Raw genomic sequence first — 271,652 nt, forward strand, 5'->3', positions numbered from 1 at the left:
TTAGGTCTTTATTCTGGAGTGTATTTTTTTCTGCTCCAAAGACTCTGAATGAATTCTTTGATAGTTGCTGTTTGTCACACACATCTTACTTTGTTCAGGGAACCTAACCTGGTGGAATATTTTTCTGTTGGAGAACTTGCTTTCATATCTAGTGACATTTATCACGATCCGAGGCCAGCTGCCTGACTTCTCTTCCGTGCTCTGTCTGTGGGGATTGAACATCTATAAATGGAAACACTAGCTAACCAGAAATTATCGCCAGGGCGTTCTGATAGTGTCCTGGGCTTTCACAACTTGGAATGTCCTGTAATATCTAACATGTAAGCACGTCAAATCATTTTCTAGACAGAATCTGCATCTCTCTTTTTCTGTGTGTCTCTCTCTCTTTCAACATGGAATTTGAAAAGCATGAAAAAGGAAGCTTATTAAATGAGAATTTAGAGGAGAAACTGACGGTAAGATTTGTGAGATTTAGCATATGTAGTTTTACAACATAATTGCCAGAGTGAAAAAGCAGTTGTCACAGATTAGAAAATTGTGTTAGCCAGTCTATAATTTCATGTTTCTCTGGTCAACAACCTTGAAGTTAAGAATTCCATGGGCTTTACTAAAAATAATGTCGTTAATAAAAAATTGTCATTACTGGAATATGGACAAATTCAATTTGGTTACCTTCACTTTAAAAGCCAGAATGAATTTATTTTGAGCCCTGATGTGATTGCCTCAATATTGAAAACTTATTTTATTCATTGCTGTAAATCTTAGCAAAGGTTCAAAGTCTAATTTCTCTTGGAGATACTAGGAATATATGTCAAGGAAAACATATTAAGTATTATAGAATATTCTAATGTTTTTTGGAATAAGTTAATGAACTTCTAATGTAAGGATAAAGTTTATAGAATGTTTTATTTTTTTTTTGCAATAGAAGTTGCAAAAGTAACTTTACCTTGATGTTGAAATATTAAACATCAATGAAATATAGTGGTCACCTGTATTTTCTTGAACAGAAATATACTGTTGCCTTGAGTAGAATCATGGTTCACCTGATGGGTATAGGAGGCTAATTATGTTTGTAAACTTATTGTGGCTACAGAGTTCACGTTAGAAAAGGGCATGGTCACCTTTAATAGTAGTGCAAGTAGCAAAAAGTGAAATCATATCGACTATAAAAACATGGTTTCTTAAACACATGAGAATGCATTGCTCTGAATGTCTGAAATTGAGATTTATGCACTATTAATGATCTTAATACTTGGATTATGAAAAAAAGAACCATATTGGGTTTAACCTCCTAAAGTGTATTAGAATTTCAAAGTCTTGAAGAAATAAATTGGATAAAATATAACCTTTCCTTAAAGGATTCAGGTCATACTTTTGAACATCAATTGTGGACCTCATTTCTATGTGGTTGTCTAAACGTGTAATGGCCACAGACTATTGCTTTTTAACTGTTTTTAAAAACCATGCGTTATTGCAGAACTCACCAATGTTTTAACTCGGAAAGGTCTGGGTGAGAATTCTCACTTCACACTTCTAAACGTAGGACTACAGGTTTTGCTTAAGCTTTCTCAGTCTTAGTTAATGTATTTATTTGTGAGACAGGGAACAGTAATTCCTGATTTGAAGGCTGTACTGGGGATTAAAAAATTATAATGTATGTGAAATCCTTAGGCTGAAGCTGTGACTTGCAAACTGTTTTTGGCCTGACTTACTTTAAAAGCACATATCCAAAATTTATTAATATAGAAAGAGAGAGCTGAAATGAATTGCAAAGTACAAGAAAAATTCAGATATGCTAACCATAAAGACTTGCTTAGTGGTAATAAAATCTTTATGGAACCAGAATGAGAGAATAAATAAATATAGTAATAAAGAGCTGCTGTGTATTAGTGTGCAATGACCCAGATCTTCCTGGCAATCTTTTACAGGAAGTCCTGCAAATAAACATAGTGGACATGGGGCAAGTGAACAAAACTGAAAATGATCATTTATTATTTGACATGATTTGGTGTATAAACATTTCACCTTCTGGAAGGTCAGGCTTTCTGCATGCCTGATTCTACCTTGAGCACCACCACCAGTCTAGAAGTGAGAACTGAGAAAGCAGCACAGAATTTATAAACACTATCTGGGGGAGAGGCCTAGGGCTAGTTTCTGATTAACTTTCAGAACTTCCAGAAGATTAGAGGTAAATATGGGGCAGATCAGAAGGCACAAGAACGTCCCATCTGCATTGAGAAGCAACAGTTCTCAGGGAGGGAGGGAACACCTTCAAAGTTCAATATGTGGGGCAATTGCCTGTGCAGGCGAACAGAACCAGGTTCGTAATGCAAACACTTTTCAGGCACAGGAATTCCGATGACGCTGTTAGCTTTTGTTCAGTATTTCTATTTAAGAGAGCTGGAAAATAGATATTTTAGAAAGTTTTCAATAGAATTTATTTTAGTTAAACGCTTTGGCTCTTTACATGAATAAACATTCTAAAAGTTCAGCTCATGGAGTGTTGTATTCCTTGCTAATACCAATGTAACAAAGTATGACTGGCTAGATTGCTGAATACAGTCTAAAATGTGTGTTTGTGGAGTTCGGTAAGTTCTTAAAAGTATTAAATTTATTCATTATAAATAGTAAAGTTTATAAAAATATACTTTTAAAGGGTAGAATATTATGCCATTAAAATATTTAAACATACATATATTATTATTGAGTTTTAATATGCATCTGGTTTAAAATTAAGTTAAAGGATACTTAAGATCTTTATCATGAACAGTATTATAGTATTACATATCACACAATTAAGCAATATGCATGGTTGGCTTTATTTGAAAACAAAATTTTAAGGTAAGATTTATAGCAAGTAAGAAAACCAATAGTCAGCAGATTTTAAAAAATCATTACTTCATTCTATCCAAATACACAGACAAAAATAAAGTATGTTTCTTTACTACATATCCAATATGAACTGTACTTTATATGGGTGAGTGAAATTGCTACCTTTAGCTACTGATATTTTTGCCCTGAATTTGTTGCTCTTTGGTGATTAAAAGTAGATTCATGGGTGCTTGACAATTGGAGGTGCCACTTTTATATCTATTCATCAATAATCAGAAAAAAAAACAACCGTGATTCTCAACTCCTTCAAAACGTGCCAAATTTATCTAAAGTCCTCATACATTGGTAGATGTCATCCCAATTTTTCAAACATGAAAAAGACAAATCAATTAGCATGGATTTATAAGGACATTTCCACCCCTTGAAAAACCAGCATATTGAGCTGTGTTGTATACTTTAGTCAAAGCCTGATTCTGAAAAGTCAGATTACACTAAAAGTAATTTTTGTGGAGGAAGGAAGGGGGCTATTTTGTAACAATACAGTTCAGTTTTGTCGATTCCACAATAATTGGTGTTGGTGCTGAAAGCATCTTTGTTTTTCCTGGTCAGACTTGAATAACCCTTGTATCCTGTTTCTCCCAAAATATGTTCCTTGGAACTCTGATTTTCTAAACTACTCCATAAAAAGATGTTCTGGTCTAGTCTCAAGAACATTCATAGAACTCTGTGTAGGAAATCCACTATACAGCATATTTCCCTTTGGAGACTCATATTGCATTTTAAATACTTAAGGCCATAATACACTCTGGAGGTTAATCTAGTCTTTGTTAAACTCCTTACCAATATAGTGCATTATAATATGTGTATGCAATGACAGTGAACATTTTAAGTAGTGTTCTTTGGAACACACTTTAAAACCTGTGTCAACATATTAATTGCCTGATTTTTTGTGAGTTGCAGTTTCAGAATAATGATACTTATGGCAATAAATTCAAACTGGGAATCATATCTATAATATGAAGTTATTTTTGGAGGAATTTAAAAAATAAATACCTTTCTATTTAGTATGTTCTAATAAATAAGTAAAATTAAGTCAAGGAATTCTGACTTCTCTCCAAACCATTTTTCTTTTAGATTAAATACACCAACAAAGAATTTCACTTACATTTACTTTTCATAATGAAAAGAAACAATTCATATTTTAATATAGTAAAAATGATCATGTACCTCAGAGCATTCTGATGTAATAGTGGTTTCTCTAAAAGATGATAAGAACAAGCAGATCTCATGTATAAATCTAGTAATTTCTATCATATTTGTAAAATATGTCTTAAGGAACAATTCTATCTTACCAAATAATAAATGTTCAATAAATATCACAAATATAATGATAGCAAAAGAATGTCATACAGCTGATTTTTTATTGAGATTTGATGTACACAAATCAACACAGAAGACAATTTCCAAATGCCATAAATATTACTTTATTGAGTAAAAGTAACTATCTGAGCTTGAGAAAGAAATTATGTCATCTGACAGTTTTTTTTTAAACAGGGTATATCTCATATTAGAAGGTGGCAACATTTTAAATAATAGAATTTTTACATTTTATATTTAAAATATTTTTAATTTACTTTGAATTTAATGGAGGAAGATATTCAATAATATGTAAATTTGCTTATGATCTCACAAACAATCTTCTCGAGATCATGCTGCTTCATTTTTAATGCTACAATGAAAGAGAAAGAAATTGAAGAAATGCTGTGGGCAGAATGTAAAAATACAGAAAATTACGCATCTTAAAATTCTGTGATAATTCAGAGAAGGGTAGCTCTTTAAATAAGGTTAAGTTAGTTATTAATTCATAGCTTAATTAATACAAATAAAATTGATTACTTACTAAGAAGAGATGGATTACAAACAAAAAACTTGGAACTGGCACTTTGGTTATAATTCCTGTGTTATTATTTGATGGCAAGTTTGAGTTTGCTGGAGAGCATCTTCAGAGATGCAATCTAGTATCTACTTGGTAGAAATGTCCTCAGAAAAAACAAAATGAGTCTTTCAATCAATACACACTTCCAAATGCCTATTTGAAACAAGACAGAGCACTAAGCTCTGTACCATGCAGTGGAAACACGCATGATAAAATCTTGGCCACCAAGGAGATTATTATGTTTTGATTATATTTAAGCAGATTATGAAATAGTAATGGTAACTTTTAGTAGCTTGGGAATATTCTAAGTGGACAAAATGAATACATACCAAATTTGTTTTTCTCACATGAATTTGCAACAGCAGGTCTATAGTCATCAGAATGTCTTAACAAAAGGAACAATTGTAAAGCATTGTATGCAGTAACATATTTGATTTCATAATAATGTTCACTGTTGGAGGAGGTCATCGAGAGGACCTGACCACTGGTTCACCCATGAGTGGGACCCTGGGCAGTCAGAGGCTCCCCACCAACTGCTGTCCTTAGAACGTACATGCTCCCCACCATTTCCACAGTGGAAGCTGTTTTCAAAGACACAACCACGAAATGTATTGTTGAGAACATCTGAATAGTTTAGGGTGCTGGACCCCATTAAAACCTCTATAGAAGCTTTGAAGATTCTGGTGGGCAGGTGCAGAGATCTTGTCCTGAAGACACCCAAGACGAGCTTCATATGTAAGTTCCTTTCTGTATTAAGCCTGCCAGCTACCAGTCTGTAGCGGTCTGCCTCTTATGTCTCAAGAACATTCTCCTTGCACTTCATGTAAAGGGGCCAGTTTCAAATTTCCCCCAGGAAGCTCCCAATTTTTGAACCAATGTCTATGTCTATATTTATTTTTCTAACTGTATCTAACTATAATAATTGGTTGCAGGCACTAGTAAGCACTGACATACCTGAAGAAAAAATTTATACTGCTGATATTTCTGATGTGTTATTGAGAGATTATTTTCAGCATGGCTTGAATGTTGTTTCTGACCTAGACATGATTCCTGAGAAGGTTATATAATAAAATAAGTGGTAAATTTAGGGTTGTAAATCTCTATAAGGAAGATGCTAGATCTCTGTATCCTTGGATCATAATTGATGGCCTTGGATCTGTACGAAACTAATTTTGGTAATGATCAAAATGAGGGAAAGATGAAAACAATGACATTTCCTTTTCTGTGGCATTTTATTATTTATTTTGGAAACTTCCTTTCATTCCTTTGTTATTTGTAAGAGTGGACCGATGGCCATCTCTATTCTGGATTTTACTGATAAAGGTGCACTGAATGTCCATTTTGTCTGAGTGGTCATTCTGATGGTAGGGAATGTGAGTTCATTTGTCGCCAAACATTAAGCCCCTTATGCTGCTGGCTCATGTTTGCTTTTATGGGTGACACCGTCGTGGAGAATGGCAGGCATCTGGGCACCTTTAGGAATGCTGCTGGCCTCTCTAACACGTTTGTGGTGCTTCCGGTGCATTCTATAGCTCTATCTGGCACTGTGCCCAGGATGGCCCATTCAGCAGCAGTATATTTTGAATTTATTATTCCCTTTTCTCCATAGAGGACGAGACCTCTGTAACAAGTTGACATTTAAAATACTCAGTGAAAATAATTACTTAAAAAAAACCCCCAACAAACCAGATGGGCAGTAATGAACAAAATTGTATGGTTAGTGCCTCAATGAGTATCCTTCAACTGGAAGACAAGTGGAGGAAATTCAGAAGTAGGATTCTCTGAAGTTCTGAACTTAGTGTTGCTTACGTGATTTTAGTAAGATTAATTTATTCCCATTTCTAAGGGAGATAAGAACTCTCTGAGAAGTAAATGAATTGGATACAGGATTGATCAGTCTGCACCTGGTGTTAGAAAGTTATAAGTATTCCAAAGAGTTGAGACATCCCTCAAGCATCATGAGTAATAAGATTCTGGTTTTACTGCAGCTGAAGATGTATGGCTGCAAAAAGGAGCCATGAATCCTGATCATTTGGCAGGTCAAAGTGAAAAACTAAATAATTGATTTCAAGTCTCTTTGCATAAGAAATAATCCTACCCTAACATTTTTCTGGCTTCCTCTCCATAGAGCCAGTAACACATAAATTTTAAAAAAATACCTGAAGAATTTGTAGCATGAAATTCAAAAAAGGGGGAAGGAGATGAGGCGCCAGGATAATGGTGGACTATGGAGATCAACAGGAAATTACTAAGCAGTGGGAACTGAAATCGTAGTGGGCATAATTGCAGAATGTTGAGTTCTGCATCATGTAGAATGATAAATTGCAGAATGATGGGACTGGAGAAGTGGTGAATTAGGGAAGGTGAGTTCATGCAGGCGTTCTGAATACCATCATACACGTCTATGAAAACTCTGTGTGTGTGTGTATGCTGATGAGGACTTCATCTCGCCAAAAAGAGGCCTTCTGTCTCTTCCTAAGTGCCGTCTAGTGTGGTGAAAAGCATGCTGTGTCTGACTTTAGGAGGCTGGTATTGGTGTTAAGTTTGTGTTTGTGTGGCCTTTGACAAATCACTGAACTTTGGTTTTGTTATCTATGAAGTGAGGGGTTGTATTGGATTGGGAAAGATGGCTATGCTCTTTAGCATTTTGTCAGTCAGTAGAAACTGTCCCTTGGCTGTGAACTTATTAAATCCTTTCCATGGTAAATAATGCCTGTTTATACAAACATTAGGAACCTTCAAGTAGTTAATATTTCTATGTCATCACCAAATGTAAAATAAACATCCTTGTTATTAGATTAAACCTTTTTTGTAGTATAGGAAGTTTACAGTTTAGTGCTTGTGAGTTGAATTGCATATATTTTCTATATTTTCCGAGAAACAACAATGATTTGAGAATTGAATCATGGGTGAAAATTATGGAATATGTGAAGAAAGTAGCCTCAATATTAATATTGAAATATTATCAAAGCAAAGCATTCTATTTTCTCATAATATTACATAAAATAAAGTGGATGCTGTGTTTTCATAAGGAATAAAAATGTAGAAAACATAATATCGGCATTTTAGATGTTATTTCTAAAATGGTTTCTTTAGCTCTTATTCATTCCCTTTTGTAGTCTGCACTGCTCCCTGCGCTGTGCCTGACACAGATATCTTGGTGCCTTTGCAACTCTAATTTTAGTCCCTTTGCATTGCCGCAGGCTGGGGAAAAGGTGGGCTGTGTGGAAATGGCAAAATCCTAGCCACCATTTCCACTTTCCTTAGTCCTTTAAGAAAAATGAAGGCTGTGTTTGTTAGATCCTGGGGAGGGGAAGTGGAAGTAAAGTGAAACTGATAAGGATCCAGATTTCTACTTCATGGTTCAAATGAAGTTCTTGAAGCCATCCAGTCCTTTGAAAACCACTGCTGATTAAAGCAGTGTCTGCTGATAATGTAAGTCTGAGAGGTACTGTTTCAATGCATCTTTTGCTACAGCTCTGTGTGATGGTGAATAACAGAAGGGAGATGGGTTGCAGGCTCTAACTGAGCTGAGTTTTCACAGTGATGTTTATAACACACTGTACATGTGGCGAGGTATTTTCTAGATTCTCATTGTGGGAATTACAATTACTTACATATCTAGTTGTTCTGTTCCAAGTATGGCTCCCCTCAGGGAATGACAAATAGACTGTTGTGTTAGTGATGTAATTGCTTAGAGAGTCATGGGCCTGATTTTGCTACATGAGCTTCATAAATGTTAAGGAAGTGATTTTTAAAAATGGCGAGAGGATGTCTGTGGTTTAATTGCTGGTCTTTCTCTTTTATTTATAACCTAAAAATTTCTCAAAGGGCTTTTCATCAATTTTCTTTTCAGTTAATGGGCATTTTCTTTGCATGTATAGCTTCTGTAGAAGATGTCACTCCCAGTTTGTTCTCCAAAAAAGGCCTCGTGTCATTGTCAGAATGTAGCAATTCAGAGACCACCTCATGCTTTTAAATACTAACTTGATGACATTCATCCCAGGAGCAGATGAGAAAGCCCACAGGATTGCTTTCCTGAACCTATTATAGTTTCTTTGGGATATCATGTCCTAGTGGGAGACTGAAGGAAGAAAATGTCAGCGTGAATTAATAAGCTTATCACAGAGAGTTCTTTTAGAATGTGTGAAGGAAATAAGGGAAATAGAATTTTTTCATTACTATTTTGCTTTTCTAGTTGAGTTCAGCTTTTATTCTGGAAATTCCTGCATGTTTTATTGTTCTATCTGCTTCTGCCCATCCATCCATCTGTCCGTCCATCCATCCATTCATTCATCCATTCATCCATCCATCCACTCATCCATCCTGGGAGTCCTTTGGTTGCAGCTTGTTGGCCTCCTGGCTGCTTCTATTCTTTTGCATGGGGTGTGGGAGGAGAAAGGGAATTGGTCTTAGAGATTTTCAATGAATTCTCTTCTTTGCAATCCTACCACAGTACCATCCCCTATGGAATTTGTCTTGACTCTGGATGGCCCTGTTGGGTTTGGTAAAGCATTTATTATGGTCTCTTTCTGACTGGAGCTCTGCTTTGTCTAGTGTTACACCTCCACCTCCTTTTCATCATCCAGAAATTTATAATATGCCTTTTCAAGCTGATACACCTACCCTTCAATATCTCTTATTGTTGTGGCTATGTTCTTTTTTAAAATTCCTTAACTCTCATTTTAATGGGGTCAAGAGAAAGATATGAGAGAAACTCATGCATTCCATCAGCCATCTTGAACCAGAAACCTTTCAATTTATTTTTAAAACTCTTCTTTGATGCTTTGTGTTTTCACTATGTGGTGAGTGTTATAGAACTTCCCTATTCTTTATTGAGAGATAAATACCATTATATGGAACTATTGCATAGGCTATGTTAAATGGCATGCCAAAAAATTCCTGGGCATACAACAGAAACAATTTTATGCCAATTTTAAAAGTTTGGAAATTGAAAATAAAAAAAGTTATAGTTTTTACTCATCTTCTTTGTGCCAGAGTGATTTTGATAGTTAAATGAAAGAACTGTGGGGTGAGGGCTCAAATCTAGGCTTGAGTGCTCAAACTGTATGAGCTACTGTTTCCTCATCTGTAAAATGGGATAATGGCTTGCCTCCTAAGGCTGGTATATGGACTGAGGGACAAAATCTTTGAAAACTGCCTATGCATAGTATGCACACAGTATTCATTAGAGTAATGAGAGTAACAGTGGTGTATAGTCACTTCTTTTGCTTGGAGAAACCCTAGACTTGTGATTGGTGTTTGTTCACTTTAGATGATGTATGCTTTCAAACTGACTATTAGACCTGAGGCAATGCTTGCTTTCCCACCACGAAGTGGGTCATCTTCAAAACTTTGTTAAGTTTTAATTTTATGTCTGTCTTGTGAAGACTGATAGAGACTTAAAAATAAGAGTGTTACAAATAACTATTCTAAGACTTCTGGTCAAGATGGAGGCATAGATAAACACAGCTCACCTCTTTGCACAACCACATCAAAATTACAACTAAACTACAGAACAGCCATTACTCAGAACCATCAGAAATTGAGTTCAATGGAAGTCCGACAACTATGGAACTAAATAAACTACGTCCATTCAGACTGGTAGGAGACACAAAGACATGGAGATGCATAATCTTGAACCAGGCTAGTCCCTACCCACATGTGGCAGATAAAAATCTGAGAGGTATATCTGGGAGTGAGGGGCCCCAGCCCCATACTTGGCCCACAGTCCAGGGTTCTAGTTCCAGAAAGATAAGTCCTTATAACTTCTGGCTGTAAAAAGCATCAGGGTTTGAGTCAGTTAAGGGATCTACCGGATTCCCAAGAAGTGCCTCTTAAAGGGCCTGCGCACAGACTTACTCAGACTCACTCCCTCTGACCTTTGGCATTGGGGGCACAGCTTGAAAGGCACCCATGGCATACAGGGAGGAGCTGAAGTGTCTGGTATCAAGGCAAGAGCTGTGGGACAACTTTTGTCCAGAGAGAAAGGCAGGCAGAAGCCATTGTTCCTTTTCTGAGCCCTCTCCACACAGAAGCACAGAGCTGGCAGACTGGAGCCATATCTGAGACCCCATCAACCTGGCTTACAAGGTTTGCTTTGCCCTGGGGAATCCCTGAGGCTCTGCCCCACCCAATTTACAGTACACGTAAGCTGCTAATTATGGCTTTTCCATATGAATAGCTGGATTAGGCTTAGGCTTGCCATCTTTCTAAATCCTCTCAAACAAACAACAGAACTCAGGGAGCCTCCAGCCCCCATAGCAATGGCTAGGCCACCCAAGGCCTGGAACTAGCAGCAGCCAGATTTGGATCCCATTTTGAATATGCCTAGGAACCTCAAAGCTCAGCACAAGTAGTAGCCATCTGCACATTGCTTTCTAGCTCATGCTGGGTGACTAGGAGTAGAACACAGGTGGTGACTGACCCTGGCCCATACCACCTGAAAAACCCCAGAGCCTGCATACCCAGTGGACAGTTATAGACCACACTGGAATATCACCATCCTTCCCCTGCACAGTTGATTTTCCATGATGGTCAGTGGTCACAGACAGTCCTTGCAGCCAACTGGCTGGGCTAAATCCCTCCCATTGACTTGCCAACAGCAATCAAGGCTCAACTATAAGAGGATGGTGTGCTCAGCCTACACAAAGGGCATACCTCAAGTACCCAGCTTGAATGATAGGGGAGCCTGTGCCATTGGGCCCTGTAGGATACCTACTATATTACACCATGCTACCAAGACAGGGAGTCATAGTAGCTCTACCTATACATAGAAACAAGCACAAGGAAGCTGACAAAATGAGGAAGCAAAGAAACATGGCCCAGAAAGAATAGATCAAAACTCCAGAAGAAACTGAACAAAATGGAAATGAGCAAATTATTAGATGCACAATTCAAAACACTGGTTATAAGGATGCTCAAGGAGCTTAGTGGGGATCTCAGCAGTATGAAAAAACCTAGGCATAAATGATGAATATACCAATGGAAATAAAGAACAATTTACAGGGAATCAACAGTAGGATGAATAAAGCCAAGAACTGAAGTAATGATATGGAACATAAGGAAGCAAAAAACACCCAATGAGAACAACAAGAAAAAAGAATCTACAAAACAGGATAGTATAAGCAGCCTTTGAGACAAGTTCAAGTGTTCCAACATTCACATTGTAGAGATGCCAGAAAGAGTAGAGAAAGAGCAAGAAATTGGAAATCTGTTTAAAAAAAATGAAAGAAAACTTCCCTAATTTGGTGAAAGAAATAGAATGCAAGTCAAGGAAGCACAGAGTTCCAAACAAGATGGATGCAAACAGGCTCATACCAAGACACATCATAAGTAAAATGCCAAAGGTTAAAGATAAAGAGAGGATCTTAAAAGCAGCAAGAGAAAAGCAGTTAGTTACCTATAGTTCCCATAATGCTGTCAGGTGATTTCTCAAAAGAAACTTTGCAGGCTAGAAGGGACTGGCAAGAAGTATTCAAAGTCATGAAAAGCAGCGACCTATAGCTAAGATTGCTTTACCCAGCAAAGCTATCATTTATAATCAAAGGGTAGATAAAGAACTTCTCAGACAAGAAAAAACTAGAGTTCATCATCACCAAACCACTATTTTATGAGATTTTAAAGGGCCTTATTTAAGAAAAAGAAGAACAAAACTATGAACAATAAAAAAGCAGTAAGTACATATCTATCAACTGAATCTAAAAAACAAGCTAAGCAAACAAGAGGAACAGAAGCATAATCATGGATATGGAGATCATTTTGATGGCTGCCAGATGGGAGAGGGTGTGTGGGAGAATGGGTGAGGAGGTGAGGGTATTAAAAAGTACAAATTGGTAGTCACAGAGTAGCCACAGAGGTGTAAAGTACAGTATAGGAAAGGGAGTAGCCTAAGAACTTAAATGCATGATACATGGGCAGGAATGAAGGGATGGGGATTGCCCAAGTGATTGGGGTTTTGGCATAGGGGGGAAAAGGGGAAAATATTGGGGCAAGTCTAACAGCATAACCAATAAAATATAGTTAAAGTGAAAAATGAAAGGACTTCTGCTTGTTCTGAAAGTTAGCTTTATCCTCCCATCTCGATAAAACTGTTTGAAACATGGAGAATAATTATATTACATGAGTGCAAATACTATATAGAGATAGGAATAAATGGCTAAATTATGAGTTGTAATTAATTAGGACCATACCTAATAAATGGCTCATACAATTAAAAAATATAACCTAAACTGCTAGACTTATCAAGGCAGGGTATCTGAAGGAGGGGGAGGATCTAGGTAAGTAGAAGGAGGGTTGTGGGAGGAAGGCATCCTGTGTGTGTGTGTGTGTGTGTGTGTGTGTGTGTGTGTGGTATCTTTGTGTAAAGTGTTCAAAAGAAGAACATAGCTATGGTTAGCAGCACTGATTTTAAAAAGTTTTAAATCCAGAAACTGTTGTATGCAGTATATCATAAGTTATGTCTCTTACCTTTATCTGGAATTTTTCTTCCTGTATGTAAGATAATTTCTTGTGAAAGGAACTCCAACAGTTAGTTTTTTTTTATTTAAGTGTATTTCTATAAAACATGTAGTTTCATATACTTCAAGTAGAATTGTAAATTATTACAACTTTTCTGGAGCACAATATGCATTGAGGCCAGGTAATTTTACTCTAGGGTTCTGTTTGAAGTGAAGAAATATACAAATATTCAGTTATAATGATGTTCATTACAATGCTTTTTATAAAATATTATTCATAGCCCTGGCTCGTGTGGCTCAGTGGATTGAGCACTGGCCTGAGAACCGAAAGGATGCTGGTTTGATTCCCCATCAGTGTACATGCCTGGGGTGCAGGCCAGGTTCCCAGTTGGGGGCATCTGGTAGGCAACTGATCAGTGTTTCTCTCACACATTGGTGTTTTACTCCCTCTCTTTCTCTCTTCCTTCCCCTCTCTATAAAAATAAATAAATGAAGTCTTTTAAAAAAATAAAACACTTGTCATAAGTAAAAATAATGGGCACAGTAGGGAAATTACTGATCTACAATAACATACAAGGAAATTTAAGGGCAGTGATATAGTGAATAATATATTCCATTTTTTCCCATGAAAATACAGATGTTATGCAAAGGGGAATGATTCTTATATGAACCCTCTATGTTGGCAGAACATTGACATGCAAATCAGTGAATATATTTGTGCAGCACATCTCTCAAGCTAAATCACTGAATCTTTTGTTAAAAAGGTTTTATTTATTCATTTTTATAGAGAGGGGCAGGGAGGGAGAAGGAGAGGTGGACAAACATCAATGTGTGAAAGAAACATCAGTCTTCTCGTATGCACCCTGACTGCCCACTGAACCCACAACTTAGGCATGTGCCCTGTCTAGGAAATGACCTGGTGACCTTTTACTTTGTGGAATGACGTCCAACCAAATAAGCCATAATGGTCAGGGCTAAACCATAGAATCTTTATAGTCCAAATAAAGGCAAAATTACCACGGTTGAATTGTGTTTTTAGGTTTACTCATATTTCAAACAACTCACAATGACTTTCTTCATAATAACTTCAACTTTTTGTGATCATGACAAATTGATGGGGTTTTATGAGAGAAGAATACAAAGTAAGCAGATATTTGGGGCTTCATTCTTCATCTGAGAGCAGATTTATAGATACTTTTACTGCTTTCATCCTTTTGCCTAAACAGATTTGACAACCAGCAGACATCAAATTCTTCAAGGTCAGGAACTTAATTTTCCTAGCACCTAGTGCTGTGTCTGATACATGGCAAGCGGTACTCAATAAACCTTGGTTAAGCAGCATAGGCGTGACTTTTACCTGTTCCTCTGTGTGTGCATGTGGACTCCTAACCAAGCCTAAACTGAATTCACCTTAAGTTTCAGCTACACCTGGAAGGCTGATAGTTTGATAATTTCAAAGGATTGTTTTTAAGTGACATTATGAGCCTCCCAGACAGAGACCCATCTCCAGGTCCTGAGGGAAAAGAACAGATGAGATACTTACATTGTTTGTTCAGAGAAAATGAGAGACCCTGAGTATGGCAGGCTGCCTCTCCTTCTGATTGACTTCTAACTCAATCTCATCAGTTTTGCTTGTGAGTGAAAATGGAAGGAGTTCCCTTCCATAAAATCTTTGAGCAATGTGAAAAGCACTGAATGCCCACATGCTTGGTGCTAGCAGCTTCAACAAAGGTGTCAGCATCCAACAAAGAGCCCTGGACACCTTGGCGTGGCCTTTGGCAGGCAGCCATGGCGTAGGTGGCAGAACTGCAGATTGATGTTGACAGTAGCAAGGCAAAATGTGACAGGAGGAAAGTGGCAGACTCCAAACCCATGAACCAAAGTACTAGTTCACAGAACAATGAAGTGATTTTAAGCTTATGAAACTTTCGTAGTGGGTAGAGGTACAGCTGTAGAGATTTTAAGTAGCACTTTTAGTGATTAATTTTACCTTGTTTTTGCTCCAAAAATAGATATATTTACAATTTACTTGTGGAAGTTAAGCACTATAAAAATGGCATTTAGTATTAGATATTTTCAGCTATCAGGAAACTGCCACTAGCAGTTGTAACTAATGAGGTATTAAGGAAATCAATAAAATCTGCATTACTTTTGAGGGTTTTTATGTTTATTTTTCAGTTTATATTTTGCTTAGATTCTTTTCCTTAACTTATCAAATTTCAATGCTGAGAGGTAGATTCTTCTCTGTCATACGCAGCAATAACAACTGTAGAGTAGAAATGAAGTAGAACAGAGAACTTGAGATATTTGGGATGTTTGTGCATTTGGTTTTGGTTTGTTTTTATACTACTTGAGATGTAAGAGTGATTTTTTGGTTCCTGTACGTACACTAGTCCCTGCTTGCTTATTTGCAGGTTTGCTTTCCATGGTTTCAGTTTCTCCCAGTCAACCATAGTTCGACATGCTAACCATACTGAATAGTATGATGAAATTTCATGCCGTCCCTTGCGAGAGATGGATTATCCCTTTGTCCTGCATCTCCATGCTGCAGACACTCTGCATCAGTAGTCCCTTAGCAGCACTTCTTGGGTGTCAGATGGACTGTAGTAATATTGCAGTGTTTGTGTTCAAGTCACCCCGATTTGACTTAAAAGTGGCCCCAAAGTGCAAGAGTAGTAATGCTGGTGACTTGGATATGCCAAAGAAACACTAGAACGTGTGTCCTTTAAGTAAAAAAGGTGAGTACAGTACAATAAGATATTTGAGAAAGACAATCTTCACATAATTTGTATTGCAATATATTGTTATAATTGTTCTATTTCATTATTAGTTATTGTTGTCAATCTCCTACTGTGTCTAATACAAATTAAACTTTATCACAGGTATGTACGTGTAAGAAAAAGCATAGTATATACAGGGCTTGTTACATCTGGAGTTTCTGGTACCCACTGTTGGAACTGGAACATGTGCCCCTCAGATAAGGGTGGACCTGCTGATAAAAAAATATTGAGCCAGAAATCTGAGTTTCCTCCAATTTTTAATTAATGTAATTCTATACACTTTTGGGGGAAGGGTAGAGCTTAAATTCTTGTAAGTTCTTACCGGCAAGACATCATGCCTAGATTTCCTGCTTCATCTGCAGAAAGAGGCAAGTTCAAAACATTTCTGGAGTCTTTACCATGGAAAAGAACCCTTGTTTGGGTATTTGTAATTATTGAAGTTGTACCTTTAAACATATAGATCTGTGGATAGTAAGAGAGCCATATTATGGAGACCCCAAAATTGAAGTTCACAGGAATGGAAAATATAGAATAAGTATTGCACAAAGATGAAAATAATTAAAAAAGAAATAGTTTGTTAATTTTAAAAACTCCAGTTTTATTCTCAGAATATTTGACTTGGTTTAGCCCCGAGGAGTCAGGGACAAAGGAATCACCTCATGGTGAAAACAGGCTCCACGGTTGTGCTGGGCATACTTCCGGCTCCCACCACTCGCCCACCAGCTTTGTGATCTTGGCAAGTTTATCAGCTCCTCTAATCATCAGAATCCTTGTCTGTGAAATGAAGATAAATGCTGCCCACATCAAAGAATTATTGTGAGAAACAACACAAGTCAACTTCTTGACAATTTACTTCCCTGTAATTTCAGCCAGTCACCAAAGTGTGAATGGGGAGATTGTTAGGTCAATTCACCTGTATTTGTAGAAAAGTCTAAAAGGCCATCACAAGCAGACCTAACTATATTGCCTTAACTTTGGGAAAATTAATTTTTCTCTTACACACCAGCCCTGAGAAATTCCAGGCCATCCATGGAAGAAGGAATGAAGAAAGTGGGGTCTCAAATACGTTCTACAAAGTAGAAACCAATGCTTTGTTATGGAGGCATTAGGGATGGGGGAGAAACACACACTCCTTCTTGGGAACTTGTGGACAATGCCAGGACTTAAAAAATTGTTCCTTCAAGAGAGTAGAAAAGTGATTCCCAGGGCTGGGGGTAGGGCAAACAGGGAGAGTTTGGTAGAAGGGTACAAACTTTGTTATAAGATGAATAAGGTGTGAGAATTTGATGAATAACATGACTAGAGTTGATAACATTATATTGTATATTTGAAATTTGCTCAGACAGTAGAACTTAAATGTTGCCTTGCACACACACAAAAACATAAATATGTAAGATAATGGATGTGTTAACTCAGTGGGGGAAATCCTTTCAAAATGTGTATATATATCAAACACATATTTGATATGTAGATTTTAAATATCTTACAATTTTATTTGTCAATTATACCTCAATAAAGTTGGAAAACTGTTCCTTTAATATTACCTTTGGAGAGTCATAGTAAGTGTTCCTGATATTTATTGATCTCATCCTTGGGTGACATAGGTTATAAGTAATCAAAAAGTTCACACACTCAGAAGGGGTTTTCTAATAGGTATCATTATTTTTTCCCATGTCATGTCCTGTTTTTATTTAAATTTGATTGATAATTTTAGTGTGTGCTCTGCAAAGAATTGGTGATAATCACAATGTTTCTATTATCTTAAGAGCTGGGGGCATGTCAGACAGCTGTAGCTCCACCAGCTGGGATTCCACATGCTTGGTGTCTGAAAACTTGCCACTCTCCCAAGGCTTCCCCAGATTGCCTCTGTGGCCAAGATGGTTAAGTGGGCCCCTATAGGAGATTCCTTCTCAAAGGACATTTGTAAGCAACTAAGCCCAAGGAAATGCTTTTGCGTGCGTGCGTATGTGTGTGAGTGTGTGAGAGCCAGTGAGAGAGAGAGATTTAAAAACCGAAAACATGGTGAAAGAGGTTTTAATAGGTGCCTCCACACAGTTTATATTGCTCTCCATCATAATTTTGGATAAAGGCAATGTTGCTGTGAAATGGAAATGTCTATTAAAGGGGGAGGTGGAGCCTGTTAGTCTTTGGGAGGCTTTGAAGACATTTATTAGACGTTTTGAGAAAGTAAAAGTCAGGAGCCAGGGTACATTTTGATAGGGGAAAGACCATTCTGAAAAAGAGATTGATGGAAATCACAAGGGAGGGCTGCGGGTGATGATCAAAACAGCTGACAGTGCTGAGTGCCTAAAATGTCGTGTGGGGTTCGGAAGTGCGGTCACGGCTCTGAGGCCTCGCAGCGGTGGAGATGTCTTTGGCAGCTTTTAGCGAACCTCAGTTTGCTTTTTTAAAGTATTGTTACTAAAATCTACTGATAATACAGTAAAAGTAGGGCAAAAGTAGGTTTACAGTTGACAGTACACAGAACTGAGTTAATTATTGAATTATTTATTATTATATTTCTATATGAATAACTGCAAGGTACTTTTGCCCACACCTGTACTTTCATGATTTAATGTGAAATTAAATAATAACAACACCTAGACCAATGCATAATGGTGTTCAGAGAGTGCTTGTTCATACCTCTCCTTACTTCCCTTCTCTTTAGTCTTCCCCCAAAAGTCAAGACTGGTGCAAACGTGGCAGGAGCATTCATAAAACGACCAGGGTGAAAGGACATAGCAGACCATCGAATACGCCTTCTGATAATGCACCAGTAGACATTTGCTCTTTGACATGACTTTAGCCTAAGTTAAGGTAATCAGTCTCATAGTGAGGTTTTCTCTTGTGTATGGACAGAAGAATGGAAGCTCCTTGAAAAGAGGTCATCGAAGGAGGAGAGTGCAGATCTCAGACACGCCTGTTCCCTCCCAGTGGCTGCCATGAGACTGGGTGACGCCACGAACGCCTTGTGGGTCACTGCTGGTCTGTGTCAGGCCACGCTGCCCATAGAGAAAATAAAAAAGAGAACAGTGTAGTCCCCACAAAGTAACTTATGTGTATTCCATTTTTGAAATTACTCTCTCACCTTTTTGGTTTAAATTATTTTTTTACTTATGAAATCGTAATGAATCCTTAAAAAGCAATTACTGATCCATGAATTCTAAAAGTATGAAAAACCACTCTTTCTGACATTTCAGTCTCTGTTTTCAGATATCCTTAGTAAGGTATTGAGGGTTTTTTTTGTCATTAGCAAACTGTAGCTTCTTAGCTACAGTTTTATATAAACAGTGCTATATCTCATTTTCTTTTGCTTCTTTCAGAATTCTAATTTTCTCCTCTGGCAAACATATCAGTTTTTCCTATATACAGATACTTAATTAATTTTTTCTATTTTATCATTTTTTTCATGTATAAGTAGGCACAGTTACTCTTCATACTAAGAAATTAGGTTTAAAACTTAACAAAGGTTTTGAGCACATGCCTTGGGTTTTTTACATGTATTGTCTCATTTTTTATATAACCACAACCTTGCTTTATTTTCCCCAAGAATCTGATAGTTCTTTTCTCTTATGTAATTAGATATGGTGTGGGTGATAACTGAGAAATTGTAATACATTAGATGTTCATAATGTTATTTTGGAAGGGTTTTTATTAAGGAAACCTGATTAAAGTTAAGATAGGTATTTTATTAGTGCTCACCTCAAAGAGAATCTAAAAAAGACCACAGTCCTATCATATAAGTTGATAGAAGTAGAATTATTACTGGAAAATTTATCTCTGGTTGAAGTGGAAGATACATAAAAATAAAAAAATCTATAAAATCAATTTAAATCATTTTCTAACATTGATGATTTTTGGATCTTTTAACAATAAAGTTCTCACTAATAAATGATGTTAACACATTTGTGTAAGATATTTGGAAAATGGTATTTCTAATAATTTTACATCATGTTTTGTACAAAGTTTAAATGGTTTAAGTTTCATTTTCATCTTAGTTTCCTAGGTAATTTGTTAGAGAAAGTGGTAAAGTGTGATGACATTTTATGAACTTTGAATCATTCTCCTCTGAAAATCATGCTGGGAGCTGCCATTTAAAAACAAACAAAAACAAACTAACCCATGAGAAATAAATAGATTTAATTTAAAATGGGTGAATGTTATTGAAGTGTGTTAATGGCCGAGACTGATCTTAAAGCCAGAGCTCACCTGTCTTTCAAAATGAAAAGTTCTTTGGCATGGTACAAATAAAGGTGATTGTGACTGTCAGGTTTAAAGGTCGAAAGAAATAGTATTGATGATGAAAGAAAATTAGGAATTTTTTTTCTGGTATGGTGCTGAACTGTGAATTTGGTTTCAAAAGAGTTGTGGGTGCTAGCCCCATTTGCATGCTGTTGGTTTATTTAGTAACTTAAGCAACCAAAATATAAAAATTAAAACCACTTTATTTTAACTTTGCCCTTAAATCACCCAATTCCTTTTGATTTCGTAGTTAGTGAAATGAAGCTGAAAAAAAATAGAGGTCATGTAGTATATATACAGCTAACAACAGCTGTGTTTGTCGCTTTGCGTGTGCTCTGTTGAGGTGCATTCAGCATTGACCAGTGCAGTCATGCTAAGATGCTGACCATCTTTAGACCAAGACCAAAGAGTGACTGCAGAGCTCTTCACTGGCAGGTAGGTAGGGTTTTTAAAAACAGGAAAGGGCCTGCTCAGCAGGCAGTGACTATAAAAATGTAAATACAATATAGTTGGCCTGATCTTGTGTGTATTACTATCTATTAACACATAAAACCAAAAACACACATTTGTATATATATTTGACATGAAGTGACTCTGTATGTGAGGCAATTCTTCATATTTCTGACAAGGACAACATGAAGTTTCTCTTTGGCTAACTTGAATATGTAAATCTTTAGGGATACAGATGAAATAATCAAGTCTTCTCATAGATTATTAATTTAGCTAACTATGCATACTTGATATCACATATATAATATAATATTAGCCTAGACAGATTTGTTTTTTATGCTCTTGATTTTTTTGCAATTTTAATCGAGATCTTCACAAGTTAGGTATTACTTGAGATCATTTCAGGTAATACATTTCCCTCAGAAAAATGCTTCTCTGAATAATCTTAGTGAGTTAGTTTTAGTGGCTGAGGGCACCACAAAGCTATGGCATTTTCCCAACTGGTTTTAGGGGTGATACAGAGAAATCTGAGAGAGCATGGTTACAGACATTGAAGAAAAATAAAATCATTTCATGTCTGTGCTCTACTGAGATCAGTCTGTTCAACTGAACTATATATTCAGCATTTGTTTATGCATAAAAATGTTTGGGAGGATATAAGCCAAGCTATGTTCAAGTTAAGAGTGTTTACCCTGGGGAGTGGATTAGTGGTAATTAGTGGGGGGTGTGTGTGTGTGTGTGTGTGGCCATTTAGTTTTATAGTTCTGTATTGTTGGACTGTATTACATGGGTAAATATTACTTCTCTAGTACTAATGTTATAAAATTTTTTTAAATGAAAACTTCTATCAATCCTACTAGATCCAAGTTACCACATTTTCTCTGTGTCCATATTCTTACCCAGAAATACTTCTCCTCATTCAAATATCCCAGTGGTTTTTGTTCTGTTTCTCATTTATATACTGTAACTTTCTAATGTGTGAGCTCTTCTTTGCTAAATAAATAACTTTTTTTTCTGAGAACCCTGCTGCAAAGTGAAAAGCTGTAGAATAAAAATATTTGGGAATTATTTTTCTTATTTTAATTATATTTTAAAGTTAGCATACAATATAATTGACTTTTTAATGTACAGTTCTATAAATTTTAATACGTGTGGGTACGAATACACTACCATCAGGATACAGAACAGTTCAGTCATGTTAAAGAAAACTACCCTGCAGAACACGATTTGAAATTTCAAAATTGCCCTTTGTAGCTACAGCTTCTCTCTCCTTCTAACCCCAGGAAACCACTGATCTGTTCTCCAAAACTGTAGTTATATCTCTTTGAGAATGTCATATCAGTGGGATCATATATTATTCAACCTTTTGAGACTGGCTCCTTTCATTCAGCATAATGCTTTTGAGATCCATCCAAGTTGTTGCATGCCTCAGTAGATCAATACTTTGCTCCTTTATTGTTGAGTAAGATTCCATTGTATAAGTGTTTCACAGTTTGTTGAACCATCCACTCACTGAAGGACATTTGGGCTGTTTCCAGTTTGAGGGCCTTATGAATAGAGCTATTATAAACCTTGGTGTACAGCTTGTGTGGGTGTGGATGTGAACGTAAGCATTCATATCTCTAGGGCAAATAACTAGGATGAACTTTTTGGGTCATATAAGGGTATGTTTACCTTTATAAGAAACTGCCAAACTGTTTTCTCACCATTTTGCATTCCTACCAGCAACTGGGGACATTTCCAGTTGCTCTGTGTCTTTACCTACACTTGCGTATTTTCAGCATGTTTTCATTATAGCCATTCTTTTTTTAAAGTATAACTGCAGTTGGTATATAATATATTAATTATATTGGTTTCAGGTATGCAATATAGCAGTTTGATATTTTTATACCTCACAGTGTGATCACCCCACTAATTCTGATAAGCATCTGTCACCATGCTAACTTATCACAATATTATTGACTGTTTATAGTCCCCTTCATTTTTTCCATTCCTTTCTGGTAACCATCTTCCTTTCTGGCAACCATCCCTGTAGTTTCTGTTGTTGTAGGTCTGTTTTTGTTGTTTTGTTTTTCCTTCTTTTCTTTTTGATTCCACATGTATGAGACACCATACTATATTTGTCTTTTTCCATCTGCACTACAGCCATTCTAGTAGCTCTGTGCTGGCCTCTCATCATGATTCTATTGGCATCCCTACTGGCTAATGATATCAAACATCTTTTCATGTGCAGTTTTGCCATTTTTGTACCATTGGTTAAATATCTATTCAAGTACTTTTGATATTGCCCAAGTATGTGAGTATTAATTAGTTTAAACCAGTGTTTTTCAACAGGCCCACTGTTGGTCATTTGGGTGGTGCAGTTCCTGGTTTTATAGGCCATCATATTCATGGTAGTTCATTTAGATTCCCTAATTGTGGGGCATGGAATGCTTGAAGCATTATGAAGACCAAAAAAAAAACCACTCTCATACATTTCTAAATCTCACTAGGAGGATGATACCACTTAGTGAAAGCTGCTAGCTTAGAAATTAGGATTTTTCCTGTTGCTAGAATAAGGTCAGTTTCCCACAGTTCACATGGGGTTTATGCGGGAAGGGTGGCTAACTTAACAATATCAGCATTCTTCTAGGGAATGTATAGTTTAGTCCAGGTCTGAAAACCCAAGACCAGGAGCTCCAATGTCCAAGGGCAGGAGAAGATGGACATCTTAACTCAAGAAGAGAGAGAGAGAATTTACCCTTCCTTTGCCTTTTTGTCCTATCGGAGCCTTCGAAGGATTAGAAGATGGACACCAACATTGGTCAAGGCCAGGTCTTCTTTCCTCAGTCATCAGATTCAAATGCTAGTCTCTTCCGGAAACACCTTCACAAGACAAAGCCAGAAATAATGTTATACCAGCAACCTGGGCATCTCTCCACCCAGTTAAATGGACACATAAAATTAACTATCACAGGCATCTTCATGCTCATCCTCATCATCCTTTAGTAGTGAATGTTTAGCTGACTTGAGATGCAGGGAAGGGACCATGAATAGGGAAGGAGACATGAAGAGATGCAAGGTGTTACCTGGAAAGACGCAGAGCTGGTTGCATGTATTCAGTACAAGCTGTAGGCAAAGTCTCAAGGCATCTGGAGGTTTTCTCACAGTGTGCTCTGCTTCCAGCCTGCATAGCACCTTACCACACCCTACCCGTAAACATTTAGACCCAGAGCTGCTGCCTTTGAGGGAGCCCTGAGTCAGGAGTGGGGAAGGAGTAACCCAAAGCACTTTGTCTCGCTAATGCTGTATCTTCCAAGTTAGACATTTTTAGAAAATGTCTTACTTTTTTCTTTAAAGAGGAATGTAAATTTTGTATTTTCCTGCATGGTGTTCTTGTGTTTGTTTTGAAGTGATGTTTTAAATTAATAATAACTTCTACCTATCTCCTTTGCAGTAAAAATGTAATGAACTGAAAAGATCAATGTTGAAAAATCGAGCCGAATTGAGAGAAGTTCAGCACAGCATGCCAGGTTCAGCAGCTACGTAATTTCTTTTCTTGATGTTTGGGTTTATTACAGATGTTTTTATTTTTGCCCAAACTCAGCCCTCTCTAAGGAAAGCTGTTCTGCCCACAGCCCCACGACTTTAATGTTTTGTGCTGAGCATCTTATCTGCCCACCTCCGTGTAAAAGTAACTGAGCAGGGACCCAGCCACCTCAGAGCCAGCCCAGAGGATGGTGTCAGTTAGAAAGACGGGCAGGGCTCTGTCTTCGAATTTGGGGCTGGGATGCCAGTTAGTGATATGTTACCATGTAAAAGAAGTAGGGGAGTTACATGGCAGAGCCAAACTGTGTGAGTTGCAGAGTCCACAGTTTTGCCTGTCAGTGTGGCAATAGTGTGCAGAATGAATGAGAATGAAGAGAAACTGGAATTGGGGAGCAGGACAGAGCCTCACTTAATTAAAAACTGTGAGGTAAAGGTAGACCGGAATGACATATTGGCCATGAAACCAAGGAGATTCAGATTTATGGGAAGTAATGTGTTTTGCTACTTTATCTCAAAGCTTCTGAAGAGATAATGACTTACTGCTTCTTTCTTCTTTTGCAAGTGGATAAAAGCCAAAAGTCTTAGAATAAAAAAGAACCCACATTATTGTTCTGTTGTTAATGCAGATTCAGCGATACACAGCAAAGAGTAAATAGTCTGGTCATTTAAAATATTTAGTCTTTAAATTCGACAGATATGCCAATTACCTTGATCTGTGGTTCCTGGTTCAAGAATTAAAAGCCACAATCAATTTTAAAAGCTGCCACAGTTCTTTAGAATGAATGAAAACAGAATGCCAAGCAGCTGTTCTGCTCTGCCTGGCCACCCGCCCCCATCTGTAAACAGGGTGTGTGCTGCTGGTGTGAGGGCAAACTGCATTCTTCTCCCTGTAAGCCTGATTGCTCTGGCCCAAATGAGACACAGTGTGTCCCTGGATCTCTCACTCTGTTTAAATGCTGTTTTAAAAACCTCAGTTTTTTTCCTCTCTGAAAAGTTGCAATGTTTGGGAAGTATTGGGTTGGCCAAAAAGTCCATTTATGTTTTTCCATAAAATAAAACACACATTTTTCATTTTTACCAGTAACTTTATTGATTTAAATATTTTGAGTGTGTTGGCTGTCTCCTGCTTGGTATAGTGTTGATGGTTCTCAGTTAATGCCTCTATTTGACTGCTGTTAACTTCAACTCATCTACTTGACCATGGAGCATCGTGCATTGAGAAATCTCCAGCACAAAACTTTGCAAACCACTTTCCACATGTTTATTCACTCACAGCACCTTCTCCATACACTGCACAAACCTTTTTTGTGTGTTTCAGTTGTGTTTTTACTTTTCTTAAAATAATAAAGCATAGTATGCCAAAAGCATTGCATATTTTCTTTCATGTTTACTATTAAAATGGCTACACAAAAATTCATCAATTTTGGTAAGTTATTTTTAAATGTGCGCTGATATGACAGCTAACAAACACAATACAATACAATCTAACAAGATTGTTTTGAATGGAGTTAAAGACAACTAAGCACCACTAGAGCGAACTTATGGAAAAAACTAAATTAACTTTTTGGCCAACCCAATATTTCAAGCAAATTGGCCCATGCTCATTATTATTCACATATTTAGGTCAAACCCATAGCCGTCTTGGCCTATTTTTAGGTGTTTGAAAGCAATCTTTTCTATTGGTGGCAGGCTTTTTTCAACATAACATTACTTCAAAAGAAAGCCTTAAGTTTCATTCTGAAACCGTTAATTAATTTGTCCTTCTGTTATGAAGCCTTTACGGGGTTCTGCTCAGTGAAATGAGTGCCATGCGCATTAGAAAAAAATAGCAAGAGCTGACCAATAGAAAGGACTCAGGGAACCAAGCATTTCTATTTAGAAAGTTCCTTTAAAAGTTTTTCTTAGCACTGCTCAGGTGCATCAGCTTTCCTCCAATCTAGACTAAGCAAGAATAGAACACAAGTTAATACTGAGCTTGTATAACAGGAAATAATGCATGGGATTAGACACAATATTCGATATTCAGAGACGTCTAGATTTTTATTTTAAAATGTTGTATTTATTTTAAACAGAGCTATTTTAGTCTTGGCTTCAAATTATTCATTATACTTCCCTTATTAGAAATTCATGCAACATGGTGGCCCAGTGTGCATGACCAAATTCTGAGAGCTGTATACTTCTCAAGGAATATGCTATTGGCACAAAAATAAATTTGATTTTCCTGTGAGTCATCATAACCTATTTTATTATGCAGGGAGATTTGCTGTGGATGTTGAGAGAACAACAGCATAGTTGGCAGAGACCTCTAAATTTGTATTTCTTCAAGGTCATATGTATTTAGTGACAAGTTCTTTTTGGGCAAGATTACTAAATGTGGAAGCTGATATTTTTATCCTTCCCCCTTTTTTGACTAATTATTGTTGGTGGCTATATATTTTTTCTTTCCAGTATCTCCAGAAACTCACATCTTCTCTCTCAAGACTCTATCAATCTATGCTTTCCACAAATGTTCAATAACAACTTGATTTATAATAACTTTACATGTTGACCAATAAAAAGCTATGCTTAAGGCATAGGCATTACTTTCACTTGGACTATTATTGATAATGACAAGAAAATTCCTTTTTTCTTTCCCATAATTTATTTCTTATTTTATTTATTTTTTATTTTAGAATCTAGAAAATACAGTCAAGCAAAAATTAAAAAAAGTCTCATGATTCCAGTCCTCCAAGACTACCTCTGCTAATTTTGAATGTATTCTTAATATAACAAAGCGGAATCATTCTGTGTGCAAGTTTTAAACTGTGCCTTTTCTCTTAATTTTTGGTGATTTTAAATATCTTTAAACATGCTGATAAGCCATATTTAATATTTCCATAGTTTTGTATTACATGACTGTACCTTAAGTTATTTAAATAATCCACTATTATTTGACATCAAGATTGCTTCCATTATTTTGGTATTGCAAGTTGTCAAAATTAACATTCTTTAGCTTATTTCTTCAAATATAATGATGATTGTAGGGGAAGAAGCTTAGATATGATGCCTCAGTAGTAATGAGCCAGGGACAGAGAAATTTCTTGTCCCTTGATATCATACCTCTGCAATCATTTCCTCTGCCTGCTGCTCAGGGGAGCCTTGTTTTCAGCCCTTGAAAGTTAACAAAAATTGAGCTAATTTGGTGTTCACTGAGGGAGGAAAGTACTAGAAAATAGTTGAAAGTTTGGAAGTGGTTCATGATAGATTAACAACAAAAAAGTAAATTATCTGACCTATATTCAACCCAAATAACTATAATGTTTGGAAGTACTGTAATAAACTGACTTTATAGCATTTAGAGTTAGATACAGAGCCTCCAAAAGTTACTCATTGCCGAAATACTCATGGTTCTGGAGTGGTTTTTCTGAAACTGTGAAGTCTTGCTCAGTGTCAAGCAGGTGTCAGGCAGGTAGAACAGAAACTTCACTTGACACATGTGAAGAAGAACTGGAAAAGAGAAATGGTCAGTGAATGGAAAGGAGATGGGTGTTAACAGAGGTAACACTTGTGGGATTTGCCAGGCCATTGGTTGGTAGGAGAGGGGGAATTGGAGGGTGAATGATATGAGCCTGGGAGCAGGAGGGTGGTTCTGCTGATTTGTCAAGGACAAACGAATTGCGTGGACATGGGGCAAATTCCTGGGCTGACACTTACTCTGAGTTTCTGCCAGTTTAACCATGTGATGATATCCCAGCAGGGAGCTGGAAAAACAAAGCTGGTGTTAGGACTATAAGTGAATACAATTACTAGTTTTAACCAGTAGAAGGAATAATGGTTCCTCTGGAGAAAAAATGCTGCATTTGAAGGTTGACATAAAAATATGACGGCGGAGTTAGCAGGGAAGATCGTAGCAGAGTGCAGCGTCAGGAGGAGCCCAAGAAGGGTGCAGCTTCGGTGACAGGTGATGAAACCTGCTGACCCATGACTCGGTGTCACTGTTGAACCTCAACTAATTCAATGAACCTCAACTAGTTTCCAATGAATGTGGGTGTAGAAGCTAGAGAATAACAACAACAACAACAACAACAGAAAAACAATATTCACAAGAAGAATAACAGGTAGCATGTGTTAAGAGTTTACAGCATGACAACTACTGTGCTAGGCAAGTCAATTGCATTAGATCATTTAATCCTTTTAGCAGTATTTGTGATATAGAAGTTTTTATTACCTCCCACTTTATGGAGGGAAACCAAAGTGTACAGGGATTAAATACTTTCCCTGGGATCATACAATGTGTCACATGTTAGACACAAACTCATGACTGTGCTCTTAACTTCTCTGTCTCAATGAGCTATCCAGCCTCAGGGGATTATACAGTAAATGCCTGGTGAGGAAGTGGGCAGTGGGCTGGACTCCTTTTGAAGAAGTGCAGCTCATTGTTAAAGAAAACCATGAGAGTCCTCAAGGAAGAAGAGGTGGAAAGGTGGAAGAGAGGTACTTGCACAGTTAGGCATTGAAAGAGGAGCCCTTCCCAGCAAGAGTCCAGGTATGGTGACATCTGTCAGCAGGGGGCAGAAGTACAGTGAATATAAAAGCCATTTTTGCTGGAAAGGTCAGGCTCTAACTCGAGATCAGACTTCCAGAAAGGTTATTAGTATCTATGTTCCCCTTAAGGGACACAGAAGAGACTGAGTTGAAGAGTAAGATGCTCAAATCATCAAAGAAGATGGGCAATTATCCTGCCACCAGAAGATGACAGATCTGTGTCATCTGTCATGGGCTGAGAATAGGTCGTCCGTGTGGTGAAAGTGCATTTTGAGAGAACAGAGGTTATTGTGAAATAGCAGAGAACAATAATTGGAAACCAGGAACTGAGGGGTGCCTTGACCTGCTTCCAGCTTCCCGTAGGTGCATGCTCACAAATGAAGATGATAGGAAGGCGTCAGAGCTGTTGTCTTCCACCACGCCATTGGAAAGATGTTTAACAGAAAGGGAGCCTTGATGAGGGGGAAGGGTTGCAGTTACTGGGGAGGAAGTAAAAAGAAAGATTAAAGCACGAGCTAAATATATTTTTCCTGTCAAGAGGAGAGTGTTTCCACTGGGGCACAGATGAAGGGGGCAGGCTGAGCCTTTGGTGGCGTTAGTATGTTTCAATTATTTGTGGTAGGAGGTTGTGAATAGAGTAGAAATACTTGTCAGTGATGGAGGCAGAGCTAGGTGGGGAGGAGCCCCATATTGGCTCAGTTTTAGACCATATCCCTTTTTCTGAATTTTCAGAGCTGAACTTTTTGGTCTTTGCACACTGCTCTTCAGCAGCCAGGACCAAGAGCTACTCCAAGAGAAAGTCAGAGACAGTGAGGAAAGGGGATGTGTGTCACGTTTGAAAAGAAAATGCTAATGTTGTCCTGGTAGTTGTAGATTTTCCTTGAAGGCCTATGGAATAAATGACGAAATTTATTTCAAAAGAATTAGACATAACGTGGTAAATGTGGCTGGCTAGACATAGCCTAACATGGAATCAAGGGTCCCAACCTTGGCTGAGTTAGAATCCTCTGGAGACTTTCAGAAAATGCCTGCATCCCACCAAAAACCAATGGAAAACTAATATTTGTGGCCAGGGCTCTGGTATCGGTGCTTCTGATGTACCTGTGAAGGCTGAAAACATCGGCTTTATATAAAGAGCAGAAAATCTGGAGCATAGCTTAATAAACTTTTTGCTGATATGAACCCACCTACATGCTCACACTTCTGCTGAGTCAAGGGTCTAGTGTCCTTAATAAGTCCTGACATCCTTTGTTGCTGGTTCATCATTAAGCTACAGGAATGTTGACACACATGCAGGATTAGTATTGATAATATTGAGTATTTGTTTGACAGTCAAATTACTCCATGCCTTATCTCTCACAGAGACGAATGTTAGGTGAAGGGAAGCAAGTTGGGAACCACCCTATTGACTTGTGTGATGAGGGGACAGGGCATGAGTCAGATGAAAGCTTAGCATGTACAGAAAGTTCCCTATCCTGTAAGACATTCTGTAGTGCTCAGCCGAACACCACCACCCACCCTCAGCCACAGCTCCAGGCCTGGTCGTTAATGCATTATTTTAAATTATGCAAATTGAGCTCTTATGTAATTTACACTTTGCATACAAATAATAACTTGATGTCAGTTAGTTGCAGTTTCAATGAAATAATCATTATATAGTTTTGAAAGGTCCTTGTGAGGTAACGTCCAAAGAAAATGAGCCTAATCTCTTTATTCTAGTTATTTAGAATGTATTATATGAAATTTTACTAAAGTCCAACATTGCAAGTATTGTGACTGAAATATTGATGATAGCTTAAGAATTGTCTCAGAATTAAACAAACAAATTTAAGTTTGACCATTGGTTTGTAAATTGTGTCATAGGTGGAAAGAGTTTCTCACACAGGAGCCCTAGTTTCAGAAAAACGGAGCGTCCATTCATTTTCTTCCTCATTTACTTTCTGAGCAAATATCTGTATCTCAGTGTGTACTTTAAATTAACTTTCTCCCAGGGAAAGAATTAAGCCTTGTACATGCATAAATTCATAATATACATTTATATTTTTACTTTACAAGAATAGCATGTATTTTCAGCTTAAAGCACAAATAAACAAAGGATGAAAAATTAAAACACTTGCAATATATATTTTTTATCTTACCATCTGGCATTTATTGCCTTGGAGTAGAGTTTTACTTTACAAACACATACAATACACAGGTTAGTTCTGTCTATAATGTTTAAGTAACCTGTTCTTTCCTCACTTCACAACATATATGAACATTATTGTTTTCATTAAATATTCTTCTATAATGTGAATTTGTCTGGATGGTATTGATAGCATAATTTATTTGACAAATAATCTTCTGCTTGACATGTAGATAGTTTATAATTTTTTGTTTTTTATTCTTGCTAATATAAACAGTGATGGGCTGAATATTTTTCTAGTTCAAAGTTTTTAATGCTGAAAATAAAATGGTGGAACTGTGTTCTGCCCCAGTTGGTTACCATAGGTAATGTGCATTTTTAACATTCTGACAAGCTGAGTGGAAATCATTGTATTAGTCCCCTAAACTCCTTGATATTTTGAGAAGTCTGAAAGCCTACTGAAGACAGTAAGTTCTTCTGGTATTCTTCACCTAACACTAACTATTTTTACATACTTATCTTTCCCGTGCACTCTTGGCTGTGTGCCTGCCGTATGAATAAACACATCCTGAATACTGGAGTTTCTGTGTTCACGCCGCTGACTAGCTCTGGAAGCTTTTGTTCACCGTGCTTCCAGCTCAGGCTTTTGAATCCCAATCTTCAGCAAAGCCAGTGCAAAGGTCAGTTTTTCAAGACAGCCCCCACTTGTCCTTCAGGAGGACTTTATCTCCATCTCCTTGGTGCTCCTCACTTGGACTTAGTACCATCTAGCATTAGTATTACTAATGCATAGTAATTAGGATTACTATGCAGTATTAACATTTGATGAGCTAGGTCCTACAGGAAGTATGTATTAGTCATCTTTGTTTTTTTTTGCAATACATCACATAGTGCTTTTTAGGTGCTTCTTGTCAATGCACATTCTCTGTAATACATTGCTTAATAGTTTACATTTAAATAAACCACTTTATATATTTTTTTTTCTTTTCATTTTCAATGCAGTGCAAAAGCAGGAAATGGGTAGTTATAACAGAAACAGAAAATTCTAATTTGCTGATTAGCTTAAACTTGTCTGAAAAAGTACAAAACCCACAACATACAAAACACCCCTAAACTCAACTTGAAAACAGGCCCTTCATTCCCCACGCCATTACTTATTCATGAGAACATCTAATGTCTCTCTTAGGCCTTAATTATCCTTGATAGTGTTACTGATATGGTAAATAATTTGGGGAGATTAGAATTCGTAGGAGAAATACAGTCCACATTCTGATCTCAGATATGCAAAGGAAGAACAATTTGTGAGAAATGCTTTAATCTCCCTGAGTCTCAGTTTCTTTAGAAAACAAGGGAACTAGAATAGGTCTTTCTTGTCTAATCTAACTATAAAAGCCTATAATTTTTAAAACATGGCTGTTGACATATATACATGTATATATACATATACACATACATATGATTTAATTAGCACTACTATGGACTAGGCATATGCCATATATTTTTACATCTGTTTTTGGTTTTGGTTGTTGGTAACAGAGATTCAACTCAACTTGCTGTAATATAAAGAAAAACGTTGGTTGGTATAACTGAGAAGACCCCAGGTTTATAGACTTCAGGCGCAGCTGAATTTAGAAGCTTAACTTATGTGCTCCTTGTCCTGACTCTCTCTGTCTTATTGCTGTTCTGCCTTTCTCTGTCTCTGGCTTCCCTGATGGCTTCACTCTTAGGTGGGCTCATAGGATGCCATGGAAAAGATGGGCAGTGATAGTCTCTAGCTAGAAAATGATGAGTGAGGATTCTGACTTGCCAAGTTGAGATGTAAGGACTAACCCTGTGTCCAGTCACTGGGTCCCAGAGAAGAATAATCTAATCATCCTTGTGTGCGATGAATGTCAGACTGGCTGCTTGCAGGACAATGTGATACATAGCCACACTGGGACCAACGAAGCGGAATCGGAGGTAAAGGAACAGTGGAGTCAAGAAAGTACATAAACTCCTATCGAAATCATGACACTCCTGGGAGTGTCATCTTAACATTCACCTGTCTATTGTTCAGCCATCCATTGAGAACATCTATATTGTTTCTGCAGTATTGGCAAAGAAATAAAAAAGATTTACTTTATGCTTAAACAACATGGGTTTTAGAGAAATAATTAGCATATTTACTTTAAGAGACAAAGATATCTATTTTTCTTTTACACGAAATAACCGAAACAGTAAATAATTGTCAAACATAAAAATGGATAAACAATGTGAGTAATGTTTATGTAACGTACTAAAAATTCCTTGAGTTGTAATCATTTGTCTTACCACACACTCAAGAATACTCTTCAGTTGCTGTTTCTTTACAGACAAATTAGAAGAAATAATTATTGTCCTTAAAGAAGGGGACAGTAATGTTCCAAGGCAGAAATATAAGGATATATTGTGACAAATTTTAAGAATAGAATGCTAGAATGGGAGACTGAATTAGAGTGCAGGGTTTAATATTGTTTGGGTTCTAAAGTGAATCTGACTCTTATTTCACAGAAAAAAGGGAAAGTGTTGCAAATGAGGGCTCACATTTTGCCCGTCCTCTTGGGCTCAAGAAGTAAGGTAAGAGGAAGGTATGTGGATCAGTGGCTTGTTAACTTGGTTTGAAAATAAATGAGTAACGCATACAATGGTCATTTAAGAGCATCATTGAGTGTAGGCCGTGGGGTGGGTGCTCTGGTGATGCTCTGTACACATTATCTTCTCACAAAGGTGGCACTTCATCAGCCCCATTTTACAATGAAAGGACCTGTGACTGAGAGCAATAACCACATGCCGAGGTCACAGGCCTCGAGAGCAGCAGTACCAGGGCTGACTCTGAGTCTTGAAGCTGTGTTCTATAGTGGGTTGACCTATGTGGAATTCCTATTTTTTTTTGTGGTAAAACAGTCATATATCAGCTATTTCATAAGATAAAAGAATGTGCTTGGCACTGGAACTTTTAAATATTAAAGAGATGAACTTTATATTTTTCTACCTTTAAAGCCTCATGTGAGAATGGTGAGTGTTCACAGTGTTTCTTTCTTCACAGTTTAGAGAAAATATTTTTCTTGTCTCCTAATTCTCATTCCAGATGAATACAATGTAAAGTTTGAGTTATTAGTCATATTTACCTTAGACAGAGACATGTGGAAAATCTTATTATAAAGCTCAAGTGATGTGATATTAATTTTTTTGATTTACTATATAGCAGGTGGTCATGAAATTAAAATGGAAGAAAGTAAATCCAACTGCAGAATACTATTATGATTACTAGTTTTGTGACCACGGGCAAGTAACTGGATGTAATTCAGTTATAATAAGCTAATATATCTTGTAGAGTGTTTGTGAAAATTAAATTAGAAAATGCAAGTGAAGGGCTCAGCACAGTGTCCAGCTGAATAACAATTTCCTGTTATTAATAGTTTTATTTTATTTTCAGATTTTAAGTGAGTATTTGAGAATTGTATCCATTGGGGATATTCTGAGGTGGTTTGCTGATATAAGTCCATTAGTGGCTAATGTAATAAATAATATAGGGATGAACTGAAATGAAGACTCCATAAAGCACTCTCAGGCTGTTTAAGCCTTGGCTCTGCTGTCTAAGCCCGTGGTGCTGTTCATGACCAAAGCCTATTTCAGAGTGTAAATTTTATTTAATGAAAAGCATCCAATTTGTTATCTGAGCTGCATGAGAGAAACTTAGCCATGTAACATTTACTCTGGATGCTTTGGAGTTTTGCCTACCTACAAATTTGCTCTTTTGCACAAAAAGACTAAGTAGTAGAAGTTCTCAGCAGTCATAGCAACTTGTTAAAAGTCTCTCTCTCCTTCCTTTGCTGAAAGACTCCTTCTTTATCAGAGCTCTCCCAAGAATTCACACGCTGTAGTGAGTCACGCAGTCAATTCAGTGCTTCCCAGCAAGCAGCTTAGAGTCAGGTTCTGCAGCTATTTTCAGCTACTCCCCACCCTGTAATGGAAGATACTGGATGAACTGGCAAATGACACATTGCACTGATGACAAACAGGGTGGCTTGTGTCAGATTGAGTTTCCAAGTCTCTGTTTTCTTGGGTATAAAATGGACAGTGGGGAAAAAAAAAAGACCGGAAAAAGTCTTCTTGAGATCAGTACCATAGCAGTTACAGTACCATGGAGCAGAATGTGTACTGAAAGCAGAAATGTTCTTCTTTGCAATTCTCTGAATTCCACACTGTTCCCAATCTATAAGGGGGAACCCCGGAATTTATTTATAAAAAGTCATGGATTTATTCTTACATGTTTAAACTTCAGTCACCTTCAAAGTACTCTCCATTTGATACAATATACCTATTGAGACATTTTTTCCATTGCTCAAAACAGTTTTAGAACTTGTTGATTTTGATGCCTTTTAGTTTTATTTTTCACCTCTTTCATATCAGCAAAATGTTTCCCTTTGAGGAATTATTTCATCTGGGAAAACAAAAAGTAGTTGTTCAGGGCAAGATATGGTAAATAGGGAGAGTGGGTCATGAGCGTCATGCTGTTTTTGCTCAAAAACTGCTGAACAGTCAGCATGGTGTGGGCAGGTGATACTTAAATCAGCCATTATCAAATGGGCAAACATGTTGAAAGAGCCTTCAAAAAAATTCACACGGCCTCTCACCACAGTGCCAGCTGGTACACTGATACAGATGGGCTCCTGGAACACTCACCTAGTGGGGGCAAGCTTCTTCTACAAGGGGTCCGCCCTCCAAAGACAATTCTGTTTTTTATTTTGTTCCCCCCTCATATAATCAGGGTGAACTTAAAGATATCAAAGCAGTTACAATCTATATTTCACTTGCAAGATCTCATTGTGACTGTGAATAATTCAGAAACAGTGGCTTTGCTTTTGAATGGTAACTAGAACATGGCACCATCACATACATCAACAAAATAACATTTCCCTGGCAGCTTGGACATTAAAGTCAGCATGCACGTAATAAAGTGCCTTTTCTGCTGAGATAACTGTTCCGACCTTTCTCCATTTATTTTCTCATGAAGCCAGACATTTCCTAAAGCAGAAGAAATGTGCATACCAGGTGGGGCAAAAGTAGGTTTACAGTTGTTTGTATGGAAAATAATGCAATAATATATAATAATACAAAAATAAACTGTGTGTTTCATGGACTCACAACTAAATAATATAGGAATGAGTTGAAATGAAGACTCCATAAAGCACTCCCTAGGCTGTTTAAGCCCATGGCTCTGCTGTCCCCACCCTGTATGTTCATTATAGTGCTTATCAAACTGCATGATTTTTATATGTCTGTTTCCTGAGTTTACTTTTTTCATCTTTGTCCCTAACATGTAGCATAATATCAGGTATTATGTACAAATATCAATATACAGCTATATATATACACATATATACATATATATACACACATACATATATATATGAGTATAGAAAATGGGATCGTATTATGTATGTTCTTTCACAATCTTACTTTGAATATCTAATGAACATCATGGAAATTGTGCATTCCACTATTGAGATACATATTTTTCATATATTTCATTTTACAGAAGAACGATAATTTATTTACCCAGTCCTCTCTTATTGGGCCAGTTTATACTTATTAAACCAACTAAAATTAAACCAATCAAACTAATTGAAATAGTTTATAATTATTAGGAGAAAAGTACATTGCAGTGTGTTTTTATTCAGTCTCTCTTCACTTACTGATTCTGTCAGCAAGTATTTACTGATTGCTCTGTGTCAGATACCATTTAAACTCTGGGGATATCATAACAACCCAGCATTTTAGTGGGAATAGAGAAATGGTAAACAAAATAAATTAGAAAACTAAATAATAGGGATCAAGTGAATCACTTATGATCTACTTTCCTTAATGAATGTGAAACATGAATAAATGTGATTATTAAATGTATATGTTCAAGTGTGGTTGGTACTATGGAGAAACTTTAAACAGGGAGCACTGGAGGGAAGATTGAAATAGAGTAGTTAGGGGTTTTCCAGAAATGTGACATCTGAGTAAAGGCCTGAAGGCGAGGGGTCCCTGTTAAGCTCCTCAAGGGCAAGTGCCATGTATCTTTGATCATCCTTATGTGGAGATCACTGCCCTTGTGGAACTCAGAATCTAAGGTCTAATGCTATCTGGGTTATTTCCAAATCGTGAGATTATGATAATTTTGTATTGTGTATGTGTGTATAAAACATGTATGTATATAACAATGTATTGGGTTGGCCAGAAGTTCCTTTGTTTTTTTTCCATACAATGGCTCTAGCAGTGCTTAGTTATCTTCAACTTCATTTGAAACACTTTTGTTAGATTGTATTTTGACAGCTGTCATATCAGTGTGCATTTAAAATAACTTATCAAAATTAGTAAATCTTTGTGCAGCCATTTTAATATTGAAGATGAAAGAAAATACATAACATTGTCAGTATATTATGCTTTATTATTTCAAGGAAGGTAAAAACAGAACTTCCAGTCAAGATGGAGGTGTAGGTAAACATGACTCTCCTCCTTGCACAACCACAGCAAAATTACAACTAAAATACAGAAAAACCATCACTCAGAACTATCAAACAATTGAGCTGAATGGGAGTCCAACTACAAAAGAATTAAAGAAACCACATTTAGCCCTGGCTGGTGTGGCTCAGTGGATTGAGTGCTGGCCTGTGAAACAAAGACTCCACTGAAGAGCCTGGCATCAGAATGAGAGCTGGGGGACAGCTTCCTCCCAGACAGAACTGCAGACAGTGGCCATTGTACCTTTTCTGAACCCTCCCAAACACAGAACCACAAGGTGGCAGCACCATATCTGAATCTCCATCAACCTGGCTCACACAGTAAGCCAGCCTTAATGATTACCTATGGGTCTGCCCCATCTCTCTTACGGGCCCACCCAAGCAACCCTCCCACGCTGTTAACAGTGGCTATTCCATATGAAGGGCTGGGCTAGGTGCAGGTTTCAGAAGTCCTTAAATTTGTTCAAGCAAGAAATAGCTGAGCCCAGCTGCTGAACCTCTTGCTGAGTGAATGAAGCCAAGAATCAAATCAATGATTTAGAACAAAAGGAAGCAAAAAACAACCAACTAGAACAAGAAGAAGAAAAAAGAATTTAAAAAATTGAGGATAGTATAAGCAGCCTTTGGGACAACTTCAAGAGGTCCAATGTTTGCATCATAGGGGTGCCAGAAAGAGTATAGAAAGAATGAGAAATTGGAAATCTATTTGCAAAAGTAATGAAAGAAAACTTCCCTAATTTGGTGAAGGAAATAGACATGCCATTCCAGGAAGCACAGAGAGTCCCAAACAAGATATAAGCAAAGAGGTGCACTCCAAGACACATTATAATTAAAATGTCAAAGATTAAATATAAAGAATATATTTTTAAAAGATTTTATTTATTTATTTTTAGAGAGGGAAGGGAGGGAGAAAGAGAGGGAGAAACATCAACGTGTGGTTGCTGGGGGTCATGGCCTGCAACCCAGGCATGTAACCTGACTGGGAATCGAACCTGCAACACTTTGGTTCACAGCCCATGCTCAATCCACTGAGCTACGCCAGCCAGGGCTCAAGAGAGAATCTTAAAAGCAGCAAGAGAAAAGCATTTAGTTATCTATGGGGAGTTCCCATAAGACTATCAGGTGATTTCTGAAAAGAAACTTTGCAGTCTAGAAGGGACTGGCAAGAAATATCCAAAGTGATGAAAACAGGGACCTACAACCAAGATTATGCTACCCAGCAAAGCTATCATTTAGAATCAAAGGGCAGATAAATAGCTTCCCAGAGAAGAAAAAACTAAAGGAATTCATCATCACCAAACCATTATTATATGAAATATTAAAGGGACTTATTTAAAAAAAGAAGAACAAAACTATGAACCATAAAATGGCAATGAACACATTATCTATCAACAATTGAATCTAAAAAACAAAGCAAACAAGAACAGAGACATACTCATGGATATGGAGATTGTCTTGATGATTGCCATATGGGAGGGTGGTGTGGGAGAATGGGTGAAGAGGTGAGGGGATTAAAAAGTACATATTGGTAGTTACAGAATAACCATGGGATGTAAGGTACACTATGGGAAATGGAGTAGCCAAAGAAGTCAGGAATGACTGGGAGATATAACAGTGGTGTGGGGATTGCCCAAGGGAGTAGGGGGTGCTGGATGGAGTTGGATGAAGAAGAAAAATGGGGACAACTGTAATAGCATAATCAATAAAATATAACTTAAAAAAGAAAGGTAGAAATGCAACTGAAAAGCAAAAAAGATTTATGCAGTATATGGAGAAGGTGGTATGACTGATCAAATGTGCTAAAAGTGGTTCATGAAGTTTCTAGGTACTATTGACATTTTGGCCAGATAATTCTAGGCTCTGAGGTTGTCTCATGCATTGGAAGATGTTTAGCAGTGCTCCTGGCCTTCACCCACTAGAAGCTAATAGCTAGAGATAGCCAATGTACTCAAAATATCCAAATCAATAAAATTAATGGTAAAAATAAAAAATGTATTTTTTATTTTATGAAAAAAACCATATGGACTTTTGGGTCAACCCAATATATACATATTAAAAGTATATATTTAAGTATTTTCTAACTTTTTACAACAGCCACATGCCACTTCATTAATAAGACAAAATGAGATATTAACTTAAAAATGCTTTCTTAAATTAATCTGTTAGCATATCACACTGTGAACACATGTTATAGCTGTAAACCACCTACCGCCTTCCTCAGCCTTAGTCATATGAGCTGCTATTGAACTCACCCATCATGCACATAGGCAATCTTTGCTTTGCTCTAAGTGCAACAGTTTGTACTTGCATCTCTAAGTTTTGGCTCTAAGTTGTCTTAGTTTGGGAAATTGTAAGATTTCTTTGAAAAACTGAAATGGGACGCACTGTTTGGCAGTTTGAATGTGAAAGGTCAAGAAGACCTCTGGAAGCAATTCTTAGAGGCTTTTGCCTATTTCTTCTATCTTCCTTCCTCCGTTTTGGGAAGATGTAGCTCTCTCTCTTTGCTGGAGGTCATCCTGCTCCCTGCACCTCTGATAGTCTGTTCTATGAATTGTGCACTAGGAAATACTTATAGAAGTAAATAGAGGGAGATCCAAGAATGAGAGACTGTTCGGCTTCTGAAAGGTTTTTATATTTTTGTGTAGCATGGTTTTAGCTCACTCTGTAATACTGCAAATGCTTCAATCTTTTATATATAGAAAATGCTAAAACCCATCTCTAGAAGCTTACCAGCAAGAATGTCTTTATTTCTACAACTATTGTCTACTTTGATATAACATTCCTAGCTCTTTACAGTGAAAGATTTCTCTGAAGGAAGCTTAAAAACTGTTTGCAACTGAAAAAAGAATTTGCTTAAAGTTCATAGTATTAGTTTTATCTTCTCCTAGCATTTGCATAGAAGCTGATATATTCCAAAGCATTTTTACAACTCTCCTGTGTTATTTTTGTACATACTTATTTTTCTCTTTATAAATGAGAAAAATAAGACACAGAAAAGATAAGAAAATTGCCCAAGGGCATAAGGTGAACATTTATTGAGTACTCAACTGTGTCATGCAGGATTCTAAGTACTTTATATATATTTGCTCATTTACTTCTCACGATAGTCTGGATGATTTTTGGTATTACTTCTAATTTTTCAGAGCAGGAAATGAAGCATTGAGAAATGAAATAACTTAACTCAAGGATGTGCACAGCTAGTTAGTGGCAGAGACAGCATTTTACCCTGGTTCTGAGCCTAAACACTGAACTCATGATTCAGTACAGCTGCTCCACTGGGTAGACAGGAAATGGTCATGGAATCTGAGCTCTAGAAGGTCTCTAAGTTTAGTAGTTGCAGCCCTGGTAAGAGTAGTGCCTTGGGATATATAAATAAGCCAAACTAATCTTGGGATTTTCATAGCTATTATAGGGAACTTAACAACAAAATGTATTCCTAACAATTCTATTACATTCTGTTCTCTATAAAGGATAATAAATTAATAAAACACCTGTAAATTTGCATTCAAGGGATAGTACTACCTTTTTGGCAGCAGGACCTGCATTCTTAGGAAATGTTGATAATAGAGCTCTCCACAAAATTGCCCCTCTCTGCAGAAATCTTTTTATGACATCTGTGACAAATGCCAACTCATTTCTGCTTGGTCATGCCCAGCCATGGCAAGTACCCGAATTTTTTGAGGCAATTTGTTCAATTTGGGGCTAATTGTTCTGGATTATATATATATATATATATACACACACACACATATACATATATATTTTTTTAACTGGGTGAAGAATTTATTAAAGTAATATCTCCCACATATCCACATATATTTTTTGGATAGAAATCTCCTGATTACAGTAAAATATTTTGCTTTAAGCATTCTAAAATACAGTAGTCAATCTCTGTATTTAATTAGAGCTCCAGTTTTATCAAGAGAAAGCATGAAAGCTTTATAACTGTTTGGGATAGGAAGATAAAAAGAGAATAAATGTTTAACAAATATATTAATAGTTATTAACAGGAGAGAAAAATTTGACCTATAATAATACACTGTGTTAACATCTGTAATTTCTTCCCCTTTAGCTCTGAAACTTTCATTATAAAGCTATGTTATAGTAGTAAGAATAATATAAGCAAATAATTTTGGATTACAGCCTTGGAACAAAAAAAGTTTACACTGTGTGAAGATTGTGTGTGTGAGTGTTTTAAACGGATGAAAAGAGAAAGATGTATGTAATTAATTGGGCAGACTAATTTAAAGGCTATTTTTATAATTTGGTCTCTCCTTTCACATGTCAAAATTTCAGGTAGTAAAATTCTGTTTGGTAAATAATTATTACTCATCTTCCAGGTTCCAGAAAGAGACTGTGAAGAGACCATATCAGTGAAAACACTGATATGGTCTCTGCCTGTAGGGCATCGTGTGAGTGGGGTGTGTTCCCGCCAAGGGTGTGGGTGGAACTGAAATGTGGGTGGCATTCCCTTATAAAACTGCGCCTTGGCCAGGGCTGCATCTGTCTGGGAAAAGGGGACCTTGACCCAGTGCAGATGTGCTGTGTGGGCTTTACAGCCATCTGCCTGCCCTTATAGGGCTTACCTTCTAAAAAGAAAGGCAGTCTTTAAACAAATAACTATGTGATTAGTATTACAAAGAGGAAGCATAAGACACAAAGCTTCTTAATTTAGATCAGAAGGCCAGGAACACCTCCTTGAGACAGTGACACTTAAGATGAGTGTTAAAGAACATGACTAGGAATTGGGGCCACATTAGTTTAGATGAAAAGAACCAGCTTCCTTATTTATGCCTCATTCAGGAAGCTGTTGGTGACATTGGCCCTTCAAACAAATGTCAAATATCGGCTGAAAGACAGTTGTAATTCACAGTTAGATGAAGTAGAACCAAATATCTACGGGAGGATGAAAAGAGAGGGAAGGAGAAAAAGGAGGGGGCACAGAGAAAGTTACATGGATGTTGACTTACCTCCTTCCTCCACTGGAGTAAATTGGAGCGAAAAGCTCTGTAGCTAAACCTGTATGGTTTCAACAACAACCAAGGAAATTGCTAGAAGTTCATGATAATAATAATATATTATCATTTAGAAACTGATGTATAAGTTGGAAATGCTTTTTTAAGGCAGAGAGGAAAGAGAGAGAGAGAGACAGAATGAGAGAGAGAGACAGCCAGCCAGTGTTGACTATTGTATCTTTAAAGATATGAATCAGTGTACTCAGACACCTTTTCCCAGGGACCTAGCTTGCTTTTATCTTTCTTTTCCATGGTTTCTTTCAACTGAATGTGCTGGTTCTACTTTTTTTTTTTTGGATAGAGTAACAGATTGCACTTAGATTGCACCAGATAGATTTGGTATCTATTCAGATACCAAATCTATCTGGTATCTGAATAGTTATTAGTAAAATGTTATTTTGATTTGCCTTTGCACATGTCGCTCTCTTGGAACTTTTTGGAGTTGAGATAATTTGGAAAAACTCAGACATTCCTATGTGACTTGCCATAATACTATTAAAATATCACTACCGATTCTTAGTGATACCTTTTCCTTATTCTCAAAATTAAAAAAAGAATATATGGGAAAAATACTTGTTTAAATAAAATATGAATTAAAATATGAATTAAAATTAATAAAACTTTGGAATGTGAGTGTCAGAAGGAAAATAATTATTTGCAAATTTCTCATTTTACTGAAATGATATGGATATGAAGGTGCAGAGTCACACAGTTAGTGAGTAAATGGCCCTGGATTCACCAGTGAATATTGTTTTAAATATCCTGCTGACCACAAGTAATAAGTTAGTATTTTGGCATGTCTAAAAGCTAGCATTTCTTTATAGTGATTGGTTATTTAGTTAATGTTTGTTTAGAAGGAAAAAGAATAATAGAATATCTCTAACTTTGTTATCTATTACTTTGGTTTATGAATGGAAAATCACTCCATGGTCAAATTTATCTTTTTCTCCGATGGCTGTTTCCTTGTCTAGTTCTCAAAATACTTTTTTAGGAAAAATTTTATTTTATTTTTTTATTTCTGAAAGTTAATTTCTTTTTCCATTACCACATGGACAGAAGTATGGTGATTGCAGGGTTGGGGAGGAGGGTATAAGGGGCCTAAATGGTAGTTCTCGAAATATTCTAAACCTTGATTGAAAATAAATCTAGTTCATTTGTAATGGGCACGTATTGATTTCCCCAGAATTCTAAAAGTAGACTTTTGTTGAAAAGATTTTGAAGATAATAAATTCAATGCTCTTGTATAGTAGTATTACTCTCACTCTATAAATGCAGGGAATTAGAATAGTGTAAAACTGGAAAAGACATATTAAATTACTGTGTCTGGAGAAATCTTGTGTAGTTTTAAGTAGTCTTACAGAGATGCCTAGATACCTCTATAGCCACTGAAAGCTATAGTTATCTACTCTACTTTTTAAAGATTACAATGCTATATCTTAAATAGGACATTCTTGCCAAAATTCTGAAGTGCTTCATGCTGAAATGACATTTCCTGAATCATAGTTACTTTAGCAACTCTTTCTCCTTAACAAGTTCAATTGGGATGTTAGAAATCTTAAGAGAGAAGTTATTATCTGTATTGTAATTTGACCTTTCACACTTGAAACCAATATTCTTAGATGTTTCTAAAGGGCCACGTAAGAAAAAACAGGAAGCAAAGCTCAGCTGGATGAGAATATTTGTTGGCTACATGTTTAGCAATTATGTGCGGAGGTCACAGTTGTGAGGTGTGATTCCCATTTTGCATTCTGACCTGAGCCATGCTATCTCATTTACTATGCCTCTAATCATTCAGCTAATACAAATTTTAATACTCTTTAGACATCTTTAGAGAAAAATTAAATCTATAGAATGGGGATGGGAAGCGTTTTTATTGTCAAGGGCAATACATTAGTCAGGGGTTATATAAGTAACAATCATTCTAATTTCTTAGTTTTGGAACTACCTACAAAAGAGAATTGAGAACAAAAAATTATTTATTAATGACAATGAATTAGTGGAAAGGGCATTAGGAGAGGGCAAAAGGAGAGGAAAAAGAAAGAAGGAGGCTCAATCACAGTATAAGGATGGAAAATAGACAAATAGAGAAAAATTACATACATATGTTTAATAGAAAAAGATGGCATGCAGAGGGCAGTGCATATTTAGCAATAGTGCCCTAGGAAGAAATCAGGTGGGGTTAAATAGGGATGTGAGACCTAGGGATGTTCACAAGGGACAGAGACAGAGGTTTAGACTTGCATCAATTCTGTGGCTAAAGAATTTGAAATCTGTGTTGTGTTTCACACTTCCAGCCATAATCAATGTGGACAGTGGTGGAAAGTTTTCAAAAGAGCCACAGAGGTTGAGGTATCTGGAACACTAGAAACAATCACCTATAATTTGTTATTTTCACTGATCTAAGCAAATTTCCCTACTTGCTTTGGTTTTGCAATTATCTTGCCATATTAGCAGAAAAACAACTGTACAGGAAGAAGATGGAGGCAGGAAGATGGAGCTAGCTCAGTTAACTAAGCTCTTTCTGCCGAGGACAAGGATCAGATAGGCAGGGAACAACACTGTATTAGGAGAGAATGAAGTTCTAGACTGTACCTTCCAACTGTGTAGTCCTGAGTTGATTACTTAATGTGAGCTTGTTTCCTTTTCCATAAATGTGAATAAAACCTTGTCTTACTGGATTTCTTTGAAGATCAAATGTGGTAGTATGTGTTCTTTCCCAACCGTAAAGTGGAAAAAATAAGAAAGTAACTACTGTTATTATTATTTGTGAGGCTCTTTTTTATTAAATTTATTGTGGTGAAGCTAGTTAATAAAATTATATAGGTTTCAAGTATACAATTCTATGATACATGATCTGTATATTGCATTGTGTGCCACACCCAAAGTCAAATCATCTTTGTCACCATGTATTTGATCCTCTTTACCCTTTACTACCCTCCCACCCCTCTTCCCTCTGGTAACCACTATAATGATGTCTGTGTCTATGAGTTTCAGTTTTACAACCCACATAAGAATGAAATCATATGGTTCTTAACTTTTTCTGACTGAGTTATTTCACTCAGCATAATATTCTCAAGGTCCATCCATGTTGTTGTCAATGGCAGTATTACATCTTTTCTTATGGCTGAGTAGTATTCCACCGTGTATATGCACCACATCTTCTTTAGCTAGTCATCTATTGAAGGACACTTTGGTTGTCTCCATCTCTTGGCCACTGTGAAAAATGCTGCATGAACATAGTGGTGTATATGTCTTTACGAATAAATGTTTTCAAGTTTTTTCAGGTGGCTACCCAGAAGAGAGATTGCTAGGGTCATATGGTAACTCTATTGTTAATTTTCTGAGTAACTGCCAGACTGGTTCTCATAGTGGCTGCGCCATTTTACATTCCCACCAGCAGTGAATGGGGGTTTCTTTTTCTCCACAACCTCGCCTACACTTGTCATCTGTCTTGTTGATAGTAGCCATTCTAACAGGTGTGGGGTGGCATCTAATTGTAGTTTTGTCTTGTATTTCCCTAATAGCTAGTGAAGTTGAACATCTTTTCATATATCTATTGACCATTTGTATGTCTTCTTGGGAGGAATGTCTGTTCAGATCCTTTGACCATTTTTTAACTGGATTGTTTGTTTGGTTTTGAGTTGTGTGAGTTCTTTATATATTTTGAATATTAACCTCTTGTTGGAGATGTTGTTTTCAAATATCGTTTCCCATTTGGTTGGTTGACTATTTGTTTTGTTGTCAGTTTCTTTTGATGTGCAGAATCTTTTTGGTTTGATATAGTCCCAGTCATTTATTTTTGTCTTTACTCTCCTTGCCTTTGTGGTCAAATTCATAAAATCTTCTCTAAGACCAAGGTCCATAAATTTTGGTACCTATGTTTTCTTCTATGTATTTTATTCTTTCAGATCTTATATTTAGGTCTTTCATCCATTTTGGGTTGACTTTTGTACATGGGGACAAATTATAAGCTAGTTTCAATTTTTTGCATGTGGCTTTCCAATTTTCCCAGCATCATTTATTGAAGAGGATTTCTTTCCTCCACTTTGTGTTTTGGCTTCTTTGTCAAAAATTATTTGCCCTTTTACATGTGATTTTATTTCTGGGCCTTCAATTCTGTTTCATTAATCTGTTTTTTTTTTCCTGCAATACCATGCTGTTTTGATTATTGTGTCTCAGTAGTAGAATTTGAAGTCAGGTAGTATGATACCTCTGGCTCTTTGGCAGGGAGGGTCAGTTTGCTTGGGCTGTTTGAGGTCTTTTGAGGTTCCATACAAATCTGATGTTTTCTTTGTTCTGTTTCTTTAAAAAATGTCATTGGAATTTTGATGGTTTGATGGGGATTGCATTAAATCTGTATATTGCTTTGGGTGATATGGACATTTTAACTAGGTTGATTCTTCCAATTCATGAACATGGAATGTTTTTTTATGTCATTATGTCTTTATCAGTTTCTTTGAATAATGTTTTGTAGTTTTCAGTACATAGGTCCTTCCTGTCTTTTGCTAAGTTTATTGCTAGCTATTTTATTCCTTTTGTTGCAATTGCAAAAGGAATTGCTTGTTTCATTTCTTTTTCTGAAGTTTCATTGTTAATATACAGGAAAGCAGTGGATTTTTTTTTAAATGTTGAAAGCTATTTTAAAGATTTCATTTATTTTTTTTTTTAGAGAGGGAAGGGAGGGAGAGAGAGAGAAAGAGAGAGAGATCAATGTGCGGTTGCTGGGGGTCATGGCCTGCAACCCAGACATGTACCCTGGCTGGGAATCGAACCTGCGACACTTTGGTTCCCAGCCCGCACTCAATCCACTGAGCTACGCCAGCCGGGGCAAGGAGTGGATTTTTATAGATTGATTACATACTCTGCAACTTTACTGTGTTTGCTTATTGTCGCTAATGTTTTTTTTTTTTTTTTTTTTTTTTTTGGTGGAGTCTTCAGGGTTTTCTACACACAGAATCATGTCATCACAAAAAGTACACTTTTTTACTTTTTCATTCCCAATTTGGATGCCTTTTATTTCTTACTCTTTCCCCATGCTCTGACTAGGACTTTCAAAACTATGTTGGACAAGAGTGGTGAGAATAAGCATGCTTGTCATGTTCCTGATTTTAGAGGAAAAGTTTTCAGTTTTTCACAATCAAGTGGGGCTCACTCTAGGGGCACAAGGAAGGTTCAACATATACAAATTGATAATGTAATATACCACATTAACAAAACAAAGCATAAAAATCATAGCTTATCAACAGATGCAGAAAAAGCACTTGATAAGATAAAATATTCATTTATGATTAAAATACTCAATAAAATGGATATAGAAGAAAGGTACCTCAACATAATAAAGGCCATATATGACAAACCATCAACCAATATCATGTTCAGTTATGTCATTATTATTACATTGTGTCCAAGTCTTTTTACTAGGCACCAGCTCTAGTTTTTGAAGAATTCATGTAATTCCAGACACAAAACATACAAACTGAATTTGAATGACATTGAATAAATGAGATCTTTTATGGATTAAACACTGTGCTAGTGTTAGAATATAAAAATGAATAAGATAATATCCCTACCCTCAGAAATTTTATGCTGGAGAATTAGTATAAAAATAAATGCAAATTGTATTTTAATAATGTTACTAATGCAGATATGAAAAACAAAAGGGAAGTGATCAGAATGTTACATACAGGGTTATACAGAAAAATCTTAGAATGGGTGGGAAGTAATGCAAAAGACAGTTTAGAAGTTCTAGTCCTAGTATAAGCATTGCCTAGATATTTGACAATCCCATTACTCTCTCAAGTTGGTTACATTTATTTTTAAAACTACAGGCTTTGCTTTGAAATGTACTTATTTTTGCTCTAAACATTTAAAACATTTCATTTTGGAAGAGTTTTGAAATCCTTTCCAGTTGACCTGATTTTACAGTAGACCCTGTGTGATCAAAAAGGAAATATTCAGGGACATAAATTTCAGTTCTTCCCTATCTGAATGACAGGGGCAAATGAACCAAAGCGGAGAACAAATTACTTTCAATATTATACTTAAATCTAGACTTCTTTGTACTGTTCCTTATCTCTAGTCCTAACACTAATCTAATGTATCAGTTCACCCCAACAAGCTGTTCTGTCTTTGTTAATGATTATTATCCCAATCACAATTTATACTTTTCCTTTTCCTACCCCTCACTACCCTCAGTTGGTAAATTCTGACAAAGTTTTCTTTAAAATGTTTGAATTCAAGCTGTCTATTGTCCACAGCTAATTTCTTAGGATTTTCTAAGGGCCTTTGCAAATGCCTCCATTATAATGTACATGTCATAGCCAGGTGAATAGCTCTAAAACCATCTTACAAAAACACCAGACTAATTTCTTATTTATAAACTACAATCCACGATTAAGTCAAAACTGCATTAAACCTTAAGATGAACTATGGTCTAGGCTAGTCTATGGTTGCTCACCTTTCTGAAGCCTTTCCTGTAATCTGACTTACACTCCTTTCCCTGAAGGCATAGGCTTTTTAATTTACTGCTCCCAGGAGTGTCATAGGATGAAGGGGAAAGAAGAGAGAGATGAGGAATGGAAGAATGAGGTGGCTTACTCATCCTTCAATAGAATTCTGCTCTAAGCCTCTGTTAATTCTGGGTTAACTTTAATATCTATTAGTCAGTTTTTCAAAGTAGAAAATATAATAATGGAAATTATCCATGGTCATTAGAAAACACATGAAAATAGGGGAAATTTCAAGTTTAAAATAGCCTCTTCATATATTTTTGTACAGAGATCAAATCTTGTGCCTGCCAAATAGTGGGTAGTTAATAAATGCTTGTTGAATGAATAGATGAATGCTCAGGGCCAGAATTAAAATGGGTCAAATTTTGAGGTCCCCCTTTCCCCCTGATTCCTCAGTTCCCTTGCCTTTCCCTATTCCCTTGTTTCTCTTTTAACTTGAGACCTCCTAATACTCTCTGTGTTAAAGTATATGCATATGTGTGTGGGTATGTGCACTTTTAAAAACAATTAAAGAAGGGGAGTTCCAGTCAGGATGGCAGCATAGGTAGAAACACTTTGCTTCCTCATACAACCAAAAGAAGGATGACAACAAATTTAAAAACAAAAACCAACCAGAACTTCCAGAAAATCAAACTGCATGGAAGTCTGACAACCAAGGAGTTAAAGAAGAAACATTCATCCAGATTGGTAGGAAGGGCAGAGACAGGAAGCCAGGGCATAGAGGATTAGGGAGTTGGGAGGGGTGAGACAGTGGCTTGCAGACTGTGGTGGGCAAGATTGGGGGCTGGTGGACTGGGCAATCCCACATTCATGTGTGGATAAGCTGGGAGGAACAAATGGGGAATGAGACAAACCATGTAACCTAGGGATCCAGTGTGGCAAAACAAAGCCTCAAAACCTCTGACTGTAAAAACCTGTGGGGTTTGTGGTGGCAGGAGAAGTTCCCAGTCTCACAGGAGAGTCCATTGGAGAGGTCCACAGTATCCTATAACATATCTAAGCCCATTGACCTGGGAATCAGTACCTGAAAGGGCCCAATCTGCTTGTGGGAAGTGAGGGAAGTGATGGAAAGTGGGGTGACAGCAGAGCAAGCTAGAAAATGGCTTTGTTTCATCTCAGCCCCTTCCCCACATACAGCACCAAAATGCAGTGATGTAGGTTGGCCCACCCTGACGAATACCTAAGATACTATTCCTTACAATGTAACAGGTGCACAAAAAACAAAATATGGCCTAAATGAAAGAACAGATCAAAACTCCAGAAAAAGAACTAAGTGATGAGGAGATAGCCAACCTATGGGATGAAAATTTCAAAAAACTGGTATCAGGATGCTCACAGAAATGATTAAGTTCAGTTGCAAAATGAAGGAAGAAATGAAGGTTATGAAAAGTGGAATAAAGGAAAATGTACAGCGAACCAACAGTGAAGGGAAGGAAACTGGGACTCAAATCAACAGTTTGGAGCAGAAGGAATAAATAAACATTCCACAAGAACAGAATGAAGAAACAAGAATTCAAAGAAATGAAGAAGGTTGAGGGACCTCTGGGACAAACTTTAAATGTTCCAACATCTGAATCATAGGGGTGCATGTGAGAAGGAGAAGAAGAGCAAGAAGTTATTTAAACTTATTTAAAAACATAATGAAGGAAAATGTCCCCAATCTGGTGAAGGAACTAGACATGCAAGTTCAGGATGCTCAGAGAGTCCCAAAGAAGTTGGATACAAGAAGAAACACATGAAGGCACATCATAATTAAGTTACTCAAGATTAAAGGAGAGAATCTTAAAAGCAGCAAGAGAAAAGGTGACAGTTGCCTACAAAGAAGTTCCCATGAGACTAACAGCTGATTTTTCAAAATAAACCTTGCAGGCAAGAAGGGGCTGGAAAGAAGTATTTGAAGTGATAAAAGCCAAGGATCTACATCTAAGATTACTCTATCCAGCAAAACTATCATGTAGAATGGAAGGGCAGATAAAGTGCTTCCCAGATAAGGTCAAGTTAAAAAAGTTCATCATGCCCTGGTTGGTGTAGCTCAGTGGATTGAGCTCAGGCTGTGAACCAAAGGGTTGCCAGTTCATTCCCAGTCAGGGCACATGCCTGGGTTGCAGGCCAGGTCCCCAATATGGGCCATGTGAGACGCAACCACACATTGATGTTTCTCTCCCTTTCTTTCTCCCTCCTTTCCTCTCTCTCTAAATAAATAAATAAAATCTTTAAAAAAGTTAATCACCAAGCCCTTATTTTATGAAATGTTGAAAGGACTTACCTAAGAAAAAGAAGATGGTCAAAAATCTGAATGCTAAAGTGACAGCAAACACAACTATCAACTACTGAACCTAAATAAAACAAAAATATACTAAGCAAACAACTAGAACAGGAACAGGATCACAGAAATGGAGATCACATGGAGGGTTATCAGTGGGGAGGAAGAAGGGGAGAATGGGGGAAAAGGTGCAGGGAATAAGAAGCATAAATGATAAGCACAAAATAGACAGGGGGAGGTTAAGAATAGTATAGGAAATGGAGAAGCCAAAGAACTTATGTGTATGATCCATGGACATGAGCTAAGGGGAGAGGGAATTCTGGAGGGTGAGAGGGTTCAGGCCAGAGGGGAATAAAGGGGAGAAGAAAATGGGATAACTGTAATAGCATAATCAATAAAATATACTTAAAAAAGAATAAAGTAAACCTTTAAAAATAATTAAAGAAAAATTACATTTAAAGTGTAATTTTGTAAATTTTGTAATATTTATAAGAAAAATTTTGCATATAGTGAAAATATGACTTTGGCATATTTAATACTTGTGTGGTAACTCTATATATGATTGATTTTTTTGTTGTGTAGGTATACATGTACTGTAAATAGGTAGTAAGCAATGTAAACCATTTGGATTTATCTAGTCAAATATTATTATGGTAATTAAATTTGCTCAAGGTAGATTCTCCCTAAAAAGTCAAAGCTTTTTAACAATAAACATGATTAGGTGAGTAGAAGGAGGCAGAATTAGGGCAGTGGTGTGTGTGTGTGTGTGTGTGTGTGTGCGCGCGCGACCTTTCATAGTCTAGAGAATGAAAATCTTATTTCAAATTTTATTGCCTGTGGCAGATATCTATGCTTGGAAAATCGATTGTATCCTTTTAGAATTCTATGCTGAACTAAACTGGTACAAAGAGTTAGAAAGGGCATTTATAGGTTTAAATTAAATAATTTGTTTTATCAAGAACTTCTAACAGTGTTTCCTTGGAAACAAGTTAAGCCGACTTTAGAAATTGTCCCTTGTTTGTACTCCCCTTGCTTGAGGTTATAGTACGGATGAGTTCTGATTTTTCAACAACTAAAAACCGCTGGCTTTAGTTTGGAAATAACACAAGTGTGTGAACATTGTTTTGACTTAAAGAATAGAAAATCATGAAAATAAGACATTGAGAAACGATGGTCTGATTTTTACTCACTTGTCTATGGGTGTGTGTGTTTAGCCTTAGTTAATCCCCAGGGTCAAAAGTTAACAACAAGGTACACATTTATTTATAGTCTGGGGCACATGCTGAAGTTTATTCAATTCTGGATAAAGGGGCATTAGAAAGCATTAGAAAGAAGCATTAGATTTTCATAGTATTGGGTCACAGGCTGCTGGTGGCTGAACTAAAGCAGCCTGCAGGTTTGTTCCCCAGTACCACCAATGCCTAATACGATATGGGTGTTAATTTATCGGCACGGTAGGGAAGAATATGGGACTATAACAATCGTGAGACTCCGAGTCTCTTTCAAAAGCCTCTCAAACTTTGGTAACAAAACAAACACTTCTCCCCTTGGATGAGTCAAGGTCAGCTGGTAGTTTTTTGGAACTATGAAGAAAACTCTAGGGGGCAGAGGGGATCCAGGAACACCAGAGACAAAGGAATTAATTCACAGTAAACCAAATAATGCATCTTCAGCAAATGATAAATTTTGAAGCATTAAGGAGTTTAACTGTATACATGCACTTATTGCAATTACTTCTGAGTTCAGATTTGGAAGAATCTGGAATTAGCAAGCTCTAATATAGTGTTTCCATGTTTCTAAGACAGGGTTTTTAATGGGAGGGAAGTAATGGCTAAAGAGAGGTAGTATTGAAAATGATTGAATGGCTCTTTTTAATTTTATTTTTCAATGGCAGCTTACATTCATTATTTTATATTAATTTCAGGTATACAGCATAGTGGTTAGACAATCATATGCTTCACAAAGTGTCCCCTTCTGCCCCTGATATTTCTAGTACTCACTTGGCACCATAAATAGTTATTAAAATATTACTGACTATGTATCTTGTGCTGAGCTTCACATCCTTGTGACTATTTGTAACTACCAATCCATACTTCCCACTCCCTTCGTCTTTTTCACCCAGTCCCCCAAAGCCCTCCTCTCCTGAGTAGCTCTTCCTTTCGATGGTAGGTATACACATGCTGGTTCTATTCAAACTAGTAAAATACAGGGCAATAAACTTCTTTGATTCTTGGTTTCTGTCTTTGAGGAGCACAAATGTACCCACAGAGTATGATTGTTGTGAGGCTAAAATAAATTGATCCATGGTAAGCACCCAGAATGGAGCCCAGTAAATGCTCACTGTGTATTTCCTATGGTTGTTAACTAAATTATAAAGAATCCTTTTTATCTCATCAAAACTACCTCTAGCTAAAAAGAATCAATGATATAATTCTCTTATTCTTTTAAAGAGGATTTCAATGTATTCAAAGATAACTGCTAAATATATAAAGGGAATTACACCAAGGGGGAATGCTAACTAAACCATTGTTTCTTCCCAGGAAAGAGCTATTACAAAATTCTTAAACTATTGCACAAAGGCATTAGAGAAACTATAAGGAAGACTATAACAGTGACATTTATGGTTAAGTCCAAGTGAAATTATGAAATCTGGAATGCTTCAGGCTGGTCATTTGAAACAATTGGGTTGAATTTTGGTGCTCTTCCTTCCCTTGGGTTTCTAGCTATTCCTTTCGGGGCTGCCCCAACCCTTCCTGCGACAGCCAGGAAGGCTACCTCTGATTTGCCTAGTCAATATAAATTTTAGTCACCTTTCATATAAAACATTTTGTAAATTTGATAGTTTTTACTTATTTAAATAATTTTTCAATGATAGAAAAGTAGATTTCTGACTATGATAACTGTATGTGTAATTTTTTCACAGTCTCTCCAGCTTTCATATGATTGGAATTAAAAGTAGTTGTAATCAAAAGGTTATATAAATTTTTAATTGTATTTTTTCCATGGAACACAATTTACTGTATTCTTTCTATGTTTATCTTAGCTGTAGAATCATTAATCAAACTTCTATATAAATCTTGAATAACTTTCCTATTATTGACTGTTTGGGTTGTTTTTATATTTTCCTCTTAAATGCTGTTATAAATATGTCTAGTCTTTTTTTATTTTCACATTATTTATTTAGAACAAATTCCAAATTTGTATGATTAAGTCAAAGGCACAAACATTCCTATGTACTGGGTCAAAGGCATAAACACTTTATGTATTAGCATGCATGTGCACACACACAGCCAGATGTCCCTCTAATAGTAATTAGCAAATTTCTATTTCTGTCAGCATTAAATGTGTGCAAATTATTTGAGTCATAAATCCCCACTACCATACTTCCTGATATCTCAGGAAATAAATAATTTGACTAACTAAAACTGAGGTATGAGTGACTGGTAATCTTTTTCCCCTCACTTAGAAAGAAATTCTATGCCGTATAAGTGTGCATGTATATGCACACATATGCATGACCTTCTGAATCTTTGAGGCAAGAGGACTTTCTCTGGTATTTTGACCACAGCATATAACAGTGTAAAATTTGCTTAGTTAGGACCCTGGCCAGTGTGGCTCAGTTGGTTGGAGCTTTATCCCTCACAACAAAAGGTTGGGAGTTTGATTTCTGGTCCGGGCACATACCTAATTTGCAGGTTTGATTCTTGGTCAGGGTGCATATGCCGGCAACATTGATGTTTCTCTCTCATATCAATGTCTCTCTCTCCCTCTCTTTCTCAAATCAGTAAACATATATTTTTAAAAACTTGTTTATTTAGGAAGGCCATTTTAAGTAGAATTTAAATAGATCTGACTGAAAAAAGACAATAGATGTTTCTGTAAGCATTTAACATTCTAATTTAATGAGAAATAGGTTGGTTTGGCAGGTAATTTGTTACTTCAGCAAACACTTGTGAAATCTCTTCTGTTTCCAAAGCATGGAGTCAGAGTGCTGTTACATCTACAAAATAGTTAAAAACCACACTATCAGCCTCGATGACGTGTTAGTCAAATAAGGGAGCTAACACATGACCACAAGTCAATATAATGCCAAGTAGAAAGTGATGTCTCATCCAGAAAAGTGTGGGAGTTAAGTAATACTTTTATTTCCATTATAAGGCTGGTGAGACTTGTTTTCAAATCCAATTATATAAGTTTTTTGGCCTTTATCAGTGACATTAGCACCTGAAAATGTTGGAAAGACAAGCAAGTCCAACATCTCTGTGGAAAGCAAATACACTGTAATTTACCAAAGACATTTATTTATCAATGCATAATCTCTTCTGGGGAAGAGGGAGGTTGAGATTAATGGGAGAACAACGTATAGATTATTTAAAAATTCATGAGTTGGCATTTGACCTTTAGCATGACACTAAGATTAATTCAGCATATAGTATGTAGTTGTAGTTGAATAAATTAATTATACTGAAATTGATAAAAGAAATTTACTTTGATGTATCATTTAATAGTTGTCATTACATTAAATGCTCAGCAAGTTCAATAAAATAGAGTTAGTTTAGAAATAAAACAAAGAGGAAAATGTAAAATTGGCACTTTAATCTTTCTTTTAGAATCATAACTTAATTAATCTTCAACAGCTTCTGCAGAATTCTTAAAGTAGCAGATTCCTTAGAAATAGGCATACAATTTCTATTCTTTAAAGTCATCAGCTTATTCCAACTCACTTTTTAGAATTATATCTGATCACTTTTTCCATTAAGCTAAATTTTACTCTCCTCTTCTAAACAGGAAACATTTTGAGATGTCCTTAGGTTCAAGGACTAATCACCTAAGATGAGTTCTGTGTTTTAATACTCAAGTCTCAAAGTTAAAAGCTGTTCTGCCCATGGTCTATACCTTGAACATTGTAGGCAGAGACTGAGGAAATCTGGGATGCCATAAAACATGGAATACCTTCATTGTAGTAATCAGACTGCTGTGATAGGAATCAAACTTTAGGCCAGAACAGTATTTTACTGATTCATATATCCAAGCCAAAGTTGACAATCCAGATCTCAGCTGAGCCAGGACTGCACAGGGCCTCACGGGTATTTGAAGCTGGGATTTCCAGTGGTCAGGTTATTCCCTGGGCACTCAGCCCTAGTTCTTCCTCCCTGTCTCCCTCCCTCCCTCCCTCCCTCCCTCCCTTCCTTCCTTCCTTCCTTCCTTCCCCTTCTCTTTCTTTCTTTGCCATCACAGACTTGGGGTTGTCATGTGGATGGAAACATGTCATCAAGGTCTCCTGTATTTTGTATCTCAAACCCTGCCATCCATGGAGGGTTGGGCTATAACAATTCATCCCCTGACTTAAAAGAAGAAAGATCTTGTTGGTCCAGTTAAGGTCAAATGTTAATGCTGAACATGGTCTAATGAAATAATTAAGGGAACGCTTTCTATTAGAAGCAATCTTAAGCCCTATAAGTAAGTTTTTAACTTTGTTCTCATAACAACTCTTTGAGATGGGAATATTATAATATTTGTTTGATGTATGATATAATTGAGACTTAAAGAGTTAGGTGACTTGCCTAAATTTACCAGCTAATAAGTTTTACAGCCAGGATTTGCTTCTGGGTTCATCTTTGTCTAGAGGCCCCACTGTCCATCCTCTACCAGCTGTCTCTGTGATTATATCCTCTGGGTTGGGTGTGCTTCACCTACTTCATTGCTATGTGGAGAGACAACGTGAAAAAACGCATCAATTCCCAGAGTAGTTAAAGTGGAAGAGGGGGTTGGAAGTGAGAAAACATTTTAGAAGAGGACAATATTATAGATGCCCTTTACATTTCTGCCATCACCTTTAGAGATTTTGGTGGTACTTGTTACCCCAGCTAATGTTGATTGCCCTGACTAATAAAGGGACACCTCTGAGTCACTTCATGTTCAACAGTACTCCAAGTATCTGAAAAATCTTCACAGTATCTCAAGGTCTGCAGCCTAGAGGTCACAATTTCACTTAAGGTTTATTTTATTCTTTTCTACCATTTTGTTTACATATTAGAACTAAGAGATATACAGGGTGGGAAAACAGTATGTTTACAGTTGTGGGTATGTGAAAGAGTTACTCTTGTATTATTATTTATTAGCTATTGCATTATTTTCCATACCAACTACCATAAACCTACTTTTGTCCCATCCTGTATTTGTTTTTTCTTGAGATAATTTCAAGATTATTCAGTGACTGTTATCTTTTCTTTCTCATTGGTTTGATTAAAGATAACAAATAGAACAAGTATATTTACATACACATAGTTCAGGTGGAGATCTTTACAATTGCTTGACAATGAAAATAATTTTTTTGGTTTCAAAATTAAATAACTACAAAAAAATTTAAGAATATGTGGCTTTTATAAAAAAGATCAAATCAGCATTATTTTTATTTCAAGCATAATAAACTGAACCACAGAGTAAGCTTAGACTATATCTTATGTCTTTTTGGTACCATAATGTTTCATCAATATAAGTCTTTGGAAACTTTCGAAAAAATACTGGCAGAATGCACAGTGGTTTAGTGCAAAGTTTTTGGCTTACTCAACTATCTTTTCTTTTTAGTTAAGCATTTTTATCTTTGTGACAATGTCTTCACTTTATACTTCCTCATTTTATTTCATCCCCCCCACCCCCACTGCCATTCCTTTTGGAGGTAAACCACACTAAAGGATTGCTTTGACTTTTTAGTATTATACATTAAAAGAGGGACCATTCCTGACATCTATGCGCTATTGCTTTACTATTTTACCAAGACACAGCTCTCCGACTTATCTCCTAAGTCAGTCTCCATGCCTCATTCACCATTTCTATTGTTTCCCCATGTTTTTTTTCAGGTATTTAGTGCCATGCTGAGACTAGCTCAGCTTGATAAAATGTCAGATTTTCCATTTCTTTCCCACCTTCTCCACAGTTGTTATCCTAGATGAGAGCAAATTGTTCAACTAGATTGCTTTAAGCAGAGATTCTCTGCTAACATTTTGGTCACAGATATATATTAGATATATCCAGCTAATGATTTTCAAGCTAACAGTTTATGTAATGTGCCTCTGGGACAATGTTATTGCTTTTGTTTCTGGAAAAGACATGGAATGTGATATTTATTACAGCAAAATTTACTTTCTAACCTTGAGGAGCCCTTTCAACAGCTATTATGGTGTTCTGCAATCTTTTGCTGCCCTGGACAGAGAAAAACAAATATAATAAATGAACTCATTATGTGAGGCAGGGATTCCTAATCTTTGTTGAGCTATGCATCCTTCTGTCAGTTTAGGGAAGCCAATGGTTCCCTTTCAGTGTATTTCTTTTACATGAATACTATAAAATAACATGCATTAAAGGAAACTACTTACATTGAAATTGAAGCATCAAGATATTTTTTAAAATTGTGACATAGTAATATGTGCTTTTCCATTAAATAGGAAAATTTGGAGATGGGTCAATAACTATTATAACTTCAAAGTAGTGACTACTGATTTTGCTATATTGCAACACTTATAATATTTAAAAAGTCTATGATTTTTATAGGTATCAGAGTCACAGATAGTGCTAATTTTACAAAGGTTGATTGATCACATTCATAATCAAAGGAAATGTTAAATTTCAGTTAGAAATTAATGAAAGCATAATGTAAATTTTTTTCCCATGATGGATCACTTGAGTTCTATGTGTAGACTTTTTGGAAAGAATTAAGATGAATAGCTTAGATAGTGTTAAGAATCACTGCTATAATGTGTAGCTGATTTTAAAAATCCTTTTTAAAAATTAAGGTATAATTGAGATATAACATGTTAGTTTCAGGTGTACAACATAATGATTTAATATTTGTATTGTATACATTGTGAAATGATCACCACAATAAGTCTCGTTAACATCCATCACCACACATAGTTACAACATCCCTTGCTTCTGTGATAAGGACTTTTAAGACCTATTCTCTTAGCAATTTTCAAATATGCAATGAATTATTGTTAACTATAGTCATTATGCTGTACATTAAACACCCATGACTTATTTCTTTTATTACTGGAAGTTGTAGTTTTTGACCCTCCTCACCCATTTTGCCTGCCCTCTCCCCTTTCCCCCAAAGCTGCTGGCAACCAACAATCTGTTTAAATGGTGGGAGACTTGATGTGTTACTTCTCTTCTAGGTATTTGTGTTTTAAAATAAGACCTATGAGGGAAGAGGAAATAAGTTCATCATAATGAAATGTCAAGCACCGCATGGCCGCCTTTTGTGGGGATGTATACATGTTGCCGTAGCAGTGATAAATGTTTTAACAAACATGACCAGCTTAAACATGCATGAATGCTGTCTCTGTCAAAGTCGTCACTTCCACAGACTATAATCATATTTGCATACTATTTCTAATTCTAGAAACTTTGTTGGGAACAATTTTCCTCATTTTTTGAGTATATGACAAATCATTTTCTTTCAATACAGATTTTATTTTTAGAAAGAGTCAAAAAGTCATGATAAGTTAACCTGCTTAGGATTTTCTTTTAAACATGTAACTTTAAGGCAATAAAACCAGTTTTTTAAAAATAAATTAGTTATTAAATTAATTCTAAGAGATATTTAACAAATATCTCCAGGAATGACAGAGACATTAAATAAACATATGAACTCCCCAAGGTAAATTTTTTGTAGATAAAGTTCATAAGGATATGTTTGTTTTAAAAAAATCTTAGCTCATGAGACACGTGTTGTAATTTAGGCATTTGTCTTTGTGGCTTCAGCTACCTGAACTCTTTCACGTTCCAAATGAAATGAAGCACTACTTATGGTAGAGTCCATTAGTAGTTGTTTTCTGAAGTTTCCTAGGATTCTGCTGCTTGAAGCATGCAGTGATTTACCTTGGAATGGCACTGTGATACTTTTGGAAAAGTCTTAAGCAGAGCAGAAACAATGTCTTGTCTCACTGACATCAAAAGTAATCTTGCTCTCCTTCTCTCCTGTGAATATTTCATGTAAATGTAGTGAGTGATTGACTTAATTCTTCTCTGTTTACCAATGCCTGAGGAATGAACAGCCCTTAACTGCAAACAGGTGCTTCTCAAGCATTTCTCTTTTACTTCCCCCTCAGGGGCTTCTGTTTACTTTGTCAGCTTTTTGTGGGTGCCAGTAGCCTATAAATCTCTGGGGATTTTGGCCGCCCCTCCCTCAGCCTTGCCATATGTTATCAGAGGTCCAAGGGTTGCAGTCCACGCTCCCATCCTTCTGCCAGGGGACTCAGCCTCTCTACCTGCTCCTCTATGACCTTGCCAAACTTCCAGACTGCATCGTCCTCTTCTTCCAGTGGGGTTGGCCCAGAAATGGGGATAGGTGGGCTGGGGAAGGGGGACTCGGAGGGCCTTTTTGCAGTGGCAAGTTGGCCTTTCCTCATACACCTTGACCATGAGCATTTATCAGTTTCCAGTTTTCCATAGTGGCTTCTGCAAGGACATTTCAATACCCATTCAATTGTATTTTTAGTATGATTGTTCCAATTTGAGAAGTTAAATTGGCTCTGTGAATTTTACTGAGAATTTCAGTACATTTTACTATATTCTTATAGAAAAGCAACATAAAAGAGTTTGCAAGTAAACTTTCAGTTTATGTGAATTGAGAATTATTGTAGTTCACCTTTCCTTTGGTTAGTCCTAATTGCACATATTTTAACTGAATTCTTGTAAACCAGAACACTGAGTTCATGGGCCCTAGAGTAGTGGTTTTCAAATTTTAGAATTTTCTAAAAGCTTGCTGAAACATAGATTGCTGAGTCCCACCTCCAGAGTTTCTGATTTAGCAAGTCTGGGGAGGGCTTGAGAATTCTAACAAATTCTCAGATGGTGCCATTGTTGGTCTTGGAGCAGACTCTACCAACCACTTAGAGGGAAGGCTAGAGATGTAAAACTGTTAATCTCTGTTATAACTAATATAATTTGAATTTCAAAATTTCCTGAGGTTGTGAATTTTAAATTCCTCCAGCGAAGACAACTAAATGGAGGTACATCCAGGCTCCTTGAAACTTAGATTTAATTACCTAAATTTTAGGCTTCCTGTCAGATATGAACTTCACAATTACGAAAATTTTTATAAGCTAGCAGCAAATGGGCTACTATTTACAGATTCACATTTTTAATCTATGCGAAACCAAACTAAGTTTACTTTTTTGTTAATTTTCCTTTCAGCTGTTTCTTTTGCTGTTGAGCACATTTTCTTAATTAATTTTTTAAAGAGTTTTAAAAGCTAAATTTCCAACAAGTTTGCTACCTTGTTAGTATGAAGTTAAGTGCTTTTTAAATTTGTTTGTTTTGTAACACTATTGATAAATGGCTCCCAGTATGTGCCTGCTGTGATAGGTGGAAAATGTAATTGATTTTATAGTAGTGCTGAGTGCTCACCTCTGGGACTGGCTACACTTTGCAGATGTGTGAATTGAATTGGAATGGGAGAATTCTGTCGCTAATCACCACAAGCCTTCAGACTTAGTTTAGAAGGTGAGTGGACATGGCATTGCTTTTCTTTCTTGAGAAAAAAAATGAAACCAAAGCCATAACGTGTTTTTCTGTGGTTGCTGACTCTCATCTTCTCAATTTAAAAAACAAATACCTTTTGATCACAGTGCAGACATCTTTGTTCAGTTGTCTTCCTGAAAGGGTCCTAATTTTGATATTTTAGTTTGAGGAGGTTTGATAAGTGAAAATAGTCTGGGTTTGGTTTTATTTATGCAAATTAATGGGTGCATCTCTTTGTTCCAGTGCTCCTGTACAAGGGGAACAGAGTGGCATCGAAGACCGAGTCTAACCTTGGGGATGTCAGTGTTGAGTTTAAAGCCCAGGTGTGGCATTTGTTAGTTATGGTGCCTTAGGCAAGCATTGCAGTTTCCTTGTCAACAAAATAATGTGGAGCCTGTGAAGGATTAGAAACAGTGGGTGTAAAATACCTGGTACACAGTAAATAGCTAATAAATGGAACTTATTTTATAGAAAGAAATTCTCAGATTTGCTCATAAACTTCAAATTTTCTGACTTCTTCATTTTCAAAAGCACAGCTGCTATATTTGAGAAAAAATAGTCCTGAGTCCCCACAAAATAATCAGAGAGATGCCTGTGTGCCTCTTACTGAATTTTTATCCAAGGTGATTTATGCTTGCAGGTCCTTCCTTTTGAAGAAGAATTTTTGTTTGGCTGGTTGAATTGTAATAGCCACATCAGAACTTGTACCAATTTGATCAAATTCTTTAAATGAGCTTTTAGGTATGCAATCCTTATAAATGGGGTTGCTACTGTGAGTTTGATAAATGTTGAAAATCCCTACCACCTTGCCTAGCACGTACCTACTCAACAAATATTACTGATTAGTGTTAGTAACCATAATATTTAGAGATTCCATCCTACATGTTTCCAGACTGTAAATCTTTTAGAAAGGGAAAGTGCTATTTTTTTTGACCACTACTTATGTGGGTCCATAATCAGGATGCAAGTTAAGATATCATTTTAGAGCTATCTCACAAAAAGCTGCTTACTCTTTTATTACTTTTGGCCTCCTGGTCTCCCAGGCCACCAAGGCAGGTCTTCTAACAAGCTCTGGGCACCCAGCACCAAAGCTGCTGCCTCACAGGTTCTTGTTTGGAATCTGCCAGGTAATGCCCCCCAGATCAGTCCACAAAGCCACCCAGAGGCTGGTTTTTGCCCCTCAAATGTCACTACACTTAAAAGAGGGGGTGTGAATATGTATTATCCCATCATTACAGAACCATTTTCTTTTCTGTTTTTTAAGTTGACAAATGGCACAAAGGGCAGAAAGAAGTAACTTGGATCTTAATTAAGAATACTTTTCAGTAATAAGGTGAATTATTTCACTGCTCTTTTAGCCTATGGAAACCTGCTGCTCTGGTGAGCATCAGCGTGATGCATGGCTGATGCTGTGACCCCACTCCAGTCCCCCTTCCTTCCCTCTACCCCACCTGGATCTTGTAATCAATGGATGGACCAATGGGTGGTTTAAGGTGGGAAACTCAAGGCTCCTCCCTGTAATCTCCCTTAGCTTTCCCAAAGCCACCCCAAATAAATATAAATCTAACTAAAAGTCATGGGCAATGTGTGCTCAGGTGTTCCTTTGCCCAGTCTAAACCAGGCTGATGTCTCTGGGTTGTGCCTAAGCAGTGTTTAGTGCCTTCTCTACCCTTTCTTTCTCAATCACAGCGGTGAGTTTGGACCTACAATATGGGAAGGCTACTTGACCATATTTCTGGGGGAAATCATCTCTAGGGCACTGCATGTAGGATTTAATTAATAGAAGTGCAATATAATGCCCGTGTTTTTTGAAATAAGGCATGTCTGTAGCCCATGTTTGCAAGGTTTCCTGCTGGAAATTGATTGCAGCCCAATAGATTTTCTCTGGGTGTTTTTTTCCAGGCTTCAAAGAATAAATTTTGCATAGTGTTCTGCAGGCACTGCCAAGATCAGAGCCTCAATATAATTTTAGCTTAAACAGCCCTGCATGGAAAATGTGCCTCGCCTATAATCCCATAGTGAAAGTGCACCCACTGATCATGGGGTCTGCTTGGTATTTTTTCTAGGCTCAGTTCAGGCTAGTGTTTTCTGGGGGTGAGGGTGGGATTTGCCAGAGGCTAGAACTTGATGCATTTTTAGTTTTAAAAAGATAAGAGGAAAAGGAAATCGAACTGGATGTTAACCTGATTCTTACAGCAGCTGGATAGCTGTTTCCTAGCTGTTGTATCTACCAGCAAAGGACTAAATTGAATGATCCAGTGAGAATGCCTCTTGCATTAGACTGAGTGAGGAGAGAGCCCTGTTCACCAGATTTACTCTTCCTGTTGCATTGCTGGGCATTTTTACATTGATGTTTACATTTTTATTGACAGCGCTTTAGACTTTAGTCTCTCTCCACTATGCAAAGCCTGAATTGTCAAAGAGGGCATACTATCCTAATTAAATCTAAATCAGCTCCAGAGGAAGGATCATCCCCTTGACTGGTAAATGTCTATTTAGACAAGAGGATGACAGTTCTTTGTGTAAAGGGCCAGATAGTCAATATTTTAGTTTTTGTGGGCAGTAACTGTTTGACCCTGAGGTTGTAACAGAGGGCAATGTAGAAATGAATGAGTGTGGCTGTATTCCAATAAAAGTTTATTTTCCAAAATAGGTGGCAGGCCAGAATTGGTCTGTGGACCTTAGTTGCAGACCCCTAATTTAGATAATTTCTGGTTAATCTATTAAAAGTAGACTATATCAAAAGCTTCAATATACCAAGTAATCAGCAGGTGTGATCTTGCTTGAAAAGCATACCAAACTTAACTTCTCCTTAAAAATTTAAAAAGGGCAAGGGGCTTTTAAAAGCACACCGTCGATTGCAGTGGGAGACTGTGTGTCTTCCTGTCGTCAGGAAAAGGCAATGCACCCTGACGGAAAAGGTGGGACCAAGCACTGCATAAGCTTAGAACACTGACTGATCACAACACAGTGTTTACAGAGTTTGCAAGGAAGCAAATGCTTTAAGAAGCAGATGGATAAAGTTCAGTCAAGAGCATTTATCTTCAGAATACATGGCTCATGACATATGTGTTCTTGCCAGACATATAGTTGAGTTATTTAAACTATCAGTGAAAAAAATATGGAGCGTTTTTCCATTAATGAGAAAATAGCTTTACATGCAGGTAAAAATGAACAGTTTTCTAGATCTGGAATCCACTTTGCTGTGGTCCGGTTTGGTCTCATTTTCACTCAGCAATTTAACAGAAAAGTGGAACAGTGACCTGAATTCTATATATGCCAACATGACCCACTATTATTTTGGCAGAAATGTTTCAACTGGCTCCATTTACCACTCCTGACAGGCAGGAGGTTCTTTGTTGTATGATAGTGCTGGCTTTGAGACGCCTACTGCTTTTAACTTTCACAAATTAGGTTAACGGTGTTTGAAAATGGATTTGTAATCAATTCATTTTCTCTATTCTCTCCTTAAAAATCTGTAATCATGAAATTCCACACAGGTAGTAAGTAGTCAAAGTAGTTCTCTAGCACTTTTTACAGTCTGGGACAAGACTTGAAAAATAGTGTTGCCAGATTTAGCAACGAGAAATGCAGGACTCCCGGGGCAATTTGAATTTCAGATGAACAACAAATAATTATCTTTGTGTAAGTATGTTGCATAAAATATTAGGGACATACTTATACTAAAAATTATTCATCCTAAATATTTGTTGGGACATAATTATACTAAAAACTTAGTTGGTGTTTATCTGATATTTAAATTCAGTTAGGTATTCTAGCATATTGAAGCATGTTTCAGTAAACAGAGTTTTTGCCAAATACTATGTTTTATATTGGCTATTACTAAAATTTAAAAATGTGGAAGTTTCCAGTAGACAATGCTTAATGTTTCATTGGTGAATTTGTCTTGTTTAGTGTCTACTCCTAAAGCACCTTTTTAATGCAAATGTGGGAAAATGCTTTTAACTGTCAAGGGTATATTTTTTATAATTCATGTTGGGCAGGAAAATTTTAAAATGATTGAGTTTACTCTGTATTTTAACGATATATTTGTTTTTGTTGTTTCATTTTAAGCTTTGTGGTATGTTATTCAGAAATTAGAGATGAGAGAGAGAGGGAGGAAGAAGAAGGGAGGTGTCGGGGAGAAAGAAAGAGAGAAACTTATACTCACCAATACTATCATTATACAGATAAAGCCACTGTAAACATTTTGGGGTTTATTGGTCTAGCTTGTTATATATACTTATATATGTATAGTAAATAGAGAAGCTGAGATGTCTTAGATATTTAAAGCACTTCAGCTCTGAAATGTCACCTTTATTGTTAATTTCCCAATGAACTGGCTTGATTCTCCTTCCCTGTATTGTGAGAAGTCTGAGGTGCCCAAACTATTTGAAAAGATTCACCCAAAGTGTGTCACCACTTTGACACACTTTGTCAACAAAGTTATGTGAAACTGAGACTCAGTTTCACATAACCTCTTCTCCCATTCCTCCTTTCATGGGTCCTTAACCATCCCTCCAGCTGTCACATTTCTTCTTTTCATTGGTTGACCTCATATTAGCAGTTGTCCCTCCTTCTGCATTGCTATAAACACCACTCACACAAAACTGGTGCATGGAGTTGACTTTTACTGAAAGGTAGAGCGTGAGTGGAGGTGGATTACACAGTGTAACACGGGTTGGGAAGTGACTTGAGGGTGGGTACTAGACATGCTGTTCACAGCCGTATCTCTGCCAGTCCCCACTGAGGGCTTTTCCACTTGGGCGCTGGCCACCTTCCTGGCTGGAATTGCTAACCCCATATGTGCTCCCCAAGACTACCTGATCCCTCTTCTCACCGTAGAGCCCTGACACACCCTTTCCCCAACTGCCTGTGCTTCCTTAGACTCTAAAGCTGAAAAAATGTTCTCACATTATTATGTAGTATACCTAGGAAACTGTTTAATTGCTTCTTCACCCTGGCCTTCCCAGGGCCCTTAGACTTTCTCAGAAAAAAACCTCTTATTTTTTATATATTTATTTCTGACTTTTATAACCAAGTCATGTTAAGCCCCTTTATTAACCTTTAAAAATTTATCTATATCTATATTTATATACACCGATATGTAAAGTTTTGCTAGAGAAAAATGTTTATGTGTTATATATATCATAAACATATACCATGAATATATATGTGTGTATATGTGTATGTATATATAACATGTATATATACCGGCTATGCAAAGAATAAGAAGCAACTTTGAAAGTACAGTTTTTCTTTAATTTGCATCAGACCAGTTACTTTTGGACAAGACTTCCTTCATCACTAGTCATTCCTGTGAGTGAAAGAACATTTATTCTTTTTTTATGCCCCTCTTTCCCTGATCTTCCTCATTCTGACCTCACAGAGTTTTAAAGGAGCTATATTCTATGATTCATGGTTTTGCTATATGACAAAAAGATAATGAACTTTCGATATCCATTGAAAGGTTTTGCCTCTCCCTTTCCACATTAGTTTTCTCATTCTTGCCCAGAGTTTACTATCCTGAATTTAGTGTTTATAATTTTCATGAACATTTTCTATTAATCCTATATTTAATCTATAAAATTATATGTAGTTCATTTTAGATTTTTTAAAAAGCTGTTATTTATTTATTTTTAGAGAGGGAAGGGAGGGAGATAGAGAGAGAGAGAAACATCAATGTGCGGTTGCTGGGGGTTATGGCCTGCAACCCAGGCATGTACCCTGGCTGGGAATCGATCCTGCGACACTTTGGTTCGAAGCCCATGCTCAATCCACTGACCTACACCAGCCAGGACTGGTTTTCGATTTTTAAAAAATAATATGTGCCCTGACTGGTGTGGCTCAGTGGACTGGGCATCATCCTGAAAACCAAAAGGTTACCAATTTGATTCCCGGTCAGGGCACATGCCTGGGTTGCAGGCCAGGTCCCCGGTTTAGGAGAGGCAACCGATCAATGTTTCTCTCACACATTGATCTTTCTCTCCCTCTCTTCCTCTTGCTCTAAAAATAAAAATAAAAATAAATAAAACCGTAAAAAATAAAAATACTAGGCAAATTATATCATTGTAGTTATTCTAGGTTATTTATTTTATTGCTTTATACTATTTCCCTGGATAAATATATGATATTGTATTCATCTATTCTTCAATTGACAGGGCTTTAGATTATTTCCCATTGTTGTGCCCTTTTCCTCTTATGTAAAGCATTAATAAAATATGGACATGGTTCCTTGGGTCAGGTACAGGAGTTTCTCTAGGGTATATACCTAGGGATGGGATTGCCGAGTCTAAGAGCATACACGTGCTCCTCTTCTCTGGGATATTACCAAATTGCTCTCTGAAGTGGATTTACCAGTTCACTACCCATTTAGCTCTATGAGACATTCATTACCTGTTGATCCCTATCCTTGCCAACATATAGAACTGCCGATTTGGTGGGTAAGAAAGAATATTTTATTATGGATTTAATTTGCATTTTTCTGATTACGAGTAAGACTGCATATTTTTCATGTTTTGTTTTTGTCACTTGTGTTTCTTATTCTTTGAATTTTCTTCTTTTATAATTTGGTAATTACTCCATTTATTTTAAAAATTGACTTGGAGGGCACTTAATATACATCTATATTTTAATTTTATTTTTCTGCATCTATGAGTTTTTAAATTTTTATTTTTTGCTTAATCCCTTCACCAGTTTCACCCAGCCCCTCAGCTCTACTCCCCTCTAACAGACACTGGTCTGCTCTCCAGATCCATGAGTCTGCCTCCGCCCTGTTCACTCATTTTGCTTATCTGATTCTACACCTAAGTAAAGTTCTGTGGTATTTTTCTTTCTTTCGCTGGCTTATTTCACTTAGCATAATAGTCTCCAGTTCCACCCAGGCTGGTGCAAAAGGTAAGAGTTCCTTTTTTTATGGTTGAGTAGCATTTTATTGTATATGTATACTGTAGCTTTTTTATCTGCTCATCTACTGATGGACATTTGGGCTGCTTCCAAATCTTGGTTATTGTAAATAATGCTTCAGTGAACATAGGGGTGCATATGCTTTTTGATTCGGTGTTTTGGGGCTTTTTTTTGGATGTATTACAAGAAGTGGAATCACTGGGCCATAAAGCAGTCACATTTAAAATTTTTGGAGGTAACTTCATACTGTTTTCCACAGTGGCTACACCAGTCTGCATTCCCACAATAGTGCACAAGGTTCCCCTTATTCCACATCCTCACCAACACTTGTTGCTGATGATTTATATATGACAGCCATTCTGACAGGTGTGAGGTGATATCTCATTGTGGTTTTAATTTACATTTTTCTCATAAGTAGTGACATTGAGGATGTTTTCATATATCTAGTTGTCATCTCTATATCATCTTTGGAGAAGTGTCTATCCAGGTCCTTAGTCTAGCTTTTAACTAGATTGTTTGTTTTTTTGGTGTTGAGTTTTAAAAGTTCTTTATAGATTTTGGATATTAACCCCTTATCAGATGTATCATTGGGGAGTATGTTCTTCCATTCATCAGGTTATCTTTTTATTTTGTTGATGGTTTCCTTTGCTGTGCAAAAACTATTTAGTTTGATGTAGTCCCATTTGTTTGTTTTTTTCTTTTGTTTTCTTTACCTGAGAAGACATATCAGAAAAAAAATATTGCTAAGAAAGATGTCAGAGATTTTACTGCCTATGTTTACTTTTAGGATTTTTGTGGTTTCAACTCTAATATTTAAGTATTTAATCAATTTTGAGGTTATTCTTGTGTATGGAATAAAAGAGTGGTCTAATTTTATTTTTTACATGTATCTGTCCAATTTTCCTAACACCGTTTATTGAATAGACTATCTTTACCCTATTGTATGTTCTTGTCTCCTTTGTCAAATATTAATTGACTATAAAGATGTGGGTTTATTTCTGGTCTCTCTATTCTGTTCTACTGATCTATATGTCTGTTTTTATGCCAGTACCATGCTATTTTGATTATTATTGTCCTTTAGTATAGTTTAATATCATATAGTGTGAATCCTCCAACATTGTTCTTATGATTGTTGAGGATATTTGGCATCTTTTGTGGTTTCATATAAAATATTTGTTATAGTTTTGTGAAATATGCTGTGGGTTTCTTGATAGGAATTGTGTTGAATCAGTAGATTGCTTGGGTAGTATGGACATTTTAATGATGTTGATTTTCCCTGTGTATGAATATACTATATGCTTCCATTTATTTGTATCTTCTTCAGTTTCTTCAGTGTCTTATAGTTTTCTGAGTATAGGCCTTTTAACTCCTCGGTTAAATTTATTCCTAGGTGCTTTATTTTTTATGCAATTCTAGATGGGAGTTTTTTTAGTTTCCCTTTTTGATAGTTCATTATTGGTGTATCAAAATCAATGGATTTATGGATATTTATTTTGTATCCTGTTACTTTACTGAATTCATTTGTCAGTTCTAGTACTTTTCTGGTGCAATCTTTAGGTTTCTCTGTATACGGAGAATACAGAGATACAGTATCATGTCAGCTGCAAATAATGACAGTTTTACTTGTTCCCTATACAACCTTTTTTGAAGCATTTACTGTGAATAACTTCTCTCCATCTATGAATTGGCATTGCATTTTTCTTTCTGTGGATTAACATAGCAGTTAACTCATTGGGTAATATTTTGTGTTTGTCTATTTCTTTCTCTCTCTTTTTTATAAGATTTTATTTATTTTTAGAGAGAGGGGGAGGGAGGGAAAACAAGAGGGAGAGAAACATCAATGTATGCTTGCCTTTCATGCACCCTCTACTGGGAACCTGGCCTGCAACCCAGGCATGTGCCCTGAGTGGGAATTGAACTGGCAATCCTTTGGTTTGCAGGCTGGCCCTCAATCCACTGAGCCACACCAGTCAGGACTATCTCTTTCTCTTATAAGGCCACGAATTCAAGTGAGAGCAGGTACAGAATTTTTCATTTTTATTTTCTTAATCCCTGGTACAAAGATGACACTGAGCAAAATTGCTTCAATTGATTTGGGAATGCTACTTAATTTAACAAATGCTATTGTAAATGCTTATTGATATTAGAAGGATGTGGGGGGAGGGAGAAAGAGAGAGAGAAAGAGAGAGAGAAAGAGAGAGAGAGAGAGAGAGAGAGCAACATAGATGTGAGAGAGAAAAATTATAGGTTGCCTGTCATACATGTCCCACAGGGGGTTGGGGAAAGGTAGGGAGTAAATCTGCAACCTAGGCGAGCACCCTGATGGGGAATTGAACCTGTGACTTTTCCACACTGGCCGTGGCTTTTTTTTTTAAATACGAACATTCAATGTGAAAGCATTTTTGTCAATCTTAGCTATGTGGTATATACATATATATTTGTATATATACATATCACTTGAAAGAGTGACATTTTGCAACCAAGTCATATTAGGTCCTTTGACTAAACTTCAAAATAGGGCTTCCCTCAATTTCCAGGCAGGGTTTCTCTTAGAACACTTCTAAGGTCAAGATAGGTTAATATATTCAGATGGGATTGAAATAACAGATGTATTGCTATTTCTAGTCCAGAGCTGTTGGGGAAGCAGGGAGGAAGGAGGCATAATTGTGCAATGCTTTGTCATCTTTGAAGCTTATCAATATCAGCAGCTGACATAGGCAAGTGTTTGCTAATGAGTTCTATTGGCTGGCACTGACTTTATAGTTACAAGCATTGCTTCAGTGACATCTCCTAGATAGACATGTGGCACCAGGCTCCGTGTGCAGCTGGTACCTTGGAGTTGAATGTACTGTGAGTTCTCTGGCATTGTTAGTGCAATTCTTTGTTATTGTCACTATGTCACATACTTTTGACATCAACAATAGCTGCATTTTGTCTTGGTTTCTTGCTTTATATCACAGTAGTTATGTTTTAGTTGATGAGACTTTCTATAGTGGCAGGAGGTTAGAGAAATTAAGTGAACTGTGGACTGATGATTGCTCAAGTTTTGAACAGCTCAAGAAAAAGTTAATTTGTAGTAAAACTTTATATAATGAGAAACAATTTAAGCAAATTGTGGGTTGCAGGGAGAATCATGAATTTGTAGAACTGCTTTTCATTTAAGATGAAACTGTTTTGAAGGCTAAACTTGAGGATATATATATATATATATATTTACATTTTTAAAAATTTTAAGTAGGAGGATTTTGGGAATGTAAAAATGTATTATGATATGGATGATTTGTTCTTGAAATACATTTCAAATGCAATTTTAACTTCTTAATATATTTTTAGTTATGCATTGGGATTACAAAATACAGAAGCCACAATGCTCGCATTCCCACCTTTCCCTTTCCTTGAACTTCTCTCTCCCCTTCTCCTCCTCTGTCTTTCTCACCTCCATCTCTCGCCCACTCTCCCTTTTCTCTTTCCTAACATGGCATCCAAATATTTCTATACTCTTCAGGTGAAACCTGGAACTCATGTTTTCAAGTTTTATTACCTGTTCCCACCCCCTCTATAGTGTCCTTTGAGACTAAGAATTATCCACAGTAGTGGCTGGAGATAAGATGGCTATTTATGGTGCTGTACATAATTACACTTATGGTTGGGTGTGTGAAGTCTATGATGATGGAATAATAAGTGGGTACTGAATGTTCCTGCAGCTTTTATTTGTGAGGCATTGCTCATGCAATCCGGGTCACATTACCCAGATGTAAGTGAAATAAAACAGGGAAAGGAGGATTTATCTAATCCACCATGAAGGCATTCCAGAGTGATTTGGTTGTTTTTCTCTACTTCCTAGCAGGTGGCGATGCACACATGTAAGATCTGGATTTTTTTTTCTTTTGGGTTAGTATGAGAGAAAAGTACTCTTTGCCTCGAAATGTAGCCATTTTTTTTTCTTCCAGAATTCTTCAAATTGGGAAGACTACTACATTTTTACTGCCTTTTCAGCTGTAACTGTTTACAGCATGTCCTGGTTGTTGTAAAGGTCTTTTTATCTCATAGTTGAAAAAACAGTTGAATAGAAAATTTTTATTCCAGAAATTCAGCAATTGTGAATTTCTGTAAATTTTTCCTGCTTCATTTATTTAATGTCTAAAAGTTATGTATGCTAAGACTTGAAGGTTTTTAAAGATGTTGTCAGAAGTTTTTCTAGAAGTGTGTTCAGATTCTACAGCAAACACCCACTTCTTGGAAGACCCAATAGCATGCATGGATCTGATTTCTAATCCACTGCCCTTATCTTTTGGTGGCTTTTCACTGGCAGTGGCATTCATGGGAGAATTTGCATCCTTAGTTAAGTCATAGCTCTAAATGGGTGTTCCTTACACGGATTACTGAGGGACATGGCCAGGTTGATTTGAGGGTAACATCAGTAGGGTGGAACCATACTCCTATATCTTGATTCCAGTCTCACGGTTTCTAACTGGCTGTTATTCCAAGTGGCATTTCAGAGAGGCAAATTTCTGAGAAGCATTGTAGGGGAGTGATTAAGATCGTGGTGCCATGGAGTCAGAAAGACCTATATTCCAGTTCTAGACCTATCATTTGCTTGATGTATGAGGAGTTACGTACCTATTTTTAAAAAATATACTAAGACTTCAGTTTTAGAGAAGTATAGCTTCTAATTTCATGTTTACCACAATCTCATGATTATTATCACCATCTCTGATTGTGTCAAAATTCTATGGGGGTATTTGAAGATGGCAGATTTCTCATTTGAAGGTAGCATACTGGTCAACAAAAGGAATCAATGACTAAAGAAGGCCCAGCAGGGTGAATCTGAGCAGTTTTACAAGGACAGCTGTGCAGTACCCTGTGAGAAGCCTTTACCTTGCCAAGTGCAGATCTATTCCTGTGAAGAGATCACTGTGTATAATCTCTTACAGTTGTCCTCACATAGCATGTATTCACGCTCATTTTCTTCTTCGTGTCTCCAGAATGCATGCCCATCTCAAGGCTTCTCTTCCCGCTCCAGGCAGTCTCACAGCTTGTTAAACTTCATTCTCCTTCATGTTGATGACTTCTAAGTCTACATTTACTACTATTGCTTTTCCTGAATTCTAGTACATTTCCAGTTGCCACCTCAGCATTATTATTTCTAAAATGAAGTAATTTATTTTGCTAGTGGCGTTAGTGTTTCTCAAATCTATTTCTTTTAAATTCATATATAGAATGTTTCTAAATGTAATCTCTATTTACATTTTTATTTGTATATACATATTTCATATCCTTAATGGACATTCTCAATGATTCAAGGAGTAGGAACATATATCACACATATTCCCTGAAAAACTTACTAACAAATCTACTCCAAGTAATCAAAGAGTTAAAATCAAGAACTTCTGTGGAATCTATGATAGCAATTGACTGGTATAAGCATTTTTAAAATGTAAATACATCTAAATTATTAAATGAACTGTGATTATGAAATCCAATATTAAATTATAATTTTAATGCAAAAACTATATGATTTTAAGAAATAACTATAACATATTGGAATGATACAGTACCAGAATATACAGATCTGTGTTTTCATAAGGTATGCATAGGTAAGTTGGAAAAAATAAAAGATGTAAGACTTTTGTCATTTTTTATGTTAGAATTAGTCTCTAGATATAATTTCACTTCCATCATGTGGGTTAAAATATATTTGTGTAAGCATGTGAATATAAAGTGTACAGTTACTCAGTAATAGAAGTAAAAACAGATAATAAAATAAGTTCCAGGTTATCAGAAATAATAAAATAAAGGGAAAAACATATGAACTGCAAAACACAGGAAACAAAGAACAAATGAGAAAGTATTAACAAACAAGATGATAAAAACAGGTGCTAAAATATTTGTTATAACAATAAATGAAAGGGGGCAAATATCTTCTTAAAGGCCCTCATGGAATCCTACCACTTGATAAATAAAGTATACATTTCCGAGGCAGCATTCCAAACTCTCTGTATTCTTCCTAGATGCATTGTATGCAGCTTGAACTTCTACTGCTCAGATTCCTGTGTCCTAAATCTTAGATAAACTACTCTTCTGGCTGTTTTTGTGTGCACACATGTTTTTTGGCCTTTTCCCACCTCAGATTTACCACTTTTATATGTTTATTTGTCTTCTACCTACACTTACTCCTTGGTAGGTGATATAATTCAATCTTAAAGTTTTATTTATTTATTTATTTATTTATTTATTTTTCAATTACAGGTGTCTCCATTTTCCTCCCACCACTCCCCACCTCCCACCCTCGATCCTAACCACTTTGGCTTTGTCCATGGGTCCTTTATACATGCTCCCTGATGACCCTTCCCCTTTCCCCCTGTTATCCCCACCCTCCTCCCCTCTTGTTACTGTCAATTTGTTCTTTATTTCAATGTCTCTGGTTATACTTTGCTCAACTGTTTGTTTTGTTGACTAGGTTCCACTCATAGGTGAGATCATATGGTATTTGTCTGTCACTGCCTGGCTTATTTCACTTAGCATAATGCTCTCCAGATCCATCCATACTGTTGAGAAGGGTAGGAGCTCCTTCTTTCTTTCTGCTGTGTAGTATTCCATTGTGTAAATGTACCATAGTTTTGTGATCCACTCGTTTACTGGTGGGCAGTTGGGTTGCTTCCAGCACTTGGCTATTGTAAATTGTGCTGCTATGCACATTGGGGTGCATAGGTTCTTTTGGATTGGTGTTTCAGGGTTCTTAGGATATAATCTCTGCAGTGGAATTGCTGGGTCAAAAGGCAGATCCATTTTTAGTTTTCTGAGGAAATCCCATACTGTTTTCCACAGTGACTACACCAGTCTGCATTCCCACCAATAGTGCACTAGGGTTCCCTTTTCTCCACAACTTTGTCAGCACTTGCTGTTTGTTGATTTGTTTATGATGGCCATTCTGACTTGTGTAAAGTAGTATCTCACTGTGGTTTTAAGTTGCATCTCTCTGATGGCTAGTGATGCTGAGCATCCCTACATATGTCTCTGGGCCCTCTGTATGTTCTCCTTGGAGAAGTATCTGTTCAGGTCCTTTGCCCATTTATTAATTGGGTTGTTTGTCTTCCTAGAGTGGAGTCATGTGACTTGTTTACATATTTTGGAGATCAAACCATTGTCTGAAGTATCATTTGCAAATATATTTTCTCACATGGTTGGTTCCCTTTTCATTTTGCTGATGTTGTCTTTAGCTGTGCAGGAGGTTTTTATTTTGATGAAGCCCCACTTGTTTATTCTTTCTTTTATGTCCCTTGCTCTAGGGGACATATTGGTGAAAATACTGTTGTGTGGAATATTTGAGATTTTCCTGCCTGTGTCCTCCTCTAGACTTTCATGGTGTCATGACTTATATTTAAGTCTTTTGTGTACTTGAACAATAATAGAAAAATAAAATAAAAAAGAAAAAAGAGATTATTTACAATTTCCCCCTTTCAGTTAAATGTACTTGATCTTTCTGTTTTCTCAGATCCAAAACTTTGGAACTGTGATCAGCTCCTGTCATCTCTCACAGCCACAGCCAGTCAGTCCTTTAACGTCACTCTCCCCTCAAGACACGTTCAGTCTCCCAAATTCCTACTCTTTCCACAGAAACTACCTTGGTCCTAAACTAATCTCTCCTTGCCTGGATTTAGGGCAAAGTTAATCCTTTCTCTTCACTTTTTTTTTTTTTTTTGCTTCCATCCATGTTATTCTGTGGTGTATTGCAGTGATTTTAAACTGGTGTGCCCTAAGAATTTTTAAAATATGCAATACTTGACTATTTAGTCAGGGGCACTGACCTCTTTTCTCTTGGTTTGTTAAATTAAAAGATAACAATAGCTAACAACAATAACCTCCTCATGCAAATGAATCAAAATTATACCTATTTTTGTCAGATCAGCAAAACATATATTTTTGGTGTGCCACAGAATTTAGTAATTAGTTTATTTATGCCACGATATGAAAAAGGTTGAAAATCGCTGATCTATTATTTTATATTTTTAAGTGTAAACTTTTATTCTCTTGCAATGTTTAGTGTTCCCCTTACCCCCAGCCTTTCCCAAGACACCTTGTCAAAACAAATCAGTTTAAATAAGCCAATATGATTAGTGTCTATTGCCCAGTAATTGTCTGTACATCTAAAATAGTGTGATAGTTTCACTGTGTTTTTGCTTCAGGCTAGCAAAGGATTCATTATAGCACTTTGATAATTGATATTTGTGATTTACTATAACTAACATAAGTATATTTTGTACTAAATGTTTTAATATACATCTTCTTTTCATATTTTTACATTTGATTTAATATTAAAAATATCAAAGCCACAGAAAAGCTTCAAGAATAGTACAATGAAAAGCAGAAATCCTTCATCTAGGTTCACCAATTTGTTAACATTTTGTCACATTTGCTTTATATCTCTGTATCTGTCACCTATCTATCTAGCCGTCATTTTTCTTGAACCAATTGAGAGTAAGCTGTGGACATCATGACATTTCATTTCTAATACTTCAGTATGAATTTTCTAAGTCTAAGAAAATTATTTTATATAACCACATTACAGTTATTAAATTTAGGAAATTTAGCACTGATGCAATACTGTTTTCTAACATAGGCTCTATATTAATTTTCTTCATAGCTACTACCTGATGTCAAACTCATCCTTTCTTTTCTGGACTAGTGCAAATTAGAACACTGCCCACTATAATACAGGGTGGGGCCAAAAAGTAGACTTATGGTTGTGAGTATGTGAAACATGGAGTTTATTCTTGTATTATTATTTATTAATTATTGTATTTTCCATAGGAACAACTGTAAACGTACTTCTGCCTTACCCTGTATTGTCCATGATAGTGTTATTTCTTTTCCATAAAGAGTACAGTCCATGTCATGTGTCATATTTACATATTATGTCTTTTTGGTTTTCTTTATATAGTTTCTCATCTTTTGTTTTTTTTATAGTTTCTCATCTTTTCTCTGTCCTTCCTGATATTAACATTTTGAAGAATACAGGATATTTTATTTTGTAGCCCTTTATTCTTGGTGATTTTTGCTTGTTTCCACATGATTGGATTTAGGTTATTATTTTTTGACCAGCATGAAATATTACTTAAGTGATATATTCTTCATATCATATCATATCATATCATATCAGAATGCACATAATTTCAGTATGTTCATTTAAGGTTGATGCTAATGCACACTTGGTTAAGGTGGTCCCCTTTGGAATTGATACATAATCTATAAAGAGGCATTAAATATCCTTGTGTCAATTTCTTTTCTTTTTCTTGTGTGGTGATATTTCAATTCTATATCTGACTAATTTCCTGTTTATATGCACTTTTAGGATCCCCTCCATTATTGTTGATTTAATTTTATCTTTGTAAACATGTAAAACATTAACAAGATTTCAAAAGTCAAATGTCCTTCCTGCTTTTTCCTTCCCTTCCCCACTGCAAGTAATCACTTTATTCATTTGTTTTATCATTTCCTGTTTTCTGTTCCTAATATAAAAGCCAGAATGATCCCTACAAAAGAAACATAGTAAAATCATGTTACTGCTTTGCTCCAAATATTCCAATAGTTTCCCATCTCACTCAGAATAAAGGGCAAAATCCTAGTGTCTGGCAGGGCCCTGGTAGTCTGGCCTCATTCTCAAGCACTGTTGTCTCATCCTCAGCCTCACAAGCCTGCTTCCTTCCCATCTTTGGATTTGGCTTTTGCGGTCCCCTCTTCCTGGAGTGTAGATACATGCACAGTTTATTCCCTCAGTTTCCTCAAGCCTCTTCTTAAAAGTCACCCTCAGGGAATTCTTCCCTGTCCAATCTATTTAAGTGTATTTTACTCCTATCCTTACCTTCTGGTACTCCCTATCCATCTTCCATGCTTATGTTTTTTCTCAGCACTATCAAATTCTAACATGTAACACTTATTTTATTATCTGTCTCTATTCCTCTGGGATAGAGACACCATGGGGTCATGGACTTTTGTGTGTTTAGTGCACTGTTTTATTTCAAGGACCTAGAATAAGGCCTGGAACATAGTCAGTGCTCAGATCAGTATTTACCAAACAATGAATGAATGCACATGGTTAAGAAGGCAGTAGGGATTGGCCTTTGGAAGGTCCATACCAATATGGCATCAAAATTACAATAATACACTGTGGCTTCAACATTTTTGCAACCATGAGGGTGAAGAGTGAGGAGGAGATATAAAATCTGCCTTAGGTATGTCAACTGCTGAGCAGGTGGAATTTTCAAAGTTATGGCAAATAGCTTTGGGGATTTAGATTGTTTATTAATAAGAATGAACTGAATGAATTAATTGAGGTGGGTGATTTCATAGAGGGAACACGGCTTAAGTAAAGGAACTGTTACTTGATGAAAAAAGCAAATTGGGGGAAAAAAAGGCAAATGGGAATGAATGCAATGAAAGAGGCAAAGGAATCAGACAGGTAAGGAGACCCTTGAGAGCTCTTGGGTTCCTCCTGGGTGACCCTGCTTCTTCACCATGTGGCAACTAGTTTCAGAAGAATGTGTGTGGCAGTGAGAAGGAAAAGAACCCAAGCTTTTAACCTACATGGGTGTGTTTGTTGGGACAACATTACTTTGCCTAAATATAAGAAAGCAGATTTGGTCTGGGTGATGCTGCTATTTACTGAACTGATTAAGAAGAGTTTAAAAAAGCACAAGATAATGTCAGGTGCTGATGGAGAAAATACCTTTTTTAGACTCTTCTACAGTGTGAGATGCTTGCCCTTTGCCAGAGGGCCCATCTGTCAGTCAGCAGGCAGACTTTCTGTAGGGCCTGAAACTCTGCCTGGGGAATGTGTCCAAATGGAGGATGTCTGGGTGGGCTGAACTTACTCTTATTGAACTCAACTTATTGAGCAGAGCCCGTCCCTTTGGGAGTCTTCAGAAAGGATCTTGGTGTTATTTTCATTTTAGCTCTTGTTCCAAAGATACACTATGCATGCATATCCTTATGCTGATGTGTTTTCCAAACTTCACACATTTAGTTTAAGCCAGGTGGTTTTGGAGTTGAGGTAAAATAGTTTGTCTTTTCTGAAGAAAATCCAAGGGAAAAACAGAAACTTCTGAGAGGTCTTTGAGGCATCAAACTCTCTGAACATGTCGAAGGTCAGATGCTGGAGGTTCATAGAGGAAGAGTTGAGAATATGACCGAAGTGGGAGACCTGAGAAGCAGGGCAAAGCACACAGGTTTGAACTGGCCACTATTTTAACCCTTTTTGCTTTCCTTGGGGTTTTGTGGCACATGAAACAATCTTTGACACCAGAGTTGAAAAAGGCCAATGAGCTTGAGTGTCTATAAAGACTGGGTCATTACTTAACCTTATACAGGAAGATAAATGCTACTCACCCCCACCATCTCTCTAGCCCATCCTTTGAATTACAGGAATATCAAAGATTGTCTCCCAATGCACAGCTGTATCTTGTATATTAGGGTAAACTGCCTTTTCAACTTTGGTGGGTATTGTTTACCAGCCCCTGTCAGGCACAGAAAATGTTGTGCCATTACAAACCAGCTACCATGTTTGAACAGCTGAATTATCCTATTGCAATGCTCTCTCTCAGAATGAGTGAGCACATCACAGTGGCTGTTTCAGGCACTCCTTTAGGGCATGGGGAGAAGTTATTAATCTGAACTAATTTTTATTTTCATCATTTTAATTTCCATTTACATGTTTTACATTATACATTGTACAGGATTACATATATAACATAATAAATATTCCTATAGTGGAAGCATGTGCTCAAATTATTTTATTGATGGGTACATGCTCCAGAAACATTGGAGACCACTGTTCCAGTATGCCCTTTGATACGCTTAGCTCGGCTTAAGTAATCTTTACATGCTAGTACCCTGAGACCAGGCTTCTCCCTCCAGTAAGTGTTTAATAAACACTTAAGTGCTTGCTCTGTACTCAGCATGATAGAAGATACTGACCCACACTGGAAGGAATTTTCTTAGTCTTTTTTTAATGGACATACTCATTATTATGGATGATAACTCAATAATTTTTCTTGAGATTTTTAAAAAAAAATTGACATTCTTTTTCTACAAATTAAGAAAAAAAAACTTGTGGTCAATGACAAAGAATTTGAACCGTTTCTAGTAGAACCTAAAAAAAAAAAAAACCAGAAAGAAAATACTATATTTAGTCAAAATTATGGTGGATTTTTAAGAAAAAATTTTGCTCCCATAACAAAAGAGCATTTAAAAGTACAACATAAACATCTTTCTTTTAAAGAAATCTGATTTTCTCCAACAGTTTTAGCTGCATTAGTAATTAATTGACTCAGGATTCAAAAGACATGTATGCATTTGCAGAATTGTATACACATTTAGCTATGTTGAGATATGTAACTTTAATTATTATAGAAAGAAGACCTTTCACAATAATAATATTTCAACAAGGCTAAAATACCCATTATCTGGATGTTAGTGCTATTGAGAATTACCTTAGCTGAGCTTGAATTTTGGACTACTTAGTCTTTTATGTCACCTGAAAATTTTTGTGTCCCGAAGCCACAAGATAATTTTACTCCCAGGAATTGAAGCCATGGTTTTGCTTTTAATGGAGCGCAGAATGTGGCGGAACACACGTTTCGGTTCTGAGTAGTGAGGGTTAGCTGAAGGACCTGGATTTAGGACAGCTGTGTTTCTAATGGATGGCCTGTGCCACATAACGCAAGCTCTGAGGCCATCCTTCACAGGATGTTCATGCCTGACCTTCTGAGTCTCTCAGGAATCAGAATTGTATGCCCTTGAAACAGCATCTCACAAAACAAAACACTGTCCCATAACAACAAATATACTTGAAGAATTTCCTGACCCCTGAATTAAACGCAAATATTGAGTTTGTTTTTAAACTAAAATCTGTATTGAACATTTTTAAGTATTTAGTTTGAACTGCTGCCAAACTTCAACAGTGTTGAAAACTATGGGACTATGGTAAAACTAGGCCATCAGTATATTCTCTGAATGAAATTGGATTTGATCCAGTGCACTTTTCTTATTTTCTTAAATTAAACCTCCTCACAGCAGTGGGGTCCTCATGGTGCCCATACTACCATAATCTATTTCTCATTAATCTTTACCGATAGTACCTCTCCATATTGAGGTTTTGAATAACCTTATCTCTAATTTGGAGTATCATTCTTAGAGAGATGAATATGAGTTGAATAATATATTGGTTTTTATTTTCTGATTCTTATTACTTTTAGTGTGCTGTTGCATATTAAACGTATAAAGAAAAATAAGCAGTTCTCAAAATTCACCTTCCTATCATCAGACAGAATATGATCCTTGAGGGATTTAAGTTTTCTCCTCAACTGTTCATTGTAGGGTGATAATCCCCCTGCCATATCTCCTCTGGCAGCAAATGCTCAGACTGCTACAGAAAGTCCACCAACTATTTTGTAAGGATGTGTCAAGATGCAAAGGTTATGCACAGTACTTACATTGAAGATACCTGCTCTTTGTTAGGGTCAACTGGATTTACAAATTAGTCCTTCTCATGGAGATACTCACACCTCCATAATCAGTTAGCATATTTGACATACTTTTTCTAAGTTTTTCCTTTAATTTGTTTTTATTTTCACTTTTTATTCATAACAATTTCCATTGACCATTAAAATATTAATCCTTCTAACTCCAAGACAATCATTTTGACCTTCTCAGTTGGAGCAAATGGTTGGAATGGGCACCAGCTGTGTGCAGGGTGTTCCATCTGGGTGAAGTATTGTACGTATGTGTGACAGGAGAGACAGAGTCCTACACACACACACACACACACACACACACACACGAGATAGTACAGCAGATGGTTTTGGCATGCGTGACTTTAAAATTCTCAAGCAATTCTGCACTTCCAAGTGATAGAGTCATGTAGTGTGCTCTGCAATTATACTAAACATGAATTTGAATTCCATGTAGTGGAGGTTAATATTGGGGAGCAAGTCACCTGGCTAGAGCAGGTATTGGCACTCCGCACTAGTGCCATTTTGGTAGGTCATTGTTGGGGGAGGCTGCCCTGTGCACTGTAGGGTATTTAGAAATGTCCCTAACCTTTGCCCATTAGCTGCCAGTGGTACACCCCTCCCCTATTTTGTAACAACCACAAATGTCTCTGGTCTGGGGGAGCAAAATAGTCCCAGGTGGAAGACCACTTGTGGGTTGATAAATGAAAGTTAGGCTATTGGAATTTTATTCCTGAAAATACATTCCTCTCATAAATTATAAAACTGACTTAAATTTTTGTTTTTAAAATACACTTACCAAATATGGAAAGCTAAATAGTATAAGATCTATATTCCTTTTTAGGGGACGTCTGATACCTGGTGCCTCTTAAAATCTTATTCAGTGAAGTTTGAACTAAAAACTCTCTTTTTCTATTGAATGTCAGTGTATCCACTGTAGGCATTCTTCACTGACATTGTTTGAGATAAATTACTTACCAACTGAATATAGGAGAAAATGTAGAGTGGAAAGGGCTTATTCAAGGAACTGGCCAGGAGACTGGATTAGCCTTGTCTATAAAATAGAAGTAAGGGTGTGCTTTCAAGATCTTGTGGAAGAAAAATGAATGAGTTCCAAATAAATGGTAATTTTATTACTGACAATGAAATCTAACCATTCCTTCACTGAGGGAGAACAAACACTTGACCTTCAGTGTCTGGAAACAGCCCCGTGAGCTCAGCCTGTGCTCCTAGGATCAGCTCTTACGATCCTTCTAAACCTGTGGTGTCTCGTCATGCATCTCTTTTAATTATACTCACACTTGTTGTTTGGGAACTTGTAAACATTCAGCACACTCAAGTATTCTTATTTACTCTCTCACTTGTTAGGATTTAACTAATCTCATGATTTCTACTTTTTAATTATTCAGTTTTCAGAGTCATTTCTCTATTCAGCAAAATTGGCAGTGAACTGAGCTTGTGTTTCTGAATACTAATCCATGAAGATGGTTTTCAGAAGGGAAATTGCAGCTAAGTGAAGCACTGATAATTTGTCAACCTGGATACTTTTCACAACATGACTCGACTAGGATCTGGAATTAAATACCCGAGAGAGAGGATTAAAAATAGAATGGGTTTCAGTTTCAGAAAGTGGATTCTTGAAGTGTCTTTCCTGTCCTTTTCATTCAATTTGTCACATACCCTGGCACCACCACTTCTGCAGATGAGGCAGTGTTTCCTGTGGGGCTTCCAGATGGAAGTGGAGCTGAAAGGGCTGCATTCTCTTGGCTGGATTTTTCTGTAGACTGGTGAGTTGCCATCTCAGTGCAAATTGGAACATATTGGCCTAGAACTAGCCTATTCTGTACCCTTCAAAAGGAAACAAAAACTGGGAAGTTTTGCCTTTTTTACATATCTTGGTATATGTTTGATTTACTCTGATATAGTCTCATACTTGACAGGCTATGAAGCATCTTATCTGGTCTTGTTTCATTTATACGTAGGCAGATAGTTCTATGAGAATCAGGCAGGTTTTTCAGAACTTATTTCTTTGTTGATCATATTTTTCCAATCAAAATATATTTAATATCTTTATGATTAATATAATATTAAGATATTAGTATATTAGTATAATATAACATACTTATATTATACCTATATATAAACATATTAATTATATTATACCTATGCAATTATATTATACATATATAAGTATATTAATATATTTATATAGGTATAATTACATTATACCTATAATGTAGCAAAAGTATTATTACTGTTAATATACTAATAGTATTATAATGGCATAAATAGAATTATACTATGATTCATAATATAACAGAATCCATAAAAGCTGGTTATAGTTTCTCAATAATTGCAAGATTTTGAGATTCTGACTGACAGGATTTATAAGAAATACAATTCTATTGACTTTCAATCACTTCACTGTATGGTTTGATTGGTTTTATTGAAGAAAGAGCAGGTTATAGAGTTATTAAATATTAAAGTTTCACAAAGCTCTCAGATCATCTGGTTCAGTGGCTTTCAAATTTGTTAACCACAAAACTAGTATGTGTGAACATACATGTATATACTTATGTAAGTCTTAAACAGTCTCTAAAATAGTGCCTATTTGAATATTTTCTATTAAATTTGATTCTGTTCCATTCTACTCTTCTCTTTTCCAATTCATCTTAAAAATACTGAACAGGACTCATTCATAGTCACAAATTGTGGTTTAAAAAACAAAGAAGGTGAAGGGTCTAGTCAGGGAACATGTATGAAGGTCTGTGGATATGGACACGGGGTGGGGATTGACTGTGGGTGGGTGGGGCAGCCGAGACCAATGGGGGGAAGCTGGGACAACTGTAACTGAATAATAACCCCTCCAAAAAAAATAAATAAACAGGCATTAATCTGATCCAGGTCAAATAGCTCATTAACAGCCAAAGTGAGTGTTCTTTTAAAAACACATGGAACTTCAGTATCATTTAGCATTTGGCCTTTGAAGTGTGATTTATAGTTAATTCAGAAAGACTTTAAACTGCTGTGATGGAAATCAGGAGGCAAGCTTTTCCCACTGCGCATACACACACACTTGCTGGTCTCTGTGGCACACCTGGCCCAGGGAGCCTGACTCATGTCGTTGGCTTTTAGTTACTTTTGTATGTTTGGCATGGTGGCGGGAGAACCAAAAATTCCTGAGTTTGGCCATGGACAGCTCCGAGCCTTGGAGAACCCATGTGGACAGCACTACAGGAGGAATGTCAGGAACAGGTGCCAGAACTTTCTGCTCCTCCTCAGGCCACTGGCACAGCGTGTGCCTTGAGAAAATCACTTAACATTTTTGGACCTTAGTTTTTCTCTTTTGCAACATGAGGGTAATAATAGTACACCATCTTTCCTTCCCAGGCTTTTTGTGAGGATCAAATGTGAGGCAAGAATAAAAGCTTTTAAAAGACTGAAATGATACATACACTAAAAGTATTTAAGAATATTTCCCCACTTGTCAAACATCAGCTATAATTTTTCCTTTATTTTTAAAAAGTAGAAAGACATGAACATGATTATATAAGGATTGCTCTTATATTTCATCTGAAGAAATAACATTAGTAAAATCAAAAGTTGGAATTGCTGTTCATATTTTTTCATATATATTAAAAGAAAGGAAACTATAAAAATGTTCACATGTGTATCTCCTAAAATCTGGAATGAGAGCCAGGGGTACATGTATTGCACTCTGGGATGCAACGGTGAAGAGCAGCCGGTTGTTTGGCGAAGGTTAGACCTTGGCTCTGACCCTGCCCTCCCCTCCGTCTGCTCCCTGTGTGACTGTGGACAAGTTAGTCAACCACTGACAGGCTTGGTCACCTCATTGGTGAAGTGAGGATGTCTCTGCCAACCTCACAGCGTCATAAAGATATTTATGAGGTGCAGAGGCTGATAAACTTATCAGGCTTCACCTCACCAACCTCTGATTTTGTAAATAAAGTTGAATGGGGATACCCGCAAGCCCATTTATTTGCATATTTTCTATGACTGCTTTTACCCTACAGTGGCAGTGTTGAGTAGTTGTGACAGAGACAGTATGACCCAAAGAGCCTAAAATATTTATTATCTGGACCTTTACAAAAAAGCTTGCCAATTCCTGAGAACTGATGACAATGTGAAGCACTTACTATTTCTAGTACATAGTAAATGCCCAAGGAAGAATAGCTACTCTTATTATATAGTGGTAGTGAAGATTAAGATGATATGAATTATGATAATTCTGGTTCTAATAATATAACTGACAATGATGATGATGTTAATAGTGATAATGATGATGATGAAAATAATCTTTTCTTTGGCTATCAGTTTCAAATTCTATTACCCTATTATAAAAACCAATCCTTATATTGCCCAAATATATAACACTTGACATTTTTATTTTCCTAGTATTTTTTTTTCCAGAAAGGATCTGAAATTTGCCAGAAGGTTAAAAAAATAAAAAAAGAAGCTCTAGACATTTTAGGCTTAATCAGAAGAAGTGCGGAGGTATTTTAAAGGGAAATCCAGTCCTGATTCTTGTCCATTTCTGCAAAAAGTGATCACCAATCTCTTCATACTTAATTTTTCATGATGGAGTTTTGTTTTCTTCCTAAAATTACATTCTTAGTGTGTATCAGAGGCCTTCACCTGTGTGGGGCTTTGAGATGAAATCCTGGTCACTTACCCGGATCCCATGGATTTCCTGGAGAAAATATGCTAATCTTGCCTGGACCAATCTTTTTTTTATTTTTTTTAAGATTTACAAAGTGAAGAGAAGGAGATGAGATATTTTTTATTTATAATTTTTCATGTGTAGTATAAAAGTTTCCTATTGAGTGAATAGTTTTGCTCCATTTATGTCCAAAAAATGTAACCTATTCTTACCATGTATGGACCCCAAATATGTCCCAAAGTCAATGATCCTTACTCAAAAACTTAGCATCTGTTTTCTCTTCATTATAAATTCACAAATAGGATTGGTTTCTCCCTTTAAAGCAGTTTCCCTGGCAACTAGACTACCCTTATAAGATCAGAGTAGTTGTCACTTCTAAAGTTTGACTTTCTGACAAGGCCTTCTGGCTCAGAGGAATGAAGAAAACAACATCCAAACACAAACATTTCAAAAACATTCAAGTATGGAATTAAAAATGGAAACTGCATTTACGCAACTTTTCTGTGGAGTGTGTGTCAGTCCCCAGCATCCCCACCCTCCCCTACCAACCAGCAAAGATTACGATCTATTGAAGTAGCTATCTTTGTAACAGAGAACAGATGGGAGTGATTCTTAAAGTGGCTAAATTACCCTAAAGATATATTCTGGGAAGCAGTGGGTAGGAGAAGATACAGGAAGATTTGCAGCAGGCAGCCACATAAAGTGAACTCACCTTGTGATTGTTCAATCTTGCTTATCTTTAGGCTGAAATAGAGGTATCAGTCATAATGCAGACATATCACGGGAACACAGACTTTTGCTCCCTCTACTCATAAAGGACCGAGAAGGTGGAAGGATGGATCTCAGTTAATCCTAAGACTGGCTATTATTGTTACTTAGCCCTTGTGCTCCTTCCCGCTGCTGCTGTTCTATTTATCAATGCCCAAAGTCAGAACCTCATTCAGTTCTGGGGTTCCTTCCCCTTCACAATCCTGTTCTAGCTCTTGCTGTATCTAGAGAACAATTGGAAGTAGATAGAACAATTACAGTAGGAAAGAAGGGTAAACAACAAAGTAGGCTGCTTTCTTTATATCATTTCCTACCACCCCTTCAAAAAGGAAGGAGACCAATTTATAAGAATCAGTAGAGACCCTCAAATGAGCTTAGAGTGAAAGACAATTGGAGCATATGAAAGAAGAGTGGAAATAACAACTGTGGATGCTTAGTCTAAGTGTTCTCAGTGAATTTGCGGGTGAGTTTTCTCCCTTGAATTTTTTCCCCAAGAGCATAGTGTTTCTCATAGAAATCAAGTCAAATAGGTGGCTCTCCCCCATCAGCTCATACTTCATATGGAATATGTCTGGAGGCCTGCCAGCATCTAGCATGGTGGTACACGTTACATGGAGTTAAGTAAAAAAGGCACGTTCTGCAAATCAAGGGGGGCTTAAATCTTTTGCAAAGTCAATGCCTGTTCCAGGATGTAGAAAGAAACCATTTTGAAAAAACTTTTTCTTGCTCAGGAACTTTTAGGGCATGAGTATATTTCCCAGGCCAGGCATAGACTATGTTTTAATGAAGTATTCTGTAGGTATTTATCAAACACCTATTGTAGGTTTAACATTAAAATTGGTGTTTTGGTAAGAGAAGAGTAAAATCTAGACACAGGGTGGTAGATACAGACATGTGGTGCCCGGAATCCTCTTTGAGGAAGGTTTGGCTGCTAAGCTGCAGGAATTATGGTTGCCAGGAAGCTTCCAACTGTCACCTCCTTCAGGGTCTGCCTCATCTACAGAGATATGGGATACTCTCATGGTGTCACTCACCCCTGAGCTCCCTATCCAATTATCCTCTCTGCTGGGTCTGCATCACAGTTTAACTTTTTGTCTTCCCAATCCTTTCCTGCCCCTTTTTTCTCACCAGTGTTAATCCCTTGTAAGCAACTGGCATCCTGACCTTATCTTGAGATCTGTTTTAGGAGAAACTACCCTGCAATTAATTGATTATTAATTATCTTATAAATAATTCATGAGACAAGACTATCCTATGGGGATAATTGTGATGTGGGACAAAGTACAAATGCTATAACATGCAGTTGAGAGGGAGGGAGTTCAGTACTTTAAAACTCAGATATAGGCTCCTGGTAGATAGAGCCTATATCAACCAGGAGCCTATATCTGAGCAAACCCCAACTTTTTGGCAGAGAAAACCCAAGATATTTAGACTTGAGGGTGGGAATAAAATAGAGTAATCTGAGCCAAAGCAAGTTGGGAGACTGAAGAAACTGGCAGGGTTAGAATGAAGGGTTCATGTTAGGGCAGAGCTAGAAATTAAAATGTTATTAATTCACTTAAGGTTGTATCTGACTGCAAAAAAGAAAGAAACCTCACTATAGATGCTTACTTCTTTCTCACATAAAAAATAATTCAGATATTGTCAGTCTCTGCTTTTATTGGGAGCTCTTCCTGCCAATCCATGCATCGTTTTATCATGTCCAGATTAAAACTTTTATCATCAGTGTCTAATATAGCTGCTAGAGATCCAGCCATCACATCCAGATTCCAGAGAGCAGGATGGAGTATGAGATAAAGAAGATCATTGCATACTATTTTAAGGAGATTTATTTTTAATTACATCTCACTGGTCACAGTTTAATCACATGGCCACACCTACCAGTAAGGGAGGCTGCAGAATATAACCTTTTCTTTTTTAAATTATACTGACAGTTTTTATTATTTAAAATCACTCTAAAGATGTATTTTAGACTTACAAATAAACATAAGAGCAAAGACATGCCACTTTAATTTCTTCAAATAAATTCTGAAATAAAGTATGTATTTATTCATAACTACATTTAGAAAAGTATTCATAGTGTGATTTACCTGAAGCTGCCCAGAATATAACCTTTAAACTAGGCGGCAACATACACAGCTAAGGAAAATTTAAATTATAATTGAAGAATACATTTTATATTTTATTTCAGATGATAGAAACAAGTGAGACAAAATAATAAAAAAGCTACAATCTGGTGTCTTGAAAATGATGGCAGCAGTAAAACATTTCTAGAAATTATGGCAAAGAAGAGTTATTTTATATATGTGTGTAAAATGTCAAAACATTTTTGGACATATTTAGTTGGGCATTAATGTTGATAATGATCTAATATATAATAAGTGTTTTCTATACACCAGGCAGTATGTCAAATACTGTACATCTGTTGCATTACTTAATGGAGCCTGTGAGGTAGGTTTTCTAAATGATCTATTATGGATGAGGAAATGGAGATTTCAAGTTTATAAATCGACAAGGTCGTGCAACTTGTAAACCGTAGAGCCAAGCCTCAGGCATATGGTTTCCGAATTCCCCAATCCAACAACTTTCACTGTGGTGCTTGTGGTAGAGCCATCAAGTGAAATATCAAAGAGGAGAAACTGGCACTCAGGAGAGTGGGGAAAAGTGCAGGTGAACTTGGAGAGCCAACATTCATTTCTCATGAATGTCGAAACTACAAGAGTAGAGGACAGCCATCAGGGAGGAGAGAACTCAGGCAAAGGGAGGAGGAGGTCCTAAGTGCTGAGTCTCTGGACTCTTTCTCTGAGGAGGGAGAGACACAGAGCAGTGACTGGGGAAGAGCCAGGGCAGGGAGGTTCAGAGAAGACAAGGAAAATGACTTTCTTGAAGATGAAAAGAGCCAACAATGTCATTAACACAGAATTCCAGAGAAAACAGCACTGAAATGAGCAGTTAAGAGGTCATTCATTGATTACCTTTAAGAGTGTGGGGCCCTAACCCATGTGGCTCAGTTGGTTGGGCATCATCTTGCAAAGTGAAAGGTCATTGGTTCTATTCCTGATCAGGACACATGCCTGGGTTGCGGGTTTGGGCCTTGGTTGTGGTGGGTATGGAAGGCAACCAATTGATGTTTCTCTCTTACTTCTGTGTTTCTCTCCCTCTCTTTCTCCCTCCTTTCCCCTGTCTCTAAATAAATAAATAAATAAATAAATAAATAAATACCTTAAAAAGTGTTGGAAGTGGGCTATGGGAATCTGCAGAAGAAAGAAGAAATAATAAACGAACTAGTAAAACCTATATGGCCATCCTATTATTAGTACTAGCTGGTAATAAGTTAATATTTGCAGAACACTTATTCTATGTCCAGTTCTGTTCCTAGGGCTTTCGTGTACTAATCCATCTCACCTCAACCCAGTGAGAGAGCTACTCTTACCTACATTTTACAGATGAGAAAATTGAGGCAGGGAGAGGTTTAGTAATCCATCTAAAGTCACGCAGCTTTAAGTGGCAGAGCTTGGATTCAAGCCCAGTTGTTTGGCTGCTGAGCTCATGGTTAGTAGTCTAGAAAAATCAAAGTTTTCTTTAAAAGTAATGAATTTGTAAAAGTGCACAGACTTTTTTTGAGGTAAAAATCTCATGTACATTTTCATAGGCAATGTTAAGGGTACTTGGTGATTATTTGTTCTTCTTTCCTAAAACACTATTTCAAAGAGGGATCCATTTTGTTTTATTTTTTCCTACTGTCAGTTTTTAAAGGAAAAATATTCTTTAAAAGTAATTTAAGTAAAATTTGAAGTCCTGAAGAAAAATATATTGCATTTTTACTAGTAAGCATATTGAAAGATTGAAATGATGCATTATGGGTCTTAGTAAATGTCTCCAGAAAGAAAGAGGGCATTCTATTTTTACAGCAAAACATTTTAATAACTATGTGCTGCAACAAAGATTCTTTGTGCGCCTCAGATTCCTTTATGCCTACATACTGCTCCACTGAATGTCATTAAAAACCTCTAGAACTCATTTTTGCAGAGTTTGAAGGCTCACCCATCTCCTACACAATCACATGCTGATTTGAAAAAAATATGTATATATACATACACACATTGCTGGATATAATACAGTATGGGCAGCAGCATCTAAGACTTACAGATTGCCGGCCTGCTCAGCATTCCTAACTCTTTCCAGGTAACCAGATTTATTAATGTCAATAACTGTTTTCAATAGACTGAGAAGTGATTTTTAAAATATTTCTACCAGGAACACTATAGTTAGATTTCTGAGCAAAATAGTGCTGTGGTATTTAAAATGAAAGACTTGAAAAGTATTTATGCTTTAGAATTTACTGGTAACTAGAATAGGTAGGTTTGATAAGAATAGGTTTGCCTTTCCATGCAGATTTATCAATTAAAAAAATTATCAGTGAGAATGGAATTTCATTATATACGGAGGTGTAAACTATAAAGGCCAAAAAAAAAAAAATCCAAATACTGATTGTAAAGAAAAAGTACTTTGGAATAAATATTCAATAATGATATTTTTATGAAACTTAAAACTGATGATTATGTATCTGGCATTAAAATTGGTTTTAAATATATACTTAATGTTAGATTGCTAGTTAATTTGGACAACTCAATATTTTTATTCTATGTAGCTACAACTACAACTAATCATGTCTGAAAGTGTACATGGTAGGCATAATATTGGGAATGTCCCCGTATAATTTTACTTAAATATCACAAAATCTGTATGAATTAGGTAATCTAGTTTTTTTTATGGAAATGAGGACACCATTTTTCACTGCAAACTTTTAATAGACTTTTAATTTGTAAGCAAATTCAGTAAATAGTGCTCTTTTCAAGGAAGATGGTTGCTATGTCAGTCTCCCTTTCATGATTTACAAAATACCTTTAAATAATCTATTTTATTAACTTGAAATATTTCACTCTTATGTCCTGCATATTACTTCATCACGCACTGTGGGAAGAAAATAAATAAAAATGTTTTCCTCATCATCTTCTATATTGCTCAGTATCTCACCTTTGAAGCCATGGTCATTTATGATTTAGGCAGCTGTCAAGCATCTAGTGACTCAGTCAGTCAGAGAAGGGACTGTGGAAGGGTAAGAGACAGTTGCAGCTACTGACTTACCTCTAAGGCGAGTCGCAGGGAGAAAAGCTTTGTGTTTTATCTCCTATTTCTTTACATTTAACCCATAGCATCTTTGTTTCTTACCTCTTATGTTCTCTAGGGTAGGCATATAGGATTAATTAATTCATTCAACAAATGTATATTTAGTAACTACTAAATGTTAAGCATGAGGGATGCAGTGGTGATCAGGAAAAGGGCATTGGTAATTTCTATTTTCATGGAAGACTGAATTACACATTGACTCCAGGACACCTCCCAGCCTATAGGAGTATGTTGGATGCTGGGTGAAAGTTACTAAATGCCAACTCTAAAATGAAAAGGAACAACTATCCCAGTGTAATTTGATTCACCTGCAACTCTTCTTCCACTCAATTATCCTTTACAAACGCATCATCTGCATTCAAGAGAACCCCTCAGTCTAACTGGTGATTGATCCTGGAGGATATGAAGCAAATGTCTGACCTGTTAATTTGCTCTCTATTTTGGGCAACTCCTGATGAGTCTAGTTTTTAGCAATGTGGGCAAGTCCCAGGATTCGTAAAGGATCTTTAGAATGATGATAGGCAAAGGTTAAGATCTGCCTTTCTTTTTTGTTTTGGAGTGAATACATTAAGGGTAAGAAAAGGAAGAAAATGCAGATAAACGTGGTAGGGTTCTGATACTTATATTAATTATAGATTTCTTTGAAAATATAAAATAAATATATATTTAATCTATTCTAAAAAAGAGAAATTAATATTTATTGCATATCTATGTGTCAAATGATACACTAGAAGTAGTATATGTCATTTCATTTAATTTTCACATTCATTCTATGAGATTTGGATATTTATATTATGCCCACTTTATAGATGAAAAACTAAAGCTCATAGAATTTATGTAACTTACATAGTAGATTTATGATTTTAATCTGACTCTGACTCCAAATTTGTTTCTGTTAGGAGAATTAATAAATAGATGGTATGAAACATAGAATAGAGCTCACAGATTACTTGAGATATTTTGAAGATAAATATTATTTATTTAATATGACGAAATACTTATACACATATTTAGCCACTCAACAATGTTTTTCTGTGTCTATGCAGTACTACCCTCACTGAAATTTATGTAGCTTTAGCACTGATACTAGTGACATTTTTTGGTGATATATCATTTCTGTTTGAAAGTTATGTTGCAAAATAACCATACATTGCTTTTATAGCTAGATCTGACATAGGCACAGTAAAAGAATAACAGGCATGAAAGGCAGAAAAGTCAGTGTGTAGCCACATTTTGAGAAAGAAATCCTGGAGGCTTGGAAAAACCTCCATCAGAACCTCCAATTGCCCTGGGTAGGAGCCATGTTAAGAACAAAAGCCTTGCTGGCTACAGCATTGCAGTATATCCTGTGCTACCATCTTTCTTATTGCTTTCCTACAGATGGGTATTTCTAAGGCAAAGCTGGCAGAAGTAGTCAGCAAATAAGTGTCACCATTAACCTGGCTATAGCCAGGCAGATATGAGTTCAAATCCAATTGCATCATGTGCTGGTGAAACAAGTAATTTAATCTTCCACTTGTCTAATGGAGATCATAATTCTTGTGCTGGCTTGTTGAGAAATGAAAGAGATGATATATATTAAATATCCAGAGATATGAAAAGATGCTCAACATCGCTAGCTATCAGAGTGATGCAAATAAAAACCACAATGAGATACCACTTCACACTAGCCAGAATGGCCATCATAAACAAAGCAACAAACAAGTGTTGGAGAGGTTGTGGAGAAAAGGGAACCCTAGTGTACTGTTGGTGGGACTGCGGACTGGTACAATCACTATGGAAGACAGTATCGAATTTTCTCAGAAAACTAAAAATGGATCTGCCTTTTGACCCTGCAATTCCACTGTTAAGATTATATCCTAAGAACCCTGAAACACCAATCTAAAAGACCCTATGCACCCCAATGTTCATAGCAGCACAATTTACAATAGCCAAGTGCTGGAAACAACCTAGGTGCCCACCAGTAAATGAATGGATCAAAACACTATGGTACCTTTACACAATGGAATTCTATGCAGCAGAAAAAAGGAAGGAACTCCTACCCTTTGCAACGGCATGGATGGAACTGGAAAACATTCTGCTAAGCAAAATAAGCCAGGCAGTGAAACACAAATACCATATGATCTCACCTTTAACAGGAACCTAAACAACAAAACAAACAAACAAGCAAAATATAATCGAAGACACTGAAATCGAGAACAGGCTGACAGTGACCAGAGGAGAGAGAGGAGGGAATTTCAGGGGAAAAGGGGAAGGGTTTGCAGGAACAAGTATAAAGGACACATGGACAAAAACTAGGGGGGGTTGGAAATGGGAGGGAGGTGGGAAAGGATGGGTGGGTGGGCTGGGATGGTAGTAAAGGACAGAAAACTGCACTTGAACAATGATTAAAATAAAAAAAATAGAGAAGCTCATGTACAACTTGTTAAATTGCATTTACACATATATGTTGGACAAAATCTGTTCTTGGGGTGAGCAGGTGCAGTGTTTGAGGTGGCCAGGGTGGCAGACCACAGCTGTAGAGAGTGAGAGGAGTGCTCTAGATAGAGATGCTTTTCCCCATTTTAATCCACGCATCCTGGTCCCTCACGCACCCTTTGGGTGCTGGTGCCTTCCATACACTCCTAAAACACTCACAGCTTTGGCATTCAGTGTGGGTTGCTATTTTTATGCAGTCTATCTTCAAAGTAACAAAATCACACAATGATTAAATCACTCTCATTGCTCTATGGATCCTGACACTGTGTTTCTTGAAGACAGAAATCTCTCTTGCCCTCTCTGAATGTTCCATACAACTATCGTGAATGCACACAACCATTCATTTATGTAATGGACATTTATCTCTCCCCCCACACACACATACACTATGTGATAGGCACTATACTTAGTGCCAGGGCTTTAGCAGAGAACAAAATAAAATTTCCCTGCTGTTCTGGTGCTTATGTTCCAATTTTGGAGCAAGATACTAAAGAATTCACAATATAACCATAGAATTCAATAGCAGCAAATACTGTGAAGAAGTACAAGTGCTAAGAGTGTACATACAACAGGAGGCTATATCCAACCTATGGGGGCATGGAGGAGTCTTCAGGTAGCAATTGTATGAAGTACATTGTCAAAAATTATGTCACTTTCATGATGCAAATTAAAATGATTCACCATGTAATCTCTGAGTTTCTTAGAACTCATCAGGGTGAAGAGGAGTTAACTAGGGAGAAGATTGCTAAAAAGCATCCCAAGCAGGGAAAGTAGCATGTTAGTCATTTGTCTTGCCTTGTATGTCATCCCCAGCCCTAACCAACACCCTATTTCTGAAAAGGAAGTCGTGACTGTTACTGAACACATGTGTTGTCAAGCTTCCGATACAGAATACTATATCATGCTATTTTAATCTCACTACAGTATTGAGATGTTATTACAGAACTGCAAATAATTAGGCTGATTATGTCTTGGTTTGCCCCAGATAGTTACATTTTATGCCTATTGTCCTAAAGTAAACTTTCTAATTGTGCCCCTGCCCACCTTTCATGCTGGAGAGCATCTGAGTTTCTGGGACAAACTCTGTGGTCATAAATAAAGGGAGCTCAGAGAGATCAAGAATCTGCCTTCAGTCACACAGCTAGTAAGTAGCAGAATGTTGGGAATACAGCACCAATCCTCTCTAACCTAATGCCCACGTTCTCTCTAATATATTGCACACACAATTTAGCTCTACTCTTCTATTGCTCTCTGGTTGATTCTTCCAATCTAAGGCAAAACCTACAAAAGCTGGCTCTCTGACATCTGCCTTCAGTTATTCTGCTAAGTCATGTGTTTCTACAGAGTAGAAATGAAAATAAATGAATTAAAATACAAAATGTGTATAATAAGCAGTAAACATTTATTTGATGTGCATGTCTTTACATGTATATTTGGCCTATTCTCTACGTTACCCAAGTATAAGGGCGTTAATTTAAAATGCAATTGCTTCTGAAAGTGAAGATGTGACTCTAATGACAAAACATTGGTTCTTGATCTTTTCTGTGACAATATACCCTGTGTGTGGAGGAGGTTCATGACTTCCCTAGGGGGCAGAGCCTGACTGTGAAGACTCAAAGTTTTTAAAAATAATCAGTTAAACCCTTTTATGTTTGAGCCATTCCAGTAACACATTTTGAGCACAGTTTTTGTCATTATTAAAACTGAGTAATACAGGTTAAATACTTATCTGTAGAACATGATAAAGATGTGTTGAGGGTATTCTTCGTATGTAAATATGTCTGAAACATAAAATAGGATGCTATTGTTTCTTCTTTTATTTTAAATAAAAGTACATATAAATCATATTATACCAACAGTTATATTGGAAATAAATATTTTCTTATGTTACTTTATGAAATTATGATATAAACTTAGAGATGCTAGCTAGCATCACTCTGTTTATTTACCAATAAGATTTTATGCACTGTATTCTGGATCAGAATTTCTTTCTCTCATGATCGATATAAAAAATATTCACTATGGAATCTCTGGGTGTTAAGACTAAATAATGGGCTTTATTTCCAGCTGTTTGCCCCGCTCTTTGTTACTCCCTCTTTGGACATGTTTTGAGATCTTCTAGTTAATTCTTCATCCACTTAATCAATTCATATTCCTGTGCTGTTGAATGTGTTGTTTGCAAACTGCTGGCACAAGTGGGTTTATAGTTGATAGACCTGGAGTATGTGACTGGAAGGTGTGACTCCTGGGCTATGTCAAAATTTCAGGGCCAGACAGCACGAAGCAGACAGAGGAGGGAGGTCGAGTGTAGGAAGAGGACAAAGGCAAATAAATGGAAGACAAAAACCAAGCTAAGACAGTGATTCAATAAAAGGAGAGTTACCACCAGACACTATTCCTGATGGATAAATGTTTCTTATCATTTTTTCTGTCCCCCTTTCAAATTCTACCATGCATAAGGCCTATTTATTTCTTCTGAGTATCTAATTATGTTGAACAGTCTCATTTAGGTGCTAGATTTTTTTTATCTATTGCTCCACTGGCAATGAGACAAGGTGCTAGGTTTTTTAAAAGTGGTAGCTTCTGGTTTACTTGAATTAAGGAGGGTTACTAGTATTATTTTAACTAGGATATGTACCCAAGGAGAAGAGAATCTACAAGCTGTGTTAATGGGAGGGTAAGCAATGTAGATGAGGCCAAACCTAGGCTGGGATGGAATCTCACGTCTTTTTGTTGAGAGGTCAGAATTCACTTTAAATACCACACACCCAGTTCTGAGTCTGTGAATTGGGATAGTCCTGATTGGGGTCTCTGGAGTCACGTGTTATCCTGGAGATGGGGATCCAAACTCCTGCTGATTCCCATCCTCAGAGGAAAAACACCACTCAGGGCTAAACCAGAGCAAGTCCCAATGTTGGTCACTGGAAACAGAAACTGAGTCCAGAGGCTAGAGTGAAATGACCCTGGGAATGGCCTGAGACCATTTCCCCATGCGGCCTGTATTCAGCATATCACCTTGCACTACTCTCTTCTACTACTAACCACCAGTGAAACTTACAAAGATGTCTCACTTATGAGATTATCTCCCTTGTTAAAGTTAGAGTCCAAGTTTTCTGTGTCCTAATGTCTCCCAGCAGTTAAAATAGTGCCTGGCACTCAACAGGTGTTTATTAAGATAAATAAACAGGATTTGTAGTACTTTTGTTTATCAAGCACAAGGCATAAAGAACAAATAAGTGGACACCCAAATAGCCTTGGCAGCTGGATTTACTTAATCACATGTTTCTTGGCAAACTTTTGTGGACTAATTTATTATTTCTCAAATTTGTTTCCCATGTCAGGAAGGAAGACTATTTATTCTATATTACTTATTTAAAAGGCAATATCTTAAAAGTCTTTTGGCTGGAAGTTATTGCAGTAATGTCTGTTTGGTAATAAGGGTGAAGGATGCCCTACTTCAACCATCTATCATGCCAGATTTTAAAGAAAATTTTGGGTTATATTTGTTGCAAATTTTGACAAATTCTTTTCTTTTGGAAAAAGATCATTCAGAAGAGCAGTTTGTTCTCCTTAGTTGAAGAGAGATCATCATTAAAAGACTGTGTTTATAAAATGCTTCAGGGTCTTGGGCAGACCCTCTGTGACTTTCTAATCCATTGGGAATATGTTGTACTTGGAGGACAGGCGCCCCTCTCCCCCACCCTGTAGAAGTAACTAACTTGCTTTTCATCATCCAAGCCTGGGGCCTGTTTTTCCCTTAATCAAGTACCATCATTTCCTGTTCAAATAAGGATGGTTTCTATAGATATTGTCCTCAATGTATCTGCTTTTTGAACTTATATGTAGTTATTAACCTTATGGCTGATGCATGCTGTTATAATGCATGACTAGTATGTGTTTTTTAAGGTAAAAATTATGACTTCTTTCAATATAATAGTCTATAACACCAATAAATATCAATTAATAAAACTAATAAGGGAAAGAAAATGACTAGTGAAAAGTTTCAGATACAACACAGCAAAATAGCAAAATACAGGGTGGGGCAAAATAGGTTTACAGTTGTGAGAATGCAAAATACAATTTATTCTTGTATTATTATTTTATTATTTCCCATATGAACAACTATATGTCTACTTTTACCCCACCCTGTAATTGATTAATTTATTTGGTTTTATGATTTAAATGATTCAATGAAGGATTTAAGTAGGGCAAAATATAGGGGCTGAAATATTTCCTCTTTCAAATTTGATTATGCAGCATGCAAAACTATTGCTTTCTTTTTTTGGGGGGTAATAAGAGAAAAAAATAGAATAAGCTGCATGAAAACTTCAGTTGTTTGCATCTACTCAGAATACACTGATTGAATCACTGATAAAAGAGTAGACTGTTACTTCCCACTGTGGAGCTGTACACTAGAACTCTGAGATGGTTTCAGAGTTTGTCAATGCTGCCCTTTGATGTTTGGTTTATATAAACATACAATAGTAATTAGATATACAATAGATAATAATATGTGTAGCTGAATATATATTCCTCATTCCTATTCCCCACTGAGTAACTTAAAACATCTTAATTTAAGATCTTTGATCATCAAGATTTGACTTGCTTTTCTAGTCTTATTTTCCTTTATTCTCATTTATGTTATTTACCAAACTAAATAACAATGGCACTAACAGGGTTAACATATATTAAATATTTGCTAGCATAGAGTTAAAGCTTTACATGCTGAATTTAATTGTCATCCTCACAAGAACCCCATGAAAGAAATATTGTTCTCATCCACACTTCACAGGCGAGAGGACGGAGACTTCGGGAGGTTCAGCAGCTTCTCCTAGGTCGCATAGCTAGTATACAGGTGACCCCAGGGTCCTGTCCTTTTCAACTACACCTGCTGTTTCCTGCAGTTCTGAGAGCTGCCTTCACTTAAGCTTCTCCTCTGCATGCAATAAGTGCTATTCTTTCCCATCTTTATAGCTCCCTATTCCCCATCTTTCTAAGTACAGCCCAAATCCCCCTTTCTCCCTGAGTTACTCCAGGTAACTGTGATCTCCCCATGCTGGAGAAATTCCTCTTAAGTTTTCATGACTTGCAGCACCACAGACCAGGAACAGGGCATCAGATGGAGATGTGGCATCTGAGACCGCACTCCAGACGTCCTCAAGCAAAAACTGCATTTTAACAAGCTCTTTGGGCAGTTTATGTGCAAAGTTTGAGAACTGCAGTACGGGACATTTTCTTTTTCTTTCTTCCTTTCTCTCTTCTTTTTTGCTTTATACCTTTGTTATTTGTATACCTATTTTATAGTCTCAATTGGAGTGTAAGCTCTTTGGAGGCAGGAGGGTATTATATCCTCTTTTGAGTATATAAAATATAAGTATATACAGCATAGAAAAGGCACATGATTTGGAGATATAACAGAAATTACATTAAAAAATTTAGATCATTCTCTAGGTCAAAAAGTACTGTGTTCTTTGGAATATGTTTTCCCTGTGTGCTAACAGAATCACTTTGGCAATGATTTGACTTGTAATGTCATTTGTTTCCACAAATTCAGGCTTTTGATTACATTGAAAATGTTAAGAGGCATAATCCAGGTCCTTAAAATAAAACCTTTATCCTTGATCCTGTATCCTTTGGTCTATAACTAGCTCTTGGGACACAGCATCTTTCACTGCCAATGTGCAAATATAGATACTACAGATTTGGAGAAAAATCAATATTTACAAAATAGAAATACTGAAAGCTGAAGACTCTAATACGTTTCATGCATGAAGTTTTGAGGTTTGTTTGTCTGCATTTAGGACACTCACTGTCTTCTAAAAACCTTGGAATGGAGTTTTGTTTTGATGAATGTTTGATTCCAAGCTTTATTTTATAGCTAATTTGTTTAATAGCAAAACCTCAGTCACTGCAGATGCTCCTATATCATTGAAATGATCACTGTATGCTTTCTCATTTTTTTATTTAGACACAGTGTTTGCATATATTTGTACCTCTAAATGTTCTCAGGGAGTGTGACCAGCTGATCACTGAGATTGGCAGATGCTCGGGCCCTTCAATCAGCTTCTTAATGCTGTACAATCTGGCTTCTCTCTTTTTGCAGAATATGTAATTGGAATACATGTGTGAAAAGAAGGCAAACATGTATCTGTGGGTGGCTTTTTTTTTTTCTTTCTGCTGGCTCCATTTCAGCAGTCAATACGACCTCTCATGAAGTTCCAAGTCTAAAAGTTGTCTACACATAAATCTCTTTGGAGCTGATAACCATTCTTCAATTCAAGGAGGATTCCACTTTACCTCTTTTTAGAATTCTTTTTTTCTCTGTGAGTGTGTGTTGTTTCAGTGCGAGGCTCCCTTCCCACCTCATCATTGGTTTGCTCACTCCCTTATGTGATGAATCAATGCTTCCAGAATAGGGGCTTCCGAGGGACTGCGGGAGCTATTACTTCCAAATGAGCTCGTGCATCTTAACAGGGAGCGTTCAGACCGCACCCCAGGTAAAAGGGAGTCTTTCCTTAATGCTTTCAAGAACTTTTAAAGGCTGTGCACTGTAGTGTTTGCTGCAAGAGGGCTTATGGGAGAGCTGCCTGGGTGTAGATAAATTCGCGTGTGTTTCAAAGTGAAATGTTACCTACGGCGTCTGTACAGGCAGAACTGCTCACTGGGGAGCTAAAGAAAATGCTCAGGACTGCCCTTGGCGCAGTGTCAATGCTAAGACACCCTGTAATGTCGTTTTACAAAAGGAGGCCAGTGGCCATCTGTGAGTGGGGGTGTCAACATCGGAAGAGAACTCTTAGGAAAATAGAAGAAAGGAAGGCATTGCAGCCCGAAACTAAGCAAAGGAGCAGTTTGCCTCATGGCATGGGGGAGAACAGTTTCTTAAATTATTTGGCTGCCTGGTGAGAAGGTGACAGTCTCAAAAGTTTGAAGTGCTTGAAACCATATTTAGGAAAAGATTTTAATCCTTTTCAGCTCTAATTTCTATTATTAAAATAGTTTCCTAAGGATAGGAAGGAAGATGTGATTTTAAACAGCACTGACAACAGAAAATGTTAATTAGCATTTAACCAATGCAACGGTATTAACATGCATCTGTTCCTGCTTTGTGTGGAAAATGATTTTTCATTACCATAGCGATTCATTTCTGGGCTCCAATGGAACGTGGCCACAGTGTGCGGTAAACAGCAATTATTATTTTTTTCCTTTCCTAAAAGAAGAGATTCAGCAGTCTACTGGCTAACACTGGAATACATGCAGGAAAAGAGGGCAAGTGTATAGCGGCCGCCTTTTCCTCCCCCTGCTAGCTCCATTTCACCAGTTAATACGACCTCTCAGGAAGTTCTAAATGTAAAAACTGTCTCCACATAAATTATCTCTTCATCTAAATGTTGCATAGTGTAGCTGGTGTAATTCAAATCATTTTTCAATGAAAATTCTGTGAAAAAAATTTTGTGCATCTTTGGTAAGATAAGAGGAGGCTAGGTAAAAGCAGAGAAAAGAGCTCCACCCTAACATTGTACTTTCAGCTTAAAAGAGAATGCCAAATCATTGCTCTTTTTTTGGATTGCTCTTCTGAGGAATGTGTGTGGACAGGAGCATATTCCTGATCTTGTTCTTCAGTAGTAACCTAGGAGGATGAATGAGTCTTTAGTCCTATTATATTTTTTATGTTATTTTTAAAGGACATCAACTAAAATTTAAAAATTTTGTTCACAGCTGGTGAAAGAATTTTATGTAGCATTTGGATACTGCCACAGGAAAATACAACACATAAAGTAGAAGGAAATAATTTTATTTCTTTTCAGGTGCTTTCAATGTCAACCTGTGGTTATGTTCAGACATTCTTTTGAGGGCATTGTTATAAAAGCACAGCTTATGCATTGAAACATCAGTTTCCATTCACACTAGTGTAGATCTACTTGTATTTTATAGAGATCTAAGTAATGTGGAATTACACAAATTGTGCAAGGCTTAGTGAATTTTCATTATTTTATATGCTTTAGAAGGTAAAGCCACTTACTTTTAATAATGATTATATGCATTTCATAACAATGGGGTGCTCATACTGAGGGCTTTGCTACATTGGTACTTAAATTGCATTTGGATGAAACCAAGATAGACCTATAGTCATCATAGGTGGGGATGAGGGAGGCCTATAGAATCTGGGGACAAAGTTGCATTGTCACCTCTTCTTTGACTTCTAAATGAAAGTCTGTGATGAACTATATGAACTACCCTCAGGGATTTCCGTGCTAAAACCACTCTCCGTCTATCATGATATTGATGAGGTTAGTTATGCAGAGTGCTTCATAGAAAATAATTCATATAGAAAGTGTGTTGTATTATGTATTGCTGATAAGACCAGTGGGCTTTCTAAATCTCACAAAGGGTCTAATGTTCTTTCCTACAAAGGAAAGCATTGATTTATCATTTTCTGATAATAAGCTGAAATCTGGGAACTGTAACATGACTGCAGTCATGGAATAATGACAAATAGCTTTCCAGGCTGAAAAGAATACTAAAAAATAAAAGTTGGCTCAGAGGGTTTGTCTATGTATTTTAACTCCCCTAAGGAATATACATTTTTTCATAAGGCATAGATATTTTAGTTGTTAAATTACCAGAAAGATACATCCTGTGGTAAGTGGTCCAGAGTTAGTTTATTAGGCCTGTGATTTCAGTAGAATTGCTTAGCCACCATGCTTAGCCACCACTATTCTCCCCAGCCCAGTCTTTCTGTCACCCAGTGTGTCTTGTGTTTTCATAAGGACTGCCCTATTAACATTCTTGTCTCACAGTTCCTTAACCTTCACAATCTCAGTGCCTCCCTGCTTTCTCATCTCAGACACTCAGCCTCAAGGCCAAAGCCTAGACCTCATAATCATCCAGAATTACTGTTCTTAAACTCTCACCATCATGCCATCTTTCCTAGTTCTTCCTCTGCTGCGGACCACTTAATGGTAGAATCTGGCACGTTCAGTCTTGGACCCCCTTTTCCTATATGTGCAGGTTACCCCCTTGGTGTTCCCATCTAGTCTTGTGGTTTTAAATACCATACATTGGTTAACAACCCTGAAAATTTTATCTCTGGCACAGACTTTCCTCTGAACTTGTTCCCTTACTCACATTTCCACTGGGGTGTGTATTTGGCATGTTAAATTTGATCTCTATTCTCAAACCAGCCTCACCTGTTGTTTTCCCCATTTCAGTGAATACTAAATCATTATTTTTCAAAATTATTCAGGTCAACAATTTTGTACTCATCTTGACTCTTGTTTACTTTTTATATCCCATATTTAATTTTTCAGCAAATTCTAAGTTTTTCTTCTAAAATATAGCCAGAAATTTAACACTTCTGACCACTATTAACTGCAGCAACCCAAGTTCAACCTAACATTTTCTCTCTCATGGGTTATTGCAACTGTCTTATAGCCAGGATTCATAGCTTATAACTATTGTCTTTTTTACTACTTCTTTCACTAGAATGTAAATTCTTTTTTACTACTTATTTCACTAGAATGTAAATTGTTTATTACTGTTTTTTCACTAGAATGTAAATTCCATTAGGGTAGAGATTTTTGTTCACTGCTATATGACCAACCCCTGCAGTATTCCCTCACATTTGGTAGGCATTTAATAAGACCTTGCTGAGTAAATAAAAAGAAGTATAAGGTAAAATGTTCAGTGAGAGTTGTGTTTAGTAGGAGCATAGTGGCTGGACTGAAGACCACATTAAAGGACACAGATTGGGGGTGGGTGAATAGATGTGGTGATGGGGACCTTAGAAGTTCTTCTCTGATTGCTTCAATTATCTCAGTGGAATGAGAAACAAAGTCTTCAGCTCATAGTAAAACTTGGGAAGATGTTAGGGGTTTAAAGAAAGAAAAAAAAGATATGAGTTTTCTAGGCAAGTGGAAGAGTGAATGGGCTATGGAACTACATTAATTATAGACCAACACTGAAGGGCCTGTTTATGGCTCAGAATCATAAATTTGAAGTGAAACCACTAAGCATGGTCATGAGGTTTTCCCTAGCCACATTTACATCTCTGACGCAGGGGTAGAGGAGGTATGGGGTTAGATTTAGTGGGGACTGTGATTTACCCAAATGGGGATGACGATGTGAGAGAGGGTATGAAACGTGAGGGATATGCATGGGAGTGATCATGGTAAATGTAGTCCTTTGGTAAAGGCAAGCTAGTTAAAACAAAGTACAGGAAAACCTAGTGTTGGAAGGATCAATAGATTTTTCATTGTGGTGAATTCTGAGAAGCATTGGAATTGGAAAACTAGTGGGAGTGGTATGGAAAGAAAAGAAGTGGTGGTCAGAGAATTAAAAAACTGAAATTACAGAGGGACTGTGGTTCTTGGTCTAGGCTGGAGATGTGAGAGACAAGGAGAGTAGAGATTGAGGCATCACAATATTGGAAAAATTATCCATGAGATATGATATTGAGCATTATAAAAAGTGTAGTGTTAGAGAGAGTAGAATTGAACTAGGAATTTAATCTTCAAAGAAAAGAGGGTTTCATTTGGCTGTGGACAGGTGACTATTACAAGGAGAGGTAGTGAGTAGTCTAGACTGATGAAATGAGATTCAAACTGGAAGTTTCTAGGTAAAAGAAAAGGAGAAGATTTTGGAATCAGTAAAAAGGAATAAGGAGCACACCTCTTCCATTCCCAGGTCTAGTGTGAGAGAGAACAGCTCCCATTGAGGGAGCTCCTTGGAAATGAGTCCTTCAGAGGGAGCTGTAGTTTAGTTAGAGCTAGAATATTTAGAGAAGAGGTTAAAGATGATGTGAAGGATTTTTTGATGACTGACTAGATCCCAGGCAGTGTGTTTCAGGGGTTGGAACATGGTACAAGATGGAAACAAAACTGGGGGTGCACACACAGCACATGGGTATTGGGGGGAGATTCAGGGGCCTGGGTTCCTCACAGGGACAGACATCGTCAGATTAAAGGGCATACTGAGATAAGGTCCAAGTTGTCCAAGGCACAGAAACATGATACAACTTGAAGGGAAAGGAGAGTAGGGATCTTGGCAGGGCACATCATATATTTTGTGACAGAGTCATGGAGGCAGCAAAGGGACAGTGTTGCTCTGACTAGGTGGGGCTGGTTTTATCATGGTCATTATTTTATCAAAAGTGATTTCCCTTTACCTTCTCACTCTCCCTACTTTATCATGTCCATGAGCCTTTCTTTATCTTAGTTCATTTTCTCTGGACTCCAGGGAGACCATGTTTCTTCTCTTGTTTCCTTACCTTGTTCTGCCTGCCCCCTCCAAGATCTTGCTCCACTTTCATTCTCTCCTGGTTCCTCCCTTCAGGCTACAGACATGTTTAAGTCTATCCCCTTACAGACAAGAAGGCATCTCTTTGACTCTACTTCCCTGTCTAACTGCTCTTAACCTTTCTCCCTACTTCTCATCCATACTTCTTGAAAGAGAAATCTACAGCACCATCTTCTCATTCTCCCTTTTCATTTAGTCCTCAAACTATTTGCTATTGACTTTTCTCCCTTCTCTCTAGCCTTGTGTTTTTCAAAGCCAGTATTATTTAAAATTCTAGTGTGGCTATGTCATTTCCCAATCTGTAGTGCTTTATAGAGCACAATGGTTCTCTGTTGGCAATAGGACAACGTGCAAGCTGGATCCACACCCCACACTGCTGCTTCTTTCCATGCTTCTCTCGGCCAGTTTTCTCAGCCTGGGACATCTTTATCTTCCTCTTCACTGGGACTTAAATTTCAGGTGTTTTATTTTTTTTTCCTAGAATTTCCCAGGTTGGGTAGGCAGGTTCCCCCATCACTTTTCCCTCAGTATTCTGTGTGTATCCTCTTTCTACTTGTGAGTGGTCTATTGACTCTTTTCTATTCACTGTTGTGTATCTAGCTCTTGACTGCCTGCCACACAGGAAACGCTTAACAAAATTACTTTTGAATGAATAAAGAATGAATAAAAGATAAAATATATCTTTTAGCAGACATTCACATTTTGGTAGTGAGAAAAGTTTACTTCTAATTTTAAATCCATATTTGGTATTCTTGTTAATGATAAATGGAAGTTTCTTGCATGTTTAGTGATTATGAATCAAATTGAACCTGCTAACCTGGGTTAAATGGATAAAAGTCCATTTTGAAACAGATTGACGACTGTGTTTGTGATAAATCCACTGAGGTAGAGATGCCCTGTAATATTCCAGCAGATTAACACCTCTTATGTTATTGCCATCCCCTATAACAGGATCCTGCTGGGGTTGTATTGCTTTTTCTGAAAGATAGTATTATGAAAAAAGAATCTGATATACTGTGACTATTTTTATAGCTGTTTTCTTTGGCAACCATATATATGATCACAGGAAAATGGGCAATTTATCAAAATAAATAAGTATTCTGGTGTATAGAGAAAAAGTCAAGATAAACATTTGACAAGACTACAGGCCTAATTTATTACATGTCTCATAGGTCTCTTCTGGTGATTCTGAAGCCAAACCTTTGATCTTCACATTTGTCCCCACTGTCAGAAGATTGCCAACCCACTCTCAGTTGGCTGACATCTCTAGATTCCTTGTTAAAATTCCTGAGGAACCAAGTGATAAGAATCCAGAAACTGTAAATAGGGTAGGACTATTTTTATTCTTTTTTTTTATATCCAGCAATTAACATTAAATTATCATAATAATAACTGACAAATTTGGATGAATGTTTATTTCCTCTGCGTAAAGTGAGACAACCATGAAATCCAAGATTGACTAAAAATACAATTATGTAATAGGAACGTAATTGTTATCTAATTCCTGGTTCTCCATAATACATTATTCTCAACCTTTTTGAGTTGATAGCCTATAGTTTGCCTCCTTGTACATTCCCTTCTCTCAAATGTATCTTAAAATAATAAAAACAAAATTAAAAAGAAGTTTGCATTTATTTTGAAAGAAAATATGATTAAATAATGAGGTGCTACTACCTTACATGTAATAAATTAGCAACATGATAAAGGTATAATACCCATCGTTAGGGCAGTTGTGGAGATATTTGCATGCTCATATTTTGCTGCTACTTTTGTGAATATGTACAATTTTGGTAGAAAACCTTTATCCACTTTCATAAAACTGTTCATAGCCTTTCAATAACCTAACTCTTGGAAATGCATCCCCCAAAATAGGACAAAAGAAGAAAAATGTTATAGAGAAAAATAATTAGAAAAAAAATAAAAACAGCCCAATACCAGAAAAGTTAAGAATATGATAATACATAACTTTGACAAAGTTATAATTATAGTAATTATGTAATTCCATGAAAAATGTTAACCTTATAATATTATGTAACAAAACAGATGATAAAATTATATTTATGCCCTGGTCATACCTTTCTAAAATGAAACCAAGACTGAAAATTAAATTAAAACAAACCCTGAAAATGACTTGTGCTAGAATAATGACATTGTGGTTTAGAAATATTCTCATTAAAATGTGTTGTAATACTCTCTTACTTAAAATAAAGTGTGTCTCTAAGGAACTTGTGGTATTCTTGAGCCAACTGGAAGGGCAGGAAATAATCTAATTTACCTTGTATATATGAAAACATCTTACAGGCAAGTAGTAATATATTTATGTTTCTGAGATTTTCAGTGCTATCTTATTTCAAGATCATTGGGGCCACATTATTTCAGAGAAATCCTGAATATTACATAAGGCTCTTCTGGGAAGTTTCTCCCTAACAGTACTCAACTATACATAATATATTCATAGTATCCTTTGTTATTAGGTGCTATGGTTACATGAGGCTGTAGCTATATGAACCAATTTTGGTTGCAAATTTCCAAAGCCTTCTGAAATGCTGATATTCATCTGATGATTACAATGATACACATACAGCTATGGCATTAAAATGAGATTAAAGTTTTTTCTTTCTGTCTTTTAAATGGTTCAGTATTATAATCAAACAGGGTAAATAATCCTTCATTCTTTCTATGTTTAACAACTATTGACTGGCAACATGTTACATGCTTGGTGCTGTGGATTCTGAGCGAATAAAGTCAACTCATTACTTATTTGTTATTGGGAATGCAGACTGTGAGAAAACTGAAAAGTGTATAACCAAATCTCAGGTATTGATGAATGCTGTAAAAATATATCCGAGTGAAGGAACATAGAATGATAGACTATGGAGGAAGGAAATTGTTTTAGAGCATTAATGATGTTTTCAAAAACCAGTTCAAGTTTTTGCTGGTTTTCTAGTTATTCCATTACTTTTCATAGGAAGCAATTTGTCACTGACTACTTCTATTTTTAATGGAAACTTCCTTCCAATTTGGGTTTTTGTTACTATATAGTATTGTAATTAATATGTGAAATCACCATTATCAGAGAAATCCTAATCAGAGACAATTAGTTTTATTCTGACTATCTCATCATCAGCTGAAAAGTGTGGAATTGATGTATAAAGTGATGTCCTTAGTTTAGTTATGACTAATCAATGGTTGATTTCTATTGTGTTTTCACACACACAAAACACAAACACACATATTATCGTACATTAAATGGATGATCATAGTTGAAATTATTTTAGTTTAATTAGTGTCTTCTTTAACTTTCTATTTTTAAATAAATTCAAACTTAAAGAAAGAATAATAAATATAATATGGTTATCAAAACCAAGAAAATTAACATTGAATCTTCTCAGCATACATAGCTACTGTCTTTTTAGAACAAAGCCTTTTGTTAGCATGGTAAAGCTGTCTTACTCCTGGCCTTATAAACTTTCTGTGTGTTCAAAAAAATTGTATGGGAAAAGATTTGGAATTATAAATCCAAAATAAAATAATAGTAAAAAATAGTTTGTGCTGAAAACATCTATCTTTTTGGTGTCCTAGTCACAGGTTCTTCCCAATTAGCTTAGGTTGTTTTGTCTAATATCTGTGCATTTTGTTCTGATATAATTTTTCTGCTCAGACTTTTACAGAGATTTATATTCTTTTAGAATCCTTCAGTGGGATTTCCTTTATCCCCTGGCTTTCACAGAGTATATCCTTGTCAAGTCTCCCTTTGTTCCATGAATGTCTTCATGGAAAACATTGCTTTCCTCCTCTTCTTTTAAAAACTCATCTCATTATTTATTAGAAAGCAGGTTTGTTTGTTGATGTTGATTCTGGGCCCTACATTGTTTGGATTTAGACCAGAACAAACAGGTGGGCTAGTAAAAGTAAACTGTTAACTTCAACCTCATTTCTCTTGATTTTTACATATGTTTTTATAAAGTCTTGTCCTTAAGCAGGTAAAGCTTTTAAGTGCATAGAAAAAAGAAGCAAGTATCAAACCAATGTCAATGCTTTTATGTCTATACATTTATTGCAGTCAAATTTCAATGAGTACTTGACCTTGAATGCTGGGAGCCAACAGAAGAGAGACCCAGGAACATTCACTTATCCTTCAGAAGTCAGCGGAAAGATTTCACAAGTAAGGGAATTTAAAGCAAACAAACCTCAAGAAATGCAGCAAAGTGGCCTCTTCAAAGCTGAATATGTTTTTATTGTGGACTCTGAGGGGGAAGATGAAGCTACAAGCAGAAAAGTTGAACAAACTCCCCCAGTGGGGATGGGCACCACAGCTACTCGGCCCAAGTCCCTAGCTATATCCTCCAGTCTGGTCTCTGATGTGGTACGTCCCAAAACACAGGCAACAAGCCTCCAGGCCCCATCACATCCTGAAATGCCCCACAGGATGGCCTCTCAGCAAAAGCATGGGCAGGTAGGTTTTTCTTCTTATAAGAAAAAAAATATTGTTTACATATCCTTTGTTCCAGGCTGTGTGTGGTCTTGGAAGCCTCCAGTGTGGGGCTGCCTCAGTGAAATAGGGAGAAGGCCCCATCCCAAAACTTAGCAGCAAGACTGAATGCCTTTTTTAAGGTGGAGAGTCTATGGTACAGTAGGAGAAGTCCTGTGTCTGTGATGGCAAGAAAGAAATGTCAAAGAAAGAAAGTTAGGGAAAGATTTTGAAGGGAAAAATAGAGAGAATTTGTTGTTGGCTATTTGTTGTAATGAAATTATAATATGACTTTGGCAAGGTATATAGGATGTTAGGAATGCAGAGGCTGGCTTTGGAGTAAATAGTGGATGGGAAGTTGCCCTAGACAGTAAGCGTGAATCAGTACCAAGGTGTTCTGTTTAGAATCTACCAGATTGGGCATTTGCAAGCTTTCCAAAGTAGATGGGAGAACATTTTTATTGGTGAGTTAGCCTTTTGCTGCTACTAGGATTGATGCAAAACTGTACAGTAGGCATCTTATTTTTGGTGCCACCCCATCTTTATTCCTGTAGCCTTCACTGACTTCCTGATGATATATTCATATCTCCTCCAAGCATCCAGTATCCTCATTCTGCCTTGTGGTGATGGAAGACTCACACTGGGCTGTCCATACCCAGGTCTCCTGGACTAAAACATTCATTTCTTTCTGAGGTTTATTCTCAGCTAATTATTTAAAATATTCTAACCACATTAATATATTCTCAGTAAGTGTGATAGGCTTAAACACTTTTTTTCTTATTTCAGGAAAATAGTGAAAAAACCAGTAGGAGATGTGGGGGCTTCCATAGTCAGTGGAGAGTACTGGTAATTCAATGGGGTGCCTTTGAAGAAGAACATGTAGGTGTGATGATACAAGATATATGAAAATGAAAATATTCTTAATGAAGCAATTTTGGTTTTTAAACTTACTCTTTTCTCCAATTGGTAATTTTTTTCCCAAGTTGGTCATTTATTTTGTTTTAATGTGATTATATATATATATATATGACATATGTATGTGTATATATATGTCAAACTGGAGACTAAACATGCACTTTGGGATTTTTTTTTTTGGCCAGTGTAGGTTACTTAGGAGGTTATAGTTCATGTTATTAATGCTCCAAATGAAAAGACAAAGCTCAACCTAATTCATTAGTAAGGCCTCAAAATGATCTTATCACAAATGGAGGAATACTGGATCCTGAATTGTTTGGGAATAGCCATGGTTCCTGTCTCCATTTATTTTAATAATTCCTTAATAATTCCTGAGTGATGAATAGAGGTCATCATGAAATAAAAATAAGGTGAATTAAAAATAAGATAACTGTTACCCACAAATTTAAACTAAAAAAAATGACCAGGGCACAAAAAAGGGCACTCTGAGAGGTTTAATGTAGTCAGGAGTAGAATTTTAATATAAAACGTCTAGAGACTACCCCATGATTGGATTACTTGATGCCAACAACAGTAATTTTTCAGTAAGAAATTTTAATTTTTCTATAAAGAAGTGATTTTTCTGGTCAACCTGGTAAAAATGAATAGAATTGTCTATAAATTGGTACTATTAGTTAGTAATAATAACTTAAACTTTTCCTAAAAAATGTCTTTAGTTCTTAGTTTGGGCTTTAACCTTTTCCTAACCTAACCTGTATGACATTTCCTCTCACATCTTGTTCCTCATTTCTTCAGCTCTCCTGTATTATCATCAAAGTCCACACTTTATACATTTCTGTCCCTGAGCCCTTGATTCCTCTGAGTGTAATGCTTCCTTCTTCCCCAGACCCAAGGCCATTTTGGCCTTGGCTACTCGATATTCTAAGTTCTGCTCAAGTTGCCCCTTTTCCTAGAGACATTCCCAGATGGATTAGTTTTTCTCCTTCATCTTTGTCATTTTTCTCATAGTTTTGTAGCCTTTTTGGTAAATCTTCAATGTAACTTTCAACTTAGTTCTAATAGTTGATTTTATCTTTCTTACTCACTAGACTAAAAGCAACTTGAAGCCAAAGTCTGTCTCCTGTTTATTTCTGTATCCATAGCACTTAGTGCAGCATCTCAAACATAGGTAAAGTTCAATAAGGTGTATGAAAAAAATATTCACAAGTTTACACATTTGAAGTCTTTTCTCAGATATCAACTCCTTCATGAAGTCTGCTTTGGTTCTTTCAGGGAAAGCAAACTCTCCCTCAATTTAATTCTGATAGCTTTTTTCCCCCTGAATATCTTTTATTATAATTATTCTATTACAGCATGTATTATAACTGTTTAGGTGAATGCCTTATCTTCCCTAGCAGACTGTAAAGTTTTTATAGGTAAAGACACCATTAAATCCATTTTTATTAATTATTTTGTTCTCCAGAGTGGTTACTGTATTCTCTCAAATATAGTCAGTATAAGTATTGGGTTGAGTGTATTTTTGTTCCAAAGGTTGTAGTGGCATGTTTACATAAAAGCACATTATGTTTTAAAAATCCCTAAAGAATTTAAAATTTAAAGTGTAAGTCAAAAGTAAAAATGCTATGAGAGCAGTTGAAATAAATCCTCACAAATAGAATTCAGAAAAAAATACTCCATAATGAAATACTCTATTCATGTTTTTGAGTGTCGGTGTAAAGATGTAAGAATAATCTTACCTAGGGATAGTATTAGAGTTCAAAGAGAGGTGACTATACACAAGCAAATGCAGACTGGTTTGTCTGAAAGAACTTTGATAAAATCTGGTATCAATCAGGTCAACTTGGGAATACAAAATAACAACTGATGACTTTTACTATACTAATGTGTTAATAACTAACATCTTTCTGGCAGTGTGTCATAGTTTGAGTACTGACCTAGAGTTATTGAAGCACAAGAGCTCTTCTATTTTTAATGCTGAGAAACCTCATGGAGAATGAAGCATTTCTTTACAATATTGTATTTTCATGTTTTATAGATGCCTTGCCACATTTCCTCACTGTACAGCAGCAAGTAATTTTGTCAAGTGGGACAGGCAGGTTAATATATCCTGCCACTTGGTTAGGGAGGAAGGGCAGGTTGGGAGATTCACGAGGCCCTGATCAAAACCGAGAGGAGGATCAAAGTCCTTTTGCTGACAAAGTTGGATATGAAACACTAGGAGACCCTGATGAAAGTGTGTCCCCTGTCAGGCAGGAAGGGGAACCCCTCTCCCCAGTGAGCATTATAAAAACCAGATGTTTAGGGATGAGGCCAGGTGTGTGGGGTTTGACCTGGCCAGAGTCTGAATTTGGGATATGGGGACACTTTCACTCCCATGGGCCAGCCCCTAGAATCTTATGCTGCATTACCTGCTGGGAGCCACACCTCCTCTGTGCTCTCTCCTGCTCTGGGAGGGCAGGGTGAGTGTTCCCAACATTTGACCAGTCCAGCTACAAAGGAGGTACCTGATGCCTGCTATTAAAATATACTATACTATTATTTATTAAAATAATGCTATTTAATATAATGAAAATATTATAAATGTAAAACAAATTCCAATGAACAGGGCCCTCAAAGCTTTTTAAATTGGAAATTAAGAGGTTATTTGGTGACTTTAATGAGAACAGTGTGAGTGGGGTGCTAGGGGCACAAATCAAGTTGAGAAGTGGATGGGTGATGAGGGCAAAGAGGTTGCGTGTTGGAGGAATGGACTGGGAAAACCAAAGTGAGACAAGCAACTGAGTGGCCATGCTCTTCTGGGTATTTACTTATAACCATAAACCCTAGTTTCCTCATTTGTAAAATGGGGTGATGATATCAACCTTTCTTATGAAGATCAAATGAGATTATATATTATATAATGAAACTATACATTTATTTGTGTATATTTATATATAAACTGTTCATCACAGTTCCTGGCCCATGGTAAGTTCTCAACAAATAATTTACCATATTTAAGAAGTCTAAGAGGACAGCATGTGTTGGGGTATAGTACAGGGTAAGGAATGTGCAAGAGGGGAGAGGTTTTATATATTGGTTCAAATGTAGCTTGGATGTAAGAACTTGGGGGAGGAACATGGAAAATAAGGTCAGAAGGACTGGCTGTCAAAATAAAGGAGGTTCTTACATAATATCCTGGAAAATTTGGACATTAGCTCTCATATTTACTAAGTACCTAGATTTCATGGATCCATAGAAAAAAGATTACAACAAATTTGGACAGGGCATTTGACATACAAATCTTCCTTATACCCCCTAGGACTCAATGTTATAATGAAATATTCTATTCATACCAACACACTGTATTAGAATAGTCTTTTTATGTTTCTATTATTCTAGTATATTTGTGAGCTTCTTCATGCCAAAAAATCTTCTTGTCTCTGGTCCCCATCACCTAACACAATGCCTGGAACACTTGTAGGTGCTTGGAAAGTGTCTGATGAGTGAATAAGTGAGTGAATGTTCCTCCTTTTCACATCACCCTGTAATATATATATATATATATATATATATATATATATATATAGATAGATAGATAGGAAATAAACATCATTATATGAACTATCTTAACCCATAGCTAAGAGAAAACTGTCATGGAGAATAAAAAGAGAACCTAGGACTCCTGCCTCATAGTTTAGCTCTTGCTCCATATTTTGCTTATTAAAACATCATCCAAACATAACTCTTGGCCTTAGAGATTTAGAGATGAAAGACTTTGGAAGAAGCTGGTAGGTGAAACTTCCAAGTTGGATTCTGCTAACTGCTGGGAGGACCAGCTTAGAATGACAGGAAATATTTCCTGAAAAATGACGTTTATGTTAAGATTCCAGAAAGCAATGTGCACCTGACCATCATCCACACAACATTCTAGCTGCATGCAGAGCAGAGCTACATGGGGCAGAGTGAGGAAAACAAAAAGAGGGCCTGACTTGCCCCAGTAGGGGAGAGGTGATCAGGTGGTAACTCAGATTCTAGGTGGGCCCTCTCGTCATGTACTTGCCTAGAGGCAGCTGTGATGATTAAAACTGTAGAGACCCTCATTTTTTAAATTGCTGCACACATTCCTGACCAGTTAAAAGTGGATTAATTTATTTTTGAATTTAAGTATAGTTGGCATACAATATAATATTAGTTTCAGTTGTATAATGTAGTGATTAAACCTTACAATGTGATCACCACATTATAGTCTAGTAACCATATGTCACTGTGCGAATTTTTCACCATAATATTGAGTATATTGCCTTTCACCTTTGAATAAAATCACCAGCGGGCGATTTTACTTTTTTAACCACTTTTCTCTAGTGGTCTTCCCATTGCCACCTCCCCATTTCCCTTTTTGCTTAGGGTGAGGATATGATTCTCTCCTCTCAACCTTTTTGTCACCTTCTATGGTGAGATTGGACACACTTGGGAGGCTTGTTCTGACTCAGTTGGGAGGACCCAGGCTCTGCTCTGATGCTGGAAGAATCCCTGTGATCCCTGGTGGCCTGTTGCTTCCCCTGGCTGAAACACCATTTATTTGTACCTTTAGTTCCAGGGACAGAGAAAGTACATTTATGGAAAATCAAGTTGCTTTGTCAATTCCAGCAGAGAGATGATGGAGGTCTTAAAAAGGATGGTCTCCTGACTTGATGTCAGAACTCAATTTTTTCTCTCTTGTGAGGTAAGACAGAATTGACTATCAGAGCTACAGTTCCCTCCACCCCATACCCTCCCTCATTCACTATCTGGAGTCTATAGCGGAGTTAGAAGGCATCACTGCTGAGGAAGGTGATGAGGCTTTCTTCAAGGAGGCACTATGTTCCTGCTCTCTGTCCTTTTGTTCCTGCATCCACAGGGCACTTTACTTCTCTATTCCTGCAGGAAGGCAATATGCCATGTACTAGACAGACACTCTGTGAGTACACATTAAAAGACATAGTGCCTACCTTCAAGGAACTTTAAAAAACAGATGCACCTGAAAATAATGACAGTGAAAAGTAACGAGTTTGAGTGAAAATGGGAAATGGAAATCACCCTTGGACCTCAGGAAAGGTTCATATTGTATGAGCTAAAATGTAAAGAATAAGTACAAGTTTTCTGGTCAAACAAGCTGTGCTTAGGCATTTCTGGGAGTCAGCAAGAATTACCAACATAGAAGAAGAGGAGAAAAGGACTTAGTGATGAAATAGAGGCACAGATAAGGTAGTTTTGAAAAGGAGGGAAAGTTTAGAAGTATCAGGTTTTAGAGAGAAATCAGAAAAGATAAGGAATTCAAATGCTTGTTGGCTTTAGGAAGTGGAAATCATTGCAGGCATCAGTGACAACAGTGTCTGTGGAAGAGGAGGGGCGGCGGACAGAGGGGGGAGGGGAGTATATTAGTTTTCCATTGCTACAGAACAAATCACCACAAATTTAGTGGCTTAAAAATACGTTTATTTTTATTTATTTTCTCTGCCACTTTGATCTCTAATTTTTCCATTCACCTTTAAATCATTTATTTAGGTCATACCCACTCTGGATATTCCAGGAGATGGATAATCTCCTGTTTGATTAACTTGAAGTCACCTGATTAGGGACTTCTAAATTCTTTCAGCTTCCACCCATACTCAAGAAGAGGGAATTATACAAGAGGGGATTCTGCGTAGTTACTTTTGGGTATGTTGGCCACAAAACGGAAAGCAATACAATGATTATTATATTTTTCAGGTGTAATTACCAAGAGAGAAATGTGAGCCTGTAATAATGGGAAAGACAGATTCCACAAAGATCTTAGTGTTCATGTATGCACACATTTTTAGTTACCTTTTTCCATTTAACAAACCATGACAAAATTTATTGTTTCTAAACACAACTTTCTATTTAGCTCAGAAATCTGCCAGTCTACAATTGGGCCAGATTCAGCTGGGTGGCTCTGCAGGTCTGGGTCAGGTTCAGCTGCTATTTGCTGTAGTTCACTTATGTGTCTGTGATTAGCTGCTGGTTGAATGGTAGGTGATTAGCTGTCTGGGGGCTGGTTAGCTGAGAAATGGTTTTGTATTTTCCAGTGGACTAACCTGGGCTCATTCATATTGTGGCAATGTTCTGCATTCAGCAAGCCAGTAAGTTCCAATGCACAGTGTTTTTTTAGCCACTGCTTCTTGAATCACATTTGCTAATGTTGCACTGGCCAAAACAAATTATATGGCCAGTTGAGATTAAGGGATGAGGTAAAGGGCTTTGCCTCTTTAATATAGAGGAGGTGGAGAATGGTAAAAATTTTTATAATCCACTACATGACATTTATTATTATGGTTTTAAAGATTGGAAGGATTCTGCTTTATATTTATGTTATAATGAGAGAGCTAGTAAAAAAGAAAAAAAAGAATGAGTACATAGCATAGGAATGATGGAATGTGATCCCTAAGAAGACAGGAGCTACTGCAATTTGGAGCACATAGAGAAAATTTACCTTAAAGAAGTGAAAGGCAGATCTAAAAAATTGGATGTTTCTGGTAATCTCAGTTTTCCTTGGAGGAAAAGAATTCTAGGTTGTTGACAACAATGAGGGAATGGTGGGAAAAGGATTTGTGGTCAGTGTTAACTTTTTAGAAGACTTGCTGTTCAGAGCAAAAGAGAAAAGCTGAGGTCCAAACAAAAGAAAACTTAAAAAAAAAAAAGCAGCCAACAAAAATGCTGAGGTGTCCAGGGCCCAGCTGAGACTATAGACCTCAAATTTATGAGGACACCAGCCCACAGTGCCTTATTCATCCTCTATGCAAATTAGAGACCAGTGCTCCTTCTGCGGGGGCACAAGGACGTTCTGCCCACTCTCAGCCAGTGCGCTCCTGCAGAACCAGTTCGTAAATGAAGTGCAGGAGTCCTGCCAACCAACAGGGTTGTGTTACTTTTTTTAGTAGCAGCTTTAAATAGACTAGGTCTAGGAACATAATGGCAGTTGGTAGGAATGATTTAAGAATGAAGATGTGCCAACTAGATTGGTAAAAAATACAAGATGGCTAAAATGTTGACAATACTCACAAGGAATTTGAGATTGAAGAAAGTATTACTAAAACGTAATGCAAACATGCTTTTAGTAATAACATATGCAAAATATGCAATATAGCAAGGAATGGGGGAAACGAGATTGGATAGCAAGAGAGGGCTCTGTTAAGAAGGACAGATCTTTAGATCATGGTAGACACAGAGAAATTATTGATGACATCTTGTACCTTGATCAGATTGTAAGAGATCAATCTGATGATAGGTTGAATGTTATTTAAATGTTCAGGTAAGAAAGGCTGAGAATCTGCCCAGTGATATTGTGAGTGTCTGTCAGTGAGAAGAGGACTGATAACAGGTAAGTTTAGGAGGCCAAGCTGCATAATATCTTGATTGTGGGAACAGAGAATCTTCTGGAGTTTCTGCCTTGCAAGGCTGTGCAGATTCAGGAAGAAAAGCACAACTATACGGGACTGACACCTGGTGCTGTCCAAGTCTTGGGAACTACTCAGAACATCAGACAGCAGCAGACCAATCACTTTAGTTTTATTCAGATGCTTTGGAATATCATAGAGACATTAGGGAAAAATGAATATATACAGGTACAGTTTACTTAGATTGACTAAAATTACAAGGCAGCTCTACTTCAGAGACTGGTTGTTAAAATAACTAATGACCCCTATTATATAGGATCTATGGGTGGATTTATGACTAAGATTGTCCACTTGATGACAGCAGAACATTGCAAGTATCCTCTGATCCTGAGATTATTGTGAATGTCAAGGTAGTCTTTCTAGGAAAAGAGAGTTTTGAGAATGACTTTGGAGGTGTGTAGTCAGGGGACTCAAGGAATCCGAGGAGGGCTTGGGATTGGAGAACACAGTCAGGGCAACTCTGAAAGGTGTTTGAAGCAAAGGAATCAACAAAGCTCAGGCTAGAAATAAATAGTGGAGAAGAAGGAGAATAGGTTTGAGGGCGAAGGAATTAGAGCACCAGAAACAAACCCAGTAACAAACAGCATGGGGGGTGGGTATTAATAGAGGAGAATGAAGGGACAGAAATAATTTATAGACATTACTAGAGAAGTAAAGGGTTTATAGGGAAGAGGCAAAATAAAGTCTTGGCTACTGACTGAGCAATTGACAGGTATCCATTTTTTCTCTCTGTGTAAAATTATTCATATCTTTAGCTCCTCTTTAAAAAAATTATTAATAAGTGGAACTCAGGACAATGAATATTTTTCATTAAAAATGTATTCTTCACTCCTGAGAATTTTATAAAAATGGGGAACCACATTTTTTATACCAGTGTAAATTAAAATAACACCAGGATGTGTTTGCAAATTAGAAATGAACATATTATGGATACTACTGATATATTGAATAGGAAATTATAAAAACATGTAGATTAATATAAACATAACATTCTTAGAATTTTTGGTTATTCTCTTAAGTTCTTCAATAATCAACTATTAAAAATACAATTAAATTCTGAGTTACTTATATTAGATAACATATGACTTAATGCAGCAGAAAATTTGGTAATTAAAATCTATACTCTTTTTTTTAATTTTTATTTTAATCATTGTTCAAATCTATACTCTTGAGGAAGTTTGAGGGAATAGTCTTTTCCTCTGAGTGAGACCCTCAAAATTAGAGCCCTACTACTTAAACATGATACTTTGATGGATAGTCAGGATGAATTAATGTTTGCTCTATAAACTGAAGTTGTTTGGAAGATGATTGAAAAGATAATGGGATTTTGGGGCTCTTATTAACTTATAATTTTTTTTTTTACCAATAGCTCTGGCATAAACTGAAAAGGCACCCTACTGGGTCTTCAAATTACTTTATTCTGTCTGTGAAAGGAGACAGATCATCAATGGAAACAATGAGAAGACTTTCATTCAGGGCTAAGCACGTGAAAGAGTTACATAACCGGTGGCCAAACAGACTTGTTTCTAAGTAAAATTTATGTGAGGGAATTTTTAAGCTTTCTTTCTTGATTTGATTGAATTCTGTTTGATTTTTGAAATTATCCCTCATTTTTAGATATTCTGGTTTATGCCCATATACTCAAATATTACTTATATGGCAAGAATTCTGTGTTGCAAAGGCACAAGAGTTTACATATTAAAAACAGGAATATTTTGGGTATGTTTGCTCAGAGACTTGGAAGTTTGGGGTGAGTTGTTTGAATTTATTAGTTTTAAATATTTTTTAGAACTCAAAACTATATGATATGAAAATCTTCACATTAGGGCTGATGGATGACTTAACATGGATATCTTAAGCAACAGTAAGAACTATTTTTTACTGAATTTGCAAATCAACCTTTTAAGTTTAAATATTATGCCCACATGCTTTTCTGCTATGTAATGTGAAAAAATATACCTATAAGATCATAAATCTTAATTAATTTCCTAAATTCTTTATTAGACACAGTAGTTTCCTTTCTCTTATGGATTGATAGGATCAAAACAATAATTTTGGCAAAAATAAATCCTCTGTTTAAAGATTTAAAGAAGGAATAAAGAGCTTCCCAGACTAGAATCACTTACAATTTCAGTATTTATGGGTGATTTTTAAAATAGCACAGGAATACACACAGTCCGTCATTTTACAGGCCCTGCCTATCCTCTCTTGACAATGATGCATTATTTCTTTATTTTATGCGGAATTGATGGGCTGCCTTGTTTCAGGCAGATTGCAGTTGTAAAGCACTCAGGATTCCTTTGCTGTGAGAGAATACATACTCCTTTCAATATAACTGAATCATTTGTTTCGTGTTCATTTTGGCAAGTAATAAGGGAAAATATTTTCCGTAAGCTAAAATTCCCTCTGTGGTTTGCACTTGCTTTCACTCTCTCATTGTTTACCCCTGTATACTGAGGTTGAGTGCTGCATTTGTTAAATTCTGGGCATTTTTAGTTTCACAATATATAGGAGTAGTCCAAGTTTTAGAATTTCAAGCTTCGAAGTATGTTAATTTTTTAAGGATTGCATTCATTATTATTATATTATGGTTTATATACTTCCAATAGAAAATTTATTTCATTTTCCAAGGTGAATTTTGAAATTTATATTGATGGTGGTTTAACTCTTTTCAAATGACATGACTCCAAATTAAGATAACTCTTTTAGATTTTGTCAATGAGTTGTTTTCTAAATAGAAATACGTGAATACAATTTAATATTGATGGTCATCCTAGGGAATCAATGTGCTACTGAATATAATGCCTCATAGTTTATTTATATTTTATTTCAAATTGAAAACAATGCCTTATTAGCAAAACAGAATTTTTTCCATTTTATGGAGATTTAAGGTACTTCTTCATACAAACTAATAGAACTGTTTGTATAAACACGCAAGCATCAAGAATATTTTGATAATGTCACAAATAATGTCCGATTACAATCTGTCTATTTCTCTTTCCTCTAGTTAACTTCTTCTTCCACTACCTCTGAGCAGCTTGCCTGTAAACCACCTGCTCTCTCCTTTGTTTCTCCAACTAATCAGAAAACACCACCTGACCCAGTTAACCTCGCCGGAGCCTCTGTCCTAGAGGAGTTCCACACTAGGAGGCTGAATGTCAGTGGGGCCTTGGTAGAAGAAACAGCTACGTATTTCCAAACTTCTGCTCACTCTTCACCCTTTTTTGCATCGAAGGTCACCTCCTCGGCGGTAGACTTGCCCTATTCCACTCAGTTATCAGGTTCTAATTTATCCAGTCCCAGTGAAGCAGATCAAAAATCTGGACTGACTTCGGAAACTCTGAGGAAGACGACGTCAGCCTCAAATGTCCTTAGCCCCAGAGAAAGTCTGAGAACCTCTCCTTCACAATCCTCTGGTGGTTCTCTGAAGTCGAATTCAGCCTCGTACATACCAGTCCGTATTGTCATGCACTCACTCTCTCCAAGTCCAAAGCCATTTACCTCCTCTTTCCATGGCTCTTCTTCCACCATCTGTAGCCCGATGTCATCCAGTGGAAATCTCTCAAAGTCAGGGGTGAAATCCCCAGTGCCCTCCCGGCTTTCTCTTCTCACTGCCATGCTCAAGTCAAACCCTTCTCATCAGAGACCCTTTTCCCCTGCATCCTGTCCCACTTTCTCTCTCAATTCCCTGGCCTCATCCACACTCACACTCAATCAAAAAGAAAAGCAAACCCTATCCACACCTAAAAAGTCTTTCTCAAGTTGCTCACTGAGAACAGGGTCTCCTGAGCAAAAAGAACACCAGGTTTCTGACATTAGCCAACAATCCTTTCACTTACCTTTTTTCACCCAATTTGCTTCCCTTTCTCAGGCACCCTCCCTCTCTCCCACAAAACATGCAAGCAACAGCCTTGCTTCTTTGAGTGTAGAGAAAACACCATCACCCACTTCTTTGAAGAACAATCCTACCCTCTCGCTGCTACAGACAAATACTTTGAGTCCTGTAGGTCTTCCTCCTGTTCCACCTAGCTTTTCTCCTTTTTCTTGGAAGGGCAAAAGGGATGCTGACCTCAGAGGTCTGGAAAAGCCCAGGAATATTTACACATATCCTTCTGAATCAGCCTCCTCTACATCATCTTCTACATTTCCCACTAACCAAAGAGCCACACTCTCCTCCCAAGAGAAATGTTTCCATCCTTCCCCAGCTCTTTCAAACCTGATCAACAGGTCCCAGAAAGCACCACCCCAGATATCGGGCCAGGGGCAGAATCCTTCAGCTCCTCCTTTACCCCCTGTTTCCAGTGCTGGCTCTGCCTCTCCCCCCAGATCCTTCCCTCTCCCTCATACTAATCTTCCCACTCAGGCACTCCAGCTCAGTCCTTCAGCACTGCACCCAAATTGTGGCAGTGGTACCTTGCCTTCAAGACTTGGGAAATCTGAAAGCTCAATATCCGACCACAGGTCATCTGTTTCAACCCCATCACCTCCCACCTCTCTAACAAGAACCAAGGACCTGATTTCACCTTGTGCATTGCCCACATCAGCAGACTTTGAGAATAAGAAACCCAAGGTATTTTTTGCACGTTGCATGGTGCATGCTTATTTTGAAGCATGGAAGAATCTTTTTCTCTGGCGGGGGGGGGGGGTATCAGCAATTATGACATTCATTCTGTTCTTATGAGGAGACAGAGAAGTGCAAGGGCATTTGGCAGTGGAGGGATGGAGGGAACTAGGATTTGGTATATTTGAATGTGGGGATGAATTATAATCTGCCTAAAACTGTGCATGTTTCTGTAAAACTCTTTGATTTTGCAAACTCTTCTCTTATTGAAACTTCTTATATTTATAGCTTTAGGCATAGTAATATGAGTTATATCATAGATTCCAAAGATGGAATTTAAAGCAGCTAGTTGAGATTTGGGAATATGATACATTTCCAATTATTTAATAAATGGACTCTATTATCCATCAAAATATTCTGTACTGATAGAATAGTAGACAGGATTAGTGTAAAATGGAACATTATCTTAGATCTAGGCCCATAATCTTGCCAAGCCAATTTGAAATCTATTTCTTTTGCTGTCATTCATTCATAATTATTAATTCTTTCTCCTTCTACCAGGTTGACTTCTTAGTTGCTCTTTATACCTCAAGCTAAAGCAATATGGATCTAGCTATATACATACAGGGCAAAAAGGAATGGAAAATTTCTTTATTGTGTGAGAATTATTTGATTTATAATAAACCTAAAAACTTAGTAATTAAAGAATAAACAAACTGGGTATAGGAAATAGAATTAATAAAGGGGAAAGATTGACTTTTAAATGCTCTGAAGCAAACCATTGAGCAGAGGTGTGAAACTGACATTTATTTTAATATGAGAAGGGAAATATTTGAAGGAGCGACCTGTAGAGTTCATTTCTTCTGGAGGAAGGCACCTCTGTTCTAGAGCATGACCACTTCCCAGCCATTCTCAAATACTTTAGATTGTGGATTTTATACACCCAGAATTTGGCCATTATTATAGAAATAAAATAAAATTATGAAAGTATTTGTATAAAGAGGGAGTTGAGATTTTCAGTTTGGTGCATTCAAAGTAACAGCTTTAGCGCTTCCAAGTTCCATGAAGATTGTGTTCAACTCTGTTTCAATGATGAACTTAAAATGGGAAAGATAAAACAACCCACATTCCCTTGTTAATCATATTGCAATGTGATTCAACTTATGCATGCATTAAACACCCACTGTATGCCTACCACTATACTAGTGTTTTTTGAGATGTGTGTGTATACATGCTTGTGTGTGTGTTTAAGGAAAGTAAGAGAAATTTTTTTGCCTTAAAAATTTTTATTCATCAAAAAATAAATGCATAATGTGGAGAAGGTGTAGAGTTATTAAATGTATAATAAAGCTAGAAACAAGTATATGGAAATATTAACATAGTATAATGTGGATTAAATGTAATTGTGCCCTGAGTTTGATATACTGTAAATGTTATTATGAGATATGGTTAGTGAGGGAATTTATTATAAATGTCAGTCCTGTTGGAAATATTTAGAATTAATCTTAATCAAGAGGGAAGAAGTTGGTATTTCAGAAATGGTAACTAGCCTGACCAAATACACAAAAGAAGATTCCAAGGGAACACATGCGGGGGCATAGGAAGACTGGCCTACCATTGAGCAGTGATGGTGATAGTGATGGTGATTGTAGCAACAGATATTGAATGCTCTCTGTGAGTCAAGAAATATCCGAGCAGTTATACAAAATAGTTAGAAAGTAGTTAAAAGGGACTATGTCAGTTAAATTTTATGACCACTTGAGGTTGGTAATATTATTTTCTCCATTACATACACCAAGAAACTGAAGTTCAGTGACTAATTTGCCCGGGTCACTTGTCTTGTCCTGGCAGAGCTGACATGTGTATTTAAGTCAACTGATTCCTGAAGCCATGTTCTTTATTACCATGCTTTATTGCTATAAAACAAAAACTCATATATTAATTATCATTTTAGCCCTTTTTAATAACTCATGAAAGAAATCATCATTATGAAATAATGATAAGAATTATTAACTTACATATACTTGAGTCGTCTTAAAAATGTATCATGAGAGATTAAGTCCTTGTATTTTAAACTTCCAAAGTAAATGGGGTAGAGAAAATCTAACTTTTTCTATAATTCTAAATTTAAAAATATTATTTATTTGAGGTAAAATTGATGTGGTGATTACCATTTCAATACATGTGTTTGATTATGGAATTCCTTTGTGGTGTATTAAACAAATTGGTAATCTAAACATTACTGTTTCCTGACTTCATTAGCAATTATTTCTGAAACCACAGTGCCATACACTTAGTCATCACCTTTGTGAACAGCGATCATACTGCAGAGGCTTCTTCAAATTGTTTCTATTTGTGGTTCACTTTGCTTCATTCATGTTTCATCCTGTTTCTTTGGAGGTAGTTGGAGGAGGATTGGCCCAGAGGGGCTTTTGATAAGTCGAGCCCTTTTTTTGTCCTAAAATCAATTTTGTTAAAGACCTGTTTTTCCACAGCTCACTTATTGCTCCCAATGTTAATAAATTTTCAGCAATTGTCCTATATTTTGTTTTACTTCATTTGTAAGTTAAAAATTAAATGTATAGAAACACATGATAATTTGATGTAAATACAATTATGAAAATATGAAGAAATTATAATTTGTCTACTTTCATCTGCTGCTTTGAAGAGAAAAATATTTCTTATAATGGGTAAAACCTAGAATAACTTCTGCAAAAATAGTCATTCTCTGAGACATGCTGTTCTTTGTCTAGTTATCTCTTCCTTGCTTCTTGTTATCATCTCTCCAGGTAAAAATCAGCCTCTATATTTTTTATTGCAAACTATTATTTGTAGAAATTATAACTTGAGTATAAAAATTCATTTAAATGGATTCTGGGATAGATAAACCTTATTTTTACTTTCTTTTGATGTTTGACTAGTTTTTATTAAATTGCTAAGATTACTTTGTAGATTGGTAGGAAGAAATAGACAAAAGCTTTGGGATATCAAAGAAGTTATACGCTTTTACAAATTGTTTCTTGTTTTGCTCCGCTGTGGTGCTAGTGTGAGCACAGGGCTATCTTTGAAATCAAAGAGCTTTGGATTTAGATCAGCCCCACTTAGTGCAAGATCCAGAAAGGAAAGTGGTCCTGTTATACAAATGGCCATCAAATTAAAACACAAATGCTTGGAGGATATTAGTTCAAAGACCCTGCTGGCCTTTGGTATTAAAATAAAATGAAACAGCTAGAGCATGCAGAGCTAAATTCAGATAAAAGTATGTTTAGTGTTCCTTTTTCACAGATTGAGTCTTAAGGTTCTGAATCTGTTTGCATTAGTTTGATAAAATTGATATATTTTTTATTTTAGTTGTTGTTTAAGTACAGTTTTCTAACTTTTACTCCCATTCCAGGCCACCCCCCAGCCCTCCCTACCTCCCTCTCATTTCCACGCCCCGCCTAGTTTTTGTTCATGTGCCCTTTATACTTGTTCCTGCAAACCCTTCCCCCTTTCCCCTGAAATTCCCTCCCCTCTCTCCTCTGGTCACTGTCAGCCTGTTCTCGATTTCAGTGTCTTTGGTTATAGTTTGCTTGTTTGTTTGTTTTGTTGTTTAGGTTCCCGTTAAAGGTGAAATCATATGGTATTTGTGTTTCACTGCCTGGCTTATTTTGCTTAGCAGAATGTTTTCCAGTTCCATCCATCCATGCTGTTCCAAAGGGTAGGAGCTCCTTCTTTCTTTCTGCTGCATAGTATTCCATTGTATAAATGTACCATAGTTTTGTGATTCATTCATTTACTGATGGGCACCTAGGTTGTTTCCAGCACTTGGCTATTGTAAATTGTGCTGCTATGAACATTGGGGTGCATAGGTTCTTTTGGATTGGTGTTTCAGGGTTCTTAGGATATAATCCTAGCAGTGGAATTGCTGGGTCAAAAGGCAGATCCATTTTTAGTTTTCTGAAAGAATTCCATACTGTTTTCCATAGTGGTCGTACCAGTCTGTAATCCCACCAACACTGCACTAGGGTCCCCTTTTAAAATGGATATTTTTTAATTGCAGGTACAGTTAAGGAAATTATTTCATATATAGTGATTATTTCAGATATAGTTGAGAATATTATTTCACATGTAGTGATTATTTCAGATATAGTTCAGGACATTATTTCACATATATTGATTATTTCAGATGTAGTTGAGGGTATCATTTCATAATAAGGATGTCATGGCTATGGACAGGATGGATTTCCCTGAATGTTGCTCAGCCTACTTTTTGATCAAGATCAATGTTGTCTGAGATACTGTTTCCCTTGGGAAAGCCTGGATATCACAAAATTAATCCATGGAGTTGTATTTGGGTCACAATATATTTTGCCTCTATTTATGAAATAGTTTAAATTTCTCTTAGTGAGTTATTATGATGTTCCACACATTTTGACACTTACCCAAGTTGGTAGTGTGCCTGTGCAGGCCTTAAAGTTATTTGCAAACATAGCATATTTAAGGAAAGAGTTGGGAGCTTTTTGATATTTCATGAACTTCTAGCTGGTACTTTATTTATAAACTCTCATTCCTTGAAGGCCTCAAAACACTTCCAAACCTATTACCCTGGCAACAGTTTCTATGTAACTCTCTCCATTACTGCTGATCACATGTAATCTGGAAAATGAGCAATATGAAATATACCTCTGTGGGTTTGCATAGTTCGTGTGGGCTCAAACAAATCACTCGTTCACTCAATAAATATGTACTGAGTGCTTATCATGTGCAAGGCACTTTTCAAATATGTAAGCATGTATTTCTATAAACATAATAGCAAAATATCTGCTCACAGAGTATATATTCTATGGTGGAACAGAAACAATCAACAATAACCCCTCCCCCTAAATAAGTAAATTTCCTTGTGTGTTAGAAGGCCATATGTGGTAATGAAAAAGTATAGCAGGATAAGGAATGGTGTCACAAATTCATGCTGGGCAGTCAAGACAGATTTCTTTCAGAAGGTGACATCCCACGAGGGGTTGCTCGTGAGAGAGTGTAGTCAGGAAAAATCCCTGAGGCCAGAGAGTGCCTGGCAGACATAAAGAACAGGGGAGCCAGTGTGGCACGAGTGGGGTGAGGGGACCCTGAGGTTGTCAAGAGGGGGATGTAACTCAGAGCGATTGCAGGCCTGGGAACTCTTGCAGACCGCTTCTGAGTCTTTGATTTTTAATTTGAGTAAGACAGGAAGCAATTGCTGGGTTTTGAAGAGATAACTAACACAGTGTTATCCATCTGGCCGCTTTGTTAAGAATAGACTCTAAGAGGTTGAGAGGGGAAGAAAAAACACCTTAAGAGGCTCTTGCAACAACCTCAGTAAGTGATGGTGGCTCTGGTGACATTATAGCAATGAAGACAAAGATATATTCTGTATCTGTGTATATTTTGTAGGTAGAGTAACATTCATCAGTCATTACAGCCAGACATATGTGAAATAGTAAAATAGCTGAAATTACATACATATGTATTTTTTTGTTTTCTTTTTCTCTTTCGTCCTACTGTTTTTCATTCTACCTCCTGCACAAAGTTCCTGGTGCCTTTCTGAGGATTCTGGATTTTCCGTGATTCTCCCATCCCCACTATTCTGTCACTTCCATCTCTATACTAGCCAATGCTGTGTCCCATTTTCTTCACTTCTCTCCAGCTAGGCTTTCTGGAATGATCTTACCAATGATTTACATGTTGACAAAAGCTTTGTTTTCATCCCATGGGGGATATTTTGCTACATTCCGGGTCAGGCTGGTCAGGTCTACCTTCTGTGATTAGCTGAAGGTGATTCCAGCCTGTAATACTATAGTCTATTATTCAAGTTATATTTACCTTAAGTAGAGTGATTTGCAATTTTAAACAAAGGAAGGGAAACCAGTGAATTTGGTTTTAACACCTGGGAGCCTTGGAGAGCTGTAGAAGAAATATATTTCAATTTAGAATAGTGTTAAAAGAACCCAGAGGAAATATAGTGAACCCGAAATGTATCTATTATGGCAACAGGAATGATTTTCAGACTGAAAAGGGAAAGCTATACATGTCGTGGAGATGCATAAAGCCTAAGATAGATGAGGAACTAGAAAGATCACTTAGTTCTAAGTAAGTTCATATTTCCTGGTCTAGATAAATTGTGTCTTAAAACAGATGAAATTTCTACTTCTATTGCAAAACTATTTTAAATGATGGAAAATAAGAGATTTACCAGGAATAAGAAGTGAGCCATATGTTTCATTTTTCAAAAATATAGAAGATAAATTCTGAAAGTTATAGCCTATATTCTTGGTTTGTGAATGTTTACAAAAACAGTTATAACTGGAAGTAAGACATTTTCTTCAAGCAACAGACATTTATTTATTGAATGCCTTCCAAGTTCTAGCTTCTGTGATATCTTTTATTATATCATGAACAAAAAGAGGTATGCAAAATGTAAGATGTGTTTCTGCGAACTCACATTGTTCCAAGGGCCCAACCCAATGCATCCTCAAGTTCACTCTCTAACCTATTACCTTATTTCAAATTTCTGGACAGTATTTGTTTCCCTATGACTTTTCCTTTGCTTTCTTATTTGTATATGGTTTGTCTTCATCCTTATGTTAGGACATAAGAAGCTCTAGAAAATAAAGGCTTTGTGTGCTTTGTTCACTACTGAATCTCTAGTACTTAGAGTGTATGTTACAAAGTATGTACTCAATAATATTTTGTTGAATGAATTCATGAGTTGAGCTGCCGTATCCAAATATATTTATAGAATTGATTGATGTCAACTAGGTTGACAGAACTCAGTAGACAAGAGTTCCTTATACCTGCTATATGACTTGAATGAAAATAAAAATGACATACCTAACAAAATGGTTCATGAAATGATATAAAAATATCCATCTTCATAGTTTACAATGACAAACCAAATATAGTCAGATGAAACTAGATAGAGGTAATCCCTAAAGTACTCTTTCTGTATCTATAGAAAAAGCATAATTACAGGATGGATTTCAATGTCAACAAATGTGTAAAAAAATGAAAGAGGATTAGAGATTTTAGGTGATAACATGCTCAGTATGATCTCACAATATGAAATAACTCCAACTTCACTCTCTGATATTTTCTAAACTCACCAAAAAAACCAAAGAGATAATTTCAGTTATTATAGTCTTCATTGTATTAAGTGACTTCATTGTCAAATTATGAAAACAATGATTATATTCTACTTTGTATTAAAAATAGATCTAATTAAACACATACCTATTCAAAACTTAAAGAAATATTGACAGAGGGAAATGATAAGAATAGTGAAATTCTTCAGTTAAGCACCACTAAGGACCGCTTGGTAGGAACAGCCGAAAGTTCCGGTATCATGCTTACCAGAGCTCTTACAGCGTGCATGATTCCAAGGGAGGAGAAATAGAAGCAATGGAGTAGTTAGCAGGGAGAGTATTTTGGCTCAATATAAGTAAGAATTTCGTACCAATTCTAACAATTTTGCCTAAATGTGTTGCCTTGGGAGGTAGTAAGCATTGATGTGGTGCCTGAACAGAGGACCAAAGAGATTTATGTCTTGGGTGAGGGCTGTTAAACCACACGGCAGTTAATAGTTAATATCACTTCTGATTCTAAAATTCTATGGCATGACATGTGCATTAAAATGGTATCTTTGTGTAAAGGTTCCTCCAGCTATAAGCTTTAGGGCAGTTGAAGACAGAGGACAAACATTGTAAATGATTATGCAACCTGAGCTGAGAGGCAAGGGTGGGTAGTAGATAAGCGCACTGTTAGCTGAGCTGGAGTGCGTGCATCCAGATCCCAACTATGACTTACTAGCTAGTTACCCGAGATAAGTTATTTAACATCCTGCACTTTAGTTCCCATATATCAAATGGATATATTACAGTATCTACCTAATAGACTTGTTGTGCTAATTAAATCAGATAATATACATAAAGCATCTAGAAGAATGGTGCCTGGCACATAGTGATTGCTAGCTATTATTATTATAGCAACTGTCATTACAATTAAATATCCATAAAACCATCATGCAGTATTAATGATATATTTTATTCTGCATTATTTGTCTTTAAATATTCATTGGGAGGATGTATTATCTTTTTTTTAAAAGATTTTATTTATTTATTTTTAGAGAGGGAAGGGAGGGAGAAAGAGAGAGAGAGAGAAGCATCAATGTGCGGCTGCTGGGGGTCATGGCCTGCAACCCAGGCATGTACCCTGACTGGGAATCGAACCTGCAACACTTTGGTTCACAGCCCGCACTCAATCCACTGAGCTATGCCAGCTAGGGCTAGGATGTATTATCTTATAGAAAAGTATGGATATTGGGTCCAAGCAAGTCTGGATGCCAAACCTGTTTCCACTCTTTATGGGCTGTGTAGTCTTAGGCAAAACTACAGCTCACCTCACCATGTCTCCTTTTCCTAATGACTCTTTTGTTACAGTGTTTCTGTAAAACTAAATGGGGAATGTATATAATTTGCCTAGTAATAAATGTCAGCTCCTATCCCCTGTGAAGAGATGACTTTTTCTTTTATCTGTATCCAAGTACATCGTTGTCTGGAGACCATAGCAGTGCTGGGTGAAGATAGAGACTTAAGGCTTGAAAGGGACCTGAGACTTCTTTTCAGTTGGATATTTTGATTTTTCTTATCTTCATTGCTCCAGTTTAATGAAGTTTACTTCAATTATATCCATAAAACTCAAGGTTTTATTTGATTTGATTATCCTGTCTTCTTGTGCAGTCTCTTTGTTCTGCTTTTTAGTGGACTGAAGCAGCTTGGAGCTGTGTACAGATTTCCCCCCTGACTCTGAGCCCCTGGCAAAGCTGCCTGAGACAGAGGCTTCTGAAGTGACAGGAGCCTTGAACTTAGTTAAGCAGCTTGGGGCCCACAGCAATATCAAAGCTGGGCTTTTTATTATGAATATAATCCCGATTTCTACAACTTCCTCATGTTCAGCCCTCTCCCCCAGATACTACACAAAACTAAACTATGTTTCTCTGAATTGTACTTAAAACTCAGGACATTTTATCATTTGATTCATTAACATTAATATATTAGAAAGTACAGGAGATGATAAGGTTTAAAAAATTAATTTAAGATCAACAGCTTTCTAGTACTTCCATTTTGCAGTTAAACTGATGAAATTACTTCTATTCAGAATATGCTGCTTATTAAAAGGCTACTAAATCTTATGTATTCTGATCTTTGTTTTTATGAATGATGTAAGAAAATGTATCAAAAGTTCAATATATTTTATTGGCATAGTATTTGTTAATTATGATGCTATAAATAAAGAACCACTTTCCTTTGAGATTCAAGAAAAAGAGAACCCTCAAATTTACAGAATAATACTCCTATGAGGGAATGCTATTAATGAGAAATTTATATATAACTTTCTATAAATTGATACTTTTAAGTTCTGAAACTATAGATCATATAATTGCCCATAATCCCTATGCTTACTACTGTGATATTTCTTTGCTTCTCATTCTATGAAATATTAACATGGTCAACTAATTTTTTTCCATTAAAAACAAGTTATTCAAGCCTAATGACTCTTTTCTTTGTTTAATAACTTGTCATTTAACCTGGTAGAACTAGTCTAAAATTATGTTATATTCTTTACTCTTTTCATCTCCACTCTTGCTTTCTGGTTACCCATTCCAGCAATACAAGACCAAGTCAAGCTACAAGGCTTTTGCAGCAATCCCTACAAACGTATTGCTTTTGGAACAGAAGGTCAGTGTTGGCTCAAAAGCAGAGTGACTTTTATGTTTCTAATGTCCTTTTTGTTATGTTTTCTGAATTTTCGCTTTTAAAGTTCTGTCTTTACTAAAGGAAAATTCTGCTTTTGGTTTAAGATGATATGATTAAAAACATCTTGGTGAATAAAATTGAAGACATCATTGACTTGTCACCAGAGGATCGATAAGAGCCTAGTGTTGTCCAGCTCCATGTCAAGTAGCCCTGGGAAACTTAATTTAGATTTAGATAGATCTCTGTCCTTTGGGATTTTATATGGTTGTTATATTCAAGAGCTTACACTTCTACTTGTATTGATCAGAATAGTGGAGGTAAAATGGGGTTACATGTGCCACTGGCCCCCTTGGTCAAAAGTTGGTCTCATAGTAACTTCCACAGTGCAGAAACATGTTAGCTGAGTATCCACCTTAGCTCCTTAGATCCCATGATGGGCTAACCCTCTTTACCATTCCTGCGGACTACTGATCCTACCTCCATAAATGACAGGGAGGATTGAGATTGCTTCCAATGACCCATCCTCTCACGTGATTCTAGTGCATTTTTGCTTTGCTATTAGAGTCATTAATTATAAAATTATAGGATTCTGCTTCAGTAGGCAAATTAGATTAAAGCCTCTCATTCAATAAACACATTACAGATGTTCAAATGAGGGCCAAAAAGAGGATCATATCAGAATCAAAGTGAAATCAATTACTAAGTCTATGAAATTATTTATTTTGCATGTTATTTTTCTGATATTTAGGCAATATATCTCTTTGTACATCAAACCCATTTTTCTGTATGATTAATATTTCAGATACTATTATTATTATTTGTCAAATGTTAATGTTTGCCAAACAGATGGTATTTTGACCACTGGTTTATGAATCTACATTTTTGTTATTTTAGCATGATCTGGGGAATAACACCTTTGTATGACCTCTCGTCTACAATGTAGGAATTATTAGTGAGCAATGCTAAGTAGCAAGTAGGTGAGCATTAGTGGGCAGCATTGCTTATATCATAAACTACCCACACGTAGTCCAGAATCTATACTCTATGTTATCTAAGTGCTTTGAATTGGGGGCAGAGATGTGTTGTCACTGGGCTGCAGGGAGATTAGCAGCTACTTCTCTAGCTTCTCTTCTAAATTTCTATCTTTTATAACTCTTTAAAAGATGGGCCTAAAACACTGATTCCAGGAGCCTTCAGGAGGATGCAATAAGTGCACCTGGTTGCCCCTCATCCTAATCGCCCATCTTTTGTTGAGTCATAGTAGCAGTGTTCCCTCACCACAGACCCTCTGTCTATTTCAAGTGGACATTTATGAAATTTGGTCAACAGTGTCTGCCCTCCCAGAAATGGGAGAAACTCTCCCCACTGTGAAGCAGCCAGGCAAGGAGAAGGATAGGGGCCTGTTCTGCCATGGTGTCCTTCCATCATGCTTGTCTCACCTAACCTGGTTCATTTTCTTCTGCCTGTGTGGTTCTGCTATATTAATTCTCTACTGAAGAAAATAAGTTAATTCTTTTTGACTTTTATAAAATAAAGCTGAATGTCACTATTGGTTCCAGAATCACTGTCTGCCAGCTCTCTTCTCTTCCAATTAAATGGATTTTAGAGATTATCATCTATTAGTGATTAAAAATAAAGAACTATTAACTTAATTTCCAATTTTATTATAAAGCCATTTCATCAATGTGCATGGCTGTATTACTGTATACTGAATCTAATACAACTTCATATGGAAGAGGTTTTGTGTTTTTAATTTTCAATAAAACAGATTTTTTAGGAAAATTATTATTTTTGTTTTTAGTACAACAGAGAATGTAAATATCATGATGCCTAATTTAAAATATTTTTTTTCTGCCCTGGCTGGCGTAGCTCAGTGGATTGAGTGTGGGCTGGGACCCAGGTTCGATTCCCAGCCAGGGTACATTCCTGGGTTGCAGGCCATAACCCCCAGCAACCGCACATTGATGTTTCTCTCTCTCTCTCTCTCTCCCCGCTTCCTTCCCTCCCTCCCTAAAAATAAATAAATAAAATCTTAAAAAAATTACTTTATAAAAAAATACATTTAAAATATTTTTTCCTAGGGAGGATTGATTATTATACAAGAAATAATGTGGGTAATATTCTCTTGGCTAAGATAAATTGTTCCATAAATATTTGAATTGCTCAAAGTTCACAAGATATGACTTGATGTTTGTTTTTGCTTTAGAGCCTTTGCATAATTTCACATATTTTTTGCTGGTTTCCCATGTTATGAGCTCCTCAATGAGAAACTTAACTTTGTAGGAGTTTTTCAATGATAAAAGTCTTATCCCAATATTTTATGAATTTATTTAATTTTCACTAATATTTCTCAAATGATATTTTGCTTCTTTTTTATGATTACAGTTTTTAAACAATAAATCTGATAATTGAGACAATTTTACCATCTGTTTATACCAGCTATTTTCAACCGGTGTGCTACAAGAATTTTGAAGACATGCGATGCCTGACTATTTATTCAGGGGAACTGACCTCTTTCCCCTTAGATTGTAAAAAAAAAAAAAATACCAACAATCAACACAACAATAGCCATTGAGTATAAATGAATCAAAATTATAGCTATTTTTTGTCAGATTGGCAAAAATTATAGTACATTTTTTGGTGTTCTGCAGAATTTTAGTAATTAGTTTATGTGCCCATGAGATGGAAAATGTTGGAAATTGCTGGTTTATACAATAAAACTCACCTTATGCTGTTTAAATAAAAGGAATTTGTTTCTGAATTGAGTGGGAAAATTAAGACTATAATCATCATAAACTCATCTATTTTCCTAAACATTAACATTTTGGAGTATTTTAAGTCACACAATCATTTCTGAGATCCCTTTAACATCACACAAAACACCACCTTTAAGGTGAGGGGTGATGCTGCAGCCTCATTATAATAACCTGTTAGCATCTGTGCAGTAAAATGACTTGAAGATAGAACTAACATTTAATTGAAGTCTTAGTTCAACAATTAATTCTCTCCTTTAGTTAGATTAAATCCATGGTTGACATTTTAGAAAACATTCTGCTTTATAACATATAGTATAATTAGTGAAGAACCAGGCTCAATTAAAAATAATATATTTTTTTTAAAGCTTTGGTGAGGGAATCAAGAGTTTTCATTTTTTAAAAGATTTTATTTATTTAGTTTTGAAGAGGGAAGGGAGGGAGAAAAAGAGAGAAAAAAACATCAATGTGCAGTTGCTGGGGGCTGTGGCCTGCAACCCAGGCATGTGCCCTGACTGGGAATAGAACCTGCGATGCTTTGGTTCGCAGCCCATGCTCAAATCACTGAGCTATGCCAGCCAGGACTAAAATAATATTTTTAAAAGCAAGGTTTTCTCCAAATTCAAATATAGGCATCTCTTTTAATGAGACATTAAGCTATCATTGAATCACTGGATTGGTTTCTGAATTAATCACTCCTAGATGAATCACATAATTTTCAAAAGGGTACATTTTGTTGGCAGGGTATATGAGATTTCTGGTACTTCTGTAATTTATTTTCTGAACCAAATTTATAGCTTATTCAGTATTCTTTCTTTTTTCCCTATGTACATTTATGAGGGAAGAATTTTTAGCTTAAGTCTTAACTAAGGCTTTATAGGAAGAAGTAAATGTAAGGCATCAGATTTTAACATGTTTGCTTTAGGGTCTTTGGCTTAATCTGCTACCAATAATCATCTCCAAGATGGAGATGAGGATGAAATAAATACAAGTCATTGTAAAGCAGAAACAAAGTAATCAGATTACCTTGGATTTGTGACTGTCCATGGACTTTATTACAATATGTTCGACAGTAGAGAAAGAATAAGCTCTGGAGAGAGCTTATTCTAAGCTCTCTAAGCTCTGTAGAGAAAGTAATTTTGATGTGGACATTATGTTTTTAGTCTATGTGTTTACTGTTGTTCTTTTCAGAGAAGGTTAAAAGTATCTCTCTTATTGACTAATTTTTCTTTTTATCACTTGCCTGATAACAACAGATAAAAAGTTAAAATTAAACAGAATACATATTAACATTCTAAGTAGATTATTATTTGTATTGTACACTTGTGCTAAGAAAAGGAAAGATATTTTTTTATAACAGTATAAATGTTCTTCTTGAAATTAATTTCAATTCTTTGTTCTTTTCCTCATAAGCATTGCTGAGGATAAAATCAAGACTATGACCAGTACTCTTTTCCAACCAATGGCATTTCAAAGATATATTTAATGCATAAGCTATGTGTGTTTGAAAGAAAAATTCTAGAGGTGCTCAACTTTTTAAGTAACATATATAAATTACAGGATTTATTATTTAAATAAAAGGTCTGGGATAAATTGTTTTTTGTTGGAAGGAAGATAAAAAACAAGCATTTTGAAGACTGTGCTTTAAAAACAGAAACTTAAAGATTTGAGATATCTCATCAGCTGTCAAATCAATATATTCTAAGTTGCCAGTTTAATTTTTTAAGACATGAGTTGGTAAACTCCAATCTGATTAACCATATGTCTTTGGGTGAGACTATTTTAAAATCTCTGCATGTCTGAAAAATTGAACAAAATCTGGTTGCTAACTTAGCATATGGCCTATCCTAGAGAGATATCTCTTCATTTAGATTAGTATAAATAGTGAGTGTTATCCCAATTTCTTTAGCAACAGAGAAGTGCCAGGGCCCAAATCTACACTAACTGGTTCTCCTTAGGCATTTGTCTACCACGTACACATCTCTTTTTAAACACTTACACACCATATTTAATTATGCATATTGGTTGTTTTATTTTTTACTATGAACTATTTGAGAGAATAGAATAGATTTTTGCCAAACATTTATTGAATGGATTATTTTAGTTTATAGCTGGGCATTTCTCTAAAATTTTCAATTTTACTCCACGGGATTTTAAAACACATTTTTTTTTGTTCATAGGATTATAAAAACAAAGGAGTCTTATGTATGACAATTAGCATCTTCTTTTAGGGTAGAATAAGCTTCATCAATTTTGCTTCCATGGAAAATATACACAGGACATTCCGCTATCAGGGAAGCACGTTGGTATCAGACTTGGCACCTTTTACAATGACAGAATACAGTCACAATGGCTGCCATGGTGACTGTTACTGTGTATTGGACACTGAGCTGAATACTAGGCTCATACTCCTGTGAAGAGTTTGATGATCAAAGATGTCAGGTAGATATCTCAAAGTAGCAGGGCTAGTAAGTGGCTGAACCAGACCTCAAATGGGATCTGATTATCCCCTAAGGTTTTCCTCCTCCTCATGTGAGAGTGACACCAAGTAGCTGAAGTGAAATATTGAGGCAGAGAGGATGATTTTGAATCCCTGTCCATAATCCTTTTTTTCATTACTTGCTAAAATATATTTAAATTCTCATTAAATTAGAGCAACAGAAGTGTGTTTTTAATTGAAGAACAATGAAAGGAAATAGGAAATGATTTAGCTCTGAGAAGAATTTGGTGAGCGAGGAATTACAAAACCAGCCCAATTTCTTGAGCTACTGAAAGATATGAGGTGAATTACAGTGGAGGAGGTGCTGGCTGAAAATAGGAAACACCCTTCTGATACCTTTGATTAAATGAAGGGAAAGTATGGATTCTCCTGCCACTGAACTTTGTTGGATGGGTTTGATACTGCCTGTAATGGTTTGTAAACAGTTCTTCTGTTGGAAAGAACAGACATTTTACCCTCCAAAGATCTTGGGATTAAAGTTGCCAAGTAGATTTCCCCAATTCTTGGAATTTTAAAACCAATCATATGACAATAATTTAATGATAAATATTCTTTAAAGAAGAGGTGCTTTTATATATCTGGATGCCCCTTTGGCTTACAGTGTACATTTCTCCCTATTCTTCAGATTTGAATGCTATTTAGTCCTGAATGTTCAACCAAATATAACTCAAGTGAGATTTATTTTGCCAAGACTATCTTCAGTCTTATAGGTAGTTTCATACTTATCACTAAAAAAATCAAGCAACACTTTTGTAGTCCTCAGAGGGTTTTTTCCACAAAATGGCTGGTCAGATTAACAAAGTATAAGAGCATTTAAGTATAGCATGAATCATATTGAGGAGAGGTTAATTTGATCCTTACTAAAATATATAGTAACTCTCCTATGAAGTTTTTGAAATCCAATTCAGTTGGATAGCGTTGGCAATGCAGAAAGTTTACAGGCCCCTTTACATCATTCTTCCTTTGAAAGCTGTGAGTTTCTAATTCTATTTAGAATGCATCTAATGTATTCTATCTTTGGATACTTTTTAGAACTTAATCCTATTTCCAAAGACAGTAGGTTAGACTGATTTAATATATCAGAATAAAAATTGTTTGCAATTCCATCAAAGATGTTCCCTTTGCTGGGGGCACACATGTCACAGTTGTTGGCATGTATTCCCATGAGGACTTGGATTTATGATGCTTGCTCATAATTCATAGCTATTACTAATAATTTAGTATTGAGCTAAAAATGATTTTGTTTTAAAAGTCAGACTTACTATGTCTTTTTTCAAAAATGGGGCCCCACAGTTGGCTGTCCAAAATATAACTACTTTTAATAAGAATATTTCTGATAACTTACATTAGTTAAGAATCTTTGAAAAGAGAATTCCAGCGTGTCCCAATTATGCCTCACTTGGCTGTCATCCAGTTGGGTAGAAAAACATGTTTTTAATAAAAATCTTTTATTGGAGAATGTTCTGAGAAAACTTCACTCAAAGCGAATAAATATAAAGAAATATCAATACAATCCTGCTGGCTAAGTTGTGACAAAACAATCTGTGGTCATATTTCCTGTTAATGGAGATTGAATATATTTTATTTTAATACATTTTTGTACTACCAGGAAATAAACTACTTTTTATGGCTGTTAAAGGAGTGGATCAAGATGATATGTTTGATAACTTCTGATCAATCAAAAAATCAATTCTGGTACATTTTGAGGCTATTTAAATTCAAAATCACCCCCTTCCAAATTTTAATGCAGTCTTAGTGTTGTCCCCATTTCAAAGTTTCAGCACATTAATGACCTAAACCCATTATCTACCCCAGTTTTCCAATTGTCCTGAGTAGATAGTTTTCTTTTCATTATTTGAGCAAATTTCAATGTTTTAAATAGCCGAGTAAAAGTTGTGTTTGCCTATAAGTTCCAACAGAATAACAAGGATTTTAGCCTTATCTGGTTTGAGAGAAATAATATTCTCTCATTACATTAGCACTGATCACATGCTCAGATCTTTGATGGTAAACAAATTTAATGAAATATAGGAAAAGAAATTATTTTTTAGTTAAAATATTTAAAGAATTTAAATCACTTCCCTATAGCATTTTACTGAGAAGTATTAAAATCACATTTTCTATTATTTATATATTCATTTAACTCCATTTATTTGTCAATTTACCTTTTCAATCTATCCCTAAAGATCTTTACTGAGCACATATCACGTGCTCTTTCCTGAGGCTACAAAAATAAATATTATATTTTTTCAATTGTAATAGGACAAGTGGTCCAGTATTGTGGAGATACAGTAAAAAAGTAATTATGATGCTATCTGCTTAAGTTATGTGCAAAGCGATAGGGTGTCCCAACTTGACAAACATCTCATATAATTTGAGTAAAAAAGAAAATGGCTAAGAATTAAGTAAGACATTTTCGAAGAATAAAATCTGCTGTTTGTCTCATTAGATAGCAAGGCTTTCTTTGAATTTATGTTCTAAAAGTATGCTGTTGATGCATAGAATAAAGCAGAATATAGAATAGCTTACATCTATGCAAATGACAAATGAAACAATGTCAATGAAGAAGAGGGGAATAAACATATAAAAGATGCCCAACATCACAAATTATCAAGGAAATAAAATCTAAAACCAGAGAGTTACTGCATGTACATCAGGATGTTAACAATTTGTTTAAGTGTGAAAACAAGAACTGTCACTTATCACTATGATGAGCATAAAATTATTCAACTCTTTTAAAGAACACTTTGAAAATATCTGATAAAAGTTACTCTCCATGATTAGGCTATTATATAAGTACTGTAATCTTAAAATTACAAATATTTGTCTAAAGAAATATGTACATAGATGATAGTTATTACAGTTTATAACAGTGAAAACTGGGGACACTGTAAATATCCAGCAAAAGAAGAAATTATCCATTTTTGTGTGGAATATGCATATAATGGAATCCTATATGTATGTTAAAGACTGAACGAATAACTACATGGAAGAAGTAATAAGGTAGGAAGAAATTTTCAGTGGCAATGGATATATTTATAGCCTAGATTGTGGAGATGGCTTTATGGATGTATACTTATTTCCAAATTCATCAGTTACATACATTAAATACAGGTTTTTGTATGTCAGTCAAAATTCATCAAAGTGGCTGAAAAAAAGCAACAAAAAACAAAGCAAGCTCTGCAAGTGTGTGTTATACTAACACAGTGCCAAAAAAACTATATAGTGTGTTGTCTAACAATGTATGCATATATTAATATGATAAAACAAAGACATATATATGATGATAACCACAAAATGAGTGGGAATGGCTACTTCTCTCATGAAGAGGGAGAAAAAGCAAGTAGTGTGGAGTGCATCCTGGCTTCTGTTATTTTGTAATATTTTACCTCATATCCCAAATGGAGTGAACACAGTGAACATGAGTGTTATCTTATTCTCTCCGTTTTCATATTTGTGATCTATCACAATAAATAAAAAGTATGTTTTATTTGGAAAATAGTTAGATGCCACTTGAGACCAAGTCTTATGAGTAAGGTAGCTACTGTATGTAAATAATTAAAAATGAGGCACGATTTTTTATTCCATATGCATATTTCCTATAAACTGGTCCTGAAGCATTTCCTCAAGAATGGATTTTGAAAATTTTGAGAAATGTCTACATCATTTTTATCTCTGTGTGTAGCTTCTCCAGATGACTTCTTGGAAGGGAACAAGGCTCATCCAGATGTATAAAATGTCCAAGTTCTAATTTGCATATTTAAAAACTCAGCCTCTTTTCTTTATTCCAGCATCTTATAATAGAGATATTGATTCCACAAGAGAAACTAGACCAATGTGGAAAATGTCTCCATGACAGAGAAGAGCTCATCAAATTATTCAAAGATTTCTTTTCTTGGAAATATTGAGATATAGAAGGATTTCTTTGAAGACACTTTTTAATGACATTTATATTTGACTAAAAGCCTCATGTAAGAACTATTTCATTTACCACTAGGCACTAGATGAACCAGCCAAGACTGAAAGTATCTCCAAGGACAACACATTAGACCTACCTCTGGAGGTAATGACTTTGTATTACCCCTGCGTTTGAAGTGCAATCCCGAAACTCTCTGCTAACTCAGTGCCTGGTTTCAATTCTTCCAGTTTTGTTCCCCTGCACAGCTCAGGCAGCAAACTGAAGAGCTCTGTGCTACCATTGATAAGGTCTTACAGGATTCCTTGTCTATGGTAATGCCTTAGACTAGAATGTGCAATTCAAACATTTGCTTTGCTTCTGTTTGTTTGCCTCCGTTTGAGTATGATGTATCACAGGCTTGTCCTTCTTATTTTCCAGCATTCTTCTGATTCTCCTTCAAGTTCCTTACAGACATTGTTGGGTTCTAACACTATCAAAGTATGTATTCATTTAATATAATTTACTGAATCATAAGAGTTTCTATATCAGTGATTTTTTAAGCTGCAGGTCAAAGTTCAGTAGGGAATTGGGAAATTAATTTAATAGCAACTAGCTTTCTTTGTTGTTGTTAGCAAACTGTATTTTAAAAATAGAACAGTAGGAATGTAAAATATCAGACTCTTTATCCAGGTTGTATAGGTAGTATTGAAATTTATTTCAATTTGTTTACATATACATATATAGGTACATTTGTACAGGGTTGTAAAGTAAAATCTGTTTCTAACCATTGGCCAAGTTCAAAACACTTTGAAAACCAACATAATGGGCTACATTATATGTTGACATTTTTAGAAGCTATGTGTACAATTTGTTACCTAATCTCCTCTCAAACCATGTCTCCAGAACTTAGGTAATTCACAGCCACTTAGAGTTATAGAAGCAGAAAATGAAGTAGACTAAAGTAGCATTAGCCTAAGAGCTTTAACACAAGTATTATTTCTAGAATATTATTTTCTTTGGTTGATGGAATCTATTTCACTGACTCAGAGGGACGGAAGTTTGGATATTTTAGATTGTTAGGGTACTACTGAACAATTAATTTTATATTTACATAATGAAATATTTCCTTCTTTTAATGTAGCTATTTTCATTTGTTGGAATAAAATACATTTTTCCAATTTTTTTGAGTGCTTAATACAGACCTACTCATCCAAATTTCAAAATGGGTTGTGTTTTTTTTCTTTATTGATAATGGCTAGTTTTTTGTCAGCCTTATATTCTCTCTTAGAATTGGTATACTTTGTGTATGTTCCTTTTAAAAATTGGATACTGTGTGTGTAAACTAAGTTTTAAATGTAAAGATTGCTTATAATTAGAAGAGTAATCCTAACTATTGATTGGGACATTATGGACAGATATTCATTAATAACAACATAGAAACCCAGTAACCATTAATTGTCAGTACTAAAATATTGTTTTATCAGAGAGGACCTACAAATGAATAATTGTAGTTTCTGTGTTTATTATCTGTTTAGTTGTATATACTTTGTCTTTTAATCTAAAAATACAAAACTTTGTTTAAATACTATATAAATTTTAAAATATTTTTATTTTATTTTTGAATATATTAATATATCCTACATTATATTAACTGTAATATGAATAGAACTTAAAAAGTATAATGTGAATAACCATCTTTATTATTGATTTATTTTAAATATTTAGTGCTTATAGTATTTAAAAATATTAAGTCACTGTCACTAAGGCAATTATTTCATTCAATGAATATTTATTAAGTGCCTACTATGGGCCTGGCCCTCTGAGGCATCAGGGAGATAATGGTAAACAGGACAGAGTTACTTGGGGTGGGGGGGGGTGTACTTTGGATGTGGTAATCAGAAAGTAGAATTCAAGCTGAGATCAAAGATAGAAAGAAGCCAACCCCAGAAAGATTAGGAAGAACAGCTTTTGGGTAGAGAAGTAGGAGTAGGCAGATTTCCTCAGCAAAGCGCTTAGTGTGTATGAAGATGAAGACAAGTGTGGTTGAAACATAGTGAGCCAGGGGTGAACCGTGTAAAAAGAGGTTGAGAAAGTGGACCAGAGAGACAGTGACGATACTTCTAGGCCATGACATTAAGTTTAGATTCCAAGAAAAATGAGAAGACATAAAAATATGGGGGAAATTATATGGTACCGATGGAAAAGATCACAACAGCTGCTGCAAGGAGGCTACTGAGGCCAGAGAAGCAGTTGATGAAGTTGGCCTGTGTGGGGTGGGTTCATAGCTAGAGAGCAGTGTGCGGGCATGAGAGATATTTTTCAGACTTGCTGCAGGTTTGGATGTGAGTGGGAAGGAGAGAAGAATCACAGGTGAGCTCCGGGTCTCTTCCTTGAGCATAGATGACTGTGAAGGGGGCAGAGTGTGGGAGAGGAAAGGGCTCATGTTTGGTTTGGATAGGATGACTCTACAGTGTGCCTCACAGAGGACTTAAACATAGGTGTGTGAAGGTAGTAGATCTTTGGGGATGGCCAACACATGAATGTTGCAAGTGCCCAGCACAGAGCTCCAGGGAACAAAATATCTCAAGTCCAATAAAGGAGGTGGAGCAGAAGCCTGCAAAGGAGAAGAAAAATCCATTACAAAAGACCAGAGCAGTATGGTGTTATGGAAGCTACAAGAAAAGAGTATTGAAGAGGATATAATTGTGGGGATTGCTGCCAAGAGGAAGAGAAAGATAGGGCTAGAGAAGTATTCATTAGATTTGACATATATTTTGAAACTATATTGCTGTTTCTTATGTGTTGGTGTTCATTCTCAACTTTTTATTTTTAATAAACTTTACTAGCATTTATAATACTTTTGAGCCTAAGATTGTATTTTTAGTGTAGTATGAAAATAGTGACCTTATATAGGTAATATATATGTAATTTTTAATTCATGTTTTGTTAATGTTTCATCAGTTTGTTGTTACCTTTAAAAATCAATTTCTATTTATTTTTTCTTTATGTACTGTCTTGTTTTTTTCTTTAGAACAACATTTCTGGATATCACTTTTATTTTCAATCTGAGATTTTCTTTATCTGAGACCTTAAGTCTTTTATAATTATTGTAATTCTTATTACATTAATACTAATTTCAGTGATCTTATTTTATATTTTCTAACTTAAAATGTTTTCTTTATCTTTTCTGCTTTCTTCTGGATATTTTGATACTAGTTTGAAACTTTTGAAAATTTTAATTTATATTTTTGTTAGTTTTTATAGTTCCATATAATTTATTAAAGACAATAATTATGTTTATTTTCCTATCATTTTTAAAGCTTACAAATATTTTCCCCCAAATTAGGTAAATACTATATAGCTCTTTCACTTTTACATATTTTAATCAAGTTACACATTTAGACAGGTATAGTTTGTTAGTATTTTTGACTTTTATATCTGAATTATTATGATTATATTTTTATGTAACTCTATTTAGATACTTATTCTTTACTTAGATCTTATTTCTCACAAATTCATGTCTTTCTCTTTTATCTTGTTGGAATCTTGCTGAAAATTTTATTCAACATCTCATTGTGTTGGTTCAATGGCCTCTCTCCCTAAAAATGTATTTTTTTGCCCTTTCATTTAAATTATAGTTTTGCTGGACATAAAAGTATAGATCTTCTCTCTTCTGTCTACCCCAGGTTCTTAGCCCTCAACTACTTTCTTGTGAGGTATTTTGTCAGCATGATATTTACTCTTCTACAGAGTAATCATTTACAGAGTAGTACTGTAATCTTCCAGTATTTTATCTTGATCTCTAATGTGACTATTTTTCCTATAATGTGTCTAGGAGTACATTTTTTTTTGGTCTTATGTAACTGGACTGATGATCTCTTTGACCTTTCACTTGGAGTGTTTAATTTTTTTCTTCCCCTTAAATTCAGGATAACTTTTGGTCATTTTGTTCACGTTTCTTTCCTGCCGGGACATTTATAATACTGATGTTGACACTTTTGCTTCTGTATTATATATCTGTTAAGCTTTATTAATATATTTTCTACCTATTGCTTTCTGATTCTTCCAAGAGGATTCCTTGATTTTATATTCCAGAATAAGAATTTGTTCAGTGTCTATTTTGTTCTCTAATGCCTATGTAAATTTCTCTTTTCTAGCTTATATAGTTCTTTTATTTCAAGCCAGGTTTACTGAGGAATAATTTACTTACTGTAAAATTTACCCTTTTAGTGTATAGATTCTGACAAAGCATGCAGTTATGTAACCACTCTCACATCCAAAATACAAAACACTTCCATTGAAGAGAAAAGTTCCCTCCTACTCCTGTGTGGTATATCTGTCTCTCCAACTCAAGTGCTAGGCAACTGCTGATGTTTTCTCTATCTCTATACTTTTGCCTTTTCAAATGCCATATTAACAGAATTATACAGTATGCAGGCTCTTGAGTCTGGCATTTTATATTTAGTAGAAGGCAATTGAGTTGATTAAGTCATATTTTTGTATGTATCAATAGTTTATTTCTTTTTATTGCTAAGTAGCATTCCATTGTACATTTGTACTGTACATTTACTATTCACCAGTTGATGGGCAATTGGGTTATTTCTAATTTGAGTATATTACTAATAGAGCTACTAAGCACATTTGTAAACCAGCCTTTGCATGTTCATATGCTTTTGTTTCTTTGGGGTAAAGCCTTATAAGGCAAATGGCTGGACCATTGTTTTTCTTTTACAGTACTTCCATTTTTAGATGTCCTATTAGGTTTCCATGGAAACTCAAATTTATTTGGGCATATCAGCCATTTTGGCTGTATGTATGCCTGATGCTTGTGGTGGAAGATACTAAAGCCTAGTTCCTAGGGTTCCCGAATTATGGAGTGTGTGTGTGTGTGTGTGTGTGTGTGAGTGTGAGTAGAAGGTGCATGTGTCTCAAAATATAGAAGCTGCATAATATCAATGATTTATCACTTGCAACTTCCTCCCAGCCTCAGTGACACTGTCCTTCACCTTTGCTTTCCTGCAACTCTGCTTATGGTATTCTATACTCCTTTTTTACTATAGCTGTCTCAGTTGTCATTCCCAAGAAAGAAATCAGGAAAGGGACTCATTAGAAGCTGGCTAGTTGTCCAAACCTATGGTTAACTCTTCACACCTCTTCTGTCAAGCTGCAGCTGTAGGATCACCTTGATGCCATAGATTCTTCTTTTTACCATTGCTAAATTTTACTTCCTTGCACTAGCCCTTTGTGTTCCTTATCTCTGGTGATGAAGGTGTTATGAATGGGAAAGCACAAATACTGGTCAAGATGGTGGCATAGGTAAACATGACTCACCTTCTTGCATAATCACAGCAAAATTATAACTAAAATACAGAACACCCATCACTCATAATCATCAGAAGTCAAGTTGAATGGAGGTCTGACAACTATAAAATTAAAGAAATCACATCCATCCAGACTGGTAGGGTAGAGATGTGTAATGGGCTGTTTCCACATCCACATGGGGTGGATAAAAATTAGGGAGGGATATCTTGGAATCGAGGAGTCCCAACTCCACACCAGGCCCCCCAGTCAAAAGTTCCAGTGCTAGCAAGATAAGTCCCTATAACCTCTGGCCACAAAAATCAGTGGGGGTTAAGTAGGAGGAAGAAATTTCTGGAGTCCTAAGCAGTTCCTGTTAAAGAATCCCCACATTGGCTTACTCAGACTCACTCCCTCTGAGCTCCAACACTGGAGTAGCAGCTTGAAAGGCACCAGTGGAATACAGAGAAGAAGTGAAGTGTCTGGCATCAAGGAGACAGTTGGGAGACAGATTTAACCCACACAGAAAGGTAGGCAGAGGCCAATATCCTTTTTCTGAGCCCTCCCTCCCACAGAGCCACAGAACCTGCTGGTTGCTGTCATATCTGACACTTCATCAACCTGGCTAACACTGTTTGCCCTGCCCAGGAAATCCCCTGAGACTCTGTCCCATCTAACTTATGGGCCCACCAAAGTGTTAACAGTGATTTTTCCATATGAATGGATGCTCTTGGCACATGCTTCACAACTTCCTAATTCCTCTCAAACAAGCAACCACCAACCTAAGTGAGCCCCCATCCCCCAAACCTTTTGCTAAGTGGCCCAGTTATGGTACTAGTAGCACCCAGCCTAGATTCACAGCTTGGTTTCACCTGGAAATTTCCAAGCCCAATACAAGTAGCAGCCATCTCAGATGCTTTATAGTTCATGCAGAATGGTCCTTGGCAGAACATAGCTGGGGGCTAACCTTGGCCTGCACCACCAAAGAAACATTAGAGCCTGTGCACCCAGTACAGCTACAGACCATGTTGAAGCACTACCACCCTGCCCCAGCATAGCTGATCCTTCATGGAGGGTAGACGTTGGTGGTTAGTTGTCACAGCCAGTCCTTGGAGCTGACTGGCCTGGGTAAATCCCTCCTATTGACCTGCTAACAGCAATCAGGACTCAACTACAAGAGAAGGGTATACTCAGTCTACACGAAGGGTGTACCTCGAGTACCCAGCTTGGGTGATAGGGGAGGCTGTGTCACTGGACCCTACAGGATACCAACTACATTAGGCCACACTACCAAGACAGAATGTAATTGCAGTTCTACCTAATACATAGAAACAAACACAGGGAAGCTGCCAAAATGAGGAGACAAAGAAACATGGCCCAAATGAAAGAATGTATCAAAACTCCAGGGAAAGAACTTAACAAAATGGAGGTAAGAAATCTATTAGATGCAGAGTTTAAAACACTAGTTATAAGGATGCTCAAGGAACTCAGTGAGGACCTCAGCAGCATAAAAAAGATTTAGTCAGAAATGAATGATATACTTACTGAAATAAAAACCCAATTTATGGTAGATTGGGTGAAACTGAGAAATCAATAATTTGCAACTTAAGGAAGCAAAAAACAACCAATCAGAACAGCAAGAACAAAAATCTAAAAAATGAGGACATTGTCAGCATCCTCTGCACCAACTTTAAGCATTGTGACATTTGCTTCATAGGGGTGCCAGAAAGAGAAGAGAAAGAAGAAGTTGGAAATCTATTTGAACAAATAATGAAAGAAAACATCGCTAATTTGGTGGAGGAAATAGTCATGCAAGTTCAGGAAGCATAGTGAGTCCCAAACAAGATTGATGCAAAGAAGCCCACTCCAAGACACATCATAATTAAAATGTCAAAGTTTAAAGATGAAGAGAGAATCTTAAAAGCAGCAAGAGAAAAACAGTTACCAACAGTGGGGTTCCCACAAGACTGTCAGCTGATTTCTCAAAATCAATTTTGCAGGCTAGAAAGGATTGCCAAAAAATATTCAAAGTCATGAAAAGCAGGGCCCTATAGCCAAGATTGCTCTACCCAGCAAAGATATCATTTAGAATCAAAGGACAGATAAAGAGCTTCCCAGACAAGAAGAAACTAAAGGAGTTCATCATCACCAATCCATTATTATGTGAAATGTTAAAGGGACTTATTTAAAAAAAAGAAGATTAAAACTACGAACAAGAAAAATGACAATAAATATATATTTATCAACAATTGAATCTGTAAAACAAACTCAGCAAACAAAACAAACAGAGACAGAATCATGGATACAGAGAGCATTTTGTTGGTTGTCAGATGGGAGGGGATTATGAGGGAATGGATGAAGAGGTGAGGGGATTAAGACATACAAATAGTTACAGAATAGCCATGGGGATGTGAAGTACAGTATAGGAAGTGGAGTAGCTATAGAACTTGTACGTATGACCCACAGACATGAACAAGGGTGGGTGGATTGCCTGAGGGAGTGGTGGGTGCTGGGTGAAGAGTGACAAAGGGGGAAAAGTGGGGACAAATGTAATAGCATAATCAATAAAATTTAATTAAAAATAAAATATAAAGTAAAATAAAATTTTAATAAAAGAATAAGCACAGAGAAACTGCATAAAACAACAAAAGTAGTGACTTTGGAATGTGGAGTTGTGAAAGGGAGAAAAAAGTTGGGTCAGTAGTGGTCAAGGAAGAATTTTTTGTCTGCTTTTTAAAGCTGAAAATGACAAGAGCAAGGAGGTATTGTTTGTATGAAAGAAAGGAAGATCCTAAAAAAGTGAAAGGATCTTCACTTTGAAAGGGCACAGAAACTAGAGCCTAATTCAAATTAGTATCCTGTGATAAGAAACTGGAAATGTCATTAAACATTGTAATAGGACAGAAAATAGAGGAACTGTTAGGTACAGATGCTAGGATGTTAGTGGGCTGATGGTGGGAAATTGAAGAATTTTATAACTAGTATTTTTAGTTATATTATAGTACCTTCTAGTGAAAAAAACTAAATTCTTAACTGAAATTAAAGAGGGACAGTATAGTGGGGAAGAATTTGAAAAAATGCTGAGTAAGTTTTATGTATTCTACTTTCATTTCTTCTTGCATTTTCCCTCCCAAGTCCCTTCCATTCAGGCCTTAACCCTGCTCTGCTGCCCAGATCATTTTCCAAAGTTTGTGGAAGTCCTTCCCATTGCTGCAAACCTGTTTTGTAACTGATCTGAGCTGATCGGTCCATCCTCTTTGCTATATATTCCTCCAGTACTTTCCAGAACACCATGCTATCTCAGTGTTTCTCCTACCTCACTTGCCATTTTCATTTCTTAGTCTCCTTTGCTGTTTCATCCTCTCCTTCCCAAAATATTGAATTTGGAGTGCTCTAGGCTCAGTGCATGGACTTCTCGTTTCTCTCTCTATTCATTCCTTTGGTATTCTCACATTGTTTCCAATTTATATTTCTGGTCAAGTATTCTCTCCCAAGTTCCAGTCCCCTATTCTTCATTTTAACTTAGATTTCTAATAAATATTTTAGAAATGAAATCTAGATTTTCTCCTACAAAACCTGTTCCACATACTGCCTTCCCTTCTCCAGTGACAGGGCCACAAGTTTTCATTTATGCAAGGCCAGAAACATTGGTGCCAAGTTTTATTCTCCTTTTTCTCTTCTGCATTTTTTATATTAGAAATTTCATTGCTGTGTATTCAACATACATGTAGAATATGATTATTTAGTATACTATGTACTACTGAGCCATCTTCAGGTTTTGCTGGATAGTACAATAGCTCCTATACCCTTGCCTTACAATAATTTATTCTGAACATATCATGCAGAGGGATTCTTTTAAAGAATAAGTCAGAATCTGATCCTTCTCTGCTTCAATCCAGCAGTGCCTACATATTTCCCTCAGAATGTAAGTGAGGGTCCTTAAAAGACCTGGGAGGGCCTTGGAGACCTGGCCACCTGACGCCGCACCATCTGCCCCGCAGCAACCCCCTTCACCAAACAGTCTGCTGTGGTTCTGCTTACCTCCTTGCTGAGGCTTGAATGTGCCATTATTCTGCCTCAACATCTTTGTTCTTTCTCAATCAACTCTACCACTTTTTATCTTCTCTAGTTCCCTGTAAGAAATTGCAAGTTTAATTTTTACCTCAAACAATATGGTTATGTATGGTGGTTTTCAGTCTGGTTCTAAGATAACAAATTTCTGGATTCTTTGTGCATCTTTTTTTTTTTTTAGTATATTATTGCTGCTAATTCTCACTCACATTTTCTTACCCCTGTTTTTCTGGATCTGATTGTGTATTGGATATTCTATTTGAAAATTTATTTATAGAAATCATGTGAGGCTTCAGATGATATTATCATACTATAGAGAGTCTTGCTTTTGCTTCTGTCAAATACCAGGAGCCCTAGCAAAAGAGGATTACTTTAATTTAATCTAAGGTTTTGAGATTTTTTTTTTCTAAACAATAATATTTAGATGATTTGAGGCCAGGCTGAATTCCATATGAGATCTTCTGAATCGCCCTCACTCTTGGAGCTCAATCTGTTCTTATCTCTGGAGACTCCAACTTTTATCTCTTTACACCTCTGGGAATGTCCAACATTTGGATCAGCTTCTCAGCTACTCAACATTTGCAAATACCCACAAGGCAAAAGCAGATCTCAAATGCCGGACTCCTCTCTTCAGATTCCCATTCTCTCCTGATCTTGTTTCCCAATTCTTCACTCTTATTAGCTTATCAATGTTTTTAATATAATATTTTCCAATATTTTGCTCAATTTTGTTATTATCTACTATGGCAGGACTGCTTTGAGTTCCTTAGCCACTGTTCTCAAGGGTGGAAATTCATACCAGAACTTTGCACATGCTCCATCTTGTTGGAATGCTTTTTATGTAGAGACCCACCCAGCCAACTTTCTCACCTCCTTCAAGTCTTTGCTCTAGTGCCACCTTCTGTAGATTGACAATTCTATTTAAAATTGTAAGCACTCAGCACTCTTGACTTTTACCCTCAGAGCAATTGGCTTTCTTAACATCTGGGCAGCTATATATGTATACAGTGTCTGGCACAAATAACACCACTTTTTATTATGAAATCTTTTATCAAAAATTATAGACATGTAATTCTGTAACATAACAATCCCACACTCAAGTACACCATATGACATTTTAGGTAAAATGTTCAAATTAAACCTATAAATTATTACACCCACATTATTCCCTTGCCAACCACACTCAAGCAGGCCTTACTTCTGCCAGACTCTGTATTTTTGTGTGTGTGTGTGGGGGGGAGGGGGGCAGAAACAAAGGTTTACTTTGGAAGAATGTGATACCCTAGCCTTCAAATTATTTTTTTCTCTTTTTTTGTAATTGATTTTGCCACCTTCTAACATATGATTGAATTCACTGATTTATTATCATATTGTTTATTTTAGCTCCTGCTAAAATGTAAGCTCCCAGGGGCAGGGCATCTTTGTCTCCCTTGTTTGCTGATAAGTCTGAAGTGTGCAGAACAGTTCCTGGCGTACAGTATATACACAATAATATTTGTTGTATAGATGAATGAATTAAATAGCCACTTCATTTCAGAAAGTGGGAAGGTGAGGCTCTAAGAGAAAAATTGGGGACTTACCAGGGATTATTGGATGCCCAATTGAAGTTTGTTATCATTAATTTATAGTGAAATCAATTAGCTTGATTGAGAGAGTTTGCCCAGTAATATTTTGCTTCTTAGGTATAAGTTCAGAGAAAATGGATAAGGTCCATCCAGGTTGTGTGTGTGATTTGGTGGGGTGCACTCACAAGGAGAAAATTAGGCAAGAGAAATTAAGGTATAAAATGACTGAGAATATGCAATATACATAAACTAAGAGGTAATAAAGCTCAAGTGGAGCTAATAAGGGTCAATGATTTTGAAGTCTCAATGAGGCTGATCCTGAAGAAATGTTGCATTAGGGATATCTGAGAAAATAAGATGGTGTCTAGGAGGGGTAGTTCTGAGAGTAGAATGTTATAAATTGAAATTTCAGAGGTTTCCCATTAAAGTATAGGAATGGTTCTGGAAATGAATAATTGAAATGGAGTGGATGAGAATACCTTTGGAGCTGAACAGCTTAAAGATTTGAGAGTACAGAGACTTCTATATAAATTTTGAAGTAGCCAAAAATTATGTAAGGAACTATTACGATTCATGAATAAACATCATTCATAAATAAGGGAAATTTACCAGAAAGCTGATACCTAACAGTAATGAAAAGTAATAAAATGATATAGTTTAATAAAATGTAGTGTAATAAAATGATTTTTAAAGGAACCAGGGGACTTTTTGTAGAAAAAAGGGAGTAATGGTTAGAATGCTCAGTAAGAAAAAAATAGGTAAACATCCCCAAATTTAAATCTTTTAGTATTTTATTGATTACTTCAGTATTATAATTATTTTTATTTCCATGCAGAAGCCTACAACTCTTCCAAGAGCAGCTGGCCGAGAAACCAAATATGTAAGTCCCTTCATAATTATTGATATTGCTGTTTTTAATGGGTGCATGTGCGTGCTTTGAAGGCAACTCAATTATAGTCACTTAAATTGAATTCGTTGAGTTTTTTCATCAGTAGAAAGGGTTAAGATGGTATGATCGACCTAGATTTGGAAAATCAGATTATGTCTGATAAGTCTATTGAGATAAATTTCTTCTTAAGTGAGGTCTGATTTGATTAATATAGCTAAGTAAAGCAGAACTTCAACACCTGTTTTCTGTCTTTCTAATTATCAAAGCTTAGATGACATTCTCATTTCTTAATGGTTTATTGTGGTTATTATACAATAGTCAACTTATATACTTGAAACAATGATCTGTCCATTTCTAATAGGATTTTTAGTTTAGTTGATTTTTGACTAAGTTGTTACTTTCTTGCATTTAAATTATTAACAAATAAGCCAATTTTCACTTATGAGCAAAAATAGATTAATAATGAATGTGTAAATACAGAGCCATACACGTGATTCAATTAATTATTTAGAGCTAGTTCTGAATATCCTTGACACACGCACACAGGCTTCACCCTAATAATGCATTGTGGCCACTGTCTGCTTCTGTTCAAGCATACCAGGAGGGACACAAAAATCCTGGAATTTATTTATTAAAAATTGTGTATTTATTCTTATATGTTTAAACTTCAGTCACCTTCAAAGTACTCTCCATTTGATGCAATACACCTATTGAAACATTTTTTCCACTGCTCAAAGCGGTTTCTCAAGTCATCAGTTTTGATGCCTTCTGGTGCTTCTACTGTGTTTTGTTTCACCTCTTCCATATCTGCAAAAACATTTCCCTTTGAGAACTTTTTCCATTGGGGAAACAAAAAAAAAAGTCACTTGGAGTGAGATCAGGTGAATTGAGAAGGTGGGGCATGGGGGTCATGCCGTTTTTGGTCAAAGACTGCCAAGCATTCAGCGTGAAGTGGGCAGGTGTGCTCATCAATCTCCCATCATGAAGTGGGCAAACATGTTGAGTCTTCAAAAAACATTCACTGAAGTCAAACGCAGCCTCTCAAAACACCACCAGCTGGTACACTGGTATAGGTGGGTTCCTAGAACACTCATCTGGTGGGGGAAGCCTGTATTACAAGAGACCCACCCTCCAGAAGATAATTCTATTTTGGGGGGATCTCCCCTCATATTATAGTAGAAACAGGATTGTTTTCTAACAAGTTCTTAGTTTAATACAAAACATTAAACTATTTATTTTATTATAATTATATTTTCTAATATGTATTTTCATCATTATCATCACCATAAGTAAATAGTTATTCAGTTTATATACTGTAACCTATATTTTTTCAATGATAAATTTCTATCTTCATTTGAATCTCTGTAAGGTGAATAATAAGTTGGGTGAAATTACTGAGTTTTATCACATTCAGGAAGAGATGTTTAGATGACATGGATAGGAACACCACTTAGAGCATTTCTAGAAGTTTGCACTGTTGATGTTTTGTCATTATTAGAAACCATTTGGAATAATATTTAAAAGACTGTAGGCATCTAGTAGGCTATACTCAAGTTTACATCATAGTATCGCTGCTTGGTAACTGTCTAACCCCAGAAAATCACTTAATGTTATGCCTTAGTTTTTTCATATATAATATAGGGATAGTAATAACCTTGGTTGCTGTAAGGCTTAGGTTGGTTAATACATGAAAAGCCCTGAATGTAATTCTGAAACACAGGAATCACTTAATAAATAACAGTTCTTCTTTTTCTTCTTTTTTCCTTCTTGCTTTCCCTTCATCCCTGCCCCCTCCCTTCTTTTCCTGCCCCCTCCCTTGGAAAGACATACTGAGTTCCTTCTTTCTTCAGTTGGGTACAAGAAAAAAATATCCTAAAGATGTTTCTACACTTTGTGTGACTAATACGTTCTATAAGATCAAGACCCAGGAAAAAGTAGCTAGAATTTTTTGCTCTCTCAACTTTCTTGTTTACTCCTACTTTTTATCAGAGTACCTCTTATTTAGACTGACTTACAATAAGATACAGAGGGCTGATGTCTCCTTCCAGCCCTTCCTGGTGGTGGTTAATTTGATAGGGATTGGAATAAGTCTGGAGGGGCTGTGTCAATCTCTGTGGTTGGTGGTTATTTGAAATTGTCCTTCAATCACTTACCAGACTTAAAGTCAGATAACATTTGCTCAAACTTCGTGAGGGCATTTGAATCGCTTGAAGTTTACACTGAATCATCAAACAAATTTACTATAAACTAGAAAAAATACAAACTCTGATTCAGATAAGGTTCTTGACTTTGATTAAGTTTGTTTTTTTCAGTGAGAACCTTTGCTTTGCATTTCCTCTTGCAATCTGACATTTGCATTGTTTTTTGTGATACCTCAAATACTTTCTTATAGAAATTGGAGAAGAGCTGGCCAGAAATCTGGTCAATGTTAAAACAAATTTATAAAGTTGCTAGTTTTCAGTGTATTGGAGTGTCCTTTGGATTTTCAAATTTCCTGGGATAACTATAAATGGTTTAATTAAATAATGAGAAGTTGTATGACCAACTCCTAATTATGGGGCCTTTGGCGAAAGGCTGACTTTTCTCCATTAAAAAAAGACAAGAAAGCCACTGCAAGACATAGTTTCCTTTTCTTATTCTTTATTGTACATACATATTTTACATGTCCCGTAGTGTTTTATAGGATGACCCAGAAGCAGTAAAAGTACCACCAAGTCAGAATAATTAAAGTTAAGGTTATTTTCAATTCATGGTGTACTTGAGTTGCAGGTTATTTTGAAGTACAGTTGACCCTAAACAATGCAGTTTGAACTGCGCAGGTCTACTTGTATTTCAATAAATGATATTTTTCTTTTCCTTATGATTTTCTTATAACATTTTCTTTTCTCTAGTTTATTTTATTGTAAAAATACAGTATGTAGTACATACAATATACCAAATGATGTTAATTGGCTCTTTTAAAATTTTCTTTTATTTTAAAATTATTTTTAATTGCCTCTTTAACTTACCTGTAAGGCTTCACGTCAACAGTTGATTGTTAGTAATTAAGTTTGAGAAGAATCAAAAGTTATATGTGGATTTTTTACTGTGTAGGGGGTCAGCACCCCTAATTCTTGCATTGTTCAAAGGCCAACTGTGATTTAATTTAGGTTCTCTTAAGAGTAATAAAATTTAAACTAGGTTAATGACATGTTCAGTGATTTCCACCAGTGGTTACTTGTAGAACCAATTATATGGATTTGTCAGCAATATTTCACTGATTGTTTTTAACAGATGCCAAATTCAACAACAATGATAATAACTATCGTTTTAAGTTCTAACATTTCAATTGAGGTTTAGCCCTCTCATTTAACCTCACACTAATCCCATGAAAGGGATATTGTGATTACAATGTCTCCATTTTACAGAGGAAATAACCAAGTGTCAGAAGTCACAGTAGGTAAAACCAGCCAAGGTCTTCCACATGTTGAAGCCATTGACATTAATATTTGTGTAAATCTACAGAAGCTTGGAATAGTTTGTCTTCCTCAAATAGTTTACCCATAAGTATTTATTCTTTGTGTCTAACTTATTTATGTACAATTACCTTCAGTCCAACTTTGAATAAGTAAGTTTATATTTGGTAATATAGGATGATAATGTTTTACTATATTGCTAGAGTTTTTAATCACTTGCTTATATGTAAATTAACTCATAATTTATCAGATAATTTATGGGTAATTATTTCTGATGATACTTATTTTTTAAAGAGTTTCTTTCCCTCTGTGTAAAGGAATAAGCTTTGTATTTAAATTTCTATTTCATTCTGTTTTAACTGTATTTTCTTTAGAGGGGAATATAATTTTTTTCTTTGCATTACACTTATCTTTGTAACTATGTATTATTTTTTATTAATACATACTACCCTTAACTACTACCCTTTTAAATTCACTTCATTTATAAAATTCAAAATGATAGTAGACTCTTAAATAAAAAGAAATCTCAAAAAATAGGGCAAGTATTTGGAGTTATTATTAATTTGTCAAAAAACCCTTGGTTGGAATCACATTCTGTTGATAAAAACTTATATTATAAACTGTGTACATTTCACAGGTTACTTTTAAATTCCAGAGAGATAACAGAGACAGACTTATTAAATATTATATAGAGTACAGGCAACATCTCATTTTAATGAGCTTGAGGGACAGAAAATATCATTACAATTGCGTACATGCTGCTTTCAAAATGTCACAATATATTAAAAATTGTGAAACTTTATTAAAAAAATTCTCCACTATATATAAATATAAAGGTCAGTGTCTCCAATTTAGCCAGCTCACAAACCCCTTGTTGCTATGCTTGCAAATGGTGCTAGGCTGGAGTGTTTCAGGGTTGATGAGCAATAATGTAGTCAGACATCTCAAGCTAAGAGGTGACTTAAATCCAGACTTGGGTTCAAATATGCTTCTGTAGGATGTAACCAGGGCTTTGATGAGTTACAGGAATAGTAGCGAAAAATTTAAGCAAGAAATTTTGCTTACTTATCACTCTATTTATCAGGCAGTTTTATTTCTTTTTTTCACTGTTTAGAAATATTTCTAAGGTATCCTCACAGGCAAGGGGTTGAAGAGGGAATGAAAGATCATTATCTAGGTACTGCTAGCTGAGGAGGAAGAGAAAGGATTTAATGAGAAACCGTTTGCGCCCAGTATCCATCTCATCATTTCAGACTTCATCAAGTGTAGATAATGGTGCCATAAACCAGGTTATAGAATATAGATTATGGGATTTTGTGTCATAGAAGGGCATTCTTACACTCATCTCCAATGTTCTTCACAATCAGTATTAACATGAATAGACACAAATGACCAGCAGCTTAGGGCTGTGTTCTTGAAATCTAATTTCAATTTCATTTTTATGTATTTCATGTTGCTTCTCTACCTTAGTTTAATTGACTGATAGGCAGTTGTTCATATAAATAGTAGCCTCCTCCCTGAACTCACTGCTCCAGTCTCAACTCACCAAACAATATTTCCCCACTTTTTGAAAATCAGTTGCTCAATTTTGATAATGTAACTATAGTTACAACATTTAATAAGCATCATTAACCTGTATTTGGCAAGGAGAGGGGGGCTTCTCAAAAGATTTTATGTGGTCGAGTTCATTGAAAGAATATGGTATATATTCGTGATAATACACATAAGCCAATATTTTTCTTCTTTGTCAAAGGATCTGCAGTATAGCTTTATAGGTTTTACTCCATCCTGAATTTCATATTTATTAATTCTGTCCTTTCTCTGGGAATAATTTCTTATAATAGTGATATGAAGTCCATTATATTAGCTAAAAGAAAATGTACTGGGGATATCTAAAGCATCTTATTGTTATGTCATGATCCCCAGTGAAGAAATTTTAGGGACTTTTTAGGGAAATTTTAGAGACTGGGTACATTTTAGGGACTTTTTAGGGAAATTTTAGAGACTGGGTACATTGGGTTTTTCCTAATTTAACTAACATGTTTGCTTGAGAGTTTTATTTTTTCCTTATAATAGTTAGATATCACTTAGCTCAGTGTACTGATAAATGTTAGCAATATAGTTAAATTGTGCAAATATTTTATTGTTAGCATATAACCTCTACTTTCCTATAATTATTGAGATAAAAATTTATATTTTGTTTTAGCCAAGATGCATTTAATTCAGCATATTTTATAGTAGGCATTTGTTTAACTAAGGAAATTCATAGAGATTCTCTTATTATTATGATAATGTAAAATGAACTAAAGGGAAAAATGATTTTAAAAGAAATCACTATTTCTCATATTACATTATGAAGTTACAAACAAAACTTTAAGTGAACAGAAAAAAATACTATTGTCAGAAAAAATAGGGTTCTTCCATCATATTGTAGGAAATGCACTTCAGGGGTATGTGCCAAGGAGGATTTGAGGCAAAGTGGCAAGATGTACTGGAGTGTAAACAAAGGACACCATTGTGTACCCCAGGTATACCATGCACAGTTTCTCATCCATGACTAGGTGGTTCAGCTCCATGTCACTGAGGAAGAAGCCCTGCCTCTGGGACTACAGGCTGGCACTTGTCCCCACCAAGTGCAGGGGGAGGTCCAGGACCCAGGGCTGCTGTGCCGTTAGCTCAGCATCCAAGGCTCCAGTCATCCAGCACAGTCTCTGTTCCCAGCGGGCTGGCCATTCGAGCTGTGCTTTGGCCTGGGGCTCCTGCAGAGAGAAAGCATGCAGGTGGTTGGTACCCAGAGCAGAGCAGGCTTTCTTTAAACTATCCAACCTCTTTCCCGAATCTTCCCAGGGCTATGCTGATACCTCCCCCTATTCAATCTCTTTCCTGGATCTTCCTGGGGGTTGTGCCCTTAACTTATTGAATCTTTTCCCTAGGTTTTTCTCCTCCCCTTTATGGTCACCATTTTTGTTCTTACTGTGCACACCTCATAGTAAAAGGACCCCCCCCCACCCCCCAAGTCATCTTGGCTTCTACTACACATGCCTCAGCACAACAGTTCCTGCTCACTGTTTATCCCTCCCTGGTTAATCTGGGGAATGCGCTGGCTTTTCCCTGGGGCGATTAGAAAGCCATCTTTCCTGCCTACTTGGCAATTAGTATCTGTTTGGTGGAGGATGTGGCTGTTCCCAGGAGTGTCTGTGAAGCTGCCCCTTCCTAGTTAAACTGGCTTAATTACATGTCTGGCTCCCCTCTTTCATCTAACTTTTAGTATCTAACTAGCTGCCTACTGTAATGACAATGTGATGTACATTCTGAAGGGCAGTTTCCCACCGCACAGAATAGCTGTAAACCTCGGTGCACACTACCCTGGTCAGCAGTTAGAGATGGGAGCACTTGGCCAAGACGTTGGCTGCCACGGAGCATCCAGAAATGGCAGCAAGTAGTGCCTCTCCTACAAAATGGCCTGACTGCAAAAGCAGAAAACAAACAACATGGGACACACTGTGAGAAGGATTGCACGTGCCTCTTCATTGTGTTTGATGACTGACAAGCCTCTATGCTTGGCAATACCATTCGAACTACTAAGTTTTCAGTGTTCGATGCATTTCATCTGTCAGAGAGTAAGAGCCATATTGACACATCTATAATAAACTCTGAAAATGTTTGCTGTTTCAACAAGAATAGAAATATTTAGGAACACAACTGTGTTACATTTTAGCTAAGTATATTTATAATTGTGCATCTTTATGTCGACTATTCTTCACAAAAGTTGAAGGTTTAGCTGATATGTGAACTCAGCCCCCTATTTAAATACAACAATGCTTGATAAAATATATGGTAACTATTAAAATAAGCCTTTGTAACCCAACTAAAAAAAAGAGAAACCTCTGAGTGCCAGAAATGGTGTAGGAGCTTCAAGTGAGAATGTTAAAAAGAAGCTAAAGCTCCAGTGGAACATAGGTACTTCAGAACCTATGTACTAGGAGCCAGGTGCTTAGATTTGAACTTTCACTACTTAGTAGGTCTAAGACCTGTAAAGAAATTCTTTGTGTACATCCAAGAGCCTAGAAGGTTACAGTGGACATAAAACATGAGACAAACAAACAAAAAAGTTTAAATCCATCCATTATCTTTACCCTACACTCTTGGATGGTAAAATAGACATACAACCTGGAGAACTTAAAGATGTGGTGATACATCATGCTGGAGGTTTAGAAGTATCAGGGTGATAAAGTGGAAGCAGGTCCAGAGCTAGTCAAACTCCAAGGTCCCAACAAGGGTGAATTGGAAATGTATCGTAGAGATTGGTTTCCAACCCAGGGCTTGCTTCTCAGATACCTACAGAAATTGTCACCAGTTACCCTGACTGAAGATGAGCTAAAAAAGAAAGCCGTAAAATGACTAAAGATTATTATGGGGGAGAGACATGAGAGAGAGTCTGCAGATAAAAGATATAGGAGATTTAGCAAAGAGGGACTATAGAAAAATCTGGAAAAAATTTATAAATATGTTAAAAATATTAAAATAGTTAATAGGAGTTATAGTTACCATAAAAAGAGATTTGTAAAAAGAACCAAATAGGACTTCTATAAATCAGAAATAAATTCATTGTTTATAAAATTTGTCATATAAAACATACTAATATACAGTTGAAGAAAAATTAATTAACTGTTGGGCTTATATGTGGAGACCATCTAGAATGCAGCATAATGAAATAAAAAATGTGAATGGGATTTTATAGAAATGGAGGATGGATTGAGAAGATCCAAAATATATTTAATAGAAGCTCCATAAAATGAGATTAGATATAATGGGGAAAAGGCAACATTTGAAGAGATATATTCATGGAGGATTTTCTGGAATTGAAGACAGATATGAATACTGAGAATGAAGGAATACACCAAGTCCCACAGAAGGATGCATAAAAAGAAACCCACTCTCAGAGACATCATAGTGAAATTACAGAATGTCAGGGATACAAAGTCTTAAACTCTAACCAAATGTGTAGACAGCAGAGCTGCCCAGTCATGATGTTTAGCCACCTGGCCAGTGGGAATGGAAGCCCAAGCTGGCGCAATGGGACCATCGAGATGCTGCAGGACAGCAACTGTTGCCCCAGAATTCTATGTCCGGTTAAACTCCCATTCAAGAATGAAAAGAAAAATATTTTCAGATAAAGTCCAAGACAGTAAGGTCTGAAAAAAATTACTGTAGCATTTACTTCAGTAAGAACAACAAAATCCAAACTAAAGGGCTGGAGTGGGAGTAGGGGGGAGAAAACTGTACTTGAACAATGATTGAAATTAAAAAAAAAAAATCCAAACTAAAGGAGTAAAACACAGAAACAAAGGATGAAGAAATAACATTGGCCTCGCCTTTAATTTAAAACAACTTGTAAAAAACCAAATCATTTTATTGCACAAATCATGAAAACTTTGGGTTTTTATGTATAAAGATACTTAAAGAAAAATCTGTTTTTGTTTTAATTTGCAATAAATGTAAATATCCAGCAATGCTCATATGCATAAGTAAAATGTGATACAGAGAATTAACTATTATGTGACCTTGAAGAATTTTTGATGTTTTGTGATAGTGCTTATGCTAAGATGTTCAGGGAAATCAACATATAAAACATCCTATTTACTATTATGTGAGCTGAATAAAAACACATAGAAAAAATACTGTAAGGCAATGTACCAAAAATACTAAAGGTCATTTTTGGTGACATAATAATTTTTCCTTTAATTTTATACTTTTTCAAAACCTTACAATGAACAGATTACTTTAATGATAAAAGAACTTCAATATACTGAGTAACATAGATATATTATTTTACTAAATAAACACCATGTTTGTATTTTGCAGGCAAACCTCGCCTCACCATCCTCCACAGTATCTGAGAGTCAGCTGGTATGTATCCTCTGACTAAGTCATAGACCTACTTTAGAAATTTCTGATCCCTCAAGATAACTTTACTTGAGCAAAAGTGAACTGGGAATAAATTTATTATGTATAAGTTAATTTGCTTACTTTTCTAATAAATGTTTACTGATGCTTTACTAAAGTTCAATGGCAGTTGTTTTGCAGGCTACAAACATACATAAACCTACCCTTATTTGCCAGTAACTTGCATTCCTAGTAGTGATGTTAGAATAGACTTGGTGGGGTCAGCAGCCAGAAATTGGATTTTAGAGAAGGCGAGAGCTCACTTCCTGATGGAAGAGATCAGAAGAGCGTTCAAGGAAAAGGTTATATTAGATAATGCAGGGTAGGATCTGGACTTGAGGAAATGGGAAACAAGGTATTTCAGACAGAAAGATTATTAACATGAATATGGTCTAGACTAGTGATGAGCAATAGAAATATAGTGAGAACCATAAATGCAAGCCACATATGTCATTTAAAATTTGTTAGTAGCCACATTAAAAAAATAAAAACAGATCAGATTCAATACTAAACTATTTGTTCAATTATATTATATATTATGTATTATATATAATATTCTATAACAATGTTATATATTCAATAATATGTATCGATAATGATAATATATATATTATTTCAACATATAATCATTATAAAACTGAGATATTTCACATTACTCTTTGGACACTGTGAAACTCATTACATATTTTACATCTGTAGCTCATCTCAAATGCAGACTAGCCACATTTCAAGTGCCCCTCACAAGGACTAGTGACCAGTGTGCTGGACAGCACAGATCGAGACTCTAGAATCTGTTATTTATAGATAAAATTTTGATTAAATAGGAGGATTACTTTTTCCTAACAAATTGAATCCATGAAGTAAGTTACCTCACTATTACTAGTTGAAGAATCCCTTTGTAGCTTTAATTTGTATTGTTTATAAACTGAAAATTCCTGAGAAATAGACATGTTCAGTGAAATTAATGGAAGTTTTTAGTAAAGCAGTTTGAGACATTAAGAAAACAAAATCACTGCTTAATATTGACTTTTTTCCCCCATTCAAAATAGTTATTTCAGTGTCCCACCTCCATGACCAACAAGTCATCTTGTCATTATCATGCCACCAGGACAAAAACATTTTTATTTTGTGTGCAAAACCATAAAAGGGTAGTTTGACTCTTAAAATAACCTGATTCAATCAAACTGCTTGGGTATGTTGGTGTTCACACACATAGGGCACATGTATGGAGCATGTTTGCGTGTGTGTGTAATTTTAATGGCAGTTGGTTTTGAATGTGGCAGTCAGTATAAGATTGTTGAGAGAGTGCTGGCATGGGGGCCACAAGATCCACCTGTACTTCCTGCTCTGACACTGACTACTGCACTGACAGTAGATAAGTCATGAATCTGAGACTGGGCCTCCAGCTCCTCGCTGAACAATGAGAGCATTCTCTTACACAGGAGCTTCCTGAGCCTTTCAAGTGCTGTGAGTCTATCATTACTAACACAGTGAAGTGAAGGAGTTGCCATGGAAACCAGCACTGCAATAACATAATAAAGCTGAACAGTTTCCCACTTTAGATATGAAAATATTACTATAACTATTTTAATATTTCAAATAATGATATACTTTTCTTGAGAATAATGTTGAAAATCAAGAATATTTTTAGTATTCCTCAAAGGAGGCAGGATTGAGGGTGGGAGGTGGGGATGGGTGGGGTGGGGGAAAGTGGTGGTGGGAAAATGGAGACAACTGCACTTGAACAACAATAAAAAATGCAAAACAAAATTCCTCATGTATAAGTATACTCAATAGTATAATAAATAGATTTTAGATATTAAATGATGACATATGTATTTGGTTATATACAAGTATTTATTTTTTGCATATAAATTATCAGACTGACATATATATATGAGAGTTCTTGGCTTAATATTTTAGGAAATTATTTCAAAGAAGCAAATATACATAATGACTTCATGAAATGGGACATAGTAAAAGTAACTCATTACAAATATAATATATAAGCCTTTTCCTGCATTAAAAAATAATTCTATAAATTCTATGTTTGTGTTCTCTAGGGAGGAAAGTACAAAGCATTGCTTTGACTGACTTTGATGATAATTTCTTTGCATTTACTTTAGACCTTTTCTCTAAAAAGTTCAAGAAAATTTTTAACCAAGTTTTAAATTAAATTTTAATATCCAAATGCCCTTGAGATATAGGTGGGTTTGTGAAGGGATTATAAAGTAAGCTTATCATATAAAAAAGGAACATTTCCTGTGTTGATATTATTATTTAATTCAATCCCATTGACTTCATTTTGTGACATTAACCCTGTACTTACATTACCTGGGAATAAAATAGATTATAAATTGTTGCCTGCAGCAATGTTATATGGCATTTACTTTTTAAGGATTTATAATATTTTTACTTTTAAGTAATACCATTTATAAATTAAATTATACTTTTTTTACTTTTATGAATGAATTTTCAATATTTGCCTGACTCGGACTCTGGCCCACAGTGTCCGTGGCATTATGGATGAAATATGAGACAAATTCACATGGACTATTGAGTCCTGTGGAGGAAAAAGGATGGTGCAGATTCTCTCTCAAGAGAAGAAAAAGCCTTGGAGTGCCTTGGTCACTCCCTCAAGAGGAGAGTGCCCTGACCCTTGCCTTGACAAGCTTTTATTGGATTCAATTTGCATAGTAATACAGAGTGTATACATAAAGCTCATCAATCATTGTCAGGCAGAAATGATCAAACAATAGATAACATATAAAGAACTCTGAAGGCCTATTTTAAGTCAGAGTCAGATAGCTAAAGGGCCATAAAACTTTCAGGAAAAAACTCACTTCCTGCTTGATCCCTTATTATTTAAATTAGCAAAGTAGGTTTTATAGGATTTTAAGCATTTTTTCTTAGGCCTGATCACCCTAGGGAACCTGCCCTTTCCAGCACAGGGCGGCACCCACCTCCAGCATTGTTTCAGGCTTAAGCCAGGCAGGGGAAGTAAGGCAGCCAAGAGATTAGGAGACTTCTTGCAGACAGAATGAGGACTCAGGCTATGTCAAAGCCCAGGGGTGAGGGTCCATCACCCCCTTTTTCTATAGCCCCCCAAGTTCTTCCCTGGGACCCCCTATGATCATGTCTGTCTTAGATCGTCCCTCCCTTGAGGAATCTTACCCATCATGGGATAACCAATCAAGAATTGGGGTCCAGGCAGGGTGATGTAAAAGAAGCAGAGCGGCACCTCTGCCAGGGAGATAAGCTTTGTCTCCTTAGTAGCTTATGATCCCAAGGTGCTCACTCAGCCTTAGCCTTGCAGGGGATTATAGCTCCTGAAACCAGGCAGGGAAGTTCCCAACATTTGCCATAATGAATTCTCTTCAGGATTAAGTTCTGAATAAATTAATAAATGAGAATGCTTTTGAAAAATAAAACTATATACATATATACACACATATGCTTATAACACATACATGTATAGATGCCATATGACTGGTAATTCTGATGATACATATTGGTTTTTGTTCATATGTGTGTATTATATATATGTATTTGTGGAGCACAGAAAAACAAAATTACTGGGAATATGTGATAGATTATAATTAAATTACATAAGTAAATGTTGTATGTTTTATATAGAATAAGTAGTTAAAATTATTTGGCTCTTATTTTAGGCAGGAAATGTAATAAACTGGTTGAAGTGAAAATGTATGATAAAATGCTGTGGCAGCAAAGCCTCATAAAGAAGCCATTTTGTTTTTGAGAATTGGCTTTTTAAGAATATATCACTTTTTCATAATTATTTTTTCCAGTGAAATGGAAAACTTATTCCTCTAAATTTTAAAAAACTTTTTTTCTTGAATTTTTCAAAATTGTTGTTCAAGTACAGTTGTCTCCATTTTCCCCCCACCCCGGTCATCCCCACCTCCCACCCTTGATCCTACTTGCTTTTGTCTATGTGTCCTTTATACATGTTTCTGAAAACCCTTCCCCTTCCCCCTCAACTATCCCCTCCCCCTCCCCTGTGGCTACTGTTAGTTTGTTCTTTATTTCTATGTCTCTAGTTATATTTTGCTTGTTTGTTTGTTTTGTTTAGATTCCACTTATAGGTGATAATATGGTATGTGTCTTTCACTGCCTGGCTTACTTTATTTAGCATAATGCTCTTCAGTTCCATGCACGCTTCTTTACATTGCCATTGTGCCAATTAAACATTGGAAGAAAAAAATATATGACCTGGCCCTTACTCTTAAAATATGTTTATTCTTTGCTCTGGAAGCCAAATTATTTAGTAGTGAGCTCAGGGAGAATAATTTGGGGGCTCTTATGAAACTAATTCACCAATCTCTGCGTCAGTTTCTCTTTTTCTGTTAAATAATATCACAGGACATCAAGACTGAAAAGAAACTGAGAGTCAAGGGTCTTGGAAATACCTGTCTAGAAAATGGGGGTTGGTATAACTCCTCTGTCAGCCTCAAGGGGTTACTGTAAGGCTCCCCTAGGATAGTATGTGAAGCTGCCACTGCCCCCTGTCCAGATGGGAGGCATTATTATTGACACAAAATCTCTAAAATATTAACTCTGAGATAATATGAGAGACCATTTTTATAGGCCAAAACATAGACCCACAGCTTTTAAATATATTATCTAAGATCAGTGTTAGTGGTCATCCTTGCTCTGTGTAACTTTCAAAAGGAATTGTTATGGATTTTAGGTAATTTGAGGGGAATATGAAGAAGTTGGGGAACTGGGTCTCTATGGAAGTGTGACATTCATTTGGACATCTGTGTCGGGCCTGCAGAGGTGTGACCCTTTACTGATGAGAACACTGAGCAGGGTCAGTCTGTACGGTGTAGAGGCTTTTCACCTGTGGGTAGTATGCCCCTAGTATAACAAAGCGAGCAAAGGAAAGGAGAATCTAGGTTGAAACTTCACAAGGTTTCCTAATTCCTGAGCTGAGTTATCACAATATTAACAGAGGCTGGTGGGATGTCTCTTCTCTGGATAAGAGAACAGGTGGGGCCTTGGTTAGTGTGGCACAGTCATTTGAGCACTGGCCTGCAAACCAAAAGGTGGCATGTTTGATTCCCTGTCAGGGCACATACCTAGGTTGCGGGCCAGGTCCTCAATTGGGGGTGTGTGTGATGGAACCAGTCTCTCTCACACACTGTTTCTCTCCCTCTCTTTCTCTCTTCCTTCTTCTCTCTCTAAAAATAAATAAATAAAATCTTAAAAAATAAAAGAAAACAGTGGGGTGCTACAAGATGGGAAAGTGCCAGCCTTTTTCCTTGGAGGTAGGTAGGGGAGTGTGGTTTAGGTGGCATTTGACTTTTGCTTTTGAAATTTCATGCCATTGTAAAATGTTCATTGTTTTCCACAATGGAATACTGAATCTAGAGAGTACAAAACAATAGATTTAAAAAATAAGACACATGGCTCTATACAGGTAAAAGCAAATACAGTTTCCTGGAACACTATAAAGAAGAGTGCTTAAACTTGCAGGTATTTCGTTCTGGGTTCTGAATGCCAGCTGATGTGTCCTGTTTTAGCGCTGCATGACTCATCCTTCTGAGGGCTCTTGAAGTCTCCGTTGTTCAGAAAATGTGGCCCTGAAAGCTTTTGTGTAGAACTGATGTCTTCTTCAAGCTTAAAAGCAGTTTGTCCTTGACCAGTTTTTCTTGACATGACATATTTAAGTGCTACAGCATTTATCAGATACGCCTCCTTGGGTCTGAGTCATGCTATTGTCTTTTCTCTAACCATTGAAATATTTCAATTTGGCCGATCTGTGTTGTGTACATTCCACAAAATGTTTCTTAAGTCCTGGTATGTGTTTTTTAATTATTGAAATCTTTTGGATGTTTACTTTCATACAACTACCACAGTAATTATAATTTTTTATTTTGGAAAAAAACAGGTCAAGTAGAAATTGTTATGTATCCATTTAGTATCACTTAGTATTAACACTGTATCCTAAATGTGAACATAGAAAAACATTTTCTTTTCAGATTCTTTTTATGCTGCTTTTTTTTTCTTAACAAAGTTCTGTTCAGCATGTTATCCTATTAGATTCTCATGACAGAAATTGTCGTTTTTATTGTTCTGATGGAAAAAAATAAACTGAGTGCAGATACCTGTAATGCCATTTCAACTGTCCTGCAGCTGACGGGCACTGTAACATCCTGTTTCTCGGCTGCTCCTGTTGCTGTTGTCTTTTTTTCTAATCTTAAAAACTGTAGTGTTTTGACATTTGAGATAGTTCTCTGAGGGGAAAAATAAAGGTTAAGAATTTGCTTCAAGTATGTAGTATTGTTTTTTTGGAAAAAGAATCAGAACCAAAAAACGTTTATTATTTAAATGAGTAAATCAGCTGTATAGTTTAGAGAGATGCTTTTGTCAGCAGTCTTGACTGGTAAAATGTTTTTGAGTTTCTATGAGCTTGTTGCCACAGACACTCTTTAAAAAATAAATAAATAACACTAGAAAATAAAGACAAGACTGAAGAAACAGGTGAAAACAACTATGGCACTTTAACAGACTCTTTGGATCTGATTGGTAGGTCCTAGGCAGGCTCATAGAATTTTCTATTTTTTTGTTTTATTACATTTTTTGCTGTTTTATGATATATCTTATTTCATCAAAAGGGTAAAAATAAGCCCTTGAAAACTGGGACCACCACCTCCTCACGAATGTCTTAGAGCGTACTCCTGTAGTCAAAGGCAATTAAAAACATCAGAGCTAGTTGAAGTTACTAATTTAAGAAAGATCTTGCTCTAAGAAGCCATTATTTTAAAATACTAGTAATGGATTTTCTAGGTCAGTACTGGCAGTTAATTTTCAACTTTGGTCTTTAGCCAGAGGCAGTACCAACTTGTCATAGAATATGATTCTGAGTTCCGAGTTCTGGACAGAAACAGTGTCTATTTTTACAGTGCCCTGAGTAGCAATGTTGAAGTTTAAGTGTATACGTGATGAGTTATAAACATGATGAATAGCAGGCCATTAAAACCTGCCCACAGGCCCTGGGGACTTTACGTACTCTAGCTCTCCAACTTCATCTCCCTCAAGACTAACAATAGAGTTAGATATGATCTCCTGAGTTCCACCTCACTTTTGAATTCTCAAAAAAGATGGCAGTACTATTTTTTAGTTTTCAGTTTTATTGTTTATTACCAGAAGCAAACGGGGGACACAAGAAAACTTTTTTTTTAATGGAGAGGCTTAAATTTTATAAAGTCCCTACAGAAATGCTATCTGGCCTTGACTTCCTATATCCATCAGAGATGATAACTCCAGCCTTTTATCTCTGAGAGTTGAGTCACTAATCCACTTCCCTTCTTCTGGTTCTCTGTTGGTGAAAGGCATTGTGGATTTTCTGTCTTGCAGTTTACTTTTCCTAGGTCATACAGTAATCAAAAATTCAATTCAGGAAAAATCATGGGACGCCTCCATGTTTGAGGCCTCTATTGGATTATTGCCAGTATACAGGGCTTCTGCCTGTCAGTTAATTTACCCATTCTTTAAATATTCATTTAGTGTCTCCTCAGTGTCATGTGTGTGGTTCTAGGTGTTGGAGATACAAAAATGAACACAACAATGATCTCTAGCCTCACAGAACTCACACTCTAGTGGAGAAAGCAAGACAATAAATGTGAACTGGTGTCAGATTTTGGTAAGTACTTTGGTAAAAAATAAGGCAGGAAAGGGAAAGAGGTAGGGATTGCAATCCTGGGAAGGGAGAAAAGAGTTCCAGACAAAGCAAAGAACATGTGCAAACTCCCAGAGGAGAGACTGGCACAGTGTATGGTGGAGTGGAGAGAGTGAAGGAGTGGGAGGGGCAGTAGCAGGAGACTAGATTGGAAAGGCGGAGCTGGTTGGGGAGAGAAAAGATTAGGTCATATAGCACTTTGTAGGCTTTTACTCTAAGTGAAAAGGTGAAGCATTGAGAGGAGTGACGTGACTTGGCTTACACTGTTATTGTTCCGTGGTTTACTCAATTGGATTATCAGCCCTGTGAGAACAAGGGCTATGAGGGGGGAACAAAAAGAAACCCAGAATTATATTCTGGAGGGCAATCCCCTTGTAGTACAGGCTTCTCCCACTAGGTGAGTGTTCTAGGAACCCATCTGTATCAGTGTACCAGCTGGTGTTGTTGTGAGAGGCTGCATTTGGCTTCAGTGAATTTTTTTTGAAGACTCAATACATTTGCTCATTTCATGATGGGTGACTACCAGTGCACCTACCTATGTCATACTGCATGCTGTGTCCAGCAGTTTTTGGCATGACCAAAAATGGCATGACTCCCATGTCCCACCTTCCCAATAAACCCAGTCTCACCCCAAGTAACTTGTTTTTGTTTCCCTGGATGAAAAAAGTCTTCAAAGGAAATGTCTTGCTGATGTGGAAGATGTGAAACAAAAAACAACAGAAACACTAACAGGCATCAAAACTGACATGTTCAAAAACTTTTGAACAGTGGAAAAAATGTCTCAATAGGTGCATTGCATCAAATGGAGAGTACTTTGAAGTTTAAACATTCAAGAATAAATACACAACTTTTTAATAAATAAATTCTGGTATTTTGGGGGTCTCCCTTTGTATATCTACATGTCTGTAGACACTACAGTTTCTGACACAGGCTAACTTCCAAGTGAGAAAATGGCTCTAGACAACATCTAATAGAGGTATGCTTAAAAGCTCCAGGATGATAGTGGTTTTGTTTTCAAAGCACTTCTAAAATCATACATCCAAGGTAAATCAGTTTTCAGTGGGTTCATCAAAATGAATTGAAATTTGCCGTTTGGAGAGCTTTCTCATTTTTCCTTCCATGCGTTTTGTGCTGACTGTGGAATTATTACCTGTTTTTATTTCTTCACTTAGGCTGGAAAGAAAAACATGGAGATGCTATAAGAATGATATTTGTATTTGTAAGTTTTGAGCCTCACTCTTCCATGGATTCTATAGCAGGTAGAAATGAAAGAAGGGCCTCTTTGGGCTAGTTTTGTTGTAATATTGCTTGAAAACAACAACCTTGTAGTAGTTCACCTTTATAGACTCTTCTAACTTAATTCACATTATTTTCTTTGTTTTTATTTGGACACAGACTTAGTAAATTAGATTTGCCCGGATTAGAGAACCAAAGTCTATTTGAACTGGGAAGATATTAAGGGCCTATGAGCAAAGCTGCACTGTAGATAGGAGATTACTAAAGGATAGTCTGTTTTTAAGCCTCTGCTTCGGTCTGGAGGCAGAAGTTCAAGGTTAAACAGATGTCTCTGGAATGGCAGACAAAGGAAGGCCTGTCTTTAGGTGGGCAGCATGATATTTTAATGGGATGGGTTCTAGTTGGGTGCCTATAATTTTAATGTGCACATGAATCACCCAGGGATTTTGTTCAAAGGCAGATTCTGATTCAGTAGATCTGAGGTAGGGCCCCAGCTTTGGCACCTCTAACAGGTTCTGAGGGGATGCAGATACTGCTGGTCTCTAGCCCCCTTTCTTAGTGGCAAAGTAGTAGCAGACATCTCACTTGGAGAGAACCATTAGTTTACTTGTGTTAGTCTTCAGCAAATGTGGGTTACATGACATTGAGGAGCAAAATATAGGAAGAGCAGAAAGGAAGTTAATTAATATTCTAACAGAACCTTATGTGTACTGGCAACACCACCAGCTGCATCTTATGTACTCTTTTATAGACTTTCTAAGAGGCACTTTGGTAACTTTGGTTGAAAGATGGATTGAATAGCAGAAACAAGCCTTATGCAATAACTGTGTGGTGTGATTCCTGAGGAGGCAGGAGTGTAAATAATAAAATGTGTCATTACTCACTACTAAAAGACCTAATCATGAGTTAGAATTATAAACCTTTTGCAGAAAGTCCAGACAGGTTGAATGGCTTTTTCAAGGTCATACAGTTGATTAACACTATTGCAAAACATAAAATCTATGTCCTCAATGCTATCTTCCCCCCAGTATCATGCTGCTTCTTGGGAGTGGATTTTTAACCAAGTCAAGGGAGATATCAGTATAAATTTTGATGTCTTGGCCACATAAACTCTAGAGTTCTGTAGGAGGTGGAGTGTGCAGGGTGTGAACGTGTGCACAGAAGAAGGAAGGATGTATGAATTTGTATATCGAGCAGGAAACATCAGGTCCTACAGTATCCAAGAATATTCATTTGGCAGGAATGTCAGCTTTCTTTCCATTACAGAGAAGAAAAACTGGATTTAGGAAGACTATAAAAAGAAAAGTAAAATGATATAGAATGAGGAAACAATGGCCAGAATCAAGGATGTGACAATCATTAATGAATGGACATAGAAAGTTATAGAGAGATAGGTGTTTAAAAATTACTTTTTTAAATTATATTTTATTGATATACTATTACAGTTGTCCAATTTTCCCCACTCCACCCAGTACCACCCTCTCACTTAGGCATTCCCCACACCACTGTTCATATCCATGACTCATGTATATAATATCTTTAGCTACTCCATTTCCCATAGTGTACTTTACATCCACATGGATAATCTGTAACTACTTATTTGTATTTCTTAATCCTCTCAGTCTTCATCCATTCCCTCACACTCCCCTTCTATCTGGCAATCAGCAAACACTTTCTATATCCATGATTCTGTCTCTGTTCTTGTTTGCTTAGTTTGTTTTTTTAGATTCAATTGTTGATAGATATATATTTGTGCCATTTTCTTACTCATAGTTTTGCTCTTTTTCCTTAAATAAGTCCCTTTAACATCTCATGTAATAATGGATTGGTGATGATGAACTCCTTTAGTTTTTCTTGTCTGGGAAACTCTTTATCAGCTCTTTGATTCTAAATGATATCGTTGCTGGGTAGAGCAATCTTGGCTGTAGGGCCCTGCTTTTCATGACTGAATATTTCTTGCCAGTCCCTTCTAGTCTGTAAAGTTCCTTTTGAGAAATCAGCTGACAGTCTTATGGGAACTCCCCTGTAGTTAACTAACTGTTTTTCTCTTGCAGCTTTTAATATTCTCTCTTCATCTTTAAACTTTGACATTTTAATTATGATGTGGTTTGGAGTGGGCTTCTTTACATCCATCTTGTCTGGGACTCTGTGCTTCCTGGACTTGCATGTCTATTTCCTTTACCATATTAGGAAAGTTTTCTTTCATTATTTTTTAAAAATAGATTTCTAATTTCTTGCTCTTTCTGTACTCCTTCTAGCACCCCTGTGATGTGAATGTTGGAATGCTTGAACTTGTCCCAGAGGCTGCTTACACTATTCTCATTTTTTAAAATTCTTTTTTCTTGTTCTCATTGGTTGTTTTTTGCTTCCTTATGTTCCAAATCATTGAATGGATTCTCAGTTTCATCCACTCTACTAATTGTTCTTCATGTTCTACTTGAAATAAAGAACAATATAAATTATTCTTTATTTCAATTAGTATATCCTTCATTTCTGCCTAGATTTTTTATATATTGTTGAAGTACTTTCTGAGTTCCTTGAGCATCCTTATAACCAGTATATTGAACTCTGCATCTGATAGATTTCTTATCTCCATTTCATTTAGCTCTTTTTCTGGAGTTTTGATCTGTTCTTTCATTTGGACCATGTTTCTTTGTCTCCTTATTTTGGCAACTCCTCTGTTATTTCTGTGTATTAGGTAGAGTTGCTTTGACTCCCTGTGTTGATAGCATGGTCTAATGTAGTAGGTATCCTGTAGGGTCCATTAACACCCTATCACCCTAGCTGAGTAATTGAGGTGCACCCTTTGGGTGGTCTGAGTATACCTTCCTCTTGTAGTTGAGCTTTGATTGCTGTTGGCAGGTCAATGGGAGGGATTTACCCAAGCCAGCTGGGTATAAGGACTGGATGTGACTGCTGACCACCAACCTCCACCCTCTGTGGAGGATCAGCTGTGTGTGGGCAGAGTGGTGGTGCTTCTACCTGGTTTGTAACTGTCCACTGTGTGCCCAGGCCATGCAGTTTTACAGGTAGTGCAGGCCAAGGTCTGCCCCCAGCTGTGTTTTGCCTGGGGCCACTGTGACTTGGCTCTAAAATGATCTGAGATGGTTGCTACTTTTGCTGGGCTTGTAGTTCTCAGGTGAAGCCAATGGAAGAATCTAGGCTGGCTGCTGCTAGTGTCAGGCCTGCAACAACTTAGCAAGAGGTATGGGGTCTGGGGGCTCACTGAGATAAGCTGTTGCTTGTTTGAAAGAATTTAGGAAGTTGTGAAGCATGAGCCAAGACCTATCATTTATATGAAAAAGTCTCTGTTAACACTTTGGTGGGCCCATAATTTGGGTGGGATGGAATCTCAGGGAATCTCCCAGGCAAGGCAAATTGTGTTAGTTAGGTTGATGAAGTCTCAGGTATAGTACCCACCAGCTGACCCTGTGGCTCTGTGGGGTTGGGTTCAGAAAAGGGACAATGGCATCCATCCACCCTTCTATCTGGGAGAAAGCTGTCTCCCAGCTCCAGCCTTGGTGCCAGATACTTCAGTACCTCTCTATATGTCACTGGTGTCTTTCAAGCTGCTACTCCAGTGCTGGAGCTTAGAGGGAGTGAGTATGAGTAAGTTCTGTGTGTGAGTTGTTTAAGAGAAACTATTGAGACTCCAGCAGTTGCTTCTACCAACTCAATCCCTACTGTTTTTTTTCAGCCAGAAATCATGGGATCTTAACTTCCTGGCACTGAAACCCTGGGCTGGGGTCTGGTATGGGGCTGGGAATCCTTGCTTCCAATATAGCCCTCTTGAATTTTTATCTACCATATGTGGATGTGGGACCAGCCTGTTCCATGTCTCTTCATCTCCTACCAATTTGGATGGATGTGTTTTTTTTTAATTTCGTAGTTGTCAGACTTCCATTCAACTTTATTTCTGATTGTTCTGAGTGATGATTGTTCTATAATTTAGCTGTAATTTAGATGTGGTTGTGTGAGGAGATGAGCCATGTTTACCTATGCCACCATCTTTAATAATTTAAATTTCTGTCTATGCTCTCTCAACCTCTTTCTGAGGGCATAGGTGTAATCAAAATCATGGACTTGATAATCAGATCACACCTGGATTTAATCTCGATGACTTTATGTACGAGTATTAACGGCATGATTTGGCATGGAACTTACCTTCTCTAAGCCTTTCACAGGCCTATTGTATATCAGGAATCAATGAGATAATCTATCTAAAACATTGCATCTGGATCTGTGGGTGAAAGACAATGTAATTGGCTGTACTTGAGTCCTCAAAAATTTTGAGCTGGTTTCAAAAAATGTGGAATGATGTGAGCAAGGTGCAGAGGCTACCAAGTACATGGTTATGGAAGTGAATGAGGTTCAGAATTGGGCCACCAGGATTCTATTTCCAATTGGACTAAAGAGTGAGAGGAAGTTGGTTATGGAGGATTTGGTTCAAGGTTATAGGGTGGGAAGTATGAACAATGTCGAAGACAAGCTATATCCAGTCTTCTTTTGCCTAGAATTGGCCTTCATGTCTATGAAATACTGACTGCTGAGTGACAACTAGTTAAGGTGCAGAAGAAAATTAGGACTAGAGAAAAGAGGTGGCCCTGCCTTGGTAGCTCAGCTGGTTAGTGTGTCTGCCTGATATGCTAAGATTGCAGGTTCAATCTCTGATCAGGGCATATACAAGAAGTAACCAATAAATGTATAAATAAGTGAAACTTCAGGCAGACCAAGATTGTGGACAGAGTCCAAGAAGAGAACATGTGGAAAATCTGGTAAAGTAGGAGAAATAGGTAGAGAATCATTATCAAGTTGTCAGACAACCATGAAGTCCAGGAAATTCATGGGAACTAATGAGTACAAAGGCTGGTAGAGAAACAAAAATGAAGCATCAGGTACATGATATTCAACCAACCAGAAGGTCCTTTTCTGGTCTCACCTGGAACATGATGATCCCAAGACAAATGATCTGAGTGAAAGGCTCCAGGCCAGGATAACCCCCAAATTCTGCCTGCTAGGAGCACAGCGACCGGTGGTCATGATTTTTAGCAGAGGGATTCTCTTAACATATTGAGTGCTCCGGAGACATTCCTTCTCTCTGCTTTCATCTTCATGCATACCGCCAACAAGTTCAGCTTCTAAAGCTCAATGATGATTTTAGAATCTGTTAGGCTGTGAGTACTGGTGTTATTGTATTGTCTTCCTGCCTCACAAAGAAGTGGGAAAGAAGGAGAAGGCACAGGAATAGGAACAGAAAGAAGGAGAAATGAAATAGGAAGTACAGTTGACAGGAAATCTGGGCAACGTAGGATCATGACTCAGATATTGGGGGAGATATCAGGTGCCTGGGCTGTGTTGTTCTGTTGAGTTTATTTGAGGGATATTGTTCGCTCATGTATACTCAACTGTGTGACTTCATTCACAGTTGGATGTTACTTGCTCATTTTCCCCCCTTGAAAGAAATTAGGGTTTCTTAAGTGGGAGATATTTCTCAGCCTGAGGAAGAGAGAGACTTTTCCCCATCTGTATTTCCCCAGTTGGGGTACACACACACACACACACACACACATACACACACACCCCAACTGGGAGAATATTGATTGAAAAAAGTATTGCAGATCAACATTTACTCAAGACTCAAAATATTTCGGGTGGTTTATATAGCAGAGAGATAGATGTACTCCCTTAAGGCTTAAGTTGTGCACATCAACTTTGATTGAGGAGAGCTAATTTACTCTTTTCCAAAAGAAAATGGGGTTGAGAAGTATGATTACAGCAAAGTGCCTAAACAGAAAAAGTGTCACAATTTTTTATTGACTTTTTGTTTGGGATATTTTTGCTAACTTATCAATTATTTTTGACATTTTACAGTGTAACAAGATTTTGGTTTTTGTAAAACATCATTTTGAAATTGCCCCAAACTAGATTTCTCTCTCTTCCATCAAACTGACATTGGGTACAACTTTATGAATCTTGAATGATTGGTCTGTTAGCTAAAAGTCTTTTAATGGCAAATTACAGAAATAAACTTGACTTTGAAAAAAAAGGGAGTCTAGTGTATAAGAATAGGAAAGTCTTAGGGAGGCTCAGTGCAAGAAATGTAGGTGGGCCCTTGGAACGTTTTGAAATTCATTCTGGAAAGCCCTCAAATGCCTATCTGCTCTCTGGGCTGTCTCTTCATGAACTTTTGTTTATCATTCTTGACCTCATCTGATCTATTTTATGGTAGATTAAGGTTTCCCCATAGCTTCCAAATTGATATATAATAATTTCAATCTCCCAGTGTCCACAGAGCAGTTTAAATACTTACTCCACATTCTTGGGAGAGAAAATCTATTTGCTACTCACTGCTCACCCACATAGATTAGAAGGCCACCCCTGGTTTCATCATATATGGTATGAACATGGTTTCTTGGATGCCTAGCTCTGTGGACTTGGAGACATGAAGGTGGGAGGCACTTTCAAGAAAAGAGAAGTTGTTATGGGCTTGATGAATGTGCCAAATTTCATCTGTTCTCCCATGCCCTGAATGAGAATACTACCTGGCGCTGAGTGTGCTCTCAGTAAATATTTGTCTAGTGAAATGATTATTGACTGAATGCACTGGTAAGGATATACAAAAACATGTTTGGTTAGATACATGAAGAAGTTTGTGCATTTTGAACATCATGATAGTAAATCTTTGTGCGTTGGTTGCTGTAACAGTTAACTGAAAACTAAAGTTACATTAGTTCAAATCATTTGATTTCTAGGCTGTTTTTTCTGAATTTGAAAAGACATTTAAAAAATTTTTAAATTATAAATTTTTGTGAAAACATTTGGATGACTTAATAATACACATATTTATTTATTTTAATAATGTTTGTCTCTCTATTTAAAAAAAATTTTTGGATGTTCATGAAGACTAAACCTGGAGTAATTCGCCCGGTACCTGTAAAATCCAAAATATTACTGAGAAAAGAGGAGGAGGAAGCCTATGAACCCAACCCTTTCAGTAAATACCTGGAAGATAACAGTGACCTTTTTTCTGAGCAGGTGAGTAAATATGTGTGAACAAATCTTTGATATTTTGACAAATGGCTATATATAATATAAGATGGTTCTGTGAATATACTCTGTACAAGAAAAAGTTCATTTAATTGGAGTATCCTTAGTAATAAAAAAGGTCAAATTTTGCATGATAAAAATAAATTCTTATGTGTTTTCAGGATGATATTTTGAAGTATTAAATGTATTCTTTTCTCCTAAAAGTGTTCTACCTACTGCACATATCATTCTGGTAAGCAAGACATTACTCTCTACGAAGACATCATAAAGTCACTGGTTGGATGTATCATATAGGTGTTCAATTCTTATTTCTAAAATCCTGTTTCTGTTTGAAGAGATGTAATATTTTAGACTTGGTTTATTAGTACAGTTGACAAAAGATTTACTGTTTCAATTCATATTAATATGTGAGGGACGATGTGATCCCCTACATTGAGCAGTACTAGTTAGAAGATAGGGCCTCGTGTTATTTAAGGCTTCGTTGTTCATTTGGTTTATGTGTGAAATGGGTATACTATCTTCCAACAGTATATCCTATATGTTGGAGGAGGTGTAATGCAAGGTTGTCAATGGTGCTTTGTTAGATATTTGGGAAAAATATAAAGTATACATTATATAATATAATACTTCAAAGATTATTTCAAACACAAACTTTATGTATTTGTTCATCTTATTAAAATGCAACAAGTAGGCATGGGTTATATATTTTACATCTTAAACATTACATGAGTAAACAACGTAAGCCATCCAAAAGTCTTTCTACATACAGCTAGAGCACGTAAGATCACCACACTTGATAATCTGTAATAAAATAGTGTCATAAAGGAATATAAGCTCTTTTTAAGTTTAAGTTTGAAAATATAGCTAACAATATTTTTGAAACTATAAATGACATCTATCTATACATATGAAATGTAAGGAGTATCTTATCTTCCACATATTAGCTTATAACACTCAACAAGTTGTTTCTTCTCTCTAGTTTCAGTTTCTTACTATATAAAATGAGGCATTTAGATCAGGTACTTTTAAAGGTCCTTCAAATTCCAAAATTTGGATTATTTAAAATCTAAGGGTAACTCTGACTGTGTCTGAAGGTCATAGGTACCCCTGAAAAAGTTCAGTAGAAATACTTTCTCATGATTAGTTATAGTTTTTAACTTATAAAGTGGAAAAAATTTTATTAATAAAATGAAAATACTTTCTGTTTATTTATATATACTTTGTGAAGGCTGACATTATTTTAATAAATTAACATTTTTAGAAAGCACTGATAACATTGAAAATGATAGAAGAAATTAGTTGCATTTAGTGGCATACAATAGAGTTCTCAATTTAAATTAAATACAGAAATCTTATTGATACATAGGGTTGTTCTTATCTAATTCCACACATAACAGAAATGGGAATTCCTATTAGAAAGGCATATTTCTATTATCAACAAAACACATTATAAATCTATTGCTTGCATGACACTAACATTTTAGAGGTCCAGTGTGACATTTTAGATAGTATAGGGTCATTATAAAAACTTTATAAGAGTAATTTATTCTTATATGACAAATGTGTCAATAGTTAAAATAAACTTTACTTATGACCCATGTAGCCTACATTCTTCAAGATATGATCTAATGCTGTAATATAATAATTTTACTTTTGTATTATAATTTAAATTTTGTACATTTTACTTTAAACAAAATTCTGTGTAGAATATCAAGTTAATCTACTTGATCAAAATTTGATGTCCTCTAAATGATAAATTTCATTTTCAAGTGTAGGAAATCCTTGTTATTAAAAGGACTTACCATTTTTCCTTTGCTTTTCCTGACTATACAGCAAGTTTAAAGCTCTGTTTATATGCAACATAAAGCTATGTGTTTCCAGGAACTTTGTTGAACATTTCAGCTCTTTTGCAAATATTAAGGTGCTGCAGATATAATCTTATTTATGTTTTCTTTCAACCAATTTATTCTGTGTGTATCCCAATTTCTGTGTGGAGCATAGGAAGTAATAGGAGTCTGCAGACTGTTGGAATTGAAAACACTTCAGCATACTACTTAAACGTGAATGCCAAACATTCCCTGCCCTTTTTTGTTGACCATTCATGCAAGGAGAAATTACGATGGACCCTTGGGGTCACTGCATACCAGGAAACTGCATGTACTCTCAGTTTGCCTCTTTATATCGAACTTCAATTACCATCTCATTGCATATGGAGGCAGAATCTGCAATGGAGGCATATAACAAAGATAGCTCACAAGTGTAGATATTTAGATCTACTTAAAAAATAAATTGAGTTATAACAATTTATAATCTCAGTATTGCTACTTCATGAACACTTTAATAGAAGAGAGCGTACTCAAATTCAGTTCTAGTCGCTGTTGTGTCCTTGTCTGCTACCCCAGCGTAAATTGAATGGTTCCAAACTCAGTTGCTATCACCCACCCATGTAATGGAAAATTCTTTAGCCAGAATGTTGGGCCAAATTGAAGCAGCTCACATTCACTAATCTGCCTTGTACTGGGACAGTTCCACATGACAGGAGTTGTTGGATGAGACTATTAAATCAATAAATTTCCCCCAGTAGCTTCACTGCCATAAAACATGATTTCAAAACTCTCTGTTGCAAAACATCAGACACTAAAGATGATGAGACAAGACAGAAATGTATTTACTGTTGCTTAAGAAGGTACACTGGGGCAGCCTTTTGAACTGATAATGAACTGAAAATTTGTCCGGAGTTAGCCTGTGAGTACTAAAAGGAAAGTTTGAAACCACATGCACAATCAAATAATTGAGACTCACTAATTAACAACTTTCACATCAAAATGGCATAGGCCAGAAGCCTCATTTTGAGTTAGACTGATTTTTTTAAACAAAACCTCTTCATAATGAAATTTCCGCTTTTCTGAAATTACCTTTAAATCCATTACTGTATCATTTTGTGGTTCTGTTGAGTTTTTATGAAATATCCTCACTCCCCCCATATGGATTTAAAAGTATGAAGTGCTTTGAAGCATAGCTCTATTGATAATGCAATCAATTCATTGATATAAATGAAGATGCTAAAGGCCCCAGTGGTTTTTAGTTTGTCTGACTACTTGTGAGTTTGCAAATGTATTGGTTAACTTCTGGTCATTTAATGTATCTGGTTACATAAAGGTTGATTTCTTCAGTGAATACACTCAGTTTAATATAAAAAGAAGTTGCTACCATCAGTTATATAAAATATTCTCTAATTCTTTATAAATTATTAATTTAACTCATGACATTAGATATGTCATTTTCTTCTTAAAGCCCTAGAATAATGTATAAAAAACAGTTTAGGACAAAATTAAAGGAGGAATATTGTCATTTTATGTCATTTTCCTAGAACTGTTTTTTTAATGGGAAATAATGATTCCTAGTACATATGCCTCTTAAATTTCATTATTCTTTGAACTTGCTTCTCAATAGGGAAAATAATATGTTGATGTGTGAAAATGACTATTTAGCAAATTTTCTCCACAGCACTTCACAGAGAACATAAAAGATAAATATAGGGAATTTTCTTTGTTGTATTTCTTTTATTATTTCTTTCTTTCCTGATTTTTCTTGGCCATACAACTTGCTTCTCTTATTTACCAAACTCTCTCTGGTTGACATTGAACTTTGATGATTATGTGGGAGACTTTCAGATATCTATCTAATGATTGGTCAAGTTATATTTCTACCATGATCTTCACTTTCACTTCTTCATGTCACCCACATGTTAATGTTAGGGCAGATACCTCTTTCATAAGGTGAAACTGACAATATTGCCTTAATCCTGAATGACTTCTGGCTTTGCCACAAATTGCTAGTTTTTCAACATTTGTTTGTCAATCAAGAAGGCTCATTATCTTTTGTAATGAAATATTTCTTTTATTAAGAAATATTTTTCAGATTAAAATGTTTAATTTGTTTAGGTCTAGAGATGATTAAGTGGTCTGCTCAATTGCTTTAAGGGGGAGAGAACTGAAATTGCTTGTTGTGTATCATTTCTTTTAAAAGAGTTAAGATCAGAGATCTGGCTTCTCCAGCTTTTACCAAGTTGGTTTTGTTTACTCAAGTAATAAAATCCATGTGGGTTGTTCTTTTGTCCTTCTCCCTCCCTCGCTCCCTCCTATTGTTCCTTCCTCCCTTCCTTCCTCCAGATGTAATGGGTAATAGACAACCTACCATAAACAACTTAAGTACTATATGTACTAGATATTCTATCATCAATACAATAAAATATTTTTCTAGTTATATATATATGTATATATATATTTTAAATTGTCTTATGGAGACAATATTTGCTTTTTCCTCTAGGATATAATTAGATAGGATCACTTCTTGAAACTTGTGCTTTCATATTTCCCTTTTTTAAGGCTTTACCTTTGCTTTGACCTTGTGTATGTACCAAGATTGGATAATTGTAACTGAAGGACTGTAATTTTCTGTTGTTTCTACATTGCTAAAGGATACTACTTTTTTGTCCCTCTTCCCTTGCTTTATGTAGGTTAAAGAATCTTAAAGACCTATTTACTATTTCTATCATAATATATACAATTACATAATAATTCTAATAATTAAGCAACTGAATCTAATAATTGGTTAAGCTCTGAAACATTGGTTGCTTAACAAATATTTGGTGACTTTGTAGTGTCTGACTATGTATACCCTATGTATTTCCCAATCTACTGGGAAACACTGACAATCTGAAAGGTTTTTGTGTCTGCATTCTTTTACATTTTCTTAACCCATGATGTCACCCTATGTCTTTAAGAGAGATGGCCATTGCCATATTAAGAACCTATTATGGGAAGTATACTCCAGTTTTAAAATAAGGCCTTAACAGCATAGAATTAAAACCTTAATGTTGGTTTCATCAGAAAAATAATAAACAACCATTAAAATGTCAATAGAGAGAAGGTAGCTGTGCAAAAAGAATTTTGAGTGATACCTAAAGTAAATGTTATTTAGATATTAGAAGGTTAATTTTATTTGTTTGCAAGAAAAAATATGCATTCTTATGTTTGGCTTCACAGGAGTCTCTATTCCAAAACTTCACCCTTGAACCTTGAGTCAGGGTCAGTTTGGGAATAGAACTGTAGATGGTAACAATCACATGTGTTTGGCATGCTTTTGTGTTATGGTGTGTAAGACCATTTGGGTAAAACTAGTGCCCTTCTCCCAGGACACTGTCTACAGATTTTTCCCCTCCTGCACTACACAGTTTCAGTTCCACAAGTGCCTTACAATGATTTGAAGGACAGTTATTAATAAGTGTCCATAGGCAATACAGTCAGAATGAAGGGCTTGTCATTTAATTTGCTCTACTGAACACTTTCTTTGACTCACGAGTAGAATCAAGGTAGAGTGCCGAGGAGGACATAGTAAAAACTGGATGCATTACTTGAATATATGTGCTAAGGTTGATGTGTTTGGAACACATATTGTAATCTCTGATTATGGGAGAGGTTGTTACATATTTTACAGTGTGAGCAAAATAGACTTTGAATGATGACAGATGGAAAGGTCACATCTAGGTACATACGTTTGAAGATGAGTTCTATGAAGAGAATTAGGAACCTTCTTTATCTCTCTGTGATCCAAGATAAAATAGCCTGAAGTTGGATATTCAGGCAGAGAAAATGAATCCAAATAAGAAGAATAACCAAAAGACTGACAGGACACAATGAGGCAGAGAACTAAAAGTGGTAAATAAGCTGTTTTCGAATTTCCTTAAAAAACAACGACAACAAAAAACCCAAAGAAACCTTTAGAAGTTTAGCCTGTAGAAAACTGAAACCAGGCTGGTGAAGGAGGTCATTTAAAATAAATATCATATGAAAAAAAGAAAACAAATTAAAGAATGTATTTTTCTTTATTTCAAAGGCTACACACAATGGAAGCTCTGTAGTTGATTTGTAAATTCAAAATCAGTGATTCCTTATGGACAGGAGAGTTGTAGGGTTTTAGAACTTTTCAAAGCAATGTTCTAATCTCCAAGTGCAACCTCCTAAGTGAAATTTAATCTATTGTAGGGCAGCCATCCAAATGTCAATTTGTCTTATGGATCTTTAGATCCTTAACATTTTTAAAATCTTACTTTCCCTTGAAAATAGAAAACTACATTTGGTAAGAAAATAAACAACTAACCAGGAACTGGATTGTCAGTTATCTCTGTGTAGCAGAGTTCAGAGGCTTAGCAAATAAATACACCTGCTCACATGAAAACAAGTATATATGATATTTGCTCCATTGGGTAAGTTCAGAAAAAATAGATGTGTTTTTCTCAATCTCTGCCCAAGTGGTTCCAAGAAGTGTTAGACTGTCATGAATTGCTTTGGTCAAAGGACTGACCCTTTACAGGGTATTATTGTAGGGTCAGGTTAGTTTCACCTTCCCATTTTAGAGCCTGTATTCGGGCAGGATCTAATGACCTTATTTCCTTTTGTTGTGTAATTGAACCAAAGGGAAACTAGGGCGGCTTGGTTTTACATAAAGAGCTCTGCAATGTGGGTTCTACTCAGTGTATTCACACAACCTGAACTTTACTGATGGAGTCAGGGGATTGGACTAGACCAGTGGTTCTCACCCAGGCTGACTTTGCCCAAGACATTGTGGTCGTCATGACTAAGAAGGTTGGTGCTACAGGTATCTAGTAGGTAAGAGGCCAGGAAGGCTGCTCATATCCTACAATGCACAGGATAGTTTTCTCCCCACAGCACCCCCCCAAAAATTATGCTGCCCAGAATGTCAACAGAGAAACTCCTGGAATGGACCATCTCCTGGCTGCCTTTCAGCTCCAGGAATACTATGACTAATGAAGCTAAATACTGTCCCTGCCAGCAGCATTTTATTCAATTAGCATTGATTAAATGCCTTCTTTTTGTGTTTAAACTAAAAACTTTTCCCTATTTGATTTACACAGAGGAGATAAGTAAGCCTCCATTTAAAGAACTTCCCACATTCCATGTAGCCTCTACTCAAAATGATAGCCCTGTTTGATAAGGGATATATACTGGGTCTGGCAGCAGTAACAACAGTTTAGTGTGGTTGGTAGGCTACTAAATGTCTCACATGAGATGGACAGCAATTTGAACATTTCGTCTACAATGTCATATAGTGTGCTTGAGTGTGATATGCTATGTTGCAGAATTCCATGCCTACTATTTTGAAATAAAAAGATTTTAATGTAATAAAAAGGGGTGTTATTTGTGCTGGACCCTGTATTTTCATTGCCTCTGAATATTTCAGCAAAACTGTGGCTTCTCCATCTTTCTAGATTTTCTCCCTTCTTCTTGTATTTTCCGCAGTTGTTGGGTGTCAGGGCAGTCAACTAGAATAGAAATTTTTAAAAGCTAGGCAGTCTATATAAGAGCTCTTAACATGTGTAGCGTTTGATTAAGTCATTCCTGATACAGGACCTTATTATACATCTGCAAAATGAGGATGTTGTATCTTTTCACATCAAAGTACTTTTGATGGTGACTTCTTACACTGAAATTCTGTGTTTATATATTTAAATATTATTGAAACCTTCATGATATTTTACATCCTTAGGTGATCCCCCAAAAAATAGAAGAAGAAAAAAATTGCAACAATTACTTAAGATATAAATTTGGAGAGATGGAAAGTCTTAATCTACTATTTAAGTCAACATCACGATAAATAGTACCCATCCCTGTAAAGTTTGCTATGATATTTTTTTCTTTATGGATTGCACAGTTTTAGGTAGTGAATCTTCTTTTATTTTGACTTTTTTCTTTCTTTAAAAATCACTTCCTATTTATTTCCTCTTTGTAGAATATTGAGGAATCATTGATATATTACCACTATTTCCCTTTGAATAATTTTTCTTGAACTAAAACTGGGGGAGGAGAAAGAATTTCTTTTCAAAATTAAATATGTGTTTGCCCTGGCTGGTGTGGCTCAGTGGTTGAGTGTTGGCCTGTGAATCAAAAGGTCGCCAGTTCAATTCCCAGCCAGGGCACCTGCCTGGATCTTGGGCCAGGTCCCCAGTAGGGAGTGTATGAGAGACAACCCAAAAATTGATATTTCTCTCCCTCTCTTTCTCCATCCCTTCCCCTCTCTAGAAATAAATAAATAAAATCTTTAAAAAAACACAAAATTAAATGTGTGTCTGTTTATATAAGATACACATATTTAACAGGCTTTTTTAAGGGCTGTGATATTTGCTACTTAAATTACTCTTTGTCTTTTTTTTTTGCATTGGCAAATATGGCAACTATTTTTGCTGCAAATACCCTAAATAGGGAGACTATTCCCTCTATTCTTAGCATTTAACGTTTAATGTGTGTGCCAGGCTCTGAGATAGCTATGGATGACTCCACAGGAAATAGGGCAGATAGTCTCTGCCCCACCCACTCCATGGAGCTTAGATTCTAGTAGGTTCTAAATATTCTGAACCTTGGTTTCTGTTTCTTTTCTGCTGCTCTTAATCTTTTCCTGCAGACCTCAGTAATTCTTCACTGGAAACTGTCCCCCTCACACTCAATCTGTGTACTTCATGTCCTGGTCCCCTGGTTCTCTAATCTATGAAGGTACCCTCTCCCAGCTGCTGGTTACTTGAGCTTTTGGCTTTCCTGCAAAGAAGAGAAACACGATGATAGAATGCATCATGATCTGGGGAAGATCAACACCACACTTAATTTTATCCTAGAAAAATGGGGCTACTAATCTCATTTTAATGGTACCCATATTAATACCGATTTGTGGGTAAATGAAACAGTCAGTACTTCTAAATAGTCACTAAATGAATAGTGAAAAGACCCCAGACACTTTAAATAGAATGCTTATTTTAAATATTAATTGTTACAATTTCCTTTGGAGTCACTGTAATTTTGGAAGCAAGAGGTTGACTTCTTCCTAAAGGTCACCAAATACGTTCTCTTTCCTCCTCACCATTATGAAGAATCACAGATGCCTATTTTGTGTGTTACTTTCTGACTTCTTCAATATAAATTACTCCTCTCCACCAAACACATCTAGGGCAGCAATGCAGGACAAGAAGGAATTAAACTATATATACAGAAAAACATAAAACGGCATTTTAACCCTCTAGGGCCCATTGTGATTGATGATAAAATATTTTGTTTATTTTCCCTTGAGTGTGTCTCTTTTAAATATCTTTGCATTTATTTATGTCATCTGCTCTGTGAAACTTGCTGTAAGACAACCACAAATTTTAAGCACTAAATAATCCAAGCTTAGCTCCAAAATTATATTTTAATCATTTAAAAACTTTTTTGTATAGGGGATTTGAAATGGCTAAGCATATGCTATCTTTTTTCATGCCTCACAGATTCACATTTTTTGGTTAAAATTAGGATTCAAAATAGATTGTGTTGCTTGAAGTATGTCTGTTTTTAAAATGCATATGGATTCTTCAAAATTAGGGCTGATGAGCAAGAAGTTATGCCATATGTTCAAAATTGGGACACCTAATTTATCTTGGCTTGATCTTAACGAAATGTAGATTATTAGAATCTCTTGGTAATTTGGGGTTTCTGTGATGGCATCTGTAAAATGTTGGTATGTCTTTGACAGAAGGAGTCACTCACTCTGTAAGAAGTGCATTGAAACTGTTCTTGACTTTATGAACAGGATGTTCTTTTAAGTTACAACTATAGCAGAAATTCTGTACTTCAGATTTTCAATAGTTAGATACTGTAGGCTGGGAAGAAAAGCTGAAAAGAAGTGCTTTATTTAAAAATAAGTGTTTTACCAAAGAGGTGAGAAGAGAGAGAGGATGGAGTTAAACACTCCAGTCATCTCATGCAGTGGTGCTCTGAGTTCCGGAGGAGGCACAGGGACAGTGAGAGCACAAAGAAAGTGCATTTTTACCCTTCATTTCCAAACCACAGGGAAGGAGGTAACTTTAAAATACCAGGATGCAACAAAAGAGCCTCAGGTGTACAGACTTTAGTAAAAAGAGCCCATAGTACTTTAAAATGTCCTTTGTTGGTGTGGCAATGAAAACAGTGTTTGAAGATAAACAGTGTGACTTGAGGACTGAGGAGTAAATGGACTTTTGCTAGAGTGATGAATGCATTGAATATGGCTGTGACATTAATTTTCTGATGTCTCTGTCAATATTTAATGCTGCAGTGCCCATAATTCCTTAATCAACAGAGCTAAATTCATTTATCCACTGCATATTTGTCTGCTAATTTTTCTAATGAGCAAAGATATTTGCTTCATGTGTTCTTATGTTCTTGAAATTGTGCCAGAATGACACTATAAATCAATCAAAATAAAAATCAAGCTCCTAAGTAAAGCTCATTTTATTTTGAGAAATTTATTCTCTAAGTATTTTTATATTTAGGAGATAATTCTTAAGTGAAAGAATTTAAAGCACTTTGTCAGAAATATGTCAGAAATAACTGTTACGTCTCTCACTGGTAGAAACATGTACAAAACAATTTTATGATCCTTGTCCTTCCCTCAAAACTAGAACATTAAAAGATTCATTTATTGAATACTAAAGCAGTGTAGAAAGTTGTTCATTTTTCAGGAATAATTTAGAAGAGTGATCTCCAAAGTAAAACATACCAGCCTTGAGATAATTCATTGGGGTGGAGGTGGGGTGCAGGTCTGATAAAGATTTTGTTAGTTTTATTTTTAAACCTACAACAGGGTCACAAACTTTGGCCTGATGCACCTCCTGTTCCTATAAATATATATTGTTTTTTGGCACATAGCCACACCTATTCTTTATGTATTGTCTAAGGTTGCTTTCATGCTACTATAGTAGGAGCAACTGTGACAGAACATATGGTGTGAAAAGCCTACAATATATGCTAACTGTTCCTTTATGGAAAATGTTGGCCAGCTCCTGACCTAAAAGCGTAAGAAAGAATTTAAACTTTGTTGTATTATATGGGTTTACATTGGTCTTCTTGGTGGTTCTGAATGCTAAACAGTCGAACTTACATGTATTCTAAGTGAGAATTTCAGGGAAAGTCTCAGGGCTCTGTAACTTGGTGTAATAGACAAGAGTCCTCAATTGTCTATTCCTTAAGGGTGCTGCAACCTATTGCAGTTCATATGCCAGTTGGACATATGATTTATCATTTTAACTATTTTTAACTAAAATAATCTTCATAAAACAGACCCAATGAATTGATTTTTAAAAACCTCCTGCAAAGTCTTCTTGAATAGAAGATACATTGACTGCAGAGGGCAGAGTCAGAGAACACTCTTCCTGAATGTGTAGGATACACGTTAATACGCACACCCCCAAATCCTTTGTCTTTGCATGGGTGTGTATGTTGGCAACAGGGATTCCCTGACCTGATTTTGCTCCAAGAAGCAGAGGAGATGAGGATGTACATCCAATCACACAGCAGTCTTATTTACAGGAGGCTTTCTTTCTCTTTCTCTGAGGCAGCCTGGACAGACAGGTTTCTAGGTAAAGTATAGCTGAGTTTTGATTATTTGAGGAAAAATAAAGGCTAAATTAACTAACAAACCAAACCCTGTATCTTTGGAGCACAAAAACAATCCCAGTAGTGGTACCTTCTGCATGTGAACCTCTTACAAAAACATCTGATACAGGAAAGATTTAGTTACTATGGAGATAAAGGAAAAAATAAGGAAACAAAACATCTCCCAGACTGCATAACAAAGTTGATCTTTAGGTTGAGACTGTTAAACAAAGAAATTGGGAACAGTTGAAGATGACAAAGTATTCTAGGTACTACAAACAGAAGGGAAGGAGAGGTTATAATCTTCACAATGGGCAGGTTGAAGTCAGGCCAAAAATTTCTTAGGTAAGACAAGTAAGACCCACTTATATGCTGAAGGGTAAACTTTACAGGGAAAATGTAATAGAGTATTTTAACATCGACACTCATAAGGCAATAACAAGAGATAAGATGAGAATAAAGTAAAATATATTAGTGATAAAATACTTTGTCATTTTTCAATTTATGATAGAATATATGGAAAAATAAAAAAATTTGTGGAGTCCTCCACAAGTTTTATACAAAATATTTGTATAGCCACAAAATATGGCTATATTTTAGGTCAAAAATAAACATTTATTAATTGCCAAGACAAAAATAATGCACACAAATGTCTTTAGTAAAAAAATCATAAATTAAAACAAATGTAGAAAACACAAAAAATTAATACAAATTTAGAAACCACAAAAATTCCCTGACAGCAGTATATTGAAAAATTTGCTTTTTATAAAATCTTTGATTAAAGAAGAAATTAAAAATAAATTTCTACCTTGAAAATACAAGGTAATTATTATCTATTAGAACTTTTTGGTTACGGTTAAAATCATTCTTGGAAGAATATTTATAGCTGGAAGTATGTTTAATAAGTAAATAGAAAAATAAAAATAAATCAATTAAACATTCAATGCAGAAATTTTAAGAATCATAACATTTTCCCAACCTAAGAAAAGCAACACAAAGGAACTAAAAAGAATTGACAAGAGATAACTAAAAAACAGAAAAGATGTAGAAATCATAAATATCAACATTTTTTAAAAAACAAGTAAATCAGTAACAGTATAGTAACACTATTCTAGTGTAACAATACTTTCAAAATTCCGAAGGACATCATTTTGCTTAAAATTCTACATCCAAAAACTTAAAAGTAAGAGCAGAAGAAAAATTTTAACCTGTAAAATGTGAAAAAGTTTGCTTCTAATCCATTTTTTTCCCCAGGAAGCTCCTTTAGGGCACAGTACATATGAGAGAAACCAAGAAAAAGAAAGATATGGTACCCTTAAAAGAGGAGATCGAACACAAGAGATAGGCAAAGAAAATTTCTAGTATATTGGTAAAGAGAATCACAGGATGAGAATTTATACAAAGCTTAGAAGACAACTAGCACAGATTGGAACAGGTACCTCGAGTGATGTCTATGTTGAGGCTGCCACTATAGAGAATCCTTCCACCTTTGTTCTGTATTGTCAACCAGATGACGCTCCAACGAGCCTGGTCAAGACTCTTAACTCTCTTTGGCTTTTCCAAGTGTGGATAAAATTCTGTTCTCCTTCCTGCCTGGAGTATCTGATACTTCCTGACCCTACCTATAGCCATGTTCAGGTTTAACTGACTTTTGAGAGATGGAGGTTGGCCACAACAAGCTTAGCAGCATGAAACAACCGTACAAGTCACCACATGTTTTACTCCTAATTGGTTCACCTTGATGCCATCAGATTTCCCCCATACAGGAAACTCTCTGCTTTCCATGTATCATGCAGACATCCTCAGAATGAACTCTCAAACTCTCCAAGAACAGCTGAAGCCAGAATATAAATAAACCAGAGACTTTGTTTAGTTCATCTTTCCCTAGGCACCATCAAATCTCAACAATGCTGCCTTTTCATTACACAGAGAGGCTTGTACTTGCTATTCAATTTTCATATTAACCACTTTTGCACTGATTAAGAAGTGTAACTAATTTTTGATAAAATAATGAAATAGTTGATTGAGAAATAAAATTAGAACATACTTCCATCTAAAAGCCATCTTCCACTGACAAAACTACAAGTATTCCTTTAATACTGCACACTAACATGACTATTATTTAATGTTAGAGGTGTTAACCAATGGAATTAGACAAAAGAAAGGAATAAAAAGTATATGAAATGGCAAAGAGGAGTTAAATTTATCATTATGTTAGGTGATTCAATATTTTAGGTGTGATACAAGAGAATCTTGTATAGGAACTTCCAAGAGAATCAACTGAATGATAATTATAATCAATGAGATGACTTAGTAATGTATCTCAGTGGGAAATCCAAAGCTTTCATGTTCTGACACAGAAATAGCCCAAAGCTGTTATTAAGTATAAAATAAAATCCAAACAAATAAAATGAAGATAATGGATATAAGTGCTATCATTTTTATAATAGTATATACTTGTCATATATATGTGTGAAATTATTTGTATTATCTTCATATGTAAAATAAACACTTGGAGCGCAACAAGAAACTAATACAAATAAAACACATGTCTCTGTTTCAAGGTACAGAGGGTTTAAACCTCTCAATTCTACAAACTTAAATACCTTAAAATTATAATTTTCTAACCTGTTGAAATTTTTTGAGAGTTTTTTTAAGTTTGCAAAGTAAGTTTTGAACCTGTTGCTTTTAAAAAAAGGGGGAACATCTACTGATAAAGTAACCACATTCAACATAAATTTTAGAAAATCAATCAATGGCTTAAAATATATGGTTTTGGCAAAGTGAATTCAGCTTGAAATGCAAAAGGTATTTATGTATCTGCCAAAAAAGTAGCCCTTCTCTTTCATAGAGATTTATGTTGATAGACCCTTTTTGCAACTTTAATTTGTAGGCTCAAGACTTTTGCACTCTGGTGGTTTCCTTGTTCCTTTCACATAATCCCTAACCTTGTCCTGTAACTTCCTCAAAGTCATTGGCATTAATCCCCTTTCCAGGGTAAAGACTCACTCAAATTAAGACCTCACCACCTCTCCTCTCTACAGTTGAACTCATCTGTTTGCTCTATCTGCACTTTCCATAGCAACACATTGCCTGGAATTAAAGACCTCATTCATTCATTCTAGACTCACCTCTCCCTGATCCCTTGTTCATACTCAGCCCAACTCAGCAATTTACCGTACTATGAACTAAACCAGTGTTTTTGCTCCTGATTAGATGCTGATATCCTGTGCAGTGCCTTCCTCTTTCTTGTCTGATTTCTTCTGGTTCCAATCAGAAGCACCCTTAAGTTAATTTTCCGCTGTTACCTACCTCTCAATGGAGAATGTCTAATCTCATCTCTCCCTTTTGGGATGAGCTCTCTTCTTCCTTAAATATTTCTCCTTTCAATACTGTCAAAAAGAACAACCCTGGTACCCTTTAGGACACACTGAAGGCATTTGTTTAGTTCTGTAGAAGAGGCTGGAGGTAGGAAACTGACAGGAATTATTGAATAAAACAACAGCAAAAAACCAACATCATAAAAGCAAGTGTCTTGTGGGAGACCTGAGTATGAGAACAGACTTTCTCACTTGTAAGAAATTCTAGCATTACGTCTATAATATTTAGACTTAACTCTAAGTAAGTTTGACTTTTGTCCACTAACATACTCTTTGTGCATTTCTTCTTCCCAGGAGGTGACAGTCCCTCACAAGCCTGCTTCTCTCCATCCTTTATATCAGACTAAACTATATCCTCCTGCTAAGTCCCTGCTGCATCCACAGACCCTCTCGCATGCCGACTGTCTTACCCCAGGACCCTTCAGTCATTTGTCCTCCTTCTCTCTGACCGATGAACAGGAAAATTCCCACACCCTGTTTAGTCACAACGCATATAATAAGGTGAGAATTCCCTGCTGAAAGGGGAATTATTCTATGCTGTGAACTTTCTTTATGCTTAACTTTTAAAACCTTAGTGTGCAGGAAACATATATTAAGGTTATTTAAATATATTAATATTAAATATTTGCATTAAGGCACATGACCTTACAAAAAGGTAATAATTAACCTTGGGAAGTTATTAAATATTTATTTTTTCTTTTCAAGTCATTTCCTGATTTGCATTCCTCATCGTTTCATGTTCTAGCCTAGGGTGGAAATCCCAAGAAATTTTCCAAAACCTTATAAGATGCCATTATTAACTTACCTTCTAGTCTTACTTAAATGTTCTTAAAAAACTTCTTTAAATTAAATGTCCCCAGGAGGAAGTACTTATAATTGTGGTCAATGAGCAAAAAGTACTTAGAATTCAGCAGGTACCTATAAAATATGTCTATTTGCTTCATAATTATAGTAATGGGATACATAAACAATAATGAATGTTAGTACCATAAATGTCAATATATATTAAAAAAACAAGTGAAAATATTTATAGTTAGCTTTGGAACACAATCATGAAGTTTCTATTCGAAGCAAGCAGCTGGCATCACACTAGGCGTACATGTTGGGGCCCTTGGCCCCACTGAGCATATACCACTGATAAAAATCAGTCAAGGCCATATATTCCAGAATGAAGTAGAACAATATTACTTGGGCCCTAAATCTTTTTTTTTTTGAAAAAATGTTCATAAACCCAGTCTAAACACAAATAATTATCTAAAAAGTTGATACAATTGTATGGGGGAAATATGCTGTTTATATTTAATAACATATATCACAACTGAATCATGAACCATGAATTGAACTTTCAAAACACCTATTTTCTGCAAACAAAATGTTTTGGGGCAAGGTTCAGGATGACATTTTTATGACCTTTGTTTTCTACTCAGTCTACAAAAAAGAAGTATTTCAGAGGAAGCATATTATTTTTAATGATTTTATATTATGTGAAATTCTTCCTGACTGAATGCTTGCCAACATCCATGAAATGTATTTAGCTATTCAATAGAGTTAACAGTGCTGCTAATAACATCATTTTCTTATAAGCTGTCATCTATGATGGGGTTACAGTTGTATTTTATAGGTCTTGATAGCATTAAACAGCTCAGTTTTTTGTTATTTTGGTGGTACTTTCTAGAACTATTCAGCAAAAATAAAGTCAACATTTCAGCCATATTTTGGTCTGTGCTTGGTCAGACTGTGAAAAACAATACACAAATGTCATTTCAGGTTGCACAACTATTTTCAGTCTACACAATCTTCATAATAAATTTTATTTCTCAGAGTCTCAGATTTATTGATATTGGAAAAACATATCTGAAATGATAATAATACAGTAGAACAATATTTCTGATTGAAGATTCAATTGCTTAGTTTTATACTTCAGTTGTTCCTATTAAAATATATAGATTACCAAATTTGATGTTTACCAACCTTAAATATGGGGCCAAGACCCCTCAAAGTTTTCAAGATCTGTCTTTTTTACTTGAAATAGCTTCTTGCCTAGCATTATAAAATGTAATCTGCCATCTAAATTAACTTCTCTTCAATACTCTGATATCATTCCAGCTAGGCCTGATTTTACAGCTTTACCTGCTAGGCTCATCTCCAAACTCTAATTTTCCCACCATTCCCCTAGGAGAGCCACACTGAGCTTGATTTAACTATCTCTGATAGTCTGTCATCAGCTGGGGATATAGAAGGTATTAAACTGGTTTTATTCTCCTGCTGAAGCTGTATTATGAGCTCCTCTTTTCTAAACCTTCATCAGACTCAGTATCTTCTAAATCCTTACCCTAAACTCTGCCTTCTCTTACTTTCAAGATAGAACTCTATTATATGATGTCACATCATACATGATGATGCTCAGGTACTTTCTTTTTTACCTTAAAATAAGCCAGTATATCCTTTCTTTCCCCCAGTCTTACAAAGGGAGTCATTACTCTGTAATTTTTAAAAGTGATATAGCCCAATGGATAAAAGCATGATGTCTGTATATATTCATCTCTTGACACTGCTCCTTCTAGATAGTGATATTAAGTAAGTCATTTAGCCTCCATAAAACTGTATTTATTGATCTATAAAATGAAGATGATAATAGTATCCACCTTATTAGATGATGAGGATATTAAGGTGTACTAATATGTGCAAATCACTTAGAACAGTGCCTAGAACAGAACAAATACCATATAAGAGCTCTGGCCTGGTGGCTCAGTTGGTTGAAGTGTTTCATATACCAAAGTGTTGCAGGTTCAATTCCTGGTCAGGGCACATACCTAGGTTGTGCGTTTGATCCCCAGGCAGGGCACATAGGGGAAGCAACTGATCAGTGTTTCTCTCTCACTTTGATCTCTCTCTCTAACCCCATTTCTCTCTCTTTAAAACCAATAAATCATATCCTTGGGTGAGGATTAAAAATAGAACTACATAAAAGTTAGGTCTTGTTACTAATTGGCCTGCCCAGTGTCATTCCCATCTCTCTCTTGAATTTTCATTTGGTCTTTTTTTCATTGGATCCCTCTTCTTCGTGTTCAGAAACTTCAAAAAAGAAAACAAAATGAAAAACGTCCCCATCCTTTTCCTTGGTGATGCTGCAAACCTAGTAATTTCAAGACCTGCTTTCTCTCAAAGTGGTGAATAGCCATGATCTGCATTCCCCCTCCATATCCTCTTTAACCTGTTCTGGACCGCATTCTTTCTTTCACCTCAACCACTCTAACAAAACTGCTCTCTGAGTTATAAAACTGCTTGTCAGCTGAATTTCCTCAGTCCTTTTATCCCATGGAGCAATTGACACAGTTGATCATAAACTCTTGAATCTTTCTCCTTGCTCTGCTCTTGGGAGATAGTATCTATGTTCCCACTTTCTGATGGCTCCTTCTTTGTTTCCTTTGTGGACACTTTTCCTCCTCTACCTCCTCCATAGTCAGCTATGACAGGCTATCTTGGTTAAGTGCTTGATTAAGAATTGTCAGCTTAGTTCTGATAATTCTCAGATACACATTTCCAATTCTATTTCTCCTCTGAGATCCAGTTTTATAACTTCAGCTGCTTGCTTGTCATTTCCCCTAGAATGTCACATTGTCACTTCAAACTCATCATTTATTTTGCCTCAAACTAGTTCTGCTCTGGTTTCCCTATTCTGTCATTGGTACCACAATTCTCAGTCCCCAACCTCCAAACTCAATTCATCTATTATGTTTTTTCTTCTTTTTCCTCATTAATTCACCAGGTTCAATGGATTCTTCTTTTGTTAAATCTGTCATGTTGTATTCTCTCCCTGTTCTTTATTATCATTCTACTTTACTTAAACCAATTAACTTATTTCCCTCCAGGTACACCTTGGAAATTTCTTACTGTTCAGCCTACTCATGCATTCGTCCTGCTCATATAAAACACATTCCAGCCTTTCTTATGCAAACCATTCATTCTTGTACTTTATGATCTAGTCAGATTATCTCTCCTCTTCTGTGCTTTCCCCATGTATCAGAACTCAAAGTGGTATTTTTCTCCTTTCAATTTCCAAAATCCTTGCCTGTGCCAAGGTATCTCATGCGTGTTATAGGTTATCTCATATTTATCTGTTGTGATTGTCTTAGTGTCTGCCTAGGATGTGACATGTGGTATGGTGTTCACACAGGTTCAGCAATAAATATGTGTTAAATCCTAAAATGACCCAAGCTGTTTACTAAGAGCACAAGATGCTTGAATATTTAGAATTATTTTTACTTTAAGCCAAAACTAAATCTGAGTGAATTTATGAGTTTATCAGTATAGTGAGTACAATTTCAGTCAATTGAGAATCTCTCTCTTTTGAAGCCTGCATCCAATTTCCAGCAAGCCAATAGAGTCCCTGGCATGGGAGCATAGGTGGGATGGGAATGTGAAAGCAGGAGGATCTGATCTTTTTCTGCTATATGTAGACTCTGGTATCCACTGGGGGGTCCTCATTTTTGTCTGGTATATGACCACTAATCATACAATAAATAGCTGCATTCTTTTTTCTTCACCTGCACTGCCTTCATTGACTCGACGTTAGCTACTTCTGAGCCTCTGTGTGTGTGAAAGCATTGTTAACTTGCATACTGATAGAGTTAAACTTAAAGGGAAACTTAACCTGCTTTAAAGTTAAAGCAGGTAAACTTTGTGAGTCTCTTCTCTGAACTATCAGCTTGGATGCCCCTGGTATCCTTCTCTTGCCTTCTATTCCTACTCCCTTTGCTATAGGGAATGCCACAGAAGTTCATTTGAGAATTTGTCTACTTGCTAAAATTTGTGTCCCCCAAATCAATACTTGCTGCACTTTTATGGTCACCTGTGCACACGTGAAGAGCAGTGAAAACTATGATTGGCCTGTGCACATATTCCCAGCTGAGGCTGAACAAGGTGATGCTCTGCTTTCTTGTTTCAGTTTTCATGCTGTAAACAGTTGTCCTTTTCACAGTCTGTTTAGTGCTATGTGTTTTGAATTTTTGGGCTTCTGGTTGGTGCTTTGCTGTTTAAAATGGTGATAAAGCATAGTGCTAAAATGCTATCTTGTGTTTTCTAAGTGCAAGAAGGCTGTGATGTGACTTACCAAGAATATATGCATCTCTGGTAAGCTTCTTTCAGGCATGAATTAGAGTGCTGTTGGCTCTGACTTCAGTATTAATGAATCAATTATATATATCTATAAAAAGAAACACACATAAAACAAGGTTATGTTTGACTGATGATGGAAACATGATCAGACTTGTAGGAACACAGTCCTATATTTCCCCTTGGAGCAATGGTTCAGTATTTTCTAATTTTGTGTTTGCAGTGACTTTATAGAACATAACTACTGCAGATAATGAGAATCCATTGTTGCTTTGTTTGGGCTTCCTGAGAAGAGTAGTCACATATTAGCACTTAATTTCAGAGGTGGTTCCAGGAAATACCAATTAGGGGAGTGAGAAACTGAGGAGAAGACATCTAATAAAGGGTGTGTCATCAAGCAAGTAACTAGTATGAATATCTGAACTTGAGTTTTCGGGGGCATTCTGGGAGACAGTGTAGAACACACAGCTCAGTGTTAGTTGATCTGAGGTGGGGGCAGGGGAATCCTAGCCCTGAAAGCTGTTCCTAGGGGAGGGGTGTATTGATCACCAGAAAGAACCCTCAGACAAAGAGGACAAGGGACAAGCATTTGAGGTTCGGAGGCTGGTAGTACAGTGTCAGTGCCTGAGCTGATATGGGCAGGTAGGGATTTCTATCATATATATTAATAAATCTTATATTCATAATCTAAATTTGAAGTCAAGTATCTTATAAATCAAAACTTTGGCTAACAAAACTCAAGAGAATTTTCTGTATTTTTAATATATTATACATTGGGAGGCATACAACTACTGGAACAACAAAAAATGCAAAGGAAATATGTCTGGGTATGTGGGATTACTGCTTTAAAACTCTCTCATCCACACTCATTTTGCCAATTTCCCCTCCATTTTGCAATACATTTAAAATTTTTTAACTTTAAAGCTCATAAAAGCATTATGCACAACACATTTGTTGATGTTTAGGTCAAGGTCTACTGGAGTCTATCTTCTATTTTTAAGAATTCAGTTCATTTAGAAAGAATCCCCTTCATGGCACCACTAATACATTGCCATGGGCATCTCAACTACTTTCTTGATCCTCAGATGAGAAACCTAACCTGAATATCATGTATATAAGTAGAAAATTTATTGCTTTCCCTAACTTTCATTCTTTTATTCATCCTCTGCCTCATTTCTTTTATCTTCTACTCTCACAACCTTTGAGGTACCCTTGTCTTTTTAAATCAACCCCAAATTCCAATTCTTTAAGCCTGTTTTCCCATTTTAACATAAGTACTCAGTTCTGTACACATTTCCTCTTTTTAAAAATTCCAACTATATTTTCTTTCTTTGATTGAGCACCACTACAACCCATGTAGACAGGCAGTTGTCTTTTTCCTTGTCTCCCCTGAATCTCCGCCAATTTGCACCAGCAACAAACAAGAAAACACGTGGCCAGCTCATGAATAAAACTGGAAGGAGTGAGAACTAAGCCTTTACAACTGAGATGACTTTTCTGATCTTTTGGCAGGAGAAAGGCTGGGATTTCATACTCAGAAAGGCTCTATTTACAGGGAAGGCTAGAGGGGTTTTACAGGAATGAATAGAATCTATATAGACAGAGAGACAGCTTTGAAGCCCTGGGAGAAAACACGCAGCCATTCTAAGAACATCTTCTCTTTCAGTTTTCAAAAACTATAGTATAAGGAGGCCTAGGTGGTGACTGTCATTTTACTTCACTTCTTTTGCTATAGCTTTCACTTCAGAGCATGAAAGTGTCATTCATTTTCTGTAGACAGATCTCTATTCTCCCTGACCAGCATCCCTCCTAGCCCTGACCATTCCTCCCACGTCCACCTAAAGGCCCCCCCCCCCCCCACCAGGATACTATCACTATTGCTAGAGGTCAGGGCAAGACTCAGAAAGAGGAAAATGTACTTTCCTACACAGGACCATCATATGTCCTGGATGACATATACTTTTTGAAAGAATACCAATATGTGTTTTCTTATATTTTAAATTTTATTTTTAAAAATAGTTTTTTGAAAAAAATTCCTATAGGTCTACTAATGTAACAAATGATTTCAGTCAATAAATAAATATTTTTATAATTACATGACTTCAATTATTTTTAGAGCCCCCTTCTCATTTAGAAATATCCTGATCTGATCAGTAAGTATACCTACACTTACTCTATTGAGAGTAAAATGCAATTAAAAATTCATCTGCACGGTCTATTTTTAACAAGACAACAGTTGCTAAATTAATTTTCTTGAAATAATGAATTATTTTGTGCCTATAATTGGAAAAGTAATTTAAACTTTTACCTTCTTTGCCTGTAAAATAGCAGTAAAAATAGGATCTCTGTCATGGGAGTGTAACCAGGACCAAGTGACACGTGCAGGCAAAACTTCCACGTTCCCACTTCAGCACCCAGTTTTCTATCTTCTTCAGCTAGCTCTTACTCATAGAATTTTGGTGATGGAGTGAAGAAACAATCCATCAACCTGACTAGTAGGATATTATTTTCATCTAAAATGTCTTTCATTCCTTTGAAGCTTTCATTTCATTCACATATGTATTCTCTTTAATTCTGATTACTCACTCTGCTCTGTTCCCCACAGTTAACTGCACTAACGCGCTTTTCGTTTACATATTTTCTTTAAAAAGTTCTGTTATGTTGTGTGCATATAATTTAATTTACATAAATGCTATGTGTCACATACTTCACTCTTTTTCTGTGTTTTTTTCCCTCCTCATCTGTAATAGTAGGTTATTATGGTTTGGTTCCAAAACTCTTAATCTAGGATCTAAACTGGGATGATTGCATCAAAATTATGTAAGGAGCTTTAGAAAAATGTCAGTTGCTGAGATTCACTTAAAACTTTAAACTCAGAATTTCCACTGAACTGGGTGATCTTAAAGTTTATACCTCATCGAAAATTCTATGCTTCCTCTATGAGAGCAAACTTTTCACTTTAGCTTCTTAAATTCTCTAATGATTCAGCACAAGAAATGAACTTTAATATGAGAAATAACTTCATAAAGAAAAACTGTTTATATTGACATGTTTCTAAGTACTTGATTGCCATTGCTTTTCCCCTCACGAAACCCTTAATAAGTAAAAGGAAATACAACGGTTAAATAGTATACATATTCATTTGTGCTACAGGACTTTTTTAAATAGAATAAGATATAGAATGTTAGGTTGAGTTCTTAATTGATATCAGCCCCATATGCTTGCAACATTTACAATTGGGCTGTGTTTGTACATTCAGTATGTATGGACACATTGAATCAGAAGGTACATATTTTTCCAGTGCACTACTGCAATTATTAAAAGCCATTTTTTTTTGGAAAAAAAGAAAAAAACACAGCTGCCAACATGTTCTTTCTTATGATTTAAACTTTCAACAACTAAAGTGAATTTTTTCATAAGAAAGATATTAAAATATAACAACCCTTTATGTTAGAATTATATTTTTGCTAAGAAAGAGAGAGCATTTTACCTGAAATGTATTTTTATCTTTATGATATGTTCACAGAATTTTACTGATAAGTTTTCATTAATCTCTTTTTCAAGCAGCTACTTTTGAGATTGTAGATTAAGAAAAAAGAGAAAATATAACTTGTCTGTGATTTAAAAAAAGTGAGAGGAGAGTGAGCAAAATGAAGATGTATTCACTCTAATTCCATCTGTTACTTATCTTTTCTCTGCAAAGGATCAGACCCCTTACAATAAGGCAGAAGTGAGACATTTGTTAGAATAGTGAGGAAACCTACCTAGCAAAATAGGTAATGAGTGAGAAACACACAGTTTAGTAATAGGAGAGAAAACAATGGTAACAGACAGTCACCTCTTTGGGGAGTTGGGCCCTATTGTCTTTTGTTTTCACAGACTTTGGAACCTCTGAGCAGGTTTCACGGTAGTTTGGTGCTGTGTAAATGAGATAGGAGACAGAAGAAAGGAAAGAAACTTTGATGTCCAGGATAGGTAAGAGGGACTCTCCTCTTCATAAACTTGCTTTAGCTGGCTTTCTACATTATGAGCATCCTTTCTTTAAGTCTTTTGGATATTGTACCCTATAAATGTTGACTTTCCTCACTCACATTCATTTTCTCCATTTCTTTCTCCTACTCATTTATTTTTAAATTTAATCCATTTATAAAGTTTATATTTTTACATCATTGAGAATGTTGACTTGGCCAGAAAACTTTGGTAGTTTTTGTAAAATGGCTCTAGTACTGCTTAGTTGTCTTTAACTTCTTTTGAAACAATTTTGTTAGATTGTATTGTGACAGCTGTCATATCAGAGTGCATTAAAAATACTTATCAAAATTGGTGAATTTATGTGTAGCCATTTTAATATTGACGACAGAAGAAAGTACACAACATTATTGGCAAACTATGCTTTATTATTTCAAGAAAGGTAAAAATGCAACTGACATGAAAAAAGAAAAGGATTTGTGGAGTGTATGGAGAAAGTGCTGTGACCGACTGAATGTGTCAAAAGTGGTTTGTGACGTTTTGTGCTGGAGATTTCTTGCTGGAAGTTGCTCCAGTCAGATAGAAGGGTTGAAGTTGATAGTGATCAAATTGAGGCATTAGTTGAGAACAATCAATATTATACCACATGGGAGATAGCTAACATACTCAAAATACCCAAATCAATAAAGCTGTTGGTGAAAATGGAAAATGTATCTTTTATTTTATGGAAGAAAACATACAGACTTTGAACAACCCAATATTTTAAGGGGTATTATCATTGCATAGTTATTAAGAGAATCGATTCTGCAAAGCTACAGAAATCCAATAAATAAATTAAAATATTCATATTATAAGCATGATTCCAATATGGGTTAAATTTTTTAGTCGCTCCTCTGAAAAGAATTGTTTTCTGCAGTTTCTTCTGATATTTTAACAGAGATCAATCAAAAAAATTTAAAGTAGATTATGACTTAGTTGGAAAGTCTGAAGTACTACTACCTACTAGTAGTTCAAAGAGTGAGGGGACTTGAAATAAAAGTGTATTATTCTAATGTAATTTATAAATATTTAGATCTACATAGGTGAACAATATTTAACAAATATATTTGAAGAATGAAGCAACATCCCTTTGAGATAAGCAGTTTATAATTGTTCCTAGTTTTAATAATGAGAAGTTCAAGGTTACAAAAACTTTTTCTACCATATTTTGCTATGTATAATGTGCACTTTTTTGCCCAAATTTTTGAGGGAAAAATAAGGATGGGTGTTATACATGGGCAGTACCTAAAACACCTTGTATCTGTCTTGTGTTTTATAATTATTTGTTACATAAAATTTCTTGTACCATAATATGTTCAAAAATAAATGCTCAGATTCCTTTACAATACAAAAAGTATCTAAATGTAAATAAGTAAACATTGGATTAAAAAATTAAAATGAAAAATTTATTTTCCTGAAAGTTTGGGCCCAAAACATGGGAGTGCATTATACATGGGAATGCATTATACACAGCAAAATATGGTAATAGCTTAATTCCTACCAATAACAAAGAGCATGGACTTTGCAACTTTTTTATTCCATCATTAAGTTTAGAAACCCTGGAGTCAGGATGTTGACATAGATGATAATTTATTCATTTCACAAAGATTTATTGAGTATCCCTTACTTACAAAGCTCTGTGTCTGTGCTGAACATGCACTGGAAAAGAATGATGTCATAACATGAAGGGTCTTTGCTAAGTACTTGTTCTGTATTTGGGAGAAAACAAATTAAATACATAAGCAAAAATTCATTACTTAATGCTAATTGTGACAACTGCCTTGTGGAAGATGATGAAGTAGTTATGAATGCATATAACAGAGGTTGTGATCTAGTCTGATGAATCAGGAAAGATTTAAAGAACTGACAAGAAACAAAGGTTGAGGATAAGCTTAGTATTTCAGCTATAAGGAACAGCATTGGGGAAAGTTTTCAGGAGCAAAGAAAAGGAACAGAGCAAGCCTGTGACAACAGAAGGAGGCCATTGTATGGGGGAAGCAAGAGGAATCAGGAAGTTTTTTGCCAGATGACATCTGCATCCCTGGGTATGAGTTATTGTCATTTGTGGGAACAAAGCAGAGAGTGACTTGAGGATGAGGGGTGTCACTGAAATTTTGTAAGGAAGAAATTAATATTTAAAAAAGTAGAAAACATGCCACTTACTTTACAGACAGTGTTTTATTTAAATTAAAAAATCATAAAGTAGGTTTTATCCTCTTTCTTTTACATATGAAGAAACTATGGCTCAGAAAGTATAAATAATTTGTACAAAATTGCACAAAACTGATGTAAAAGCTGATACTACACTAATTTTCCTTAAGATACTTCATCTCCTCACCCCAACACCCCCCACTCCAAATCTAGCCATGAAATAGTATTACCACCTTTGTCAACATCACCACACTGGAACTACAGGCCTTTACCTGCTCAGACAGCAGTGCCAAATACCTCAGCACAAACTCACCGCTGAGGCCTGTAGGTGACATTTATGGACCAAGAATGGGAAGACTAAAGATACAAAGTGACACACCCGAGGGCATGTGAGGCTTGGCAGAGCCCTAGTTTCTCATAAACCACACAGTACTTTTCACATTCATCCCAGGCTCCTACCTTCTTTTGGCAGCAACGGTTCCAAAGGCTAGAGAACCACTATTCATCTAATCATCTGACAAAACTACTGAAGCAGCCACATTTACAGAAAAATTTCATCATGAATTTTGGAGGCAAAACCTCCTTTTATCCTCATTAATAATCTCTACTGGTATTCTGTCTACATAATTAGAAATCTTTCTGTGTGAATAAACCAAGGTAATTTATTTTCTATCATCACAGAGATAAACTACCTTGCTCTTGACTTTAAAACTTTCTGACAACTTTTGGAGTTAATGGGAATTGGATAATTGTTACAATGTTGTGGAATAGAAAGCATTTGAGGTAGATGGAATAGGAGAAAAAGCTTTATATACTCAGAATTGCTTTTTAACATTTAGAGAGATTTTTCAGAAAACCAGAACATGGGTACTATTTGCCTATGCCAAATAGTTTTCAAATTGGATGAATTTGTATAATATGTTCATAAAGAATATTCTGTTCAAAATGGCTAAATGCAAATTAATTGGACTTTTAATATGAAAAAATGAATGCCAGTGAGCAGGTATTTTAAATCAAGCACTTCTGAGAAATGCAGTTATTAATCATATTTATTTAAGTTCTCCACAAGAGGGGGAAAAAGAACATTTCAACCCTGTAGGTGCTTTGGTGGGCTGGCATTTGAAACCAGTCATGTTTCAGGTGATGTAATTGCCAAACATCATTCTTAAAATGCGCTTAATTTGATCACAAACAGTTGACTTAAATTTCTTCCAGGAAACAGAGACTAATCCATTTCTTTTATATCTGCCCTTAAATTCATTTATTGTCCTATAGCAGAAATTTTTCATTGTAACACTTTTTAGTGAGGAGACATATACTTGGAGAAAGATGATTTTTAAAGCTCTTGTAAAATAACACGTTGGTCCCTTAGAATTTATTGAGCACTCTTGTGTTTTATAGCCATAGAGAAAATAAGTTGCCATCCATTTGCCTCTTGTGCTGATGGAGGCACTAAGGAAAAATGAGTTCCTTGTATTTCAAAGCACGCAGCAGTCCCCAGCTCCTGCCCCTTCCCCATTACATGGTGTCCTAGATCAGTTTCCTCAGAAGCAGAGCCTGGGACAGGAGTTTAGACTTTTCTGATATATTGAGGGTGTGCTCTTCAGAGAGACATCCTACAGAGGAGGGAGTAATCCTAACTGGAAGGGGCAAAGCCTCCTAATTCACAGGCAGCGGAGTCTGGGCATAAATTGCAAAGTTATCCTCCATTGATAGCCCTTATGAGCAAGTCACTGGCTATGGGCCATGATGTGGAGAGAGGGTCAAGTCACTCAGCTTTAGGACTTCAACTCTACTGAGCATGTGGTCTGTGGAAGGCGGCAATCATGGGCCCCGACATGTCAAAGAAACCCTGAAAGCAGCATTTATCTTTGCAAATTGAGTCTATGTACATGTACACACATACGTATGTGAAGATATACACACAGACATAGATAGTTTACCTTTAACTGTGGCTGCTTGTCTAATCTTTTAATGCTATTACTTTTTTAAAAGTCTTTTATATGAAGTTGAGTCACATGACTCATGAAATTGCCATTATTCAACAGTTCTTAAAACAGTTCTTAAAAACGTCAATTTTATCAGTTTCAAATTCTTCAACCTAATTGTTTCTTTCACTGCTTTAATTTATTTTGTTATCCTGTTATACATTCTGTGCAGCAAAAGCCGTACATGCCTTCTGTCATTTACATAGTCAAGGCATCACTTATTTTGAAACTTCAGGGCATAATTTGCCTGTGTTGCCTCTTCTTGCTTAACGTGGCTGTTGTTTTATCCCTTTTACTAAAATATGAACATAAAATTCTTTCAGATTGCTAAATTTTTTGAAGCCTATCCTTGTGTGACTGACTGATCAAAATACAACCCAGACATTTCATTTAAGCCATAGGATAATGATACCCATTTGCCCACATGTAAGCCGTAGGTTCTATTTGTTCTTTGAGTCAAACAGAAGTCTCTTTTGCAAATGAAAGATATGACTGTGGGGTTGGACTCTTTCTCAGACCGTATAAAATATTTGTTTATCTTCTATGGAACACTGAAACACATTTTTAGCCCTTAAGGCATTTAAATAAAGTGTAAACCACCCCTTGCTTTGAAAGTATTAGAGGTAAACCATTGAAATTTTTGTAAACTTTGAGATTGTATTATTAGGAATATATGTTTATTATGATCCTGTCTTCTTGTTCATTGTTCTTTTTTTTTTTTACAAATATATAATATGTTTTTCTTTTGGTACTTTACAATATTTTTCTTAAATTCCATTTTAAAGATAAGATTGTTATTTCTGCTTTATTTTGGTTTATATTAGACAGATAAATCTTTTCCTCCTTTTATTTTCAACTTCGTATGCCTTCTTGTTTGTGTGTGTCTCTTGTTGACCATATATTTTCTGATCTTATTTTTTTTAATCTTGAGAGACTGCTTTTAATGTATGAGATTATCTCATTACATGACCTTAACCTGCCCTATTATTTTACATTGTCCATTATTACCATTTCTCATCTCTGTTTTCAGTTTTGTGTCCAATAGGTATGTTTTTAATTTACTAGCTTAAAATTTATTCATTGTATTTTGTTGTTATGATTTCTTTTCACTTAGGGTTCACATTCATATTGATATACCCTTATCAACATCTTTGTCTTCTCCTAGTGATGTCACCGGGGAGAGAGACCTGAGTCAGGGCCTACCTGGAGCTTGTTCTCAGTTCTTGTCTCATTGCAAAAGACAAATTCAAGTGAGACAACACTTAAATAGAAATGAGATGGCAAGTTTATTTATGAAACACATACGAGCACAAAGCTGTAAGCAGGCACCTGGCTAGTCTAAATGCCCCATCTATAGAGGAAATAAATTTGTTAATAAGTTTGTTAGTAAGTGTTAGCAAGTTTGTTCAATGCACTTGACCAAGACTCCAAGCGGCACTCAGCTAACCTGAGTGGGCTGCCTATTGGGGTTCAGGGGTTATATACCTTAGTCAGCTTTTAGGTTCCCTCTTCATCTCCCTCTTCTAAATCTTGGGAGTAACACACAGCTACAAAGGTTTTTTTTTCTCAGCTAGTAAAGACTCTTTGTCTACAGAGGCTCCCCTCCCCTGTGTTATCCCCTGCTTGTGATGTCTGCAAACCTGGCCATCTCATCCTACCAGGCTCAGGACTACTGAGTTCATTGGTGACACCTGACTTCCTTTGGTTTCCAGCCCCCTGTTTTAAGTTCTTTGTTGGATTCTAATGGCAGTGGCCCTACTTTACTTTCCTGCTGGCCACTCATTTCCAGCTGCTACCTGCAGTAACAGTGAGACAAGTCCATTGATCCCTTCTCTTATCCACTATCATGTTGATTATGCTGATATGTTATGGCTATAATTTTTTCTCTCCCATGGTCTTTCATGGATTTTTAAAAAAATGGCAATGATACTCTTACTCAGAGTATTTTATTGCCATGCTTTCCTATATGTTTTGCTTTATCCTACAGTATTTATTTTTCTTACTGGAGTCTTTGATCCAAGAAAGCTTTTAAGTTGGGCCTTTATTTGGCAAGTATTCTGAGGCCTTTTATACCTGAGAATATATTTTATGGCTTTCACATTTGAATGACATTTTAACCGTTTATCAAATTTTAGGTGATAAAAAGTTTAGATAAATTTTGTAGTATTAAAGAATGTTTATCCTAATTTTCAAAAGAATAGAATGGCAGAAAGCTACTAACATTACAAAACTAAACATAGAGTTTTTCTACTGGCTTCTTAGCAATCAGTAAATGACCTGTCTATTTTATGATTTAAGTTTGAATAAAGAAGTATCATGGCTATTAGTATGTTTTTCTAGCAGGAACACAGCAGGAAGTAAAAACATACAGATTTTCCAGAGAGTAGGACTTAGACTGTAGCGAGGCTCGGGGAAGTGGGACTGTCGGGCTCTCTCAGGGATGGCTGCAGTCTAAGGCCAAGCTGCCATGGCTGGCAGGTCAGTTAGGGCAAGGACAGAGAGTGGGGACAGGACACTGAGAGTGTACTGATAATTTAAAGATGTGTAACCCACATAGTTCAGAAGAGTCTACCTTGTTCCTGAAATGTAGTTTAAAATAATGTGCAGGGAGATGGGTGATGGAGGAATAGCGTCCAATTCCAGGGGGGCAGGGTTGGCAGACACCCTACTGGAGGCCGCCCGCCAGTCACCTGTGGATGACAGTCCTTAGCTCATATGCCTGCCAATCATTTATACATCCTCTCTGTCTTCCTCACCCCTCCCCCAACCATTCTCAAAGATGCTGGAAATATAGTGTTAGGAGAAAACAGGGTGGTGTCTGGTAGGGGGCCTCTGGAGATGGACAGCATCGATTAACCCCATCACTATCATGCCTGTTCTTCCTCTTAAGACACTCTTCCAAGATTTTATGATACATCGGTTCACATCTGTTGACATAGTCCTGGGTTCTGGGATAGGTTTCTTGCAACTTGGGGTAACTGCTTGAAAATTAGGAATAGTTTGGATGGAACTAAGCAGGCTATGACTTGAAAAATATTTATGTAGTTGAGGGTCTTAATACAGAGGTGTTTATTTATCATTATATATCACATTGGCATAAAATAGCTAGTACCCCCATAGTCTATAGAAAAGAAATAAAGGGGAGAAAAAATTGCCATCAACATTGTCTTTTGTGAAGAAATAGACATTTGGTTTGTGATTATGCTAGGGTTAGTATGATATTGAAACAAATTGGAAATGATATTTTGTCTGTAGTACTAAGTACTAACTGTGTCCTTAAAGGAAAGGAGGAAGAACAACAAATATACTTTGTCAATTCCAATTTTAGTTTCTGAAATTTATTCTGAGGTCTAAAGTGGTGTTGGAATATAGATTCTGCTACATTTTCATTACAGCCAGAAAACTGTGCAGTGAAAAAAGTGAATAGTGTAGTTAATCCCCTTGGGGTGGTTTTCTAGTTGAGAAAGAAGCAACTGCAGAGGAAAAAATGTGAGTAAATATATAGGGATGTGGTTTGTTTTTAAGACAGGCTGAACACATATTAGATGGGAAAATAATTCCATTATACTGTCCTTTATTTATTTTTTTTAAGATTTTACTTATTTATTCCTAGAGGAAGGGAAGGGAGGGAGAAAGGGAGAGAAACATCAGTCTGTTAGAGAAATATCAATCGGTTGTCTCCAGCCCATGCCCTGCCCAGAGACCAGGCCCGCAACCCAGCCATGTGCTCTGATAGGGGAATCAAGCTCTGCTTTTGCAGAATGACACCCAACCAACTGAGCCACACCAGTCAGGGCTCTGTCGTGCTGTCCTTTAGATGGTGGTCTTTGGGGAGAGAATTCTAACATGCCCCAAGTTCTGTGTCTCTGGAAGGCAGAGGAAAGGCCAAGAATAAAATAGTGTAATTTGAGAATTTTTAGCCATATCTCAAAAGACCTTTCCCAAAGATCAGAGCAGAAAATTCTTGTTTTCTTACTGGTATTAGACTAGTATAAGGCTTACTGGGACTTAGACTGCAATGTAATAATAGTAACAACCAACAGTTAACAGCAAGTTTTCTGCAGGTTTACAAAATGATTAACAAGTACCAAATTCCAATTGAGTATATGATAGTACTCAGGGAATACACAAAGGAATGTCATGAAATTTAATAGTGTTTATAAAATTTCCTGTAAGGAGCAGGTGTTATGGCTAAGAGCTGATAATAGGGATCCCAGGTAAGATTCTATGCAGAGCTCATTTTTGCTGTTGCTATAGACATTGCTTCTACCTTGGCCATGGCTCATTGCAGGAGACTCCTAAAAGAAAGAACCTTTTTTTTTTTTTCCTAAACAGCATCATTTATCAATCAACTGATTTTTGCTGAAGCATCACAGATTCATTGAGTTATCTAAGTGGACTAGGAACTGAAACTCATCCAGTTAGGGCCCAGATTTTGAAAGAGAGGACACTGAGGCCCAGAGACAAAGTGATTTTCCCCATGTCACTTAGGGAGTTAGTGGCATCAACAAAATCATAAAATCACCAAAAATAGATGCTGTACCTTTAACTTCTAAAAGTAAATATTTAATCTATTGATGGCCTGTAATGTTTAAAAATATTTCAGGCTCATGCAGAGGAAATCTTTATAACATATGGGTGGGAGTAGCATATTTGTGACTGTCACTAAAAGTAGCTTTTCCCTCATAGCACATCTCATGAGCTGTTTTCATTAAGGAAAAACTCAGAGCACTGCCCACATTTTGTTCCAAGGCATAGAATCTTCACGATGAAATCAATCAACTAGTTTCTGGGGCAAGGATGCTAAGATGTCATGGGCCTTAGCCTCCGGCAGCTTACAAACTTTCTGGTTAATGAGACAAACTCATATTTAATAGCCTTCCTTGATTTAACAAGCATTTCCAAGGCTTACTCCTTTGCTTCCTAAGTGGAGTTGATGCATGCTAAATACCTACACGATAGTCCTCCAGCCTTAGTTCCTGACATTCTGAGACTCATTTTGCCCATTTACCCTGAATTTTCTCCCTGTCTTCCACTCAGTCTGTCATTTCTTTTCAGCTACTAACCCCATATGCATTTTCTAGTCCCCTATAATGCTAACAGGAGATTTATCCTTTATAGTCCAGCCTCTTGGGAAAAGATTCCTTCATCCTTCTAGATTAGGTCAGATTTATCTGCTATGAACACAGTACTTTGAACTTTTGCTTCAGAATACATTATTTTGTGTTTGTTTCTAGTTATTTCTGATTTTTATAATTGCTTGTATTTTGCCAAGTATACTGTGCACTCAATGTTTTTGGCCCAAACTTACAGGAAAAAAAATCTTTTAATTTTTTAATTCAATTGTTTATTTATATTTAGAAACAAAATCAATTATTGTTTTCCAGGCTATTATTTTGCATACAGATATTGTTACTGCTTTCTAGAGTCATGCTTTTAATGCATAAGCATAAATAAAAGAATTAAGAACATTTATATAGAAATGGAATTAGTACTACCCATGTATAATGTGAATCCTTATTTTTCCCTTAGAAATTTGGGCAAAAAAGTGTATATCATATATGACTCAATATAGTACACCTATCCTTCCAAGGGCAAGGATAATGGGTATTTGTTCACTGACATCTAGCAAAGTGCCTGGGACATTTGTAGGCACTTAATAAAAGAAATTGTGCTAAATTATTTAATTAGGCAATTGCAATACCACATAACTAATTAGGAAATTTTTGATATAGTTAATTCTAGTTGTGAACAAATATTTTTAAAGCATCAACTGCATCCATTCATACAAAAGTGTTGTTTATGGCCTCACTGTTAGAAATGCTTAAGAAATAGAGGCAGGAAGAACCAGGTGACCTGATCCAAGTGCCTTTATTTGATGCTGCACTCATAGGTGGGCTGAATCTGGATCCAATGCAGCCCTGGGGAGGCAAGAATGGGGTTTTTAAAAGAAAAAGTGCTGGGTTTGTAGGGGGATACAGGAGGGGGTTAGTCTCTTGTTCTTCTAGGCAGTTGCCTCAGGGTTTCGGGATGTGAGTTGGGACAAAGGTAGGTAAAGGGCCAGCCTGGTCCCAGGTACAGGAAGATCAGTCTGACCACCGGCCACCATGGCTAGTGTCAGATGTCTGTTGTGGGAAGTGGGAGAGAGTTTCAATTAAGCTGCACACTACCAATTGAGTTGGGATAACTGAATCATGAGTAGTCCAGGGGGCTGGAGAACTGGCCTGACTCTTTCACTCACTACTCAACCTATGGTAGCATTAGCATCAGTTGAGAGTCCTTTAGAAATTCAGACTCTCAGACCACTCTCCAGACTTGGTGTGTCAGAATCAAATTTGTAAGACTCCCTGGGTGCTTCCTCCTGTGCACTGGTGTATGTTGTAAATCAGGGATTCAAAACTCCAATGTTCTGGTAGTTAGTTCCCTAATTGACTGAAGTAAGCCAGATAGTCATGTGTAAGCACTATAACAGGTTAACTCTGACCCTTGGCCTTCTCTTAGCGGGCATGGTGGGACTGTGCTGACATGGAAGTTATTAGCTTCATCTAAAGGGGCGGGCTGGCACACAGAGCAAGATGGCAGTGAGAACTTCGGGCAGTTCAAGAGAAACACAGACTTGCAAATATTGTCTGTGAACTAGAACACTGACAACAAAGGACTGTGTAAAGCAGAAGGACTGTGAGGGTCAAAGAGAACACATGTGTGTGACAGTTCTGGTTCAAAGGTCTGTCACTTACAGAGTTTCATATAAATGAGGAGGCTTTTAGGAATGCAGCAAACACTTCCTGACTCTTCACTAATACAGACAGACTTTAATTCTGCAAATCAGAAAATGCTGTGTTTCCTCTAATCACTTCATTCACTCTTTCTTTCATTAATTTATTCATTTGGTACTCTGTGTCTACTCAGTACTGAGGGGACCCTGTGCCAGGTGCAGGAGACTAAAGATGAATAACATGTAATCTACATGATTTCCCATTGCTGACATCTCATAATCATTACTTTATACATCACGAAATGCTATATTTTATGTAGGAATTGCTACAGTAATTTGTCATGTCTCTTTTGAGAGATGTCCTTAAGGTTTCACTCTAGCTTGAGTAGTTCACAAATCTAGATGGGGAGACAGATGTAGAAGGTACAGCTTATGTAGACAAATAGAGTAAGGGAGTTTAACAAAAGGATGTGGTAAAGCAAACAAAACAATCCCAAATAGCGTGTGTAGCGCCCTTGACAGTTTTAAAATGTTAACATTTCTTGCATCACTTCCCCAGCTTCATAATTTCTGGCAGACAAGAAAACCTACTTCATCTTCATGCAGCAGGGAGAGCTATTGCACAAAGGCGAGAGCTTTGAAATCTAATTCTCAGGTAGATCAGAGACTTGATTAAGTGATTTAGCCACATCTTGCATGTTTCCTTCTAGTTGTAGGGTTTTCATTCTCTAGTTGGTTTGAGAGAATTTTATCTTTGTCATACAAGTTCCTGTTACATCTGGAGAAGCAGTGACATTTACAGGAGAGCCCCACACTGGTGACAAACATTTCAAAAAGCTTTATATTCGTTTAGTGGCAGCTGTGATCAAGTGTAATAAAAATCAACTGGACATTTTATTCAAATGCCACTTGTTGATGATCCCACAATGGTGAATGAGCACAGGTCTAATTAGTCCATTACACAATTATCTGGGACTGAAGTCTGCATCCAGGATAACAGTATGTTTTGTCTTATTTAATCTCAGCTTTCTCTTCCATCCATTCAATAGAAATATTGAATAATGACTTCATGAAAAAATTTGTAACTTTTTTCCTTCTTTTTTTAAAATTTTAATCATTGTTCAAGTACAGTTTTCTGCCTTTTACTTCCATTCCAGCCCACCCACGCATCCCTCCCCACTTCCCTTCCATTACCACCCTCCCCTTAGTTTTTGTTCATGTGTCCTTTAAATTTGTTCCTGTAAACCCTTCCCATTCTCCCCCGAAATTCCCTCTTCTCACCCCTCTGAACACTGTCATCCTGTCCTCTATTTCAGTGTCTATGACTATATTTTGCTTGTTTGTTTGTTTTGTTGTTTAGGTTCCTGTTAAAGGTGAGATCATATGGTATTTGTCTTTTACCGCCTGGCTTATTTTGCGTAGCATAATGCTTTCCAGTTCCATCCATGCTGTTGCAAAGGGTAGGAGCTCCTTCTTTCTTTCTGGTGCATAGAATTCCATTGTATAAATGTACCATAGTTTTTTGATCCATTCATTTACTGATGGGTATCTAGTTTGCTTCCAGTGCTTAGCTATTGTAAATTGTGCTGCTATGCATATTGGGGTGCATAGGTTCTTTTGGATTGGTGTTTCAGGGTTCTTAATATATAGTCCTAGCAGTGGAATTGCTGGGTCAAAAGGCAGATTCATTTTTAGTTTTCTGAGGAAGTTCCATAGTGTTTTCCATAGTGGTTGTACCAGTTTGCAGTCCCACCAAGTGCACTAGGGTCCCCTTTTCTCCACAACCTCTCCAACACTTGTTTGTTGCTTTGTTTATGATGGCCATTCTGACTGGTGTGAAGTGATATCTCATTGTGGTTTTAATTTGCATCTTTCTGATAGCTAGCAATATTGAACATCATTTCATGTCTCTTTGGATCCTCTGTATGTCCTCCTTAGAGAAGTGTCTGTTCAAGTTCTATGCCCATTTTTTTAATTGGGTTGCTTGTCTTCTTAGAGTAGAGTTGTGTAAGTTCTTTATATATTTTGAGATTAAACCCTTGTCTGAGGTATCATTGGCAAATATGTTTTCCCATACAGTTGGTTCTCTTTTTATTTTGATACTATTTTCTTTAGCTGTGAAGAAGCTTTTAATTTTGATGAGATCCCCTTTGTTTATTCTTTCCTTTATATCCCTTGCTCTAGGGGACATGCCAGTAAAAAAGTTTCTGCATGAAATATCTGAGATTTTCCTACCTATGTTCTCCTCTAGGACTTTAGTGGTGTCACAGTTTATATTTAAGTCTTTTATCTACCTTGAATTTATTTTTCTGTAAGGTGTTAAGTTGGTGCTCTAGTTTCATTTTTTTGCATGTCACTGTCCAGTTCTCTCAACACCATTTGTTGAAGAGGCTATTTTTACTCCACTTTATATTACTGCCCCCTTTGTCAAATATTAATTGACCATAGAGACTTGGGTTTATTTCTGGGCTCTCTGTTCTGTTCCATTGGTCCATGTGCCTGTTTTTATGTCAGTACCAGGCTGTTTTGATTACAGTGGCCTTGTAGTATAGTTTTGTGTCAGGTATTTTGATCCCCCTACTTTACTCTTCTTTCTCAAAATTGCAGCCATTATTTGGGGGCATTTATGGTTCCATATAAATTTTTGAAGTGTTTGTTCTATGTCTGTGAAATAAGCCATTGGTACTTTAATAGGTATTGCATTGAATGTGTAAATTGCTTTGGGTAGAATGGACATTTTGATGATATGAATTCTTCCAATCCATGAACACGGTATATGTTTCCATTTGTTTGTATCTTTCTTGATTTCTTTCCTCAGTGTTATGTAGTTTTCTGAATACAGGTCATTTACCTGTCTGGTTAGGTTTATTCCTAGGTATTTTCTTTTTCTTTTTGCTATTTCAAATGGGATTTTTTTTCTTGATTTCTGTTTCTGCTGTTTCATTGTTGGTGTACAGAAATGCCTTTGATTCCTGGATATTGATTTTATACCCTGCTGTTTTGCCAAATTCATTTATTAGGTCAATCAGCTTTTTGCCTGAGTCTATAGGATTTTCTATGTACACTATCATGTCCTCTGCAAACAGTGACAGTTTTGTTTCCTCCTTTCTGATTTGGATGCCTTTTATTTCTTTTTCTTATCTGATCGCTGTGGCTAAAACTTCCAGTACTATATTGAATAGAAGTGATGAAAGTGGACATCCTTGTCTGGTTCCTGATCTTAGTGGAAAAGATTTTAATTTTTTCCCCTTGAGTATGATGTTGGTTGTAGGTCTCTCATATATGGCCTTTATTATGTTGAGGAATGCTCCCTCTATTCCCACTTTGCCGAGTGTTTTTTATCATGAATGGGTGCTGTACCTTATCAAATGCTTTTTCTGCATCTATTGATATGATCATGTGGTTTTTGTCTTTGCTTTTGTTTATGTGATGTATTGCATTTACTAATTTGCGAATATTGTACCATCCTTGCATCCCTGGAATGAATCCCACTTGGTCATGGTGTAGGATCTTTTTAATGTATTGTTGGATGTGGTTTGCCAGTATTTTGTTGAGGATTTTAGCGTCAATGTTCATCAGCGATATTGGCCTGAAGCTTTCTTTCTTTGTTGTGTCTTTATCTGGTTTTGGAATTAGGATGATGTTGGCCTCATAAAAAGAGTTTGGGAGTCTCCTATCATTTTGGAATTTTTGGAATAGTCTGTGAAGGATAGGGGTTAGCTCTTCCTCCAATGCTTTGTAGAATTCTCCTGTGAAACCATCTGGTCCAGGGCATTTGTGTGTTGGGAGTTTTTTGATTACTGCTTCAATTTCTTTTGCTGTTATTGGTTTGTTCAGGCTTTCTGCTTCTCTTTCATTGAGATTTGGAAGATTATATTTTTCAAGAAATTTGTTTCACCTAGGTTTTCAAATTTCTTGGCATAGAGCTCTTTGTAGTAATTTCTTACAATCCTTTGTATTTCTGTGGTATCAGTTGTAATCTCTCCTCTTTCATTTCTGATTGTGTTTATTTGGGTCTTCTCTCTTTTTTTCTTGATGAGTCTGCTTAAAGCCTTGTCCATTTTGTTTATCTTTTCAAAGAACCAGCTCCTGGATTAATTGATCCTTAGAATTGTGCTTTTAGTCTCTATGTCATTTAATTCTGCTCTGATCTTGGTTATTTCCTTCCTTCTACTTGCTCTGGGCTGTCTTTGTTGTTGTTTCTCGAGTTCTTGTAGATGTAGGGTTAGGTTGTTTGTTTGGAATGTTTCTAACTTTGTTAGGTGGGCCTGTATTGCTATGAACTTCCCTCTCAGGACTGCCTTGGCTGGGTCCCATAAGTTTTGGGTTGTTGTGAGTTCATTTTCATTTGTTTCCAGAAACCTTTTGATTTCTTCCCCAATTTCATTCTTGACCCATTCACTGTTAATAGCATGCTATTTAATCTCCATGATTTTGAGTGTTTTAGGTTTTTTCCCTTGGGGTTGGTTTCTAGTTTCAGTCCCTTGTGATCTGAGAAAATGCTTGGTGTGATTTCAATTTTCTTGAAATTGTTGAGGCTTGTTTTGTGTCCTATCATGTGGTCTATCTTTGAGAATGTTCCATGAACATTTGAAAAGAATGTGTATTTAGCTTCTTTGGGTTGGAGCCCCAAAGAAGCTCTGTATATATCAGTTACGTCCATTTCATCTAGGGTATTGTTCAATGCCACAATATCTTTGTTGATATTTTGTTTGGAAGATCTATTTTTGATAGTGGGGTGTTAAAATCCCCCACAATAATTGTGCTGCTGTCAATATCTTTCTTGAAGTCCTCTAAGATTTTCTTTATGTATTTGGGTGCTCCTATATATTATGTATTGGGTGCATATATATTTACAATATTTATGTCTTCTTGGTGGATTCTTCCCTTAGTACTATGAAATGACCTTCTGGGTCTCTCATTATGGCCCTTTTTTGAAGTCTATTTTGTCCGATATCAGTATTGCTACCCAGCTTTTTTTTCCTGTCCATTTGCTTGGAAAATTTGTTTCCAGCCCTTCACTTTCAGCCTGTGCAGGTCTTTTATCCTGAGGTGGGTCTCTTATAGGCAGCATATGTGTGAGTCATGCTTTCTTATCCATTCAGCTATTCCATGTCTTTTGATTGGAGCATTTAATCCATTTATGTTTAAGGTTATTATTGATAGGAACTTATTCATTGCCATTTATGTAAATGTGTTCCTCTCTCTCTCTCTCTCTCTTTTCCTTCCTTTTCTTAAAGCAGTCCCTTTAACATCTCTTGAAGAACTGGTTTGGTGGAGGTGTATTCTTTTAGACTTCTTTTGTCTGGGAAGCTTCTTATTTGGCCTTCTATCTAGATTGAGAGCTGTGCTGGGTAAAGTAGTCTTGGTTGCAGACCTCTGGTTCTCATACTTGGAATATTTCTTGCCATTCTCTTCTAGCTTGGAGTGTTTCCATTGAAAAGTCAGCTGTTAGCCTTATTGGGGTTCCCTTTTATGTTACTTCCTGTTTCTCCCTTGCTGTCTTTAATATTCTCTCTTTGTCTTGAAATTTTGCCATTTTAATTATGATGTGTCTTGTGGTGGGCCTCTTTGGGTTCCTCTTGACTGGGACTCTCTGTGTTTCCTGGATTTGTTTGACTTTTTTTCTCATCAAATTAGGAAAGTTTTCCATCATTACTTTTTCAAATAGGTTTTCTATCCCTTGGTCTTCTTCTTCTCCTTCTGGTATCCGTATTATATTGATATTATTATGTTTCATATTGTCTTGCATTTCTCTTAATCCCTCTTCATTCTTTCTGAGCCTCTTTTCCTTTTCTTGCTCTTTCTGGGTGTTTTTTCCTACTTTGTCCTCCAATTTGCTGATCCGATCTTCTTCTTCATCGATCCTGCTTTTCATTCCTTCTACTGTGTTCTTCAGTTCAGAAATTGTATTATTCATTTCCTCTTGGCCCTTGTTGGTAGTTTCTATTTCCTTTTTCATATTGATATAGTTTACAGTGAGTTCGTTGTAGCTTCACTGTAGTTTCTGGTAGCTTATTGTGAGCTCATTGAGCTTCCTGATAATAATTGTTTTGAACTCAATATCTGATAGTTGAGTTGCCTCTATTTCATTTAGCATTCTTTCTGAGGCTCCCTCCTTTCCCTTCATTTGGGGATTATTTCTTTGTCTTCTCATTGTTCATGAGACTCTTCTTGTTAGCCTCTGTTTCTTAAATTGATCTCTTCTGGTTCCCTGTGTTTATGGTGTGAACTTCTGTGGTAGAGTACCTGTGAGATTCAGAGGTGCAGTCTCCTTCAGGAATCCTGGTGTTCACAGCTTCCCCCTACTCTTTTTTTGTGATCAGTTGGAAGAGTAAGGCAAAATGGTTTAAGACAGCAATACAGTATTCTATGATATTTACAGTAGTAGCCAGTAGAGAGGAGATGGGAGATCCTTTGGCTATGTGTAGTGTTAACCATGATGTTCCACCCCACTAGCCATATTTTAGAAAGGATGGAAAGAAGATAAGACTCTTACTGGGGACAAAAGTATTGTTAGTTGGATCTAAAAAGCTATGAGGCTGTGGGAGGTCAGATTCTGAGGTAGTGTGGGAATAAAGAATAGTAAATAGAAGTGATGTGTAAAAGAATAGAGATAACCCCTGCAATAATAGAGTTCAGGAAATTGCGAAGTGGGCTGAGACCAGGGAGGGGTGTTGTGTAGTCTTTACAATTGTATGAAATAGGTCTTATTTACAGTAATATTAAAGCAACAATCATGTGGCAGAATCTATGAGATCTAGATAACAAGAATAAGGAGTATAGAACCTTGAGTGGTACACTAATGGAACACAAATGAAGAACAGTAAATTAGCAACACACCGTGAATGAGATAACAGGGGGAACCTATCCAAAGGACAGTATAGCCAGCCAAGCAAAGAAGATTATACAGAAAGAAAAAGAATACCAAAATACTATTAAAATAAAAAATGTCAGAAAAATGAAAAAAGATAATACAAATTTGCAGGACTTGGAGGCTCAAAAGAAAAAGAGAAAAAAAGCAGAAGATGGAATGCAGGAGAGATAAATTTGGAGTAGAAGGAATAACAGTAGGATGAAAGGAAGAGAAACATAAGGAATTGAGAGATATAAAAATAATAAGAATTAAAAAATAAAAAGTTACTTAAAAAACAAGATAAAATCAAACAATCAAACAACAACAGTCAACCCCCCCCCCCACAAAACAAACAAACAAAAAAACCCTCTTGTTGGTTTCTAACTGGCCAAACCAGTTTTTCTGGTCTTGCTGGCTTCAGCAGGCTGAGGGGAGATTGGAATGCTTTTTACTCTTCCCAGTCAGTACTCAGTCAGCCTCTCGTGTACTGTTCCCAGGGCTAACCAAGCACTCTCCCCAGAGCTGATCTGATGCCTTCATGCAGGGCCCTGGGTGTGGGTATGGGTGCTCCCAAGCATGCTCTCCAGAGCTCACTGCTGCTGTCTCCTGGGCTCTGGGGTCCCGCAGAGCACCTGAGTCTTTTCCAGGTTCATGATGTAAGCTCCAGGGATATCGAGGGGTTGCACCCTTCCCCCATTTTCCCCTTTGTGGGCTCCAGGAATCTGCGAAGCACCCGCATCTTTTCCAGGTTCACAGTGTGAGAGTCAGGAATCCCAAAGGGGCGCGTGCTTCCCCAAGTTCACCACTGCGGGCTCCAGAATCCCGAGAATGCCCGTGCCCTTTCCTTGTTCAGGGTTGTGGGGTCTGGGTCTTCCACAGAACCACACTCTCACTGGGTTGGAGGCATGGGCACACAGCGAGGCCACTCTTGGATGAGCAGGCTGGGGCACTCACTCTTCCCAGGGCTAGGTGTGGGTGCTTGCATCCCCTGTGTGACTGTCTCTCAGTCTCACTCCCCTCTCTGTGCCTTCAAGCAACAAGGCCTCCCCCAGTGCTGCTCAATCCTTGTCTGGAGAGGGAGCAGTGACTCTTCTCTCCCGGGTGCCCTTAGGCAGACCCTGGGGCAGCAGGCCTGGGGGCTACAACCTCCGGGGTCCCTGTGCTGATCCCTGGGCCCTTATTATCCTGAAGCAGTCTCCTTACTGTCTGGTTTTTCAATGTCCACTATAATTTTTGATGACATGTTTTCATAAATGTTGCGATATTGTTGGCCCCTTGCTCTGTTCCTCCACAGATCCGCCAGTTTCTCTCCCGTGTGTAGGGGAAGGGGAATACGCTCCCTCCTACAACACCACCATCTTCCTGCTCCAAATTTAGTAACTTTTTATTTTATTTTTTGAGATCAAACACTCATTTGTTCTCCAGAACAACAAATAAACAGGGTTAGAAGATTCTCTTTGTCCTTCATTATTCGTCAACTCTCTCTAGGTATATGTTCTCCCTATATAGATAGCCAGCCATTCACCTATGTATATTTTATTTTAATGTTTTTGGTTTATCATTTCCATTCTGACTGTGAGAGCATTTTCACATCATTTTAGTTTTTCTCCCAACTTAACATATTTAGTCCTCTTGCATTAAAAAAATCTCTGTGTTCAGCAGAGATATCGATATTCAACATTATTTCTTTTATGTTGTTGTTCAGTTACAGTTGTGCCACTTTTTTTCCATTGCTTTTCCCTGCCCTGCCCACCACTCTGCTCCCACAGTCTTACATATTTCCAGCATTTCCCAATTTTTCTTTCCTAATCAACAAAATACCAAAGTTTCTAACCTCACTAATCCTAAACAGTAGGGAGGCCTACAGTCACCCAGCAAAACTTGAGTCTATTCTCTTTTCTAAGGCAATGCTTTAATTTAAACTTTTTTCTTTATTCTCTGTCTCTGATTAATTAAATATCTTCCAATTCCCTTCCCATCCATATTTTGTACTTCAGCTGCACTGACTTTTTCTGAAGTGAAGACCTAATCACACATGCCCCTTTGTCACTTAGAATAGTAAGTTCAAGGGCTTCTCACTGCCTAGAGAGTGAAGCCCAGCCTCCTTCTCTGACACACAAGCTCCATTGCAGTGTGCCTCCTCCATGACCTTTCGCAGCTACACCAGCCACTCCTCAAGTGCTTCTTATCTCGGAAAGGGACACTCTTGCCTTTAGTGTGTGGCTTTTCCTTTTGCACAATGGTATACATCACTCCCAGTCCCTGTCTCCCCCTGCCCCATCTCCTGAGTCTCCTTCCCAGGGACCTACTGTCACTTCCCACTCACTGTGAAAGCACAGTCTCTGGAGACTATCGCCCTAGATTCTAATCATGGATGTGCCACTTCCTACTTCTGGACTTTCGATGTTATTCTCCCTTTCAGTTTTAGTTTCCTCATCTGTGAAACAGGGTGAAACTAGTGTTCATCTCACTAGATTGTTATGAATTTATCATGTGAGAACTTAATAAATGGTTATGACTAAATCCATTAATAATATCACATTTTATTTAGTGTTTTTGGTCAGCTTAAAGATAATAAAAAGATCATAAATAGAAAAAAAGCATTACAAAGCCAAATATAAATGATTTGGGGATTATCAACTAATTAGAATCAGTCATTTTTGTTCTCTTTTGTTGATTAGGATGATTAATGCGTAGTTTTTGAAAATCAAGATTAATAGAAATAAATTTAAATGAATAAATACCTATATTGAAAAAAAATGGAATGTAAAAGTAGCTATGACATAATTACTCAATTGCTTTTCTAATCTCAGTAAGTATTTTATTGGGAGAGTTCCAATGTTTTCATATTTCAGAATATTTATCCTATCCTATCTTAGGAGACTAGGAAAATGAAAATTTGACATTGTGCTCCGATGATTCATATAATTACCATAGCACTTAGCTTAGGCATGCTGAAAATTTGGCTATCTGCAGGACCAATTACCTGGGTCTGAGGTTTGCAGCAGTACATAGGGTCTGATCTTAAACCAGGCAGCAGGGGATCCTGATGAATAGGAGAAAATAGGTACTTTCAGATGATTTCTGGAATACTATTTAGATCTCTAGTTGGCTCAGGGTCAGATTATACTTCTATTTGAAGCAGTGTGGTCTGAAGTAGTTAGAAGGAGCCCTGATGTTATACCCAGAGGATTTCATAGTTGGGGACATAGTGCAATGGCTGACATTTAGTGGTGTTAGAGATTTACGTAAGAGAAGGTTCCATTCCTAAAAATCTGCCAGAACAGAGGGAAGTCTGAGGAAAGGTGAGGGGTGTTTCCTTGGTCTCCTTGATAGCCAGTGTTGGCACTCTCCTGGACGATCGTTTCCTGATTTTTCTAGGATAATAGAAGAAACAGGGAATGTTTTTGGCAAAATGGGTATGCTGGTTACCCTAAAGTTGGAGTGAGGAGATGTGGTCAAAACAAAAAAAATTAATAGATTTATTACAAATGATTGCTCTTCTTGCCTCTTGGCATGTGTGTGTGTGTCCCTCATTCAGTCTCTTCCTTGTGTGTGTCTAGTACTTTCTTCTATGTTAATAGGGTTAAGTGTATGTGTAGTACACAGAAGACCAATGGGATAATAGAAACTCTTATATATGCAGAAGGACCTCCCTTCCATTAAAGTGTCACTATGTTACACACTACATTATAATAACATAGTCTGGGAAGATTGCAGTGATTATTAAGTCCCTTGTGTATTGAGACTATTAACGTTAACAATAATGCACAATGCTTTCCATTCCAAGTAAGCATTTATATCTATAGATACACCTGCATTTACCATGGGTCTGAGCATGATTTATTTCTTTTGCTTTGGAATTTTTCAATTTGAGGCCTTTTGTGAGAGTTGACACATGAATACAGCTTTGTTTCTCTTTGTAATGTCTGTCAGTTAGTTTTAATAATTCATTAATTCAATAAACATTTAATAACTATCTATGCTACATGCCAAGCACTGTTAGAGTTTACGTGGAACGGAAAAACAAGTAAGGTGTGGGCCTGTGCTCCAAGCATTCACCATCTGCTAAATTTTTTTCTATGGTAAGACTATCTTTCTTTATTTTTAATAACAATCAAATTTTAATGTTTATATGTGATAGAATCTACTATGATCAACAATAGTACACTTTATGCCATTATTTAGCTATCTATCTAAATGAAATTTAATCATTATTTCTCCTTATTTCTACCCTTCATCACATCCTGGGCATCTTCTCTATGAAGCTGAGTCATCCAATGGTGGCTATTCCTGAACATGAAACTCTTGATTCCAAAGAGGTAAATGTAAGATACAATTGGAGATTTCGTTTTCCATCCATATCCATGTAATATTAGATTGTAGGAGTAAACTAATGTTATTTAAAAATATATTAATGTAATTGTGGGTTTTTTAAAAGAAAGACTTAACTGACCCACCTTGTGTTTGTTAAGGAGAACCTGATTGCTAAGTGAATTTTTGCTGCTTCTCAATGTGGAAGGTTGCTTTAGAAGTTCTTATGCAGGTAGCACCTCGATCACAAACTAACTCCTTCTATCCTGACTGTCTTTGTGATTTTCTCTTTGGATTCATTGTGAAGCCACTGGTGCCTTTTTTTTCTGGAGGGTCAGTAGATGTCCTCTAATACTTACAGTGTATCTTCTGAGTCAGAGGTCTCTGTATTCCATGGTGTCTCAGTTTCTAGCCCCCCAAGTGAATTTTGCATGTGGCAAGCAGCATACAGACAAAAGCATGCCAGCTCAGACACAGCCTATAAATTTCATGTAAATGTTTAGCCACTTTCAAACTTTGAAAGACCAAAAAAATACATTTTTAAAAACTAATTTTTATTTTTGTTAATGACACAGAAGAAATTCTGTAAGTTTTTTTTTTTTTAAATTTTGTGTTTAGCAAAATATCAACAGCAAAAATAATTGAACAGTGTTTTCTCCTTCTACATCCTCTCAGGCAAAGTGATAAATGTAAAAACAAAAGTGACTTTTTAAACGAACTTCTTAAGAAAGGAACCAGTGAGCTCACCCATCCATTTCAGACACCCTCACTAATGAGCCATACTCAGTTTTGCAGCCTCCAATTTTATGGGGAGAAAAGCCCCATTATTTCTACTTCTACAAAAGAAGTAGAAGTAATAAAATTCCAAATAGAATCTGAATATTTTCCCCAAAGTATCTTTTCCACATTTTGGGGCATATTATTCAGTTTTCATAAACTGACATCTTATTTCTGCACATTTTTAAAGCCTTACCATACAACATAAATGTGCCTTTTTATTATAACATTAGACATTAAAACATAAAAGATGTGTTAAGAATAGGTGTGGATTTATATACTTGGTCACATCTCTGATTTTTAAAAAATAGGATTACTGGTTCAATGAGTATAAACTTATGGAAAATTTTGATACATATAGCCAAATTGCATTCCTGAAAAACTGTAGCAGTTCATCCTAACAGAAATCTGTTGTCATACCTGTGTCTCATATATACTTGTTGCATTGAGAATTATTATAATTGCCAGTTTATTGAGAGCTTACTATATGTTAAAATGTGTTATGCACTTTATATGCATTATCTTACTTAATCTTCACCAAACATTGTAAGTTAAGTACTATTATTATTCCCATCTTACAGATGAGGAAACTGAGGCTGAGGGAAATCAGCTAAAGCCACATAGCTGGACAGTGCACGATCAGGAGCCCAGATCTGACTGCCTGAAGCTTGTGCTGTTGAGCACTCTGCCATGCCCTATCTAGCTCTCTATCTTCATCTAAACTTCTCTCTGTATTATCTAAATCTGTCTCCCTTTTAAAATCATATTTTAAAATATTTGCTATATAAAAGGAGAAATTATATTTTGTTCTAATTTGCATTTTAAAGTTTTGTATTTTCTGTTACTTTTGTCTATTTTCTTCTGCATTAAGTTATGAATTTATCTACTGGTATGGTGGCATTGTTCTTATTGCATTGTAAACTACCTTTATATATTAAGGATATTAACTCTTTGTCAAATATGCTAGCTCTTTTGGTGTGATGGTGAAAAATTGTGTAACAGTGAAAATTCAGACAAGCATATATGTCCAAAAAGAAGAATGGTGGAATAAATTTTGCACATTCCAGGTGAATGTATAAATCAAATATTCTCTTTCTTTCAAACTATAATTTTTGCTGAGGTTTATATAGGTGATATCTATATAATGAGAATGTTTCTATACAATAATAGGAAATCAGTTGGTTGATTAAATAACAAAAGCACCCAGATGTAACAATAAATACCGAACTAAAAACTTCTGAATATTAGGTAATGCTGAAAGACTGTGTTGAAAAAAGAATTGGGTAGAGGTAGTATTATAGTATTTTCCTTTTTTCACCAATTACCATAACTCTAGAGACAAAACTTAAAATTAAACTAGTAAGATTGTCAAAAATGATTTGAATCTCAGACTTGAAATATATGAAAACACCATATAAGAAACTACAGTTTGAAGTTTAGCAATTGTGGGAAACAGTAAGTTAGATAATATTAAGGAAATGTAAATAATTAGGGAAAAGGAAATTTTGTGCTTCTAGTGTTCTGTATTTTGCTTCTTAGTAAAAGTGGCACATTTTGAAGCGATTTAACACAATTTATGGTTCCTTATGATATGTGGTCAGACTGTAATACTAATCTCTGTTTTATTCCCTAAACTGTTTTTTGTTATTTACCTGCAAAGCATCAATCAAGAAAATGATCTGTTTTTATATAGCAGTTCTAGTCTTTTGACTATATAGCCTCAGGAGGAAAGTGTTCAAGTCAGAACCCCAGTACAATTGAACAATTACGGAAGAAGCCTTCATGGGATCTCAAAATTTACCTCTTAGATTTTCTCCCATTTTTTAAAGACAGCGTTCTGTCTTTTTTTACTACGCTACTCCCATTTCTTGTGTTCCATTATTCTATTGTAGATTCTAGTTTTTTTTAAATTACCTTGGTAATTCATTTAAAACCAACAGACCTCAGATTTATCTGATTTGACCTGATTACTGTTTTCATAATTCATGTAATTTAAAAAGTACATTGAAAAAAGAACTAATTCAAAACAATCCACTTATCATCTAGTTCAGTGGTTGTCAAGTCTGGTAGAACATTAGAATCTGCTTTATGAAAGTCCCAGGAGCAGGGTTCCACTTCTGGCAAATTGAATCAAGGATCTCTGGAGGCAGACAAAGACGTTGGTATGCTTTCAAATCTTCATGATTCAAAATCACAACAAGAGTTGAGATCCTCAAATTCTAGCTTCTTCATTAGCAGTTAGGAAAGCCAAAAAAAAAAAAAGATCAGTTATTTAATCATAGAAACAAAAACTTGAAAGTAAAGCAGGAGAATTATTTAAGAAGTTAGTTTTAGGGAATGCTTTGCATTAATAGAAATTTGGGCCACACATACCTGTCTGTTGAAAAGGCCTATGTGGGCTTTAACTTGTGTAGAGTAATTTTGAGAGCTCTGTCCTGTTGAGATTCATTATAATTTATTTAGTAAAATCTAACACTTTGTCTCTGTGTTTTCTTTGTGTTCCACTCAGCTTTGGAAAATACTTAGGCTAAAGTCTTGTAAAGCATTTGGTGCAAGCTGGGGCTGGGGTTGGTGAATTCCAATGAATGTTTTATTTGGCATTTTATCTGGCACTTTAAAAAAATACTTGCTCACTGTGGCTGGGCCTCAGTTGGTTAGAGCCCTGTCCTGATGCACCAAGATTACAGATTTGGCCCTGGCTGTTGTGGCTCAGTGGATTGAGCGCCAGCCTATGAACCAAAGAGTCACAGGTTTGATTCCCAGTCAGGGCACTTGCCTGGGTTGTGGGCTAGGTCCATGGTCAGGGGATGCATGAGAGGCAATCACAAATTGATGTTTTTTTTTTTACCTCTTTCTCCCTCTCTTCTCCTCTCTCTGGAAATAAGTAAATAAAATCTTAAAAAAGATTGCAGGTTTGATCCGTGGTCAGGGCACAAGAATCAACTAATGAATGCCTCACTAAGTGGAACGACAAATAGATGTCTTTCTCCTTTCCTTTCTCTCTAAAATCAATCATTTTTTTAAAATTTTGTCATTGATGAACTCTCATACAAACAGATGAGATCTCAAAATAATCAGTTTGATTGTTGTGGTTAGCTGGCTGATCAATTTTCAAAGAAGTTCCCTTTCATAGATTTCGATTATTCACACCAATGCAGTAATCTCCAAGAAGATATATAGCTAATACCATCTAATTCTGATCAAATGCCCTGCCTGACATTCATGATTTTTGAGTAGGGTTACTTAGAAGAAAATAAATTCTTGTAGCAAAAATTATTTCTGGTTGTATTCATCATGTTTTGTGAATTCAGCATTTCTTTGATCCACAACCATTCTGTAACCCACTTCTCTTTCTCAGGTTTAATTGTGAAAGTCCTATTGGGGAATGACATATAAACAGACCTGCCATTTTCACATTATCTACTACATGTGGCCCTATGCCTGTTTCATTTATTTTTTGTTTTTTAAATTTTATTTTAATCATTGTTCAAGTACATTTTTCTGCCTTTTACTCCCATTCCAGCCACCCACCCATCCCTCCCCACCTCCCTCCCATTTCCATCCCCCCTAGTTTTTGTCCATGTGTCCTTTATATTTTGTTCCTGTAAACCCTTCCCATTGTCCCCTGAAATTCCCTCCCCTCTCCCCTCTGGTCACTGTCAGCCTGTCCTCTATTTCAGTGTCTTTGAGCCTGTTTTATTTTTAACTTGAGGGTCATTGATTTCCAAAAACATGATTAGATGCATTTGATTCCAACCTTTCAGATCTACTTTTTACTAATATCACTTGAAAGCTAATCATTTACTAGCTGCTCATAAAACACATACCTGGCAAATTCTCCTCTTTTCTTATTCCTCCTTTTTGCAAATTTCAATCAACAGTTAAGGGCTGGCAAGATCACAATACTGCTAGCAAGGTCACTCTGAGTGATTTGCTGCTGCCTCAGTGTGTATAAGCTTTTTATTGTGCTCACTTTATTTTGAGTTCCAGAACCCCCTTTGATGTCTAAGTTTTAGCATCTCATTCATCTGTCTTTATTCTCCAGATGACAACATAAAAAAGAAAAAATAAGTGACTTGTCCATGGAAGCTAGTCTCATTTTCTGGTTTGATTTAAGGGTAAAAATGAAACTATCAAGAATGGGCTCATTCTGTTCCCTTCAGGCAATTACTCTAAATATTACTTCTCAAAATCGAGTTTTGATAAATCTTGAAGAGTTCAAGGTTGTAATCTTAGGCAAGAACTTGAAATATGGATATCACTAACTGCTAATTAAAAGAAGATTCATATGCTTTGATAGACAACTGGCTAGAAGACCAGGGTAAATTTGCCTTATAAAGACATCTAATGGGGCATGTGAATTAACAGCACCTTGCCCAGGTATTCAAGTAGGCAAGGAAATATTATAATAAAGGGAAGGGCATCCCTATTGCCAGATTTGGCAGCAATGAACCCTGACAAAGTGAATTTCCTGTGTTGTAAGCCCCAATCTGTGTTGGGGAAATATAATTAAAACAAAACAAAACAAAACAAAACAACCCCAAAAAACTCTCTACCAAACCAGAAGTCAAATTCACAAAGGCACTTTCATGCTTATTTTGTTACCAAATAAGCATGAAACCAGAATGTGACATGCATCATAGACAGTCACTAGGGGATTGCGAAGCAGGATAAATCTCACCCTTCCTATAGTCAAGCATATATATATGTATATGTATATATGTGTGTGTGTGTGTGTGTGTACACATATATACATACACACACAATATATATATTCTCCAGATAAATAATGATTCAATTCATTCTCCAGAAGAGGGCTTGACAGCATCATTTATTACACGTAGTTTATCCTTTATCACCTGGTAAGTGAGGTGACCAACTGTGTCAATTAATTGGCTTTTATACAAAGGAAAAATAAGCTTTTCATATCTTTATCACAGGAGGTAGTTTTATAACTTGGAGTCAGGGATCAGCTGAAGTTAGGCTCTTCCCCACTCTCAGAAACCAGGCGACAGGGATGGTCTCTCACTTGAATGTTTACTTGGTGGTCAAACCTTGAGAAAGACTTTCCTGGGTCTTAAAGCTGACAAAATAATAATGTCCATCTAATTTTCCAAAGGACTTATATGCATTTTAAAGAACGGAGAATTTACTCACCGTGACAAGTTTCCTAAAGTAAATGCTCAAAGAACAGAGGGTGGGAGATCTCTTCCCTTATTTTCCACAGGAGAATTAAGCATCTTATGTTTTATTTCTGTCTGTCCTTACACCTGGTTGGCAAGGGGCAGAGCTGAAATCTGAGAGACTCTTACTGTGAAGTAGTGAGAAAAAGAAAGAAACCTCACTTACCTTCTTGTCTAGGGACTTAGTTGAATCTACTGTAGAAGCGGTTCAGAGCTGACACTTTGGGGGACTCCCCTTAAAGTCCTCTCAGTGGAGTACTGTTGGGTTTTGTAGTCTAGTGAATCATGGCAAAGCTGAGCAAAAGCCAGGAGCTAGAATGACTTCCACACTCTGTGTGCTAGTTTTTCAGGATGAACGAACAATATAAGATCCATGTTAATAATTATTTGGAGCTTAGGTCATCCAGATATTAAATGTTTTTGACCCCAGGTTCAACGCTGTGCTCTTTAGAGTCCATTCTACCTGTACTCTCTACCACAATGTCTTTCTGGGACCTTAATTACTGAATGCTTTATAGCTTCTGGCTTATGGATAATATATTCTAGTAGTAGATCCTGTGTCTTTACACCAGTTAGTGGTTATGTAAATGTCCAAAGTACATTTGAAATCTTTCAGAAAAAATGAGTACGTAGCATTAATACCATGATACACATTTTCTGGAAATTGCCTTTTGTTCTGCATGCATGAAGTCTGGCTTTATATTGACAAGAGCACATATGTTGATCGTTTTGTTTTCATTTGGCAGAGAAGAGTATGCATAGAAGGTTTTGTATTAAAAGGGGCTGAGAATTCAAGGCACACCACACATTCTTTAACAAAAATGCTTTCTGTAAAACTGGTCTAAAGTTTCACAATACTACATCACTCGTTACTCAAAGTAAATTTGAATTAAAAATATTTTTTGGAATTCAACTCCCTTCAGAATAATAATATTCTTTATGTTTTCTTACATCCAAAAGAAACAGGACAGTCAGCTGGCAGCATGTGAAGTACTGGGCCTTCACTAACAGGATGCCAGTCTGCAAATAATAGTTTATTTCTTTATTTTATTAATGATTTTCATTTTTCTTAAATGTCAACCTTTGTTTTCTTCAAGTTATTTGGCTCATTACCTGTGTGGAGATCAGTAAAGGAAAGTAACAAAGTTCCCAGAATGTCTAATGCCGGGCCTCTGCCTGCCAGAGTGCACCGTCCCATCTCACCCCAGGGCCGCCCTGTAGTGCCCCCCTCTCTCCGCTCTGCCAGGGGGCTCAGGAAGTGGGGCTGAGTTTGCCAGCTAGCTGTCAGAGGATGAACTGCCTATTCCTCCTCATCTGATCTAATTCTTCATGTAATTATAAAATCTTATATCTGAAAGAGAATTTAGAAGGCATTTAATCCAACATTTTATTTAAAGTTCTAATCATGTCTACAAATATTTCCTTATATGTCCTCTGTTTAAACTTTTCTGGTGACAAGTCAGACACAATATATGTTTTAAGTGTTGCTAAGACAAACTAACAACTACAAGAACAACAAAAACAAATAGAAAACATTGAAAGATGGGGGCTTAATTTCAAATACTGTGGCCTTGAGCATGATATTTAATCTTTTTCAGTCTCAATTTAATTCTCTGTAAAATGAGATCAAAGGATGAAGGTGAAGATCTATATTAATGCATATAAAGTGCTTGGCATATAAAATATATAACACTTAATGGTTGTTAGTCAAATCATGATGATTTCTTTAAATCTCTTGTGATACTGCTAACAAATGTTGATACTTTCAGGAAAATCTAAATAAATAGTGGTTCTTATTTGTTAGAAAGAATGGGAGATGTAATTTCGTTATTTCCTTTTTTCATTTAAAGCTTCAGAGAATCCCAGGTGGTGAAAGCTACAACTCACTTATTTCATGACTGTTCCTTCTCTTTGGCCAGAACAAATCAGTAATGGAGCCACCCCTTCCTTTTAGTAGCTCTCTAACTCCTCTGTGTCATCTAACAAATGCAGTTTCTCCTGAAGTGATACGGAATGTGTCAATGTCTGACAATCACAGGCCGCCACTTGGCCATTGCTGGGTTTCCTGCCTGCTTTACTCACCCCTTGCACACAGCCCGTGTTCTTCTCCTGGCGGGGGGCTCTTTTGGACCACTGCTTCTTCATGCTGTGACTCGGCCCAAGAAAAAGCAGGGACAGCTGCCTTCAAAGAGCAGCTGGCCTCTGCGATTTTCCACCCACCATTCTGGAACACTCTACTGTCAGCCACAAGTTGGCACCTGAAATAAAGTTTAGGTCATTTCCTTCCATTGGTGTCATTCTATTACATTCTAACAGAGTAATGTTTTAGAATTAAATTTCTCTTTGGGCCTCATGTCTAATACTTTCTTTTATACTTTTGTCTTAAATTATATGACCTGCTCATACCCATTTCTGTTCAACTACATTTGTCTTATCTGTTCCAGACAGTCAACCACTATCAAATAGAAACACATAGAGATTGGATGGATAAATAAATTATTAGAATCACTGTCCTACTACATAACTATATTATAAAGCCAATTGAATCAATATATGAAAAAAAGGCAAGAGGTCTTTTGTAGTGTTTCATTTTGTAGACTATGGGACTTAATTCAATCCCAGTTCACTTTACCCCATTGTTTTATGGTTGACATTTTAGGGAATGATGTCATGAATGCTAAAAGATAGGGAAGGCAGCCGCCAAGTGGTGGCAAAGTGAGGGGCTGTGGGTGGGATGTGGTGTGAGGCGATGCTGTTCCTGGCTCTTCAGAGCTATGGTAACCCTCTGCGGGAGGCCAGGTCAGCTCTCCTGGGCTCTCAGGAGATCAGAGTCTGATGTGAAGCTAAGCTGCGTATTTTTACTATGCCTTTAATTGTGTAACAAGAAAACAGCTACCGAGGGAAAAAAAAACAAATTTCTTTTTTACTATAAACCATTTTCTAAAAATATGAAATGCTATGCCTAAATGTTAATATACAAATTTTGGGATATATTTTTTTAAAAATAAATATTTATCTTCATCACTTGACTGCTTTTTTTTTATTATTTTTCAGCAATGAAGTTGGAGCAGAAGCTAAAAACCCAGGCTGCGCTAAAGAGTTTTGTAATGCTGGTGCTAATCATTTACTAGATTTAACTTTTACTTTTTCAGTATTAGTGTTCCCTTTAGCAGTGCAGCAGTGGAACTAAAAAAAGTTTCTTGCACGCATATAACATTTCAGTACTCAATAACACCCAGATTTGCTTACAGCTTCTCGCACCATTATTAGTCTTTAATGCTAGTCCTTAATGCCTTCTGTTAAGCTGACAGCAATACTAAGGTGCCCCTGTATTTGGAAGTAAAATAAAGAATTGTGAGTAAATAGAACAATGGTTGTGACTGTTTTTCAACACGCTTTATTTAAGGCATACATTACTTACTGAATCAGGTTTCATTCCCCTTTTTCTTTCTTTTCTTTTCTTACATGCAAAGAAAAAACATCTTTTTTTAAAAATAAAATGAGTCTCTGCCCGCTTTCTGGAGACATTAATACTGAGGGGTTCATTGGAGAGGTCTTGGATATGAGGAAGTTGGTATTTTGCAAAACACTGAGTTCCTGTTCTGTTGGGTCTGCACTGTCAGGACAGGCTACCATCGTGGGGCAGGCCGCTGATGTTGAGCATCGTGCCACATTAGCGTCTCCAACAGTGAAGGCTCTCTCAGAGTCAGCCCATGCTCAAAAGCCTGTGATCAGCAAAGACCACGGGGCAAACCCACGCTGTGATGACTGTCCCGAGAGCCCACCTGTCAGCACACCTGATGCGCATGTCCTAGCTGTGCTGAGTTTTGCCCAGTCATCACCCCAGTAGCCTGCTGAGCCTGGAGAACTAAGGAAGAACCCCCTGCACTTCTGACAGTGAGCTCCTGGTAGCAGAGGGGACTTAGTGATGGCTGATTTACTTTCCCTCTGCACATAACTCATGTTCCCCCTGAAGTCAACTGTCTGAGTCATAGCTCCCTCAGACCACTGCTTTATCACCCCATCATCTAACTCAGGGATAAGCAGAAAGAATTGCCTACGGAAGAGTTACAGTCCTCCTTCATTCTCTACCCACTATTTTGGGGTGTTTCATCGCCAGTAATCAGCTGGCACCAGGAAATGTAAAATTCTCATCATCTTCTCAATTAGTGGGTGAAGAGCCATTGAGTCTTAGTAAAGTTTTATGCTCATCTCTTCTCCCCCAAATAAAACTTCTCCATCAACCTGCTAAATTATGTGAGTCATCACCTTAGATTATTGATAAAATTTCTAGTATTCCCTGTGATACAGAGAGATCTGATCAGATCACTGGGAGAAGGGAGGGGCGTAGGGAGGTTGCCTGAGCAATGGTGAACAGCCTAGGATGGGACTGGCTGAGAGGCTGAATGCCTCCAGAGTGAATGGAATTATGGGTGAGAAGATTTGAAATATGAAGGGGGCTGGCTCTCTGGCTCTCACTCTCTCTTCTTCCTCAAGGATGCCAGGATGATGATGATTGTTCTGCAGCTGCTTGTGTTTCCTAATAGACAGTATTTTGAATGGTAAGGAATTCTAGGCACAGGCTAGGATGGGGCTGGCCTGGCAGAGAGTGTGGCAGTGTTATTTTTGGGGGGCTCTAGAGGGGATGAGCTCTGAGGCAGAAGCCTGCCATTCTTCCAACATTGTGTGGCTTTTGTATCTTATGTTGTTTTAGTTTGTAAACTAACCCTATAAAAATAATATAATTATAACTAATGGGGGAGGTGATACGACAACTCAGGTGTTAAAGGGTTTAGCCTTAATTGATAGGTCAAGTGATTAAAGCTATAACTAAAGAGTTCAAGGTTTTCACCTTATATGATAGGCTTAAGTGATTAATGTATGTGGAAGCTGTTATTCTAAAATTGTGAGGCTTTTGAATAAAGACTTGTTTCCTTCATCACCAAACCTTTGCCTCTGCAATTTTGCCTAGAGGGTGGCAGTGGGCAGCAGGACCCCACTTGCTGTTCCGTAACACCTGTGCTCATATCATGTGCCAGGAGCTACACCAAGTGCTTCACATGAATTTACTTTAACCTTCACAACACGCCTATGAATATTATTATTCATATTTTATGTTTATAAGAGCAGGCTCTAATAGGCTGAATAAAGCTAGTAAGTGGAACAGGTAGAATTCAAATCAAATCAGACTCCAAATGCAAGATTTTTATTCAATCATTCATTCATTTGTTTTTTGACCTTGAGTAAAAAAGGTTGAGTTGACCACATTCCCCAGCTCATGCCAGGTTGCTATTATAAGTTTGTGAAAGGACCCTCTACTGTGTAGTTTGATTAGATGATTGATTGAATGATGTTTTATAACAATTGCTATCTTCCCTTCCCATGCTGTAGACACATTCTTTTTTTAAGTCTATTTTATTGATTATGCCATTACAGTTGTTCCATTTTTTCTCCCCTTTATTCCCCTCCACTCTGCACCTCCCCTCCCACTAGCATTCCCCCCTCTTAGTTCATGTCCATGGGTTGTACATATAAGTTCTTTGGCTTCTCCATTTCCTATACTATTCTTAAACTTCTCCTGCCTATTTTGTACCTACCAATTATGTTTCTTCTTCCCTGTACCTTTTCCTCCATTCTCCCCCCTTCCTCTGCAACCCTGATAACCCTCTATGTGATTTCTATTTCTGTGATTCTATTTCTGTTCTAGTTGTTTGCTTTTTTTTTTTTTGCTTTAGGTTCAGTTATTTATAGTTGTTCATTTGTTGTCATTTTACTGTTTGGATTTTTGATCATCTTCTTTTTCTTAGATAAGTCTCTTTAACATTGCATATAATAAGGACTTGGTGATGATGAACTCCTTTAAATCGACCTTTTCTGGGAAGTACTTTATCTGCCCTTCCATTCTAAACATTAGCTTTGCTGGATAGAGTCATCTTGGATGTAGGTCCTTGCCTTTCATGACTTTGAATACTTCTTTCCAGCCCCTTCTTGCCTGTAAGATTTCTTTGGAGAAATCAGCTGATAATCTTATGGGCACTTCTTTGCAGGTTACTGTCTTATTTTCTCTTGCTGCTTTTAACATTCTCTCCTTATCTTTAATCTTGGCTGATGTAATTATTATGTGTCTTAATGTATGCTTCCTTGGGTCCAACTTCTTTGGGACTCTGAACTTCCTGGACTTCCTAGAAGTCTATTAGTTTTGCCAGATTGGAGAAGTTTTCCTTCATTATTTTTTCAAATAAGTTTTTCATTTTTGGCTCTTCCTCTTCTCCTTCTGGCACCCCTATGATTTAGATGTTGGAATGTTTAAAGTTGTCCCAGAAGTTCCTAAGCCTCTCTCATTTTTTTGAATTCTTTTCTCTTTATTCTGCTCAGGTTGAATGTTTATTTCTTCCTTCCTCTCCAAATCATTGATTTGAGTCCCAGTTTCCCTCCCTTCACTGTTGGTTCCCAGTATATTTTTCTTTATTTCACTTTGCATAGCTTTCACTTTTTTCTTTATTTTGCTATCATCCTCAACCATTTCTGTGAGCATCCTGATTACCAGTGTTTTGAACTCTACATCTGATAGGTTGACTATCTCTTCATTGCTTAGTTCTATTTTTGGAGCTTTGATCTGTTCTTTCATTTGGGCCATATTTCTTTTTCTTGGTGTACCTGTTATGTTGTAAAGGGTGGAGCCTTAGGTATTTGCCAGGGCAGGGCAACCTAAGTCACTGCATCATGGTGCTGTATGTGGGGGAGGGGTCCAAGAGGGAACAGTGCTGCTTGCCTGGCTCTTGGCCAGCTTTCAGTGACTTCCCCTGCTACCCATGAGCAAATTGGACCCTTCTGGTGCTGATTCCTGGGTGAATGGGTTTTCGTATGTTCTAGGATCCTGTGTAGACATACATTCTTAAATGTTTAATGTATATTCTTTACTTATATATGTTTTGAAGATATGCCTTGTTTTTGTTGACACATATATTTAATAAATGTAAATGGCATTATTGTTTATATTCCACTTTTTCTTTCTTTTCACTCAGCACTATGGTTTTTGCATTCTATTCACATTGCTCTGTAAATGTCTAGTGGAGTGCTTCCTTACCACTGCATAGTGTGCCCTTATCACATTTCACCACCTCACTGGCCCGATGGGTGGCATCTCAGGTGGCTTCCATCTGCCAGGAATGGTTATGATGTATGTCCTTGCATATTCCCCTATGTGGACCTTGGTGAGCATTTCTATGGAATACATACTCGGGATTGTTTAATCATAAATTTGCATGTATTTAATTTGACTAACTATCCCAGATTGTTTCTCTTTAGTATGTATCCATTTTCATTTCTACCAGACTCTTAGTATCCCCATATTCATCTTCACTCTTGAAGGTCTGAGCTTTGAAACACTAGGCTAGGCTATACTATCATTAAAAGCAACGTTTGACATGGGAAGCTTGAACATGGTGTCTTCTTCCCACTAAGTTTCCCAATTCTCAGAAACTTTTATACCCTATAACTAATTGCAGTAGTCAGGTATTATTATCTTAATTTCATTGATGAAAAACTCAAACCTGAAAGGGCTATTTGACTTTGAGTACCAAAGTAGTGAATTATAAAGCTAGTACAAGATCTTTTGATTTTCCTATTATGTTATTTTTAGTAAAACAAGCTGCTTCTGAACATCATGGCCTAATTTATTCAGTTTCTCAGCAAAGATAAAAGTCTTAGGAGCATGATTACAGGAGGGGCAAGTGTAGGTTGTAGGGAGAACATAAAGAATTGGCTGTTTTTCAGGTGGGTCTGTATAAGCAATCATTGGCCTAAGGAGCTTAGGGACACAATGGATGTTTTTGAGGAGGAGGGGTGGGAATATGTAACATGAAATTTTGAGGCTGTGTCATTTTTTGGATTCCCTGGAAAGCACATTCTGGGACATAGGACATGATCACAAAGAACACTGGTAAAGAAGTGAAGAAGTGAGTTAGGGAAGGAACCAATAAAGAATCCATTACAAAGCAGTTACGGGAATGGGCGACTGGAGCTCATCCCACTGGGGAGTTCTAGGAAACAAGGTTGAACATATCCCGGAATTAATTCTGCCCAGAGGAAGGAAAACTGGGGTAGTTATTCTAAAGCTTGACTATCAACATTTATGTAGTAGCGACTTTTCTCCTTTTAAAGCTCTTGGTTTTGTGGGTAGTTTTCTTTCTTTCTTTCTTACTTTATTTTATATATTTTTTTATTTTTTCACTATGACTACCCAATGGGACCCATTATTTTCTTGTGAAGTTTTAATTTGGGAACAATGGGGGTTTATTGCATATTGTTCTGTATAGTCTCTGAAGTGTATGAATCTAGAGTTAATTGAAAGCTTAATAATGAGGCAATATTCTTAGAATTTGATTTTTTGAATAAGCAGAAGATTTTGCAATTAGTATGGGAACAAAAATGCTTCTTTAACTAGACTGCCATAGATTTCCATTTTTGAAACCACCTTTATCTATTAGAAATTAAATCAATAGTGTGGGAAGATAACTTGGTTTGTAAGCAGTGAAGATGGTTTTGTTTAAAGCAAGCCTAAAGGCCTTAGGGTATTCAAATAGTAATTAGGAAATATTACTGAATTTGTTTAAAATATACATTACATTTTCAAGATTTTCCACACATTTCTGTGGTATGTTCTAATACTAAACATTACATTTCCTTCATGTTTTAGAACATATTATTCTCAATTTATTTGACTAGAATTCAATTCTTCTTTATTTATACTTTAATGAACACACTTTACTTTCTTCTTATAAGGATTTTCTAATGGATTAAAAAAATTTGCATCACTTAAATACCTGAGTCCAGATTTTTCTTAACTAAAAACTCTAGAGATAAATTCAAAAGATGAAACTACACAACAGGCAGAGGGAGTCAATAATTAAAAAAATAAAATAGAAAAGACATCCAGGTGTCTACAGATAGAAGTACTGAAAAGAACCTCTAAAATAAATAGTTGAAGATTCAGCTACAAAGAAAGAGGACACCACTGTGCAATATTTAGCTAAGAGCATGCTTTGTGAAAGTACTAATAGTGAGGCAAAACACTGAGCTATAATAGTGGGAATCGGGCTGCAAACTATTTTCTCATAAGGCTTAGGAAGCATTTTCAAATAAATTTGAGCTGAATTAAATCACTCATGGCAGTAGGAATTCCAGTGATTTTGCCCATTCATTTTGGGTCACAGTTCAGTTGTTTGTTTTTTTAATTAACACTAGTTTAGGTAAAAAGTGTAGAAATTGTGGAGAAATTAACAATAGCAGCCTAAGTCTACTTTTTACTCTGATGAACTGATAAGTATATGGGAAACTTTTTACTTGAGTCATTTAAGATTAAAGAAGCAGATTTTGAACAGTATGTGATAGGCCATCCTCCAAATTTTTTAAAAAATGTTCAGCAGTTATAAAAATATTTGATAGGTTCAACAGAATCTGGGAAAGTACACCATCAATAACTCAAGCTTTTAATTATTATAATCAAGGTTAGTAATCCTAAGAAGAAAATATCTTTCCCAGCATTTCTTTCTGCATGAGACCAATGACATATCCCTAAGGAGTAGAAAATTAAAATATGTATGTTTTCCTTTGAGTTTCCAATCCTGTTGCTAATCACAGATTTTGCTTGCAGAAAAAGAGTTGAGTCTTTAAACATAAATGTAATGAACCATGACAGTGATTTTTGTTCAAGGACCTACCTGAAGTAGGATGGACAGAGTTTTAGAATATCACATGTTTGATGTTTCTAAAAATAAGTTGAAAATACACAGTTCCATTGGGTTTTTATCTTTTCTTCAGTAAGTTCTCCCCAATTTAACTTTGTCATGTTGAGAAAACAATGAAAATTCATGTGAAATAAATTATTTGAAAGCTATATTTGGCACAGAACAGGGAATTTTTGTATTATTAAGATGCATTTTAAATGGTTAAAGTTTAATTATTTTTGAAGTTTTAAACTTGTTTGGAGAAGATTGCATATTTGACAAGCATGAGCACACGAGGCACATGCAGAGTTGCTCCGAAGGTGCTCGTTGCAGAATGGATGTCAAGATGCCACGCTCACGTGGGAAAGAAAATGGAGCAGCCTCAGGTTAGAAACTTTCAGGACAGACTAGTTGTGAGTTCTTGGATACTTATTAGTCTGCCTTTAGGAGGCTCAGTTTTTTCATCTGCAAAATATGTGTCAGACTAGATCTTTCTTCCCTTAGTTTTCTTCCAATTAACATAATTATGTAAATCAGTTGCTCAATTTTAAGGAAATTGACTCAAAAACTTAAAACTGAGGAGCAGACTCATTTTGGTCAAGTGGGATTATGTTTCAGTACTATGGGCCTCTGGCAGTCCTAGCTATGTCTTTCAGAGTGACCAAGACCACCGTCTCAGAATGAGTGAAGATGCTTTGTTCAAAGCCATTTTCTGGTCCTCTCACATGCCTATTGAATCAGAATATATGGAGTGGGGCCTGGAAATATGCTTTTTAAATAAGTTTTTTGGGTGATTATTATGCAGACAAACTTTTGCAAACCACAGATTCCTAGATCAGTACAATAGCTAAGTGGGAGGCATGGGGATGTTCTAAAATGGTTAAGATATGCATATTATGACATTATTTATTTCACTGGTGATGAGAGTGCATAAGAGAGAACCTATATTAAATGTGTTTGCATCCATCAAATAAGGGTGAATATTGTAATTAAACTGGATAGACTAAGTATATGATAAAAATAATAAGTGATCTGGTATTGGCAATATACTACTGAATTTTGCAGAAGAGAAAAAGATTCATCATTGCTTTGGTTGTAAATATTAATAATTCAGAGTGAATCTTAAACATGCAGGACTAAATATAGGAGTGACAAAGGAACAATGTATATTTTTCTTTTATTCTCCTTTTATTTTCCTCTTTCATGACAATTGGAACTGAGGAATGGAAAGAACTAGCATCTATTATGAGCCCCTGAAAGGGCCAATATCAGAGACTGACTCATCTGCATATGTCAACTCGTTTTATTTTATCCTTCCCAAAGTCATACAAGGTGGGCATTACTGCTTCACTAACGCAGAGAAGTAAAGAGAAACTGAGGGAGATTAAATCCCAAGGCTAGCATATAGCAGGATTGGATGTAGATTTTGGTCTTTTTGCTCCAAAGTTCTTTATACTCTATACGTGTTTTTCATCTTTCTCCCACCACATGCAAAAGAGATAACACTCACTGAAAAACACATCTGCTTCTGTAAGGGCACATCACCAAGAGCACTGAATGGAGATCACAACAGGTGAGAACCTCTCCACCAGCTTGGGCTTCAAATGCCCTTAATTATTTTACTTTTCAAATGAATAGCTCACATCTCCGCTTGCACTATGAAGGGTAAACCTGAATGAACATGTCTTGATTTGGTTGTCTGGTTCCCTTTGCCCAAAGACATTATGCAACTGACCTTCCTTTTGGAAGCCTAGGTTTGACTTCTCTTAGCCCAGCAATCTCTATGGACCTTATAGTGTTCAAGCAATTCTTCCCCATTTAATAAAAATCTGCCTTAAGGTGACTTGTTTCTTAAACTGTGAAGAAGGACTAATGTATTTTTTTCTTTTAAAAAATGGTGCTTCACTGAGCACTCCAGCACAATAAAAAAGGGTTTAGAGAGGATATGCATTTCAGCTGGTATGCCAGCTGTCCCTCCCCACTTTCTCTGAGAGTTTCACCACTTTGAAGCTGCAAACTGCTGTTACACCATACTGTTCCCTGAGAACTCAAGAAATCCCAGGGTGATTTATTCACCATCTCAGAACTCATTTGTTAAATCACCCTCAATAGTATATATAGAATGCTACCTCTAGTTAAGACAAGCTTGAACACGTACCTATTTGCTAAGAAAAATGCAATGCTCTTTCCAAGAGAATTCTGTGAATTCTCCAAAACTGATATTTTCCCTAACTTCCTCTAGAACAGATTCCCAACTTCTATGGGATAGTCTTACTTTAGTTTTCACCTTGCTGCTATGCTCTTAGAGTGTCCTCAGTATGGGTCACAACCTGTGAATGTGATAATCCCACCTAAAAGTACACCCTAACAAGGTGTGGAATAATCATTTACTGGAGATTTGTGGATAACGGTGAGGGATGGGGAGACAAGGAATTATAGTATGGAATCAAATGGTATTAAATTGGATTTTAGATTTGTCCATTCTTAAAAGGGAATGAAACATTTATGCCAAATTGGTGTCTTTAGTTTCTACCTAGTAACTTTCAGCTTCTCCCATCTTCTGCCCCCTTAGCTTCATTGAATGCACATATTGCTCATTAATTTTTATGCAACTATTTTAATATCTCTTTGTTAGATTTTCTTCCTACCCAATCAAGGCTTATTGATTTTCCTAAATAAAAATAGTTTATTTCCTCAGAGCCCTTCCTAAGAGATAAAATAATATGTTAGGCCATTAGTGTACAAAGAGTAGAATCTAAAAATTTCAGCTAAATTTGTATGACAATTTTTTTCCTTCTTGTAGTCTTTTACAGAAAGTGAAAAATTAAGCAAATGGAATCATCACAGTAAAAAAAAGAAACTTATTGCATTTGTCTACTCTGGAGTCATCCGTCCAAGCATCCCCTGCCCTAGGTAGCAGTAACTGGATCCAGAGCTCCCGTGACAGGTTGCCTTTTGGCCCCTTACACCTACTGGACCCTTCCACCTTCTCAGCTCCTCTTGGTCACTGACATGTTCAGGCTCTTCCTCATTGCTAGGCCCCCTTCAGATTTGCAACTTGACTTTAAACTACAACTTTGGCTCATATCTGACATTTCCCTCAGGTGCTAATCCCTTACCCTATGGATCTATATTCTAGAAACTTTGCCATATTTAGTACTCTAATGCAGCCATGTAGATCTCTGGCCCAGGGCCAACCTATACAGGAAAGTGTTGGGGGGGGGGAGTTCACTAAACTTGAACCATTGGGGAACCATTGGAACCTACTGCCTCTGATGGCTTAAGAAGGGGCATGGGTCTAATTCTGGTCGATGAAATTTAAGAGAAGTCCTCTTGGGGTTTTTTAGTAAGGATTCCTTAGCTTTTAAAAGGACACAATAGGAAAACAAGACTGTGGAATATAAAGCCTCAACCCCTCTTTCTCCCATGGAGATTCCATTCAACAACAAGACCTGGATCAATTCCTTTTATGAGAAACCTAGAAGTGCTGGAGAAATCCAGTACTCCTGTACTCCAGGTAAGCGTGAAACCAAGTGCATCAAAACTGGTAGAAAATGTAAGCACCTTCTCATCATAGTCCCTCTTGCTAGCATATTACTGTGGGGAAAACATTAAGCTCCTGGCTTCTCCTGGGTAGGGAAAAAGAAGACAGGACCTTATACCCAACATTATGACTTTTGGGGGGATGATCAAAGAATTGGTTTCTGTCTTACCTGTCTCATAGAATGTGTGAGAAATGGCATAATCCAAATACCCGGGGGGCTACTGAGAACAAAAAGGAGCTGGGTGGTGTGCTGCTCCTTTCTGATACAACAGACACCATAGGGAGCAAGAGAGCTCCAGTATGAGCTCCAGTATGAGCTCCAGAAAGGAAATCAGCAAATCCTTTTTATTAGGAGTCTACATATACAAATCCAGAGAAGGGATACCCACTGAAAAGGTTTGAGAATTCTCTAGAATCTCTAGCCAGAGTAATTGGTGAAGGTCTTGCTCTAATGAAGCCAGTTCCTAAAGAATGGAAGAGGTGATTGTTTTTTTGAATATGGGGATACCAACTCAATGTTACCAGGAACATGGAAATGAAACAAAACCAACCAAAAAAGAGCCAAAAAAAAAGAAACAAAGTAAATCAATAGAAACTGACCTTAAAGAAATGCAGGTATTTGAATTACCTGAGAAAGAACTCAAAATAACAAGTAAAAAGATGTTCAATTAGCTCAGAAGTACAATGTATGAATGAAACAAGAGTTTCAGCAAAGAGAATATACAAAAAAGAACCAAGCAGAAATTTTGAAGCTGAAGAATGCCATAATTGGAATAAAAATATTCAGTAAAATGTTCAGCTACAGATTTGATCAAGCAAAAGAAAGAATCAGTGATCCCAAAGACAGACTATTTGAAATTATCTAGTCAGAGGAACAAAAACAAAAGCAATAACAGAGTGGAAGTTCTAAGGAACTTATGGGATCTCATGTTATGTGCTTTTATCATAATTTTGATGGACAGTTCATTTTTATGACTTTTACATTGATATGAGGAGACACCCTGAGCTATTGTGGTCGTTTTGCAAGACTAAGGAGTAATGACATAGTAGAATGTGGAAAGAACTTTGGTTATTGACATCTTTGAGTAGCTCAGTTAAGCAACCCTAGAGACAACATAGCTTTTATTAATAACATCACTTTATTTTGGGTTTATGTTACTTACCAACAGAAGTATTTTTGTAAATATACTATTTGTGACAATTTGTCTTTAGCAAATGAGACTTACAGGGAAAGGCTTAAATCAATCAGAGAAAACAACTTAAAAATAAAAGATACATGAAGACAAATATTAAGCATAGAGTTAACATGTGACACAGCAATTCCACTCCTAGGTATATATCCAAAGAAAAGAAAACATATATCCACAAAAAACTTGTACATGAATGTTAATAGTAGTGAGACAGGATTGTGAGAAGCTAGGAACATTTCTTGGCAAGTGGAATAGGGTAATGAGAGAGCTGAGCACAATGACTAGGCAATTCACAGCCAGGTACACATGGTCACCAGGGCAGAAGTCCCAAGTGCCTGACAGGGGGCAAAACTGGGAAAATAAGAAAATCAGCCCCAGGGTAACCTCTTCTTCCTTGGCCTTTGCTCCTTGGAGATAACATCTAGGCCTCAGTCGTGTTTCAGCTCCAGGCCCAGAAAAGCAGCAAAGCCAGGTGGGGGATGCCAGGACCAACTACAGACTCCCAGACCTGCCATTGACCCATCAGTGGAGACCAGGACCCTAAAAGGGCACACCTGGAGAACTGATGAACATTCTGCTGAAACCATTCCCAGAGACCTCCCCTAAGATTCCTGACCTTAAGAAAGGAAGAAAAGCCTCAAGACAAAGGACCCAGCACGCACGTGCTCTTCCTCTGGGGAGCAGCTGGCACCATTTCCTTTCCTTTGCTCTACCCTCACCCTCACTTCTCTCTTCATAGGCACATGTCTCCCAAACTCTAAAGCAGTGGGCATCTGGCAGCTTGTCCCAGGGCAACCCCCTGAACCTGCCCCTAAAGCCCTCTTTCCTCTGACTCCCAGTGAGTTGAGGCAGGCAAGCCAGAGCTCTCCTATTGCTTCTTCTATGCTAAGCCCTTCCTTGTTTTACTGTCCCCAGGTTTAATAAATGCATTTTCATAGTCAGGTAGACTTGTGTTCTGAAACCTTTCTTATACAAGTCAAGGACCCACATACTACAGCTGGCTCTAGGCAGACCCACTCAGGGCCAGGCCCCTGCCTGGTGACAGTACCATTATTCATAATAGCCAAAAGATGGAAACAACCTAGATGTCCAACAGCTGTTGAACACACAAGCAAAATGTAGTATATTTATGCAATGGAATATTATTTGGCAACAGAAAGGAATAAAGTACTTATATGTTCTAAAGCACAAATATACCGTGAAAACATTATGTTAAATGAAAAAGTCATAAAAGGCTAATATTGTTTGATTCCATTTATATGAAAATTGCACAATAGATAAATCTTTAGGGACCCAAGGTAGATTAGTGGTTGCCAGGGGCAGGGGACAGTGGAGTGCTAATACATATGAGGTTTTAGGGGGTGATGAAAATATCCCCAAATTAGTAGTTATGATGATTGTATAACATTGGGATATGAAAGAACAGGGCCACATGCTAAACATGACAAGCTCAGGGGAGGCCTGTGTGGTGGCCTTACAAACCCAGACACCTAAAGTAACCACATTGGATGCCCTAAATGAAAATGGTTCATGGCAGGTTGTCATGTCCTAGGCTGGTATTTTTCCCTAACAAAGGCCAATCCTTACCTTAACTGAGCCTGTCTGTTGTCTTCTTGCATCTACAATAACATACCTTTGGAATGTCAAATTTCCTTTTTCAGGACGTGTTAAAGCATAGTCTCGGAACCAGAGACCACAAATAGCCTCTTTGTTATTGTCTTATGTTAATTGTTAACTGTGAACTATCCCTTACCCACCTGTGTAAAGTATGTGTGTATCATTTTGCTTTTTATCCAACCCCAGCAGTTTCCCCACTTCGCTTCCTCCCACCTCCCTATTCTATCATCAGTGGGTTTCTTGTAATCCCCTTCCGCCTCCTCTTTTGATTGGAATATATAAAATAAGATGCAAAACTGCCATTCTCGGGAGGGAGCATTTCTCAATCAGTTGAGATTTTGCTTCCCAGCAATTGTCAGTTTGGCTCAAATACACTCACCAAAAATTCTCCACAGGTTCGTATATCTCTTAGATTGACATTAACTTGGTGTAGTGTGGGAGGATTTCAAAGAAGCCCACCCAGGACCACCTTGCAGAACTGCACGAGTGTGAGGTACCAGCAGGGGCTCACTGTGCCTCATTGGCCTCTCTTTTTGCAAAGGGTGAACTTGGGTGAGTTTCAACTGGAATTCTGGACCTCCCTGTTTTAAGATATGAGGCCCTGACTATATCTGAGCTGTCTTTTAAATCCTTGATGTGGAACTAAGGTTAAAGTTTTACACAGCATAGACTAAAGTAGGACTGAAAGGAAAAAAAGAGTGGCTGGTTTTTAAGTTTTCCTTTTCAATTGGAATTGCTCTCTGAGAGTTTGAAGTGCAGACTCTACAGATCCTCCCCTCTCCCCTCAAACTAAAATTAACATGGGAAATAGTGCCTCCAAGACCAGAAACTCCCAGACCCCGGCCCTCATTAATACTTGTGGTAGGAAGCCTTGACTTGCAAGAGTGTTACAGAAAAGAGGAAATTTAACTAGAAATGATATCAATTTAAAATGGCCAAAATGGAGTTTTCTTTAGGTGCCTAAATTACAACTTTGCATGCAAAATTAGAAAATGCCACCTCTAAACTAAACTGGGTGAATGGGAAGTGTCTATTGATTGGGAAATTGAAACTTTTAGGAGCCATACTGATAAATTTTTTAAAAACTTACAATCTTTGAGGCTGTCTCTGAACTGAACAAGGCTTCTGGTGGGCTGGGATGGGAGGAGAAGGCAGAAAACTGTACTTGAACAACAATTAAAATTTTAAAAAAAGAAAGAAAGAAGGCTTCTGAAGCTAACAAATGCCAATGCCCTTGTGTCACAGTCTGTCGAGGCCAGGCAGGTTCACTTGAGAGATTCCGGCGAACGAAAGAAAAGTCACAGAGCTGTGGGGATGCTTGACCCGCCTTTATTCCAAGGTGGGCAAGCCATGCATGCTGCAAGCTGCGTGTGTAGCGGGAAGCCCCTAACCCCTTATATACTTAAAAGAAACAAAGCCGGCAGAGAACCAAACAGGTTCTGTAACAGCCAGATTCCGTGCATGCGAGCCCACTCTAGGCTATGGGAATATTCACCGGGCCCAGTCTCAAGGGTATGAGAGAACACTACTTAGTCTCCCGGACAGCTGGGTGAGGAAGCCAGATTGCCTCCGTTTACCCTACAGCCCCATCCTCTCTTCTCTACAACTCTAACACCAAAAGTCTGTCTTTGAATCACAAATACTGGACCTGGTCTCCAGGAGCTCTTATCTGGACCATCTTTTAAAGTGCAAATTTTTGAAAGGTAAAATCTTACCAAAGGTTTGTAAAACGTTAGTCATATCTGATCAGATCAACTTATTTCAGCTATTCCTTTCTAAATGAGGGAATTTTGATTAAAGTTATTGGATCACTAGATATTTTGAAATGCTGAAACACTGACTGCTAGACAAGTTTTGGGTTTGTCTGCTTTTGGCTTTTGTTGCAGAGAGGCTACGGAGTGGATTCGGAGCTGTTAATGTTAATGAGTGTCTTGTTAATGTTCTTGTTAGAGGCGTGTTGTTTGAAAATGTGTTTACCAATAGAGGAACTTGTTTCTACAGGTTATAAAATGTGCTCATAGAAGTCAATCTAGGGAATTCTGGCTGCTTACTTTTGGTTATTATTGGGAATTCAGGTTTTTAAAAGTTAAAAATTCAAATTAAGTTGGAAAGAAGTGTGTTTTGGTAATAGAAGGCATTGTTACTGAACAGCAAGTGGGGGCCTGCTGCCCACTGCCAGCTGCCCACTGCCCGCTGCCCACTGCCCACTGCCACCCTCTAGGGCTAGGCAAAATTCTGGAGGTGAAAGGTTTGGTGATAAGGGAAGGGAGCCTTCATTCAAAGCTTCACAATTTTGGAATAACAGCTTTCCACAGGTATTGGTTACTTAAGCCTGCCAATTAAGGCTAAATTCTTGAACTCTTTAGTTATATCTTAATCACTTAAGCTATCAATTAAGGCTAAAATCCTTAACACCTTAGTTCTCCTTGCATTTCTCCTGTGAGTTTTAATTGCATTATTTCCATAGAGTTAGTTTACATAAGATACAAAAGCCACACACTTTTGGAAGAATGGCAGGCTTCTGTCTCAGAGCTTATTCCATCCAGAACACCCAAAGAAGAATAACCCTGCCATGGTCTACCTGACCAGCCAATCCTAGGCTATGCTCAGAGTTCCTTCCCATCCAAAATACCCTCTCTTGAGAAACACAGGATGTTGCTGTATGGTCAGCCAGGCATTCTCAAGGAAGAGTCCAAGAGCCAGTCTCTGTCCTCTTTTTATTTTAAATCTTCTTGCCCATAATTTCATGTGCTCTGGAGGTATCCATCTTCTCAGCCAATCCTGACCTAGAGTGTTTACAGTTGCCTAGTTGGGCAACCTCCTCCTATGGCCCCTCCTTACTACTCCCCAGTGATCTGATCAGTTCTCTCTGTATCTGCAAGGGAGAGAAATACCATTGGGAAAAGGAAGAAAGTGAGTTCTCATGATGGTTATTTCTGAATGGAGAAGAAGGTTTGCAAATATGAAAGCTGTAAAAGTTTTGTAGGAGATTGTGAAGGTTGTAGAAATTTGTGAAAGTTTTAAGTTTGTACATAACTTAACATAAAAAACATAAAAAACATTCAACATAAAAAACATTCAACATAAAAAACATTCAAACCTGTGGAGAATTTTTGGTGAGTTTATTTGAGCTAAACTTTTGACAATTGCTGGAAAGTAATATCTCACCAGACTGAGAAATGCTTGGAGAATGGCAGTTTAGCACCTCATTTTATACAATGCAGTCGAAGGAGGAGACATAAGGAGTTACATGAAATCCATTGGTGATAGATTAGGGAGGAGGGAAAAAGCAAAGGGGAGTGAGTGGGAGGGTACCTCTGGGATTAGACAAAAGGTAAAATGATAGACACATACTTTTTTTTACATAGGTGAGTAAGGGATAGTTAATAATCAATAATTAACATAACAGTGAGGGGATTTGTGGTCTCAGTTTGTGCCAGGAGGGTTTGGGTAAAAAAAGGGATGTTACCTTGATATTCCAAAGGTTTGTTAACATAGTTTCAAAAATACAATAGGTTGGCTCAGTTAAGGTAAGAATTGACCTTTTTTTAGGGAACAATTACAGCCTAGGACATCGCTACTCAGCATGAACTGCTTTTAGTTAATATGTTATAATTGTAGACCATCCTTTGTGGTTACTTCAGGTCTCTGAGTTTGAAAGGCTGCCTTGCAGGCCTCTTCTGAACTTGTAAGGGTAATATTGGTCCCTTTTCTTCCACACATCTCCCTGCTGGTCACAAAGCAATCCAAAGGATGCATTGCCGATTAACTGTTTGCTTGGGTAGCAAGGTCCCACGGAGCCAGGAAGGTACATTCCCAGGAAGTCTCAATGTCCGTGTTTGTCTTGCTGAAGGAGGTGGACCGCTGGGAATGGGGCAAGACCACAGCCTTATATGGCATTTAAGGTAGAATTGTTATATATTTTTTAAAAAGGGCAAGTGGATGGGAGACAGTCAGATCTTATATGTCCTTTTGAAAAAATATTCTGGATGACTTCTAATTTTTGAGCTACCATGATCCAAGTCTTTTTGCTGCTTGTCCCAAGTTTTGTTTTTCTGCATTTAGTTTGAGATATTAGGAACATGAGTAACAGCATCAAAGTAGTAACACTGATTAGGGGTGGACAAGGAAGGGTCTGAGGGGCACAAGCATCCCAGACAACCATAAAACCCTTCACAGTGTCATCACAATTCTTTATTAAGCTAATAGTATGTTTTCCCCTTTCACCCACTGTCATTTGTATCTTATGCTATGTTTGGCCAGATGAATTAAGACATTCTACTATTTCATTGTCCAGAAGCTCTAATTTTTCTTCTGGTCAGTTTCCATAGAAACAACTTCATGGGAGAGGATTAAGTTCAATTTCCCTATATATTAGATCTTCAGTATCAATATGATCATACATTTTATTCACTTCAGACAAAGCTATTTTACCTATAATTTCAGCATTACACCATATTTCAGTAGTATTTAACATAAAGTTGGTATTATTACAATGAAAGTCACTTAATACAACAGAAGAATTTTCTAACCTATCCCAACAAAAACGCCCTTTTCCCATATACCATATATTGATTTTTGTTGGGGTTGATACCATATTGTTGGGACAGGTTAGAGAATTCTGTAATACAGAGTAGCGGTATAACAATTCACCTTTTCGATTTTCGCAGATAGTGAAGTGGGCTCCCGTTGTTCGTTATTTTTAAATTTGGCCCGTTTACTTCCCATTGGAAGTATTCTAGTGTTGTTGTGGATGGTTCCTATGCCAGCCAATTGAACTACTAAGAATTTAAGCTTAAGGTCTAACCAAGGTGCTAGGGCTTTTAAGATACAATGTTGTAGGTTGCATTTCCCATTCAAAATTTTCCAAAATCCAGGCGACTGTATGAGTCCCATAAATGTCTGGCCTGGGCTTTTGCACCCTTTATAGTTGGCCACTGTTTCATAGCCACTTGAGTTTCCATTTGCATTAGTGCAGACAGTGGGCCCTGTTGAGATAGGGTACCAGCATGTTTCTATTGTTGGGTCTCTGCATGAGTTTTTATAGTCGGTGGAGTTGTTCTATCTATTGAGTTAAAAAGCCTTATTGTCTTTCCATCCTGCTTTCCACCCTTTTCCTTGTTCTTGAAACAGCATTCTCTTTCTATGAGCTATTTTAGATAATGAGTCTTCTCCTAATGGATGATGTTCCTCATTAACTGCAAGTTCAGTTTGTCCCAGAATAACAAGGTCAGCTCCTAATTCTCCAAGCATCTCCTTTTTTTTTTCTTTCAGAGGGTCAATTCTGTTGCATACACTAGGAATATTGTTGCCACTGGGTAACTATGGCTATGGAGCAGTTGGGGTATACTGAATGGACCCACAAATGTTGTTTCCCATACTATATAGTTAAATGGGTAGAGGTAACTCCAAAATGAGCTAGAGTTTGAGTATTGCATAGGGTTTCCCACAATCATCTAGAATGTAAGGAGGATGGGGTATTTATAGACATATCTACTCACCAAGTAATCCTAATAATACTTGGAATTGGGGCATCTTGATTTTTTTTTCTTATTTCATGGACATCCAGTCACAAGAGAATGACTGGTGAGCCTGAAGCCAAGACATACTGTGACAGGGCAGGTCCCTGCAAGTCTTTTCCCATTACATCTAGGTATTGTTCTTAGCTTCTCATATACATACTCATCTAGATTGGATCCATATATAGTTCTATTAGGGGAATATTAGGGAGTTGTTCTTGGAGGTATTTGCCCACGATGGGTCTTTTACAATAGATATATCCAGAAAAAAAGTACCAAAACATATAATGATAGCAGGAGTTAGACTAATGTGTGGTCAACACAGTGTTACTTCACTGTTATACTTAATGGTTACAATATCATCCTCTAGTAGGCGGGGAAGATTAGCAGGTACCCAAGTTAAATTTTTCATATCTAATAAGGGAGGGGCTCTGCATTGCCACTAGGAAGCCAGAAGGAAGATGATAACAGTATAAAAATCATTTTATGTACACCGCATCCATAGCAGCATCACTTTGTGAGCATACAGTGCTTGCTGATGTCTTGGGATAGCTGTCTGCCTCTATGATCGGGAGCTTCTCATCCTTACAAAGTTCTTGATGCCTGCTGTAGGTGGAGGCAAGTGTCAGAGACAGATGCAAATGGGCATTTGTGATTAGGTTGATTAGGTCCCTGATAATGTCCCTTCCAACAATGTTGGAGAGTCTTCACTGCCTTTTCCAATGGGCACAAATCTCTTGGTTGTAAGTCATGATCTTTGAAGTCTTTGTCTCCCAGGAGTGCACTGTGAAATATTACTAATTTATTAGTCCCTGTACACTAGTTAATTAGCCTTTAATAATAATGCAGGATGTCTCCTTTAAGTAAAGTTGATTCACACATCCTTTCTTCTAGATTCATAGGATGGTTGGTGACTATTTCATAAGGAGAAAGCCTATATTTACCATAGACTGCAGGCTGAGAAATGCTATAAGGAGAGATTTAACCATGGGAGATTAAGGGCTCCTAAAAATTTACCCACTTGTATTTTAATTGTATCATTTGTATGTTCTACTAGTCCAGAGAACGGGGGGTGATATGCACAATAAAAATACTGGAGAATAGGCCAAATGTTACTAATGGATTGCATTGTCTGTCTAGTCAAAGGGGTCCTTCAGTCACCAACTTAGAGGGAATGCCCCAATTTGGGAGTTATTATTATTTTGTAAATAGCTTATCTACCATTAAAGCTGTTGTTCTCCTGCAAAGGAATGCCTCAGCCTGTAGATAATCATAACTAATATCCTTTTTTAGAGAGACATTTGGGTAAAATCCAATTTCATCTCAAATGGATCTAAAGGAAGTGGGAAATGTCCTTGGGACCCGTGGGATGATTTTTCTGGGTTACACAATATTCTGCATAGATAGAATAGTTGTCGTATACTTTATGAGCTATAGTCAGAGAAAGTTTCCAGTAATATTGTTTACTCCATGAAATCATTTTTTAAGACTCTAATCTTAGCTCATGTACATGCTAAAATACAGTATAGTAATTAAACTCCTATAGGTAGGATTGGTTTCTGATTGGGTCCAAGCCATATCTCTTTGTCTGGGACAAAATTTCCCCCTTTTGTTGCCATATTTTCTTTTCCTCTGCAGCTGTCCATTGGAACTATAAAAGAGAGTTTTTATTGATTTATTAGGAAGCAAGGAGCATTCACATGTCTGGACAATTTGGCTGTTTAATGCTGCCTGTGTAGCTGCAGCATTGGCTAAATAATTTCTTTTTGCTTCCATGGTAGCAGCTTTAGAAAGCCCTGGAATTTTGATAATCGCCAATTGTTTCAATTTTTGTATGGCATCTAATAATTTCACAATCTACTTTCTACTCTTTATTGACTGTCCTGAAAAAATTAAGAAGTCCTGCTGCTTCAATAATGTTCCCAAGTCACAAGCTACGCCAAATGCATAGTGACTGTCAGTGTGAATACTGGCTATTTGGTCTTTGGCCAACTGATAAGTCCGAGTTAAAAATTAATTAGCCTTGTTGGGAAGGTATTATTCAGGTACATAAGAACACTGTTATGCCCATCATGGATGTTATTGTATATCCAGCTTAGTAACATTTCTGTTTATCTTTCAAAGATCCATCTGTATCCTAAATTAAGTTAGCATTATCAAGGGGTTTCCTATAAATCTTTCCTAGGAACAAGAAAGTAGACAGGTCAATTTAATTCAAATAATACATATAGAGGTTGGGTTATTAATAAAAATTTGGAGTTCGGCTGTGACAATATCCAGTCAAACCCAGGAATCCTCTAAGCTGTTTTTTGTTTTTGGAAGAGAAAACAGGATTCCTTTGTGGCTTTCAGGGTTAATTAGTAGCCCGTTTTTAGATATTAAATAACCCAGTAAATATTTTATCTCAGTAAACAAAATCAGAGCTATTCCTTTGGGAGTCCAGTGATTTCCTGGAGCATAAACTGCATCATTCACATATTGGATTAGAGTGGAATTGATACAGGGTGCCGACAAGAGGGGGGCACCAAATAGGCATTTGGAATGGGGTCCAGAACTCAAGGTGTCCAGGAAATATTAGAAAGACATATAAGATGTCTTTACCCCTTCCCCCACAGGTGTGAGTTGGGAGAAGGGACACATGGATCAGTTTTGTACAGCAACAGCTTTGCAGATAACCTCTGGCATAGTCATTTAACATATCTACAACCTTTAACTGGGTTCACAGATGTGTTGAATAGCTGTGGCCATGCTTTGAGCCAGGGGGATGGAAGTGACTTCTACCCAAGATGTAATGGGGGGGGGCAGGTCCCCCTGGTTATAGCACCTGCATGAGAGCTTGGACAAGATTGGCTCAATGACATGGGGTCACACCTGCCCAGACTCACGATGGCAGCCCAGTGAACTTGGAATAATACAGGAATGCTGACAGGTGTAACTGATTGTAGGACAATTTGGAAATATGGGTACAGAGGAAGGTTGGCATGGGGATTTAAACCCAGACTCAGCAGCCATTGAGGAGAGGTCCACACGGTTTTGCCAGAGTGCAGACTCCCAAGAGAAGGGGGTGGAGGGAAGTACCATGAGGTTTTGGCCAGGGTGGGGACCCCTGAAGCTCTGGTAGAAGAGGACCATGTGGCTTTGGGGTGCTCCCTTTGGCTGAGTGGACTGGGAAGCAGAAGAGACTTTGCCTGGAAGAAGGGTGAAAGAACTCTTGTCAGTAGGCTGTGAGAAGGTGCCACATGGCTTTGGATTAGAGATCCTGCCTGGATGGCGACACAACTGATGGTGCCAGCGGCCTGAATCACAGGTTTGCCTCTTTTCTGGAGTTATGGTACTTCAAATTAGGGCAAGGGAGAAGGAAGCACTGTGGGCATCTATGGGTATCCTAAAAGAGTTTGATATTTTAATGAAGACTTTAGGTCATTACTTTTAGTCTGTATAGCATTAAATAAACATTTCCTTTCCCTTTCACAAGTCTCTGGCATTGGGAGATGTCTTTCCTATAAGGCAGCAGGCATAACAAACCTGGGGGGGGTCCTTTTGGTAATAGTATACCGTACCCCCCTTGGCTCTTTGTTCTATAACAGAATCTCTAGGAAATTTAAAATCATTTAAATTAGCTTTTAGTATCTAAGACGATAGGTGGGTGGGACTTTTCCATATATACCTGTAGCATCACTGTCCAAGTGAACTTGTAATCTTCCCAGGTAAGGGTAAGAGGTATACAAACAGAACATGGTTGTTGTTGTTGTTGTTATTATTATTCTGGCAAAGCTTCCCATATGAGTCTAATTAATTTAAAAACTTTTCTTCTATAAGGAGAGAGAATAAATCCTTGAGGTATTCCAGGACTTATTGGAACAACTCAAAGTCATTTCTTGGTTAAAAAGTCTCTTAAAATTTAAACTTTGGGAAGTTTTGTCAAACAAACTGAACCTAAAGACCATAGCATAAACCCCTTTTGTTTATTTTGGTAAAATAAACACATATTCCATGTTAATAACTTTAAAAGACATCAATCAAACTTAAACCAGATTTAATATTAAATACTTTCTCCAGACCACAGGATTCTACTTAATTTATATAAATATTTAAATGTATTTAGGCCAGTAAAATATTGCACCCAGTAACACCATCCAGAGGCAGAAAAAAACACTACACATAATATACAGATGAACACATATTACATCAAAACCATATATATCAAGGCCATACACATAATCTGAATCACTAATGTTTGTAGAGAAGTCAAGGGCAACTTTAGTTACTTAAGGTTGTCTCAGTTTGGCTCAAATAAACTCACCAAAAATTCTCCATAAATTTGAATGTTTCTTCCATTGACATTAACTTGGTGTAGTTGGCAGGATTCCAAAGAAGCCCACCCAGGACCACCTTGCAGAACTGCACTCACGCTAGGTACCAGCAGGGGCCCATTGTGCCTCACCGGCTCCTCGTTTTGTAAAGGATGAACTTGCGTGAGTTTCAACTGGAATTCCAGACCGCCCTCTTTTAAGAAATGAGGCCCTGATTGTATTTGAGCTGTCTTTTTTAAATCCTTGAGGTAAAACTAAGATTAAGTGTTGACAAAAATCCAGGCTAAAGCAGGACTGGAAGAAAAAAAAGAAGAGAGGCTGATTTTTAAGTTTGGCTTTTCAATTGGAATTGCTTTCTGAGAATATGGGGTGCAGATGCTACAGATCTCAAGATAAAACTAAAATTAACACGGGAAATAGTGTCTGTGAAAAAGTATGTGTCTATCATTTTGCTTTTTATCTAATCCCTGCAGTTTCTATGCTTTGCTTCCTTCCACCTCCGTATTCAATCACCTATGGATTTCTTGTAATCCCCTTCCAGCTCCTATTTTGATTGTAATGTATAAAATAAGGTGCAAACTGCCCTTATCCAGAGGGAGCATTTCTCATTCAGTTGAGATTCTGCTTCCTGCAATTGTCATCAATTGGCATAAACACACTCACCAAAAATTCTCTGCATATTCGAATGTTTATTATTTTGACAGTGAATATACTAAAAACCCACAGAATCATTTACTTTAAAGGAGCAAATTTCATTTTATGTGAATTATATCTTAATAAAGCTGTAATAGAAAAAAGAAAACAAAAAAATGAAGAAAGAAATCAAAACAATTCAAGAAAAAATGCCCACCAAAATTTTCTCTGTCTTTCTAGGCAAGGAAAGCACATGGGTTATGAGAAAAAGAAAATTAGATTATTATCTGAGTTTTAGATACTAATGTTGAAAATTCATACAAAAAAGATAAAGTACCATATTTAAGATATTCAAAAATGTGGTCAAAAATTTTATATTCAGTGAACTTTCCTTCAAGTATGAATGCCAGTGACAAACTGGCCACCATGAAAGAACTTGGGGCATTGCTACTAGGAGCCCCATTAAAAAAGAAATGTACTAGTGAATGAGCTACAGACAACCAGATGTAACCAGACAGACATGGGATGAAAGACATGGAAGTTTGTGGTAAGTATTACATACGTAGCTACTTGTACAATCAGGACCAGGTAAAACTAAAAGTGAGAGATTATACTGTTCATATCCATATGCTTTGACAGTGTAGATATGGTAAGACATTTAAAAAATGGCAGGAGAATGAGGAATGTATGTGTGATATTTTGATTTATACTAAGAAATATATATATTTGGCCTTTGTCCAGGATAACAGCTGTTTCTGGCTAACAGCTTCCAAAATCCTTGGAATTTCCTGTGTTGAGAGGGATAAAGTTACCTTTTGAAAGTGACTTCTGGAAAGAATCTAAAGATGGAGGCTGCTTGGCAGTGGAGCCAACCATGTGACTAGAGATTTGGAACTTTCAGTCCCCTTCCCAGACTTCCTGGGAGCAGAGAGGAGCTAGAGATGGAGTTCGATCACCAGTGAACAATGATTTAATCATCCATGCTTGTGTGATGACGCCTCCAACAAAACCTGAAAGGACTGTATTTGAGACCTTCTGGGTAGGCGAACAGTGGAGGTGCTTGCCGGGAAAGCGGTGCACCCACCGGGGCATGGAAGTCCTGTGCCCTTTTCCCATACGTTGCCATAGGCGTCTCTTCTTTTTGGCTGTTACTGAATTATATTCTTTTATAATAAACTGGTAATCTAGTCAGTAAAATGTCTGAGTTTTGAGTCACTCTAGTAAATTAATCAACTCTAAGCAGGGGGTCATGGGAACCTCTGATTTATGGCCAATTAGTCAGAAGCACAAGTAATAATCTGAGCTTGCAATAGGCATCTCAAGTGTATATGGAGGGGTGGGGGACAGTTTAATAGGATGGAATTTTAACCTGGGGAATCTAATTATATCTCTCTTTTTAGATGGTGTTAGAATTAAGTTGAACTGTAGGACCCCCAGTTGGTATCCAGAAAATTGCTTGGTGGTATGGGAAAATCCCCCCCTCCCCACTTTAGAACTGGAACCAGAACACTTTTAGCTGTTTTTAATAATGGTATTGATTGTAGTGGTTTTATTATTTCAATTGTTTTTAGTAATCATATTGGGTAGTAGTATTATTGGTGCCATTCTGAAACTACTGTGTGTGGAATGTGAAATAAAGTCAGTGAATAAATGAGGAGTGTTTTAATTCTATTAGCCTCTGGATCTCTGAAAACCAGATGCTTAGTGTTGGAGAAAACTACCCTCCAATCTGATTTTTAGTTCAAGTATTAGTAAAAACTCCTAGCTCTCACCACTGAAGATGCCTAGAAATGATGACTAGCCCATTAGCAATGACATTTCTAGGAACTGGATTCTTGTTCCACATACTATATCCCATTAAAAACAAAAACAAAAACAAAACAAAACAAAAAATCTGGCTTCTTTCCCTAATGGCTGATTTACATTCCAGAGTAGGAAATGCCTGAGATGAGCAGGAAAGCTATGGAATACCACTAGTCCTGTTGGAAGAACTCGTTAGCAGACTCGAAGAGATTATAACTGGCCAAGATGAAACAATTTAAGTTTCAATAAAAGTAAAATTGAAATGAATTAAAAACCCATGAGCTTATTATAATATTAGAAAGTAAACTCATTGTGTCAGAATATAAAAGGAACGTAATTTGTCATCCTGAAAACTGAGTAAATAAAAGGAAAGAATGAACATTTATCCTGGCTTCCCTTTGTGAACGGTAGCACTGCTGAATTAAGTAGGAAATGAAGAGAAGCATTTCCTTACAAAACTATTCCAGCTAATAAATGAAAATGAAATGATAGAATAATAGTATTTTGCAACCTACCATAAAGTCATGGATCTAGGAATGGAGCACAAATGCAAATAAAATGATAGAAATTAGTATTTTGTAGCCTGCAATGAATCCACAAATCAGGAATTGAGCCTCAATGACTGTGAATATCAAAAAAGAGGAAAAACTGGACATTGGGCATTATGTGCCTTCTGGTTAAAAATATTGTCTACATTCTGTCAAATGGAGTAAAGCTGATTTTATCAGGCTTCTGCATCCATCTGCCAATTTACAGGCCATAAAGAGGATATAGAATATGTTGAATGATGTCCTGAAGGTACACTCGACACCATCCAGACCACAGGAAAATATAAGACAAACAACTAAGCTATTCAGCAGAAACATTGTAAAAGAATAAATATTCTTATAAAATACACAAGATAAAGAAAAAACTTTAATTTAATCTTCTGTCTAGATTAAAATAGACTTCAAAAACTCAGGGAAAAAAACTTAAGAGAGAAAAAGGCAAGAATATTATCTATCCCTGGCTGGTGTGGCTTAGCGGCCTGTGAACCAAAAGGTTGCTGGTTCAATTCCCAGTCAGAGCACATGCCTGGGCTGAGGACCGGGTCCCTAGCTGGGGGTGTACGAGAGGCAGCTGATCAATGTGCTCTGTCACACACTAATGTTTCTCTCCCTCTATTCCCCTCTCCCTAATAATAAATAAATGAAGTCTTTAAAAAATATCTAGGAGGGAGAGAAGGTGCTGATTAGAGAGTGACTGTCAAGTTCTGTTTTTTGACTTGGGTGGTTATAAAGGTATTCACCTTATAATAATTCAGTAAGCTGAAAAAAAAATAAAATAACACTAAACATATATTTGTAAATCCTAAATATATCATCCATCCATCATCCACAATCCACCCATTCTATCACCCATATAATCACCCATCTATATTCCAACATCACCATAATAATAATAGTTACTATAAAATTAAATAAATTGTTATTAGGTGTCAAGCATTACTCTAAGTTATTAATTTACATGTGTTACATCATTATTTACCATTGTAATTTCCAATTTACAAATGGGAAAACTGAAGCACAAAGATGTCAAGTAACATGACTAAGTTCATATGATTACTAAACATCCCGAGTCAAATGTTCCTTATTGAAAGAAAGACGTCTGGCTAACTCAGGTGGCAAAAGCAGCTTTAAAGGAGGATGTATTTGCACTTTATTCATTAACTGATTCATTCAATCATTTTACAGATTTGTTGGTTAGTATCCGCTCTGTGCCAGGCACTGTGCCTGGGCCCGGGCTGCAGGGGCACATGCAATCATCTCTCTCAGTCTCTCTTGTTGCCTGCAGACTTACAGTGAGACAGAAAGCACCACAGGATGTTAGCCGTGGGATGGGTGTGGTCTTATTGAGGGATGGAGGACTCAGCAGATACTGAAGGATGAAGTACCATTGGCCAGGCCAAGGAGGGTGGAAGTCTTAGAAGAGACACAGGTAGAAAGGCAATAAGGGCATGCTGGAGGGGGACACATTCCAGAAATTGTGAAAAGGGTTCCTGAGTTCCCCTGGTATTTACACTTCAGCTCTTTCCATGCAGTTGCTATTTAAGAACTAGTGATATTAGGAAAGCAAAACCAAGCCAAAGCTAAAACCAAACAATTGCATCCAAAGTGAACCTGGAATGAAAATCTCATCCTTTCTGTCTCTCATTCTACTTGAAGTACAGACTGGACTTAATACATTTAGCAAAGAGTGGGCAGGAGGCTTTGAACCAGCCTGAACGGAAACTAAACTATACCCAGGCTTATGATTCAGCGTGGAGCCTGAGGGCTAGATTAGTGCCAGGGTGAGGGAGTTTATGGTGTCATGTTTTTATTGTATTATTTAAAGTTTCAGAAAAGAGGGGTAACAAGTTTCTACCATAATAGGGCAATAAGCCCTGTGTTGAGGAGAAGAATGGCCTTTCTCAACTAAAAGTTTCTCTCTAACCCATTTTCCTAAAATAAGAACATTAGACTATCCTCAGAACCGAACAACAGTTGGACACAACTATTTCATTACACCTGAGTACATCTGGAGGCTCTGAGCTGTGTTTTATAACTTGCTTATACTCGGAGCAGCTGATTTAGAGTCCTTTCTGACTACACAAAGGCCCACAGGTCCAGGGGCCCAGCTCCTGCTGGCAGAGGCTTGTCCTCTGTTGGGGACACACTGGCCCTGCCTTAGGCTCATCACCCAGTGCTTGACAGGCTCATTTCCTTCTCTCACAGGGACATCTTCTCGGTGCACTGGGTAGAAGTCAGGACGCTGGTTGTACCACCGATGCTCAGAGTGAGTGTGGCCACGCCACTGGCTCTGCTTGGGCTTCAGTTTCCTCATCTATGAAGTAAGGATTCCATCCCCTCCCACCACCAAGTGACATCTCACAACCTTTCTGATATTTATACTCTGAGATTCTCTAATTAATATGTACCCACCAATATGTAGCTAAACAAAAATCATTGAACCCTGGATAATAGGCTCAGGGAACTGTGGCCAGAGCTTTAAAGTTCACTAACACGCACGCAGTTCATTAACCAAACTGTTCAAGTCCTAAGTTATATGACATTATTTTCTAAAGCAATAGTCAAGGGAATTTCCAAACTATAAAGAAAGTGTGTCTTACAGATTCTGTCTCTGTACACAGTCACCTCTGCGGTCAGTCTTACTTTTGCTCTCATACTGCTTGGGCTTGATCGCCTGGGGGCTTTCCCCTTTTCTCCTTTGCCCCGGTGCTACAAATACTTTCTTCACTTCTATAACTTACATGACCATTTGTACTTTAGATTTGGCTACCAAAATTCTTCAGAGTTTGCTTTTTTCTTTTATATATATCTATATATTTTTTACTTTTTTATTTCATTTGTTTATTAATTTTTTATTAAATTTATTGGAGGTGACAGTGGTTAATAAGATTATATAAAATGCATTCCTGTGATAAAGAACAAAAGGGCATTATTTTAAATTCTCTTTTTCTGTTTTAACTTATTGGAATTGATTTTGGAAAAGTGATCTTTCTGAGTCTCTGTTTTCACATTCACTAAATAGAGATACCACGGAACAGCAATTTTCAAACTCTTTCATCTCATGGCACACATTAACCAATAAAATTCTGCAGCACACCAAAAATATATTACATTTCTTGCCAATCTGAAAAGAATTGTTATAGTTTGGATTCATTCACACCCGATAACTAAGGTTGTCTTGGCTGTTGTCTTTTTTTAACTTGATGATCTAGAGGAAAAGAGGTCAGTGCCCCTGACTAAATAGTCAGGTATTGCATGTTTTAAAAATTCTTGCAACACACTGGTGAAAATCTCTGCTATAAAATAATTTATATTTTTAATATGAGGACAAGATGCAATAAAAAGTAAAAAGAGCTGAAATAGTACCCTCTACAATAACAACTAGTTTCCTGTGCCTTCCTTCATATTGCCAAGAACGAGCCCCAATGCGTCAGGAGTAGCTCAGGTGAAGGAGGCGGTTCACCATGTGTATGAGCACTCATGCTCAGGAGAACTGGGTGTTTGAGCTTGTGATTTAGAATACTGTTCTTTTATGCCTTCAGTAACAATAACATACCCGGGTATGTTTGAGAATCATAGTTAGGCTTTCCTTCTTCTCTACTTGAGTTGAATACATATTAATTTTTCTACCTCATACTATGTTTTCTAGGAGTTACTTAGCCCTTCTACCTACACACTGGCCTGCCATGTACATAGTCATTGGGAAAGCTGTGGTGTGCATACAACCGTTATAGGGAGGCTCCCAGGTCACAATTCAACTACACAGAAATAAAACACCAGCTCAAGAGCCTACCTCAATCCACATTTAATTGGCCATGATGGGTATATATGTCCAGCTGGATGAAAGAACTTCCCCAGAAATTTGAGTTTTGACTTTAGAGAATTAATTCCATCTCCTATGTAGGTGCCTGGCTATTAAACCATCTCAGAAGCTTTCAGAGCTACTTTCCACAGTGGGTGTAGGTAAAGGCAGAGCATGTGATTTGCAGTGAGGGTCAAAAGAAGGAAATGTATGAGAGGAAATAGTGGTGTAAGGGACTAGTTTGAAATCCTTCTGGCCTCTCACCCCCTGGTTCCACTGATTCCCAAGGGCCACCTGCCTCAGTGCCTTGTAAGCTCTCCATGCACACTTCCAATGAATGCATTTATTTTCGCTTAAACTAGTCCTAGTTAAATTTTGTTACTTGTAACCAAAAGAAGTTTAACTGACTGATAGTGACATTAAAACTCACAGCCTGCTAATCTGGGTAGCCACTATGGCACCTGGAGACAAGTGACCTCTTTTCAAAGATTTCACTGTGTATATATTTCTAGCAGCATTCTTTACTCCTAAGAAGTATGTCCATGTTCTAGCGATGTTTAGGTACAGGTGCTCCAGTGTACTTTTAGCTTAGCTTAGACCTATTAAGGAGTGTGGCACATTAGGTTCATTAGGGTAAGTTGCAATATTTTGTGGAAACTTCCATTAAAGTGTACCTTAAGAAGGGTTTGGGTTTACAGCAGAGGTCTCTAAATGGGGTTCAAGTATTAATACTATGTTCTTAGGATCCATTTCAGCAACTCTAGAGTGTGACAGTTGTAATGCTTTTATCATGTTAGAAAACTAGGATGTATAGTAGAGAGTTCCACAGTGATAACCGAAAGATCACTCAGATATGCAGAAAGAAACCAGTGTTGTACCACAGTAAAGGCATGAATTCAAGACTAACTTGTCTTAGGTTGAATTATGATTTTGACACTTAGCAAATATGTGACTTTGGACAAGTTACTCAAACTCACTTGTAAAATTGGAACATTTACAGTAGTTACCTTCTGAGATGCTGTGAAGTAGTGTTTGTGAACACTCTTAAGTAGTCTGGCTCAGAGTAATAGTTCAATAAATGTTAGCTATTATTTTTATTACAGCTATATAGACTTAGCCAGGTTTAGAATTTTCTTTTTTTTAAGAGAATAAGAGAGAGGGGAATGGAGAGAGAAAGAGAAGGAGAGAAATATCAATATGAGAGAGAAACATTGATTGCCTGCCTTCTTTACACACCCAAACAGGGACCAAACCTGCAACCCAGGCATGTGCCCTGACTGGGAATCGAACTGGGGATCTTTCGGTTTGTTGGACAACACCCAACCAAGCCAAGCCATCCAGGGATGGTATAAAATTCCTGTGCGGCTCAATTTCTAATTAGAATCAATATCTGGAACTTACATTATTTTTTAAACTGTTTGCAGAAAAAATTACACCAAAGATTTACACCAAAAAATGGCAGAAATAAAAATTAATTTTGTATCTTTAGGAGTTTAAAGTCTGGGACAATAGTCGTGGCTAGTGTGGCTCAGTGGATTGAGTGCCGGCCTGTGAACCAAGGGGTTGCTATTTCAATTCCCAGTCTAGGGCACATGCCTGGGTTGCAGGCCATGTCCTAGGTAGGGGGCACATGAGAGGCAACCACACATTGATGTTTCTCTCCCTCATTTTCTCCCTTCCACTCTCTAAAAACAGATCTTTCTTTTAAAATAAAATCTGGGAAAATAGTTGAAGAAAGAAATAAATAATAAATATCAAAAATAAGTATGTGAAATATATAACACAAGTGCCAATCAATGCTAAAAATAACAGTATATTTTCTATATGTATGAGGAGCTAGCATATTTACCTTATACTACCTGCTAAACCATGTGGATTACTGGTAAAATTGAAAGTGACTGGTATTTCAGAGGATGAATTTCAGCTGAAATTAAAAGAAAGTTCAGGCAAGAATTTAAAGAGATAAACAGATGGGGCTCTTCAGCATAGGAGCAGCATCGTAATAGATCTGAAGTGGGAGGTAAAGATACTGTCTTCCAAGAAATAATGTTGGAACACCTGCCATGTGCTGTGCACTGTATTAGTCACCAAATTTGCAAAGGCGAATAAAAATTCTTACTACTGACAGGAAACTTATACTCTGAAGTGGCAGACTCATGAATAAATGTCACGGGGGACAATTCTTTGCAAATGAGAAACCCACGCATTTTCACATCCCTTGTAAAATGTGTTTACTTGCAGCTCTCTCCTAACTCATGCTGAGACACCAGGCTTCTGGCTCCAGGGAGGGAGGAAGATGATGTTGTTTAGGAAAGAGGCCACTCATTAGTCTTAACTTCCAAAGTTGACTTTCTTGACATTTTTAAGAAGTCAGTAACTCTAAAAGAAATGAGAGAAAACAATTTTCTAAATTAGTTTATCCTCCTTTAGCATATCAAGAGATAAGTGAAAGACTGGATTGATGGGGTAGGCTCTGCTGAAGAGATCTCAGGATATCAGGGGAAGGTGTAGGATGTCAGCTGTTGCCCTTGAAATTGGTGAGAGAAGAAGAAGGAAAGATGTAACGCAGGAGAAGCTGAAGATCCCTGGAAGAATCCTAGCCTTCAGCTTGTTGTCTCAATGAAATGGTCCGTAAATGACTGGGTGCATGTGCAGCAGCAGGAACTCAGGTAGCACTCTGTCTCCCCAAGGTCATGTGCAGAGTTCAGGGGATCCAGAAGTTCACAGATCAACAGGAGGTTCTATTGATCCCAGACAGATAATAAGGCCTATGTTCAGAATTAAAACAAGAATCAACTATTCCAGTCTTCAAGACCAGAGCAAAATAACTGAGATCAGACATTTTTATGGTAGGTACATTGTGTCAGCCCAAACATACTTTAACTGCATGTCTGAGAGTGCTCAGGACCCCATTTTGCAGGGCATTGTATTGCAGTTGAATAAGAAAGTTGGTTGCATTGCTCTGAGCCAGGGTAGGGTTTTTGAGGAAGAAGGCATCTGTTTGCAGCATCTGATACGGGCTTGATGAGAGGGCTTCTTTGTAGATGTAGTGTTCTTTGTTTACATATATTCAAGTTCTTACAAATAAGTAGGAATTACTCAGGTAAAATTAGGGAGATGAGATTGCATTCCAGGCCACAGATACCATATGAGCCTAGTCTCATATGGGTCTAGTAGAAAGAAGGGTATATTGGCAGTGCTGTGAGTGCTTCAAATGGCTGCAGTGCAGAGTTTGAGGATGGTTTTGGTTCCCCCGGGAAACAGACTCTAGGACACAGATGTTGGTATAGGAGGTTATGAGAAGGTTTTGGGGAAGGCAGGGAGAGACTGTGATCTAGATCTCAAGCTGTGTCATAGTAAGTTCTGGAACTGGGATGCCTCTTTAAATTTGTCACAGATTGAAGCAAGGAGATAGTTTTTGTGTTCTCCCCTGACCTTGGATAATTGCTGCCCTGGGGTGACAATACAGTTGCTGTCCCGAGAAGTGAATGCTGCAGACGCGTGGGGGCATCTGGTAGCACATCACAGCTTCCACTACAAGGCATGCATTTGAAAAAAATGAAGTTCGAGAAGCAAGCATAAGCGGGTAATACAGCGTCTTATAAATTGTATTTACAGGCTTGGGCAGTTTAAAAAATAAAACAACAGGGAGCTACTGTAGGGTCTTAAACAAGAAGTTAAATCAATACAATCGTGCTTGTATTTTAAAAAGATCACTCCGGCTGCTGTGTAGAGAATTGATTTGAGAGAGGATACTGGAGCCAGGGAAACCCGTGAGAAAGTTGCTGCTGTGATCAAAGAGTCAGTGAGAGCTTGGCTTTATTAAGTGGTGGTGGGAATAAAGAAGAGGAAACTGATTGAGAAGGGATGGAGAAAGCAGAATTAACGGTATCTGCTTATTAATGGAACATGGCAAGGGGGCCAGAGAAAGACGGTTGACGTCATAGTTTATGGCCTGAGAACCTGAAAAGTGGGAAATTTGGCCAAAGAGAACACTGTGTAGTTTTCATTTCCTAATTCTTCTTTCTGGCACATGGATGACTACACTTTGCAACCCTCTTGTATAGGAGACACCACGTAATTATCTCTGGCTAATGAAATGTAAATGAAAGCAATGTATACTACTTCCAGGATGAAGCAGTAGAACCTCAGTGCCATTCTCTAGTCTTTTTCTTCTTCTTTGGCAAGAAGCAGTGAGGCCATGATGTTGAAATGATGGAGCCACAGAATCAAAACAGCTGAGAACCCCAAATTATGCTCCAGGGAACAGGTGCTTTAGATTGTTGCTCAGTTGTGAGAGAGGAGGACTTTGGGATGGGTATAAACTATATATGTTATGCTTTTGAGATTTGGGGGCTGTATATTCTCATACAATAAGGCTAGAATAGGGCTAGGCTATCCTGACGAATACTGGAACATTGAAAAAATTGTGTGTGTGCAGCTGAGGTTAAAAAAAGAGGGGAGCAGAAAAGAAGAATGTGAACTTAATTTTAGAAATGTTTCATTCAAGATGACTGAGAGATATTTAAGTGAACACGTCCAGTATGCAGTTAAAATGAGGACAAGGAATTTGAGGCAAACTCTAGACTGAGGATACAGACTTTGAAAGGCATCATAGCTAATAAGTAAAGTCATGTGATGAGATTTGTAAACATTCTGATCTAAAATGATCTGAGCATATTATTTTCCTGGTAATGGTCTTTTGAGATCCATTTTAGAAGGCAGCAGAATTCCAGAAAACTTGACTCTTTACTTTTAAAATTACTTTTATTATTTAGGTCAATCTCAATATTGCCGTACATTAAAAATCCATTCTCCCTTTTCCTTACTTCATGGAACTGTAGGCACAAGGTACGCTGCCTCAGTGTGAGCAGAAGTGCCAACTTCAACCTCAAAGAAGAGCAGGCAAGTCAAACAACTCTAAAATCTCTGCAACCAGTTGTTATTTCCCTTGAAATGATGCCTCAGACTTAAACTAAGAGTTGTTTTGAAAACTTAAAGGGAAGCTCTGGTTACACAGATGTAAAATAAATACCAATACATTATTTTTGTTGACAGTTATAAATCATCTGAATGTTGCTACTTTCGACACAGAAATTGTGAGAGCCATTTGGTAGTGTAAATTTTATATGATTGATGTGAATGCTGCAGTTTTGTTGCTTTTGGGGGATAAAAATAGCAACAAAAATGGGATCTGAATGCAGCCTGCATTGCGCTTGAACTGTTGCCCATTCTTGTTCAGATGTGTTTGCGTTGTTGCTTAACAGCTAGTCATTAATGCCTAAACCAACTCAGAGTTTAGCAGAAAAATATGCAGGTGTGAGGCTTACACCATGTTGCAAGAAGGTCAGATACAAGGTCTAAACTATTGATGTCCTTTCTGCAGATAACCCACGTGTAAGAAAAGATGCTGACCTGGTCTATTTATTATTATTTACTTGTAAATTAAGTTACAGAAAGATTAAGTGATCTCTAAAAGGAACACACACACACACACACACACACACACACACAAACACAATGGCCCAATGGTTGTCTTTCATTCCAAATCCCATACAGACGTACCTTATTTTTTTGTGCATTGTTTTATTGAGCATCACAGGTGGTGTGTTTTCTACAAACCAAAGGCAAGACCCTCCACCAGCAAAAGATTACAACTCAGTTTATTGTGACACTCTTTATTAGGTGGTCTGGAACCGAGCTCACAATATCTCTGAGGTACATCATTACTTTCTTTTCTTGACATCACTGTTTGAAATGAGATTTCAGTTATGTTTTGATATCCCTCTCTATAGTGTAAGTGATGTGTTTCTCTCTCTCTCCTTAAAAGTTTGAAACATTTAGAAAGAGCTGTTAGTCTCCAGTTCTCTGTTGTCTATGACAATGGCAATGCTTGCATTTTCTGTCTTCCGGCCTTCACTAGAGCAGCCGCTGAAAAGGATTCACCAACGGGTGTCTATTTCTGATGAGAAAAAGGGGCTGTGAACTTGTCTGGAACCACCATCCCTCCCTCAAAACACATGCACCCATTTCACCCAGTGTTTCCTCTCATTTTCTTCATTCAGTTCTGATTCAATATCATTTTTAATGGGTTAATATCACCATCTCCGTGAGTGAATGAGATATGAATACCCTGAGGACCCCCTCTCATGAATACTAACTCTCTTCTATTCTGCAAAGTGAAGAAATATGACTGCTGAATATTTATAGCCCACTGGAGATTAGAATTTAAGATTAGATAAGATCTCAATAATGCATTTATTATCTAAAGGTGAATGATAGGAAAGGGAGGGGCAGAGCAAGGAAATAAATCAGAAAGGAAACTAATATATATTGAGTGCCTATTATATTTGATACAGAAGCTTTTCTCCTTATAAATTTTCAGTTTATGGGCTCTAACTGTGTGAACAAGGTTGTACTGTAATTAAAAGAGCCCACTACCAAGAGATGAAGTAAAATTAGGTCATTTTTAGTCATTGTGTATCTTGAATCACAGACAGGAAGTCTGCCATGCATGTGTTAGTTTTGAGCTAATTTATGATCATCATTTACCCCATCATAGTAGGTAAGTGCAAAATAAGTGCCAGAAAGGAAAGACATAATGGGATGGAAAGTGGAGATAATTTTTATAATTTAGGAGTGATAGAAAAATGAATGAGTATTGCACAATTATATGGTATGACTCATTTTAAATAAAATGAATCCAAAGGATCTATCACAAATCATGAAATACTTGAAAACCCTGTTTCTTTATCATTGAAATTAATAGACAAAGGTAAAGAAAAGTAATTGAAAAAAAATGAAGCAGTTTTTGAGTGTGTGGTTCCAGCAGGTGTTTCCAGCCTGACTCACACTCATAAAGTATCAGTGAAATAATTTGGGAGGGGGGAATAAGATCTACAGACTGACTGACTTTTATTTTTTATAATTTTTAATTCCCAGGTGACTCTAATCCACAG

General features: G+C 36.7%; 1 protein-coding gene across 10 annotated transcripts; it reads left to right on the forward strand.

Annotated features, from left to right (window-relative positions):
* The first annotated feature begins 309 nt into the window (after positions 1 to 309).
* On the forward strand, positions 310 to 235,364 carry LOC114494998 (muscular LMNA interacting protein). Of its 10 annotated transcripts, none has more exons than XM_036024247.1 (14): positions 310 to 455; positions 107,716 to 107,871; positions 110,607 to 110,999; positions 122,370 to 123,932; positions 133,601 to 133,672; positions 142,941 to 143,006; positions 143,090 to 143,173; positions 143,280 to 143,339; positions 154,611 to 154,655; positions 163,985 to 164,029; positions 179,910 to 180,041; positions 195,184 to 195,390; positions 225,991 to 226,044; positions 235,051 to 235,364. In XM_036024247.1, exons 1-14 carry the CDS (start codon positions 393 to 395, stop codon positions 235,054 to 235,056), a joined length of 2,946 nt encoding a protein of 981 aa, XP_035880140.1. In that variant the 5' UTR covers positions 310 to 392; the 3' UTR covers positions 235,057 to 235,364. The 10 variants fall into 10 exon arrangements, with proteins under 10 accessions (XP_035880140.1, XP_035880139.1, XP_035880142.1 ...); XM_036024246.1 differs by lacking the exon at positions 235,051 to 235,364 and adding an exon at positions 227,395 to 227,600; XM_036024249.1 differs by lacking the exon at positions 225,991 to 226,044.
* Positions 235,365 to 271,652: the final 36,288 nt, after the last annotated feature.

The sequence above is a fragment of the Phyllostomus discolor genome, chromosome 4 (genome assembly GCF_004126475.2).
Source record: "Phyllostomus discolor isolate MPI-MPIP mPhyDis1 chromosome 4, mPhyDis1.pri.v3, whole genome shotgun sequence".
NCBI classification, from domain to species: domain Eukaryota; kingdom Metazoa; phylum Chordata; class Mammalia; order Chiroptera; family Phyllostomidae; genus Phyllostomus; species Phyllostomus discolor.

What these genes read in the sequence shown, in the direction of transcription:
- LOC114494998 (XM_036024246.1), top strand. Translation starts at nt 393, where the DNA reads ATGGAATTTGAAAAGCATGAAAAAGGAAGCTTATTAAATGAGAATTTA. An exon ending in CTGGCCGAGAAACCAAATAT is followed by an intron (nt 154,656 to 163,984) that starts GTAAGTCCCTTC and finishes TGTATTTTGCAG; the next exon opens with GCAAACCTCGCCTCACCATC. An exon ending in GTCACAACGCATATAATAAG is followed by an intron (nt 195,391 to 225,990) that starts GTGAGAATTCCC and finishes TTCTCTATGAAG; the next exon opens with CTGAGTCATCCAATGGTGGC.